General features: G+C 41.9%; 19 protein-coding genes, 1 long non-coding RNA gene and 3 other non-coding genes across 66 annotated transcripts in view; 11 read left to right on the forward strand and 12 right to left on the reverse strand.

Annotated features, from left to right (window-relative positions):
* The window catches only part of sash1b (SAM and SH3 domain containing 1b), a 43,748-nt gene extending 31,033 nt beyond the window's left edge, over positions 1-12,715 (reverse strand). For both annotated transcript variants that reach the window (XM_020098152.2, XM_020098151.2), the window contains exon 1: positions 12,090-12,715. In XM_020098152.2, coding sequence (XP_019953711.2) covers positions 12,090-12,572 — 483 coding nt within the window. In that variant the 5' untranslated portion in view covers positions 12,573-12,715. The remainder of the gene's footprint in view (positions 1-12,089) is intronic.
* A 2,653-nt stretch (positions 12,716-15,368) lies between these two features.
* On the reverse strand, positions 15,369-40,560 carry stxbp5b (syntaxin binding protein 5b (tomosyn)). Of its 7 annotated transcripts, XM_069536245.1 has the most exons (30): positions 39,989-40,560; positions 37,463-37,560; positions 33,851-33,932; positions 33,325-33,425; positions 32,360-32,494; positions 30,143-30,206; positions 29,275-29,358; positions 28,725-28,848; positions 28,439-28,517; positions 27,814-27,968; positions 27,652-27,724; positions 27,220-27,367; positions 26,924-26,991; positions 26,775-26,815; positions 26,286-26,506; positions 25,944-26,128; positions 25,467-25,592; positions 25,138-25,289; positions 24,378-24,461; positions 23,833-23,895; positions 23,692-23,748; positions 23,563-23,610; positions 22,150-22,200; positions 21,843-21,971; positions 20,885-21,124; positions 20,368-20,725; positions 20,084-20,249; positions 19,597-19,708; positions 18,985-19,205; positions 15,369-18,900 (listed from the first exon to the last, which is right to left on the reverse strand). In XM_069536245.1, the coding sequence occupies exons 1-30, from the start codon at positions 40,124-40,126 to the stop codon at positions 18,859-18,861; spliced, it is 3,645 nt and encodes a 1,214-aa protein (XP_069392346.1). In that variant the 5' UTR covers positions 40,127-40,560; the 3' UTR covers positions 15,369-18,858. The 7 variants fall into 7 exon arrangements, with proteins under 7 accessions (XP_069392346.1, XP_019953700.2, XP_069392345.1 ...); XM_020098141.2 differs by lacking the exon at positions 24,378-24,461; XM_069536244.1 differs by lacking the exon at positions 24,378-24,461 and having other exon boundaries at positions 32,133-32,494; positions 39,989-40,359.
* A 5,908-nt stretch (positions 40,561-46,468) lies between these two features.
* Positions 46,469-63,406, reverse strand: grm1b (glutamate receptor, metabotropic 1b). 4 transcript variants are annotated; one of them, XM_069536084.1, is made up of 10 exons: positions 62,982-63,406; positions 60,956-61,780; positions 59,251-59,500; positions 55,000-55,235; positions 51,620-51,866; positions 50,711-50,879; positions 50,309-50,435; positions 48,204-49,131; positions 48,060-48,090; positions 47,243-47,369 (listed from the first exon to the last, which is right to left on the reverse strand). In XM_069536084.1, exons 2-9 carry the CDS (start codon positions 61,662-61,664, stop codon positions 48,069-48,071), a joined length of 2,688 nt encoding a protein of 895 aa, XP_069392185.1. In that variant the 5' UTR covers positions 61,665-61,780; positions 62,982-63,406; the 3' UTR covers positions 47,243-47,369; positions 48,060-48,068. The 4 variants fall into 4 exon arrangements, with proteins under 4 accessions (XP_069392183.1, XP_069392182.1, XP_069392185.1 ...); XM_069536083.1 differs by having other exon boundaries at positions 47,277-47,404; XM_069536082.1 differs by lacking the exon at positions 48,060-48,090 and having other exon boundaries at positions 46,469-47,369.
* A 584-nt stretch (positions 63,407-63,990) lies between these two features.
* Positions 63,991-76,636, forward strand: shprh (SNF2 histone linker PHD RING helicase). 2 transcript variants are annotated; one of them, XR_011244753.1, is made up of 30 exons: positions 63,991-64,126; positions 64,933-65,526; positions 65,661-65,790; positions 65,925-66,143; positions 66,414-66,492; positions 66,565-66,715; positions 66,917-67,019; positions 67,109-67,368; positions 67,457-68,098; positions 68,395-68,646; positions 68,799-68,877; positions 69,103-69,266; positions 69,377-69,633; positions 69,852-69,973; positions 70,201-70,289; positions 70,537-70,629; positions 70,785-70,892; positions 71,090-71,232; positions 71,324-71,497; positions 71,610-71,672; positions 71,774-71,999; positions 73,296-73,433; positions 73,792-73,893; positions 74,001-74,072; positions 74,350-74,538; positions 74,811-74,903; positions 74,996-75,082; positions 75,516-75,735; positions 75,897-75,977; positions 76,116-76,636. XR_011244753.1 is itself a non-coding variant. In XM_020098187.2 (30 exons), the coding sequence occupies exons 2-30, from the start codon at positions 64,942-64,944 to the stop codon at positions 76,216-76,218; spliced, it is 4,983 nt and encodes a 1,660-aa protein (XP_019953746.2). In that variant the 5' UTR covers positions 63,991-64,126; positions 64,933-64,941; the 3' UTR covers positions 76,219-76,636. The 2 variants fall into 2 exon arrangements, 1 of the variants encoding a protein (XP_019953746.2); XM_020098187.2 differs by having other exon boundaries at positions 75,557-75,735.
* An 867-nt stretch (positions 76,637-77,503) lies between these two features.
* LOC109636337 (pancreatic secretory granule membrane major glycoprotein GP2) lies at positions 77,504-82,994 on the forward strand. Its single transcript, XM_020097979.2, has 9 exons — positions 77,504-77,737; positions 78,423-78,511; positions 78,603-78,707; positions 80,547-80,707; positions 80,799-80,934; positions 81,371-81,465; positions 82,088-82,256; positions 82,459-82,570; positions 82,668-82,994. The coding sequence occupies exons 1-9, from the start codon at positions 77,650-77,652 to the stop codon at positions 82,841-82,843; spliced, it is 1,131 nt and encodes a 376-aa protein (XP_019953538.2). The 5' UTR covers positions 77,504-77,649; the 3' UTR covers positions 82,844-82,994.
* Positions 82,995-84,221: 1,227 nt separating this feature from the next.
* Positions 84,222-89,931, forward strand: fbxo30a (F-box protein 30a). Its single transcript, XM_020098172.2, has 3 exons — positions 84,222-84,406; positions 85,357-87,429; positions 87,602-89,931. The coding sequence occupies exons 2-3, from the start codon at positions 85,411-85,413 to the stop codon at positions 87,803-87,805; spliced, it is 2,223 nt and encodes a 740-aa protein (XP_019953731.1). The 5' UTR covers positions 84,222-84,406; positions 85,357-85,410; the 3' UTR covers positions 87,806-89,931.
* A 1,088-nt stretch (positions 89,932-91,019) lies between these two features.
* Positions 91,020-91,102, reverse strand: trnal-uaa (transfer RNA leucine (anticodon UAA)). Its single transcript has one exon. It is a non-coding gene; the product is annotated as a tRNA-Leu (tRNA).
* A 1,156-nt stretch (positions 91,103-92,258) lies between these two features.
* Positions 92,259-94,980, reverse strand: stx11a (syntaxin 11a). Its single transcript, XM_020097992.2, has 2 exons — positions 94,624-94,980; positions 92,259-93,532 (listed from the first exon to the last, which is right to left on the reverse strand). Exon 2 carries the CDS (start codon positions 93,525-93,527, stop codon positions 92,646-92,648), a length of 882 nt encoding a protein of 293 aa, XP_019953551.1. The 5' UTR covers positions 93,528-93,532; positions 94,624-94,980; the 3' UTR covers positions 92,259-92,645.
* A 180-nt stretch (positions 94,981-95,160) lies between these two features.
* Positions 95,161-103,942, reverse strand: LOC109636363 (syntaxin-11-like). 2 transcript variants are annotated; one of them, XM_069535902.1, is made up of 4 exons: positions 103,824-103,942; positions 102,346-102,422; positions 100,907-100,964; positions 95,161-96,579 (listed from the first exon to the last, which is right to left on the reverse strand). In XM_069535902.1, the coding sequence occupies exon 4, from the start codon at positions 96,575-96,577 to the stop codon at positions 95,720-95,722; it is 858 nt and encodes a 285-aa protein (XP_069392003.1). In that variant the 5' UTR covers positions 96,578-96,579; positions 100,907-100,964; positions 102,346-102,422; positions 103,824-103,942; the 3' UTR covers positions 95,161-95,719. The 2 variants fall into 2 exon arrangements, with proteins under 2 accessions (XP_069392003.1, XP_019953563.2); XM_020098004.2 differs by lacking the exons at positions 100,907-100,964; positions 102,346-102,422; positions 103,824-103,942 and adding an exon at positions 97,444-97,573.
* An 82-nt stretch (positions 103,943-104,024) lies between these two features.
* On the forward strand, positions 104,025-114,209 carry akap12a (A kinase (PRKA) anchor protein 12a). Its single transcript, XM_069535900.1, has 4 exons — positions 104,025-104,266; positions 106,408-106,507; positions 106,647-113,946; positions 114,068-114,209. Exons 1-3 carry the CDS (start codon positions 104,159-104,161, stop codon positions 113,927-113,929), a joined length of 7,491 nt encoding a protein of 2,496 aa, XP_069392001.1. The 5' UTR covers positions 104,025-104,158; the 3' UTR covers positions 113,930-113,946; positions 114,068-114,209.
* A 1,075-nt stretch (positions 114,210-115,284) lies between these two features.
* On the reverse strand, positions 115,285-119,427 carry rmnd1 (required for meiotic nuclear division 1 homolog). Of its 2 annotated transcripts, none has more exons than XM_020098019.2 (12): positions 119,225-119,427; positions 118,113-118,567; positions 117,905-118,010; positions 117,722-117,797; positions 117,255-117,294; positions 117,048-117,148; positions 116,866-116,972; positions 116,714-116,778; positions 116,499-116,575; positions 115,934-116,054; positions 115,722-115,838; positions 115,285-115,564 (listed from the first exon to the last, which is right to left on the reverse strand). In XM_020098019.2, exons 2-12 carry the CDS (start codon positions 118,545-118,547, stop codon positions 115,532-115,534), a joined length of 1,278 nt encoding a protein of 425 aa, XP_019953578.2. In that variant the 5' UTR covers positions 118,548-118,567; positions 119,225-119,427; the 3' UTR covers positions 115,285-115,531. The 2 variants fall into 2 exon arrangements, with proteins under 2 accessions (XP_019953578.2, XP_019953579.2); XM_020098020.2 differs by lacking the exon at positions 119,225-119,427 and adding an exon at positions 119,041-119,200.
* A 943-nt stretch (positions 119,428-120,370) lies between these two features.
* Positions 120,371-123,687, forward strand: ccdc170 (coiled-coil domain containing 170). The gene is made up of 8 exons (XM_069535901.1): positions 120,371-120,465; positions 120,636-120,818; positions 121,319-121,609; positions 121,796-121,996; positions 122,078-122,251; positions 122,382-122,624; positions 122,882-123,085; positions 123,273-123,687. Exons 1-8 carry the CDS (start codon positions 120,448-120,450, stop codon positions 123,540-123,542), a joined length of 1,584 nt encoding a protein of 527 aa, XP_069392002.1. The 5' UTR covers positions 120,371-120,447; the 3' UTR covers positions 123,543-123,687.
* A 50-nt stretch (positions 123,688-123,737) lies between these two features.
* Positions 123,738-194,710, reverse strand: syne1b (spectrin repeat containing, nuclear envelope 1b). Of its 19 annotated transcripts, XM_069535883.1 has the most exons (148): positions 194,560-194,698; positions 193,402-193,678; positions 186,602-186,663; positions 184,203-184,298; positions 183,098-183,181; positions 182,104-182,196; positions 181,702-181,880; positions 181,391-181,587; positions 180,717-180,826; positions 180,237-180,287; positions 180,042-180,074; positions 179,688-179,795; positions 179,464-179,601; positions 178,829-178,993; positions 178,628-178,740; positions 178,243-178,411; positions 178,049-178,145; positions 177,918-177,938; positions 177,383-177,585; positions 177,067-177,231; positions 176,812-176,964; positions 176,528-176,671; positions 176,037-176,204; positions 175,688-175,846; positions 175,443-175,607; positions 174,999-175,133; positions 174,595-174,753; positions 174,076-174,284; positions 173,887-173,995; positions 173,390-173,554; positions 173,143-173,310; positions 172,851-173,027; positions 171,645-171,785; positions 171,368-171,528; positions 170,957-171,107; positions 170,229-170,456; positions 170,047-170,145; positions 169,694-169,881; positions 169,417-169,540; positions 169,113-169,279; positions 168,717-168,870; positions 167,979-168,604; positions 167,688-167,867; positions 167,406-167,556; positions 167,137-167,295; positions 166,616-166,798; positions 166,290-166,391; positions 165,945-166,148; positions 165,632-165,839; positions 165,257-165,369; positions 164,920-165,125; positions 164,686-164,835; positions 164,281-164,572; positions 164,019-164,191; positions 163,574-163,883; positions 163,050-163,214; positions 162,285-162,641; positions 162,005-162,141; positions 161,502-161,679; positions 161,185-161,367; positions 160,952-161,095; positions 160,364-160,519; positions 159,767-159,931; positions 159,504-159,676; positions 159,211-159,364; positions 158,899-159,042; positions 158,566-158,730; positions 158,117-158,434; positions 157,835-157,990; positions 157,464-157,634; positions 157,022-157,348; positions 156,777-156,929; positions 156,485-156,652; positions 156,206-156,382; positions 155,955-156,101; positions 155,745-155,870; positions 155,294-155,470; positions 154,800-155,065; positions 152,419-154,579; positions 151,938-152,275; positions 151,688-151,832; positions 151,386-151,604; positions 151,003-151,271; positions 150,709-150,874; positions 150,430-150,585; positions 150,174-150,326; positions 149,874-150,056; positions 149,652-149,789; positions 149,375-149,560; positions 149,055-149,177; positions 148,792-148,974; positions 148,520-148,663; positions 148,065-148,253; positions 147,639-147,779; positions 147,260-147,373; positions 147,001-147,162; positions 146,448-146,642; positions 146,185-146,361; positions 145,038-145,229; positions 144,698-144,829; positions 144,376-144,476; positions 144,086-144,239; positions 143,844-143,972; positions 143,580-143,735; positions 143,114-143,323; positions 142,797-142,898; positions 142,560-142,679; positions 142,273-142,473; positions 141,999-142,172; positions 141,449-141,580; positions 141,020-141,216; positions 140,682-140,814; positions 140,324-140,506; positions 139,993-140,142; positions 139,586-139,762; positions 139,343-139,498; positions 139,078-139,233; positions 138,804-138,974; positions 138,487-138,620; positions 138,187-138,391; positions 137,792-137,974; positions 137,543-137,689; positions 137,285-137,439; positions 137,002-137,149; positions 136,819-136,913; positions 136,483-136,717; positions 135,946-136,140; positions 135,729-135,854; positions 135,459-135,614; positions 134,683-134,841; positions 134,195-134,361; positions 133,896-134,058; positions 133,266-133,453; positions 132,994-133,144; positions 132,687-132,869; positions 132,364-132,501; positions 131,906-132,097; positions 131,488-131,815; positions 131,044-131,112; positions 130,216-130,343; positions 129,877-130,003; positions 129,459-129,670; positions 129,092-129,292; positions 128,811-128,939; positions 128,110-128,322; positions 127,712-127,804; positions 126,769-126,827; positions 123,738-124,783 (listed from the first exon to the last, which is right to left on the reverse strand). In XM_069535883.1, exons 2-148 carry the CDS (start codon positions 193,466-193,468, stop codon positions 124,540-124,542), a joined length of 26,430 nt encoding a protein of 8,809 aa, XP_069391984.1. In that variant the 5' UTR covers positions 193,469-193,678; positions 194,560-194,698; the 3' UTR covers positions 123,738-124,539. The 19 variants fall into 19 exon arrangements, with proteins under 19 accessions (XP_069391984.1, XP_019953576.2, XP_069391983.1 ...); XM_020098017.2 differs by lacking the exon at positions 180,237-180,287; XM_069535882.1 differs by lacking the exons at positions 193,402-193,678; positions 194,560-194,698 and adding an exon at positions 187,719-187,938.
* Positions 135,028-136,960, forward strand: LOC138412301 (uncharacterized). 2 transcript variants are annotated; one of them, XR_011244754.1, is made up of 3 exons: positions 135,028-135,137; positions 135,436-135,569; positions 135,985-136,960. It is a non-coding gene; the product is annotated as an uncharacterized lncRNA (long non-coding RNA). The 2 variants fall into 2 exon arrangements; XR_011244755.1 differs by having other exon boundaries at positions 135,075-135,137; positions 135,418-135,569.
* A 1,706-nt stretch (positions 194,711-196,416) lies between the features above and the next one.
* myct1b (myc target 1b) lies at positions 196,417-198,766 on the forward strand. The gene is made up of 2 exons (XM_020097994.2): positions 196,417-196,594; positions 197,637-198,766. The coding sequence occupies exons 1-2, from the start codon at positions 196,507-196,509 to the stop codon at positions 198,137-198,139; spliced, it is 591 nt and encodes a 196-aa protein (XP_019953553.1). The 5' UTR covers positions 196,417-196,506; the 3' UTR covers positions 198,140-198,766.
* Positions 198,767-198,883: 117 nt separating this feature from the next.
* Positions 198,884-212,580, forward strand: tulp4b (TUB like protein 4b). Its single transcript, XM_069535833.1, is given in 17 exon segments — positions 198,884-199,307; positions 199,928-200,210; positions 201,774-202,043; positions 202,631-202,759; positions 203,149-203,310; positions 203,617-203,797; positions 203,931-204,038; positions 204,122-204,288; positions 204,657-204,881; positions 205,002-205,236; positions 205,934-206,057; positions 206,169-206,313; positions 206,573-206,666; positions 206,759-206,902; positions 206,994-209,710; positions 209,712-210,365; positions 210,623-212,580. Coding segments are annotated over 16 exon segments (5,490 nt in total). The 5' UTR covers positions 198,884-199,307; positions 199,928-200,192; the 3' UTR covers positions 210,740-212,580.
* A 1,089-nt stretch (positions 212,581-213,669) lies between these two features.
* Positions 213,670-219,389, forward strand: slc18b1 (solute carrier family 18 member B1). The gene is made up of 14 exons (XM_020107022.2): positions 213,670-213,900; positions 214,049-214,185; positions 215,692-215,787; positions 215,872-215,945; positions 216,034-216,181; positions 216,390-216,546; positions 216,623-216,759; positions 216,844-216,945; positions 217,064-217,155; positions 217,523-217,618; positions 217,715-217,789; positions 217,919-218,012; positions 218,549-218,595; positions 218,697-219,389. Exons 1-14 carry the CDS (start codon positions 213,870-213,872, stop codon positions 218,752-218,754), a joined length of 1,344 nt encoding a protein of 447 aa, XP_019962581.2. The 5' UTR covers positions 213,670-213,869; the 3' UTR covers positions 218,755-219,389.
* A 119-nt stretch (positions 219,390-219,508) lies between these two features.
* ahi1 (Abelson helper integration site 1) lies at positions 219,509-229,306 on the reverse strand. Of its 3 annotated transcripts, none has more exons than XM_020107017.2 (27): positions 229,186-229,306; positions 228,712-228,790; positions 228,138-228,256; positions 227,464-228,041; positions 227,254-227,342; positions 226,984-227,170; positions 226,673-226,865; positions 226,497-226,592; positions 226,228-226,410; positions 225,918-226,070; positions 225,428-225,560; positions 225,134-225,257; positions 224,776-225,005; positions 224,258-224,361; positions 224,035-224,153; positions 223,727-223,857; positions 223,493-223,633; positions 223,155-223,348; positions 223,001-223,043; positions 222,838-222,890; positions 222,497-222,614; positions 222,136-222,194; positions 221,744-221,809; positions 221,485-221,647; positions 221,321-221,406; positions 220,262-220,350; positions 219,509-220,079 (listed from the first exon to the last, which is right to left on the reverse strand). In XM_020107017.2, exons 2-27 carry the CDS (start codon positions 228,719-228,721, stop codon positions 219,911-219,913), a joined length of 3,630 nt encoding a protein of 1,209 aa, XP_019962576.2. In that variant the 5' UTR covers positions 228,722-228,790; positions 229,186-229,306; the 3' UTR covers positions 219,509-219,910. The 3 variants fall into 3 exon arrangements, with proteins under 3 accessions (XP_019962576.2, XP_069391957.1, XP_069391958.1); XM_069535856.1 differs by having other exon boundaries at positions 219,849-220,079; positions 222,497-222,629; XM_069535857.1 differs by having other exon boundaries at positions 219,849-220,079; positions 222,497-222,629; positions 229,172-229,272.
* A 958-nt stretch (positions 229,307-230,264) lies between these two features.
* LOC109642305 (ensconsin-like) lies at positions 230,265-243,719 on the reverse strand. Of its 8 annotated transcripts, none has more exons than XM_069535908.1 (19): positions 243,588-243,719; positions 238,995-239,132; positions 238,756-238,913; positions 237,774-237,887; positions 237,079-237,659; positions 236,104-236,208; positions 235,849-235,923; positions 235,602-235,765; positions 235,385-235,484; positions 235,111-235,227; positions 234,331-234,491; positions 233,537-233,682; positions 233,198-233,433; positions 232,925-233,114; positions 232,675-232,843; positions 232,400-232,504; positions 231,992-232,042; positions 231,620-231,848; positions 230,265-231,202 (listed from the first exon to the last, which is right to left on the reverse strand). In XM_069535908.1, the coding sequence occupies exons 5-19, from the start codon at positions 237,203-237,205 to the stop codon at positions 231,192-231,194; spliced, it is 1,986 nt and encodes a 661-aa protein (XP_069392009.1). In that variant the 5' UTR covers positions 237,206-237,659; positions 237,774-237,887; positions 238,756-238,913; positions 238,995-239,132; positions 243,588-243,719; the 3' UTR covers positions 230,265-231,191. The 8 variants fall into 8 exon arrangements, with proteins under 8 accessions (XP_069392009.1, XP_069392012.1, XP_019962583.2 ...); XM_069535911.1 differs by lacking the exon at positions 237,774-237,887 and adding an exon at positions 237,943-238,028 and having other exon boundaries at positions 237,079-237,372; XM_020107024.2 differs by having other exon boundaries at positions 238,735-238,913.
* LOC109642304 (otoferlin-like) lies at positions 241,744-258,119 on the forward strand. Of its 3 annotated transcripts, none has more exons than XM_069535905.1 (42): positions 241,744-241,955; positions 242,900-242,970; positions 244,073-244,199; positions 244,285-244,339; positions 244,493-244,624; positions 244,726-244,788; positions 244,883-244,967; positions 245,070-245,229; positions 245,535-245,721; positions 245,791-245,977; positions 246,128-246,351; positions 246,774-246,882; positions 247,142-247,325; positions 247,558-247,678; positions 247,744-247,844; positions 247,957-248,047; positions 248,154-248,270; positions 248,387-248,539; positions 248,619-248,808; positions 248,906-249,030; positions 249,117-249,251; positions 250,554-250,715; positions 250,808-250,927; positions 251,001-251,162; positions 251,311-251,479; positions 251,585-251,658; positions 251,771-251,797; positions 251,899-252,030; positions 252,297-252,369; positions 252,789-252,901; positions 253,079-253,216; positions 253,302-253,433; positions 253,551-253,678; positions 253,798-253,968; positions 254,110-254,270; positions 254,357-254,499; positions 254,626-254,714; positions 254,827-254,925; positions 255,097-255,338; positions 255,571-255,749; positions 256,335-256,435; positions 256,942-258,119. In XM_069535905.1, the coding sequence occupies exons 2-42, from the start codon at positions 242,925-242,927 to the stop codon at positions 257,120-257,122; spliced, it is 5,388 nt and encodes a 1,795-aa protein (XP_069392006.1). In that variant the 5' UTR covers positions 241,744-241,955; positions 242,900-242,924; the 3' UTR covers positions 257,123-258,119. The 3 variants fall into 3 exon arrangements, with proteins under 3 accessions (XP_069392006.1, XP_069392007.1, XP_069392004.1); XM_069535906.1 differs by having other exon boundaries at positions 249,117-249,248; XM_069535903.1 differs by having other exon boundaries at positions 251,311-251,658.
* Positions 258,120-258,158: 39 nt separating this feature from the next.
* Positions 258,159-268,711, forward strand: LOC138412302 (uncharacterized). Its single transcript, XM_069535907.1, has 11 exons — positions 258,159-260,848; positions 260,979-261,038; positions 261,213-261,725; positions 261,806-261,874; positions 264,529-265,060; positions 265,144-265,471; positions 265,554-266,352; positions 266,520-266,726; positions 266,869-267,140; positions 267,225-267,730; positions 267,817-268,711. The coding sequence occupies exons 3-11, from the start codon at positions 261,218-261,220 to the stop codon at positions 268,451-268,453; spliced, it is 3,858 nt and encodes a 1,285-aa protein (XP_069392008.1). The 5' UTR covers positions 258,159-260,848; positions 260,979-261,038; positions 261,213-261,217; the 3' UTR covers positions 268,454-268,711.
* On the reverse strand, positions 260,011-260,083 carry trnaa-agc (transfer RNA alanine (anticodon AGC)). The gene has a single exon. It is a non-coding gene; the product is annotated as a tRNA-Ala (tRNA).
* A 2,238-nt stretch (positions 268,712-270,949) lies between the features above and the next one.
* trnaa-agc (transfer RNA alanine (anticodon AGC)) lies at positions 270,950-271,022 on the reverse strand. Its single transcript has one exon. It is a non-coding gene; the product is annotated as a tRNA-Ala (tRNA).
* Positions 271,023-272,047: the final 1,025 nt, after the last annotated feature.

Below are 272,047 nucleotides of genomic sequence, written 5' to 3' on the forward strand. Positions count from 1 at the left end.
ACACAGTTAAAAAGAAAAAAGTGATATTTTTGTGCGTGACATCAGTCTTTCACACTGAGGTGGAGACTACCTTTTACCCTTCTGTTAAAAACAACACAGAGCAGTAATATATTTTTAATGAGGGACAGCAAAGGTGAAACATCTCACACCGGGAATGTGGTCTGAAGCTGTCATGTCTGGCACAGAGCAGCACTGTTCTGTAACAAGGCTTAGATCTGAGCACACATCTCAATTTCCCTTTATTTTACATTTACTTATGTGCTCTCAGCCACTACTGCTACTATTATCAATACCCAGTAACATTAACATACACCCACTTGACAAGATAAAGTACAGAAGCCCCTTATAGGTGAGGAGCATATGTTTAAGAGTTCCATAGGCCTCAAATTAGAGTCTGACCAATTTATCTGTTGATGGATTAAAACATATCATCTATGTTTAGTGTTAAACTGTTAATAAATTAGGCAAATAAGAAGTGCAAGAAAAAGCATCCTTGATTCAGGTTCTGCATATATGATTACATTTTGTGATTTTTGTATTTGTGTTTGCATAAGTAAGATAATAAGAGAATAAAAATCCCAATTTCAGAATAATACTGGGCTGATAGGGTTTTCTAGTCTATTTACCAAAGACAGGGTTGCATAAAGATTTCTACAAGGAGCTATTTGAAAATAAAATTTTTACAACAGCGTTCATATATATAAACTCATAAAAATTGAGAATGATAATCATCTAGCCACAACCTTTTCTTCATACTTTTCACAAGAAATGATGAGTTCACAGTTCAGATGAGCATATGATAATGCACTGAGACTGAAAAATAGAGGCCAATGGCTGAACCTGAGGCAAAAGAAACAGAAACACAATATAGCTGCTTCATTGGACTTGGATTTCTTGGAGTGAATACATTATGTATGGTGAAAGGGTAAGCTTATGCACATTAACCATTCTCAAGAAACCCAATGCAAGAAAATGGCTATGAATTTGAGAATCATATCCTCTTAATTTCACATGGCAGTGAATACAGGAACTGTCATATTCTATGCAAATGGGTCACCAGGGAAGCAGCTCAGCTTACATTTTGTTATGGTTTATTCCATCCAATAGTGTCAGTTGCCTTGTCGTATGAAATTTATAAAGGATGAGGGTCTAAGCTGCTGTGGAGAAGAAGAGTAGAAAGTGGGTCATAATCGAAAGATACAGTAGTCACTGCACTACAGGAGTTTGACCCTCAGCTTTCACCTATACAATCCTCTACATCCTCCCAGAAAGGTCAAGTTCTATTGTTTATGAAATCCCACATGTATAGACAGAGCCAACATTTCCCATTCATACTATCCACTGGAGCGGACTAGCCTGGTATATTACATCCTGCCCAGGTAGATAAAAACCCAGAGGAGCTTGTTCAATCTCATTTTTGGCCACACATGTAACTGAATGACTTGAGGCTTGTCTGTTTGCAACTGCTTGGTTATGTCTACCAATAGGCTTCATATGTGTTCAGGGATCCAGAGTAAATAGTAGTCTCTTCCATAAGTCTTCATGTAAGAGCACATCTATAAATTGCAAATTAAAGTGGGTTACAAACTGCATGACACTCTATGTACATCGGTTACATGCCGACCCACCCACCACCACAAGTAAATTCTCCATCTGAGGGAAACACAGCTTGCATGAATCCCTACAATACCACACAGCCGGATGGAGACCAAGCTGTGAAATGTACTGTAGAGTACCAGCGCATGGAAAGAACAACGGACTCTGTGGGGAAGCTGCTCCAGCAGCGACTGCCGGTCACTGTGAAAACAGGCAAACTAATGTGTGGCTGCTCTTCACACTGTGTATAAGGTGAATCCCTGCTGTCCTCTGCAGACCACAACACATTTACACTAGGAAACACAAAATGTTGTTGTCAATTTGACAATAGTACTGCAGCATCATCTTCTGGTTACCTTTCTGTCCCCATTCAGAGACAGCAAAAATCATTAGACTAGTTCACAACAGCAGTTTTTGACATTAGAAAAGAACACAATAAACCAAAAACATACAACACAAACATTCTTTCATGTAAATTAGGTCTGCATACACAGGACAGTGAAATACATTCATACGAAAACTGAAAGGATTGTCTGTTGAGAGGGTTAGGTTAGAAAAATGTAACTATTATTGACCCAGCATACAAACGCATGCACAGAAAAGAGGAACAGAACCTCTGAACCTGAAGTGTTACATTGATCAAATCAGAAACATCTACACAAGTACAATTTCCTGAACATAAACAAACTAAGCACTTTATAATAAACTCAACACTAGCATGACACTCAGTAGATTGCATTCCTGCCCCGAGGCAAGACAGTCCACTAACATTCAATCACGCTGCACCAAATCCTTCACTCCCATCAGCTGCTTTCAGAAATGCACTGAGCTCCGGAGAATCTCTGCACTTCCCCCAGGAGGAGGAGTAAGTGGGTAAAGTGTGTAGCCAATTCTCATGACTTTATCCATATGTCTGAAAACTTCTTTTTTTTCCATCAAGATCTATGAATTATTCTGTGGAAAAATGCCCCATCTCGCAACCTGGTTCTTCCCTGCCCCATACTGCATCCTTCCACCGTCTCATTGTAATCCATTTAGTAGTTTTTGTATAATCTGGTTTAAAAGCAAACAAGCGGAGATAAATATAACTGTTCAATATTCCTTCATCCTCTGTATGACCCCGTCAATGCTGGGTAATGCTCTCACTCGTGGTCATTGTAGTTCAATATATATTTATATATATCACTGCTCAACGATATAATCACACAGTTATGGCATTCTAGATAAAGACAGCACTAAATTAAGTTTCTATTTAAGTTTTTCTGTCTTGCTCATCCACATGCGCCCTGGGGCTGACCACAGGGTTCAACCCACAACACTGTGTGTGGAATGATCATTACAATCCTGGGTTTCAGTGAGAAGATGCACTGACTTTGTGTTGTGGAAAAAAAACACTAGAATAACCAAATCTTTTCTTGACTTGCGTACACTTATGGTGTTTTTTTTTCTTTGCCTTCTTACGGTTGCCTGATGTGGTGTTGTCAGTGGGAACAGTAATCTGTTGGTGGTTGGATTGTCCTTAAAAAATGCAGGGATCCGTCAAATTTAAAATATATGTTCGAATTACTATAAGGAACTGTTGTTTTCGTCATTTAGGAGACTTCACTGGTTGGTGTAGTCCCCACAGTTTTCAGAGGGAGTTTCCACAATAAAACCGAATTCAAAAGGTTAACACACCCCAAATGAATCAGCAGGCAAAAACCTTCGTGTTTGTTTTATGAGTGTCACGCAAAGAGAAATACGCCGCACATAATTTGGTATTAATATTTAATGGAAAGTAGAGAGTTGTGACAGAATATGTTGGCACTTTGCTTTATGTTCTCACTATAGTTGTGGCCGGCTTAAAACAAAAATGTTCTCAGTCATCTCAGTCAAAACAAACTTGGAAGCATGCTCAGGTAAAAAGAGATTGTGGGGAAGGGAACAGAACGAAAAGAAACACCACAAATCACTGTCAACAGAATCAAGAGGTCACTAGACACATTTATACAATTTTAACTTGATTTATGAAAAAACTATTAATGTTGTTTGGTATTCAATTAATAATTTACTGTCTAGTGTTGCAGTATCGACAGGACGCCACAGTACTTGACAAATCTAAAAACTAGTACTACTGTGTTACGATTTGACCTGGGAATATTCTATAGTAAAAAAAAACAGCAAAGGTGCCAGACAGACCTGAGAGATGTAGTTGACTCATGTCCGCCTGAAGGGCATGATTCAAGAGAAAGTCTTTTGGTGTTAGGGGATTTTAAGTGCTTATCTGACCTGCAAGAAAAGGTCATGAATGAATTCTAAATCCAACAGCTAAACAGCTGCAGGGATTTGATGTGTGTACTATACTGTGTATCGTCTGCTTCTTTTTTCATTCTTTTGCATTTTGAATGAGCTGCAGGCAACGTTAAATCTACTGTGTCTGTGGGAAGCTGGAGTGGGGGTGGGGAACAAAATTCACTGGTAGTCCTCATACATCTCGTGCTTGGATTAAGGACTTCCAGACAGATCTGATCGGGTTTAAATACGCAATGGGTTTTATGAATGTTCCTGCATCAAAAATCCATTTGTTTTGTTTTTTCCTCCATGTGCAACTCACAAATTAAATTTCTTACCACACATGCCTCTGACCAGATTTTAACCCAATGAGGGGATGTTATCACACCATGGCATGTGCACCAAAAATATACCTCTATTTTCTGTAAATGTGCAGAGTATTTGCATGGAAGCTTCTCAATTACTTGGCAGAATCAGTACCATGCTAAACAGATGCTCTCTTGACGGCAGCGAGCAGTGGTAGTGAGTCACATTATTCAAATGTGCCATGTGGAATTAGCATTAACATCCTGAGAGATTCTCAGCATGTAAACAGACTATAAACTGCAATCCATACATGACCTATATTTCAAAAGATAGATATCTCTAATGATGAATGAAAGTGAAAATCCCTTCTACTGGCACGTAAAAATGTGTTTCAGTGTTACAGACACAGAAGTCATGATGTATACTGACTGCCTGAGGGTGTCTAGACAGTTTAGTTAGGCTGAGGTTGGTTCATATTGGTTTAATGAGTCTTGACAGAACATCTCTCCTGGGAGAACATCTGCTCTGGGAACACCTTGGGGTTCCCAAGGAGGAACAGGGGTGAGGGACATTTGGACATTTGGACTACCATGCTTTACCTGCTGCATGACTCAAAGGGAGGGAGGGCTGGATGGAGGGATGAGCAACACATCTAGTGACAGAGTGATAATTATATTTCAATTAATGTGATAACTACATCCTGATAAACAATTTTACATTTCAATTCAAGAATTCAATTCATGACCTTTATTTTCATTTCTAACCAAACAACAAAACTGTGCAGTGTAGAATGAAATTGCGTTTCTCCAGGGCAGTGACATTTTAATAGTAGCTCAAAAACAGACAATTTAATCAATAAATAATCAGGTTATACAACAATAAAAAGCAATAATAATGAGACCTATGAGCAAAACATTTGGCCAAGTTAAAAACTGTAACATATTCCTTCATTCAGTGTTCTGATGATGGTGATGAAAAGCGCTCTCTAACCCGTCAGTCCAAAGTCTACCAGAGTTGTTCAACTGGACTGAAATGTGATGATGGCAAAGGCCATGGTGAATGAATTAATCATACTGAAACCTCTCAGTGACCCTCCTGCCCAGTGGACGGGGGCATTGTTGTGTTTCCCCAGTAATTTGTTTGTGCATTATTCATATTAATTGTATTAAGTACATTAGTTATAATTTATTATATCCAAGTATGGCTTTTTTTGCAAAATGCAAAACTTTGCAATTCACAACATAAGGGTAGCTGCATTAGAGTGATGGTTCCTCTCTCTCACCTCTTACCTTTAGCATTTAAATTCGTCTGCTTGACTGACTGAAAATTCTCGCTAACCCCGGCTGAAATGGCCCATCTTGCACATGCGGTAAAAATAGACTAGCGGAGAGATGGATAGACCCTCGTAATGGAATGTGATCAAGGTCAATGTAGTGAGGCTCAAAGACCTCCAAGTGCCTGGTGGTGACGCAACACTTGCAGAGAGGCAGGTTGGGGCAAAGCAGACACTCAGAAAACATCTTTACTCAAACAAATTCAGACCAGTTTTAAGGCAAAAGCAAAACATTCAAGTGATTGCTGCAATGAATCATTATCAAAAACATAAATGTCATAAGTGTCTGCTTTACATATTCCTGGTGACAATGAGGGATCTGGTCTGATAGAAATATTTTCACTTTCAACTGCCGATGACAGAGGGTTGATATTCAAGTCCCAGACAGGGCAGGTAGTGTGATTAAGAAAAGCAGTTCAAAGCATTCAGTGCTGAGCTCGGTGTTTGCTTCGATTCAGACTTGAATCAAACTTCCTCCCTCAGTCCAACTGCCTCAAAGCAAAGGCTTTCTCAGTGATTTAAATTCACAGAGGGCCTGATAGTTTCAAAGACCTGCTTAGCATTGTTATACAAAAGCTGAGGCAACACAGAGGTACAGGCTGGAGGCTGAGGGGTGTTTTAATATCTAGAGCACTTAAGGGAAATGTTGACACAAAACCACTGCACAAATGAATCCAATGAAATAAAAATAAAACTCTTCCTTCTTGAGCGTATGTACTTTGGTATAAACTGTATACAATATATAGAGGACAATACTAGCTACATATGTCCTCAACCTCCAGTCCACTGAGCCTGGACAGTTCTAATTTTAAATTCATAAATATAGGTCAGCGATTATGCCCTGCTTAGCATGGGGGTTTACATTATACATAACACAGTATTCCCTGTGTAAATAACATTTGAATCTGTGATACCACTTAGCAGTGATGTAATGTGCAGCGGCTGAATATGTGCTAGTACAGTGACAGCTATCCTTGTTGTTTCCTGTTATTTCATACATGCTGCATCTTCAGCAGAGGAGGAACAGGCCACGCCATGAATTTACTACATCTCAAACGATAAGCGACAAGGGTGTTCATGGCATGTTAAGCCTTTGAGTGCACTGTACAAGATGGTTCAACCCCCCCACGGCGCCATCAGTGCAATAATCCTGCAATATTCCTGTAATGGACCACTGGTTTGACCTTATCTATACTGACACAACATGGATAAAGTCCATAAGTAGACCTTCCCTACAGTAGACTACATGGTGAGCAAGGAGTGTGTAGTAATGGAGAATGGACATACTAATAGAGGATCACACTGCAACATGACCCAGTAGGAATATATGATTGTTTTTTTCGCACTGAGACGAACATATAGCACAACATGATGGGGATCTGCTGTTCCAATGGTTCCAGGCTTGTGTGGTTTCTCCCCCTGGACAGTTTTTGACACAGTCTGTTCAAAGATCTAACGCTGATCACCACATTGTGTTTATGTGATAAAAGTGAAAGAATTTTTGAATTCATCAACACAAGGCATGTAAAGGTAGTAGACAGTCTGTAGTAACCTTTATATATTCTTAAAGGTTTGACTTGAATCATGAAATAGTAAAAATCTGATTTAGTTTTACTGAAAATACAAAATGAAAAAAAACAAACATTCCCACTAGTAGCAAACAGTATAAGTAATAATTATGGATGCATTGCTCTGACTCTATCAAAATACAAATTCCATCACTCAATATAAACTATCAACTTTTTAAAATTTAAATCTGTATATTGTACAATGCATGGACCTCACTAAAGGTTTTCATGTGGGGTAACATGAGGTGATTTGGCTGCTGTGACACGAAAACCATGTTGGGAGCCTGCTGAGTTTCAGTAAATGGAATGGAATGGAAAGCTTAAAAGATTGATCCACTGAATTAGGCCTGTATTGACACTGACAGAGACCCAGTGGGTTGAATCAGTGCATCCCTCGTGGTCTGCACAAATTAGTAGAAGGTTAAGCAGATTTTCAACACAGTATTTTTTTTAATTGTTGCAACTAATATTTATATTTACATTGGAATATTACCAGACATGCATATTAGACCACACAGTAACATCTCTCTCATTATCTGTACCCACTCATCCTGCTCAGGGTTATGAGGGGCTAAGAAGCAGGGAGAAGAAAACTATTGATGTTATCAACCATTAAACTACAAAATCACCTCTCTCCTTTATTTACAGATCCTTTCTGTCCCTCATTACGTTGCACTGGTTCTCATGGTGAAACTGAAGCTGGTGTTTTAAAACCAACTGTTTTCAATAAAAACATGTCTATTCAGTCTCGTTTTTATAGCGACAAAGGCAGAGACAGCTGTCAGCTGCTGCAGAGCTTGTATTTTGCCAGGCTCTATTCAGAGAGGCTTTTCTTCTGTCAAAAAGGCCACTTGCTGGTTTTTCTTGTCCTCCGATCCTCTGGCAGAGCAACAGAGGGAAATCTTTTGAACAACTAAGATTTGTTCCCTATTCTCAGATGTTTTCAGGCCAGAAACTGCAATGAGGCCTTCTGGGTAGTTGAGGCACATTGTTAAGACGACTAAAAAGGGACAATACCAATCAGGGTTGGTGGGTCATGAACAATGTAATGAATGTTTTTTTGTACAAAGCTTATCGTGTGACACTCCTCTAGAAAGCTTGTTAGTCATCTTGACAACTTGAGTTCAAATCGACAGGGTGTGTAAAGCTTTTAATTTAACTTGAAATTCTAAACTTGTAAATTATGAATGAAGTCAAAATACTGGAGTGTAAAATGTGAGGACAAGACTCGACTAAAGCACTTACAGCTCCATTAAAGCAACGTCTGGCTGTGAAATGTTTGTTTAGTTTCTACTTTGGTGAGAGGCAACCTTATGGGAGTTTTTATTTTGAAGCCTAATTTTGCTTTTCCATGTTGCCTTTGTGTGAAATCAATTTTTGGAAAATCCCTAATACACTTCCAGTGAAACACTTGTCGTGGTGCCAGTGTTCAGGTCATTTACAGCTCAACCAGCTTTAATCGCATTAACTTTTTTTCTCCTCACTCTCAAAGTCCCCAATCGGTCCTGTGGGGCCTGCATGAACTAGTCATGCGCGAAGAATAGTCAGAAAAGCACATTACTCATTGGGAATTGATTGCACTATCAAACCCAGACTGCGGCATAGTGGGACTGCAGATCAAAACCACTGCCATTTGTGAACTGCAGACAGAAAAGCCCCCGAGGAAGAGCCATACTGCTTTTCGATCTCAAACATAGCCGATGTAGACAAATTGATTTGATTTGATTTTTTTAAATTGCAAAGGTACAACAATAAGAACTTCATTCCAATAAAGTGTATCAACTGGAAGACTTTCTATGGTATTTGTATGTTGAGTTTAAAATGTTCTTCATTCTTCAACCAAAGATCATTGTGAACATTTTCCCTTCATTTCTGTGTGAAGTGAAAATCAAACTTGTGGTAATGAGACACAACCCAGACTTTACATGACAGTTCTGTGACAGCACCCTGAAACCATCACTTGACACCATTTTGACCAATAAGAACAGAAAAGCACAACAATGAATTATACTATGGATTATATAGCAACTAGAATGGCAAATGTTGAGCACATATCTCTGCCAAAGCTCATGAAGTCAATCAATCAAACTCAGTAAATATCAGTTAAATAAATATGCCTGTTTTTCTCATCATACTCTATAAATGATTCCCTGTGAAATTGGTAAAAAATATCAAAATATGCTGTATCTCTCAAAAAAAATCATGGATCTGCTCCAAAATTGAATGGGTTGTTATGATGCATGTCGGATGCTTCCATCAAGTTTCGTGGAAATAGTTTTTGCATAATCCTGCAGACAAACAAACATATGGCAGAGAACCAAAATCACGAACTATATCTAATCACAAACCACAGCACATATTCTACTGTTATATTGGCAAAACTTCTGCTGAGGTTTGAGATAAAAAAGGCTTGCTGGCAGTTAGACTTAGCCTGAAGCTGTATGCTATTCCTGGTAAGAAAATGGGCCCTGCTGGCCTACATACCTGCATCCTGCAACAGTTTCATGGACTAGATCTGATGAACCAAAAAAGCCAAATTGCTCCAAAAGGCTGTTATCACGCAGAGCCGACCACTCTGACCTGATTGTTTTAAATCAAGCTGCTGTGAAACAAGCTGGTGCTCAATACTCACACATTTGTTTTTATAATGCAAGTACAGAGAAGGATCAAAAGGGACGAACTTTATGAGCCGAGAAGTTTGCCGAACCTCCTACTGAAATGTGGGAGCATGATATAATACTCCAGATGTTCACCACATCCAGTCAGACTTTGTTACTGAGGCTCTTTTTTACTTAGTCGAGGAGGCATCAACTAACTCTTGAGTGTAGCTACTATCCCATTGACTAGAGTCAAATCTCTTTCAGTGCGATTCGTAGGTTTTGCCCCGTGAATGAACTTACAGCCCTGAATGACTGTACTGACTCGAGAGCTGGAGAGTTTTGGATTGTTTTTCTCGTTGAATCTAACTGTGCTACTATTGGTTGAAACCTACAAAAACATTGTAAGTAAACCACAAAGTGCCTGTGCACTTACTAGTTTGTAGCCTCTGAATCTTTCATGAACAGCATATGCTTGTAGCCGTAAAACTGTCCGGAACCAAACAGTTTTATATGTATGGTGCAACTATTTTAAAGCTTGTGGCAGTACAGAGGAATTAAATCAACTTTTCCAAATAGATGGCCATGGTTAGAATAAATTAGAATATGGCAAATGGGCACATTTCCACAGGAAGGCTTGGGAAAATCCACACTAATGTGACTTAGGCTTATAATTCTCTATGATTTGTTGTGACAAAAAGATCCGTTCAGTCAAACTGGAATGCTGTTTCTAGCTCGTCAGTCCTTCAGACCACATTCGTTAATTATTGAGGAAAAGTGTTTTAAACTTGTGTCAGCTGAGGAGAGACAAAACCAAGACGAGGATTACTGTGCATTAAAAGAAAAAGTTCTGTCTCGGCTGAGGGCCACTGCTGTGACAACCTAAAGTGTGCCATCTGTCTGGATGTGTAAAAATATTCTTGGGTGGTTCAGTATCTCCAACAGTGCTACTTAGCAGGGATTCAGTCTGACAGTGTGTTACGATACAGCTGCAACAGAATGATATCACCAGTAGTGCCTGCTCGCAGACAGCAGTTTTTGTGACACAATCCAATCCAGAATCCATCAATCACGCCCTGCGATGATAGCGACAGATTGTTGAAAATAACCCCAGTGCCTCTCAGCTTCTCGTCGCACTGGCTTCTGAACATTCAGTGAGTATATTAAGGGATTTGGTCAATACCAAAGTGGACTGACTATTCTGAGCAATTACATTAACTAACAATCTCTGCACTGTCTGCAGGCAACACAGACTGGACTGCTGTCAGAACAGAGAGGATCCCCGGAAACAAAATGCCACACCATCAGTAAATGTGTCATTCATCCAGAGTAAACATCTGTCGCTATAGCGAACTGATCCATTGCCCTACTGAGCTCTCCCTGTGAGGTCAGAGGGCCTTTAAGTCTTGACAACAACATGTGATGTGTTAACTATGAGCTACAGGGCTTATGTTTAACAAAACTTAAAACCCTGATGTCTTCTGAATGTCTGGAGCTACGGCATTTTGAGTTCTGGTTTAGTCCTTTTCCTCCCGTTGATCAGAAGCTATTTAAATTTAATCATGAGCCTTTCATTCATTCCTTTGCACACACAATGTCTACACCCTGCTCTGACCAATCACATGCAATGATGTTCAGCCTCTTCCTCAAAGACACTTCCTTTATGAGATCAAACTCCGGAACTAATGAACGACCCACTTTGCCTCCTGAGTCACAGGTGCCCTTGACATTATAGCAAAAATATTAGCCGTGTGTTTAAAGCACAGACACTCTGAGCTCAAAACTCTTCCACAGATTTATAGCTATATAGATTAAACACCCTATTTTTGAAGTGTGAAAGTTCAAGTTCACTCCAGTTCATTGAAAGTTGAATGATTCTGGGAAACTCCTGACATGCGTGAGACAAGTAATGGAGCAAAAAGACAAAAATAACAGTTGGAAAGCCGGCCTAAAGTGCATCCATCCATCCATTATCTATTATCCTTTGAAGGTCGTGGGGAGAGACGGAGCCAGTCCCAGATGACCCCGCAGTGAGAGGCAGGGTACATCCTGGACAGTAGGAATCGCACGGCAAACACACAGAGACAAAAAAACATTTCCACTTATAGTCACACACAACCGAGGTGCTGTTCCACTCAGCACCCAATTAAATTAAAATTAATTAATTTAACTGAACTAGTGAGAAAACGTTTTGAGCAAATTAAGAGGCAGGACATTTGACGACACTGAATCATTTCCTTTGCAAAAAGAAACCAAAGCATCAATGGAGAGACAGAGAAGAATCCCTGCACGTCAGCACCATCACACAAATTTGACACACTCTTCATCACTTACATAACAAAGTGAGCATGTTAAATTTCACGAGACAGCGCTTTGAAAGCAAGCAACATAGCGTAAAGTGAAGCAAAGATTGCCTACCTTATGGGTGTAAGGTGCTTCTCCAAGGTTAATCCCATCTTTAGCAAGTTTATCCCTCATCAGTACCTTCAGCTTCAGTTTGGGATAAGTCACAAAGTCATTACAATCTGTGAATCTCAGGTTATGGTTTCCAGGACAGGAGACCTGGTGCACTCCTGTGGTCCCTGTGTGTGACCCCAGTGTCAAGAAGTCATCCTCTTGGTTTGACTGTGACGTGTGGTGACAGGCAGAGGCATCCAGAGGCTCTAAGGTGAAATAGTAACCCGTTGCTTTTCTATCCTCCTCCTCTTTAAGCCTCTCCACCGCTGTGAGCAGCCTGTGCCTGTGATACTGGATGCGGACACCTATGGCATCCAGGTCCGGTTCCCCGATCTGTTTGCAAACCTCCAAATCGTCGTACCCGTTGTCTATGAAGGCCTCCACATACTGGGAGAGATGGAGCTTGGAGAGCCACTCGAGGACGAGGTTTGGCCCCTGGCTCATCTTGAGACAGGATGCAGGGAGGCGTCTACCTTAGGTGCAAACCATCATCTCCATTCACATTGCTGCTGAGGCTCTCCAGCGCTGTGACCCATGTAATCCCCACGTTACACACAGTTCTAGGGTCAATTCTCCAAAGCAGACACATCTATTAGATGTTGGAAGAGGCCTAGAAAACAGAGCAGACACACAGTTAGAGATTATACTGTAGGTGGTGAATGAAACACTGTTCACTGTCAGAATGGAAGATGAACGTGTTTCTACTGTTGATGACCACTCAAACCGCTGTTGCACAAAGACACACTTTACGCGATGGTGAGACAAATATCGCAGGTCAAAGTTCACCAAAGTTGAACTCCATGTGAAGCCACGCTGCAATTTACCGCCTCGGAAATATCTGTGTCTTGCCTAAGGACACAGAGAACCAGGATCGAACTATCGACCTTCTGGTTGTTTGACCCACTCAGCCTCCAGAAGCCATTTAATATGGGAAACATAAGGAGAAAGAGGTTTTCTTGTGCAAAGACAGTTTCAGGGTCGATTGTTGACCCGGAACTTTGACATCTCCTGGGGGCATCTCCTTTCTCCCAAAATTGTTCTTGTGCCACTGAACTACAGTTTTGTCATTCCCACATTCATGCGGTGCATCTATGTGCAGGGGCACTTGAGCGGCAGAGACTGAGTTTGAACCACTCAACCTCCTGAGCCGCAGCCGCCCAGACACCACTTAATCTGTGAAATCTGCTTAAAAAAAACAGACGCCCCCCCGCTGAAGTTTTTTTCATCGAGATCAGTGTCAGGGTTGTTGGTTGACCCTGACCTTTAACATCTCCTACCCCATTTTTCCTTTGCACTCCCGAGGCACATGGCCGCCCAAATCAATCAAATGGTATTTGTATTGCTCATGTTCACAAATCACAATTTGTCTCACAGGGCTTAACAAGGTGCAACATCCCCTGTCCTTAAAGGGATGACTCACCCGAAAATGAAAACCCACATCTACTCACCACTGTGCAGACTGAAGGGTGGGGGAAGTGTTGGAGTCCACAGAACACTTTCAGGGTTAAACAGCGTTTCGGCCAAATCCAATACAATTGAAGTTTCTGTTACTTCTTAAAAAGTACTAGAAAACAAAACACAAACTCCTCCATACTGCTCCTGTGAAACAAAATCATTTACCAGGTTTTTAGACTGAGTGTCCTCTGATTTCCTCTCTGGTCCCCAGCTACTGCAACTGTATTGGATTTGGTGTTTTGTGGTCTCAAACACTTCACCCACCCTCCATCAGCACAGTGTGAGTAATGGATGAGTTTATTCCTTTAACCCTCAACAGGAGTGAGCTGAACTACGAAAAAACAACTCATCCCTGTTGTTGGGATCCTATATGAGATTATAATGAATGCTGTTATTTGGACTAATGCAAATCAGATTGAATTGAACTTTAAAGCTACTTAAGAGGCTGAGCTGTTACTCGAAGTTACGGGTCAGGGGACCAGGGAGTCCGGTGTCCCTGACTCCAGCAGCTTCTCCTCGGTGGACGGAGTCCTCGAGTTATCGTTAGAAAAGCCGAGTGGAGCAGGTTTCTCTTAAAACTCCCCCCCGCTGAAGACGAGGGGGCTTCGGATGGACGGAGGAGGGGTACACGGTAACAGTTGGCTTCCTCTCCCGCTGCTTCCATCCTCTTTGTCTCATTCACCGCAACCGTTGGAGAGACGAGACGCAGCCGGTCCATCCGACACTCACCCGGAGCAACACTTACAAGGTTGCCGCCGGAGCCCCGGCGGTAAATACACATCATACACACGGAGGAAACGGGAGTAAGAGTCTCGTGCGGGGTAAAATACTGAAGTAGTATTTGTTCTCTACCTGTTCGCGGAGGACTCGCTGAGGTTTGACTTTGTGTTCCGGCTTCAGACCGTCTCAACTTTGCTCGTGGCTCCGCTCAGTCCGCCGCCTCAGACGGTGTGAGGAGGAGGATGCTGCCGCTGCTGCCGCTGGAGAGGAGACCCCGCCGAGGACAACAGCGCCACCTGCAGGGGCTTCTGGGACAGGCAGGAGACAAAATATAATAAAATATGATAAAATACTTTTTTACAATTCTAGTATAAGTAGGTTATTCGTTTATGTTAATTAGTTCGATGGAGAGAGAGATAGAGAGATGCATATATATATAGATACAAAGAGAGAGAGAGAGAGAGACGAATAGATAGAGTAGTAAATAGAGGAATAGAAAGAGAGATGGATAGATAGATGATAGAGGGAAAGAGATGAATAGAGAGAGATGGACAGATAAAGAGAGAGACAGCGATGCATAGATGCACTTTTTTGATCCCAAATTGTGAAATGATAAAAAAAAATTGGGGGTTAAAACTGTCTATACTCCCCAAGTAAATAATAGACAATAAAGTACTAGATTACACAGTAAAGTACTCTGCTAAATAAATAAACAGGAGACTAAATACAAGAGATGACAAACTATGAACTAAAGACAAGTGTGCAAAGTCCCAGTAGTTTTGTTGTGTTGTTGTCATGATGCAGAAAAGTATCTCCAAAGTTTTTTGAATATCTAATTTTGCACAAACAACCATAGGTCAAGGAGGCAAAATGACTTCCCTCAGGACTATCAGTGTTGGACAACACACCACCAGGCTGCTTGATCTGTAATCTGTATCTGACACGACCTCTGATCTGAGGAGGCAAAAAACGATTTCCATATTGGAGCCAATGAAGCATTCATTTTTAAATTAAGTCAGAGAGTAAATAAGAAAACAAGAAGCAAAGAACACAAGACAAAACATGTTAAGATTGGTTTTACATTTATTTTCCATTGCACAATAATATCTATATATATATACTGTATCTACAGTCTAAATTGTTTGTGGCAGCAGATTAAGTCAGACATCCATGTGAAATTTGTTTTAATAAAACTGTACAAAAATTGCCTACTATGAGAAAATACTGCAACTCCACAGATATTCATCCCAGAAGACAGATGGATGGAAGTATATGGCGACTGAGAAACCCTTGAGCTCTCCTGCACGCTGCTGTGAGCCGAGCTTCCATTTCAATGCATTTTTACAGCGCACTGAAAGCAAGAGTTTTCATGAAGCAGAACAGTAACATAAAAAGATGTACCGATAAAATAAATATAATCTCTCACACTGACACACTTGGCATGATCAAAGAAAGGAAAAGAATGGAGACGTGTCTGATGTGTGGTGAGAACTTCACTTTTGTTCAACATGGTGGTAAATACAAATGCCAGAAGAGACAATCTCTAAGAGGGATAATACGTGGTTGTTTCAAGTTTGTAAACACTTAATATCATGCATCCTTCAATGTGCAATAAGAGTCCATTTAGGACATATATGTTGCGAACCGAAGCACTTTAAATTCGAGGCCACACTTTTTAGAAAGTCTCAGTGGCCCACTGAGAGGAGACGACCCTCCTGCAGTAGCAGAGCTTGAATCTGAGATGAGCGTGTTCAATATATAACCAGAAATGTTCACTGTCCAGTCTGGATGATGGACAATTATGCACAACCATTGTTTGGACATTGATGTTGAGTTATTCTATCCCAAAGATTACATTAAAGGTTGTCATTTTAAATAATTCTTGAAATTAAAAGTATATATATATGTATATAATTGTTTTCAAATATATAAATATATCGTAGTATCATTAACCTTACATTGAAAACAAATCTGAGAGTGAAGCAATCAGCATAATTGGCAAATGACATAGATAAGCATAGGTTCTGTCATGTTTTGGTCCTTTCAAAAGAAGAAAATGGGACACGAAAGAAGTAAAACATTAAAAATCATACTAACAAAATTATTCTAAGTAGAAAAAATAGTGCAAAACCCACATCCCTGCTCTCTCAAATGGGTTTACCTCAGTAGTTTTTAGTAGAGCAGATTAAAACCAGCCAGTTAAAAATGAAGGGTTTTATTCCAAAATGCTTAATATCCATCATGGAAAAAACATTTTTTGGTGAAACTGATAACTCGACAACTCTGATGTCTACACGGTTTAATACTCTCCAATCTAAGAAAAGGTCTCAAAACCTCTCACAGCATCTCTTGAGTTTAAGTTTATGACTGCGACTGTTTTCCAGGAGTCTGTGTTCCATGATTTTCTTTGGTGGATATCTCATTTTGGAATGAACTCTTCAGATTCACCTGTCCTCTAAACACACCAACAGCAGTCTGGGACGGTAATGAGGGTGTCACGCCTGCAGGAAGAAGCTAAAGCTGATCTATTTTCACCCCTACACACAGTTGACTTCTTGGCTTAGTAGTGCTGTCCCAGGAATCCAGACCGACTCTTACACCATTTGGGAAAATCAAGACAACTCTGTGAAATTAAGCAACTCTTTGGTGTCGGAAAAGAACATGGCTGCAAGCGTACAGTATGTCACGTTGCCTTGAACCTGCACTGTCAGATTTGTGTCCAGCTGTCCCCGTTATTTACAACATTTGGCAGCGACCTAGACTGACATAAGTCTTGTCTCTCTTTTCAAAATAAAAGACAAACTGATAATGCTCCTACGTCGACACAAAAAAGCAGCATATCCTTGCACCTCATGGAAAAGAAATCTAATTACAATAGAAGTCTAGTTAATCACATTGAGAAAACACTGTCAAGCAAAAACAAAGACCTCAAAAGACCTATTGTAATACACTGTATCTTTGTAGTATTATAAATATTGATGCCCATACACATATTCTTGAAATATATGTATGTTCACAAACACACAGATATACACATAGGTAGAGGTTAGCATATATGCGTCATGAGGCGAAGGCAGAAGAGAAAGATGACCGTTGGCACTGTGTGGAACACCGCCGTGCTGTGGGTCATTCCTACTGGCAGCTACACACACACACACACACACACACAAAGACAGCTACACTGTTTCCATTGTGCTGTAAGAGACACATGCTTCTTTCCCTCCACATTGAGAAACGAGACCAAAATCAACTTCAGCTATGACCGAAAGCAAAAAAAAAAAAAAAAAAACAATAAAAGAAAGAACTTTGAATAATCATTTATAGATAAAATCTTTATCACAAAAAACTTAAAATTGTAACCAAAATATACATTTATGCTAATTACATTACGGACAATCTTTGTCTTGCCCTTTAACATATCATCCTTCTCATACGTGACAAAGCAACAGCCCCATGAAAGCTGAGGAATATAAAGACCTTCAGGAGTTCTCCAGTGTAATAACTCTTTCTGATGATGTAAACTCTTAATCAGGGGTAAACACTTACAGCATTTTTTTTTTGCTAATTTTACTACCAGAGGAGAAAAAAACACAATTTTAATGCCCAACATACAAACTCATTGAATTCCTATCTATTATACTGCTCCAATAAATAACTGAAGTTTCAAATAAAACCAAAGTGACTCTCAGAAAACAGGTCATTTAGCTTTGTCGTGGAAAATAACTTGGTTGGAAAATGCTCTAAAAAGGAACGGTCGGTGATGAACTAGTGAACTACCAGCCCTTAACTCAGTGAGAGGCAATAAGATTCATCATCTACCTGTCCATATTTTTAATCACAGCTCTAAGTGCTTGAAAGGCCCTTTCTGGACAAAAATGTCAAACACAGACTGACAAAATAATTTAGAAAGGGACAAAACAAACGAACACAAGTCCTTCACTGACACAATCATTCCTACAGAAAACGTACAACTTCATTGACTTGATTAGATTCGAAGTACAAGGGGTCATCAGACTTTTCTCCTCATTTAAGTCCACTATGTTTCGCGGACACCATAAAGGGCAGAGCAAGGGGGAAAAAAACAGAATGATTGCAATCAGGCCACCACAAGTACATGTTTTGCAGAATTGTCTTTCCTCATTCAGAACAAAACCAGCAGGATGTGTGGATATATATGTGAGATACTGTATATATGAGCGCATGATGGATGGACATGGAAGGTCCTCTCTCTCTCCCGCTCTGCGGATTGGTGTTACGTGAACATCAGCGCTCTTGAAATGAAAAGAGAGATTCCGAAGAGCTTCTCTTCTTCCATTTCTTTTCCGTTCTCGTTGAACTGGTCGACCAGTGTCTGCTCCTCAGCTGTCCTCCGGTGACTGAGGTAATGCAGAGTGTGTGATATTGTGCTGAGAATAAAAGCATGGGTCTGTTGAGCAGAATCCCCCCCCCACCACCACCACCAACACGTGGACAGAAATAGAGAGAAGAAGAAGAGGGACCTGCAGCTCCATGGAGACAATGGTGATTACAGAGTTCGATGCTCCACACGCTGCCATCAGAGCTGGTACCACTTCTTATCTTTATACTTCAGCATCATCTGAGGGCAAAAAAAAAAAAAAACGAGAGTCAGAGCCAGTAAGGTAAACTGGTTTATGTGCTCTAAGAAATGTCAGGTACATACATCATGGGCGTGTTTGGAGAAGGAGTCTGCGCTGGCCATCATAGCTGCCGTTCTCTCATCAAGCTCGCCCAGCTTCTGCCCTCTCTCGTCCAGAGCTATCCGGGCGCGGGCCAGGTCGCCCACAACCCCTGACGCAGCCCCCTTCATGCCCTCCATGCCGCCTGGGCCAGGGATGTGCTGTGCCAGGCTACGGGAGGCTTTACCTGCAGCTGTTTCACCAACTATCAAAAGGATACATTTTTTTTACTTACAAAAAAAGGTGAAAAAGGGACTTACTTTCTCATCTATGGTGTTATGTCAAATGGTATCTAAGTGATTACAGCATTTTTCTGAAACCAAAATGTCACCTGTGTCTGCCTTTAACAGAATAATTTTATAACGTACAAGGAAGTTGACTTACACTCAAAACAATAGCTGGAATTTAGAATAGAAATACAGACAATGGCTCTCTCTGCAAAAAATACACATGTGCTATTGGAGCCCGAGTGGTGGCACTTGTAGGAAATAACAGTTGGCCATTATGTTGAGAGATATAAACAGAAACACATTAATGTGCAAATCGCAGCATGTATGTAAATGTGAGAAGCTGAGGGAATCATGATGTGCACTCACAGAGGTCCTCCCTGTCCAGAGACTGAGCTCCTCCACCAAAAAGGCCCTTGAAAAAACCTCTGTTCGGGGCCTCTGGTGTCTCCACAGGGGTAAATAACTCACTGAGCATTTCCTGGAGAAGACAAGAACATCAGCACATGTCTACTTCAATTTATATTCCCTGTAGATATTTAGACTGACCTACAAAGCCTCTGACATTATTTTGTTTCTTTGGTATAACCCATACCCCGTCACATTCTAATAACGGATATGAAAATATGTAAGTTCACATGTAAGTAAAAAAAGAAATACTAAAATGAAATTCTAAATAAATTCTAAATAAACTCCTTCTATTTTGATGCCCAAAGATTCATGACAAGTGCTCAAACACTTTAGTTTGTTTTGTTTCATCCAAACCTACACGTCACGTCTGCACATTTAGCATCACTGGATCACATGAATTCCAGTGTTTCATAGTCAAACTCATTACGGATGAAGAGTTTCTGACCTGCAGGTTGTTGCAGGTCTCCTGGCTGTAGGTGATCCTCTGGATCTCGGTGGGAGAGGTGAGGTACAGGGCTTGACCTAAGTTAGAGAAGCAGAACGTTCTGGCTATCCGCATGTCTGTCAGCGGCAAGTAGTTCACATCCAACAGAGGCCTTAGACTGGGTAAACTGTGAAGACAAAAAGATCACACAGTGGATTGTTTGAAGCTGCATCTGTTTTCCACTAGAGTTGTATCTTCACTTTGAAATAAGTTGTACAACAATAGTTCTTGTGGTTTTAAGCTACCTCAGAGTCATGATATGCCCGTTAGCACAGAAACAGGCAATGCAGTTAGCTCCGGCCATCTGCACAACATCAGCCCTTAGCACGAAGGAGGTCTCTGTGATGTTGTGTTTGTAGATGCGGGTTTGAGAAGGCATGGCCACCACCTTGGCCTGTTTCTCTGAACACAGCACTGCAAACTGGGGGTCTTGACCCTCCTGTGACGAGGGAGGGGAGGCTGGCCTGCGCCTCCTGCTCTTCTCCTTCTCTTCATCTGAGGCGTTTGGGTCATACCATGGCTCATAGGAAGGGGGCAGCAGAGTTGCAGTGGAGTCCAGCAGGGCCATCGTCAAAATGCCTCCTTTCAGTCTGACTAGAGTTCCTGGATAAACCGGAATTACAATGATTCAGTTAGAGTTTTAGAGAGTTTAGACTTGTATGATGAGTAAGTCTCAGCACTGTTCTTTTGTTTTCAAGTGCCACCGAGTTGAATGCAGATCCACACCTGCTGAGTCATATAAAGTTCAGTTCAGCTTCTTACCGCAGGAGGAGATGCCGACTGGCTGCTGCAGCCTGTTGTCCCCTCCGGGCGACAGGCTGAGGGCCACCATCATCACAGAGCCCTGGGTGGTTCCCACCAGCAGACAGGGGCTGAGCACGCTGTCCGTCTTCCTGGGAAAACTCTCACAGAAGAGAAAGGCGGAGATGGCCTCTCGAGATTCTCTCTCTATGCTGGTTACACTTGAACTACGCGAGCGGGTGAACGAGTTATCCTTGACATCTGGACAGCAGGAGTGAGCACAAATATAAGACAATGAGGAAATTGCTCATGTGAAATAAAAAGGGGAAAGGTCATTGGGACTTCTCCTTCATGCAGAAATGAGAATTAGACATGTTAATGCCATAAAATCCACCAAGTCAAAATGCAGTTATCAAGTTAGAGCTTTGTTCTTCAACCATGTGTTTAGCAGAACATGTTTCCAAACACATTTAGTGCACACACAGGTGTAAACCAGAAAGCCTTCTGATATTATCAGGCACAGTTCACAAACAAGTATGCAGTTTTCTTTTAGTTGTAACTACAATTAATTTTCCAACAAAAAAATGTAAGATGGGCGTGTAGTACTAAAGACCTGTTATTTAACAAGCATTTACTCATGCCTCATTACTGTGCTGACAGAAGATGACACACAAGCTTTGACCCTCTTTAAAAAGCTAATGAGGGACCCCGACAGAAACACAAAAAGATCTGTGAACACACCGCCCGTCATGCGTCTCCCTCACACAGAAAAACTGTAAACAAGAAAAGTGGAGATTTTTAATGTGGAGTGCAGTCAAAGCCAGTGGATCTTACTCGAGAAGAAGAAAAGGAGTTATTGTGAGAGGATTAGTGTCTAATGTTAACCAATTTAAAAACAACAAAAAGCCCCAGCAGTGGTGGGGGTTAGTACCAGTTATCCCACTTCAGCCCAAGCCAGACCAATGGCTGGTCCACTCACAGGAGTCAGGGGCTGACTTAGTTCTACATACGCCCGCCTTCTGGCTCATCCTGGACGCTGCCTTGCCTTTGTTCATACAATTAATGCTCTTCTTACATGAGAGCGAGCGCCATCGTTGGAAGCCCTCCTCTGCTCACAGTGCACACACACACAAACAGTGTCCGTCTCAACTTATAGGATAACAACAAATCTCACATTCACACCATCATGCTACTGGAGAATAAGCTCACAGAACTATTACACTAAGCAGAAGACACGAAGGACAAGATGAACACCTGTAAGAAAATGTAATTAGTTTATGGCTTACCCAGGTCTGGCTTTTGCTCACTAGACGAGCTAATTTTCCGAGACATCTTGGCTGTAACAGAAACAAATACCCCCAATTTATTTATTTTGAGAGGAAAAAAATGTTTTTTTTAATAATTAAAGCATTACTGAAATTAATTGCAATAATTCATTAAGTAATCATTAATGAAGAAATTTGTGAAATAATTTTAACCATGCAAATTACCAGGGAATCAATTGAAAAAGTCAGGATTTTGATTTATACTTAACAATGGTGATATATATATATACTGTAAGACAACTGCTGAGGATATACATACAGTACATGCTGTACATTGAAGGTAGGGTTGGTTATTTGCTTCTGAAATACTTTCTATAAAAAGCAGTTTTTGTGGCCGTCACAGGACTGTTATAAACCTGACCAATCATTTCATTCAGTCGGGATGAAAATGCGTTTGACCGGAGTCTTCACAGGCAGTAGAGACAGTCACAGATGAAGCAGGTACGACTTTCAGAAGTTAGCAAGCGAGTCACGGAAAAGACGTCCAGCAGTGCTCATTCATGTAGTTTGGGTGCATAGCTTTGATGTGAGGGTCAAAGGTCAGGGTGGGATGTATTGGTGTAGCCTTGCTCTTGCTAATTTTTCCAGGATTGCCAACCCTAGCTTTAATGTGCACAGCAAGATTCTGGGGATATTCTAATCCCCAAAAATATTTAACTTCTAACGATGCTGCTTGTTGCCAGGAGCCAATAATAGTGACACTCCAAAAGTTGCCTCCTGTAGTCTATAACCTCCCGGTGAGAGACCCTGAGAATTCAAATGAGGCTGAGAAGCATCGCAGAGGGTCTGCAATGTCAAACAAAGCAAGAGGCAGTCAAGAAATAAGGTGATCATACTTCAGTGAACATAGTTACGCAAAGAGAGTGGGAGGAATATGAGGGGAAAAAAATCAGTGGGCAGCCAAACAGTTAACACTGAAGCGAAGCCCTGGAGTCAGAAGCAAGTGTCTAGAATCAAAGAGAAATAATTCACTTTAAAACACATGATGTGGCTGGACATTAGTACGATAAGATGATGGCAGAAAGCAGATTTTCTATGCTTTTGAATCCATCAAAAATAAGATGTGGTATCATCTGCCAATTTGTATATAATACTGTTTTATCAGTAGATATAGATGGTGCATAGAAAATCTGAGGCCTGAAATTCACAAGATTTCCTGTCATGCATTTGAAAAAGAGTCCTGATTACTGTCACACGTCATCAATATGAAAACCCAAAACCATGTGATTAGTAAGAAAAAATACATTCCTCCAAAGCACTTCTTTCTTTCATTGGCACAGATTTAAGCCAGATTAAGGCACAGTGTGGTTAGATCGCTGTCAGAGAGAAGGAGAGCGTGATCAGAGGAAACACGTTTGGATGATGATACAGTACCAAAGTCATTGGCAACCGTCTTGGAAAAGCGTCTGCTTTTGAACTTCACTGGAAACAAGGTTCAAAAAGACAAGTCAGGTAACGGCAGCTGCTTTAATCGAGCTTGAATCGAAGGGGATATTACAGTACCCTTCTCAATGAACTTCTGTTTTCGTTCATCATCTGAATTGTACGGTGAGGTAGACCCTACATGACAAACAGCAGCAGTTGAACAGATCTCGTTTAAAATAATAAAATGATGTGTTTCTTGTATCAAACACTAAGGCTTACCTGAAGTAGGTGATTTGCAGCGGTCCTCTGTCGCGTTGGCTCCATCGTTGGACTCGCTGAGTCCTGTGGGAGCGACGAACATGGTGATTAAACATGGTAGAATTGGTCGTAGCCTTAGACTACTCTCAGCGACTATTCCTATAGCTATGTCTGTTCATACAGCGCAGTACATAAAGAGGAAATAATCAAGGATCACTCATTTGAACAAAGGCAGGAATCGCTACTCCTACAGTTCAGTAAATAAGCCCCGGGGAGTTCACAAATCTAGTATAAATCTGTTGACTCAAGGTGTCACTGTTTGTCTAGTAAAACAGGCAGCAGGATTAAATGACACACTACCTGATTTTGTTACAGAGCCCTCAAGTCATAGAATTCTGTCACAGCTCACTTCCAGAATTTTAAACAAAATATCACTAGTGAGCTTTTGAGGATTTGGGGGTGCTGTAACAAAATCTGGGAGAAAAGGGAAAAGCTTAGAGCTGAAAAATAATGCTAAAAATAACATGGGTGGGGGGGGGTGTAAACTCTGACATACATAAACTTACTGAGGTGAGGCGAGCGTAGTTTTTTCAAGGACCGCGTATACAATTTAGAAAGCCTGGACATGTAAGATGTCCCATTTGGTTTGTCTTCATCAAATCACAAAGAGAGTAAAGAGTAAAAACAGTGAGACAGTGTAAAGACGGGAAATCATGAGTGTAAATGAGAAGACAGTCTCAGAGGACAGTCTCAGACTCTGCTGCATATAACAGTAAAACATTTCTATAGCATCCTCACAGTTTGCATAGACTGAAAACCCACTCAGAAGAGTCTTGAGTCTAGCAGCAGACCACTGAGACAGGAAAAGAATGAATGCAAACAGAGAGAGAGAAGTTGACGATCAGACAGAAAGAGCTTGGGCAACAACAAGCAAGTAAACAACAAGGCTCATGTCCTGTTTGCTCCTTCAAAACAAGTCAAAAGATCGTTTTATTAGAGCAGAGCCACAATGATACAGCATCCACTGACTGCACAGGTCACTAACGTGTTCCACTGTTTTTTCACTCTCCAAATGAACAGATGGAGAATCTGTCAGTGATGCCCCCTGTTGAGGAAGAGGAGCTACTGCAGGGGGGCGGTGGTCATAGTGTGAAGTAAGAGTGACTGCCAAGAGTCAGCCCCGCCTCCTGAACCCACTCCCGAACAGTCAGATAGCAACACAATAGAATATAAGCTAAGCCGCTCATGAATAGAGTTTTATTTCAATGGTAAACATGATTTTAACATGTTAGTCAGGGCAGTCAGTGAGATGAGACAGCAGCTCACCTCCAGAGGGCTGTCGTGCTTTGCGTGGGGAGCAGGGCTGCCTCTGGTAGGGGTCAGATGGGCTGTACAGCTCTGATGTGCCCATGTTGAGGAGCAGAGTTTTCTGGAGGTAGTCCACCACAGCCAGACCGTTACTGTTCCCAAACACAACACTGAAACACGAGAGAAATTAGAGTCAGATACTGTTTTTCACCCTAACGCCAAACTGATATCTGCAGGCACCATATACTGTTTGCACTGACTTGTGAGTGAAATCAAAACAGGCCAGGCATAACCACCATGGACATGTGTGGTCATAGATACCAAGCGTACAAGCTTTGGATACTTACAGGCCATATGAGGAGTTGATAGCCAGGCTGGTGATCTGCTGAGGTGGCTCCCCGCTCACCCACACCAGCTGGATCACCAGCTCCACCTGGTAGCCTGGAGACTGCTTCAGCGGGGAGCTCCGCACCCTGCATCAAACACACAGCAGGATGAGACGACAGGATGAGACGGCAGGATGAGACGACAGGATACGGTTTACACCGGAATAAATAATCACGCTTTGGGTAAGCTGCACTTTCAAAGTCATAACTATTCAATATTGTTGTTATTCTCCCTTCCACCATTATATTGTCAAAGCCTTTTCATCACTTTTACAATTTCCCCTGGTGTACTTATGTAAAAACTTTGTCAAGAATTCAGCTTATGACAAAAGCAGTGAGTAGATGACTTCACGACTTAAACTATCCTTTTCTTTCAGTTTTTTGGTCTATTGCTATCTGCTAGCTCAGCTTCTTAATAAAAAACTTTATTGTCCATACTGCAGACAGGGTATGTTGTCCCGGGGTCCATCTGAGGAGTTGCTGCCTGTTGAGGGCTGAGTGGACAGCTCAGTCTCCTGAGGGCTGGAGGAAGCTCCTGGGGTTGGTAGGGTGGGAGTCTGCTCCCCCCCAGGATCAGGAGAGTCCACCTCGCTAAATTCACACTGCATCCGCACCTCCAGGAGCTTAACACAAGACATGACTTGTCACAAAAAAGGCTAGTTGTTAAACCTTCACCCCTCACAATACCTGTAAATGAATGTATCTCTTCTTCAAGATTGAGAATTCTGTAGTCTGTATGTTTCTGATGACACACTGCCATTAAAAATGTCTTTTAGTCACCTGCACAACTTCAGTGGTGACTTCCTGCTTGCTGAATCTATAGACGATGACGTGCGCTGACACTCCGGCCACACAGAGCATCCTGCTCTCGGGGCACCAGGACAAGGTCTGGATGGCAAATGGGTCCTCCTCTACGATATCTGTGCTCGACTTCTCTTCTTTACCACGAGCCCTCTCAAACACCTTGGCAGTCTTCAGCTTGTACAGCACTTGAAGCATTACTTGGAGAACAGTAAAAGAAAGATATGCTTATCTTCCACCTCTGCTAATATACCCATTGTAGCTACAAGTGTGTTGAAGTAAATGATTAGTTCCACTGCACAATAACTGGATAAAAGAAGTGCCGCCATAAATAGGAGTGCAAATTGGGCTAATCATGAATAATTCTATGCAGATGACACTGTAGTGTTTAAATACAACAAGCAAGGCATATTCACAATTCACCACTTTTCTGCACCAAATACTAATATTTCTAATAAAACTACTCACATGCTGAAGCATCCCAAAATTTGATCGACCCATCGGCATGTCTGTTTTAAGGGAAAACATTGAAAAAAGAATATTACAGCATGAATATGATTCAAATTAATTTATGAATGTATAACAAAAATGTGTTGATTCTTTTAATGATCACGAACCCCGTGATTATGATCTCTGGGTAACTCTGTGTGCCTTGGCCCCAGTTTCCACCACTGATGGGCCATTCCTGTAGGAGTAAGAACCATACCTCAAATTATCAAATGCAATTATATTACCTCAGTGGATATTTAGTCATTAATTTATTTCCAATAAAAAAGTATGCTGCAAGGCATAGATCAGGGCTAGGGAATAAGAGCAAGACGTGGCCAAATTGAGTAACCAGGAAAGAAATTCTATAAAACTAAATTCCAAAGTCCAATGTATTTTAAAATCATTACACAGTTGAGTAATTTACCTTCTTGCTGTAACCTTGTCTCTTTTGCCGACTGCCGACGGAGTAAAGTGCAGGAATAAGTTCAGCAGGGCAGTCAGCAAAGTACTCACAGCAGGTCACTGGTGACTCGTGAATAGTCAGAGGATATGGATTTTCAAATATTGGATACCTGCAAAGAAAAATGTAATATGAAAATAAGACTTAATCTTCTCACATGTGCATGTCTGTCAACTTTAGACGTATAGGACAGCAGCAGAATTTCTATGACAGTCTGGAATGGTCTCTTCAAAATGTATAAACTATAGTCACTTGGACAGCAACTGTGGCATTCAAATATTAACTGTGACTTTATGTTATTCAGCTGATTTTGATTTGTGAATTGCAGCATAAAATCAATATTCTTTGACTCATACCAAAAATACTCAAACTATATTTGGAAATTTGAATAATTACCCAATCTGTCCGAGGTCTATTAAAACTAAATCCTTTTCGAGCAGGACCACCACAGCATAGGGTTCCTGAAAGTCTGGCAAACCAAACAACACAAAATGAACAGGGGTGATGATGTAATTTCATTGAGCTCACACAGACTCTGAGTGTTCTAATACAGCTCACCATTTGGATAAGGAGTTTCACACAGTGTTAGGAAATCTACAATGGGGTAGTCCATCTCCAGGACAGCAGTGCTCTTTCCATGCATCACAGTCAGACAGGCTCTCCTCCCCACTGTATCGTAAGACAGACCTCCAGACAGGACCATGAAAGGTTCCCTGGGTTCAGGAAACAAACACACACGCACACACAAAGATTTGAATTGTTCACTCAATATACCTCAGTGTGTTGTTATGGTGAAAAGCTACTGGGTCGAATCAGAGGGAAATGGTTGAAGAGGGACGTCATAATTTTACTGTTGTGCTTTCTCTGTAAATGATTTGACCCCATTTCAAGAGCAGCCTATTTTCTTAATTACTACTAACTATATTAATCCCTGTCCTCCGACACCTGAGACATTTACACTACGTTCACACTGCAAGCCTTAGTGCTCAGTTCAGATTTCAGCATTCAGTGTCAGCATTTCCCCCTAATTTCCACCAGCATAAGGATACTGTCAACAGGTCTGAACGGCAGATAGACTACATGTTGTGTAACAGAATAACAGGAAAGGCCAGTTTCAGTTCAGGATATGGATTCAAACCACAGTCAGTTGAGATACAGGATGGGTGGGGTCCAGCACACTTACCCAGCCCTCGTTGTTTTGTACTCCACCTTCAGGATAGGTTTGCATGGTTCTGGCTTTTTTCCATCCTTAGGCTGCTTTCCTGGTGGAGATCAAATGTAAAAAATGTACTCAAATTGAATCTGCACAAGCAGAATACAAACTGTGTATACATGTTCCCGTACACATGGTGCCACCTCTAAAATAAGAAGGATTTCAAGCTTCAAGATGAGAGGTAGGTGGCTTGTATTCAGCATGCTTGTGTGTGTTCGTATAAACAATACAACTGTGTGTGCACAACAGTTCTAACCATGTGGTGTGATGATCTGTCCAGGCTTGGCTGGGGCTCGTACATTCCATGTGGTCAGAGTGCCATCTGAGTGGCTGCAAACAAACTGTTTTCCCTCATGGTGCCAGGCGACTGAGTGGATGGCCTGAAACACACACACACAGCAGCCCATCACCAGAGCGTGACACAGAGAGTACATTCAAATTTTACAGCAGTGCAATGATAAAGGAGAAGAAGATTTGTAGTAGTTCTGTGTTCGGCTAATTTTATGGTTAAGGCTGGTTTCCTTTTTCTCAAAACAATTGTATTAAAAGAACAAAACAAGTCGTTGTCCAAATGCTCTCTCGCTTTCATTCCTTCTGTAGAGGTCAATGTTTGAAAAAAAGTCACACATATCTACCTCCGTCTTTAAAAAGGGTTAGAAAATAATTTCTTACAACGGCTGATCACTGTGGCTCATAGCAAAAGTGACTGAAACAGGAGTAAACTCCCTTTTGGTCCCCTAGTACCACGAGACAACCACCAACAAACATCCTCACGAGCACAGAGAGGAAGGAAAATAATGTCTTACCTCATCATGATTATAGCGGTAGTCAGCTTTTTTGCACTTCAAATCCCACAACACCACTACACCACATTCAAATCCAATCAGAAGCTGCAATAAGAAGAGAAACACAAAGCACAGCTCAGTTGATTGCTGTGAAACCCCTCTGCTCATATACCTGACTTAACATGTCTGCTTCATAACGGTTTGTGGTGTCCAAAGGTTTCATCAAGTTAAGCAACATGTTAAGCAGAGGCAACACTTTATTTCGCAGGTCCTGCAGTTTCTTTATCATCTGATTCAATGACTCAGTAATTATACCAGAAAAATCTACTGGTTGCTTTATTTTACATGCAGTATTTCATTTCCTGAGGAATTTCTTTGAGAGAACTGCTTCAATGTTGAAATAGTGAGATATATATCTCAAAGTGAGATAAATATCAGTTATCATTGGCTTAATATTTTGTTTTCGCCTCTGTCCATTTTTTTCAATTGTTTTTGTTTGATTGCAGGATTACCCAAAAACAACAAAAAAGATTTCCATGAAATTTGGTGGAAGGAAGGAACATGGGCGGATAAAGACCACAGCGACAGAGCGGTTTTTTGACATGTTCACAAATTTGGATCTTGATGAAAAACAAATAGACATGTTTAAGGGAGGGATACCTATTGGTGTGTCAAAATTGGCGCAGATCCAAATAAAAATCCAGATCTAGCAGATTCAAATCTGTTTTCATAAAGAACCTGTCGGGCCTTGGTGGATGTATGCGCTCTACTGAGTGTCATTCAAGATGGAAACAGGATTTTCCAACCGAGTTGCCTGTCTGGAATTTCCAACTACACATTGAAATAGAAATGTATCTGTTCTGTTTGTGGTGTTAAATGATGAATTTACCTTTCCCTCATCCATGGGGTTATCACTGATGTGCACGACAGGCCCTGGGTGTGTCTTGGTAGATCTGCACAGAGAAGGCAAAAGAAAAACAAGACAGAAAATTAAGGTTCATATGGATGAACACATCCTTTCTAGTTTTTTTTTCAAGGAGAGGACGATGGGGAGGCAATTAGGGAGGACATTCAAAGAGGAACAAAAAAATAATAACAGCCAGAATCTCTGGGTCAGCATGAAGATTATTATAAATGAAAATGTGCATCAGTGCACCACAGACAGAGACATTACGTATGAGAGAGACAAACAGGGAGGGAGAGCGGGGTCACATGAGGGTCTGTGAGAGATTATAGTATGTGGAGACTGCATCACCGTGGCAACAGAGCAAAGGGCCACAGAGGAAGTGAAGGTCTGTCCTAAAGACGGTGTTGCTGCCTCTGAATGTGGTCTGGCTCCAGCAGCTAATGATCTCATTGCTGCTTATGAGTCGATGTAGTCAAAGATGTAGAAAAGAAGAAATGTCAGGGACAGACTGGAACATGAACTCCGGTCATTACAGCGTATATAAAGTGTTTTGGTATAAAGTAATACTAATACATTCATGTAAACAGAATGTTTGTTTCATTTAAAACCGCTTCAAAGGTTCATTTTTACAAATTGAAAAAGGGGATTAACCTATTTTACTTGATCACAAATAGGAATAAACTGAGTTTAGTGAGTTCAACTTTTACTGTGATCATTAGGACCAGAGGGGTGGGTTTTTCTCTCCTATGCAGGAGGCCTAGAATTTGAATCCATCAGTTTGCAGATACTAAAAAGGATGAAGCAGTGCTGAAAAGACATTTCTACCAGAGATCGGACAACTCTTCAAATTAGAATATTATGTTGTAAATTTTACCCCATAGCCAGGAGCTATTTCCTTTAATCATTTTCACAGTCAGACGGCCAGAAACATTTCCCATCTCCACTGTCTGTTTCTGAGACTGGTGCCATACTATCTTGCATCTTCAACATACAGACTCATCAGATAAACACCCATCAGCTTTATGGTCCACTTCATATTTTACTTGCATAGTAATAATTATTACAATATACATTTTCAGTTGCATTAACAGAATCAGGTGTCGTAACACTGTTATAACCTAGACTTTTAAAAGTTTCTGTTAAGTGACACATCATATCCACTGAAATCTAATTTTACCTGCATGTGGCACCTGCCAACTTTTATCTGACCTCTGCAGGAAATTCCCTGTGATCCCTACAGTGTGTGTGGACGTGCAGGAGTGGGAGACACAGGATAAGTCTCCGGGGTTATCAAGTGGGCACTTCCTATCACAGAAGTTCCGTTAAATCGGGCAGAAAACACCTTCAGAAGTCTCAGAAGCAAGTTCCTGGAATGGCACAATCGCCACCCCCATACCGCCCTCACGCTGATCAGAGCTACAGTATTCAGAGCTTACAGGACGCACTGGATCTACAAACACGGACATCCTTTGCATTTCGGAGTCTCTGTTAAAAGACCCCATTCATACCTGGTATAAATATCCATCCTGAGTGATCCGATAACAGGGGAGAGCTCCAAGTTCACGTGTGAACTCACTTAAGAAACATTGAGGGCACATTTGAGATCAGATCACTCAGGAGGTGGTCTTATCTTTTATATCTGTGTGGATGCAAATGCATCATGGCCCACATTTGAAGGGTCGTGTAATCAAATGACACAACATTTTTACACTTTCAGTGTTTCTCCCACATTAAATTATGTGTGACCAACACATAATGACTTTTTAATCTTTTTTCAAATAAATTAAACCTTAGTTCATTGTAAAGCTATGTGCAGTGCATTAATCCCTTAGCCTCTCCTGGCTCCGCTCTCCCTTGCTGTCATACTGACACACACATTTACATAGGAACCAGCTATAGACTCACACTGGCTAATAAGAACATTGTTTTGCCATCGTGGACACAAACGTCGTATGTGTGTATTTGCATTTACAGTGGGGAAGTGAGTTCCAATTACAAGCGGTCACAAGAGATGCATTCAGGAGAAGACCGGGTTTGAACTGTCCTCTCGAGAGCTGTCCACTTGTGATCAGATACCTCAGATGTTAAAACCTGGTGTGAACAGGGACAAAAGAACAACTGCACAAAGAAGACACACAAATGGCCAGTGAGCAAAGACCTGGAGGGGGCGGGAGGGGAAGGTGTGAAACACAGACTCACAGTTCGATGGCTTTGTTCCACATGATGACGTAGCCTGAGAGAGTGAAGGACTCCACGTTGACAATGTGGATGTTTCCCCTTTCTGTGCCGATGTAAAGCCATTTGCTCTGGAAGGGCAGGTGGCAGTACGTGATTCTGTAAGAGGAGATGAGGAGCCATCACAACACAACCAGGCTTTTCATTATCTCATGACTCATTCCCATTAAAGAGTCGCCCTCTAATCACGCCGGTCCAACAGGAAAGAGTACGAGTGACTAAGATTTAATTACAAAGGCTTTTGCTCTGTGTCACACTAATGAAGCCAGACTATATATAGACCAGCGGGAGTAAATACTGCTGTCTTTTCTCAAGTGGTGGGAAGAAGCGTTCAGTCATGCAACACATTGACAGTGTCAACAGACACAGGTGACAGTTTTATTGTGTATCTGTCTGCACGTTGTATATTTAAGTTGCATTAACTGAGTTTGTTCACAAAAGGACCAAAAGTGAAAATGTATCTGATTTGTTATCGAGCTGTGGCTCGGGTAATAGAGGGGTTGGTCCACTAACCAGAGGGTCGGTGGTTTGATCCCGGGCTCAGGTGTCAAGATCCAGAACCAGCCCCAGACGGCTGGGCCATAACTGTAGTGTAAAGCACCTTGAGTGTTTATCAATATTAGAAAAGTGCTGTTTAAATACATTTACCTGTGGTGATCTAATCTAATGTTATGCCCCATATTAACAAACTAGGCGAGAAAGCAGAAATATTTCACCATGACCTCATGAATTCCCCACTGGATTTTTAAAGGGAAAGACCAGTTGTTGCACAATCACAAGATACATGTGCATCAATTCTCAAGATGTGCCGGCAACAGCTGATTATACAGTGAGAAGCATGTGACCGGCTGTGAGGGCTGCGTTCACACTTCAGTGGCTGATGCTCCGTCAGTGCACAGAGAAGCAGTGACAGGAACACGCTGCCTTACCTCTCCCTGTTGAACTTGAGAGAATGCAGGATAGCGGGGATTTTTTGCCTCAGGTTCCACAGGTGGATGCTGTCATCTGCTAAGGCACTCACCAGCGCCCCCTGTTGGGAAGAAGATTTGTTGTGAGCATGCACAAAGCATCCTCCTATTTTATTGTTCTATTGTCATTTCATCTACTTGTCTGGATTTATTTTCTTATGCAAGAAAAAATAAAGGTAATTATTTTGATTATTTGTCTCTTGTGGCTTATTATGGGCTGTTTTACATGGTTGTGCAAAATAATAAGCACATCATTATGAAGCTATAGCAGAGGCATTTGGGTTTAAAACCAGCAGCACCATTTAATTGGTGTGAAGCACAGTTCAAATAACTTTGCAGTGATTCACTGGCCTGGAAACAGTGAATAAGCCCCGGTGTCTACGGTATCTGTGAGCAACAACATGCAACAACAGATGCAGGAGATTGACGGGGAGTGAATGAGCGACGAGGAGGAGGAGAGAAAATCAAACAAGTAATGACAACAAACCTCGTTGATCAGGAACTGGAGCTGGATGACAGCAGCACCGCTCTCATGCTGACAGTAGCACTCCACACCAGCACGGCCAAAGCTGAAAGGCGCTTCGGTCAAAGAAAACTGGACAGTTACCAGTGACATTCATGCAGAGATAATAAATGCAGCTCATCTGATGCAGTAATAAACAATGTGTGTTTGAATAAGTGGTCACTGTTGATGTTTTCATTTTAAAAACATTGCAGGTTCCCAAGATCTTTGTTAAACTATACACTAAATGCAAGTTGGTGTTTTCTGTTTACCTTCCTAAAGCTGCACTGCCAAGACCATGAAACACATGGAAATAGCCAGTTATAAATAAAATCAGTGGGCCCGGTGGTGCCTGATTTATTCACATGCGTCAGCCAGTATGACGGCAGCATGATTAACTTAACTCTCACCTCTCTCTCTATCACACGGTTACATTCAGAGGATCCCCGCCCACTAAATCTATCCATTTAAAAAAAACAGACGGGCCACCCAGTCAGCCACCAGTAGATGTCTGGAGACAGTGGAGCTCCGCCACTGTCACCAGGAGTGAATGCGTCCCAAGCAAAAAAAACTCCAAAATCCTTTCACAAACAGCTCAGGAATGAGGCAGCGTGGAAGGAAATGGTTTTCTGTTTCAACCAGCCTGTGATCACTTTAACAGAGAGACTATGAGCACAGAGTCTTGCACACCAGCACAAAAGAAGAAGGAAGCAGCATGAGATCTAATCACCGTGACAATCTCCAGAAAAGACAGATTGGCCACAAAGACAAAAAAAAGGTGCACTGCTTCTCAGACTCATCATAATCTAAGAAGTGCTCCAGAGACAGACAGCTGCGTTAACTATCTGACTGGCTGACACAGCATAATGTGTCTCAACAGGATCAACCAAGCTGTGATCAAACAATCCCACAGCACCTTGAACAAACTAAGGTGGGGTCGTAGGAGCCCGTTTTAGGACAGGCTCAACTGTGGTCATCACTCCTGCGGAGGGATGGAGACAAACAAAGACTTCAAGCCGAGAGCTGCTGGCAACTGAACTCACTTTCCCCCACAACCTTTGAGTCCAGCTTTAACTCCTGGTCCCGCAGGTTCTGCACAACATTTGTCAGAATTATTGACAGATAATCACGTCTCCTCAGGTCCACGGTGGCAGAGGAAGAGGCATTAGGTTTATTTGACAGCGTCTGGTTGTGCATAAGAATCGAGAAAAATGTCTTAAGAACCTGACGTTTCTTGAGTGAACTCATTCTGTAGTGGTGTGGGTTAAGGGGCTGCTGAGACAAGATACTTTCTAGTTTAGCAGGAAACTGCTGAGAGCCTCAAAACAAGATTCTATAACCGTGATAAGCAAAAAGAGTTTCAACTTCCTGTCGCACTTAAACCACAGGCACAAACTACACACAAACGGTAGACCATCAGCTGAGACTACTCAAGACAATGCATGCTCCCCTTCCTATAATTTCCTGAGTTGAAAATGAGCTTCTCAGACAGTGTGAGCAAAGGAAGCTGAGTCACAGAACAACAAGTGTGACTTTACATGCAACTTAACATACTGTGATGCAGGGAAACAAAAAGTAAAAAAAATAAATGTCATTATCTGTTGGTCAAAACATATACGGCACATTTTCAAATAAAATCATCAAGTAAATTGTCAATTAATCAATAAATAAATTGCCAGGAGATTAATTTGCAATGGTTTCTGAAAGTTATATTCAAGTACCAAATGTTAATGTGAATTTCAGATTTCTGTTGGGAAACTAAAAGAAATACAAGCAATTTGACTTCATCAACATGTGCTCTACCATATAATATAGTAACATATATGATGGATAATGAAAATATGTTATTTGCAGCCCTGAACACGTGACAGATATAAAACATATGATCTATTCTACATACTGTCGTCCAGCTCTGCTAAATTGTGATTTTAACAAAGACTGAACACGTTGCCCTCTCTTCACTTTTTTCGTGAGAGGTTAAGGCATCTCACATTAAAGTCACTCGACTAGATCATCGACTCTTTCCCAGTTGATAAACCAGTGTGGTTCACGAGAACATTTCAACATCAGGTTTCTTGTTGAGGCAGCTGATAACAATCGAGGCAGGAAGTTTGATCATGCTAGCTTACAAAATGAAGATGAGCTGCAAAAATAAATAAGAGGAAGTGCATCTGCTACTGAAGTTCATCAATAGAAACTACTGACTTCTCACATGTCCAGTCAGCTGCCGCTCTACGTGTAGAAAGTATTTTCAGTCCTGCACAAACTTGGACAATCCCTTGGAAAATCCCAAAATACGCAATTCTAACATTTCATTTTAAAATGTTGAAAATAAAAAGGAAGAAACATGAGATATTTACCAACACCACATTCAACAGTTTGCTCATGACGGCCAAAAATGTAAGTGCACGTCTGCTGGAAAGCGCAGGCCAGCGTCTACAGTAACACGCTGATTAAAACACTGTAGTAGAGACAGATCTTGTAAAAGCAGACATTTATTGCTTGTAGACACCTCATTGAGCGTATGTCTACTGAGCTGTGGCAGCGTTTCCAAACTCCAGGGGCAATGAGGTGGATCGATACAGCCTGTCTTTTGATAAATGGACCAATTGCCTGAATGACAGTAATCCCATCAGCTCTATCTTGCACATTAGGACAACATGGAAGCAGTGTGTGTGTGCACGTGTGTGTGTGTGTGTTCTGGGAGTTGCCCTGTAAACACAAGGCTCTCTTAATCTGGAAAGTGGATAAGGACGAGGACGGAGCTACTTCTAATGAAAATCTAAATAAAGAAGATGGGCCTCCCAAGCAGGATATCAGAACAAAGGGAAACCCTGTGTTTATATGCAAATAGACCAACCCTGAAGTTGTAAACAGCAAAAACTGTGAGCAAATGATCACGTGCAGCAACTTACAGTCTAGAATCTAGGAACAGTTTTGTTGCTCTAGCTGCAAAAATGCTGTTTTCTTTAACACAAATAAATTCAAAACTGACGCCCAACTGTCCACAAAGCACTGAAGCAGCTTGACTGTGTGTGTGTGTGTGTTGAGTTAGTCCAGTGATGTTTACAACACATATGAAGTGGCATCCTGGCACAGGCCGGGCAGCACAGTTGATGAGGTTGGCTCCTCGGCATATGGCGGAGAAGCTGTTCATGCTACTGCAGAGATACCACTAATGAGCCCGGGTGCTCCAGGAGAAGGAGGCTGCGGGCTGCACAGAAACACATCCTAGCTAGTGTCCACCTCTGAGCCCTTCACTTCCCCCTGCGCGGTATGGATTTTCTTTTTCGTTGTGCTGTATGACAGGAGGTAGAGACAGGTCACCTTCTGTGTGAATCCCCCCCAGACCTTGTGTAATGCTGAGGGGCAGCTTGGTCATATGACTTGTGTGGAAAGAACGTTAGAAGTTAGACATAGGTCGAGTGTGTTGTTGTGCTTCTGTGTGTGTGTGTGTGTGTGTGTGTGTGTGTGTGTGTGTGTGTGTGTGTGTACAAGGGGGAGGCGGATGTAAGAAAAAAATCCCTGGAATCATCCAAGCTTTACTTTCCTTATGTGCTTCTCTACATTTTCCTGTGAAGAAAAAAAAAAGGATACAGCCTCAAAGCTCCGTTCTGGGTCCCGAAGGCCAAGATTTTCTGCACGGGGTCAAAAGCCATTGAGGATGGTTGATATGGGAAGCCATGACGCACAGTCTGCAGGAAAGAGCAGAATTTATATTAGACCTCCAGTCAGCCAATCAATCATCTGCTACACAGTCATGCTGGCTTTAAAAAAACCCTCATAATAATCTCCTCAAAACCTAATCCATCAATGTGGAAAATGAGTCATGATCATCAAAATAAATTAGATAAAGCATAAACATTAGTGTGAATGGGGACAGGATGGTTTTTCTGATATCCTGACATGTGTACAGTCATGCTGACATTCACAGAGTGAACTCTATAGCCAGGATCTTGCAGCGCTCAGGCCACAAAAATATAATCATCATCGGACATCTATAACTCAATTGTTTTCAGGTTGGAAACCTTGCCCAGTCATCAGTGAGCTCTGTGCGGCTTGCAGCAGGATTATATAACAGGTTAAGCCATGGCCCCGTAACCCAGGGGGCCTGACCTGTTCTGCAGGAGCTGGGGCAGGGGCTGGTGGGCTGGCTCTCTGAGATGTTCAACACAATTCACACAACTCACACAACAGAGACCTTTCCCAGCCTTACAGGCTATAGATTAATAAACCATACATGGCTGAAAATTAACTCACGTGTTAATATCTATACTGAAGGAGCTGGTAATCCTTCATCCTGCTATACTGGTCCTGAAGAAATCCCTTTATGATTTTGATCTACAGGACGCAGCCGCTGGCTTTGTTGGGTGTAGAAATGAACGCAAATTTAGCTGAGGCTAATCTAAAATTAGATGCTGGACAGAGGAGATTTCTGATAGATAATAAGTTCCAACAAGTACCCGCAGTCACATTTACTTGAATAATTTGTTTTGTTTGTGTAACTGATGCAATACACTGTAAATGACAGTGGTTTTTGAATACTCATGCATCAATGTGTAAGCAGCATTTTACTGTTTAGTTGGAGCTGTTTGGGGATGAATATAAAATAGTTATTTAAATAAAACCATTTGAGTAAGAGGGTTTAGATGCCACTGGTTTAGTCTTTAACAATGTGTTGGAGTGTATTTTATAAGCTCATTATACTTTTCCTTGTGTACAAACTTTTGTGTACAAAGTTTATTATGGCTGTTGACTAAATGCAGTGGAATAAAGAGCACCCACTGAATTGTCGGAGTAGAAGTACAAAGGTGCATAAAAAAGGAAGTACTCAAGTACCAGTACCAGAGTACTTGAATTAACTTAGTGCAGGGGCGGATCTCGGGGCAGGGTCAGGGGGGCACAGGGCCCAGCTGAAATCTGATAATCCCCTGAGGAGTCTGTTGTTGTGTCTAAAGTCACTCACTAATATTTCCTACTTCACTCACTGGGAAGAGAGGAAAAACTCATCGGACACTACTCGGCACAGAGGAAATGACGTCATTGTTGTGGGGTTATGACGTACAACTACATCAGCAGCTGGAAAAACCCACAGTAAATTTTAAATATTTATTCTACACTTCATATTAATACTTAATATATTAAGTTACAAAACATATCCAGCGGGTCAGGTTGTTCCTGCTGCACTCGCTCTACCTGTCTCTCCACTGTGGGCACAATGCATGATGGTATATCTCGCTTGGTTAGTGACCATCAGTCCTACACTAGTTTTCATGATGCATTATGGGAAACAATGTGTGCACTAAAGAGGGTATTAAAAAAACATATACATTCAAAACACACTACTTACTTACTATTATTATGACAATTTGTTAATATGTTTTTCTTTTCTAAGTGTTTTAACACAATGTGCTTGATAGATATATAATATATAATAAACATATAAAATATGAATTGATGTGTGGCTTTGCTCAAAGCTGCAGAGCTATAACAGTAAACAATGAATGACTACGATGAGGAACTGTGCGTGAATGCTGATCACAGAATTGGCCCCTCTGTGTAAATGATGGCCCCTGGTTTAGAATAATCCAAGTTCTGCCTTTGACACCGATGACTGTCACTGCATTCAAATCCCGTCAGGACTGGAGCTCTTACATTTACAGATATTACAGCAACTAACAACTCTTCCAGTCTAGATAAGGGCATGCTGCGTTCAGGTGTCAGCTTCGCCCTTTAACTTTAACTCTATCCTGTAGCGAGGAGCTGGTTGGGTTACAGCGAAGGGAAAGCTGTGTCTTGAGGCGAAGAGTCAGTGCAGTGCAAACAGCGCTGGATGTTGCTGTGACAGCCCTGGAGACAAGCACAGGACACGGCCACGGGTGGCACATTCTACCGCGTTAAAGCCGCTGTGTGCGTAATAAGCACTTTAATGTTTGCGCTAATGTTCCCAGGTGTTTCTGGATGAAGTCATGAAACGTCCCACTGAGCAGAGACGATCGGAGGAGGGAGGAGGAGGGGGGGGTATGAAAACAACGCAGGGCTGTCGGGTCACGCCGGTGTCACCTGACCGTTCAGCGGGGGAGACAGCCCGGTACCGGTGGCCGCCGTTCACGGAGAACCCACCTTGCAAAGCTGGAAATGCTCCGACTGGAGAGTCTCCTGCACGGCGTCGTTCTCCCGGAGAGCTCCCGGCTGAGCGGAGGCGGAGGAGGACGACGCTGTCAAACCGTCCAGCACCTTCCTGATGTTGAACTTCTTCATTTTCCTCCGGTTGGGACGCGACGGTTGAGAGAACAGATCGAACCAGCCACCATAAATAAACTGGACAGAGAGGAGGAGGAGGAGGAGGTGGAGAAGGAGGTGGTGGAGGAGGAGGAGGGGGTCGCCGCTAGCTAGTTAGCTGCAATAACGCACAGTTAAAATCTTACTGGGGACATCTCACATGTTACGGAGGGTGTCGCCAGCGCACTCCCCCCGGACAAAAAAAAAAAAAACCCCGAGTCACGAACACGGATTGAGCCCGGCCCTCTCCGCCGCGAGCGTTAATCCGCCATTTACGCGTCCGGCTTTGGCGTTGTTCGGTCGGGATCGATGGTTTTTCCGTGAGCGGTCCCCCAGCAGCCAGCAGGGCTCAGCGGGTAGCAGCCTGGCTACGGAAACGCAGTGAGCTGCAGCGGGGAGGGAGTCTGCGCTGCGCCGTCACCCGGATGTACCGCCGGTGTTACGGTGGATTCTGTGACCCGTCACTTTATATGGTGTCAGCGCCATCGACGTATTTCTGCCAGAGATTAGTTTCCTGTATTATTATTTTTTGTGGGTTTGTTGGATTTGCTAAAAGATTATTTAAATATAATATTAAAACAATGCGGGTCAAATTTGATAGATCGTTTCCCTGAACGTGCAGATCAATGATACAATGATGATTGTGATGATTTTTAGGCAATTTTGTGTAAAACATTTACAAATACAAAGTAAATAAATGAATCAATTCTAAACCTGCAAATCAACAATGAAAAGGAGGAATAATTGTAATATTATAATTGCTATTACTGCTTTATTAGTTAAATTGTCAGTTAAAACATGCAACACAGACACAAGACAAGACATTCATTGGGAATATTCATTTTAATTAATGTGAGTAAAGACTAAATAAGATGAGGCTGTTTTCACCTGTAGTGAATGTAGCTACACTTTAAAAAAGAGAATATAACAACCACAGTGTTAATCAATCATTTTAAGCATGTAGAGCAAGAATAAAAGAAGATGATATAAATTAAAAGCAGTACTACAGCTGAAATTGTTTTGTGTATTTAAAGAGTTAAAGCACTTTGATAAAAGCAAACCAGAGGACAGAAGAAGACAAATCACAGTTGAAATGAGACTTTTATTCATCACATTTCCTTCTTTCACATCTTCTTTATTAATCAAACAGAAGTTATATGAAGTAAACCTGTTTTTGTTTTTTTTTGCTCCCTGGAGGTCTGAGCCCCCTGAGCAGTTGCTGGGCAGAGCAAGCTGCACTTCACTATTTCATATTGGTGTGGGGCCCCCTGCTGGGGAGACAAAGAAAAGCTGTGACAAATGTGAAAGGCTAAAAAATCTCTAACATAATAAAACAGGAGCATTGAGAAAAAACACGTTGTGTAAATGTTGAGTCACAAGAATGTTCATGTTAATATCCTCGTGCAACATCCTCTTCACTACGGATCCTTCCCACAGAAATGTGATAGGAGTGCAGTCCTTTTGTAAAAGTTCCCAATTCATCATCCAGTCTATTGTGTGCGAAAGGAAAATAGGACACATTTCTCGCTCCATCTTGTTCCCCAGGGAGGAAAAAACAAGGTTATTCTACCTCCACAGAGAATTATAAAACTAGAATGAAAACCATACAACCTGGTTAAATGATAACCTTTTGTGATCTGTCATTTAGAAAATCCAAATTTGCACTGGCTGACACATCTTTACTGTTTCAGGAATTAACTGGCACTTTTAAGTAATACATCTGAGACAGCGACATGCAAGAGAGAGGGTTGAGTGAATAATACCAACATTGATTTATAATCAGATATGAGGAATTTGTGCTATGTAAATAAAATACTACTATGTGTACTCACCCTTGCCCCATTCTTCTTTCTGCTTATAAACAAAGTTGAGGATTTAACAAGTGTCATGGCGTATCCTCAGGTACAACACATACAATATATATATACATATAATCAATGTAAAACAAAGAAAGCATTATTTGAGTTATAAATTCCCTGTGCTTCATCTTTTGTCACGTTGATGCACTCAAGGCTTTTTATAGTTTAAATGTTTGTGCACATGCGTATTTTGTAAGCTAGGTGGCGCAGTCTACCAACATTGTACATCCTGCAGTCTGAGTGTTTCCTGATGGAGGGCTCTCCTTAGGGCCACAACTCAGCACCATGGACAGCAACCTATGGATCCCTGCCTCTGATTGGTCTCATTGAAGAACTTGAGCTGTTTTGAATCACAAGGTTTTTTCTCCTTCTGGTTTTTTCACACACCCTCAGAATTTAACTGTAAAAAGGACTCAGCTCAGTGTGTGCATTAAATACCAGTCTGGTGTTTATGTTTACAATCCACAGGCAGTGAAAACTCACATAACATATGCCACAACAAAATGGGTCACGACAAGACACAACAAGACAGTGACAGAGGCCCGGCAGGGACACACACACACACACACACACACACACACACACACACACGCTGCTTTACTCTTTGTGAACCTATTCACGTTTGACTAAATTGAAATTTTCATGCAATCATGAATATATGAACAAAGCTGCCAGGGAAAATGCACACTGGAGGGCGGATAAAATAGGCTGGTATCAATAATGAACAAGTGATGGGACGAGTGCGACTCACATTCAGACTGTCATATTCATAAACAACAAGTCGAGAGCTTTTGTGTCCGATGTGAAAAGAAGTATTGGGGGCAGGCTCCCTGTTTGACTCCTGAAATGAGGTCCTTGGTATCTGGGACATGTGTCCATGATTAGCTGTTGTGTGTTACTTCTTCCATCACTTTCCTGAGGGCACAATTCCCACACGAGGTGAAATACAAGTTTGTATGATTTTATGTTTCAACTCACCTGATCAGCATTGTAGATATATGCTGGTATCACCGAGAAGTATAAATGAATGTGTGTGAATATATGTGTGTGTTTGTACTTTTTTTTTAACACACAGACTGTTCCAAAGTTTAACATTCACAGGACGTACCTGGATAGAGCCTGTGTATAGGTACCCAGTGGCAAGATGTGGAACAGTTCCCTAGATGCACAGCAAGGACACAGAAAAGTAAAACTACAGGACAGCACAGGACAGATCGGTGAACAAAAATAACCCAAGTAATACACATGTCAGTGAACATAAAGGCCAAGGTTCCAGTCGCCACAAATATCCCCAAGACGACGCACTTAGTAAAGAGTAAATTTATTGCACCTGATTTCCACATTATTTACATTTACAGCAGCTCATTGCTTTCAAAAAGTAGATTTACATTGATATACTTTTGTAACTTAAACTAAACTATAATTGTTTGTGACAATAGAGTATAAACATAATACGCGTGGATTATTTCACTCAGCAACTAACGTCTCTTGTCAAGCTTTACTTCAAACTCTAAATTTGTGTCCACTCAGAATAAGTACATTTGAACAAGTGATGAAATCTAATATTTGTAGTATTTAAATAAGAATTTTACTTTGAGTGATTCTACAATATGTTATCTAATCCTGGAACTTCATTGCTACAGCTCATTTTACTTTATTCTGCACTGAATTCCATCCATGTTGAGATTGACCTATTACACAACATTATTTAAAGTAATTAAAATAACCCTCTCTACTAAATTTGATTGTAATTGCTACCTACATATTAATATTCTTTAATAGTGAAGAATGATACGTACAATATTATTTCTGCACAATGAGTATTTTTGGTTTTGAAACAAGTACTCTGGATACTTTTTAAAATGACCACTGATGGTCAACAGGGGTTTATATTGTGGATATTGTGTATATTTCATAAGTTCAATCACTGTAACAAATATGACTCAGTTCAGCAGATCACTAACAGTCATCTCTGAGAGCTGTGTTTGCACTGTGCTATATTTTCACATACTTCCTCCCTCCAGAGAAATCAGGTCACGCTGATAGCTGTTCTCTGCTATTGGCCATATCAAGGCGAGCTGTGATGCTTATGCATGGTCTCAGCTCTTCTCCCTGTGAAGCGATTAGCAGATAATTACATGCATGGGTTACATAACACACAAGTAACACTAAGAGCAGGGACTGAATAGGTTTGTCATTTAATGAGGAGGAATATTTGAGAGAGGAATAAGTGACAGCTTGAATTATTAAATCGTTAGAGGACGTTTTCTCTGGTTGTTTTTTGTAGTTCGAGAAAATGGCAGCGACAGTTTCTGGCCTCTCGTTACAGTAGGTCAGTCACCAGCACGTCTTGGGTGCACAGGGAGTTTTACAGACTTCTCCCCAGCAGGATGTGTGTCATGCTGCTTTGTTTATTAGCCTGATCAGTGGATTATCAAGATGAGCTCAGTTGTACCCACAGAGGTGTTTATGAGGCGGCCCACACATTCCACACAATACTGAGGAGGCTGGCAGAACAGAAATATGAGTGTAGAGTTATTGAGGCAGCTCAGAGACTTTCTGTAACAGCTTCCACTTGGTGGCTGTGGATTCATGACTCCAATTTTGTTGGAATGTTTCTCCAGCGATCCAGTCCCAGTTTTGCTTTCCAAAGGACTCACGCAGCGTCATCGGGGACCTGACTCACTGATTTTTATTTTAAAAGGACAATTTTTGATATTAAATGTTGCGTTTTGATGGAACTGAATTGTTAATAGAAAAGAATTTGTTGAGGTAAATCCTACAATCAATTAAACTGATATGGTAGGGATAAGCAGAAAAGAGTCAAAAATAGTTAAACTGCTGATTCAACAGCATCGAGGGGAAAATAAGCTTTAGCTCAAGCTAACCATAGCTGAGGTGAAAACAATACTTTTGTGTTTGGGCTTTGTGGGTCAGACGAATGTGCCACAACACTGACTTCCTAATCTCGACACATTTTATAATCTGGAGCCCGATTCAACTGTTGAAGAGTAAATCAAGTCGGCTCCGGTAGATGATTTGTATCCTTCATCATAGTTTTCATTGATGCAACACAAGATGATGCAGCGTTTTCCAACTACAAAACCTCCAGGTTTCAATTATCTTCTTGTTTCATGACTTCTTATGTTGAATTTCCTCCATCAAACCAAAGCCATGAATCTCTGACCTCTGGTTTACAGCAGCTGTAGGAGTGGATGGACCAAACATTTCACCATGAAAAACAGGAGCCAAAGGCATAAAAATATTTAATTTACTCCGGTCAAATAAGTTTCCTTCAAATGCACTACAGTAACGATTCGTTTAAAATGGCCGACCTAATCCATACTGTGTATATGCAAGTGTAACAGGGCTGCATTAGGAGCTTATTGAGAATATTACCAACAATAGCACTTTATCACATTATACGATTTCAATAAGCTGTTTAAGTCTTAATATTTAGGAAACTGATTGATCTACACCACCAATCAAACAATATAAGCATACACAGCTAATGAGTTCTCTCTAATACTGTAATGCATATAATCTGAATACCAAAATATGATACACAATTCATACATTTACACAAAACACATTACCTTATACATATATGTTTGTACATTTATGAAATCTGACATTTAATTATAAAAGATACAAAGTTGAACTTGCATTTCAAGAACATAGAAATGACAATAACGTACAAAAAAAATCGTCATGAAAATGTGGCACTTGAACGTCCTCTGCTACATTCGTGATACAGTCAGTGCACTCGTCTGGCAGTGCTGCATCCGTCAAAAAGTCACAGACATTTGTTGTTTTATTTAACAAGATATCATGTCAACTTGTAAATTATTCACAGGAGAACACTCTAATCCTGCACGGCTCAAAGAAGTAGTTTGATATATTCAGGGAAATACGCTAAAGTGATGTTTTACATGATTTAGATGAGCAGAGTCATACCACCGGCTGCACATGTATAGTAACTGGACAGAGTGATATCAATCTTCAATTTCCCCAAAATTCAAAATATTCCTTCACAACTTTCAAGTTCTTTCTTTTCCTGATAAATCACAAAACACACAATAGCATTAAACGCATTATCTTAAAATGTAATTGTTTTTTTTATACATACAAACTTTATCGATCATTAAGCTACCCTGTTTAAAATCAACAAACTCCCCTGCTTGTTGCATCATGTACTATATATATATATATCAAATGAATCTATTTAAATGGCATTCATTCACTAAAGTACATACACTGAAAATCCTAATTACTGGTCTCATAAGAAGTAAGTCTATTTTATCCCTAAAAGCTTATGTTGGTGTAGAAATACATGTTTGCAGTCGGCAAATTCTTTCATCTAACATCTAAAAGAATTTTAAAATGTGGCGCCATGTTGTTCACCCTTATCATGTGAAAGCTTTGAAGTTATAGACTGGAAATGACTTGTCAGACCACAGAATGACTTTTTCCTTATGTATTATGTATATGTATTGTACAGCACAAGTCATTATAAACTCAGTAATATTGTACAACTGGCAACCGCTGCCCTCACAGAGTTGAGGAGCTCTGCTTGTAGTCTTTGAGAATGACAGAGGCGTACGTCACGTTCGGGGGGGTGCACAAAATGGACTCGGACACCGGCGAATTTGGGAAGGGGCTCATCGGAGGAACGGCGCAATCTCGGAAGGGGGAGGGAGGCATAAGAGCCAGAGAATCCTCCATTGCTAATTTGATCTCCACCAGGTCCTCCTCGTCGTGAATCTGTGCGTTGTTGTACATGTAGCCGTGGAGAAGGCCAAAGTGCTCGTTCTCCATCCCGTCCTCCTCCTCCAAAGGGGAGGCGGGTTCCTCGTCGAAGGGGTCGAGATGAACGGGCAGGACAGGCTCCCGCTGGATGAGGTGGGCCTTGTGGTACACAGGCATGCCTCCGCTCACGGCCGCAGGCATGCTTATCAGATCATTGAGCTCAGGGACGTCACTGTTGAATTTGCTCACCAGCGGCTCCTCCTGCAGGTCCATGATGACATGTTGGGGGATAATGCTGTTTTTCTGCAGATGCTCATGGGTATAGAGCCCCACCTCCCCGCCCACATCTTCTATCAGCCCACAAGCAGGTATCTGCCCGTGGGCCACCATGGGGGGAGTGGTGGGGGGGTTATATCCAATCAGGTCACTCTCGTCCTCTTCAGCCACATTGTACAGAGTCTTGGTGCTGAGGTCTGAGTAATCCAGTGCTGTGTTTTGGTATGTGTTAGTTAAGGGTTTGATGACAGCCATCTGATTGGAACCTGCCTCCTGTCTCTTCACATGCACTGACAGTCTGTGCCACATGTGATCCCCTTTTGGAGGATGTCTTGCACCTGGTTCAGACCATGACACAGACTTTCCATTAGAACTATGAACAAAATAAAGATGGCTGTTACTTCACAGGAACCCAGAAAGTGAAGACAAAAAAAAACAGCATTTCTGGTTCATGTAAAAAACACTATCGATGATGAAAAAAATATTTTATATATCAGGTAATATTCCAGGGTATCTGCAGGTTTGAAAATATTGAATTCACTTGAATATTTTCTGTTCTCCGTAATAGACATAAATTACATTTATAAAATGTTTGTGTCTGATTCCTGATTACACACTGATAAACAAAATTTTTTTATTAAAGTATTTAATTTATATGTACATAAATTTGTATTTATGAATAAATAATAACATTAACCTAAATATTAACTTAAATTTTTCCTCTAAATCAATTTCAATATCAAAATCATCGCTCATCGGTCAACACATTTCATCCATTCTATTTTATCTGTGTGGTATCTGTACCATTAGGAATTATTATAATATACTGCTGATATTTTTGACACATCTATACTCTCATATAGCATTATATTGAATTTTATGCAGTAAGAAAAGGTCTTGAACCTGCAGAAACCCTGTGGTACTCTGTATTAGTGACTTCACTTATCATCCCTTAGCACACAGAGATGCTTGTTTTAATTTTACCAACAGGTTAAAGGTTAAGATGGCTGTGTGAATTGAGTACTGACCTATATCCGTCACACTTTACAACAGGTGATCCTATGAAAGTGAATACAGTAAGACGTCAGGTTCCCTTTGAGAGGGAATTACAGTAAAACCAGCATCCCTGAGGTGCCTCAGGAGCGGGACTCAGACTCAATTAATGAACCTACCTGCCGTTCCCAGGGTTCTTCTTCCTCTTGAACATGTTGAGCAGGCTGTTGCTCCGGCAGGCAATCTTACCGTCGCCGACGTGCATGCGCACAGCGTCAGAGGTGGTGAATGCACTGCGCACATTTCGCTCTGGTTTGGCAATGATGATGTACATCTTTGGTGTGAACATACAGCCCAAAGCTACAGTCACGCTGAGGCTCACGGAGAAGGATGTTGTGATGATCTTGTAGTTGCTACCAAAGTAGATCGGCACAAACGCCAGCCAGATTATACATGTGGTGTACATGGTGAAGGCGATGTATTTGGCTTCGTTGAAATTTGCAGGAACGTTGCGGGTCTTGAAGGCGTAATAGGTGCAGCTCAGGATAAGCAGGCCATTGTAGCCCAGAGGGGCGACGACCACAAAGTTGCTGGTGTTGCAGATGAGGAAAACTTCTCTGATGCTGGGGTAGGATTTGACTGGTTCCGGTGGCTCCATGACGATGAGGGTGACCTCCAAAGTGAGCTGGACACTGATCAGGATAGAGGCAATAACCACCTGAGCCCAAGCGCTCATGAACCTCGGCTTCCTGGTGCAGATCTTCTTCTTGCTGCCTGCCAGGATGCGGGCGATCCGGTTGGTTTTGGTCACCAGGGCAGAGTAGCACATGGCAGCTGAGAGCCCAACCAGGAGCCGCTGGAGGTAGCAGGAGGCCACGGTGGGGCGGGCGATGAGGGTGAACGGACACAGATAGCCCAGGAAGATGCCTGCTAGGATGATGTAGCAGAGCTCCCGGCTGGAGGACTTGACCACGGGCGTGTCACGGTACAAGACAAAGACAAAGGCAACAAACGACGTGACCAGGATTCCCAGGCAGGAGAAGACCACCTGGATGATGGACTCTGGATTGCTCCACTCCAGGTAGTGCAGGGGGATTGGTTCACAGCCTGAAAAGGGAGAAAAACACAAGAATAAATAATAAGAGTCACAATACACTAAACGCAGCTGATATAATATTCATATTTTTTGTGTAAGCTAGTTTGGATTCTAAAAGTGCTTAATCAAATGTAATTTTGCACAGAAAGAATGAAAAGATTCTGAGATTGTGTTGCGTGAAAATTAATCAAATAGATTTTAGCCTGTGAAAAATGCAGTAAGTCTTAAAGTAGGTTTTTAGCTCAACTATAAATAAACCTTTCTACTGTGCCATGGCCAGGCTGGGCTGCAGCCATCGAAGGAAGGGGCCGATGCAGCAGGACAAAGAAAAACACTGTTTTTTCATGGATCCAAATCAGATCTGCATCCTGCTTTATGTTGAGAACACAGTTTGAAAATCTGATTGATTTATCATTAAACAGAAGGAGGGTTTTAAGTGCAGTCAATTCTTGTCACCTCTGTGCTCCACATTTCTTTTATATCTAAAGATTTAGTGGTGGCACGGAGGCCGGATGGTGTCTTTGAGCACAGAAGGGCCATTGAAAGTGGGCCAGAGGAGCTGTAAGTGAAGTGAGGCTGTTGTTGGATGAAATGGTGAAGATGATGAATGGCTCTCAGATGTCATGGGAAGGCAGTGAAACTAGGACAGAACAGGTTTATGAAAAAGTGCTGCCAACAAAAATCTCAGCAGGACAAACTGTGCAGAATACAGGTGGTGGGAGGAGGTGAGAAAAAGCTTAAAGGAACTTAACTTTTTACAGAGCCTCTAATTACATTACATCTCTGGAAGCATCAATCATGCTACAGGAACTCAGCCTGAGGCCACTAAAGTCATTTAGATGTGAATGTATTTTGCATATGAAGCTGCACGTCATATGTGAAGGAACCGATTAGCATAGCTTAGCATAAAGACTGGAAACAGGACGAAACAACTAGTTCTGTTGAAAGACAACAAATTCTCCCAAACCTTTGAGGAGTTGTTTATCAGCCACCTTTACTCTCAGCAAAGCCAAGTACCTACCTGATACAGCCTTATGATTTAACAGTGAGCGCTCAGCACGGAAGCAAATAAGCAAATTACCCAAACTTTCTTCTGAAGGAAAACCAATTGTCACTTGTTTGTACGGAGTGTTCCAAGCAGATGATGATCAAAAAAAGAAGGAGCAGACTAAAAGAGAACAAACCCACCTTCCAGTTCTTCGTCAGGCCACCAGCCCAGCTCACAGGCCTTGCACGTGAACTCGTCCTGGACGATCTCGTTGTCTTTGCAGGCCGTGCAAATCCAGCAGCAGCTCACCTCTCCCTTCCTGATCACCTGCTCAGCAAATCATACAAAGACATGTCATTTTACATGTCGTAACAATTACCTGTTTGTTTCGGTGTCAAATATAGTTTAGATATTAAAAACATTTAATTCACATGTATAACTACAGACTCTGTCTTATAAATTATCTGAGATTTCACTAATAGATTTACAGCATTTAAAACTCAATTTTTTACCAAATATAAATGATAAACATAATCCAATGTCATTTTCCCCAACCTGGCAACCCAAAATGTGCTTGAACAATGTAGAGGTTGTGTATTTGCCTTGATCTCTCCTTTGGAGCAGGGTTCACTGCAGACAGAGAGGACCATGTCGCTGCGGTTCATCTGGAGCATGTCGTCATCAAGACTGAGAACGCCCTCGTGCCAGGAGCCAGTGTTGATGTAGTCGTAAACACCAGACTCTACACGCTGGAAGTTCATAATCTCGTACCTGAAGGTGAATGGAGAGCGAGGAGTTAGAGGAGAGCTCGACTTTAACCAGGCTTCACAGACGCTGAATCAATTCTTCAAGGGGAAATATCAGTTTTACGGCCACTTAGAAGAGAAGAGGAATATTTTATCTGCAGGGGGTCTGTCAGCGCGATGATCGATAGTTCCTGGTGCTGACATTTCTGGCTTTCACCTCACTTGCTCTCTGGTTTGCAATAAAAATGTCAAGACAACCCATCCTCGCCTGACAAGGCAATTTCAGTTCCTCACAGGTGAAAGACAATAATTAAAGCAAGGGACCATAAAAATGTATTTGTTAAAGATAATAAGCTTTTTTAACAGTGTAAATAAGACAGTGTTTGCCATCCTGTACTTAAACACATAAATATGTAGAGTAAACAGATATTAACATTGGGAAAAAATATATATTTTTATATATTTTGAAGTTGAGACACAATAATTGTTAGTTATACTTCTATAGAGATGATTTGTTAAAAGTTGTTATTGATGCTTTTTATTATTATTACTCCATCAGTGAAGAACTGTGAGGCTGTAAAATGTTATTTCCATTAATAATGTTTGACAGTTCTTATCTTTATAATGTTGAATATAATGGTATAAAATAATGGAAGAACATAAACTACATATTTACTTATTGTGTTTCGTTTATGTAACTGTTTTTGTTTTGGTCGGACTGGATCTGTGGTTGTAGCGGTTCGAGTGAAACCACAAAACTCTTACCTCCCGGGTGAGTCCCCGTTCTCGTCGAACCATATGTCCTCCCCAGAGACACCAGTGAAGGACGTCTTGAGCAGAAAGTCCAGTAGGTGGCTGCCATCAACGGGCTTCATGTTATCGCACAGCCCCACGTGGCCGGAGCACAGGTGAGTGTACATGTCGTGCAGCCCGTGGGCCATGGCGTAGATGGCGTTGATGACGAAGCCCATCTTGCTGTCTTGAACGTAGTTGTCCTCCAGACTTTCATAACCTGTCCACACAAAGAGGAACAGTGAGGACTCATCTCCATCATATTCATCTCATGAAAACCTTACAGGAGGGGCTTCATTGCTGCAAGCGGTAGCGTGTTAAGCATTTCAAGTCTTTTCTAGATCTCAGGTGTTCTGTGTGTGTTGCGTGATGTCACTTATTACAAAGTAGTGATAGGGTGCTCACAGATGCAGTCTGATCATTACTCTCTGCCGGCAGCGAGCTACACGTCTTTTTGTCCTTTGGAGACGGATTCAAAAGAACTGGAAGTCTCAGGAAACGTTACCATGCATTTCTGCTTTCATGACTCAGGATTTCATTGGAATTGATCTTAAAACTCTTTCCTGCTGAGATGCTGTCTCCTCAAGCTGAAAAATCAACCAACCCTTCGTCCCCATGTCTTTGGATCTCCTGTCGTCTGAGCATATTTTTTTTCTCCGGACAAACACGACGAGCGATTTAGAGAGAAATGACTCAGTCTTGAATGCAAACAGTGTGTTGTGTTCAAACACTGTTCAGTTCCGTGTAATGAAAGCTGGAAGCAGGGTAAGCTTTTTCTTTTCGTTTCTCAGCTCAGTGTCGCTACAAAGAGCTGCGTCGTGCTTCTGCTTTGTTTGTTTGGCAGCGCCTGGAGTCTAAGTTTTTTTTAACAACTTCCCTCTGTGAAAAGTGTCTTTTAGCAGAGTACAGACGACTCTGTAAAATCAGCACAATGGCAGAGAGGGAGAAAAACAAACTAATGAATGAGTTTTCAAATTTCACTTCGACTCAAGGATGAACAGATTAGGATTTGGTTTATCTAAGGTCAAGGTCACATTCTCGGCCATAACTCAAAAATTAATATACTTATCATGAAATCATGGATTTAACACAGACGTCTAACAGGACACAATTAGTAAGTGAAGACAAACTTTTGTCCTAAAGGTCAAAGGTCAACTTCACTGTGACATCATAATAAGACATTTTTAAACACCTCAGGAACAGTAGAGGGAGATTATGACCACATTTCTTGCAACTTCACTTGTTGGCGGAGATAAACCAGCAGGTGGTCGGTGGTAAATCTTGTTATTTACCTCTGCAAGGAGGATATTTGTCTTTTGTTCGTCTTTTAGGAGAATTATGCAGCAACTATTGAACCAGTTTCCTTGAAATTTTGTGGAGGGGTGGTGCCTGACCCGAGGAAGACGCTACTACATTTTGCAAAGACAAGCTGTGCTCATAATGTTTAATTTGACGTAGATCTATATTTTTCTTTTATGATAGTTCCTCACATATCACAATAACAAATGTGAGGATCTTGCTGTCTTAGCGGAGATACAGTAGGAATTCTCTGTCTGCTGGTCTACATTCATCATTAGTCCGTAACATTGTCGCCTGATACAAGTGAAGTATATGAAGAATTACCCCAATCAACATTTCACTGTATCATACGTGAGGCTGACAGTCTTTACGAGCATCAAACACTGACGGTGCGTTTGTGGCACTTTTGCCAGTGACGGTTAAAGAGGACTGCTGGGAAACTGTCTGCAGTGCAAACACACACGTTAACAGCAAAGTCTGCTGGGTATAAGCAGCTGGTTGAGCGTCCAACGGGAACTGCTGGTGATGACCTAGTTTAACGGCTCCTCTGTGTTTGGCGCCCGCCTCGCCCCGCTCTCCGAGCCGTGTGAGCCTCAGTCACTATGATGAAATGATGTCATGATGTCAGCATGCAAGCAGAGGAGCTACTGCTGCACGTCGGAGTGATACTGAACGTCTCGTCACATGAATTAAACTCATAATTCATTCTGAAAATATTTCTCTGATGTAAATCTGCTTTCCATCTCTGCGGCTACATGCAACTTAAGCGTGTTACCATCTCACTCAAATGTTATTGGGCTGTTTCATACAACTGCCTCAAGGCCAGAAAGGGTGTGAGAGCACAAAGAGAGCAGATAAGAACCAATTGGTGGGCTGCTCTCACTGAAAATGAATAAAAAAAAATAGATAAATACATAAATAAAAACATCCCAATAGCTTCATATATTAGAGGTGGACTGAGATTAAATGCAATTTTATCTTATGAATTGCTTGTGAATAAAAACACAACACACGATTAAAAAATATCTTAATACCAGTCGACCTCTACATATATTTATATTTATTTATATATATTGCAAAAGTGTGGAGCATTAAAGATCCATTCAGAGGAATTCACTCACCGTCCTGGAGTTCTACATCAAGATAAATAAATAAAAACATAAATTATAGATAAAAAAAACAATAGAACAGGATAGCAAACTGTAACCCTCCCCCCACTTATGAGACAAAAAGAAATACTCTATCATCTGCCATTAAAATATGATGGTTGAGTAAAAGCTTGAGGTATGTGCATAATAAAGGAGAGATGCTCTATTCTCTATTAATCTTTTAAAAAAAGGTGTAAATGCTGCAAAGGTAAGAAGATTAAATCAAGTGCAAAAAGGAAGGAAGGTGCAATAGCAAAAACAAATTCATAGGAGAATCTCGTGAGCTGTCAACTGAGGCGTACACTGTCGTTTCTGCTGCATGCATCATTTTATATTTACGTTTATCAATGCACTTGAATTAAAGTAAGTTTTCCATCATGTTTTTGAAAATAGAGGGTGCTCGAGGAAGCAGCACTAACATGCTTATCGATTTTTACTGTAAGACTGTAAACGTAAATATATACATGTGAGCATTTATTTTAAAACAAAAAAAAGAAAGAAAGAAGTATGAGAAGAATGTGAAAATATAATTTGGAAACATGCTTGTTGAGCATTGTTTCCTGAAACCAAGAATTTAAGCTAATGCATTTACTTTGTTCCTTTGCAAGAGAAAAGGATTTAAGTTACCTAGATCATCATCCTCTGTAAAGCCACGTGTCACAGAAATGAACAATATGAGAAAATATGTGTTATTGAAGTGACTCAGAGAGAATTCTACCCTCTGGCACGTCTCATTCATAATTAAAGGAGTGTGTTCCAGTTTACGGGGCCTTTTGGCCTCATGCCCCGAGCTTTGTGCACATCGGAGCAGCTCAAGGAGACAAGCTGATGTGCACAGCAGCATAAACTGTAAACCAGAAAGAGCTGCAGGAAGCGTCGTAATTGCCCGACTAGTTGTTTAGCTACCTGAGCAGTTGCGTGCATAATTCATGTTCTCCTGCGGGTGTCCGGGGAGGCGGCACTGAAAGCGGTACTGCCAGAACTCCGGAAACCACGGGTTGCGGGTGTTGGTGCTGAGCCTGAGCTTTAGGAAGTAGTCGTCGAAGGAGGAGACCTCATCGGACTGCAGCTTCACGGTGATGCCGCCCACGGCTTCTTGTTCGTAGCCCTCCACCACCTCGACTCGGTCGGCCCAGCCATCACTGGAGAGAGGAACACGCCACAGTTAGTGCTAAACTAGCCCCAGTTTGTGCATCCCATGTATTATTATTAAGTTTGAGTCAAAGAGCTGAGTGAGTTTTTCTTTCAGGAAAATAATAACTTATGACCTTTAAAAGAAAAAACAGAGGAGGGCATTAACAACACATTTTAGCACACAGTCAGTTTGTGACCTTTGGCTTCATATTGCTTTTTTGGAAGAAACTCACACAAGTGAATGATATGAATGATAACCCTCACTTCTTCCCAAATCTCATCCTTCCTTAATGTCTATGATCTATGATGTTATCACCCTATAGCCCATAGTGTAAATCTCCTGTGTTACTGTATTCTCTATACAGTTTTACTTGACTTTATATCTGTGTAATTTGTAATGATTGTGTAATTTATTATTAGTTCATTATGAGTTGTGGGGGTCATTTGGCCTGGATTATTTGGAACTGCTTGAAACTGGCACATATTTGACATTGTAATCTTTATATGTCACATTGCATATTTACATACAAACATTATGCAAACAGATTGAAAAGGTATTTTTTCCTCATTTGAATGGTTAGAAGAGTCTTTGAGGATTCTGGATGCACTGTTTATACAGGAGAGGCAAAAACTGGGGTCTAGATACTGAAGGATTACATGCGTTGCAATGTGTACTGGTTATGAGGTCTGTGAAGTTTTGGTCTCTGAAAAAAGTCAGACTTCTCAATTATAAAAGTTTTTATAGCAAGTAACAATCAGTTATTTCATGAAGTTATTTTAGTTGCACCACATGCAGCCTGATAAACCAGGCTGAGACTGAGTCCTGCAGAAATCTTCTCATTTTGTTTCCCTGACTCCGCTCCTCTCTCAGCCCCCCTGCTGCCGGGCGTGGACAGAATAGGGAAAAAAAAGAAGTCTGCAGACACAATCACAAGTCCAGTGAGAATTCGCAGAACAGTACTGTAGCAGACAATCTGCCCCAGAGAGAAACAAGCTTCCACACACACACACACACACACACACACACACACACACACACACACACACACACACACACACACACACACACATTCTTGAGTGTGATTTTGGGACCACACCAGTCGTTGTGTGTATTTATAGTTTTCATGCATCCATCCAGTGAAAGTCAATTCTGCAGTTAATCTTCTCTCATTGTGCAGAAAATACAACAGCTTTTGTTTGAAGCTTCAGATTTAAATCACACCACCATACCAAAAAAATTTGCAAGTGCTTCTTTTTAAAGCAGCATTATGACTGAATCTGCATATTTGCAATACTGCGGTGGAGTTACTTCTATGAGTCAGATATGAGGGAGGAGTGCAAGGAAGATGGAGACGTTAAAGAGCATTGATGGGGCACAATGTTTGTTCACCGTATGAAAAAACTGAAAAGATTGTTTTCTAGCAAAGCTCCAGGTCTGTTGCTGCTGCTCACTAAAATATCCCAACATTTATTGGATGAATTTCCATAAATGCTTTTTCCAGACATTCATGGACCCAGAGGATGAAAACTGTGACAATCAACTGTCGATCCCTTGATTTTCCTACAGCAGCACTGACAACAACATTCAATTTCAATTCAAAGATGATGATTATTGCACAAGCTACAGTTCATCAGCAAGACAAATATTTAAGGGACCAGCCTTCACGTTTGGGTTTTTACGGAGCGACGCCAGCAGCACGTGTGGCTCAGCTGGCACTTCAAGAGACGAACTGACAATGGTTCTCCAGTGTGACAGTATCGACGGTACCTGGCCATCTGCTTCTCAGCATCACACTCCCCCCAGTCCAACACTGCGAGTGCCAAAAACCAGCAGCTCTGACGTCAACGAACGCACATACACAGCACAGATCCACAACACAGATCCGCTATCACACAACTATGGGCCATTTAACTTCGGCATTATCAGAGGACATTAATGCAAATCCTCAAACAGGGTTTTTATTAAATCACAATAATGTCGAGGACATTTACGAAGCATCGGTCAAATATTTGCAAAACTGATATATTCTTTCTTCGTTTCCAAGGCAACAGCAGCTTCACACCAGAGTTGATCAAATGAGTTGTCTTCTGTTTGACATGTGTGTGATCTGTGGTGTGAGAGCGGCCATTTCTTTCATCCTCCGCGCAGCAGAAGACGGATGGCTGATGACCAGCACCTCGGGCGGTTCGATTGGCCCATTACACAGACCTGCATGTGTTCACTTACTGCATTGCTCCAAAAAAACAAAACATTTTCCTTTTTCTGTAGTCTCCTTGACCCAGAAAAATGCACACGCACACACTGTTTCTCTCTCTCTCTCTCTCTCTCACACACACACACACACACACACACACACACACACACACACACACACACACACACACACACACACACACACACACACACACACACACACACACACACACACACACTGCTTCTCTCGCTCACACACACACACACACACTGCTCCACCGAACTCAGGCCCTCCTCATCTTCCGTGGAGATTTTAGCAGCAGTGCAAACTCAAGTGGAAGGAACAAGAGTTTAGACTTTAAAACGCCCTCTTTCTTTCCCCCCCCAAACATGCATTTCATCAATCTGGGTTTCAGAGCGTTCAGGGCGTTTGAATCCTCAGCCTTTGTGAATAAGGCAGCCACACATTAATAGACTGTTTCTCAGTAAATTAACCATAGCAAGCTTTTCCCCCCCAGCCTTGTTTCAGGTGTTTCAAATACTCTTAACAGGACTTGAGATGAGCTGAGACTACGGCGTGTCTGCGATAAGTGCTGATATGAGCTTTGATGTTCACTGCTTCCACATTCCCCAGCTTATGCTGGAGGTGCTGTCCCATATTAGCCCATCCTGCCTGTGATCTGACAGCGAGAGGGGGAGCTCGCTGCACGGATGCATTATTCATTACTGAGCCTGACTCAAAGCATCTTCTGCTTTCACAGGAACTCTACTCCCAGTAGAAGAAAAAAAAAAGAAGATATTCTGCTTCTATATGAACTTTGTGTAGACCTTCCAGCCCGAGTGTGGCTGCATATTATAACTGAGAATTCAGCATCTGTGTTTTCCTCACAGAACTGTTGTTTGTTTGGAAAATGCTTTATGATAATCTCATTTCATGTTTTAACAAATTATTATTATCAATGTCAGTGTCTCAGGCTTAAAATTGAATTGAAAACCTTTTATTTTTATTCATTTGTTTTTTGACATTTATCTGGTGAAGCACTTTGTAACCTTGCTTAGATAAATGCTATACAAATAAATCATTATAATATAATTACTATTCATACTTTTTTATTACCCAGCATGCCTGTGTAGCCAGAAACAGATTATTGTTTTCACCCCTGTCTGTGTGTGTGTGACAAAATAACTCAACAATACATGGAGGCATTTTCACCAAACTGCGTGGGAGTATTACGTGGGACAGTATCTCCAGATGATTACGTTTTGGAGCCGATCGGCCGAAGGTCAAAGTCAAGGTCAACACAAATTTGAAAACAAAAACATTTTTCAAGGTATCACAACAAATAATAGAGCTAGAGCGACAATCTTAAGCTAATATTGAGCTAAAAAAAAGTAAATGCTCAGGAAGTAAAGAAGAAGGAAGATTGAGGATATAATCGAAAGCTCCAGAACAGTAAGGTAAGATTGTTTTATGTGTTTAGATTGTTCCTAAAGTCAAGAATGAACTTTTGTACTGAACTCTAATGCCAACATGGAAGCAAAGTTTTGTGAGGAAGATCTTGTGATGTAGCTATCAAACCATAGTAGTGATTTTGATTTTGTTTTTATCTTACCATGGATGTCATTAAGACATGTTGTATTGTATTGAAACTTTCAGTTTGCTGGACCGTTTACTTTCATTTTCTTTCAAATCTTTCAAAAACCAACTGCAAAACTAAAATAAATCTTAGTTTTAGTTTAGTTAGTTTGAAAACGTGTGTGCTTCTCCTCAAACAGAAAACACAACAGCAAAACGAAATCCCCCTGTGGAAAAACAATCTCTAACAAACCTTCCAATTAGGAGGAACTCTCCGGCTACTCCGAGCCGCCTCATGGCCATGAGCAGGCCGCGGACTGTCATGCCTTCACAGAAGCAGACAACCACTCGGGCCTTTGGCAGACGCTCCCGCAGTTTCCTCAGCAGCCTGTCGAAGTGCTTCTCGCCAGCGTTGCTGTAGATCTTGTCAGAATGGGCGATGCAGATGCCTTCCTGCGAGGCGAGCTCTTTGAACACTTCCATCCCACTCTCCCCGTAGTTACCTGAGAAAGACAAGAGGCGCTGTCAGGGGAGCTTCACTCACAGGAGAGAGGGAAAGATCAGTGGCTCTTGAATTTAAAAGTTTTTCAAATGTTTTTTTGTTAAAACTATCCAGGGGAAAGTTTTGCTGAGAACACACATCCGTCCCTTCAGCTTTAAACTGGTCCGTTACGTCCCCAGATTTCTTTTTATGGAAACAGAGTAGCACAACTGGAGCACACTGGGTGAAGGTGACCTCCGCTGCGTTCACTGAGGACAAGAGAAGCACTTGTCATTTTGAGGTTGCCTCTCCATATGTCCACAACCAGCACGTATACAACATCACTGAACAAGCCAACACACATTCTGTGTCTGGCCCTGAAACTCCAAATAAACAGATTATAAAGACTGTAAACAGAGAAGGTCTGCCAGGGTTTTATTTGATTTCATAACACCTCATTAAATAAATAAAACATAGATTTGAGTCTGACTGTGTTTATGTGGGAGGAATATTAATTATCATAATCTTTGCATATATATATATTTTTATAAATATATATCCTTTGACATGATTATGTGTTTTCAGTGTGTAATCTGGATTGATCTGTTTTCATAACAAGATATGCAAAGATTTTATCCTGGTGTAGCTGCAGAGTGCATCTTTTATTTTTTCTCTTTCATTGATTAACTGACGTTGAGAAGCTGAACATTGATTAAACATCAAATGCAAAAGAGCTGCAAATTAATTTTTAATTCATAGAATTATTCATCTTAATCCTAAATGCTGCCTTTTCATTTACTGTCAAGTGATTAATCGTAATATTTTAATCTGTGGTTACAAACAGTAGTTGACATCTGAAAGAAACAAATAAAGACTTCTGCTGGAAAACCTGAGGAAGAAAAGAAAAAAGAAAATGAAAGAAAATACTTGTAGCTTTGTGTCCTGCGTAGTATGAAACTGATGCACAAAGGCAACACTTCACTGCACAAAAACAGATCCAATAAAACATCCCGGAGAAAAACATTTTCTTTTTCCCTCCCTGAAACTGTTCTCTGCTTAAACTGATGTTACATGAATGAATCTCAACCACCTGCTGTTAGAACTACAGTGTACATAATGTTATACAACATAAACAACTGTTTTAATAAGTGCTGAGCTAAACATTAGAGATGATTCAGAGCTCCTGTCTCATGATGCAGCTTCTTTCTCGTGTCATCTCGTCTTTAATTTCCTGTTTGTCCAGTTGCCTCAGAAAGAAGAAAGAAATAAGAAAACAGGACTGCTGATTCCTTACAGACGAAATATTCTACTGATTTTACACCGGAGTTCAAATCAACCTGTTAAAACACATAATGTCTTTTTAGGGTTCATCAGGGTTATTGAGTTTGGGCTCAGGGAGGATCTGATGAAACAGAAATCTCTTGTTTGCTACTCAAATGTACGGACATACAATACTGAAGCAATGAATGTGTCTTACCCTCTGTGTGCACTGCAGACACGTAGGTCCAGTTGTATCGTTTGATAATGTCCAGCAGAGCTCTGGCTTGAAGCGTGTCTGAAGGCACCACCCTGAGAAAGTACTTAAACAAAGTCTTGTCGCTGAGATCAATGCTAGTTGCGGAATAGGCAATCTGCGGGATGTTGAACAGCTGCAGGAGGTTCTGGACTTGAATCGCCACAGAGCTGGAGCCGGGCCCGATGACCCCTGCTATGGGCTTCTTGGTTGGCGGCGGCTGACTGGACGGTACCCCCTCGATGCACCACTTGGAGCCGTCCTTGTCGTCCCGGATGGAGATGAGCGAGTCTCGTATGAACTCGATGCTCTGCTCCAGGGCCACAGAGGAGTGCCAGCAGGAGTCCCTGATCTCACAGCCCAGGGTGATGTTGGGCAACAGGTTCGGGTCCGAGTTAATCCGGTCCAAGGCGTGGAACATGGCCTCCACTCTTTGGATGCCGTACTGCTCGCGGACCTCCCCACATTTCCGATCTGCCACCTTCTCAGCCGACGGTTGGTGGTGGACGGAGAAGAGGGCGCCGATTATTATATCCCCGTCCATCCTGGCCACCAGGCGGGAGGCAGAGCTCGGCACCACTGACCTCTCATACTTGCCCTTAGACAACACGACGGCCTCGAACAGTAAAACAGGCAGGTACAGACTGGCAGTCAGATAAATCATACTGGACATTGTGCCACAGGAGCTGAATGTAGAATCATGTCCACTTGATCATAATGGAGGTCCATCAATCCTCTTGTGGATGAGACGGCAATGACCTCGGCTGCTTCTCCTTCAGTGTCGTCACCCTGTATGTGAAAGACGAGGGGCTTTATTTCCTAATTTCACTCATTTAACTTGAGCTACAGTGATTAGTTAATCCACACAGGAATCTTAATAATCAGCTGATAATTTTAGAAATGTTTTTAAGCAAAAGAAATGAAATTCTCTGGTTCCAGATTCTCTATAATGAAGATTTTAAGTTGTTTTTCGAAAGTGAAATTGTTCGACAAACTTAAGAAAAATGCTTCAATTGGCAGCACAAAAATCTAGTTTGTTCAACTTAAATTTAACAAGCTATTCACACAATCTTTAATGCAGAGGAGTTGTGTCTGCTTTTCCCTGTTGGTCCTCCAGCCTTACATTTACAGCATTTAATTGATTTGATTTATCTAACCGTTGTTTTATTGAGTCGATCAAATCATAACTCTAGTAAATGTCGATTATAATTTTCTGACATGATTGATGCAAAAAATGTAAAAGAGACTCAACAACACGTAGAATAAGGTGAATACTGCTCAGAGGAACGCCTCTGCCATAACGTGAGTAAAGATCCAGGATAGAAAGGACATTGCATCTTTAAGCAGCTCTGGATTGACAGAGTTAGAAGTCTGGACATCCTCATTTTTGTGCAGGTTTAAAGCTTTGCATAATAATAATTATCTGGTTTTTGTTTATAAAGGGATATAGATGCAATAACATTGGCCAGGTAAGTTCAGAGGTGAGGTGAGAGGATGCAGCCTCTCATCACCCACAATGATCCTCGCCCTATTTGTAATACAATTTACGTAAACCCCACACTTGTTCATGTAAATTACAATAGTTCACTGGCTGTTACTGATTTCTAACAGGGATGAAATATGAAGCTTTTAAGAAGCTGAATGCAAAATTAGTGATGGAGCACCACGGACAGCTGCATCTGTTCCAGACGATTCTCTATTTCAACCTGCGACTGTTCCTGCAACTTTTATCCCCCAGACCTCACACACACACGCACACACACACACACAGTGTCTGAATCATCGTCCTCTTTTTGACTCCAGCTAAAGACGCAATTCTTCAACCGGTGTCATTTACAGGTTTCAACATCACGTCACCTACATGCACACCCGCACGCACGCGCACATTCATCCCCATCAACAATTGAATGAAAGATGTGACTGAAAACTCGTGCACGTTCAAGTCAGTTCACATTCAAGTGCCTAAAACGACTGTCATGACTTTACCTACCTGCAGCAGACAGGTCGGGACATCGCGGCTCTGACTGTCTCCTCTGGACTCCAGCTCCCCTCTCTCTCTCTCTCTCTGCTGAGGAAACAATGTGAGGCTCTCTCTCCCTCTCCCCCTCTCTCTCTGCACTGATCATGAGGTGCCCCCTTCTCCTCCTCTTCTTCCTCACTGCATCTTGAAAGCGGGTCACGCTCACTGCAGTGCCCCTGATTTGAAGCCACGGTTCACACACATCCAGAAACACGATTCAGACACTATAACGCTAACTCCTGCCGTATGGTGGGGACAACATCTAACATGGATGTCTATGTAAATGTGGGAATTTAACCTGCTGTGCCATATCTTTGTCTGCAAGGCTGTTCCCGCTCCTAATGTAAACTATATAGAGACAACTGAAACTTGACGTGCACTGTCCTGCAGCTGCGTCGTGCGTGCAGCTGACAGACGTGATGCACTTTCAATTCACTTCTGCAGCCGTGAAGGAACCGTGCTCTGCTGCAGCCCTGTGGCTAAAATACGGTACTACAACCAGAGCCTCGCCAGCCACAACAGACGTTACTACTGTTGATGAAGTAAACTGTAATCACAACGATTACACTTTGCAGTTACGTGTTTTACATTGCACAAACCTGCTAAAATATTTATAGACGTAATAAGAAAGAACTGAAAAAATAAGGCAGTATAATTAATTTGTGCATGTTTTTGTTTTCAATGTTGTTGTGTAGTATTCGGGTTATGTGATTGTTCTCATGTGAATAATATATTTTAGGTGGATGTTTTTCCCAAGTCATCTAGATACCTTCTGGTTAAATGAATATTTATATAAATAAGTTTCATCTCAGTCCAAGTATTACAGTATGAAGTGTAAAAAGTAAATGGAATGAATGAAAATAAAATGAAAAAACTGTATTAGATGAGATCAAATGTAAGAAAATCAGATAAATTAAAAAAGGTTTGTTTTTTTATTTCCAATAATTGAGCATGCTTTTATTGTCCTGAACATCCTCCTGCTCTGACGTCACCTCCTGCATTTAAACATGGCGGACACTCAACAGCCGCTAAATGAAGTGTTTTGGTCCATTTCGGCTGAATCGTGTGGAAATACAGGAACATGAACTCATTTCTGAAGCAGCGATAGAAACCAGGTGAGTGTGTGAGAGGCTGGAGACAAGAAACCAGGTGCTTTTCATGTCCTTGTTCACAGTCGGACGCTAAAATTCGCAGCGATACAGACTCCGTGTGTTTTCATTGTGTAACAGTGTTTATACCTGTTCATACATGTGTGTGTTTGTGTTTGTAGTTCTCTCATATCAACCAGAGTGTATATTCAAGATATTAACTTAAAGGAAAGGACAAAACGTGGAATACTAAAGTCAAAATACAAGTGAAAACACATGTAAACACCTTGAATCGCTGTAATAACTGAATAATAAACCTCGAGTTGGTGATTTATACACAACACGGTTCATTGTGGAACATATGTGAACCCACTGGACAAACACAGGCACAAACTTGTGGAGAAACGTCCTCTACATGTGTGATGTTCCCATGTTAACATCAACAACAGGGTCTTTCCTTCACATTCATCGGAGGGATTTGATTCCACACGTGTTGAATTTTCTTTAAAAACACGATCCAGTGTCTATAAAGTAGTTCACTGGTGTTTTGCATTTGTCTGAACGTGCACTGATCACTTCCTTCTGTTCAACAGCATTGTATAGAGTTAGTGATGTGAAGTAGTTAGAAGTGGTAATAACTCAGCAATTACTTAAAAACCAAACACCAAACTGTCTGAGAGTCACAATAACACCATGAACTAACTTAACTGAACATCTGGCCAACTTTAAAGTATAGGTTTTTTTTGCAATTCAACTTCTTGTATCTTTGTCATATGCCACTGTTCATAGTTAAGAGACATTTTCATTGTAATCAACATTTACTCTCCTTGCAGAATTCAACCATGAGTAGCCGAAGAAAGAGAGCCCCTCCTGTGAGGGTCGATGAAGACGCTAAGAAGAAGTTGGAATGGAACATGCTGGACGATCGCAAGAACGAGATGACCCAGGAGGAAGAAGACCAGACACCTAGCTGCTCCATTCTTCCAGGTGACCCCACTCCCAGCAGCTTCTTAATCTCATCCACTGAGGACCCCACAGTTGATGCCTGCACCCGCTCTGTCCGGTTCACAGAGGAGCTCCCCTGTACATCATCAGAGGCCGCTGTCGCCTCAACCTCTCTGTCGCTGACTGTTGTGCCGCCTTCAAAGCTGGTCAACATCTGGAAGGCACTCATTGGGGAGTTCCGTGTGTGCCCGGCTTGGCTACCATGTGACTGTGAGCAGAAAGCGCTCACGCTCCGCAAGATGGGGGACCAGCTCTGCCTCAGTTACAACAGCTGGGACGAGAGTTCTGGGCAGTGGACGCCTGAAGAGGAGACTTGCACAGCGGAGTGCAGCCTCAGTTGGATCCCGCTGGAGGATCTTGACTGGCTGCAGAAGAGGAGGGTGATGCAGCTCTGCCACCAGACTAAGGATGAGTCGATCAAGGTATGAATGCAACAATGACTCTGAATTCTAACTTCAAACTACCTCTTAGTTGCTCTGCATTTTGTTTTTCTTAAATTTTGTGTCACAGTTTTAAAACACTGGGTTTTCTTACTTCAACTGTTTGATTTTGACAGGTTGGGATCTACTTGTTAGAAACTGGGCTCGGAAAGCCTGATTTCCTCAGTGAGGGAAATGCTCGGTTGAAGAAAGCAAATCAACTAATGCAGAAGATAATGGAGTATTTCTATGATTTTATCATCCCTGGTAAGAGTCTGCTCCCAGTGTCTAGTGCTTGCTGTGATCACCATGAAATTTTCTTCAGAGCATTGTGGGGTTTAAATCAAATACACTAACATCCTGTCTGGATATATTTGTGTTTTCGTTGCTTTTCCATGTAGAAGTTGTTGAAAATGAGGAGGAGGAGTGCGACACCGACCTGGAGAGACAGAATGTAGAGGAGCTCTATGATTATGTCCGACATCTGCACCAGCGAGAGAGCCAGGAGGTGACATGTGACGTCCAGCACAAGGCTCTTATTCCTGTGCTCAGACCCTATCAGAGCCAGGCCGTCAACTGGATGCTGAAGAGAGAGAAATACAGGAACAATTCACATAAAGGTAGAGTTTCTTATCTTTGCCCTGACTTCTTTAACGCACACATTCATAATTTAAATGGAATATTTTGATGGATGAATATTATCTTCTTAATAAATCAGTCTTGATATTTAAAGCCTTTACATCTCAGGTTATGAGATCAATATGATTATTTACCTAAAAAATCATATTTATTTTACAGTCTACAATGTTTTACATTGTAAAATGCATTTTTAGACTGTTAAAAGTGTGCAAGTGCAGAAGTTATATGAGAAGTTTACAATTTCGTTGCAGAACAATTGCTGCATTACCTCTGGCGGGAGTTGGTCACTTTGTGTGGAAAGAAGTTGTTCTACAACCCTTTTACAGGCTGGTAAGACCTTTAATAACTTCATACTGAAGTAAAAGTATTTTAAGTTTTCGACATATCTGTTTTTTCCTGCAGTTTAATCAGAGAATTTCCTCTGGCGGGCATCGAGTGGCCAGGTGGGATCCTGGCTGATGAGATGGGACTGGGAAAGACGGTGGAGGTTCTAGCTCTCATCCTTTGTCACACCCGACTGGACGTGGAGCAGGAGGCTCTTACTCTGCCAGTGGTGAGGATCAGAAGGCAATTTTAGATGAATAATCCAGAGTTACTAAATTAGTGTCACGGATAATTATTTCTGATTGTAGTAATTTTTATTTTTGACATTTGACATTTTCTCTGCTTATTTCCCTTATTTTACATCTTTTGGTAAATAAAGCATTAGGAAATGAAAAATGTTTTTTTCTTGATTTATCTCTTGATTTTTCAGGGAAAATCTGTGAACTACTTTGTTCCACCTCCTCCGCTAGAAAGAAAGAAAGTTATCCACTGCAGGCCTGAAGTTCAGCCTAAAATGAAAATATCTCACCCGAGTACGTCTCTCAAACTCCTCTCAGACATCACAGCTTTTAATGCCTTTGCAGTTTGATTCAAAATTTCAAACATGTTTATTTCTCTGCAGCTGTGCGTGTTATGCTGCTCACAGCAATAAAGGAAATGAGATCTGGCAAGGGAGCCTCAGTCAACGCCGTGTTCACGTATATCCGCGCCACTTACGGTTACAACCTCTTAAAGAACCGCAACCACATCAAGAAGATGCTGGCGAAGCTGATCGATGAAGGCCTAGTTGACCGGGTTAAAGGTCGTGGCTTGGCGGGGTCATTCAAGCTGGGAAAAAACTACAAAGAAACAAAGAAGATGTTAGCAGGAGCATCCAAGTCTGTAAGAATAAACACTTCCATTATGAATCTTTTATGCTGCAAAAATGTCTTTCTTGTTAAATCTCACTTTTATCTTTTAATTTCATTAGATTTCAAAGAACACAGAGGGCACGCCCAGGAAAATGTTTCAGAGACGAGCAAAAAAGAAGGCAGAGGCAGCTCTTCAAAACTCTCTCACAGAGGATGAAAGAGATCTGAGCTCGTCTGACTGCCCTGTATCAGAGCAAAGAGAAACAAAGACAGAGTGGGATCTGAACGAGAAAGCAGATCAGTATGATGACGTGATGGATACGTCCACAACATCCTCACAGATGTCTCAGGATAAAAGTGAGTTAGATACACATGAAACGTCCAGAATGGAAGATCTCGCTAAAGAAAGGGGAGACGCTCCTCAGTTTGATCCACAGGAGGGGACAGAAACCCCCACCAGAGCGTCTGTGGTCCCTTTCAACACTCCAGACTACCGCTTTGAGTGCATCTGTGGCGAACTGGGCATTATCGACTACAAGGCCCGTGTCCAGTGTATGAACTGTCAGCTGTGGCAGCACGCAGACTGTGTTAACTACAAAGAGGAAAGCCTTGAAACTACTCCCTTCTATTGCCCTCACTGCCTGGTTGCCATGAAACCCGTCTCCACTGGTGCCACCCTCATCATCTCCCCGAGCTCCATCTGCCATCAGTGGGTGGAGGAGATCAACCGTCACATTAGGTCGTCCTCACTTCGAGTGCTGGTAAAACAATATATATATTTTTGGTAGATGTTTGTTGTGCACAGGGTGGAAATGTAAAACATTAACATGTCAGCAAACCAGAATAGACACATTAATACCAAATCTTAAGATGCTTTGTCCCAGATTATTTTCCCCTCGCTGGTTTAGTATTGAACTACAAATGTCTTTTTTCCAGCTTTAAACAATAAAATAAGCGTTAAATTCTGTTGCATTAATACTTGGACAAAAACAACAAAGCTTTTCACTTTAATTCCTTCACTCTTCTGAATTAATACGGAGTGTTTCTTTTCTCTCAGGTTTATCAGGGTGTGAAGAAACACGGCTTCATCCAGCCACACATGCTCGCTGAACAGGATGTGGTCATCACCACCTACGACGTGCTGCGGTCGGAGCTCAACTACGTCGACATTCCCCACAGCAACAGCAAGGATGGACGCCGCTTCCGCAACCAGAAGCGCTACATGGCCGTTCCCAGTCCTCTGGTGGCGGTGGAGTGGTGGCGCGTCTGTCTGGACGAGGCTCAGATGGTTGAATGTCCAACTGCGAAGGTAAGTTGAGGCTTTTGGTGTAGTTTTTGTATCTCTTATCTTATTGCTTTGCATATTTATTTCTCAGATATCAATTTTTGTGTTATAGAGTATTTTATTTCAGTTTGTCTGGTAAAATTTGTTTATGCCCCGTTTTATTTTTTTATTTTCAGGCTGCAGAAATGGCTCTGCGTCTCACATCTGTCAACCGCTGGTGTGTCAGTGGTACTCCTGTCCAGAGAGGCTTAGAAGGTAATAAATACCATGGATGTATTTACATTGGAATGAATTATCCTCAGTAACAATGCATGGCTTGAGTAGGAGGCTCTCTGATTAGACTCTGCATCTCTCCGCACTTTGTTTTTGTAATTTTGCTTTTACTTGATATCTGACACTCAAGAAAAAGTCTTGCAACGAAGTTACTCCTGCCATTTTTAAAAAATCCTTTAAACCTAAACAGATTGTTTTCATTTCCAGATCTGTATGGCCTTGTACTTTTCTTGGGAGTTGATCCATACTGGGTTAAACACTGGTGGCATCAGCTGCTTTATCGCCCTTACCGACATGGAAACACAGAACCTCTGTACAATGTAATTGCACAAATATTATGGCGATCGGCTAAAAAAGACGTCATCGATCAGGTAAGATCATGAAAGTTCTTGTTGTGTTTAGTTCTCAATTTTTACTAATGTCTGAGTTGGTAATTCCAGAAAATTTGGCCGCAGTGTTTGACGATCCTGATATTTTCCAGATCCAGATTCCACCTCAGACAGAGGAGGTTCACTGGCTCCGCTTCTCCCCCGTCGAGGGTCACTTCTACCACCGTCAGCACGAGGTCTGCTCCCAGGACGCTCTGGTCAAACTCAGGAAGATCTCTGACTGGAGCCTGAAACTTGGGAGCCTCGACCGCCGCACCGTCAACACCATTTTGTACCCGCTGCTGAGGCTGCGCCAGGCCTGCTGCCATCCACAGGCTGTGAGGGGAGAATTCCTGCCTCTACAGAAAAGGTAGATGATACTTTTTTATGTTTTTACGACTCTCATTGGAGAAGAGGGGCCATTTTCCGAAGGCAGCTGCACCAGTTAATTAACCATTTGCTCAACTAAATAGAGTTTCACAGCTTCAGTAACCTTAAAAGATGCAGTTGTGTTTATTTAAAGCTGATTTACTCTGTGTAATTTGCGTTTGAGGGTTCGTTAAGTGGGTTTGTCTGTCCTCTCTCCAGCACCATGACGATGGAGGAGCTCCTGAAGTCCCTGCAGAAGAAATGTCGAGTGGAGTGTGAAGAAGCTCACAGACAATTGGTGTGTGCGCTCAATGGCCTGGCTGGCATTCACATCATCAGAGGTATGAAACACCACTTCTGCTTTTGTGCTCGCTCTGCTCCAAGTTTCCCATGGGAATCAGTTCAAAACAGAACACAAGCCACAACCTCATCTTTATGTCTCAACACTTATTGTACTGAGATGTTTTGTTGAAGGAAATCTCAGTAAGAAGATATGTATAATGTGGCTGAATGTACCGCGGTGGTTTGTATGGCACGTCTCATTAACCGTTTCCTTCGCCGCCTTCAGATGAGTTTGTAGAGGCGACGGAGATGTATAGAGAAGTGCTTCGCTCATCAGAGGAGCACAAAGGGAGACTGAAGACAGATTCATTACAGGTGTGTGGCCTCATTCTACTCATTTTCATGTGTCTGTGATTAATCTATGGAGGATTTCACTATTGAAACAAACCAAAGCAAAACATCTACTCATATAAAATGAACAATTGCATCAATTCCAATGAAAACAAATACTTTTGTGAAAGTATATAATATATATATAATATCTGATGCAATATCTGCAATCAAAATAAATATTCTGTAATTTCATAGTCTACAACCTAATCTAATGATCGTGTTTGTTCAGAGACTCCATGCAACCCATAATTTGATGGAACTGCTGAGTGCAAAGCATCGAGGGATACCACCTACACTGAGAGACGATCGACTAAGTGAGGAGGTAATATATAAACATTTCTCATCAACACTGGGGATAAAACCTCAGCTGTTTCCTCAGTTCCTACATCCCAATGTTGATTGTTGCATCAAGCTTGTTTTTAATACTACCCATTTTAACTGTGCCTTCTGTCGCCCTCGTCCTCTGCGTCTCGTTAGGCCGAGCAGCTGCGACAGCACTACATGACCAAGTACGACTCTGAGGTGGCGGACGCCCATCAGGCTCTGCAGCCGGTCTTACAGAACATCAAAGAGCTGAGACGCAAAGTAAGAAACGTCTTTTACCACCAAGGTCGTGTTACATAAAATAAAAAATCTACCAAACAGCAGGATATGGACAAACACTGATCCAGAAACTACATATATATCAAACTCATCAAGAGCCAATTATAAATGGTAGTTTTTGTACATTATCTACATCGTCAAGTAGAATAAATGAAAATAACACATTTTTCTTTGTCAAGGTGAAGCTGAACTCTCCCTGGTGGCTGGATGTTATTCAGAAGTCAATCCGCTTCTCCACCGATGATGATCTGGTGTCTCGCATCAAGAATGAGCTGACGTCAAGCTACAAACAACAAGCCAGCAAGCTCTCCATGGCTGACAAGTACACAATTCATTCTACATAATAAGATAATAGGTAATAGTTCCTCTTAGACCAAACATTTAATTGATTTGAGTGTGTGCTTGTCCTGCAGGTTCCGTGACGCCTGTGGTTTGCAGTTCCTGCTCACCACACAAATGCAAGATCTGATGAAATCCCAGAAGACTGTGCAAGACGCAGTGAAGAATCTTGAAGGCCCGGCTTCAAAAACAGTGATTGACGAGGTCACAATTTGTCACCTCAGGCCTATGAGACTGCCACTTAACAAGTAAGACATCAGAAATGTGTTTTACGCAAATTGTACAATTACATCTCAGCCTTTGAAAAGCGTTAAAGTTATTGTCTATTTGAACTAATGCTCTTCTCTTGTTGTATTTTAGCTGTGTCTTTTGCAAAGCAGATGAACTTTTTGTCGATTATGAGTCCAAGCTGTTTTCTCACACGTATGTAAAACAATATTCTTGACACTTGTAAGTTTTAATAATCTAATAGTGTAAAAAAACAAAAAACATAGTGGTGGTTAAATAGAAAGATTTCCTCACAGGGTGAAGGGTCAGACAGCCATCTTTGAGGAAATGATTGAGGACGAGGACGGGCTGGTGGACGACCGTCTCCCCACCACCAGCCGAGGTCTCTGGGCAGCGAGTGAGACTGAGCGCACGCTGAAGGCCATCTTGTCTTTCGCCAAAGCTAAACGCATGGATCCGGAGCTGGTGGAGGAGGGCAACACTTTCATGGAGCTGTTTGAGAACTGGAAGAAGGAGTACAAGGTTTGTACACACACCAACAAAACCTTGTTTTCAAGGAAGCCCAACCTTTTTAAAATGTAACACAAGAATTTAGAGACAAAAGACAAGACAAAATAATGTCTGTTTTTTTGAGACACAATTAAAAAAAAACGTGTTTGCAAATGCTGAGCATAACCGACCAAACATGCAAATAAATGTACGCTCCTGTAGAACTTAGTGACATCTAGTGTTGAAGTTGCATTTTGCAGCTGTATAACCATCACCTCACCCTCTCTCGGTGGAAACCTTCAGTTGTCATAAAAACTCAGAAAGGTGTTTAGTTTGTCCAGTCAGGGCTCCCGTAAAAAAACATGGCGGCCTCCGTAGAGAGGACCGACTCCTGATGTAAATATAAAGTATTTAAATATAAAGACATTCTAGGGGATAAAGAAAACAATTCAGACAATTTAGATGAAACACATTAGTGAAAACATCACTAGGGTTATTATATACTCAGTTTATGCCAGTAGATCCCTTTCACCTAAATCTTACACACTGGACCTTTAATTCCTTCCCTGGGTGTGCGCAGGTTACTTGTGTTGTCTGCCTCACTTACCTATGTGTCGGCTGACTCGCTGCCTCGGGAGGTCGTGGAGAACTCGCGTCTTTCAGCCGAGCTTCCCGGCGTCTTCCTCCAGCGGGCTCGTGAACCACCACGCGGTCTGTTGGGCTTCCCCTGCGGCCACGCCAGGCTCCGAGCTCGGCCAGCTCAGACGCCGCCGTGTCGTTGTAGTTTAACAGTGATGGGGAAGTGTCCCCGTGCAAAGTGAAGGTGTGTGGTGAAAGGTCCGCGCTGTGGGTCAGGAAACGTTTTGTCTTGGACGGAGGTTTTGTCAGATCATCACCTGTCCGCTGCAGGAGGACTCCACAGTGCGCGTCCCCGCCAGGTGTGTGGGGTCGCCCACGATGGAGTTAACCCCGCCCCCCTATGACATCACTCTCCACCTAAACCCAAGAATACACAAATGAACAAACAAACCTACTGGATCTCAACAAAAATGTTTTATAAATCAATTATTTAAGTCTCTGTTTCAGTTTTAATTGTCTGCAGCATTAGCCTCATATTACATCTCTTCTAAATAATTTCATATTGCTGAATTGTTCAACAAATCTGGTTAAAGAATAGAGAATTTAATATGAAATTCAGGACAAGACCAGATTCTTCACCTCCAGGTGTGAGGTTGAAACAAAAGCCAGAATCTGTATTTAAGTTTTTTTTATTTTTCCTCACATAGAAGGGCAAAGATGGGAGTGAACGCTGCCTCTGTCTCTCCTCAGGTGCTGCATGAGTACTGGATGGTGCTGCGGAACCATGTGTCAGCCATCGATGAGTTGGGTATGGCCACCGAGAGGCTACGAGTTCGCCTTCCTGACGAGCCGAAGCCCAAACTGCTGCACATCATCGAGCCACACGAGGTGAATGAAAGACAGTGACACAGCTTGTTTCTGTCTGGTTCATCTTAAAAAAAAGGAATTTTGCATAGTCACTGTTTTCACACACATGGTAAACTCCTGGTGTCACATAGCTGGAGACCACATTCACTTCTGGGTCTTGTGACAGACACAACCATTTGGTAGATTTGACATTGAAACACATATATTTTACTTTCTTATGTTTTGGAACTCACTAGAGCGTGCACTGTACTTAATAAATAAAATGGAACATCTATTAAGGATGCCAAAAAGCATTGCTGCTGTTTCCAAGGATGTAATATTCTGCCTTTGCTATTTTTATTTTATTCCTGACCCCTGTCCTCGGCTGCTTTGCTTCCAGGTGGAGCAGAACAGAGTCAAGCTTTTGAACGACCAGGCAGTGGCCAAGTCTCAGCTGCAAAAGAAGCTTGGCCAGTTTCTGTACCTCACAAATCTGGAGAAGGTAATAAACAGTTAAGAGTAACTGCAAAGAACGTAAATCCTTCAGCTGCTCACTCTAAAACTTGTGGTATGATCTCAGTCTAACTTACATCATTTATTCTATTTCAGTCCCAGGACAAATCAACTGGAGGACTGAATCCAGAACCCTGTCCCATCTGTGCACGCCCCCTGGGACAGGAGGTGAGACAGAACACCTTACCGTCTGTACAACTGTCTCATCAGCACAGAGACTTTAATTACATCCAGTCTGAAGCAGACTCCTTCTCCTCCAGGAACTTGGTTTAACATTTGGTATTTGGTTGATGCTGGCTGTATCATCAGTGTTTGGGTATCCTGCCAAAAAACAAACCAAACCATGAAACGTTTTCCAGCTCCTGAGTCTAGATTAGCTACCACAGTGACTGTGGTTTTGAGAATCCCTGATAGCATCTTAATTCTTTGTCTTTCTCTTCCCCAGTGGGCAGTGCTGACTTGTGGCCACTGCTTCTGTAACGAGTGTATTTCCATCATTGTGGAGCAGTACAGCACGGGCTCAAGGCGGCGTGCCATCAAGTGTGCCATTTGTAGGCAGAACACGTCCCACACTGAGATCTCCTATGTGTTCACCACGCAGTCGTCCAGTCAGGACCAGGACATCCCAGTCAAGGTCAGTGGAGCAACAGGCACGAGTCTGGATATTTATTATGTTAGTTATGACTGAGTCCTAATATAAAGATTTGTCAGATTGGTTCAATTGAGCTTAATTCGTTTTTGTTGTATCTTATTGCTTGCCTGAATGATTTAAATGCTAGTTGTGACTGCAGTTATCCTTTAATTCATGCTCATTAATATATATAATTGTATTTTAGCACAGTTTTGGTCAGGTCACTGATTGCTGATCATACTGTAACCTAACGTTCCTCCTCCTGCGTTTGTCAGGGAAGCCATTCTACCAAAGTGGAGGCAGTGGTGAGAACACTGAAGAAGATTCAAGCGACCGACCCCGGAGCCAAGTGTCTGGTTTTCTCCACGGTAACTGTAAACTATCCGTGCTCTCTCAGATAGTGATTTACTTTGATGATATCTGGTTTGGATCTGACCCAGTTTCTCTCTCTCCCGCTCAGTGGCTCAGCGTCCTGGACATCATCGCTAAGGCCTTGTTTGACAACAACCTGGAGTTCTCACAAATCAATGGGATTCACAAATTCCAGGTTTGGATTTTGAATTGCAACCATTTCTACCTAATGCAATATCCACTGCTATAACACCAGGGGGAGTTTACAATAGTATAGTGAGGACATTTTAAAGTTTCAGCAATGTCTCTGCACAAATGCAGCAATTGTCCACCTTTCAGCTACAGCAAAAGAAAAGATCATTCCTATCACTTCATCTTTAGGTTCAACCGATTTCATGACACCCCAAGATCCCCTTTAGGTTTCAGATTGTTATTTCTGATAGTTCTCCACAGTTTCAGTGAATCAACCAGGATAAAAGACCCAACATCCCTCTTCCAAAAGGAAAAATATAAGTTTAAAACAGAATACTTGGATTTATTGATTTATTTTTGTCTCACAAAGACAAAAGAAGTAAACACAACAAAATGTGACAACGATGTATTTGCTGCTACAATGTCTCCTCATCCAGGTGTGATTATATCAATCTCATTGTCGACTTCAATGTTCCAGGAGAATCTGAGCTCCTTCAAATACGAAGAGAACATCAACATTCTTCTCCTTCCTCTCCACACGGGCTCCAACGGTCTGAACATCATCGAAGCCACTCACGTGTTGCTGGTTGAGCCGATCCTCAACCCAGCTCACGAGCTCCAGGCCATCGGCAGGGTGCACCGCATCGGACAAACCAAGTAAGTGCCAGGTAGTTCAGGCCTGCAGGGGTTGGTTTGTCGATGCAATGTTCCGAAGAAACATTTCAGAAAATATGCGCATTTGTCTGTATCTCTTTATGACAGGTGGACCTACAGTTTTCACATCCAGTGTAAAGTCTTTGTTTGTGTCTGTCCACCAGGCCAACGTTCGTGCACAGATTCCTCATTAAATCCACGATTGAAGAGAGAATGCAGGCGATGCTGAAAACAGCAGAGAAAAGGTACGAGTTGACACTAGGCAGTAAATTTAAACTGGAATACGTCTTTAATTCAAAGGGAGATTTTGACATTTAAAGGTTGGAACGTGGCAGCTGAACTCACAGTACCTATAAATGTTTTTTTTCTTCCCTTTAACCCAGTCACACCAGCACAGCCATGAAGCACTCGGAGGCTGCAGTACTGACAGTAGCTGACCTCGCCGATCTGTTTACTGATGATACTGAACATCTGGAGGGAGTCTAGACATCATGAGACACCTGATGAAGATACAAAGCAGCTTTCTCTTCACCCAGTGGGTGATTAAAATAGCCAGATTTTGCACATTCCACTTTTTTATATATGCATCATGAAGTTTTAAATGCATCTTAGCATATTTGAGCAAATCACTGACAGCAAAAGACAAGTTTTCTTATTTGTTTTCAGTTTCGAATTTTAAATCTTTTTGGGGGGTATGTGTGATGTCTTGGCTGTAACTTAACGGATTCTGTAACTACTTCAGCTGTGCAGGGACATATCTGATGATCACATTTGACTGGACTGTACAATATTTTTGTTTGTGTTAATCTGTGCATTTATAAAGAACTTCACTGTATGACAAGGCAGATGAACACAGACATTGTGCTATCGTCACTTTCCGGAAATAAAAATCTGTCCACCGTCATCCTGTTACGACTCTAGCTCTTTTTGTGTGGTGCCTTTTATTGTGATTTATTTCTATGCAGTAAAAATGTCGACAGGAAGGAAGCCGTTGACCTTGAAGTGTTGCTCGGACTTTTACTTCTTTACAATCGTAGAAGTAGTGAGAGATTATTACAGGATTCTCTTGTTCCAGACAATCTTCTTTAAGCGATTTGTCTTTTAAAACAATGCTCGTCCTGACACTTGAGCCTGTCTTATTTGCAAGACAAAAAAGAGGAAGATTCAGTGTCTTGGAAACGAATCTTGTAAATCAAACTCATAAAAGTCGCAAAATGTGAAGAAGTTTCCTTTGCAGCAGTCAGCTCGTCTTTCTCTTACATTGCCACCTAAAAGGTTTAACAGATAAATTACTGTTTCACTTTTATTTTAGTATCATAGTGTTTTTCAAAAATAATGATTCTCCTTTCTTGTCTGTGCCTCTCAAAGTATTTTATGGTCTGTTCTCCCACACACATGCACTCACAGGTCCTTGGCATCATCACTGAATTGTCCTTGACTCGTAATGAGTTTCTTTTTGCCTGACTGACTGGGATTCCCGCACCAGTAAAGATTTTAAAATGTCCAGACAAAGGATGTAGACGACAAAGAGTGCCGGCCGAGCGCTGTTGTTCCTCTCTTGCATGGTTACCAGATGTCTTGTTGGCCCTCCGTAAGAAACAGTTGTAAGATGTTTACTAAGAGGACGTCGCCGCAGTGGGCGGTAACATACGTGTTACCTTGGACTCCCCTCAGTTCCCCCTATTCATGTGCGGAATCTCATTGTTGGTGGGGACATCATTCAAGCTGGTGTTTTAAGGCCAGAGGGAGGCTCCCAGTTCATTAGAGCTGTGTTTCGAGGGTTGGGGTAAGAGACAGGTACTTCTTCTTGTAGTGACAGCGAGTCCCCAGAAAGATTCACAGAGTTTCGGGGGGAAAGAGCCAAAAAGGTAGTGGAGTGGCTGAGCTAAGGCAAAGCAGAAGGAGAGCTCTGGGAAGATGGCACCTGCCAGTTTGGTTTTTGCCTGGTTACTGTTCACCATGAGGATGGTCATCTCGGCAGTGTATCTGGAGCCTGAGGAGGAGGGTGAGCTCACTTCACATCACATCACACACTCAGGGAGGAAACGTCAGGGGTCAAACCACAGAAACCATCTACTCTTAATAAGTCATTTAACAGTGATTGGAGGTTTAGCACAAGTTTCCCAGACTTTCAGATCTTTGAAATGTTCTCATAAAAACGATCTAATCAAGTTCAGTTAGACTTTATTTACGCTTCTCGTTTCTTTGACCACAGCAGCAGTGAATGTGATTCCTGTGAAGATTCTCAGTCATGGTATTTTCCAGTGACATGCAATTGTAGGTGGACTTGCTTGAGGTTCTTCAAGATGTGATTCCTCGAGCAAATCCACTCACTACTCTGTACAATATTGGGTTTTTCTAATATATAATAATGCATCATATTGCTGCATGTTGTCTACATACAATCATCATTTAAAAAGTTAGCTGTAAGTTGAATGTATTTGAGTGAGAGGTACAATAAAAACATAAAGCAGCCAAAACTGGAAATACCAGAATACTTGAGTACATTTCAATTGAATATGTGATAACACACACTGTTAAATTGCTTTGTCTAAATGTTGAATATACATTTGTAGGATTGTAGAGTGTGCAAAAGTGGTATAGGTTTTCGAAAATATTATTTTGTATTATCTAAAAAGTTTGTGTGAAGTTTAATCTGTTGTTTTTTTAAATATTTTTTTCCCCATTAGAGCTCAATGAAACTGTCATTTGCACCAACGATCAAATGGAGGTTGTTATACCCAGTGTTTTTTTCCTCAACAAAGAGCCTCCAGTTTATGTAAGTCTTTAAAATCTTTCCTTAAAAGTAGATTGTGTGTTTTGCTTTATGATTGAATATTTGTGTTGATTATTGTGTTTCCTGTGTTAAGGTCTGGGATTTGCATTTAAATGATCCGGAGTGCCGCGGGGTTGAGGTCGGAGATGACTACGTCTTCAGCATAAAGACAAATCTGTCAGACTGTGGGACTATAATGGTACAGAGCCTCAAACATTTGACAAACATTTGTTTTAAAGTGTGTGAAAGTCACGTCTGCAGGATTTAAGAGTCTAATAAAAAAAAAAACGAATCAAATTGCACGTGAGCTGAGACATTTAGAAGAGCTGCTAACAAAAGAGGAATACCTCAGCTTTAACCACCATGAAGACAAACTACACTTGGTATCTCCATCACTGACAACATAAAATCACCATCGTTATAAATAATCCGTTTTACGATGTGTTTGGTTGTTGTGGGAACTGGACTGGGAGCAGTGTGGGGTTTTTTTTTTCTTCCTGTGCTGACGTAAATGTGGACTGAGACCCTCTGTTCTGTGTTCAGATGGGCACTGAGGAATTAGCTCATATGTATAATAAGATGGACAGAGAAAGGCACACACCCTGAACCCAGACAGAAAGGAGTGAAGAGAAAAGAAAGGGTGGGGAGTGGCGTGCATGTCAAGGAAGAAGGGTGGCGTTGTTCCTTTTCTCTATGACAGCACAGGGTCTTATTCAGCGCAGCGGCCAGACCTTGAAAGGCCTTGTAATCCTAAATTATCAGAATTTACATGGGAATGATGATTATTTGTTGAAGCTCAGTGAATAGGAAAGCCATAAATCACCGGTCAACTCACCCCTTGGTTATTTTAATCCCCCTGTTCTCATGGACTCCATCTTTGGAGTGGTTTGAATCTCTACTTCAGCTCACAAGTGTCCTTGGATTTCTTGATTGGAATGCGTGAAGGTTTTTCTTGTAAAGTGAGCAAAAGGTTAACACAGGGGGAAAAAGTCTCCCAGTCCTGCACCTCAGAAGTTTTACAAGCTTATTGCATAGAGCCTGAGCAAAGTATGTCTCCTCTGGATTAGAAGAAGAATGTCGTGTGTGTCAGTCTTGCTTTCACCTTGACTGCAGGACCTTTTAAACCCTCAGTCGTCAGCAGAGGAGTGACTGAACTGTTGGGTTTAAAAGTCAAACATTTTCATTCAGACACGACCGCGTCCTCTGCTCCTGTTTCAGTGATACTTCTGTGTTAGACGCAGAGCCTTCGTATAACTGAGTGACAAGTGCAAGTGGCAGTGGGGTCCTGTCATGAAGTAATGAAGACCAGTTGCCTGTCGTAGAAAAGCTGGTGCTCATTGTGGGGGGTCGCGTGTTTACCAAGAGGTAGTAAAAGACGTCTCGGCCGTTAGAGCCCGCGACAATTCATCCTGCTCGGGGACCACAGAGGCCGTCCTCTGTCTGCCCCCAGCAGGGGCCCAGACAAACCTTGGACACAACCTTTTCCCTCGTCTAAGTTTTACAGTCTCATCAACATCACTTGCCAACAAAAGAATATTGAGCAGTATCGCTCACATTTACAGTGTGTGAAGGGAGGATGGCCGTTGACGTAATAGCCTGGGAAAGAGGTCACATAAAGTCGCTTCAGTCACTTCCTACAATTGAGTTTTTGAATGTTAAAGTCAATTAAGTGTTTTTAATTAATCCACATCTATTTTATTGATCGGTTAATTTTAACACATTTACGAGCAAAAATGCCAAACCTGATCGTAGTAACTTGAATATTTTGAAGTTTGGAATGTGGGTCGGACAAAATAATTCTTTAAATAATGTCATCCTGGGTTCTAGGAAATTGTCATGTGTATTTCCTACCAATCCTAATAATAATAATAATAAACATACAATGAAACTTAAAAATCTATTAATAGTTTCAGGTATTTTGTATCGCAAAACTTGCTAAATGTTTTTTTATCCTATCACCTCAGTTGTGAGAATATCTCATTAAGAAATCTGAAGATAAACTGTTTTTGTATTTTTGTGTTTGTCTTTCTCTCCTCAGGCCTCAGATGACACACACATCATGTTCATCAACACCATACACAACAACGATTCAGAAGTCATCACGAGAAACTACATCAACATAACGTTTGTGTGTCGCTATCCCCTCAACTACATGGTGCAGCAGCCCAACGGTGAAAACATGATCCGAGTGGACGTCAGGCGAGTGTGTTTTTTTTAATCTCTAAATGACCTCTGACCTCTCAGTAACATGATTCCTTTTAAACACGTGTCCTTTGTTGTGACTCTACAGAACGATAACTCTAAACACGGAGGACGGGAACTTCTCGGTGTCGATGTTGTTGTACAAAGACGAAGCCTTCGAGGACAGATGGACGACTGTGCCGTCGCTGACACTGGACGAAGACATTTTTGTTAAAGTGTTCATGGTAAATATTTACGTCTCATACTAACCTGAATATTGTGTAAGGTTTAGTTGCATATTTTAAGCAACACTTAGTGTTGAGTAAAGTGCCTGTTTAAGATGAGCCGTGACAGAGATGATGAATGCTGAGCTTCGACTTACAGACAAAAACACATGACAGAACTTGAAGTATTCATACTATTGACAGTTATTTTTGGATCAGGTTAAGCGTGTTGTTACATGATGTTAAGCAATATGTCCTGTGGTGGAGCGATACAAGCAACACAGGAAATCTGACACCCGACGTGCTGCTCTTCTTCTCCTCCATGTTGTTATAACCTCTTTGTACAGCTGCTGTTTACACACCGTGAATCAGAATCTCACAGTCCATGTTGGAAAAGAATTTCCCATTTGTACATTTTGACTGAACTGTCACTCAACCCCCACGTCTGTCCTCACAGATACCGGCTCACCTGATGCTGCGTATCGAGAGGTGCTGGGCTACACCGACCAGTGACCCATACAGCAACATACAGTACACCTTCATCAGAGACAGGTCTGCCTCCCAAGTGTTGGTACAAAAGCAGAAAAAAATATCTCAGTGGCAAAGTTTCTTTTTTTCTGCTCTTAGTTTTGAACCTGAAAAATAAGAATAATAAAGTTTGGATGGATTCATTCACATAAGATAATTTAAAGGGGGGGGGGGGGGGGGGGTTGAAATCTACTTATAGCTTGTTGTTATTTCACCACACTGGCAAACAGCTCTAAGTCCTCTCACACGAGGGCTGATGAAATCTGAAATAAGAGAATTTGTTGCTTGGAGAACAGGCCAGACAACAAATTCTCAGTCACTCGGTCATGTGACTCCCCCGTCTGAGTGGCCACATGCGTTTCAGTTCAACAGCTGTGAACGTCCTTGACAACCAGGCAGTATTTGGTCCTGATAGCAACAGCAGAGAGCAATGAAATGCAGGACAATGATTTCACAATGCAGGGGAGGGGGGGGGTACTCCAATAAATCCGTCTCTCATGCTGTTGCAGATAATGTTTACGTTATGGCTTTTTTCCATTCATCACACTTGAAATCTCTTCCTTCTTGCAGTATTGCACTCTAGATTTAAATGACACCCCCACACACACACCAGACCTGCCTGACTTCTCTGTCTCCCTCCCCATAGCTGCCCGGTGCTGTCAAACGAGCAGACCCTGAGTCTGCTGAGGAACGGCCAGGGTCCGGAGGCCATGTTCAGGATACAAATGTTTAAGTTTGTTGGCAGCTCCTACACCAACGTCTTCCTCCACTGCAACATCCAGATCTGCCACAACACTCCGGGGCTGTGTCAGCCTGTGAGTGAACGCACGCTACACCCATTCCTCACACTGGGAGTCACAGGCCAGTTCAGACAAGTAGCCTGTGATATGCTCAGCTTATGTCCTTAATATAGACCCATCAGGACAGAATAGTTTCTCAGCTCCATGATGGCCCAGTAAGGCTGCCCTGGTTTTAAATACGCATCTTGTTGCATCAATTCTTTTCATGTATTTCCAGAACTGCTCTGGTGAAGTCTCGTTAATGAGGATGCGCAGAGACGTCCCACTGTCCCACACAGTGTCTTATGGACCAATCAGACGGCTACTAAACAGTGAAAAGCCCAATCTGAGTGAGTTTTTACATCTCTTTAAAGCTTTGAGATTCCAGATACTGGAAACTATTTGTATGCAAAAGTGTGATTCCACCTGTTTCCTTTGTGTCTGTAGATGCAGGCGGAGCCCCCACCGTGGAGACTTTTGTCCTCGGAGGACTGCTGGTTATCTTGCTGCTCATCACAGGGGTGTTTGGGCGGCTGTGGCAGCGCTCGAGGCGTTTCTACCCAGCCAGGGAGGCGCAGCTCACTCTGTCCAACATTCACCACATCTCAGAGGTGGCCTCGTGAATCAGGAGATCAGGAACTTTTCTGAGCTGATGAATGGACAAACAAACACAAATGCAAAAGCAAATGCACGCTTGTGATTTATGATAATGACGAAAAATGAATTTGTTGCTTTTTTAGGAAATCGACTTAATAAAGTTCTCCCTCAATTGTTGCTGTTTCTCACAGTGGTGAAAGTTAAGTCAGACATTCTTCAGGTCATTGTACTTTGCTTGAATGTTCCCTTTTATTCTACTTTAAACTTCAACTATATTTCAGAAGCAAATGTTTTTTTCATTTTTGCTCCACTGTGCTTATCTAAAGATCAGCCTTTAAAATATGATGAATTATTAAACATAACTGCATAAGAGAACAAACTCTTTAAATTTGCTTCACACCACCCAGCTTCAACATTAAAATGCTGCTTACTCAGCAATACATCTGTATTTACAATGTTAAATATATAATTAGTGCTTTAACTCTTGGTACTTTAAGAACACTTGATGTCCCTTTCATACAACCTTAGTAAATGGGTTTTAGTTGTAGTGGAAATATTTCTATTATCGTGTGTAATTTAAGGGATAATGTTGGTTTTAAACTATATTTTTATAAATCTCATGAAAAGACAAATACAGCTGGTTCATTCTGTGAAGCAGGTAACACATATATAGTTTGTTTTTTAAGTAAAGCCTATAAAGTTATTAAAGTTATTAGTTTTTCATTGATGTCCCGCAAACAGGAGTAATTAGAGGTATTAGGGGTATATATCTTATATCAGCCTTTAAGTAGAAAAGTTGGGATAATAATAGATATTTAAGCAGAAATTTCAGGTTATATGTATGTTTGTGTATAAATATTAGAATAAACTGTGGTCAAGGCTACTTCATAAAACTTGTTTCGGTTGTTGTTCTTACCAACAAAAATAGATGATAATAACATTATGATGTCAAGCTTAGCTAAAAAAACAAACAACGAGAAAACAGTGTGGTGTTGTTGGTCAATAAAATAAACAGAACACCTCTGACATGAAGGACAAAAAAAGATTAAATAAATAAATGCAGGAATTAATAACCGCATAAAACACTGACAAAATAAATACAATGAAAAGGGATAGTTTTATCTAATTATACTTATTTAATTCAGTGGCCTTGATTTTCTCATTATATACATGTTTATAAATAGTTAATCATTTAATTTGCTGAGTCTGTCCCCATAAAACTTGAGAAGCACCATCCCATACATTTAGAATATATATATATATATATGAGTATAAATATATATAAATACTGTATATTTATACACATGTATATATAGTGAACAGTCACTGGGGGTTTTCCCTCTCTGTCTATTTCAGTCGCTCGCGGACACGACTGGACCCTTTACGTGGTGACGTAGCAGCTGCGTCGTGCCCCTCCGCTCCAAACAACTCAGACACCGACAGAAGCAGCTGAACGCTCTCCGGCTCAACACTCTCCAGCTCCGGCCTCGTCGGACGATGTGCTGACGGGGAGGTTTTCTGTGGATGAACACGGAGCTGAACGCGGGTGACGACATCCACCGAACACCGGGAAAATCCCCGAGACTCGGGTAAGCGGCTTCTACAAGCGACTTGGCGAGCGAGGCTAACGAAGTGTAGCTGCTAGTGCTAGCTAGCTAGCTAACTGGCTGGCCATGATGTTTGTGTTTCTTTTGTTTAACTGTACAAAGTTTGGCGTCTCGACACTTCGCTCTTACTTCAGTGCAGTTGTCATGACAACATGTTATACTTGTACACGCTGCAGGAGTATAATCGGTACTGAGACTGTAAACGGGTTGACTTGTAAGAACCGGCTTCTGAGTTGTTTGTGTTTTTAGCGGTTTGCTAACCTTGCTTGCGTAATTTAGCCTGTTAGCTGTTATTGGCAGTGGCCGTAAGGTCTTGAACAATAGCCCTCCTGTGTGGCACTGCTGTTCGGACTTGCAGCATTGTTGTGGGTCTTTCATTTATTGTCTGGTGTTCTTTGAGCCCAGTGATCATTATCCCCTCCACAAGCCACACCACCAAAATAAAGCCCAGGCTAATGATTCAGAGGTATTTACCCCACAGGCCTGTGGAGGCTGGGGGACAAACAGCTTGAACAACAAGTGGAAATTCTTCAGGGTTTATCTCACCTGTCACCAAACTGTGGTCTGAGATCTTAAAGGTGAGGGGTCAGGTTTGCTCCCGAAGCTTTGAAAGAACTGGTGTCACCAGGAAATCTAAGAAGGGTGTTGTGAAATGATACTGATCTGCCTGAATATGTGGTAAACAGGCACAGACAGGAGAGAGAGCGGACATGTGTGGGGATGAGTTACAGGACATTTTGAAGGCATGGGAGCTCACGTGTGTCGAGACAGTGTGCAACTCAGCATATAGGTCCATGGGATAATGTGACACCAGCGTGCTCTGTGCTCAAGCTGAGGACTCCATGTGCTTGACAAGTGTTACTGTAACCATGATTCGATTGTTAAATCTCCAACGCTGTGAATAAAATGTTACTTTGCTGATTTTGTTACAGGGTTCAACGCCTCACCCCTTTTCCCTCTTGGACACGGAGCAACACAGTGAGAAAATGGAGAACCTGCACCCCCACTGCCTTAAATGCATCAAAAGAAGATGCATGGTAAGACCAGAAGCGGGGGTTTCTTGCGACCTCATGTGCTGCCCTCTTGTTTGCGGGGCAGTTTTTCACTCATGTAAACTTGAGGAACATCGCCTGTTGTGTCCGTACGAGCGGCTGCCGTGCCTAAACAGTGGGTTTGGATGCCCCTTCTCAATTGCAAGGATCAGGATGGCAAAGCACCTGGAGACTTGCCCTGCAAGTATAGTATGTTGTACAATGGAGTGGAACCGCTGGCCCGTGAGCTACGCTGATCGCAAGTCTTATGAGAACTTGAGCAAAGACTTTGATGAGGTGGAGCAGCTGGACATGGCCTTGGCCCTGCAGGACCAGCGGATGTTGTTAGAGTCCCTGAAGGTTACGACCACTGTGTCAAAGAATGGAGTTAAAGAAGCAGATGAAAAGAACAAGATGGCAACAGCGTCAAGTTTACCAGAGACAGTGTTAGGTAATAGAACAGTGGAAATGGAGGCAGAACCCTATACTGAGTTGTACAGCAGCTCATCGGAGACAAGTAGAAGTTTGGCAGCAGCTCTGGACATCCTCTCTAATTCTGCGGATATTGATGTAATTGTTGGGAATCTAAATGGGGAAAAGACTGATAAGAATGGAGCCCTCCACAACGGAGAAAATGGTGATAACCATAATGTTTATGTGGCTGAGGGTGGGAAGAATGTAGATATGCAGGAGAGCGACTCTGATTCAGAGTGTGAGCTTGGAGCAGTGGGTGGAGTTGACTTTGCTGTGAACACACATAGAGAAGGAGATGGAATTGGCTGGGGAGAAGAAAATGATTTTGTAGAGTTGTTTTTTGAGGAAAAGGAAGATATCATTGAGGAGCCAGTAAATGATTCCAATCTCATCTGGCCAGAGATGCCTCAGAATTTCATGCCCCTCGTGGCTCTGGGGCCTCCTGTGCCCCAACAAGCACCACTCTCACCCCCTATGCCATTGCTGCTTTCTGATCATGCGAGAAATAACTTCTTGCAAGTGCAACACTTACCCAGTGAACTCAGGTATAGGTGCTTGGAGCGTAAACTACAGAATGTAGAAGTCCTAAGAGGTATTAGCATGTTCACATTTAATGGACGTCGGGCTCTGCTGTCAGACCCGTACTTGTTTCGAGCAAAGATGGAGGACAAGTCGGTTGATACGTCTGACCTAGAGGTAGCTGACGACCCCTTGGGTCTCCACGGCATCGACCTCATCACTGCAGCTTTGCTGTTTTGCCTCGGAGATTCTCCTGGGGGCAGAGGCATCTCAGACAGCAGATTTGTTGATGGCTATCACATTGACTTTGGTACTCAGACATTCTCCTTCCCCTCAGCCATTCTTGCTACCAACACCATGGTGGGGGACATTGCTTCAGCCTCTGCCTGTGATCACGCCAGCCCACAGCTTTCCAACCCCAGCCCCTTCCACACTCTCAGGCTAGACCTGGTGCTTGAATGTGTGGCTCGATACCAAACCAAACAACGCTCCATGTTCACTTTTGTGTGTGGGCAGTTGTTCCGGCGGGACGAGTTCTCGTCTCATTTCAAAAACGTACACGGAGATATCCACGCTGGACTTAACGGCTGGATGGAACAACGCTGCCCCTTGGCCTACTATGGCTGCACCTACTCCCAAAGACGATTCTGCCCATCGGTGCAGGGCTTCCGAATAATCCACGACAGGCACCTCGGCTCTTTCGGGGTTAAACCTGGTCTACCTTTAAGAACGGGAGAAACCTTCCCAAGAAACACCTGCCACTTTGTTGATCAGTGCGATCAGTTCAGCAGTCTTCCATTCGAGGTTTTGCAACATGTAGCAAGCTTCCTGGACAGTTTCAGCTTGTGCCAACTATCCAGGGTGTCCCGCACCATGAGGGATGTGTGTGCCAGTCTGCTTCAGATGCGTGGCATGGTCGTCCTGCTGTGGGAGAAGAAACGGCGTGCTGATGGTTCTTCTTCATGGCAGATCACAGATAAGGTAAGTCTCCTGAAAGGACAGCATACGAATTTCATTGCACAGGGGATTTCCTGTGCATTTGACAATAAAAATCTTTGAATCTTGAATCTGTTCACTAATCTGTTGTTTGGAAATGATGTATAATTATGCTCACTGCATGAAAGGTAATGGATCAATTCTGCTTCTCGTTCAGGTGTGGAGATTCAGTACAGCTTTCGGTACAGTGAACGAATGGAAGTTTGCCAACATCGCCAGCATGGCCGACCACCTCAAGAAGTGCAAGTTCAACACGATCAGTCGCCGGGAGGAGGCCATCCCTCTGCCGTGCATGTGTTTCACCAGAGAGCTCACGAAAGAGGGCAGGTGTTTACGTTCAGTTCTCAAACCAGTAGCATAAGCGATGAAGTCAGTGTTTGGACATTTCTGAGGCCATCGGAATTCCTCCAGCGTTTACTGTGTTTAAAGACTTTTGTCTCTTCCAGCCTTAAAAAGATTTCAACTTCTGGTTGGATGTTAAAAACTGCTGGTTGTTGTTCGGTTCACAGTGGAACAAAAATCTTCCCTCCTAGAAATAAGACCCGGCCAGTTGTGGGCTGACGTTCTCGCAATCACAGATCAGGATGGTCACAATCAAATTGAATTGCTAGCCTTGTGTTTCATGAGGGATTTATTAATACCATTGTACTGAAGTTCTACTATTATCTACTCTGACATAGTGTAAATAATCAGATGTTATGATGTAGATTTTTTTATTTTTATATTGATAAGTCAGTACTGTGCTACACTGGAGGTAAGAGTAGAGCCTTAACTTGCGATACACTTGATTTTCTAGTCTTGGGGTCGTTGAGAACATCTCAGTGAGATTTCTTTACTGCTTCCAGCTGTAACAGTTTACTGGTATCTTGCACGGTTTTATATTGTATCATGATAGTGAGTGACCGTCTGTGTGTGTGTGTGCTGCTTAGAGCTCATAGGTTTCATGGCGTTAATGCTACATAGTACGACTGACCAAACATCTGTGGTCGCTCTCCACACTGTTGATGTTACTCAGCAGAAGCGTAGCACCATCATCAGCGTGTGGGGTGTGTTTAGTGGTTTGGTATGTGGAGCTGAAATTACAGCAGTAACAAAGGGTTCTCTTCTGTTCTTCTCTCACCTCTGACCAATGAGCTGGCATATTGGTCAGGATGAGAATAGTTTTCTCTGAAAATCTAAATGTAGCAAGTGACAGAACAGGGCACACAGTGAATATAAGAATCCATCAGCGACCATCGACGATGACGAGGAAGGTTTGTTTCCCTCCCTCAGTGTCAGACCTCAGAAACCCCTGCTGGTCAGGTGTTTACGACTACAGCAGGCACACACTTCCCTCCAGTAACTAGCATCACTAATAATGTTCACATTCATTATTTATCATGTGAGTATGTTTAAGGCACTACATGTCACACTTTGTTCAAATGTTTTGGTGTCTCAGGGTTACCTTTGTCTCGCAGCAGATTGTGCGTGTGGTCAACGAAATAGCTCAGACTGACACGCTGACTTGATTCTTGTGGGGTCTTACAGCCGACTGGTGTACCACTCAGTATTATTACTACATAGTGTGTGTGTGTGTGTGTATTTTGCAGTGGTGGACTAACAAATGAAAAGTTTTTTGGATTTGTCTTCCCATCAGGAATAACTGAACCAGGACGTCAGCTGTTTGTTGAATGTTCTTTAAAAACATGGAGTGATCAAAATTGTTTGGATTTGGTATTTAGGTCTAACAACACATGGACACAGTTTTAAGTAGATCACGTTCTTGGTTTAAAAATGTCACAAAAAACTGAAAAAATTTATATTCCTTTGAGGGGCAAAAACATTTTGTTGTTGTTTTTTATAGTTTTGAAGTCAGATTTAAAGCCCAAGTGATTTTTAATCTGTTTTTTTATTCTAATAAGTCTTGAGTTTTGGTTTATTTTCCTATTTTTGTACTGGTACTTTTATTTGGAAAGAGAAAAGAGACAAAATCTGTAAAGTCTGGATTTGTATTTGGAATATTGATTTGCACATGAAGGTATGTACTGTAACATTAGAAACCTGAGGGTTTTTTTCTCCCTTGTGCTCTGCATGAGTTTGATGTCTTTGGAAAATGAATCAGTCAGTCCAGTTGCAGACATGTTGATTCAGTTTGATTTCATATGAGCCATTACATAAAAAAACAAATCTTGTATCATGATGAATTTCTGTCAGATCTGCCTCATTCCTCAAGTTCTAACCTTTTTAATTTGATGAAGTGGAATGGGGACCTGAGCTTTCAGTCACTAAATGTTTGTCATCTGCAGCACACTCTTGTTTTTCTTTCATTTCAATGCAGACAGGTCTTTGCAGGCACCTGGAGTGTATCAGCATTTCATCCGAATTCATTGTTGTTTTTTTCCACTCCTGCTGAATGAGGTGTACGTGTGTTTTTCACAACAATATGCCAGCTTCATTTGTTGTTCGACTTTTGAAGCATTTTAATAAAGAGGCTCTCGGTTTTTAAAATGTTTGGTTCTTTTTCAGCTCCCCAGTTTACTGTAGCTGTTTCCACCACTGTGCTAACACATAACTCACTAATGGGTCATACTGGAAAAAGTGTTAACACAGATTCATTGAGGTAAATAAAGTTAAATATTCTCACTTTGGATTAAAGCTCCAAAAACTTAATGGACAGAAAAGGGGGACACATTTCATGCTAAGTGACAGAGGACGGGGTATTTACAGGTTATGTCCTGTTGACAGTAGAGAGTAAAATTTCACAATGAACTGTAAAGTTATTGCTCTAATAGTGGAGACAGCTAGATGGCGCCAGAACACCACAAGTTCCTCTTCCCGTGTTAAAAAAACATTCAGTAGCTTATTCCTCCACTAGTTATATATTCATGTTATTGTAATAGGATAAAACAATAAGACAAAACTGAATTACATCACATCTTGTTCCCTATAATGAAGTTTTCTTTGCACGTTTCAAGGCATTTAAAATGTAATTTTTATTGCATCTTATTCTGTTCTAAAAAAATTGAATAGTTCAATTATTGGTGTCACTTTTTGCTGGTGCTGATGCAAAATTATTTCAGTTAAAACAATCAGAAGCTATAGCTGCTTCCGCTTGTTAAGTCTCCAGTTAAAATACCTGTTAAATAAAAAAACACAGGAGGTGAACCACGTCCTTTGAATATTTGTGGCTGGGGGCCACAGTTTTGTCTAGATTTGGACAAGATCATTCATTCACAGTTCGCATGCGCTGCCTATATTTACCCCAAACTACAAGGGGAAACAAAAATCAACCTGGAACCGTTTGTCAGCTGAGTTCAGGTGTTTCCCCCTCTGTGGGTTTTGAACCAGTGAAGCTTTGTTGGCTGTGTAAAACAGAAATCAGCTCAGACAATGAACATATTGCTATAATTAGCAAACACTTCAGAGCCTGTAGATTCATGAACGGTGAAACAGAAATGATTGTGCGGAAGATCAAAGCTCAGGCAGTTTGTCAAGAAAGAGCATCGGGACAGAGATTCAGAAGTTACATGATGTTTTACTAAACACCGCATGGTTTGTTTTTCTATAGATGTAGTGAAGTTTAAAATGTCACCATCTACCAGGAGTGGGGTTTGAACCCACGAGGACTATTGTCCATTGGATCTTAAGTCCAACGCCTTAACCACTCGGCCATCCTGGTGCACATGCCTCTGTCAATACAAAAGTCATGAGCAGAATTCAAACACGTGACTAACACAACAATGTGAGGGCAACAAGAGAGTCTACCTGAGCAGACACATGACGCCACAGTGCAAATACAGCCAGTCATGCTGCTAGCAAATGTCACACACATACACAGACCACAGGGTGCTGCTGAGGAAATGCAATCATTGCACACAAATTGCAAAACTGAGAAGAGGCAGCAGTGTCTCTCATGTTGTGTGCAATGACCCCAGTCACAGAGGATCTCAGCTTCAGTTCACCAGATACTAACTGCAATGTCTGTCTCATACAGAAAACACAAAGGTCTCTTTAGTTTCATTCTCATACACCGACAGTACAGAGGGACAAGGGCGGCTGTGCAAACATGAAGTCCTCTGACATGATTAGTTTCCTTGTCTCTCTGTTGTTGTCGCTCCGCCTGAATGAACACAAAGGAAAACCAAGGGAAACCTGAACAGGTCTCATTATTAAATCACATTTAATACACCAGATCTGGATTTTTATATGGATCTGCTTCAAACTGCACAAACTCATAAATATCTTTATAAACACCTTATCTCACAATGTTAAAGAAAGTGGGAAACTAATCCTAGATCCGACCCCCAGATCCAGATCTTCACTAAAAATGAAATAGTTCTTCCTTGGATCATGCTTCAGTGCTCCATAAAATACAATAGGGATTAGTTATTGTGTAATCCTGCTAACCAACTAACAAACAAACAAATGCAGAACTTCTCTGTGGACAAAATGACTTCATATGTAGTTCATAAGTGACGCCCCAGATGTATGAGAGACTTAGTTCCCTGTTTACAGTTTGTTACAGTTCATTTAAAGTTTAAATGTTTAAAACTAACCAACTAGATGAAAACATAACCTCCATTCCAGAGGTGAATATGACTGATGTGTTTGGTTCTGAGGTCATGATCAGCAACAGCTACAGGGAAACGTGGGATTGAAGCTCAGACACTTTAATCAGTCTTAAGAAGCCCAAAGCTCTCGGCCTGTAGCTGATGATAACTATATACGTATTACAAATCCACACTGATCTATTTTTCCTCCCCTGCTAACCACAATCAGTAGCTGTGTGTTTTGTTTTCACTACAAAAGGTTCACATGAAGTTCCGATTTCCAGCTTTAGATTTTCATTCAGGCTGTAAAAACAAGCCGCTCTGAGACATTTATTTATAAGTAAATTATATTTTACATCACTTAAATATCTTGCAACACAACTTACAGAGCTGAAAGTTAAAAGGAAAGAAGGCTGAGGTCTGTGCATTAAAATAACAGCTCAGATGTCTAATCATGCAGAGGCTGAACTCCGTAACAATCAGGAAACCATATCTTACTAAACAATGTTTGCATATGAATATGTGGTTGGAAACTGGCCCAGTAAAGAAAATAGACGGGTATGAAATTTCAACACAGCTGCTGCTTGAAAATGGAGTCACAGAGTAAAACAACACAATATTATATAACTTTTTAATCTAGACTCAAGGCTTTGATGAAGAAAACATGTTGCCTCAGTTGCAGCAGGGGAAGCAACAGCAGAAGAGTTTTTTGCACGGATTGTTTCTCTTGTATTTCACGGCCTTCTTGACCTGAGTCGCAGCCACGGCGACATAGTCCTGAGTTGCACCGACGTTGGCCTCGATGTTGTTCATCATGCAGCCCTGCTCCTCCACCAGCATGGCCATCTGGAAGAAGAGCTCATGGATGTCCCTGATGCGGCCCTCCAGCTCCAGAAGCTCCTTGTGGCGGTTCTCGATCTCGTTGAGCGCCGACCTCGCGGTCTTTCCCTCCAGGAGGAGGTTGTCCGAGAAGACGTTCCACTTGCCCGTCTCGATCATCTCGTCTATCTGCTCCCTGCTCACCTCCTTGCCCATGATCTCCGCCTGCCTCTGGATGCGCGTCTTGCAGTTCTCCCTTTGCACCATCTCGGCCTCGTTGTACTCGGACATGGTGCCGTGGAAGGTGTTGGTCAGAGACACGTACTGCGAACGCACCATGCGGGCTATAGCTGAGGTAGATCCGTGTTCCTCCTCCAGGTGCTTGCAGAACCTCCCCATCTTCTCCAGCCGAGCGTAAATGGCCTCCCCTCGGGCCTTGATGTTCCGGCCCAGAGCGTTGGAGTCCCGCTTGATGCTGCTTATCCTCCTGACGGATGTGAGAAACCTGGTGTTCTGTTTTCCGAGACGCTTCACGTCCATTTTGAACAGCAGCATTTCCTTCTTCATGGCCTGGGCCTCCTTGTAGATGCCGTCCATCAGGTCCTCTGCCTCAAACACGATGGCATGTTGCTCTAAGGGCTCCTCTTCCTCAGGGCTGTGGTTCTCCTCAGGTCTCTGCTCCTCCTCTGTAGACTTGGAGGTTAAGGTCTGCAGCTCACACAGCCGGTCTCTCATCTCACCTGCAAGAGGAGTCAGGAACTTTTACTGACCTCTTAACAGAAATAGTTTGACATTCAATAGCTTTGCTCTGTCCAGCGATAATAAAATCCCCCTATCAGTCGTTCTACATCAACAAATAAGAAATTAGAGTTTCATTTGTCCGTTTTATAGTTGCAGCGAAAAGTGGCAGATTTTGTAACCCTTACACTCAGCCAGTCCTGCCGTGATCCAGTTTCATTACCTCTGCCATGTATGGAGGTTCTGTTTTCACGCCGGTTTTATTGTTTGTTGGTTTGTTTGTGTGCAGGATTGCACAACAAGCAACAGCACCTCTGAAATTCACCAGGTAACACATAATATCATGTGTATTTACATTTTACCAAAACCAGAGGGAAACAACAAGCTGTTATTTTATGAGGGATTTCCCCAGAGACTCCAGGAGACTAACCCCCAAATCGTTTTCTCATGTATCATCACAGCCCCTTCGATTTATCTGGTGTTCATTTGGAGCAGTCTAACTCCTGGGTTTGGAACATATACCTTCTTTCTTTCAATATTGTCATTTCTAGGAGTTATTTTCTTACAGAAATATTAATCATTTTTAACAATGAATAAGTATTTTTTTATTTATAGTTTGTATGTATGTATGCATATCTTTGTATAGTGGGACTTGGAAACTTGAATATAAAGACTAAATTGAAAAGTGCAGAGTACCAGTTATGCTTCATTGCAGTGTAAGATGTGTTTTCTATAGAGAGACAGACTATAAACTTTAAACTCCTCTGAAGGAAGTTGCTGAGTAACTTCCTCAGCTCAGACCTTCAAATCAAATACAGGGCGTCGACCTGAGACTGTTAGTTCCTGTCAAGGTCATTTGTTTGATGCAAATAATAAATAAAGGAAAATAATGTCACTAATAAACCACAGAGCATCATTGGTGATGAAAAGCCAGCATCATGAGGGAAAAAGAAAAACTAACAACAAGTCTGTGATGAGTTAATGATCCGTAAATCACTATCACTATCACTATAAACTACGATTGTCTGAGTCCATTTTTCATCATCAGGTCTATAGGTGTGTACAAGCGCCTCGAACAACAGTGTGCACTTACCTTGTTGTGTTTTCCTCCAGTGGTGCTGTGGTATAGAAGTCGATAAAGCAGGAGAGGAGACCAAAGAGACGCTAATTTCCTCTTCTTCTCTCGGTTGTAAGAGCACATTTCAACATGTACAAGAGTCAAAGTGTGTTTCAAGAGGTCTCTCTGTCACCCCACACACACACACACACACACACACACACGCACACACGCTCTCTCTCTCTCTCTCACACTCACACACAGAGTGACGCTGTGTGTGTGAGTCAGACAGGCAGCAGCAGGTACTAACACGGAAGATCACGCCTTCTCTCTCTGCATTTCACACTCTTCACCACTTCTCCAGTTTGTGTTTGAGTGAGAGGTTTTTATTTTGTTTCTCTTTTCTTTTCTTCTTGCGTTTACACAGAGGGGCGAATTCTATGTCCAACATCTGTGCACGATTCCTGCTTCTGTAAGATCAACATTTAAGTCATTCATTTGACTGTAAGCTCTTTAAACAAAAACATTTTGGAAACTGTGATCTTCAAAAAAAGCTTAGAAAATAACAAACTGTCATATTTATTGTTATATTTATTGCTGTATTATTAGTAACTGGGACCAGTGCCCCCGGACCCCACCCATGTATTCATCCCTGGTGCAGACTGTGAAAATACTTCATTATAAGTAAAAGTACTGCAATGAAACCGTTATTAAGTATAGAGGTGGAATGTAACACAGTACATTTGGTACAATTATTTACATTACACCAGTGGCTTTTGATTATACACAATTTTATGCCAGTTTCTTTTAGATTTCCTATTAAATAATAAACACAGCATTAGTTTAATAAATCTCTCTGAACTATGTACGTTGATTTCTATTGTTTATCATTAACTCATGTTTGAAAATGGAATAACTTCACGTCATCTTCATCAATGTTCAGGTTGTTCAACAAACTGTCCCTGATCCATCGACTGTTCACTCTGTCTGAACCAACATCTGGAAAACCACTGCAGTTCAGCTACAGTCTCACAATATTCTACAACACTGACGGCTCCGGATGGCCCAGTGGTGCAGTTCTGACCACACAGATCACTGAAGCTGATCCAAACCCTGTGGCCCCTCATCACACCTATGTGTTATAACATGGGAAGCAGCCACAGAACATCTTCTTGAAGGGGTTGTTTTTATCCGATGCAGTGGCTTTATCCAGCTGGGCTGATGCCTCCTGAACGGCCACGTCAGCACTTTGGACACTTTTCTGGATGCTTTCGAAGGAGGTCCCCTGGTCCTCTATGAGCAGGGCCACATCCAGGAACAGCTCCTGGATCCCCTCCATCCTCTTCTGCAACTCCAGCAGCTCCTTGTGACGACTCTCGATCTGCAGTAAGGCAGAGCGGGCCGTTTTGCCCTCCACCTGGACGCTGAACACGTTCAACTCCTCGCCCTCCATCATCTCTTCCAGCTGCTCCTCGCTCACCTCCCTGCCCACCACCTCCATCTGCCTCTGGATCTGACGTTTACAAGCATCCCTGTGGCTCATCTCTGTGTTGTTGTAGCTGGACATAGCCTCCTGCAGAGCACTGCTCAGACACTGGTACTGTGTCCGAGCGATCCGCGCTGTGGAGTCAGAGCTGCCACGCTGATCCTCCAGTTCCCCTCTGAGAGCGTTCATCATGTGCAGCCGCTGCAGAACACCTTCTCCTCTGCGTTTAATATCTGCCCCGATTGCATTGGAGTCTCGCTTGTTAGCAGTGGTGTGTGTGGTTTTGTTTAGGGCCTGGTAGTTCACATCTTTCAGATCAGTGATGTCGTTGTGGATCTGCTGGATCTCCAGACGTATCTCTTGGGCCTCCTGCAGGACACCATCCAGGTCCTGGCCACAGTGTGATCCTGCGGCCTCTGGTCCTGACAGGTCCTCCAGCTCCACTCCACTGAAACCCTCAGAGTCAATCTGCACCTGATGAAGGTGTATTAGCCTGTCCCTCATGTCTGAGAGCGAGAGGACAAAGAAGGAGAACATATTTTAATTTAGTTACATGGGCGTGAAAATCACAAGATTTGGAAGAATTAAACCCTGAAATACTACAATTTTGTGGCCACTGGCAGCAGAAGCGGAAAGAGGCATGAATATTATGACTCTAACACCCAGTGAACTGTACAGACGTTTCAGTCCATGTTCAATTCCACACAGTGTAGAATGAGGTACACATATACTGGTTCACCTTATACATAGTTTTCTTTTTCACTGTTTGTACATTCCTGCAAAATGTGAAATCTAGACGTTTGAAATCTAGACTACGGTCTGAATCTTTATTTTTCTTAATTCTGTTTGCCAGACCTCATCTGCTTCATTTTGCCCATTTGAATCTTCTGTGCAGAAGATAGAAACTGACAAGTGAAATTAAAAATGTACTCTGGCAGATTAACATCTGGGTGTACAAATGAAAGACAAAACTATTTAAATGAATACATCAAAAGTCTCATTAGACCCAAACAAGCGTGGACTTGTTCGAGTGCTAAGTCTCCTGAGCAGAGCAAGACCGAAGGCGCCGACTGGATTCAGTCGAGCACGTCGTCTGCTGCTAAACAGCAAGAAAACAATACGCACAACAGGCTTTTCAATATCTTGCTTTTCAGTATCATGTAATTTTAGATGATCCGCCAGGTCATTTAATCTGGTTAATGACTGACCAAACAAGTTTTTAAAGCAGGAAAGTATAGTGTGAGAGTATTTTAAAGTACTTTAACTGCAAATCCTTCATGGGAAAGAATAAACAGGCAACATTTCAGATCCGACGTAAACTACCACCCAAATAACAAAATATCAAAAAGTAGCAGAATTATTGCCCTTACTTGTAAGTTATCTAAAGATGGTTTCTTCACCTTCTGTTGCACAAGCTGATCATAGAAATCCAATGGGACGTGTGACGGCTGCACACATTTTGTAAAATTTTTATTTAAATGTTAACCATCAGTGAGAAACCGGTTTCAAGAGGAAAGGTTTTTCAGAAACAAAACTTTCTGCATTCCTCTAGTGTCACATGTAGGCATCGAGTGACGTACAGTTAGATAAAGCATGGCAAAGATTCATCGCAAAGATGAATGATAAATCGGCATTTTCTACATATTCTCAGGTCAGCTGTTACAGTCCCACACTTGTGTTTTTGTATGAAAACATATGGTGGACGGTTGATAAAAGAGAACAGTGCAACGAAGAAATATAAAAGAAAATGTGTATGATCAAAGTCACAAAGTCAGGAATCATCACACACTGACACAGAGGGCAGGAAGTATTTCAGCTATGTTGTCTTCTAAAGGGGCGGGACTGAAGCCTGCGTACGAGATAATAAACAATAAAGTCGTGCAGACATCAACTCTTCTTTGCCACCGTTACAGACAGCGATCGAAGCCGACTTTCAGTTTCATGAACAAATCAAAGGGAAACCACCAACTGTCAAGTGGCTGCAAGACGGGCTGCCAGAAGAAGAAGCTGAACTAAATCTGAATGATTGAAATGTTGAGGTGATGAGTCGGTATTTCCACAGTCAGCGATGGGTTAGTAATTTCCCATCAGCCTCTGTGAGTTTGAGTCATTGTGGCTTTGTCTCTCGAAGGGGATTTTTTATTTTAGGAAGTTTGATGTGTCATTCACTCCTTCAGTGTTCAGCTCTGACATATGACCCCCCCCCCCCCCCCCCATCTCCCAATAAACCACGACACCAGCAGTAAGCTGTCTATTTCACTGTTTTAGACCTAGCATGTCACAGTTTATCTGTTTATCTATAAGCACAAAAACAATCACATAGAAACACCAGTTGCAAAATGTGAAATACTTGAGTAAAACAAGATATTCTAAATCAGAGAATACATTTATCTCTAATTTGTATATGTTCTTTGTATTAAAAGTACATTTATTGTAAGCATGGTACCTAAGAGTAATATTGTCCTTTACTTGCATCCGCTACATCTTGGGGGGAGGGGTGAAGTTTTGTACTTATTTACTCCATTATTGCATTATTCAAGATTAAACCCACAAAAAAAAAAAACCGTTGTCTTGTGTCCCTTTACAAAGTTAACATTTGTTTCGCAAATCAATTACTATTTTTGGTCTAAAGTGGCAAAATAAACAAATTTATAGAGATTTCCAAGTAGAGCTTTATTTTTGCCTTCTTCCCTCGTCACCTGATTCACCCTCAGATTTATCTTGTGACTCGCTAAAAAGGAGAATCTCCTCCTTTAATAAATGGACTAAACCAAGTTAAAACCTGGTATAGCACTAAAATGCTGCTCACAGGCTCCTTCAAACTTCAAACATTTTGCTGAAAATACTTTTCTACACTCTAATTTACTATCCTGTTCTGAACGCACTTGTAGAATCTGTATCTGTAAATTGAGTATTCATTGTGCCCAGCAGATGTCAGTGGTACAACAGTAGTATCCTTTGACTGTTCCTTTTCTCAGGTAAATAAAGGTTTAAAAAATGACGGCAATTTGCATTGAATTCAATTCGATGCAACTTTACTTATTTATGTTAGAGCTGTTATATGCAACAGCTCAAAAACCAGATCAACAAATAACAGAAGAATACAGTTACTCAGATAACTATTTAAAAAAATAGATATAGATGGATATATGGAAAGATAGACAGATAGATGATCGATAGATGGTAGATAAATGATGGATAGATGGTAGACAGATAGATGATAGATCAAATTTAAGCAGTTCCTGTAAAAAAAGTTGTGTAACAAACAGTTCCAATGAAAATATTTAAAACGAAGCATTCAATTACATTTTGTTGATTTTTATCACCAAACTCAGCCCTGAAAAAATCACAAGTTGAAAGTTCTTGTTTAAATCTAGTTATTTCTTTTTGGTCAGCTGGCTCTGATTGAAGCAGCATGTTTTTTTTAAATACATAAACTGTGTTTCGTGAGCTTCACATGTCGTCTCCCTGGTTCACTAGTCAGCAACTGAGCATGTGATCTAACTTGGCCTCCATCCCTCAGTGCTGCATTGATAACTGTTTATTGTGAATGTTCCATGAATATAAAGGATTCTTAATTAAATCACGTAATTGCCACAAGAAAACCTCTTGCAAGTTTTTCTGCAGTGTGTGTGTTGGCACAAAATGTTATTACGTGATCAGAGAAATATATATATTTGCATTTTCTTCATGGCTCAACTACAACACTATAACTCTCTCATGTCACTGCTGTTCTCTTATGTGCCACGTTTATAAAAATGTTTGCATATCTGATTGTCAGATGATTATCTCTGTAACGTGGCATGATTAATCTAATTTGTGAAGTTTTTCTTTTGCAGACAAGAATCACAACAGTGTTATTGAAGTGAAGTGGACTGATTTCATTTCCACATACTGTCAAAATTCAAAAAGAAAACAATATCACAAGTCTGCTGTTCCTCATGTTTTCTTATCCAATTTCATGTACAGAGCAAGACACTTTGGCAAAGCATAAAAAGGAGGATGCATTCATGTGATTTCAGTTTCTTTCATAAACTTATATTTGATGCACTGATTCAAAAAAAAAAAAAAGTTGGAACATGTACCCACATGCAGACGGACTCAGAGAGAACCCCTGCATGTTATTCCATTACATTGCATCAGGCCTCCAGAGTTAGGCTTCAGTAATCAGTGGAGAAAACATCAGCTGTTTTCAGTTATCCAAAGTTGTGACTCGAATTAATTCAGCTTATTAGCGCCGTGCTGAGGCTCACATAACAGCACCAGTGTGTCCAAGCATTTGATCGAATTAACATGAATGTCTGTCATGGGTTTGGACATGTTACTCTGCTCCCACTGTTTCCCAAGGTCTCACTTTGTTCAACTGTGGCTCATCAGTGTTCAGTAAACCTGTCCTCAGCTTTACCACCCGGTCAATGAGGGAGGTCAGTGCAGGTATACATGCTGGAGATTAGGCGTCTTATAATGCACTGTTTCATTTTTATTTTTGCTAATTTCTTATTAAAAGGTCGAGCTTTTCCAGTTGACTTTCTTCAAGTTCGGACAACTTATCAGTTTTATGTGTTGTCCGGTCTTGATTCCGCCCACATGTCTCAATTTAATATCCAAATCATGTTAAGACTGTTTTGCTCCGGAGCTGCACTTGACCAGTTAGTTAGATTTCCATTTTCATGAGAAAACTCTGTGCTTGACTCCACAATCATCTTAATTTCACGCTGATATATTATTTTATTGCAATTACACAGTATCATTGGCTAATCAGCAAATATACCTTAAAACCCAAAGACACCAACAACCATTGAAATATCAGGTGAATCGTTCGGTGTAACTTACTTCCCGAGTTTAATGAAATCTCCCGTTGCCTTGTCTGATGCTTGTGTCCTGACCTGACCTGCAAAACACACAAACATTTGGTTCTGAAATAAATGACACAACTTAACATAAAGTTGGAACTTCATCAAATAATCCTATATATCACAGATTAATGAATCAGTTTGAATAATATAGTCAACTATTTACTGTTTTTACTACTCCTCCAGATTTTGGAACCACTTCCTAATAAGGCATCCTTTAAACAGTGCTATAGTTGTGACTAATAAATGCTTTACAGATGACTGAAGAGAGGCAATAATGAGGAAATATTTGGGATAAGACATCAAGTCTGCAGTTGTATGTCATTAATCAAATATTTTGACCTATAAGTTGTAAGAACTTAAATAATTTTTGGTCCAGAAAAGTTGAGGGCTTTGGTTAATGATTTATTAATGTTCATAAATGTATTCATTACAGTTTATACGGCCTATATAAAGGGTGTCATATTGGAAAGTACCTGTTTTTATAACCAAACAAGCCTTATGCTCATTTCTCTGAAGCATTTACAGCTTAAACGTAGATCAATAGTAACAATTACTCCATTTCTAACATTGCATTTATTGCAAAGATCAAATTTCTGTGTGTGTTTTATATCATTCCTGTTATGTTATGATAAACATGTACAGAGAAGATGATCCAGAAAACTCTGTGGTTTCCTCTGAGATTGGACGCCTGATGTCTCAGCCAGTTACATAAACTCTTTCATTCAAGAGGTGGTGACTTATTCCCTTGCAGCTGACTCAACAACATCCCCAGCAGCCAGTCTGAGCTTCTTTGAGCTGACATGACAGACATGATAATCAGATTGGTTTGCTCATTTGTCAGAGTGAAGAAGCAACTCCAACTTTCTCCGAAAAAGGCCACGGTGAATTAAACCAAATCATTTTTACATCTTGATTTCCGTACGGATCAAAGAAACATAATGTAACATGTCCATTAGTGAGCTGTAGAGGAAGTGAGCTTTATGTATTTTTTTATACTTAATTCAACAATAAAAACTCACATTCGCAAAAGTACATGCATATAAGAGTGTAACCAGGAACATTGACATGCAAATCAAAAACAGGACGTAACGGATGAGCTACATAACCACAGCACTGTATTATGCAAAGGTACCTTAACAGACTGTTTGATAGAGGAAAAATAACATTATCCGTTTAAGCTCTATTTTGGTCGAAGATCTTTTTCCTAGAACTTTTCTAATCACTTTCATGCCCTATATTGAAAGACTTGAAGTTTGGATAACCAGGCCCTGTTCAAAATATTCTGCCCACACAGTGACCTTGAGTTGCTCTAGATCCTGATTACATATTTGTACATGACACACATAAAGAGAATACTTCAATCAAGATAAAGATGTATAAGTATTTATAATGTATATTCTTTAATTTGTTTATTACCAGTGATCTCTGTTTGCGTCCACCTCTTCTGGCACACGTGGTTTCTCATTTTGAAGCGATACAGTTGTTGGCACAATCTGTTAAAGGTGAAAGAATTCCCTTGTTACTACGATAGATTCCGAGGTACAACTTCAATAATTCATCTGTAGTCATTTCAGAGGCCGTCATATGTGGTTAGCAGTTTGATTCTTAAAAGTTCGACTTTAATCTCAATCACCACCAAGTTTAGTGGAGGTGATAACACAAGTCCTCACCATTCACTGAGACATGGAATCTCCAGTCTGATCTTTTCTACGACGGCTCCACAATTAAACACAACTTAGCTAAATGCTCACACTGTAACTACAGTAATGATGTTTCCTTACCGGCTATTTCTGCTGCAGTCAATTGAGTCTGAGGGAACATACAGTACTTTATTCATTTTAAAAAAGACGAGCAAACGGGTGTGCTGCTAATACGCTAGCCTATTTTAGTAACATTTGAAATGACATTAAATAAAGTGACCACAAGGTGACCTCAAAACAAGTTTGATCAGAGGCAAAACCTTCGCCTTGCTGTTGGCTAGCCATCGAGCTAATGTTGGTTAAGCTACAGAGCTGTACTTTTGCCAAATCAATTCAACGTGACCAAAACAAACAGATCCAGTGAAACATGTCAACATGTTCAATGATCCCGAGGAGAAATCATCAGTGTTACACACTTCTGCTGGTTGAGCCTGATGTTGAGCTTCTTCATGTGAAGCCTCGACACTAACACATGTACGAGCAGTCTTGCATCATTGGCGTAAAATGAGTTTGCTGTTGATAACGACTGGACTTACAAAGGGCGACAGTGTTTATTACACAGTCTGACAGAAAACACTTCCACCTTGATAAATTAGTTATCAACTGTTACGCTAACTAACCACATTATCTGTTAAATTACATGCAAAGGGTTACACTATTCTTTTTCTATTTTGCTATATTATCTTGCACTGTAAGAGCCTTACAAACTCACATGAAGTGAACCTTCTGGAGGAAATTTCCCACAGTCAGGCTACGGAATCACTGTTTCTCTCCGGTTGTGTTAAAATAATATTTATAAACAAATGTGTATTAGGAAACATTTGTTAAAATACACTTGACCAAACATCTAAAATGATCACACAGCCAAAAACGTATAAACAGTGAATCTGAGCCGTGTTCCCTTTCATATGAAATAACCATTTCAAACCTTTAGATATCGGCTACTTACCAGGCATTACATCATAACTATATATATATATATATAAATATATATATATAGTTATGATTTATGCATTTTTACACGCATTCATACACTTCACAGACATGCATATATATGTATATATATATATATGTATACGTGTGTGTAGAGTATAGCAATACTTTCTACACAGACATATACATTTAGTATATATAACTATAATGTACATATCATACACACATATTCATATATACACATAAATATAAAAGAAATACCTTTATATATATATAGTGTACTACAGTTTATTTGCAGATGAAGTCTATGGCTGAAGCTTGTTTGTTTTTCTCCTCCTCATTTTGATGCAGTAGGGGGCGTGCCGGTCCTGGTCGGACCGATCCGGGCCAATCCGTGCCGGGCCAAGTCTCCTGTCCTGACTTCATGTGATCCTGCAGGGCGGCGTTTGCCTCAAAAAAAAGAAATTGTTTTGCCAGATGCGGTCAGTCGCTGTCGGCCCCTCACGGAGCTCCGGCCTGCAGCAGCTCGGGGATATTTCCATGAGTTGTTGGGACAGTGACGCTGCAGCGGTGAACCAGAGACTGCGTTTAAAAACATGGGAGACGCTCAGTCTGCGCAGCGGGAGATCAGCACCGAGGCAGCGGGGGAGGAGGAGAGAGGAGCACCGGAGGATGCTCGGGTCGATCACAGCACTGAGGACAAGGTATCATGGCACACACTCTCTCTCATCAGCATCTCTGCATGATCCTGCAGCACCATTTCTGCATGTGAGCACAAACTTCATGTTTCCTCTCACATGTTCCTGCGGCTTCACTGCAGAAACAGATCAGTTCTGAAATGTTTCTAAAATGCTGATGCTGGATGTTGTTGCTGTCAGGACGGTGCAGCTGCTGCCTGCCAACATCTCCATTAACCCAGAGATACAGGGAAAGTCTCATTGGAAAGAACTGCAGCACATCAGGGCTATTCTGGGATTCTGGCTTTTAATGATAATAAATAAAAGCTTTCAGCTTTGTTGTTACAGAAAAAGGACCATTTATCAATTTCTCCATAAAGATGCAAAATGAAGTCATTCAATTTACTCATAATACTAATACTAATAATGTATCACTAATTTATATAGCACTTTCAATGACATAGTTACAAAGTAAGATAAATAAATAAAATAAACAGTTTAACTGAATTGTTTACACAACTCAGATAAGATCAGGAAATGCTTTCCTGTGCATTTAGACATAAAGATGGCACGGACGCAGACAGACAGCTTTTCCCTGGGACATCATTTCAGGCTCTGACCCCTTAAATTTTCAAACCTAATCTCTGGAACAGTCAGAAGACCTCTGCCTGACGATCTCGAGCTGTGAAATGGTTTACGCTGGATTAAAAGATCTAAATTATTATCAGGAGCCTGGCTCTTGAAATCAACAACAAATAGGTAGAATATAAAAGTTCAACGTAAAAAGTTATTGAACTCTTGGAACTGTAAATGCTCCAAATTGTTGCTGACTTGCTTTGGTAGTTTGAGGTGACCTGGTCTCACCCTGTATTCATTGCAGTGGTTCGAATGCACTGTAGATGAAGAGGGAAGTAGCGTGGAGGAATAATGACCTCTCATTCTTGGAGAACCTAAGTGAAGCCCAGGGGAGAGATGGAATTTCCCCTGAGCTGCACTCAGTAGAGGCAACATCGATTATTTGTATAAAACATGATCACTGACTCACGCTGAGCAGGAAGTCAATTAGACAGCACTGTACTGTCAGAATAAAAATAACTTGATTTGTTGATCTAATGGCATCACTGACCTTTGAGACTCTTGTGATTTTATAATGGAGGAAAATATGTTATTAACAAATGCATTAATGCTGAATTCTTAAGTTTTAAAGGATGTTTCTTCAGTTAGTTTTTGTTCACCAAACAACTGATGAGCTACATTATCTGTCAACACTTACTGGTTTTGTTTGCAAAGCAATCTCAATTAAACAGATCTTTGTTGTGTTTTTCTGTACTTGATGTACGAACTGTTTGGTGACACTTTACTATTCTGGCTCAGGATGACTGAGAACCAAGAGATTTGTTTTCCCAGCTAATAAAGGAGTGGTGTAACTGTCAAGAGGTGAATAACATTTGACTGTAAAAACCAGCTCAAAGCAATCAGTAATCAATCTTTTAGCATTTCCAAATGTTTCCATTTGAAGTGTTTTTTATCCTCTCAATTTCATTTGCCATCAACTTATGTCACATTATTATAAATTTAAATACAACTGCAAGGCACCCGCAGAAGTTAAGTATTGGCTAGATGGCACATTTTCAAAGAATAAATCATGTGTAGTTTGATTTAAATGGGTAACAGATTACACGTCCAAAAACAGAGCCTACCTAAAAGTACTGCATAAAAGAGAGGGAAGTACTGTGCATGCAAGAAGGAAAATGGCTGGAAATCGAATCTACTATCAATATCTAACACTGTACTAATTGGGGTTACTAGGGAATATGACCCATGCAGCTTTTTTTAACCGAGTCTAACTATGTTTAACTGTTACTTCACACTAGTTGAAGGACATGTGCTTTTCATTCCCCATCGCCTGCTCAGACTCTTCAGACTAATCTGGCTCACGAATTTGAGATTGGAACAATTAGAGTTGTTAAACTAAACTGTATGTTATCATCACACCAAACTAACAGTGCCTCTGTGCTGTTTACAAAATAGGACTTTTGAGCCTTCAGTTAATCGAAGATTTAAATTCTTTGCTTTTATGGAAGTACAAAATCAAACAGATTTATTCATTCGTCTATGACTAAGGCAGAATTGTCACTGCAGTACTTTTTTTTCATGTTTTGTTTCAGTCTCTCATAAATAATGGGCAAATCTCGGAGATCAATGGAAAAGCAGACAGCACTATAGCAGAAGTTGATGATCACCGTGGTGATGCGATTGCTGCAGAGGGTGAGTTCTTACAAGTTGTGTATTATTGCTCCCTGACAGACAGTTTGCATTATCTTAACAAGACTTGTTGAAATTCAGACAATATATAATTTCACCTGAGTCTGTTGTGTTGTAATATTTAAAATCTATTTTGGTTTAGCGTCCCTTTCTCCAGAGGAAGATGTTTTACAAACAGTGAGGCCACTTAAAGAAGAAAGATCACCATCAGATAATGTTGAAATAAATCAAAAGGAATCACCTGAAGAAACCGATGCTATTGAAGAACTACCCCTGGAAATGACTGAAATGGATGCAAAGCAGAATGACATCAATGAAAGCTTTAAGAGATTCTTCAGTAACATTGGTTTGAAACTGACGGTAAAAAGAGGCTCAGTAGAAAAAGATGAAATAACAGCTGATGCACCAGATGAAACGAACAAGAACGAATCAGACAGACCAGAAAACACAGATGATACGGCGGATGAACCTGAAAGTGTGAAAGCTGAGTCGAATATTGATCAGAAGACACAGGGGACTTATGACAATGATTCAACAACATGTCCAACCTTGACAGATGTTACATCAGAAGACACACTAGAAAATGCAGAGGAGAAAACAACAGAGGCCAAAGAGGTAGTTGAATCTGAGGCAGCAACACCTTCACCTGTAGTTGAAGACTTACAGGAACAAAAGGATGCCACCCTTGAAGAGGAAGACCTTCATACACCATCTACAGCTAGCCCTGAGGCAGAGGAGGTCGTATCTCCAGTGAAAAGGTTTTTTACAACTGGAATCTTTTCAGGGCTACGGAAGAAAAAGAAGTCCACAGGGGATGAGACAACTGAGAAAGAACTGGTGGACATGGGAGGAAAGGAAACAGAACAGAAAACAGAAAAAACTGTAGAAGTACAACAGGATAAAGACGAGATTGGACAAGGTGTTGAAGCAACTACAGTTGAGAGAGAACACATAGAAAAAGAACCTAAGGAGGAGATCATCTCTACAGCATCAGCTCAGCCGATGAACGATGGGGAATCACCTCCCGCAATTCCAGCAACTATAACTGTCAATGAGCCTGACATGAGCTCTCAAGACAAAGTTCAAGACAGTCCAATGAAATGGTTCCTATCAGGGTCAAGTTTAAGGAAACTCTCCAAAAAGCAGAGAGGCAGGAAATCAAGTAATACAATGTTGTCAGACTCTGAAGAACACTTATCAGATCAGCTCATGTCACCTACCAAGCCGGCTGAGACCCAGAAAGAAGAAAGGCCGGAACAACACTCTGCAGAGGCAGCAGTAGAGGAGGATGGTGCATGGGCCTCTTTCAAAAAACTTGTTACTCCGAAAAAGCATATGAAGAAGTCCTCCTTGACCAGTGAAGAGACACCAATCACAGGCTCAGTAGAGGAAACAAAACCAAGTGAAAAAGGGCAAATATCAGATCACAGCACCGAAGAAGGCAAAAAAAGAAAAGATTCGTCTGTGTCATGGGAAGCTGTTTTGTGTGGATCAGGAAGGAGACGAAGCAGAAGCCGAAAAACATCAGACTCTGAGGATGAATCACCCCAAGTTGAAAATGACAATAAGAAGCGACAGTCGCCGCTAGGAAGTTCTAACGAAGTTGATGAAACAGTTTCCCCCAATGTAGGAAGTCCTTCAGAGGGTGATGGAGGATCAACATGGAAATCATTTAAAAAACTTGTCACTCCCAAAAGGAAAGCCAAGGATGAGGTGGAAAGCAAAGATAACATTCAGTCTGACAGTGAAAGTCATCAGGACGATTCCTCCTTTTCAATAAAGAAACTTCTTCCAAGAAAAAAGAAGAAGTCTTCTGAAAATCAAGACCAAGTATCTTCTGATGAGGCTGAAAAGGAGGTTGTTTCAAGTGATGAAGACTCTGAGACTCCAGCTGTCATTCCCTTGTCAGAGTTTGATACAATCGAAACCGAAGTTCACATTAAAACAGAGGCTGATGTGGAGAGTGATGTAGCCAAGGAGGCAGATGATCAACTGCAGCAAGACCTCTGTGATCAGACGTCTCAACCAGTCCTACCTTGTGATGGGCTGCAACCGGAAGTAAAGAAAGTCCAAGAAGATAAGGATACTTTTAAAAATGAAACATCGACAGCTCTTGCTTCAAATGAGGAACCCGAGGACCTTACAGAGTTAATCAGTAAACATCAACAACTCAGTGATATTCCAGAGGAGGGTATAATTACAGAGACCAATGCCACTCCAGCTTCAGTCCCTGAGGAGCCAGCTCCAGATGACACTATAGCTGAGGATCTGATAGAGATCACATCTGAGGCTGTAACTGCTCCAGAGCCTGTAGACATTACCACAGCAGATGAAACTGAGATGATCTCTGCAGTTTCTCAGCTGTCAGAGTCTTCAAACACATCTGGCAACACAACACCAGTCCCTGTAGAATATGAGGTCAAACCTACAGAGGATCTCCTGCATCAGGTTGTTGAATCCATCTCCTTAAGTCCAAATGTTGTCCCAGTGTGTTCAGACGAGGTTAACTCAGAAAGAATAGTTGGATCCGTCTTGCATCAAATACTTGAAACATTTGTAAAAGAAGAGCCAACAATTCTACAAATACATGGGAAATCAGATGCAGCCTCCATTAGCATTGGACTAAATGTTGAAGAACTGGAAATGATCAACAAACTCACAACAACAGCCCAAATAGAGGGCATATCTGAAGTCCATAAATCTGTTTCCACAGAAATTGTGTCTAATGCTCCCACTAAGGAGGTTGTCACTGCTGAAATGGCTGTTGATGAAGTGCATGAGGTCAATGTTTCACATCCAGAAGAAAGGATAAATGAATTAGAAATTAATAATGTGAGCCAGCATCTGGTAAAAACTCAATCTGAGGCAAATGAAGCTGGGTCTTTAGAGATACTACCCGAAGGTGGAGCAGCTGTTGAAGATGAAGGTTCTCTTCTAGGGGCAAATCAAGATGAAAAAGAGCCCCAAGAAATGAACTCTCAAGAAGTACAATCAACTGCTACAGTATCAGAAGAAAGTAAAGATGGGGGTGTGGAGGAGGAAGACCAGACTCAAATCATAGATCAAGTTCAAGTTGAGAGTCAAGATCAACCAGTAGAGTCGGATTTGCAAGAATCACCAGCTGTAAGCAAAGCCATGTTAGATTCAGAGGAGGGTAGTGGTCATTTTATTGAAAAGGAAGTAATCAAGGAAGATATCACAGCAGAAGTGACTGACAAACCCAGAGAGGACACAGAGCCTAACGCTGAATTTAATGTTGAAGCAGAGAAGGAAACCAAACTACAAGCAGGCGCTGCACAAACTGAACATACTGAAGATCCTGACGTGTTAGAAAGTGTACTAACAACATTAGTAGATATGCAGGAGGGTAGTGGTCAATTGCTTGAAAATGAAGTACTGAAAATTAAAGACATCCCAGCTGAGGAAATGGTTAGAGACAAACCCCAAGAGGAAACAGAATCTGTCACTGAATATAATGTTGAAGCAGAGAAGGAAACCAAACTACAAGCAGCTTCTGTGGAAACTGAAGATGCTAAAGAACCAAAAATGTTAGAAACTGAACAAACATTAGATTCAGAGGATGGTAGTGCTCAATTGCTTGAAAATGAGGCAATAAGTGAACGTACTCCAGCAGAAGAAATGGCTACAGACAAACGACAAGAGGAGAAAGTGCCTCTCACTGAAAATAATGTTGAGACAGAGACAGAAAGCACATTACAAGATTCTGTCAAAACTGAACATGCTGAAGAACCGGAAGCATCAGTCACACTAGATTCAGAGGAGGGCAGCATTCAATTGCTTGAAAAGAAAGTAACCTCAGACAATATTCCAGCAGAAGAAGCAGCTGCAGACAAAGAGGACACCAAGTCTCTCACTGAATGTAATGTTGAGACAGAGACAGAAAGCAAATTACAAGAAGATTCTGTCAAAACGGAACATGCTGAAGAACCAGAAGCGATAGAACCTGAACAAACAGCCTCTTTAGATTCAGAGGAAGGTAGTGCTCAATTGCATGAAAAGCAAGTCATATCAGAAGTTACTCCAGCAGAAGAAACAGTTACAGACACACCACAGGAGAAAACGGACCCTGCCAAAGGACATGTTGAAACAGAGAATGAAAGCAAACTGCAAGCTGATTCTGGCAAAACTGAACATGCTGAAGAACCAGAAGCGTTAGTCACATTAGATTCAGAGGAGGGCAGCATTCAATTGCTTGAAAAGAAAGTAACATTAGACGATATTCCAGCAGAAGAAGCAGCTGCAGACAAAGAGGACACCAAGTCTCTCACTGAATGTAATGTTGAGGAAGAAACAGAACATAAACTACAAGCCGATGCTGCCAAAACTGAACATGCTGAAGAACCAGAAGCATTAGAAGCTGAGCAAACAGCCTCATTAGATTCAGAGGAGGGTGGTGTTCAATCACCTGAAAAGGAGGAAACAAGAGAAGAGATTCCAGCAGAAACAACAGCTACAGACAAACCCAAAGGGGAAACAGAGCCTGGTACCGAATGTAATGTTGAAGCAGAGGAGGAAACCAAACTAGAAGCAGATTCTGCTAAAACTGAACATGCCAAAGAAGTAGTCGCATTAGAAACAACACAAGCAGCCTCATTAGATGCAGAGGACAGTGTTCAATTACCACAAGAGGAAGTATCAGAGGACAATAATGCAGCAGAAACTGTTACAGAAGAAACAAAACAACAGGCAACAGAAAACCAAGTTGACCCCAGAGAGCCAGAAAACAAAGAACTGAAAACAGATACCCCAAATATTGAACACCACAAAGTTCCAGAGGTTTCAGGGGCTGTACAAGTATCCAAATTAGATTCAGAGGAGGGTAGTGTTCAATCTCTTGAAATAGAAGTTACGCCAGAGACCACTATAGAGGCAGAAACTATTACAGATGAACCAAAAGAGGAGACAGAGCCTCTCACTGAAGTCATTGAACCGGTGGATGCTTTTAAAACTGAACATGTTCAAGAACTAGTTCAAGAACCGGTATTAGAAGATGCACAAGCAGCAATGCTAGATTCAGAAGAGGGTAGTGCCCAATCACTTGAAAAGGAAGTGATTTCCGAACAGATTCCACCAGAAGAAACTGTTGCACATGAAGTAGCACGTGCAGCTGAAGGCAGTGCAGAGTCAGAACTATCGGGAGAGGATGCCAAGACTGAACATGTTCAAGAACCAGAGGTATTACCTGCTGATGTAAATGACACTGCAACTGAAACAGAACCTGAGGTAGAGGCATCAACGCCTGCTCATGTAGTCCAACAAGGTTCTGAGGAAAGTAGCGCTCCCAATCCAGAACCCACTGATTCAGTGACAGTTGAAGGTGAGACTAAAGTTGTGGCAGATCTGAATCAGGATTTAAGCAGAAATGAAGATCAGGAAGCGGAGAGTACACCACAAGATGTTCATGTTGGCCAGGAAGACCAAATCCCTGAAGCTGTAGATGAGATACAGACAATAACAGCAGTTCATGTATCCTCTGTTAATAATGAAGCAAGTAGTGCTCAGGTCAGTGAAATAAATGTATTTTCTGAAGTAACCCCAACACCTTGTGTAGAAAATGTCACAGTTTCACTTGAACCAATTCACGAGGTGCATCTCAGTTCAGTGCAATCCAGTGTTGAGGAAGAAAGAGGTCAAATTCGAGGTTTGGAGGTAAAGAGTGCTCCAGTGCAGCATGCTATAGTTGCCCAAGTGATTACATGTTATCTAAAAGACAATGCAGCTGCGATACCTGACACTTTGATAGAGACGACATCAGACAGTTGTGAACCATTGATCGACTCTGTGGCAAGTGAGCTCGGGTTCAATGAGACGAATGAGACTACAACACCATTAGTGAAAAACTATGTGACGAAGACGGGCGAGGAAGGTAGTGTGGTTAAAATGATGAATGTGCCATCGGTACAGTTTGAGGATAATCATAGAATTCAAGTGCAGGTGGTTGATGTTGATGTCAAATCAGCCACGATGATTGTTGACACAGTGCTAGAGGTAGGAGTAACAGAAACCAAAGAAGTTATGGATATGTGTCACGAAACAGTTAAAGAAGTAGACAAACTTTCTGCCACATTGGACAGTGAAGAGATAATAAGGAGCGAAGAAAACAAAGTGACCATTCAAGAAGTTATTCAACATGTAAGGGAGAACTTACCAGAGACAGTACCTGAATCAGAACTCGTCAACACGGAACAAGAAGTTATTAAAGAGACGGATGTTGTGGCTGAGAAAACTGAGATACCTGAAAGTGAGTCAAGTGAAGTGGAGGATCAAAAAGTGGTGGAGGATGATATTGTAACATGCAAAGAAAGACAAGATGAAGGATGTGATGTCATAAATGATGACTCCACAAAAGGGTTTGAGAACCTCATGCAAACGCCTGATATTCCAGAAAGGTTGGATGTTTTGATCCATGATCCCAAAGAGGATTTAGAGAAGCCTGAAGCTGAAGTGAAAAAGTCTGAAGCAGATGTCTCGACGACAGATGTGAAGAAAAAAAATGAGGAAGCACAAACTCCACAAATTGAGATTGTAACGGCGAACACCGGATTAGTCGTCCCCCAAAACACTGGAGTGATCTCATCAGTAGGTAATGTCGAGCCCCCCTCTAGCCTTTCGATAGAATTCAAATTTAACATACAGTTTGGACACGCAAAGGAACCGGCTTCTCCACCACCGTCAACAGAGAGAACTGAACCAATGAAACAGACAGTGGTGGCTGAGGTATGCGAGGTAGTAGAACCCAAAGAAGAGATAAATCCAGCACATTCTGAAGAGAGACAGAAACAGACAGAGGTGACTGAGGTCACAGTTCAGGGAACAGAAGTCACACAAGCAGCAAACTTAGATTCTACAGAAAGCCCAGTGATCATAAATCAACCAGTTCTTCTGGATGTTGGAATGCAAACAGTGGAAATAGTGGAACCAGTAGATCAAATTAAATCAACAGAGAGAGGAACCCCCAATGTCCAGGCGAAAGAAACGATCCAAACAGTGAGGCAAAAAGAGAAAAGAGGAGTGTTCCTGAGTCAGCCACTACTCTCTGAAGTGTGTGAACAAGAAACCAAAGCAGAAGAACCTGTCAAACACACAGAAGAGGAAAATGACCAGGATGTGTGGATGGATGCTGAGGAGGACATCAACAATCAAGAGGAAACAGAGATGTCCCTTCACGAGGTGCAGGAGCCTCCAGAACATCAGGCAATAAGTGACCAGGAGGAAACAGTTGCACTTGAAGCTGCGCAGGAGTTTGAAATGGCTGATTCCAGGATTGAAGGAGAAGAAAGTCAAGGGGAGACGCTTGAAAAAGGAGAAACGTGTGAAACTGAGAGTGAAGGTGAAGATTTTGCTGTTGCACTTGAGGATCCAGAAAATGCTACTGCAAACATCATGACGATGGAGTGGGATTAAACCTGTGTCGATGACTGGTAAGTCTTGCATTTTGTTGTTGTAACATCAATTTAACAATTATCCAGCCTGAGAACGTCCTTGAAATCATCATATTCACTGAATTATGTGTATTCATTCATACCATCCCTTTTTCCATAGAGTTGGACAATCAAAAAAGAAGATTCTAAGGAGTCGAGCCAGAGAAGACCTGACTGGTGGAAGAAACTACATGAGACATGTTTGGGGTTTTGTTTGTGGCATGTCTGCTTTTATTTGTACAGTCCTGGTGAAGGTGGGTATGCACTTATGGGTGAGCTAATGGTGCAGCCCAACATTTTGTTACTGGGTAAATGCGTCTCTTCTCAGGGGAGGGGGGTTACATGATTTGCTGTGTAGTGCAATTTGGAATACCGATAGAATAGAATGAATATGTCTGGGAGAGTATGGCGGTATTTCTTATTGAAAATCTGTTGTTTTTATGGTAAATTGCTTCGACAACATCTGTTAAAAACAGAATTCATAATGTACGTCACAGGTACAGGACACACTCATTTTTCTTGATATATATATATATATATTATATGTAGATATTAAATATCTTTAATAATGTATCGATTTATGTTAATAAACGTTTTATCATTCTCCATGTTTGCTTAAATACATAATTCCCAATCTATGCAAGAAAAAACAATTAGCAGCATACTGCAGATATATATATATTTGTATATCTGTATATTCACTTGTACATAACGACTGTTTTAATGCCAATACAAGCGACACTGTGCTCATTTTGAATTTTTACTGTAAAGTATGAAATAGACAAAAGAGCATGATGAGAGCATGATGACACATATTTGTTTTTTCCCCGTAATAATTTACTCTCTATATTTGATTAATCTCAACATACAGTATGTATTCATCATGAATAAAACTATAATCAGCAGAGCCTAAAACAATACTGGCAGCTTTACTTATCATGTTTTATTGTGTGTCTGGTCTCAGTTAGCTTGTGGTATCAATGATACTGTGAAGTTAGTGATCACTTTGTGTGGTGTGGGTGAGAGAAGACAGAAAGTAACGACAGGCTGTTTGTCGCTGATCTGAAACGTAATGTTGACTAATTACAAAATGCAAAATACAGACCTATATTAACTGTTTATATATTTACTGCTGTTTTATTAATAAAACAATATTTGCATAAATTCTGTACATTTGAAACTCTTGTTTTTCTTTTATTGCACGAAACCTCTGGTGATCTGAAGTTGAGTTGAGACATTAATCACTCACTGAATTTATATTTAACATGCTGACACTGAAACACAACTGGAACACATTTCAAACAGATAATTCACTTTATCTTTAACACGGCACTCAAGTTAGTTTGAAATTGGATTTATTTGAATATATTTCAACATCTTGTTTTTCACAGTCCCAGGAAACATGAAACTGATGTCTTCATTGTCTGGACTCTATAACCATAATATACATTCAGAAATGTTCAGGTCCACCTCATCGTTCTTGCTGCTTCTAGAAAACATTGACAGAGTACCTTTGTAAAGTCCAGCATTCTTCCTTTGTAGCTTCTAGTGCATTTTTGGATTAGTGCATCATTGGAGGAGCAAGTCAGAAGATCATTTTTCCAAGTTCAAACATCACCTACAAGGACAATAAACAACAGATGTAATATTATTTTATTGGTAGATGTTGTAAGTGTTTTTAGCTGCAGCAGTTTGAGAATGCGTGGCGAAAGCAGGTTTGCTCTGATGAATAATAACATTACATTCTTAAATAAGGTATACAAGATCTCCTTCACCTCTATAGTGATGAGGATGACGATCATCCACTCCAACCTCAAGCTGTGCTTCTCGCTCAGGTGGCTCCTCATGAGGTCTGTCAACTGTGTGCAATGTTCCAGCTTCTCATTCACAACCTGAGAAACAAAGAAAACTGAGTCCAGATCAGAAACAAAGCCTCTTACAGTGGAAATCAGAGTGGCTCTCTATATTAAGAGACTGATTTACTTACATTGACCCTGCGGTTGATGCTGAGGAACAGGCAGGTCTTCTCGTAGAGTTTTTCCAGGTTTTCTCTGTCCCAGTAGAAATCAGGTGTGAGGAGCAGGTCGGACCTCAGGTTTATACAGTGTCTGAGGAGGAGGGTGTAAATACGGGTGTAAATACAAAACTCATAAATATGAAAATCATACTTTATAAAAGAGACTGGAGTTAATGTCAACAGCTCTTCTAGCTATCTATCTATCTATCCATAAATACACCATATACTGCACTCCGTACAGCTGATATCTAAATTTCACACTCTCATGGATATCTGTTCCCTAAATGTGCCTCATCTTTTTTCATCATTCCGTGGGAAAACGTTGATAAACACTGTTAAAGAAAGTGAAAAAAGAAATCCTGGATCTGCACCAACCTAAAAGGAGTTGTTCTCTGACCCATTCCACATCCTTCCACTAAGTTTCCTTTGAATCTGTTCAGTCATTGTTGTGTAATCTTGCTAACAAACCAACTTGAGAAAAAAAACAAAAGTCTGCAGTTGCCAGTAAACTCCAATTAGACAAAATTGAATTTACCTTAAAGCGAACAGCTCTCCTATTTTCTGCATGACCTCTGCAGAGGACAACTTCACTCTTTTGCCAGCCTTCAGCGTCTGAGTGAGGGAGAAAACATAAGGGCATTAGCATTAAGGGAAGCACTGATGTTCTAAAATAAAACTAAAAAACAACACTCATAACACATCATCAGCTTTTCCTTATCTCTTGCCGCTGGCTGGTAATATCCACTGTACCTCTGGAATTGACTGAATTGACTCTACAAAGTCGTCTAACGCCACCTCCCATATGGCCAGCTTCACTGGAGGAGAAAGAAAGAGGTGACTGGAGTGGAAGTGCAACAACAAAACAACACACAACTTTATGGTTTGCAGTTGAAGGTTCTCACCTGACAAGCACAACGCATTTGAAAAGGCGAATTTCTCCAAAACAGCATCATGTTGATCAATGTAGTCATTTAGAATGAAGTTTCCGCGTTCAAGCTTTGTATTTCCTCTGCGGGAGAAAAGAGTTGTTTTATGACAGCTAGTGTGAAGGTAAAATTAGTTTGAGCATTGGAGCAGAACATACTCGCTAACAGTGTAGTTGATCTCTTCATTCTCCCAGTGAACTAATGCTACTTCATAAGGCTGGATCTCATGGCGTTCCAGTATTCTCATCACACTTTTCATCTATAAAGACAGAGACATTGAAGAACTACACTGGAGCAGAGAAGTTAACAAGAAATCCAATTAATGACATATCATATTTTTATAAATGATTAATAGTTTTGTTTACCGTTTTCTCCTCAACATTCCAGAAAACTGCTGAGCCCTCCCTGAAATTTCAGAATTGGATTGTCAGTACATGATACGATGTAAAAAACTACAAACTATAACTTCATTTGTTTCCTTAAAAAGATGGACTGTTTTTTCTATAACTCCTTTCATCATTGAACAAAACGTGATTCATCTTAATTCAAGCAGTCAAACAAGAACTTTGCCTAGAATAAAAAGGTCAATATTTAATCAAACTCAAACAGAGAAGCTGACCAAGTCATTTTTGTTGCCTTTTTTCAAAACAGTTTTTGATATTGGATTTCCGTCAGGACTAAAAAAAAAAAAGTTTATGATACCCAGCCCTGTCAAATTAAATACTACATATTGTGGTACCTTAATAATTCTTAAAAAATTTACCATCACATTATTTACACTCAGAACAAAACCCAAAACAAAGCAGTTTGAAAACGACGATGTTTTTTCTACCTGAAGAAGAACATGACAGCGTTGTCATCTGGTTTTGCAGCCTTGTCTGTGCTGATCACCAGCACATTTGAAGCATCTGAAATTACAATATGACTCATAAAATGGTTGATGTTGCTGATCCAAGCGTTATATATATATAAATATATTTATATATATCAAATCTCTCTGCAGTGGGCGTCATACCTCTCGGTAGATCTACCTCAAGGAAGCCGTGGCTTATCAAGTCATGGCAAAGTGTTGGCAGATGATACTGATCTGCTGTTGCAAAGGCGATACACTGCAGCATGTCCTGCAGAGGAAACATGGGGCTGGATTCATCACGGAAGCTAAAACACTAACATGATATCAACACATTAACATCAGCCATTTATCCGATGACCCGCTGCATCACCTTGTCCTCTTTCTGAGACGGCTGGTTGGCTCTCGAAGGTTGTTTTGTTCTTGGTCCTTTGGGAACCCTCTTCCCAGGCACCGTCACTGGTTTTAAAGTTGGCTTTAACATCGACTTCACGAGGTCTGGTGAATAAAAGCGATTCTGTCCACTTCTACATTTGTTAAGCATCCCAGGGTCAATGAACAGAGCGTTGTTGAAACTTTGAAATCCACCTAAAGCTGGCAGGATGTGTCTCTTATGTATCTGCTGTTGGTGAAGAGTGTTAAAGGAACAGGTCCTTGAGATCCCTGGGTCAGAGCGAGTCCTGGGTTTGGATTCATACTTATGAAGCTGGACAGACTGGGAGACACTGGCTGTGGCACGGATGCAGAACGGTTTCCTCCCTACGGACCACTGTGCTCCCAGTCTGGACCACAACTTCTGGAGGAGCATCTTCTCATATAGACTGTGACCTACAACACAGGGATCAGATGTTATCAGAGCTCGAGCAATAGATCTGTTGACCAAGTTCTATATATGTAGTTCGATTTGTTTTACATAACAATATGTATTCTAACTTTACAATAAAGTTCATGTAAAATATCAATCAATATATCACATTTCTTCATCTTCAAAATTAATAACGAGATTTTAGGAATCAGCATAATTTAAAAAAATATATGTACTAGCTAATATATCGGTATCGGAAATGTTCTACACCCTAATTAGGCACCATTCATAAACACATTGTAATGTCCTGCAGAGCCAATTAACTAGAGCATCATGTCGAGTTGAATATCATGTGCAATGTTACCTAAATAATAATTACTGCTATTATCATTGTCATGACTACTTTCTATCGCCTCTTTAATAATTATATATGTTTAATGTCCAGTGTAATTTACATTATTGCAGTTTGGCAGGAACCCACACCAGCAGGACTGACCTTGACTGAAACCACAGGGTCCTCTGTCAGTCTGGTGAACATCTACTCACACTGAGTCAGCTTGTGTGAATAACAAAGCATCGATAAACAGAACATGTGGAGCTAAGTGTGCAGAGAGGAAGTGGTTCACATGCTGCTGCACTTCACTGTGCAGCTGTTAGCTGTTAGCCGTTAGCTAGCTTACCAGTGCTGAGACAGGAGCGACTCACAACATGACGATGTTGAACGGATGGAACGTGTCAGAGAAGTGACGCTGGTTCTCTTGATTGTTTACGTGTGATCCTGAGGGACAGAGCAGGCGAACATGTTGGGTATTTGTCAATAAAGTTTTATGAAGCCGGTCACTTCCTGTTTGGCTTGACGTAACGGCGCCCGGGTGTGTGCCCTGCGCATTGACTGGCAGGTTCGGGAGGTGATTCTAGTGGAGCTCAGACACTGAGCTGGTCTTCTCTTTCTTTTTTAACCCATCTCTTGTTGTCTTTCTTTTGTTTGCTGCTGTGCAAAACAGTTTGTGTTTGTATCGACTATTACCTACATATTTTTTATTACTATAGGAGGACTGAGTGTTTTCTACGGTGGCCGAGAGATCTCAACGCACTGCAAATAAAGAAAACACATGAAAATAGAAAGTCAAACTTGCGAATTAAGAAAGAACTTCAACAACACACATGCAAATACAGAAACGTGCTGCAAATTGCAGAAACTACATTAGAAAGGTTTCCTGGGGACCAAAAAAAAGATGAGCCCGGCTGTAGTTCAATGCTTTGTGAAGTTAGTGAAGTCTGCTACTCATCAGTGGGGATGGGACTTCAGAAAGCATTGAACTACAGCTGGATGTAGTACTGGATTTCTGTCTGTCCTAAAAAAAAGTATTTAGGTTTGATTAAATAATTTTAATTTGCCCCATCAAAATGTCACAATTCATTCCTTGCAAAGTCACAACCTCTGTGTAATTCTGACTGTTGCATCTTGGTAAATCCACTTATGATAAGGGAAGTTAAGGTAAAGTGTTGGCAAATATTAAACAATATAAATCATATAAAAAACGATGGTTCAGTTGAGGCTATGCTTGTAGACAGGGCTTCCTGCAAGTCTAAGATCAGGGCGAAAAAACACATCTGAGTTGACCTTCATGTGCATCTTCATTAACTTTTTCGTTCCTTTATGTTCTTCCAAATGTTTGTCTCTTAGGTTTACTACTTTATAATCCACGCATCGTAATTGATTTTGATACAGAGATTTATTCTTGAATTAAAACGAATCAAGTCTTTAAATGTCAGAGGTCTTCATTCACAGCACCCCCTGTGGTGGAGCACGGTATAGCCCGTGTTTGGTGTTGCCAGGAGACTTCTAAAACAGTAACTCAGTAACACTCCACTTCCCCTGCAACACACCTAACTATAAGTTATGGAAAACTCCGATGAGGTATGTTTAACTAAATAAATGAATGCCACCTCTCTGTGTGGAAGATATTACTGAGAAACAAAGTCCTCCATATGTTGACAACTTCTTATTGAAGTGAAAATCAGGTGAAAATGTGTTTGGAATTTGTAAAAAAACTTTTACTTGTCATTCTTTGCTGTTTTCTTCATTAGGGGGATCAGTCTAATGGGAGGGAGAGGCTGAAGATGAGAGTTGCAGTGTTGGAGGAGAGTGTTCGATCGTCTGAGGTGGAGTGTAGAGCCAGCAGAGAGACGGTGCTGAGGCTGGTGGCAGAGCTCGACCGAGAGAGGAAGAAGGCCGCCAGCAGTGCAGCAGCACTCGACTCACTCAAAGTGGTACTGACACAACAAAGAGTCTCCTAACTCCATTTTACAGATCAGTTAGTTTACCATACACGCATCAGAAAATTCAGAGAAGACGCTGGAATGTTTTGTTTTGATTTAACTGTTAATTTCTTTCCCTTAAGTTTTATTTCTCAAAACAAAAGCAGTAAAAACTGTTTCACCATTAACTTCACATATTGAATAGAACAATGGTGGATAAAACAGCTTTACTGGTTTATTTTAAATTTAGAAGTAGTCAAATGTTCAATAGTTCAAATTTTAGTGAACGTAAATTAAGTATTATAGAGCACTGACAATTATAATACTCAGTGTCTATGATTTCCCCCTGGTTGTTAAAACCGTATCTCTCAGTAAAACAAAACAGGAGATGAACTCATCATTTCAAATGGTCACTTCATTCCTGGAGTTGACTGAAAAACCACATACAAGACTTCCTCCAGGACATTTTACTTTTGACATTGTTGTGTTTAAGTTGTTTTTTTCTCTTTTAGGAGTTGGATGGCCTGGAGGTGGGAAGGAGGAGTGTTGAGATGGATAAAGAAACCCTGATGGAGAGGCTTGATGCCAGCAAGAGGGTGACGGAGGCAGCGAGGCGAGAGTCCACCTGTCTGGAGAAACAGGTGGAGGAGCTGGAGAGGAAACTACAGTCAAGTCAACGAGAGACTCAGGCAGCTGAAGACAAACTGCAGACGTTCCTGAGGAAGGTGGCAGGTCTGCTGCAGGCAAAGTCTGCAAACGTCATCCTGCCCACAGAGAGAGATGTTTCACAGACACTGGATAAGGTGAGGGATCAGTGGGGATTTCTATCACATCACACAAAGATTACTCCAGTTTAGGACAATACTCAAGCAAATGTTTGTAGTTACTTTGCACTACGATGTATCTTTGATTTGAATCCATCTCCTCTCAAAGAGACGTTCCTACTCTGAAATAAACACCTTCATTTTCTGCGTGTGTCTGTTCTGCAGATGATGTCTGAGATGGAGGCCAGGCTGTGTCAAGCCTCAGAGGAGCTGAAGCAGCAGACGGAGCTCCAGCACGGTGCGCTGCAGAGGGTGCAGCTTGCAGAGCAGCAAGTCCAGGACCTGAGAGAGAGACTGCAGGGTCTGGAGACCGAGCTGCTGACGGCAGACATGCATCGTGACGGGCTGCGACACAGCCAACAGCATGTGAGTAAAGAACATAAACAGTAAATGAAACTATTCATTACAGTTTTAGTGCTGTGGCACGTCCTTGATTTGTTGTTTCAGTATGAGCAGTTCCTGGAGCAGCTGTCAGAGACACTGACGGTTGACAGCATCGCTCTGGATCTGGGCTTCGACATGAGGCTAAAACTCATCCTGTCACGTGCAGAACAACTTGTCAAAAGAGAAGGAAGTGCTCTGGTGGACAGCAAAAGTCTCACTTACAGTTTACAGCGAAAGGTAAGCGTCTTTACAAGCGTCTAGAAGTGTGCAACTGGTATTTGATCATGAAGATACCATCTTTTATTTGTGTAGCTACATCTACATCTATTGCATGACCAGTGATTCACCTGTGATCAAAACTTTCCAGTTGAAATCACAGAAGGACCAACTGGAGAGCAAAGAACTCCACATCCAGCTCCTGAGGAAGAAGGTGTCGGAGCTGGAAGAGGAGAGGAGGTGTCGCTCAGCATTGGCTGTGGAGCGAGATGACGCACATCTGGAAACCAGGAGGCTGCAGAAAAGACTAGAGCGTCTCCAGAGCGAGCTGAGGGCCACCAAGCAGAGCAACACTGAACTCAAGGCCCAGCTCTCCCACACCAACGAGCTCAAGGTAGAGGGGACGAGGGTTCGGCCCCAAAGTCGATCCAGAGGCATTTTCATCTCATAATGTTTGGTGTTTGTATTGTTAAGGTATAGATAGGTGAAAAGTAGTTGATCGTATTTTGTAACGGTGTACACATTTTGTAACGCAAATCACCCATGTACATTTAAAGCATAATATCCAAGAGCATCAAACCAAATTTGTCTCCTTGACAAATGAATTGAATAAAAGTTGTTTCACTCAACACCTCTGTCTGACATGCCAAGTTGAAAGTCATGGAACAGAGTGAGACCATGCAGGAGCAGAAAAAGAGGCTGGAGCGGATGGTGGAGGGGAAGGCCAAGGTGGAGAAGAAGCTGACTTCAGTGAGCTCAGAGCTTCAGAGCCACGAGCAAAAGACCCGAGAGGACGAGCAACAACTGGGCTCCCTCAGACAGAGCCTGGCTCAGCTGTCTGACAGAGAGAGGGAGGTAAGGGGGGGCTGCATATTACAAAACATTTGTTCTGCAATGGTAAATCCATGTGAAGAGAAAAAAGGGAGATACGTTCAAATGTTAAAATTATTTAAATATTCAGTATACTGTCTTCAGGTTGGTATTTTCTCCTTAACATACAAGAATACACAATCCATTCACTATTTTTCTGTCCATGTTTCAGTTGCTGGATTTCCGCATGGTTGTCTCCCAGATGCTCAGTTTGGATGCCACGGCCCCGCCTCTCCCAAACCATGAAATCATCAAATCACTGGAGACCCTTCTCAACACTCATCATCACTATCACCACCTTCATCACCATGTGAATTTGCCGTGGCAATGTCCTACTCACCGGAGGCCTCATCTCTGCCGAATCCAGGATCGTCCTGACAACTTGTCCTTGGACGTTTCTACCTCCAGGTCCGCTCGTCCAGAAGAGGCAGTTCCCCTTTAAGAAACCTTTCATGCATTATTCTTCAAGCCAAACCACACTTACAATGTGAGGGGATTGTTGTGGAAATTCAAATAGACCTTATATAGTATGAGATTCTCAGAAACCATGTTTTCCTGTCTGTGTTTTCAGAAGAAAATATGATTCACTGAACAAATATCAGCAATGTTAATAAAAAAAGAGAATAAAAGACAAATATCAAAATAAGGATTTGGCATTCATTGTTTTTCATGGTCGCATATACATACATTTCTATAATTTTTCACCATTATTTACACGTTAAATAATCTTGGACTGTTATACATTTGATACTGAACTGACTGTCATACAAAATATACAGTAGATCTATATGTCATAATCTTAAAGTCGCATTTTGTATCTTTAAAAAATAAAAACAGTAAAATGTATAAAGACCATGGATGACTAACGTAACAGTGATGAGTCTGACTTTGATATTAAAACACATATCTTGGCTTAAAGGAATCTCTCACGAGTGTAAATCAAGTTAAAAATGGATCGTTTTACCACAAACACAATGACAGATGTAGGTGGATCAAAACAACGATCAGAACTGCATGCCAACGAGTAAAAAAATAATTGCAGTGTGAGATATAATAAATGTCATTATTGTATTATTTTTACAAACTTTTCACTTACAAGCAAATTCACAGGCTATTTTCCAGCAGTTAACTTTGGTGCTATTCACTGACAGTTTTCTTCAGAGAAATACAGCTTGTTTACGTCACTGTCCACAATGTCCACAATGTCCACTGTGGGAAAAACTGTCTTCAGCAAAGATGCTGCTTAATACATGAGCATTACACAGAGGATGATGGTGAGATGCTTGATCCTATGTGCTACACACAAAGAGATTTACTGTAGAGGTCAGCTGTTCTTCTTCTACAGTCAAAATGATCAAGATCAGTCTTTGCTCCCCACGTGATCGACGGAGCCTCATACTGGCGGCAGAATACTGAAATGAAAAGCCCACACGGGAAGCCTACACTGGAGGTGGTCCGTTTGTGTAGCTGAGCATCGGGTAGAAGGAATGAGCAAAGTTGTTGGACTGAGTGCAGAAGTCCTCCTCAGACATTGGCAGCAGGAAGGCAAGGACCACTAACAGGAGCAGGAAGAGCTGAAAAGGCAACGCCACCCAGAGGATGCGCCTCAGAAACGGTGACCTACGAACCACCCAGGACTCCGAATCAGAAGGGAAGGAAGCGGATCCAGCGTCGCTGCGAGACCTGATTACACACAAACACGCATTGACAACGCAGCACAGACTCAGGTTTAGTTCAGCACATCGATCTATAGGAACAAACAAGAACCTGCTTTCTCACCCGAATCCCTGTTTTACTAACTTTTTAATCCCATTAGGAAAGTTATCTTAAATGTGCCAGTGTGTTCACAATAATAATATCCTATAAATGAGTCTGATTCAATAAACTTAACTGTAACTGCATTCTAATCTAATTAGCCTGTCCCCATATACTTCACTGTTCACCATTTTCTACCAGTTTTCAATCCAAATAAGGTCTCAGGTCAGCGACAGGGCAACTGCATGAGAGTGCTTCAGTTGTAAGCACCATGCTGCGTTCACAGACACAGTCAACATGGTTCAAAGCAATGCTGGAACAATGTTTGACATTGTGATCTGCATGCTGACTGAGACTGGGTGGATAAACACAACTACAAAGACAGTCACAAGAACAGTTAACAAGGCATTCTGCACTAAACAAATGCATTTAATGTGTGAGCTTGCATTCCTTTGCAAAGTGTGTTAGGACGACAGACAACAGGCATGCTGCAAGTACCAGCTGATAATCAGATTGTTTTTTTTAAAAGGACTCTTTGGAAGTTTGTGTCCTGTTGAAAAATGCAAAGCATGCCGAGACAAGAAAAGCATAGCCATTAGAAAGATCTTCTTTAACAAAGTAGTTTCACTTTTTTTGAAATGAACAGTTCGGGAAATATGCAGATCTTGCTGAGGGTTAGAAGATTGGTACCATTCTGATCATCGACTGTATGTAAAGATAAACACGCTGTCCAGAAATTAAGCCAAATTATCCAGCCTGCACAGTAGCTATCAGGGGATGGAACTGCTGTATCAAGGTCCCACAGTTCCATCTAATAGAACATTTTATCTGACGTATATTTAGACTTTTTAGTTTGGTCCATGTCCCATTGTCTAACATGGAAGACGTCTTCTGCAGCCAGCCACCAGGAGGTGATTCCGACTCTTTGGCTTCACTTCTGGGGAGCTGTCATATCGTACATGCAGTCCATGAGCTATAGCTTAGCTTTGCTGTTTCCCAAAATGTCATACTCTTTATTTGCATTGTTTATTATCACCATCACCCTCAGATTTTCTCAAAGTTTAGAGGACGTTGTCAGTAAAAGTGAATAATTGTAAAGCATGTTTACTTAATACTCTAACACCAATTCATGTATGTATTTTAATATGGAGGGAAAGTAGGCCTGCAGCAACATTCTCAAATTTAACTCATGTGATCTGTGACTCCAGGAATGCATGGATATTCATGACAGTGATGTTCATTGAGTTTGCTGAAGTGCCCCTTGACCACTTCACAAAATGGAGACCTGAGAGGCAAGACAGACTCACAGATGAGACACTGAGGGGGGGGGGGGGGGATGGTGGAGAGTCAGTGTGATAGCAGCAACAGCATAAAGAAGAAGAGGAGGAAGAAGAAGAAGAAATGTTACACACAAGAGAGAGAGATAGAAAGAGAGAGAGAGAGTGAGAGAAAGAGAAACTGCAGCCTTTGCATTGTTCATTGCAGACATTTCCTGGCTTGGCCATTTGAAAGGTAAAGGTGTGTGTGTGCTCAGTAATAGCGAGGACTAGTCAGACGTAGAAGAATATTTGTGTAAGACGCAAGAAATGCCCTCTGGTTAGCGATATTAAGCAGCCGAGGACATTGGCGGAGAAGAGGCCTTGCACCATTCCTTGTGAAGCTATTATCAAGGATGTGTGGGCTGCCACTCACCTCATCACCTAACCTACACACAGTGTCTAGACTTACAGAAGATGATGGAATTCAAGATCATGAGCTGCTACTCTGGCACATGCATCTGAATCTGAATTTTAAGATTTTTAGCTCTTTTAAACTCAGCTGTCGTTTAAGACTTGGGGATCAGCCTCCAAGTGCATCATGGGCTGATGAGTTCCATTATCTTCTGGGTGTGCTAGAAACCAACAGAAAGGTACCTGTGGTGTGGACTGCTCACAGACGGTCCAGGCTGTGACAGACTACTTTTGCCCCGTTGCTGTTTGCAATGAACAGGGGGGAGGGGGGGTAAAAGAAAGAAAGTATGTTTCAGTCCAGGCAAATCAAGACAAAGCTACCGATGAAATCCCAAAAAATGAAAGAAGGGCAGCAACAAAATCATACGTGAAGGTGATAGATTTTGTATCCTGTGATAATAAGGATTCTGGCTTTGGCTTGAGATTGCAACAGAGTGACTGCAATAGGAAGCTACAGATTATGCAATGTTATGCATGACTCTCATTGATAACAGTGATATTCAGTAACATACACATAGTAAAAGCAGCAACATGCTTATTTGGACTGATCTTTAAATAAATATGACTCAGGACTAAAGTCAAAATATTGCTCTCTCATTCTGTAGCTTACAGTATAAAATATATATAATATCACGCTTACTACATCATAACATCATACTTTCCATATGTCTTTGGTAATTTGTTTCTAACCAGTGTTATGGGGATAACACTACGAGGATAAAAACAAAATTAGAGGAAAGTCAATTGGAAGGAGATTTCCGTAGGATAGTTTTAGTAGTTTGAAAATAGTGGAAAAGAAAAAGTGATCACTTGGTTAGTCTACCAAGAAGGGGAAGGAAGAAATGAAAAAGGAATTCCCAGTTTTCTAGCAGGATTTGCTCTGGGAAAAGACGACATGCAAGAGTAAGAGTAAAAGGCTCCGAGAGGTTCAGATTTCAAAGGGTGTGATTGTAAAGCAGGTAGTAGAGGTGTAGAAAAGAGTGAGGAGAGATCTTGGGATGGCAGAGGTGAACTGGGCCTTCAGTGGGGCATTCAGGGCACAAGGTACTATGTGCAGTGTCTCAGAGGGGTCACCAAACACCTGGCTCCTCATAGAGCAGCCTGAACAGGTGGGTGCAAACGTTACCGATCGTCGATGACTCGGCGTGCTCCGTCCTGACACGGGACTGAGGGAACCGGATGTGTCCAGCTCATCAGCAGATGACCAAGAGGACAGATCCTGTCAAAATACGAATACAACTCTAAAACATACAGTTCTGTGAATTGCATCGTTAAATAAACTTAGTAAAATAAATAACACCTACTGAAAGCTTCCACTACAACTGTAAAACTTGAACCTCCAAATGAACCATATACGGTAAAGATATTCATAATATATTTAGTTTAAAAAAAGATTTATAGTTCTGTGATGGAAAAATTTATTCTATGTGAAAAATTAATTTTTGTTGTACAGTATTATCTTTCTCAACAATGCAGGATCCTATCTGTTGACCCTGGACAGGTATAAACTGAGTGAAGCTCTACCTGTTGGCTACTTGTGATGTCCAGAATCTTGGCCAGCTCTCTCAGGTCTCTGGTTACTTCTTTTAGCAGCAGTTTGAGCCGGTTCCCGATGACATGAACCTTCTCCTTGGCTTCCAGGCAGTCGCTGCCCTGAGAGTTGACCAGCAACTGGAGGGACATGTCTTGTAGCGAGGCGACTTTCAGCTGAGAGTCCAGGAGCTCCTGGCGGATTTGCTGTGTAGAAAAACATACTTTCAAAAATAATTGAAGCAACAGAAACACACACACTGTCCTATCATTAAAATAGGTGTCAGTGAACTTTAGTGTTTACCCAGGATGTATATTTCTGCTTTGACTCACTCTAATGACTGTGACCTTAAGGCTTTGAAGAAGACGGAATTAATTCAAAGTAAAACTGTTTTTATGATCATGATCCAAATAACGATTTAAATGATTAACCATGAATGATTTTCAAAAAGTAAATAGATAAATATAACTTGTAATTTATACAAAATTTAAGGAAATGACCTTTATTCAAGAAGATATTTGTATTAAATTCCTCTGAGGGAAACATAAATATAAGTATATAAACATACTACTTAGAAAACTCTCCTGCTACAACCAACATGCATTGATAACAAACGACTGTGCCTGTTCTCAATTTAATTTAAATTCTTATTACTAAACATACTGATGGAATCAATAAGGTCATTGTTCTGTACCGTCAGTGTTTTGTGATGCTCATGGAGGGTGTCACTCTCCTGGATGGGGTCGATGGGAACCACTTCGTTCCTCCGGCGGTCGATGTTTTCCAGCCACAGCAGTAGACCGTGGCTCATCTCATGGAAGTCCTGTTGATCAGGACGTTAAACAGGAACTTAGAGATTCAACTCTTGAACATGTTTAGGGAAATTAATAAATACAGAGGAATCGCTTTGTCCAAACAAGATTCTGTGAACTTGCCCATCAAGGCTGCTGTGTTGAGATAGTGAGTGGCACTAACCTGACACTGCATGAGCGCTTCCTTTAGTGAAGACCTCCACTCCTCCAATGAGCTGCACAGTTTGTCCCAGTGGTTGTTCATATCTTTCAGTTTGGCCTGTAGCTCTCTGGACTCCTCTGTGTCTGACTGCACAAACTCAGCACTGCACAGGTTGATGGACAGCACGATAGCCTTGCGCTTATCATAAGCCTTCTGCAGCTCCTGTCGAAAAGTATTTAATACACAGTAAGTAACAAAGAGATCTTACTTTACTGACAATACAAGGAGCCAAATATAAGGACTTGGTTTCAAATGTTAAAGACATCTAAGCTGACTGTAAAAATAATAAACATAGAATAGTGACATGGTATAGGAACAACTTTTAAACCTTGAGCTTTTTGATGCGCAGCTCAATCGTCTGGATGTCGGTGCTGAGGTCCAGCCTCCGCTGCTGCTCCAGCTCCTCCTCCGTCTCTCCGAGCCAAGTCCAGATTTTGTTCAGATCTGAGTTCAGCTGCTGCCACTGCTGCTGGCTCTGCTTTGTGCGCATCTCTTTGCTGAGGCTCTGAGCCTGCAGGAGCTCCCAGCGTTCAATCACACCTAGGGTGCAGAATTTTCATTTTTCATTTTCATTCTTTGAATAAAATAAGTTAATTAGCCACTCAAATTCAGATATTTTGGACATGATCCTAAATTGATTTTTGAAAGGCCTTAAAATTTAGACATTTGTCAACTCTTCCCTGTCCACTGGCTCCGTTCCTCCAGCTTTTAAACCTAAAGGTACTTCCTAAATGACTCATCATTACCTGATGTCTGGGAGTCTGAGCTACTGGGATCTGCCAGTCCAGACACTGCGTCTTCCTCCTCCTTCAGCTCAATGCCCATCCTCTTCACTGTGTCAATACTGCCACGGCACTCACCCAGCAGCCGCATCTACAGAACGGATGTGATAGAGCTCAGGCATAGCAGAAGCAGATATTAAATATTTTTAAGTAAGCACTGCACTAAATGTAATTGGTGGCATTTTATAAGCTACCAAAATATGATATGGAAACTCAGTATGATGGTTGTTAAACTGCTTATAAATAGACATGATTTTAGTAATAATGTTATGGAGTGGTAAGAGTGCGTTGCGTGACACATACGTATCCCAAGTACGAGGCATCCAGTTCCGTGTTTGTTGGAGTGCGGCTGCGGGTGCTCTCCGTTTGTTGCTGCAGGAATCGGCTGACGTCCAGAGGGTGAATGTGAGAGTCAGAAGAGGCAACCTCCCCTGGAGATACAACAACATCTGGTCATCTTCGCAAAATATGATTCAACATTCAATCATAATGGTCACGTGAAACATACTCAACCCAAGAAGAAGTAAGACCCCGTTCAGACAGAGAAATCAGACGTAGAGAGCAAGAAGTGACCTTCTGCCTCACTGCATTTCTCTCCTGTCCTGCTTACATCAGGAGTTTCATCCTTAATTTGAATTACAGCGTTCAAAAGCATCTCTCTCAATGGTAATATGTCTCTGTGTGAACGGAGACTGAGAAAAAATCTATTTTGAACAAATCTGCAATCCATTTAGCAAGAAGTTCAGACTTGTTCCCAGTGACAATAAAACAACATGCTTTTCTGTAACACAAAATGCACATTCAGAAAATCCAGAGGTTAGCTACACAGCACACTGCAAGTCAAACCAAAGTAAGAAAGCCAGTTAGAAATAAGGGCTAGGCTGAATTCCATTTCGGTTCTGCTGAAATCAAGGAAAAAAGCTGAACCACTGAATTGAAGAAAGAAAAATGGAATTGATCCTGTCCCCTGGTGTTAGAAAGTGAGACCAGTGTGTGTCCGAAGAGTGAACAAGAGTGGAAATAAACACAAATTAAAGTTCAAGGCTAGACTATAAGTGATGTGTCACTCAAAGTGCGACTGTTATTTCTGCCCCCAAACACATGAGCATGCTGGGGTCTGCTGTTGCCTACCAGTGGAGGACCTCAGAGTTTTTTCTGTTAGTTTAACATAGGCCTCAGGGCTCTCTGGGATCACTACATCTGGAAGAAACATTGTACAGTACACACATTCAGCAGTGGGCATTACACTGTTTGAACTCATTAGCTTTGACATTCACCCGTTGTTTGTATCTTTGTTTGATGCACCACCAGATGGATGGAGTTCAGTCACAGAAAAAAACTTGTCCCTCTGTTTATACTTATACTTTTCTGTGTCGCGAGTTGGTTTTCAGTTTCATGCTCTTGTACATTTCAGCTGGACTGAGGCATTTGATCTTCATAGAAACTAAACCTAACTGTAGCATTCACTGCTTTTTGCATCTCAGAAACAATTTTCACAAGTATTTTTAGACATTATTACAGATGTCTGTTAAAGATCTGACATTTTACTTTGTGTACGTTTGTGTGGAAACTAACCTGACAAGGCCGAGGCAGGCCGCTGGATGAATTCTCCCTCCTCACTCTGCTGCTCTCTCAGGGCCCTGCTAGCGCTCTCCAGCCCGCGACTCAGGTCATAGTCATGGTCCCACTCCAGGGGGATGGAGTCCACGCTGGCTGGAGTGTCCCTGCCTGATCGCTCGGTCCGTAGCTGGGCCGCCAAGGAGGCAGAGCGGCCAGAGGAAGGCAGAGGTGACAGGAAACCATCCCCCAAACGTTCACCCCACGGCAGGCTGGACAAATCACCGGGCTCGTCCAGCTCCAGCTCACGGTCCGAGAATGACACTTCAGTATCATCGTCTACAAGCTGACGAGAAAAAAAAGGTTTGAGGTCTGGAATCAAGCCACAATAGATAGTAAGGGATAGAATAGATCTTTGCTTATTCTCAGATCTTACAGGAAGACGGATGAGTTTTTTGTAGTAGCGCTCCACTCGTCCAAACACTTCCTGACAGTAGCGTTGCAGCTCTTCCAGCTCCTCCTCGATGACAGCAGCATCCAGAGGCTCGCTCTTCTCTATCAGTGCTTCTCCCTGGTGGAAGATCTGCTCGATCTTGGCTGTTGTCAAGGAAATCTCCTGCTGGAACGACTGTGGCACCGGAGCAAGAAGATAAACTCACAAGTCCTCGATTCACTAGACTGAGTTCTTTCAGTGTTATTTTACAAAATGCAGAGCCTTTTCCAGAACTTGAATTCCTGATTTAATTTATGTATATTTTTCAGTATGACTTGAGCAATATTAAAATGAATGAAACGTCAGTGTAGCTGCTCCTCACAATACTTCAGCTGATCTAGAAACAAATACAAGACAAGCCTGTGGGAATACTACGGTCTCAAACTAGGTGACAGACTCACCCTGAGTTGTTTGATCTTGGCCTGAATGTCACACTCGGAGAAGTGCTCGATGTTGGTCAGCTGCAGGTCCATCTCTGTCAGCCACACCAGGATGCTGTCTCTGGCCGTCTCAAACTCCTCTCTCTGACAAATAAAGTGCTACAAGAACAAAACAGAGAAGCTGTTGTTAGCATGACGTTCACTGAACAGTTCACGAAGATACATATCGTGTGTTCTATCTATTAAGCTCAGCAATGCTTTCTAACATGCAGATAAACAGGTATAATGTATGATTATTGATGCTAATAATATTATATTAACAATGCACGTGCATGTTAAAGTACCTTGAGTCTTCGGAGGATGGAAGCTACCCTCTTCTGCAGGTTGTCCCATCGCTGATTAGCATCTTGGGCCATTTCCCTCAGACGACAGGAAGAGTCAGTACGGTTCTCTCTGGCCAGACGGCGATATTGTTTATTGATCAACTCCAGCTGGGTCAGGCTTTCGTGGACTTGCCTCTGGAAAGTCTGTAGAAACACAAAGTTTTATAAATGTGGCGTAACCAACAGCAGCACTCTTCTGCGTCAAGACAACTTCATTTGCTCTCCAAGTTTTTAATATATTTTGTCAAATATGTTTAAATATCTGTACCTCAAATTTCTTAAGTTCCTCTTTGGCTACAGTGTACAAGACACCAGAAGAGCTGGGCAGAGCAGCAGTCTTTTCAGAAGTGGCCAGCCACTCCTCATATCGTGCAAAGTCATCCAGGAATTTCTGCCATAAACGCCACGTCTCCTCAATCCTAACAGAGGGAGACATTTATGAAGCAGTTGCTCAGGTGTCCAAGTTTAATATTTACACAGAATAAAAGGGCTGATGTGTTCTCCATTCACACATATCTAACATCAACATCCTCTACTTACTTGAGTCTCCTCTCCATAGACAAGGCACAGATGCTCCTCCAGCGGCGATCCAGGCTACGAGTTGCCTGCTGGATGGAGTCGCACTCTGCATCGGTGGCGCAGGCGTCACAGTCGTGCAGAAGCACTTCACATAGATTCAGCACAGATGCAACTCCTGTGCTGTGTTTCTCAATGTCTCGCTGAAGCTCCTGAGTGTGGAAGAGGAGGGAGAGACAGGTTGTGAATGTAGTGAATGAAGCGTGTGATAATAAAAGAGAGAGACACAGGGAGGGAACAAGAGTCAGATGAAAACAATCAAATAAATAATATAAAATAAATGATTTTGGATTGATCATTTCTGAACAATCTGTCCATAGAAGAATGCAGTCAAAAGGAATCAATTTCCATTACTGACAAACTAGATGATTTTAATTTATCTATCCCATTCACAAACAACATTACAGCTGCTCGTGTCCCTTCTTAATTCACTGCTGCTCTGAGGGGACAGTCGACATTCAACATATTGAGGACAACATGCTCAAAAAACGACTCAGTGCAATTTGAAAGTTAGTTGAGGTTGAGGGGGGAGGAGAGGAAGTGTGTTAAAATCTATGATACTTATTAAAAGCACTATTCTGTGCATTTGGTTACCTGCTGCAGATCGAGCTTCCTTTGAATTTCCTGGAAGTCACATGAATCATAGGCGATGGGTTTAGACAGCTCGGTTTCAATGTGGGCCAGCCAGGAGCGCAGGCTGTTCATGTTTTTATCCAGCTGCTGCACGGCCACCAGAGTTTCTCTCAGCTTCTTTACTCTGTTGATAGAATTTATGAAATTCCGTTAATACAATCTAACGTATCCTGTAAAAATGTATTTATTGTGTCTTATTCTGCATGTCTTAGATCAAGCTGATTGGGTGTGTATGTATGTGTGTGTGTGTGTGTCCTGACCTGGCTCCAATGAGATCCAGCAGGTGCTGCCAGCGGTCGCTGACTTTGCTGAGTTTTTGTTCAATCTCAGTAGCTTTGCTCTGGTGACTGGCTCTGGCCAGGCGCTCCCCAAGTTGATGCAGCTGTAGCTTGTTCTCCTCTGCTGCAGTGATTTCCTCCTGGTAGTCCTGAGACACAAGGTGATAACAACCAGGGCATAAAAACAAAGCATACGCTTACAGGTAACAGATTCAAAATGAGAATCAGTGCAATGTAACAGGATTTCCAGCCATTTGTTAAAATGAATTACAAAAATTCAAATAAAGAAATATTAATGTGTCTGCTTTGTGAATTTATAAGATTTAAGGTAAAATATTAAAAAACAATGGCTGAAAAATCAAACAGCATTTTTTAAAATAATGTTAAGAACGTAGTCTTCTAAAGTACAATTATTAATCACATCCTGTGACCTCAGGGGTTTGTTCCCATTCAAGCATGTTTTTATTTACCTTGCGAAGCTTCTCGATCATCTCCTCGATACTGATGTCACCATTTTGGGAAACCTTGCTCTCCATGTTGGTGAGCCACTCGCAGAGCTCCTTGTACTTCTCACTGAACACAGTCCACTCATTCAGCTTCTCACTCACCTGCTGTCTGCGCAGGGACAACTGCAGAGACACAAAACTTTATCAACATTAAGTGCATCACCGTGCAAAGTGCAGAAACACAATCAATGCCTGTAAAATTGCAAAAAAATAAATTAAGTCCACAAAGGAAGCGCTGGTGCAGACATGACTGCGGTCTGACTGAGTTATTTGCATCAAGCAGCTGTGTCTCTGCACATTTCCTGTCTTAGTAGATTATCGACACTACACAGGATGCAACTCTGAAAAAAAAAACCGTTGAAGTTTCAGGTTTTCTGAAACCAAGTTTACTTTGCACGCTAAAGCTTTTGATGTACACGGTAAGGTGGAGATGAAGCCCATTTGTTTTGATGCTTATTTGTCATCTTATTATTATATAAATGGCAAATCTTTACATTCAGCAGTCTAGTATTTGGTCTTATATCTATATGGTGATCAACTGTGTTTGACTAGAGCATCCAGAGGTATAGCACCAAGGAACTGTTTCTTACTGTATTATAACTTAGTTTGACACTAGCACCACTATCTGGTGTCTCAAGGGACTGTAAGAAAAACCTGTAATAATAGTGTGACGCCATTTAGATTCAATTATATATTCAGATCAAATCCTCCATGCAGCGGAGCTCTGTAGTGCCTGGTACCTGGTGGCAGATTTCATCCCACTGTCTATGCAGCAGCTCAACTCGCTCCTGCAGGACAGAAAGGTCTTCAGCGCTGATGTAACAAGACAGCGACTCTCTCAGCACAGACAGGTGAGCCAGATCCCCGGTCCAGCCATCAAATGTATTCTCCAGTTCCTGTCATTGACAATAGAGCAGCATTATTATAAACAGATTAAAAAAATGTCATCTTAAATCACCTCAACAGATGATGCGTTGTTAAAATATCTACTTCAGGAATTCATCTATTACCTTGCAGCGCATCTGCTCAGCCTGCAGATCCTCATGGTGATGAGGAAGAGGCTGAGAGAGCTGTCTTTTAAAGGCTCGAAGTTTTTCCAGTGATCCACCAATACCTCTCTCACACCTCTCCCAGTCCTGTATATGACATTATACACATACATGATACAAACTACCATTGCAACTGAATGAAAAACACTTGTATATAACTATCCAGCTGGTTGTGTACCTTTAACAGCGTGACAAGCTCTCTCTTCTGTTCATCCAGGCATATGCTGGCATGTTTCCACCGCTGTTGTATATCAGTGAGCTCTGCCTGCAGGACCATCTCCGCCCGGCAGTCAGCCGACAGGAGCAGTTGTCTGCCGGCCTCCACTGTCAGGATGTAGCTGCCCTGCTGACGCTGCAGCACTTTTTCCTTCAGCTGTACCAGGAAGCACAGTCACTCTGATTAAATTATTCTTTAGTGTATCAGACGGGTAGTTTTTAATCACAACATGAGGATGTATCAGTATTTTAAATAAAATCAGTCAGTTCCAGCTATTGTTATTGTGCTTCGGGGCTTTCCAAGATAGTCTTATCTCCGTTGCCAGGATTCACAGCTTATTACTTTATCCTGACAAAGATCCAGTGGGTCCAAATCATTAATCAACACAGGCAATATATGCCAGAGAGAGCAATGGGTAAACTCAACACAAAATGGTTCTGTCGTGCACTAGCTGGATTTATGTAAGATGTGTAATCTGTTAGCATCTACATTATGTACCTGGACAGTGTCCAGCATTGAGCGGGCTTGTTGTAGAGGCACTGTGGTGCCTGCCTGAAGGGCCTCTGCAGGGTGGGAGACCTCCACCAGCCATTTGCGTAACTTCTCCACCATTTCTCTGTATCGCTGCCACTGTCGGATCAGGCCGTCGATTATTCCACGCCTCTGCTGTGCACGGCGCACTACGCCCTGCCACTGGTTACTGAGCAGAGCCAACTTAAGATTGAACTCATCTCTGCAAGAGGGGAAGAAATAAAAAGAAAGATTTGTACACTTTTGTATTCAATAATAAAAAATGACAAATAGATAAAAAACATGCATGAATTTGGGTTTTACCTGTCATCTACCTGACCCTGCTCTAACATCCGCTGTCCATCACTGATGATCGAATGGAGGATCTGTTGGCGACTGAACATCTCCGCTTGAAATAACTGGAAGACAACAAATCAGTTATAAATAATAAAAAACTCCTAATTGATATGTTGTTTGAGGGCTTTTTATTTTAAAACCGACACTAACCTCATGAGCTTTTTGCTGCTCCATCAAACTCTGGTAGTTCCCAGAAATTTCCACTGCCAGATTCTCTTCGGTTTGGACCAAGAACTCCATCCATGTTTCACACTTCTCCAGGAAGGTCTGCTGCTGCAGGAGGAAGGACTGGAGTTTGCTGCAAAGAAACAAGTAGCAGAACAGATTTAAATTCTGTAAAGTGCCTCATAACTGTATTCAAAAGTAAAAATCTTTTTCTATCTTTTTCTATTAACCTTTACATTTTACAAATATGAATCCTTTGTAAAAATACCTGAATCTCTCTGTGGTCTGTGCTGAGGCTGTTGACCAGCTCCTGTTTAGGTTCTGCATGCGTTTGATCTCTGAATCGTTGAGTGGGAGCCGATAACCAAGCTCATTAAGACGCTCTAATTCAGGAGCCATACTGCTGAATTTCAGCATGAGCCTCTGTAATAGGACAAGAAATATTTAATACAAAATCATCCATTTCAGGACAGACACTGAAATCGATTAGTTAAAGTAACTGAGACAAAGAAATACAACACAGAACCTTGAGCTCCTCCATGCAGTCCTGGATGACTGTCAGGTCGGTGGAGCCGTTGGGATCTTGCACCTTTAGAGCCTCTTCAGCTTCAATCATCCAGGACCCCAACAAATCCAGCTGATCATTAAAGGTTTCATAATCTTGAACTCCAGTCTGTTGGGTGAAACATGTAACCACAATTTTAAAATTCCTGATTCTGACTGGTTGAGCAGCTTGGGCTGAAAAAATATTCTCCATGAATCGTTTTATTTTTACCTGCAGAGTGGTGAGCTGTCTAGTAAGGGACTGTTCCACAGCAGTAAGCCGCTGGGTGAGAGAGAGGTGATCTGACTGGATATTAGATGCTGCTGACGTGTCCACCTGCTGTTTCAGCTGCTCTCCCAGTTCTTGAAGAACTTGCAGGGAGGCCTGCACTGGAGCTTGGGACCGGAGCAACTCCTGAGACAGAGACCAGAGAGAGTTTAGAGGTTTTTCACAGCAAACTAAAACTCAAGAAATAATATATGCATCAGCTTCACATCTTGCAACAACAAAGAAACATGGCGATATCCTTACAAGTAGCATGTTGATGGCATAGACTTCCAGAAAACATACTGAAATACTAAGCACTGCTCAGATTTAAAACAATCAAACAATGGCTCTTAACTCACGCTGCATTCTTGGATCCAGCCGGACACTTCCTCATCAGCAATGTCCTTGCTGCAGGTAGTCTTGAGGAGCTGGTCTGCCATTTCTTCTTGCAGCTGGATGCTGCGGCAGCTCTGCTCATAAAGCTCCTTGTAGCGCTGCCACAGCTGGAGCAAAGCTTTGCTGCTTCTCAGGCGCTCTGCAATCTCATCGAGTAAACCAGTCCATCTGAGCGCAAAAATGACAATGAAGTTTATATAAATATTGAGGGGCAATCAAAGATGTCAACACGAGTCAAATCTACGAAATACTTATTAAGTTACCTCGCATTGACGTCCTTAAGGGCGTTGTTCAAGGAGTCTGACACTGATGGGTGACACTCCCTCAGCAGTTGGTGGGTCACAGCCCCAAACCTTCTCAAGCTGCTCTCCTGTTTCTCCAGTTCCTCTTGCAAATCCTATACAGGTGACAAACAACACATGACTCATTTCACCAGCACTGACAAACGTTGTATTAGAGTATTAAGAAACATTTGCAGGATAAAAAAGATGAAGTTCAATAATGCAAACAAATAAAAGGTAGCTGAGATGGTTCTTGTACAGTGAAACGCTCGTCAAAATGCCTCTTCATCCAAACATACCTGCAGACTCTGGACTTGCAGCTGAACGGCCTCCAGGGAGCCTGTGAGGAGGCGGAAACGAGACACTGAGTACCTTCCCTCCATCAGGTAGCCATTGATCTCTTCTGAAGCTCGCTTGTACAAACTCCACTGATCCAGCACTGACTTCAGGCTGATCTTTAGTTGTCCAATCTGTTGAAGGAGAAATAAAGGAAGAGAAAAGCAGAGTATAGAAGGATAGATGGGTGTAAACAAAGTACCACTTAAAAGCAGAGTGAAAAACAGGGTAGCTTACCAAGTGGTCCAGGTTAGCCCAGGTGTGATTGACACACTGGAGTGTTTCCATGACGATAGCACAGGCTTCATCCGTCTTGTTCTGGACAAGAGCACAGCCCTGCTCCTCCACCCGTTCGAGTTCTTTCTCTTTTTCCTTCACAAACTCTTCCATCTCCTAAAGAATAATGATTTTCTCATGTTAAAAACATGGACTGAAAGCAGGTGTACGTGAGGGGAACAGAAGGTTTTCATAAATTAAAATCATTACAGTAGAAGAAGCCCACCTGACAGTCTTTGAGAGCATTCTGCACAGACGTCAAATCCTCTATCCTATGTTTCCTCTTTAGTCTTTCTTCTTGAGTTGCCATCCAGGATTTCAGGGCCTGAATGCTGCTCTCATACTCCAGCCACATTTCCAAAATACTCTCCAGGAACTGTATCTGCAAGAATAACAAATGTGATTTTGCATTAATAAATGACAATGGCTGTTATTCTTTCAATGGCAGTATCATTATCTATGACCTCACCCTCTCATTGATGCGACCTTGTAGGATCTGCCAGCGCCGGTTCATGGCTCCCAGACGCTCAGCAAAGTCTGTCTTATCACTGCGCTTGCTCTCCACGTCCTGACCACTCATCTGTGGCACTGACTGGTTGACGAAGTCCACAGTCAGCTGCTTGCAGCTTAAATCGACTCTGAAACCCTAAAGTGAGGAAACAGCAGTAGATTCACAATCAGATAGAGATTTAGATTCAGTTTGAATCACTTGTAACTATGTTTTAGCCTATAAATTATTATGTGAGGGTTAGAAGTATCAAATTTGAAATTGATCGGATGACAGAAAGGCTGGGACTTCTGTATGTATGAATAGGGTTATATAACACTTTGGGTCCAAACAGATCTGACAGAATTTGTAGAGAATAAGTTGACTACCTTGTATTTTTGCAGGTAGTCTTGAATCACATTCGAACCCACAGCACTTTTAAGGTTTTCTTCATCTTCCTCAATGATATTCTCCATCAAGGATATCCAGTTAAACAGCTCAGAAATGGCGTGACGAGAGGCCAACTTCTCCATTTGGATCTGTGGAGAAATAAAAGTCATTCGGTCTTGCATATAAAACAGGAAGAAAAAAAGGCATGTGCAGCCAGTTTGAAGTCAAGCATGACAACCATGACTCTATTTGAGTGAGGCAGCAGAGAGGAGTAATCCTATTTGCGCTGGAGCAGCTAAGCCTGTTGAGTGTGGCTTCATGTGACGATACCTGATGCAGCTTCTCCTGGACAACTGGGATACGTGTGAGCAGCTCACTCCACTGTGTGTCAATGCGTGCCAGGTCAGAGCGCAGCATCGCTGTGTCCACTTTCTTCAGTCGGAGCAACTGGTTGCCCTCGGTTACCACTGAGCTTTTCAGGCTGGACTTGCCTTCAACTTCTTTTGAAAACTCCTGAGACAGACAATGACAGGAATTATCCACTGGTAAATAAGGGTAAAAGTATAAGGGTAAAAGTTCAATGTGTGCGACTGTGAAAAAAATCAAGCAACTCGGCTGCTGGGAAACAACCAGAATCTCTGAATCAATACAAGACAAGATGCAAATCAGAAAAAGAAGACTGTCTCACAAGGAAAGCAGAGAGGTGGTCTCGGACGGTTTCCAGCTCTTGCGGGACCAACACCGCCTGCGTGTTCCAAAACTCTAGTCGCTCCAGAGCAGACTGCAACCACTCGCTGAGCTCAGCACACTCCCTCTGATACCTTACAACAAATCACAATGTAAACATAGAATCTTTTTTATATGTGCACGTACAAAGTCTCTGAATCAAGCTTTTAAACTTGTAACCTAAATGCAATAGATTGCAATGATGCAATAATCAACATTTGCAAAGCTTTCAGTCCTTGAAACTTGCCAGAACACAGAGAATCTGAAAAACAATCAATCAATTGTACTGGATTTTCTGACCTGGTCCAGTGTTTTAAGATGGCCTCCAGCCGCTGCAGCTCCTTGTTGACCTTGGCGGTGTTGCTGAGCCAGTGTTCTCCGAGCAGTGCGAGTTGATTCTCCAGTGCAGGACAGCATACGGACAGCAAGAGATTTTTACCCTCGTCCAGCACCTGGTAGAGTTTGTGCTGGTGCTCTGTCAGTCTGCCCTTCAGACCCTTTACAGAAAATGGAAATACATTTTTGAAAAGTGTTGTAGGTCTGGGTAAAGAGAGTGAATGAGCAGTTCCCTTCTCTGGCTGTAGTTGTAGCCTCCTACATGTTCAACTCCAATCAGGAAAACTTCTGTCATTCCAACTTCATTGATGAAATCATTTCTGAACATTAAGGCCGAATTTATGTAATAATATTAAATCATATCATAAAATCCGAGCTGCTGTTTCTCTGTACCTGATACAGTGAGATTCTTTCCATGAGCCTTTCCTCCGTCTCCTCCACCAAACCAACAGTGGGGATACTTCCCTCAACTGTCTCCAACTGTTGGTTCAGACTTTGGTAATCCTGCACCAATCGGCACCAAGTCTGATTCAAAAAGAAAAAGAAAACAGGATGAATAGACAGAAAAGATGTATTTGCTGTAAGTGATTTTATATAACCAATATATGTTAATATCTATTACATGTTTTGTCTGTCCACCTACATGGACCCCTCTAACAACTACACCACTAAAATGTCTCAAGTTGAGTCAGTGTACATAATAATACAGTGATGATTCCTTTTGTGTGTTTCTACGATACATATGATCACATCAGCTCTTAGAAACCATGGAGGAAAAATTCGCTTTCAAACACATGGGGTGTGTAGCTTCTCTAGCTTATGTCTGTGCCTCAGGTCATTAGGTCTTAGCAGTTAGAACATTTGTCCACCAATTGATACATATTTGTATTTCAGATAACTGAAGGAAGATCATGGTTTACATGAGCAGCGTTTCTTCTCTTACCTCCAGGATACACTCGAGCTCAACTCCTTTGCTGTGTGCCTCTTTGAGGATACTCTGAGCCTCGGCCAGTGTCTCCTCCAAGCCTTGGCTCTCTTTGGGAAGCATCAGGCCACTGATTTTCCGGAAGTACGTTTCTGTTAGAATCATATGGGACTCCAGACCCTGAAAGAACTCCTATAAAACACAATCAGTAGAGATGTAGTTTGCCACCAGCATTGCTAACCTTGATAACCATTTGTTTGAGGAACTTAGCAGAGCTCAAAGTTGACCAAACCTTATGTTTGTCCAGGTGATGCTGGACTTCATCCAAAGAGCTGGCAATGATCCTCTGATCAGCAGCCATCTTGTCTTTAGCTGTGTCCACCAGGTCCGTCAGGTCCTGCAGAGCACGCTCATATTGCTCCTTCAGAGCCATGTTCTGGTTCAGCCCACTGCGTCGAGAACCCACCGTCATCACCAGCTCCTCATAAGAATCCTGAAAAACAGAGAATTTGTTGTGAAGCAGCAACATGTTTTTTTCCCAACCAACTTTCAACGGCAGCTGTCAGTGATGAACGTTACCTGGAGTTTAAGTATTTTGTTTGTTGATATCTGATCTGCTTGCAGTGCTGCTCCTCTGGTTTTGATCTCTGTAATTCTCTGTTCAAAATCTTTGAGGTTCTCCTCTGCACTGGCAATGACCTAAAATTAACAAATGAAATTTTATTCCCATTAATAGTTTGTCTTGTTCAAAGTTGCGCCTTGAAAACACATTGTGTATTGTGTGTAGATGTGTGTCTGTGCCAAACTTTGCATTACCTCCAGCTGTTTTGAGGCTGGTCTGTCCATGGCTCCAGCTAAGGCCTGTAGGATCTGGCACTTTGTCTCAATTAGAGCAGTTTGAAGAAGCTGTAGCTCAGTCTGTATTAGAGGACAATTTGAGATTAGATTTAATTTATTTTCTCTTTTTTCTGTGTATGTTCAATAAAAATAAACTTGACTTGACAAAGACAGATTTCTGCAAATCTGAGGATACACATAAAATGAAATTTGGGCTTTGTCACACAAAATAAAATACAACATATGATGGAATTCAAAAGAAACATCAAGTATGTATCATAATCAAGTATAAAAACCTGGTAGGCTGTGAGTTCATGTGCTCTGGTCCTCATGTGGTCACAGCGTTGTCCCAGAGCACAACCCAGAGCTCCTAACCTCTCTTTCAGGCACTCAAGGTTGTCCTCTAGCAGCGCCCGGTCTTCATGTCTCAGACCTGAGGACCCGGCTAGGAGAGACTGACTAAGCTTCACCTCCTCCGTCATATGCATCACATCATTTTCTAATGTCTGCAGAGAAGATCAGAAACAAACATCAGTCGAGTCAGTTTTAGTCTAAATATGATTAATCTCCAAAATTGCAAGATCACATCTTTTGTGTAGATAAACTGCAACTATATCTGTTTCAAATCCGTATATCATTTGTTTTACTTTTATTAGACGTCCAGCTCTGTATGTATCTAGTTGCAGAGATGTTTTTTCTATTAAACAAAATGTCAGGTGAAATAATCTACACAATGTCTCTGGGCCTGAAGGCTGATTGTACCTCCTGCTTTTGTAGGTGGGTCTCTGCATTTTCAGCCAGCAGTACTGAGCCAGAGAAGGCGTTGTTCTCGACACCATCCAGCCAGGAGGAGGTGGATGACACAGCTGTGTAGAGCTGCTGTTCCATCTGCGCCACCTGTGTCTCACCACCACCGGGCTACGCACATACAAGAAAGTTCCAGGTTTGTTTGCTACAGCTGATTGAACAACATATTTTAATCTGTATGCCTTGAAATGTACAATATTGTGATAGAAATAGTGAAACCTGAGTGGTCATGTCTTCTATTGCCTGTCTGAAGCTATCGTACAGAGTCTTAAGGGACGATTTGTCAGCTTGCGTTTCTCCTTTGAACAATGATCCAGCTGTGGTCACACGAGAGGCTCTGGAATAAACCTGCAAAAACACAAAACAGTCTCCAGCTTTTAACATGAACGACAAAAGCAAAGACAGTACACTCTACGTCTACGACTACTTGTTCTAACAATAGTAACACCACAGGTTTGTACCGGCTGCTTGTTGTCCTGCTCCAGAGTTTTCTGCAGGAGCTGCAGTTTGGTTTTCAGCTCTAATCTCAGGCTCTCCCATCTCTGCTTCATCTGCTCTCGTGCAGCCTGAGAATCCCTCTCAACCAAAGCTGCTGGTGAAAATGGCTCTGTTGTACTGCATGGGGATAGAAACATGAATGCATTAATCTTCCACTTAAAATTTGGATTCATACATACATTAATTTGACATTACACCAATCAATGTTAAACTGCATATATACATAAGTGTGGTTTAATGGGATGTAAAATACCTGGCACTGCTGGGGGAGGCCTGCTGGATGAGAATCTCCTCTCCTCTGCTTGCAACTGACTGAAGAAGCTTTTTCTGCTCTGCAAGTTGCTCCTCGAGCTCCTGAAGAGCAAACATGCAATAAGCCAACATTTGACCGTGCTTAACATGTCATAAAATAGCTGAATCGTAGAAAGAATCACTATTGTGGTGGTGGTAGGAAGACATTTTTATTCTTTACTATTAACATGTGGTTTTTATTTTATGGCTCAAAGAAAAGTCTAACCGCTCAATGCCAAAAAATTTTATAAAGCACATTTTATGTCAGTGTAATGTGAATATACCCTCTGTCTCTGAAGACTGTCCTGGTGTTGTTGGGTCCGGGTGGTGCGGGCCTGGGCCAGCCAGTCCTGCACACTGGGGCTCTGTGAGAGACTGGAGTCTGATTCACTGTCTTCCTGATCCTGCAGAGAACCCTTTAGACGACAATGCACGAGAAAGACACAAATCAGCAAGGAAGCAGAGCCTTCAATAGATGCCCCCTCTGAGTTCTAGAATAAACATTCAGTGTATTCTTAGATTGCAGATTGGCAGATATGAAAGGGACTGAATTAAATCCACATGCAGTGTTGGTGTTTTGTGATAAACAGACATGTAAACAATTAAACCCTGAAGTTATCCCACCTGGATGTTACTTTGCTTGTCTTGAAGCATCCTCTGCAGCTCCAACAGGCCGCCCTTCAATGTGCGCAACTTCCTGGTTAGCTCCTCTGTGTCCTCTCTGGTCTCTGTGCGACCCTCCAGCAGCAGGTTCTCACTGTGCATGGACAGCTCGGACAGAGCCACCACCTTCTCTTCAATCTCCAGGAGCATGTTCTGCAAAACCAGGAGGAGAGAGGCCAGCTCAAACATGGTGTCTCATCACCTGCGGCAGCTCCTGCCACGACACAACAGGCCCACCAGTTCCAGCTGCACCCCCCTACACCTGCAGCTTTCCCCGGCCACAGGACAGGGAGAGCTGTCCCTGTGCTTTCATCCTTTGCCCACCTCTCCGGCCTTTACACCTGTGGAACATATTACCACTAATCCTTCACGCTCTGCAACCCACATGCTGTCGCTCAAATTCAAGAGCTATTATTCCGTGCAGACCACAGTGAATCTTCAGTCCAGTCCAGGACACCTTTCAGAGAATGCTGTTCTAATGTTTGAAGAAACATTTGGTTTGTAATAGCATAGCCGCAACTCTTCAACCGATCAAGCGGTTTTCCAAAGAGTAACTCTCCCTCCCTCCCGCCTTACCCTCCCTGTCCTATAGGATTCCCCTACTTGGATATTCTAGCAGCTTCAGCAACAACACCAATCCCGACAGCCGGATCTATTAATCATGTGAAAGCCACAACCTCCGACTGCTCCGCCCTATGCTTCTAACTGGCCCCTGTCACATAGAGACATCTGCATAATCTGCTTAAGACCAGTTCTACAGTTACTTAGGAGCCAAGCTGCCTGAATGCCCCTCTAACGCTGCTAATGCTCTTGTTTACTTACTGAAAGGTTCCTGCCCCCTGGGATGATCCATATGTAATAGGGGAAACAAAACACTGACGTATAAAACAGATGTAAAAAATCCAAAGCCAATTCTGACAATGACAGAACGACAAGAAAAATATCTCTAGAGCTGATTGTGTTATTCATGACAATCTGCTGCATATTTATTATTCATTATTCTCATTCTCAAATTAAAAAAAATCCATTCATATTCTTAAGTTATGTGATAATTTAAGTATTTAGATTCTATTCATTGCTCTGAGTGGACAGCAGAGGGAGCTCTTACCTGACATTCAGCAAGTTGATCCTCCATGTCTGTCTCCTCCTGAGGTTTCTGTTCAAGGATGGAAGTGACGGCACTGCGCATGCTGACCAACCACTGGTCCAGTCCATCGGCCTGGCTGTGATACAGTTGTATGGCCTGTTCCTGACGCTGACCCTCCAGACGGTCACTAACGCACTCCTGCAACAGAACGCATCACATGGATTTAATACTGTGATGTAAAAGAACAGCTACAACCAGTACTATTGTATTTTCACAACAACTACCTCCAATAGTTGTTGTTTCCCTGAGGCCTTCATGTGGATGGTGGCCATCCTCTCAGCTAACACAGCCAGGGAGGACTGCATGGCGAGCTGGTCAGCCATGTCTGAGTCCACAGCATCAGAGGCCAGGTCCTCTGTGAAGCTTGTCTGCAGCCTGTCGATTTCCTCCTGCACAGTCTGAATCTCTTCTCTCAGGCCCTGCAGAGAAGACAATCATAGTTGTAGGGCTACATATATATTTAGTGACTACATTTTCATTTTGAAGTTTATTTTCTTAGACTCCATCTACTCCTACAATAGAAAAAACTTTTTTTTTTAAAGCTGCAATTAATATATGCAAAACAAAACTGAACCACCTGAATAATTTATTATACATTGAGTACAATTAGGAATTTATAAATGTATAAATAGAAAATAAAACCAGAGAATGAGATAAAAAATCTTTAAAGAGATATTCTTTGTGTCATAAGAGCTTCCAGTTTTTTCTTTCTTGTATGCCAGGATAGTACCTGGTCAACACTATCTTTTAGACTTTATGTTGTTGTGCGGGACTCACCTCATGGGCCTCTATGTGGCTATCTGGGCTTTTATCTGCCTCCAGAGGCTCACCCAGTTTGGCCTCCAGAGCTTCCATTTTAGAAGAGATCGACTGGAGCGAACCCTGGTAATGTTGTTGTTTTTCCAGAGCTTCATACAGAGACCTCTGCTTCTCACTGATCTGTATCACAATGCAAACATTTCACAGGCTGAAAACATGAAAACAGTAACGGACAATCAATAAATCACAAAGCTGACATTTTGTGTTATTCACATACCACATTCTTTAAAGTCTCCCAGGAGCGCTGCAAGTCATCTAAGTTGGCCACAGACTCAAACGTTGGGTCGTATAATTCTTGGATTGGCGCTCTTACGAGTGTTCCTCTTCCCATCTAAGAAATAAAATAATATAGTGCTATCAGCAGTTACAATAGCAACAAAGCAGCGAGACAAAAAGTTCCAAACTCATTGTTAGCCAGGATGAACTTGTAGCTGCAAGCAGATAATAGATATGAATTATTAGTCGCATCAGTTTATTCTTCTTTATTAGTTATTGTATGTCTTAATCAAGTGGGGTTTTTTATAAAGGAAAAAGAAAGTTCAGAAGAGATTAGGGAAAAAGTTAAACCAATTAAGAGGAACAGAGAAGGCAGATACCTTGGTTATAGTGGCCTCAGTGTAAGTGATGGGGGAGGGAGAGCGACAGACAGGAGGAGAAGAGACCTCACTGTTAGTGCCCTCCTCCCCAGACTCCTCAGTTACAGGAGACAGGAGAGTGTGACAACGGCCAGCAGTCATCTGACACGCCATGCAAGAAACATTAACAGAAGAGCAGACAGGCAAGGTGGGTGTGGAAAGATTAATCATATGCAATGTGTTTTTAGATAAAAGTGGCACAATGCAACTTATAAAAACACATTTAGCTATGAAAGCATGCAAAAGGTTTATTAATAAAATAACAGGAAGCCAGAGTTAGCAGAATGATTCAGGAGGTTTATTAATTAGGCAATGCCCTCAGCAAAATACAGCTGCAAATAGCTTTCTCAGCGTCAGGATGATTTGTGGTATTTTGTCTTTTCTTACCATGACAGCTTGTGCTGACGATTTCTTTGATTTGTCCCCATCCATCTCCTGCAGCCCCTCAGGCAGCCCCTCCACATCAGTAACAGTGAGCAGCATGGTGGCGTGTTTGGCCTTCACTGCCAGCATCTTGCATTTGGAGTTCAGTGAGGCGATCTGCTCTTGGTAACCTTTGATTTTCTGGGCGAGTTCCTATCCAAAAATATGAAATACCAAACTTACTCTCTTTCTACTTCCACTTGAACAATGGGAATAACTTGCAGGCCGTTTGTGTTTAATTTGCATGTTCACATCTAGTTTATGTGTAGTTTTAATACATGCACACATGCCATGATCAGTGATGACCTGACCAGAGATTCTTGCCCTGTATTTCTTCTCTCCCTATAGCTGAATGAGTTGCAGCTGCTTTTACCCTGTACAAGAAACCTGGGTGAAATGAATGAATTCATGTATTGTACTTCATGGTGAAGGATCTGGGCCTGGAGCTCCTGGATGCTACTGGTGGGAATCGGTCGATCCTGTATGACACGGTGTGCTTCCTCGATCAGCCCCTGTAGGTCTCTAACTTCCTGTTCATATTGCTCGTACTGCACCACTGCTTCCTGCATTAAACCACAAAGAGTTCTGCAGCAGTTAGACTAAGACAAAGAAGCAAGCACAATTTTATCGTATCTGAATTCAGGATGTGCAACTGTAGAGATTTGCTGTGCAGTAGTGCCCCCTACTGTACCTGTAGGATGTTGCACTGCTGAATGGCCACATGCTGCAACTGACTGGCTTCTTGCTGCAGACGCAGAGCTGTGCGACAAATGGCAAGGTTGGGCATCACTTCTTCTGGGACCCACAGAGCGCTCTGACACAACTGCACTGCCTGCACCTGCTGCTTGAAGCTCTCCATATCTGCCAGCAGACGCTGCAAAAACAGGAGGTTTATATTGTGGGATATTGTTACATGCACAGAACTACATTTTGGATTGTTTAATGAGTGGTTACCTGTCTCTGAGTCAGCTGTTCTTTGAGGCTCTGCCGTGCCAACTCTGGTGAGGTCAGTGTGGCTTGGACCTGCTCCAGAGCAACGTGAAGGGCCTTAACTTCGTACTCCAGGGCCTCCATACTCTGAGAACATACAAACGTATCTGCTCATAAATTACATCATCACTATCAAATGTCAGTTTACTGAAAAATAAAAACATTGAAGAAATAACTCTAAATTTTTGAGGAGCTTTTGAAGAAGCTGCTGAAACCAGGCAATTCATTAATGTCACAAACAAGAATAAAGCAGATAAGAAATCTTATCTTTTTTTCTTCTTTACCTTATTTGCATCTTCCAAGCTCTGCAGCCTTGTCTTGATGTTTTGCTGAAGCTCCTCTGTGTTTCGACTGAGCTCACAAACCTGTTGGCTCACAGATTCAACCTGCAGCACCTCAGACAGGAGGTCTACTTTCTCCCCCATTGATTCCAGGTCACCATGGAGCTCCCGGGACTCACGCAGGACAGCCTGAGCAATAAGGACAAGGCAGTGAATGAGAGGCGTGAGCTGTGTCAAGCCATGTCCATCCATTGACACATTTCATTCTCAAAATACTCACCTGATACATTCGCATCTGCTCCTGCAGGTGAACAGAGGAGTTCCAGATAATGTTTGCCTTCACCAGACTTTTGGCTTTCTCTGACCACCTCACAATGAAGTCCAGCATCTCATTATACTCGTCTAAATGGCAGACAGCCTGAAGAGCCAAGATATGAGAGAGACTGAAAAAGCGTATTTTACTGACAAAGAACACAAAAGCATAAAATATGTGAACACAAACCTTTTTGAGCCAGTTGTTCCTACAGTCTGCTAGTCGGGTTGTGTGATGATGCATCTCTGATAGTTTGCTGATAGCATCACTCAGCTGTTTGGCCAGCAGGGGGTTTCTGCGGCCAAACTCTTGCACGGCATGATCCAGTTCCGCGAGGCTGCGACCGCAAACGTCCAAGTCCTCAGCCAAGCTCTGTGAAGAGATATGTGGATTTTTACATCCTGAATGTCTGTGAATGATAGTGTAACTTCACTATTTCTGAATAAACTCCAATGTCACAGTGGGACCAAGCAGGATTAGATAACCCACCTTGACCTCTTCTTTGGCATGATCAACATCTGGAGACTTTTCCTTGAATTTCGCAGTGACGGCTTTGAGTTTCTCAGAGATGTCATGGATTCTGGAGCTGAAGTCCTCTTTTATTTCCCTGGTTTTCTGAATTTCTCTCTCTTTAGAAAGAACCTACAAAATAAAAATAAATAAATAAAATGCCACATGATATATTTAACAGTGTTTGATTTCCCTGCAACACATTTCGGAAAAAGTTATTTAATTGATATAATACCTGATCCTCGATGGCACCCAATGCAAGTGAAACCTCAGCCAGTTGCATGGAGATTTCAGACGGGAGTATAGTGTAGAGATCGAGGTACTTGCTCTGTTGCTGCTCTGCTAATTTATCCACATTCTGGCGATAAGTGATGACATCTTCATGTACAATCTACACAAAAGAAAAACAAGACACATGAAGCCTTTCTCCTAAATAATTGAAATACTCAAACATCAATGTTGAAAGTAGGATATTCACAAACATAGTATTTCTCTTTTTACATGGCAGATATACCTCAAGCTCCTGCAGCAGAGAATCAATGTCTGGAGTGGGATTGAGAAGAAGCTCCCTAGTCTCCTGGATCCAGGCTTTCACAACACTGAGTTCCTTCTCCACTTCCTCTCTGTCCCTCAGTTCCTGAGCAGCTTGAGCTCGCTTAGTCTTGGACTGTGTCAGGAGGCTGGGGACAAGGATAAAAAAAAAAAAAGTTTACTCAAACTCTGATTTGCCAAAATGTAAGTAACTTGATTTCTAAGTGACTAAAATTGATTTAACCTAAAAAAAAAAATCATGCCATTGTCGCACTACCTTTCCATGTGGTCTTGTACAGCTCTGATCTCCTTCAGGCTGGGCAGCTCATCCTGTTCATTTGTCGGTGAGGGCACTTCCACATCGTGCAAAAGGCTGAGGGCGTACTGGCGGAGCAGCATAAGAGAGGAGAGCTCTCTCTCCAAGTCTTGGCTCAGCAAGTCGTATTGGTCTAACAGAGACTGCAGTGTGGCTTTGGAGGCCTTTTCCACAGCACTATCAGGGAACCGACTTTGGAGCTCATCAGAGACTGCTCTCACCTTCACCATCTGTAGAAAAGAGAATTTAGAAAGATAATAGTATAATAATAGTATGTTTTTGTGTTTGCATAATCATTTATTTATGCACAACATATTTTCTTTTCACATTGTTTGCCTATATACCTTTTCCCTAAATGTCCTCCATTCCTGTGCTGTGTCCTCAAGTACTCTCTCCTGTCCCCGGGCCACACTGCGTAGTCGTGTCCAGCGCTGCCACACGGTTGTCATTGAGCGACTGATGGTGGCCTTGCTGACATCACTCCCCACCAGCTCCAGCTGAGAGGCTTGCTCCTCTAAACCACTCAGTTTCTCTTGGAAGCCATTCACCAGTGAAACAAGGCACTGGAAAATGATGAGATAATAAACTAAGTTTTCAAATAGAAGCATCAAAAATGTTGGAAAAATACTTTTTCTGTTTTTCATACCTGATGGCTACAAAGCTTATCCTCGGCCTCTTGGCTTGTGGCTGCCTTTGCAGTGGAAAATTCAGTCAGCTTCTTCTCAGCCTCGTTCATGAGCTCAATGACAGTCTGCCTTGCCTCCTGGTATGACTTCCACTGAATCACACAGCTAAAAGATTTTTTAGATTTTAGAGAATTAAATCCCACTATTAACAAACATTCTACCTATTTACTGTACATAACATGTGCACCATCACACTTTCATTCTTACTACCTTTGAAGGACATCCTGGTGACACTGGAGCTGATCTCGGACCTCCATACCTCTCTGCTTTGCCGACTCCACGCTCACACGCAGCTGATCTTTAGCTACAGGGTTAACCAGATTCTCAAGCTGTGGAAGCAGCTTCTGCAATTCCTCCAGGTGGATGAGGAACTCCTGCTCCGTGGCCACGATATCACTCTGTTGCCGGAGACACTCTTCATAGTTCTCCACATCCACACCCAGGCTGGCTTGCTGTAGGAAGGACACGGCATCCTCCAGCCATTCACAGGCTGACTGCATCCTGAAGTGGTATTTCTGACACAACACCAGCGCTTCCTCCAGAGTAATCTTCACACAAAAACAATTGACAAAAACAACTTAAGATTAACTCATTGGTATTATGTGAACTACATCAAAAAGCATGCATTTCACCAATTCCATGATTTATTATGTATAATTTGAATGTTTTGTAAAATAGAATATTGTCCCACCTGTTTTGAGCTCAGAGCTTTTTGAACATCGGCCTGCAGCTTTGCCATCTCCTCCAGGCTTGTATCTACGTGGACTGGGACAAGCTCATTGGCACTGATATACTTCTGCTTCTCTCTGCTACTGAGAGCAGCCACAATCCTCAGTCTGGACTGCACTTCCTCCTGCATGATTTGCTGCTTCCTGATCTCCTCCTGCACCTTCTCCACCCTCACATCCACAATCACAGCACAGCCCAGCTCATCCCTGACCTGCTGCAGCCAGTCCAGGGTCCTTTTCATCTCGGTCTCAAAGTCTTTACTCTGAATAAACCTGTTCTCACACTCTTCTATCAGGTCCCCGACTGCAGCCTGCAAAGAACGCAGCTCCTCCTGCCACAGAACCACTTGCTCTTTGGAGGCGTCTTGAGCTGCTTGGTCCACACGAGGTGCTAGAGTGTCCATCTGCTCCATGAGCCTTGACAAGTGAGAGTTGGCACTCTGGAGACTCCCTGCCAAAGCATGGTAGTTCTTCAGCCTCTCCTCAGCTGACTGGGTCTCCGCATTGACTTTAACCAGCTGCTCTTTCGTGGCCTTTAACTCAAAGTCCACCTGCTTGGCCATCGCCTTATGGTCCTCAAATGACTCTAAGGTTTCATCCAGATGCTCTACTTTCTGTTCTATCAGCCTCTTCAGGCCATTGTACAGACTAACAAGTTGGGTCATTTCCTCTGGGCGCCATGGTTGACCAGTGCTCCTAAATCCCTCCTTCTTCTGGTTCAGTTCACTCACAGCAAGACCCAGGTTGCTCAGGTCTGCTTGAATGGCTTTGTAATCACTCTGCAAACTGACCACGTCTTCTGTTTGCAGGCCTACAGGCTGTGTGCCTAGGTGATTGAACTGCTCCTCAAGCTCTTTGAGTGCTTTATGAGTGACATCGATGAAAGAGGTGTACTCATTCCTTGTAAGGATAGCCTGCTGGATTTTCTCCTGTTTCTCTTTGCCTGATGCTAATATGCTATTATATTGCTGGGGGAGGGTGTTGAGTTTCTCATCCAAATAACAGTGGTCTACTTCATTCAGAGTGGGCAATATTTCCTGGCCGGCTCTTTGCACAATCAGGAGGAGGTTCTCATATTCAATTGCCTGCTCAACTATCAGTTGATACTTCAGAAGCTGAGCCTCCAACTCAGCATCTCCAACCATCAGATTTATTTCAGGAAATGTGACTATATCAGCTTGTTTTAACCACAGACATATTTTCTCAAGATCTGTCTTGAAATACTTTCTGGAGACGAGCACTTTTTCCAGCTCGTGAAGTTTCTGGCCACACCTATGCAACGTTTTGTCAAAGATGTTTTGCAGCTCCTGTAACTTGGTGAGAATCTCATTCCTTTCTTCCTCGCTGGCATCCCTCATCAGATCCCTCCCCTGAGACCACAGGGAGGTCAGCTCGCTCTGATAGGCTTTCAGACTGCTTTGGATGTTCCTGCATGTTCTGACCTGCTTGGCCAGGTCATCAGGTAACAAGGCAATGTACTCCTCTGCCTGGGCCTTCTTCTCGTTCTGCTGGACCCAGGAAATTGACTGACTCACAGCCATGAGGAACTGCGTCCTCTCTGTGAAAGCTTTGCTGAGGTGCTTTCTACGCTGCACCACTTTCACACTTAGAGATTCCACTTCAGACTGAGTGTCAGAAATCATCCTTTGCAAATGCTGCCGTTCACTGAGGCCCAGCCGGGCGAGCACCCTGTCAGCATCAGCCATAGCTTGAGCCAGCAGGAGCTGCTTGGCCTCCAACTCGCTGCAGATGCTCAGGTGGTCAAACAGGAAGCTCTGAGCCAGCTCAGGAGGAGGACTCATTTTCATGGCCTCAGACAGTGCAGGCTGCTGCTCCTCTGCCCAGTCCCGAGCTTCTCTTAGACGTGCATCTACTTGGCTCATGTCTTCTAGCGTCACCACCGAGTCCTGGATTTTCCTCTCGATTAGGTTTTGCATTTGAGACCATCGCTGCTCAAAGTGGCTGATTTGCTCTTTTACCAGCTCCTTATCATCCAAGTTCAAATGATGGATGACGTTCTGTTTCTGATCCTTAAGGTCCTCAAGAGTGCCTTTTTGTTTTTCCAGAGTAACTGCAAGTTTCCTCAAAGCCTCCAAGTGCTGAGATGAACTTTCAGCATCCGTTCTGTGAGAAAAATAAAAGATGAAGAACGTTCATGTTGAACAAATGGATTTGCACAGACATTTTCAGTGAAATCCTTTTTTCCTTACAAAAGAGAGTGAGGTAACGTAAAAAGAGATTAAGAGAAAACACAAATGGCAACTTTTTGCAAAGTTTTTGGCTTTGGTCTTGTCAAGAGAAGAGCAATACGTGAGCAATATGGAACATTTTTATACAAACACACCTGGCCAGGTTGTCCCACTCTTTGGACACCTGTTCGAACAATGCCTCCACCGCAGAGATACAGTCATGATATTCTTTAGACCTCTGCAGGTCCTCCTCCCTCTGGCTCTGCAGCTTGTTGGCCTGGTGACAGAGCTCCAGCCAGGAATGGCTCAGACGGTCAAGCTCTGCATGCTCTGGAGAATCCTGGCCACCAGTCAGTCTGTTCACAGTCTCTGTCATCTTGGTCAGGATATTCTGTTTGGACTGCAGTTGCTGGCTGCAGTCCTGTGTGACAAGCAATATACTGAGTGGTTACCACCAACACACCGACATAGTAAACAGATGTCTCTTTAATCCCCACACAACATTGTGATATCACAGTCACCAACAGAATCATGTTTAGACTCACTGTGTGTTTTAATAAACAAGTAAGACGTTTAATGAGGATGATTAAAAACAGTTCTTCTTTGTGTGTCCTGTCAGGGGCTCTGTGGTTATGACACTGTTTCCTACCTTGGCTTGTGACAGCATGTTTTGTGCTATCTTGGTCTCCAGCTCTGCGGGTCGTCTGGAGAAGCTGAGGAGCTGCTGCTCCATGTCCTGGAACAGGCTGGTTAGATCTTGTTTCTGTTCCTTGATCTCTCTCCAGCCCTCTGACAGCTCCTGTGCACTGGACATCCTTTCCTCTATCTGCAAAAACATATTTATGCCACCCTACAGTGAATATTTGCAGGATAATGTATTCATGGAGCTATTGCAATCACAATGCGTGTTCTGCTACATGGTCCAGAATTCATTTGTCAACAAGTATGTTTTCATCTATCGATGTTTAATATGTCAACAAAGAACCAAAACAGTTCCTGATGTATTAAAAATCTGTGTTTGTGAGTAATTATTATGATACTAGATCCATACAGTGGGTCTTTTATGTTTCACGATGGACAGGGAGGTAACAATAACTGACCGTGAGTTTGACCTGCTGGACTTCTGCAGCTGTCACTCTCACAGCATCGTCAGACAGGTCACACACAGAACACACCAAGTCCAGATAAGTGCTGGCCTGCTCCTGAAGGGCCCTGTAGTGCTTCGCCTGTGTGTACACACATTATTAATGTTAGTAAATTACAACAATAACATTTGTTGCTGTCACTGTATTCCAAAGTGTGTCCTTTACCTGCTTCAGTGCCTCCTGCAGACCGGACGGTCCCTGATCGTTCAGATGGAGCTCCTCCTGCACTGCGGAGAGCCAGGTCTGGCACTGCTGGAGAGTGTCCTGATGGTTGACGTGTTTCTGCAGCTCCCGGTCTAGACTCTGGTACACCTGTAGAACAAGGTGAGGTAAGACCTTAAATATCTTTCTATCATGAAATAAAGAGGCAGGTGATCGAATGGATGGACATGTGGTTGTGGACTTGTATTACTCACACGTTGTGCAGTGCTGCAAATGGCAGAGTAGCTATCTCTGGTTCCCTGCTGGTGAGCCTGGACTTGTTGACTGATCTTAGCTTGAACTTGGTCTGTACAGCTGGCAACAAGACCCTCTCCTTTCTGCTTCAAGCTTGTGAGACGCTCCTCAAAACTGGCAATCTCCTCCATTATTGCCTGAAAAAGAACAGTCATTAAATAATAAAGAAGATCACAAGCAGAAACTAGCATTATATTCAAGAATGTGAACTTTTGTATGACTGTGACACAAGTTGTCACCTTGTGTCGGGCAAGTTGCTGAGTGGCCATTTCCATACTGCCGGTCTGCATGGAGTCAAAAGTGACGAGCCTACTGGACATCTGTAACAGCCATTTCTCAGCCTCTTGCAACTCGCTGTTGTAATCCTCGTGCTCCTTGACCCACTCCACAAGATTCTGGACCTGTGTCTGAACCACAACAGAAAGGAAAGCCCATAATAATTTATATTTGCATTAAATGTAATAATATCTACTGGTAATTAACCCTAACCGAAAAATTGCAGAATCAGATTTACAGTATAAAGGAACACACCTTTGTTGCCAAGCAGAGGTCTTGGTAGTCAGCCTGCAACTTTTTCATGTTGTCACTTATAGTTGGGTCGTGGACTGTGTCGAGCAGGGCCTCTCCTTTCTCAATGACAGATTTCACTGCTGACTCATGAGACTGCACTGTCTGCTGGATTGTCTGCAAATATGAAACGGAACAAAATGCTGCAGTGAAAAATCATCATTATCACTGTGTTTTCAAGAGAAATGTAAGAACCAATGTTAGGTTACCTTGTACTTTGCCAGCTGAGCCTTCTTCTGGTAGAGCTCAGCTTTAGGCTCTACACTTGATGCTACAAGGTTCTTGGTCTCCATCACCCACTGGGCCTGGGCCTTGTATTTATCCAAGAAGTCTTTAGAGAGTGAGATACATTTCTCTAGTGAGCTGTGCTCTGTGCGCAGAGCTGTCATCAACTCCTCGAGTTGGACGAGGCGGGTGTCCACCTCTTCTTTTAGCTGCTCTGCTTCATGCTCCTCCAAGAACGCCATGGCTCGCTCTGTCTTCTCCCTCATTGTCTTGAGATAATTGTGACCCTGCTCCATGTCAAGCTGGAGAGCCTGAAAGATACATGGGCTTGTATTAAGCTGAGTCCTTTTTAAGATTTAGCAGTCTAGAACTATGAACGGTTATATAATAATATACAAAAGTCATGTGCTCTATGTTAGAGATTACCTCTAGTTTCTTCATCTTTCTCTCCATGGCGAATCGGTCCACTACATCAACACTTATAGCAACAGTGCTGAAGTTGTTCTGAGCTGTGTTGAGCCAGTCTGAGAACGTCCTGAACACACACTGTGCCTCTTCAATGCAAGACACTTCCTCCTGCAGCTGTTTGATCGTCTCCTGCAATAACGAGGTAGAGGATAAATCAAAGTCTTAATCTTTTTACCATATCTTTCAAAATACAGATGAATGAAAGGTTTTCAACAGTAGAGACAATTTCAATATATTTAAAGCAGTGAGAACAAACTGTATTCAACTACTGTGCAGGTATAATCAATATACCCAGCTGTGTGTTACTGTCATAGTTAAGGAGACGTTACCAGTAAATGCAAAAGTAGAGCATGGTAGCGGGATGTGATCTGAGTGGCTCTGGTGCTGATCCGGCTGCTAATGTGAGTTTCATCAAGAACCTGTTGAGCCAGAAGACTGAGGCCCTCCATCTCCTCTTGATAAACCAGCACCTCCTCCTGCCAGCTCTGATAAAATAAGCATCATTCATGAGACATATTTTTAATACTCACTGGATGATTAAAATGAAAAATTAACATAATTATACAGATTTGCACAATGTTAAAACATGTTTGTTTGCATACTACACCAACCTTTATGAGCTGGAGCTGAGCATCTTTAGTGGTGAGTTCAGACCTCCGATGGCTACGCAGTTGTGCTTTGGTCTCCATGCCCTTTAACCAGCTGTCAAGATGATGGAACTTCTGTTCCATCTGCCGCAGTTTGGCCAGAGCACTGTTGAGCTGAGACCGGGTGTCGGTCAGCCGGGCTTGGTACATCCTCCACTCCTGCTGCAGGGTCTCCAGCACTCGGTCTTCAATCTGAGGGAGTCCCCAAGGAATGACCAGTTCTCGACTCACCAGTAGTGTGTTCAACAGAGCCTGGCCCTCTGTACAGTGCAGCTGCAGTTCCTGGAGTTACACAAGTTAAAATATTACATATATTATTATGTAGAGCAGTATTTCAGGCCATGCATGGGTAACAGAAATATATTTTAATAGTAGTATCGTTTACAACATTTCTGCACAGATTGTTTCCAAACCTGCAGCTTCTGGAGAGTCTCCTCCAGCATATCAACATCACCCTCCAGCTGTGTGTAGCAGCCAAGCTTCTCTTGCTCCTGTTCCAGCCAGTCCTCAAACGCACGGAGGCCCCGTTGATACTCCTGGTGGGATTTTACTAGTTCCTCTGCTTTGCCTACTGCCCTCTGAGGATAACGATTCAAATGTAGTGTTTTAATGTTTTTACACAGGTATGTAAACAGTAAATATTAAGTGAGAGTTTCAGAAATGTAAACAATCACAAATACTGAAGCTGAAACGTGTTTAAATTAACATCCACTTTCTGACGTTTTTTTCATTCTGCTACTTGTTACCATGGCATTGTCTTTGATGGTGTTATAGCGCTCTTGTAGATCTTGGAGCTCCAGTTGAGCGACATAGTTCTCAGCTATACTGGCACTCTTTGCAGTAATTGTGTCCAGGAGGGTGCTGTGGCTCAGAACCTCTTCATGCAGCAACTAAAAGAACAGAACTTCATCAATCAACTGTGCATGAATTCAAAATAAGATTTCACAACTCATTTTTATCACTATATTAGGGAATGAAATTCAAATATATTCTGTATCAAAAAGACTATAAAAGTCATATTTAGGTCTTAGTACATAATACATAAAACAGAAGATTACCTTGGATTTGCTCAGATTAGCAGTTTTGTCTCTCATCTCTGGACACTGTTTATCAGTGGGGTCTAGACTCTCCTCCACACGTTCCACCCAGGCCACAAACTGTCGCACATCCTCCTGATAACTGGTCCACTGGGACAGGGAACCCTCCAGCTGACTGTCAGTTTTAAAAAGTGCAGTAAGGCAAAGTCAGACAATGATACAACCATTTGTTACATAAATATTTTTTTGTGGACAGTAGCTTTGAAGCTATTCGAAACACATTTCAGGTGTTTAACTTCTGGTAGAGAACAAACCTTTTGCATTGAATAGAAGCGGAGAGCAGAGCATCCCAGGACTCTTTTAGCTCCTGTATTTGTTTCTGAACAACAGGAACTCCCTCAGCTGATGTGTTCCTCTGAACTGACTCTCCTCTTGTGATCAGCATCTTTAGCTGGATCTCCTTCTCCTGACGAGCGGTCAGCAAGGCCTGGTGCAGCAATCACACATTTATTACAAACCTAAACTAGTTATTAATGGTGATGACTAAAATTTGAAAACTGCCAGTGACTTGTTATACCTCCAGCTTGATCATCCTGCTATCAAGAACATTTTTGTCAGCAGTGGGGGCACAGTAAGTCTGCAGCATGTGGCTGGTGTCAGCCACCCAGTTCTGAAGCTCCTGTAACCCTTGAGAGAAGAGCTGGTGCTCAGTGACTATTCGATCGATCCGAGACGTCTTCTCCTGCAGAATAACAAGACATAATCCAACATTATCACAATATGTTTTAAAGATGGAGTAGGCTCAACCTGATGATTGCACATTCAGATTTAATACAACAGGCATAATTAATAAGAGACAAACATTTTTCTTGGCATGCAACAGTGTTACTTGTTTCAAATATGTGAGATTTACAGTAACAAAAGAAAGACATTTGTTTATGATTAGAGCCCAATGGATTTATCCGTTGGGCTCTAATTATGGGCCCAATATGAAAATCATTTTACAGAATAACGATACAGAACAAATGTGCAAGGAAATGTATGTTTAGATTTTACATTATTTACAAAAGTCCACATCGGTCGGACTCAATCCAGTCTAGTGCTTCTGTCTCCTCTCTAGCTGTACCCCCAGAAAAGCCCCAGTGCACAGGCAGATTGGAAGGCATTACTGTACCTTGGTCAGGTTGGTTAAAGCTAGGTACTGAGCAGAGAGTTGCGAGACACGGTGCACAAAACCCTTGCCGGCCGCTTGTTCATCCCACAGCAGCTTGGCCTTCTCTTTCAGCCTGTTCAGCTGAACCTCGTGAGAGGCTAACTCCTCAAGCACAGACTGGAAGAGCACAAGCAGGTTATCAAAGAGGCATGCAAGCTCACACAGAGATATAAGACAGTTGACGTCAGAAACAGACAGCGGGTTAGAGATGGCAACATGGCAAAAAGAAAAGAGAATGGAATATTTGGCCTGTGTTACTGTTGGTAAAGCTCCTGATGGTCATGGCTTTACAATCAAGGCCTCTGGAAATAGCTGGTAGACAATTTCTAAATAATGAACTGGGTTAAGAAGATATGAGAATAGCAAAAAGCAGCAGAAAGATGGCACAGCAAGCTACTGGCAGTTAGGAGAAGTAATTGGCAGTGCTTTCGAGGTTACACGGTAACAGAAGGTGTAAAAGAGATTTTGAATGGAAAGGTTGAATGATGGTTTGAGTGGTCGCTGCACATGAGAAGCGTTTTAAGATCAGTGGAGTTTGGACATCAGTACCTGTAGCTTGTGAAGCTCTAACTTCTTGGCTGTGAGATCATGAAGCCTCGTGCTGCTCTCCTGAACAGCCAGATCTGCAGCATTCAGACAGTCCTGAAGGGGCTCAGCACAGGCCTCGAAATCCTTCATCTGAGACAGAAGGTTCTGAAAACACAAGAGACAATGGACTGTGAAGACACTGCAGGTGTTTATAATGGGAATGGCAATATGGCCCAACATGCTTAGCTGCTTACTTGTAGGTTTGCTTCTCTGTTGTGCAGGTTAGACATCATGTTTTTCCAGTCCTCTCTGGCAGTGTTCATTTTTGCCCGAACTGCATCAACTTTGTCTTTTCCTGCGATACTCGAGATGAGCTCACCGTTCAAAACCACAGCATTCAGCTTCGACTGACCTTGCTCTCTGTCACTTAGAAATTCCTGATAAGAGAGGCAGAAGAGGAAACTCGAGCATGTAGTAAAACTGTACCAGTAGTAAGTGTAGGTCAAATCAGTTTTACTCAGTATGATGACCTAAGGGTCTGTTTCAGGTCATTTGACTTTAAGTTCTTTACCTGAATCTTCTGCAGGCTCGAAGACGCCTCGTTGAGATTTTGAGGCACGTCAAAGCACTTGGCCGTATTGATTTTGGCGTTGACCAACCACTGCTGGAACTCTCTGAAGGATGAACGGAAACCTTGTTCCAGCAGCTTCTCTTTGTTCTGGCACTCCCTGGACGCTAAGAGACTCAGACTTGGAACAAGTCAGGGGGGAAAGTTAAACATGTACAATGCAAATACACAAATACAGCATTATTTTTTTCATGAAATGTCACAAACTGGCTTTACTTAGAGGGTGAGCTTAGCAAAGAGGCAGACAGGAAAATTATGGGAGAAAGCTGTGGTTATCATTTTTCATTGCAATGGATTTTAATACTATTTTTCTGTTAATTCTACATCCTGTGTAATAATCTAGAAAAGTAAAATACCTGAGGTATTTTGTAAATTAGACATAAAATATATAACTGTCGTTTGACCTCGAAGAACCAGGAGCACTATGTACTTCATAACGTTCTCACCTGTTGTATTCCTTAATGAGAGCAGACACTCTCTCAGACTTTGCTCCCATATCTCTGGAGAATCGGCACAGATCGTTGAGCAGAGTCTTCAGACTATCCGACACAGGCTCCGCTTTGACAAGTTCTTCTAAAGTGTCCTGGATGGAAAGCAGATCACATTAAGATGATCGAACACAAAAGAATTTGATAACACCAACGTTTTATTTCCCAGTTAACTTTCACTAACTCCTTTCCAAGTGAGGGTGGCTTACTGTTGTAACTACACTAAGCAGACACCTACCTTTGCCATCTGCCACTGTTTAACTGCCTCTTCTCCATCATTAGTTCCCTTTACACTGGCCAACCGTAGACCCCAGTCCTGTAGCTGACGGCTGAAGTCCCGCAGGTCCTGCTCCAGCTGTGCAGACAGGCTGTTGAACTCTTGTTCAGAGCTGGCTATCTGGGAGAGGGCAGTCTCCAGACTAGCCCGTGTCTGCAGCGCTCCACGTTCCCACTGTTCCCATGACGACAACAAGGCTGCTTCCTCTCGCTCCATAGCCTCGTAACCCCCTGAGCCAGTGTGATCTCTTGCCACTGCCCCACATCTTTGAACCCGGTTCAGCCTCTCTCTGCCGCGCTGCTTGGAGTCGAGCAACTCCTAGAAAGGGAAAAATGATTTATCACATCTGCCACACAAAAAAGTTATGGGATTTTAAAATTGCCATATTTAAATCAGGTTTTTTGTTTGCACTTGTTTTTAATGTGGCCACTATGCAGCAGCGAAGCTCACAAATCACAGTAAAGGAATGAGAAAACACTGTTGTGACACTCTGTTTCCCTCCAAAGTCAAGACCTGGCACATGTCTTCACATTTTCAGGTATGTCAAGAAAAAATATAAATCTGTTGTCACATGTGATAGAAATGGTAAACTGGTTTAAACACAGGCTAACCTTGTTTTCCACATGACTTATTGAGGAGTCCAATGACAATGGAGAGCATTCATCTCTTAACAGGGAACTACATAGAGATTATTTTTCAGAAGTACAGTAACTTGAAGTTTCTTACCTGGACCTTGGAGAGCTTTCTTTTAATAGAGACTGAGTTTCCCGACAGGTCCGACCAGCGCTGCAGTTCCTCTTTAGCTGAGATGAGCCAGTCATTGAAGTCTCTCACAGCATCAAGATACTGCTCATGCTCAGACAAAATGTTTTGCATGGACTGCACTTTACCCTTTGGTGACAAAAAAGACATAAGTACTGGATAAGAATAAGACACTGTGTATTTATGAATGTGTAAAATAGTATTTGAGCCAGAGTGAGTTTGATGGGAGTTTGTAACCTTTACATTTTTGAGCATTCTTTTTACTATTTAATATACTGGCCCACATTATATAATATAAACTGTCTCTAACTGGGGCAACTTATTCCACTTTGCCAGAAAACTGACCCACGACACTAAGTATCTGCCCCTTGAGGGCGTTCTTTAATGTCTCCCATCTGCAGATTCTTTGTGCCTGGCCCTATTTTCCTTAATTAATCATAGGGTTCAGCAGGTATTTGCAAATTAACCTATTCCTGTATCTAGATCACCTTCACAACAGCAGCGATATCAGCAAAATGTGCGTTGAGCTCTGCCCTCGATTCTGGTCCAAAGGTCTGGTCGCCAGTTTTTTCGTGCATCTCCACCGCTTTGTCTGTAAGGCGTGACAGTGCTCCGGCGTGAGCATCCACATCAGCCTGGATGGCTCTGAGGCGTTCAAGCAAAGAGGACTTCTCTTTGAGGCCAGGCTGCTGAGGCAGAGTCATCCCCACCTCCTGTTCTACTGACTCCATCCACTGCTGCAGCTGGCTCTTATTTTCCTGAAAGCTGGTCCACTGGGCCACGGTCCATTCCAGGCGACTGCAATAAAATATTATTAGACACTGTTTGAATGAACTCTTCATGCCTGTTACTCTGGATGAACTCTGCTTTCACTGTTAATAGTTTCCTTCCATTAACAGATTTCTGGACATCAGAAGAAAACACATTTCCTACCTGTGGCAGCTCATTGAAGTCATCAACATATTGGCCCAGGCATCCTTCAGGCTCTGGAGTTGTGAACAAATGGCTTCCTGTCCCTCCATTCTGTTGTGCTTCAGTACCTGTTCTCCTTTTCCTACTGTCATGTTGAGCTTCACCTCACCTTCACCTTTCATTAGTAGGATATCCTGCATGTACAGGAAACCATTTTTACAGCAAGTGATAAAAAAAATAATACCGGAGTTTCAAATTATGTCTAATTAGATTATTCACTGACCTGTACAAGACCAAGCCTTTTCTCCAGAGTCTCTTTATTGCCAACTGTGCTGTTAAGTGAAGCCAGGCGCTCCTGGACACCGTTAAGCCAGTTCCAGGTCATCTGCAGCGTCTCTTCAAAGGCTTGTTGCTCCTGTAAAGTGAGCTGGCAGCTGCGTAACCTCTCTCTCACACGCCTCAGCAAGGCCTGGTGCTGCGACTGCAGCTGAGCCGACACCCTCGTCTCACTACCGTCACCTCGCCCGCCTTCATTTAGAGCCTGGCCCTCCTGACATAAGCGCTCAAATGAATCCCTGAATGTAAAGAAGTCAAATCTTTACATTTGATTCGATGAATAACCAGCGAAATCAGACTGAATCATGAAAAGCCTATCTTATTTTTTCAACAGCACACAAAGTAGAAGCACCTTTCTTTGAGCACCTCCTGCTGATATTCCTCCACTTGCTCGAGAACAGCTTTTTCAGGACCACGCTGCTTGGCTTCCATCAAATCTGTGGTCATCCTCTTTTCCATATGTTCCAACCACCACCTAAGTTTCTTGAGGCGACCCTCAAACCTACAAGGAATTAAAAATAGCATATTTATAAATAGAGGGTTTACAAAGTGTTTAACAGAACTAGTTCATGTGTGAGTGTTTTACCCCTTCATGAGGGAAGCACTGTCCTCCAGGATCTGTTGGTTCTGTCGGCACTGCTCCACAAAGCTGTCCCAGTCCTGCTGGATGGAGGAAAGATGCTGCTGGACCTGCCCAGCACTGGCTTTGGGAAGATGGAGCAGGAGCTTCTCTCCTTCCTCACAGACCTGTGTAAGACGTACCTCACCCTCCTCCACACGATCCATGGCGCCCTGACAAATAACCCAAATCACTTTTAGCTCTGCATGGTAATTATTTTTTCTCCACATTCTACTATCATTCCTATCAAAGACTATAGTGAACTCCACCTATTCCAATGAAAAATTTAGGCAACTAGCTTTACCTTTAGTTTCTGTAGTTTGCGTTCCACGATTTGAGTGTCTCCAGATCGGTCAGAGCATTCTTTCACGATCTCCCTCTGCTCTGAAAGCCAGCGATGAAACTCCTGAACCAGGTCTGAGGGGCAAAGTAAAAATAAAAATAAAATGTGGCGTAGACTCAAACAGAAGCAAGTTTTTCTTGCATAGAGAACAAAGAAATTTACGTTCATCATATATACATGTCATCCCTTTAAAGATAGGAAAAGGAATATGAAGCCAGACGCTACTTGTAAATTATTGTAGGATTTATAAATACACCGGTGACACATATGAAACTACATCTGTATCAAATTACTACTTACTACGCATTTACTTCATATGCTTTTCAGATTTCTCACCATTGAACTGCTGCTGAAGACAGTTCTGCAGGGATGCCAGCGTTCGGGCTGAAAGCTGGTTCACAGACTCATAAGTCTTGATGAGATCGGTGAGTGCTGAACCCAGACCAGCCAGTTCTTCAGAGGGATATTTTCTGCAAAGGGTGTTGAGGCTCTCCCTGGTGGAGTCAATGCTCCCCTGCTGATTTTGCAGCTCTTTTTGAAGGTCCTTCAAAAACATACAGAATATTTTAAAAAAGTAGATTTTGCTTCCTTCAATTCTCATCTCAGATTTTTATAAGAAAAGCATGGCTGATAATGAGTAACAATGTACCTTCACTCTGCAGATGTCCTCAGGATCGGATCCAGCAGGAGAAGAAACCAAAGAATCCTCCATACTTTTCAGCCATGCAGACATCTGTGAGATGTAGTCCTCTAACTGTTTCCTTTGGAAACTGAAGTCCATGAGGTTTCCTTGCGCCTGCTCATGTAGCTTCTGAACAGTGCTGATCTTCTTCCGCAGGTCATTCTCTAGCACCTGAGGAAGTAGAGTCAAAGTTTGTGGGTGACACATAAGCATAATGGAGAAGGGATGACCACTGAGTGTAATTGTTGTATCTATTGTGAAATAAAGTATAATCGTTTAGAACAAACAATAAGATATTTGAATAATTAATACCTGTAATTTAGCAGGAGTCTCTCGGCTTTGACTGCACTTCTTCAGCTCTGACACTTTGCTCTGCAGCGTTTCAAGTTTCTGCTCCTTCTCACCCATTTCCGCCTGTGGATGTATCCAATGAAAAAAGAAACATGTAATAAACTCTTCTGAGGTGTTTTCTCTGTTTTAGTTTCGTGATCTGTAAGATCAGGTTATCACAACACAATGTATTCATGTCCTGAAGCACTTCGAATCAAAAATTTAATCAAATGAAAATGTGTGAAAACTGCACCCGCTGAGGTAAAATAAGAAACTACTCAGTTTTATCATCGAATCTGTAAACATACCTGTAACATTGAGAGCCTTCCCATCAACTTCTGACTGTCGTTGAGGTTGTTCAGGCTTTCATTCAGTTCAATCCCACAGCTGCTCGTCCAGCTCTCAATATCCTCGCTGATTTTACGCACATCCTCCCACAGAGCCAAACTTTGATTCAAGCGATCAATGTTGTCGTCTATTTTCTCAGACACCTGTGGACAGGATTTAAGAGGCAAATGTTTACTCTATGTTGCAAGTTGACTACACTCTATGCTGTGTTGCTGTTTGATTTAGCAATATTTATAGACTTTCAATTTAGGTTATTTTTATTTTTAATTCACAAGATGTATAGAAGTAACTTTACAGCAAATGTTTTGTACATTAGCAAAAACGTTCAGGTTTCATGTGGTGTGGACAGAAGTGTGGTTATTTGACCTTGTGAAAATATGAAGAAACATGACAATTTCAGAGGATATGAGTTAAAATCTTACAATTATAAAAACTCAAAAGACACATCATATCAGCACATCGTGATTGTAGTCAGACTTACATCCAACCACTGATCCACAAGCTTCTCCATGTCATTTTTCATCAGTTCAGAGTCACAGTCTTGGATCTTCTTCAACTCAATCACTTGTTGTTTTCCTTTACTGGAAAACTGGTCCAGTTCATGTTGTTTACTATTCATCTCTGTCTTCACTGCCTCATGCTAGAAATGGAGCCAACAGAGTGCAATGAACAGATACATTTACAAGAAATTTAAGATCAGCCATACCCTCAGATATACGGATAAAATATATATTTGATGTTAATTCTGACCTTGCTTAGTGACCTCTTGGTTTCCTCATGGTCCTTCAGAACAGAGCTTATGTCAACCAGAGGCTCAGTGCTGTCAATTATGCTGCTGATGGAGGTTTTGAGGATTTGGTATTCTCTCATGAGCTCTACAAGAATATTGCATTGCTCCTGTCTGTTAAAGGAAGAGAGAAGTATATCACCAATACAAGCTTATACGTAAACAAACTGTAAAACACAATGAAGTGCATAAAAGAGAGGAGTAAAAAACCTGGCACCAGGCTCTTAAAATGTGACTCAACTTACCTCTCTGTGATGAGCTTCTTGGTGTCCTCCCATGTGCTCTCCAGCAAGCTGATTTCCCTCAGCACCTCCCCGGCTAACTCTGCGTCTCTCTGGGCCAGCTGGTTTCCCTTGTCCCTCAGCCACTGCTCCTCATGCTGGTGAGACTGCAGTTCATCCTCCAGCTGATTGAAGAACCTTAACCTGAATAACATACAGATAATATAATTCTGCTCTGGACATTTTTGTATGCATACAATGGTAAGAGCCCCAATAACTCCAGAGAATGATATGATTCATATTATACTGCTTTACCTCTGCTGTAGAGCATGCAGGCTTGGCTCTTTGAAGCTCTGGTGATCTGCTTTCTCTTCAATGTCCTCCACAGCTTTCAGCAGCTGTTCTTTCCTCTGCCTAAATGAGGTCCACAGAGCCCCGAGAGCCTCTGCCTCACTCTGTTTCGTACCAAGCAGGTTCCTCACTGTATCCAGCTCCGCACTGAGTGAATCCGCCAGCATACGACATGACTTCCGAGACCCCTCGTCTGCACCAATGTGGAGATGGCTTTTACAGAGACTACTGTCCAGATTGACGGCCAGAGTCTCAAGCTGGCTAATATCTGGGACAATTGTGGCCAGTTCCTGCTGCAGCTCCTCTACTCTTCCACGATCCCAGCTCCCAGCTCCCTCCACAGTCTGCCGCAGGCCCCGCAGCATCCCTGCAACCACGCTGTGGGTCTGCAGAAAAGCCTCAAGCCTTTCCAGACACTCTAACTGCAGCTCAGCTTCGTGTCGAGCCTCCAGGTAGGGCTGCAGACAGCTCTCTGCTCTGCTGCGGAGCTGCTGTGCATCACCAGGCTCACAGAACTGACAGAGCTTCTCAGTCTGCTGCTCCAAGCTCTGTCTCACAGTGCACTGTTTCTGTAAGGCCGCCTGGGTTTCCTGTCAACAGCAAGAGAATCAGATGTTGCTCTATTCATCTCCACACCTACTTTATTTGAACTTGTGTAAAAGCAATATTCTGCATGCACAATTGAATCGTAATATATCGTACCTTTACTTGTGCAGCAGCAGACTGCAGGTTGCTAATGTTGATTTGAGGAGTTGAGTGCAGGTTCGAGAGCATGGTCTCACTCCATTGGGAGAATTTAAGCATGGCCTGGTCAAACTGCTCCACCAGAGAGAGGTGGTTCTGAAGCTCCTTGACTCTTTGGAACAAAATTGCAGCACAATGGAATCAGTGTTTACATTGAGATGTTTATAAAGATGGGTTTTCCATTAAAGTGATGTGGTGATTATCATTCATACAAATACAGTCAATCTCCTGCTATTCATTTATGACTTTATGTATGTTGCAGAGTCATGGAAAGTTTCACTGCAGCAATAATCTATTTTAATTTCATGTGAACCTGTGAAGATTTCCATTAACAGATACACTATCTTGCTGTACCTTTGAGGCAGGACCTCATTTTGAACGTGTAGTCTCCACTGCAGAGCCTCCAGCTCATCTTTCAGCTGCTTCACTCTCTCTTCAGGTGCAGTGGGATACAATGAGGTCCCCAGAGATACTAACTCAATATGAGCCAGCTCAAGGGACTGGACCTCAGAGTGCAACACCTCCAAGAAAAGAAAATCTGTTTATTCATACATTCATTGATCAATTCATAATTTTGAGCAATGAACGCACCATAACATAAAGACTGCTTTTAGATATGTTTAGTAGAGCAATGTCAGTTTATGCATATGTGTTTCACCTGCAAATCTTGTAGCTCTGTGCTGAGTTTGGATTTATCAGCTGACAGGTATGGGCTCTCTGGCTTGGATGTAGATTCACTTCTCTCCAAGCAGGAAACAAAGTTTGAGCGTTGTTTCTCATACCTGAAAAACATCGACAGAAATACTCATATTTCAAAGAGTAGACATTTAATGGATTAGCAGGTTGGCTGTCCTGGTTAATCCAGTGGTCCAGGCTTTTATTATCATGCTTTCAAAATCCTTAGTGAAGTGTCATGTCAGTTCAACAGCTCTTACTTTTGCCAAAGAGAAAGCAGGTTCTCCAGAGTGCTCTGTTTATCCTTGGCCTCCTGCACATTTTGGTCATAGCTGGTGTTTAGCTCTGTCACAGTCCTCTCTGCCTGCTCTTTGTCGCTGAGTCTTCGAGCACCAGCTGACAGGGACAGCAAGGTTCCCTTCAGCCTCTCCAGACACTGACAGACATCCTAAGGAACAGTTGTAAAAGACAGAGACCCACACTAAATAAACTGTGAGCTGGAGGACAGGCATGGAACACCTGTCAGTGATTTACGATCTGCACTTTCAGAAACCACTGCCATGAATTGCTAGAGGTGCACAGAAAATTATTTTAAGTAGAAACAACTGAATACCATGTGGTTTTGAAGAGCTTTGTAGGTCTCTGATGAGGAGGTGCAGGATTTCATAGGTTCCTCCAGTTTCACATGTAGCTCAGATAGAGAAGCTTGCACCTAGGAGACAGTGAGGATCACAAATGTATGTTCACATCTTTTTCTAAATACCATACTGCATCGGTATCACTTCACCTGCGTACCTTATCGAGGCTTGTTTGAAACTTCTGCTGGTGAGAGGAGCTTTCCTCCAGCTGTCCATCAAGCTGCTGTACACTCTCCCTCAGCTCCTCCCAGTACCTGCCAATTTGGGTCAGACGGGCCTTGATGCGAGCTGCCTCCCCCGAAGACACAAACTGGGCCAATGCCTGGGAATCTGCCTCCAGCTGAGAAAGGACCTCCGCTCGTCCCCGGAGCTCAGTACAGACAGCCTGGATATGCAGAAAAATATAAATAAATATTATGCAATTTCCTTTTTTTAAAGAGGAGGTGAAACATTAATCATGTTAGACATGGGGGGGCCACAATAGGTTGGTGACTATAAGAACTTTATACACATACAACTCAGAGATTCTAGCTGCTATCCATCAGCAGACATGAGGAGCAATATGTTTATTTGAAAAGAGCTTTCTTACAGCCTAATACACAGCTGCTGCTCATCCAAGTAGCAAAGCATAGAGACAGCTCGAGGCTGTCGGCACTAAAACTGCCGAGTCAAAAATAAACCATCCTCGTCACCTTGTGTGGACCATAGAGGGCTGATGCAGATGTCAGTGTCTGAAGGCCTGTCTTGATGTGTGCTAGCACAAATGGCTCACTAAGAAGACCTTATTGATTTTAACAGAAGTATTCTGGGTTTGTGGCTGATGCCTACAGGCAGCCACAAATAAGACAAAAGAGGGTTGTCAGTCTATAGAACATAATTCTATACCTTTACTGTGTTGATCTGTTGCTCAAGAGGCAGAGTAGACGATTTCAGGGCATCCAGCTGCTTTTCCTTCTCAGATATCCACAAGGAAAATGTTTCAAAACCAGCTCCAAACTGATCCCACTGAGTCTTCATCTCCTCCAGAGTCTTGACACTGGAGTAGAAAGGAGAGTGGAAATTATAAACTCGAGTAACAGCTGCAAATAAACCTCTGCATTCCAGATAATTGGTTTTACTACATTAGTGTCCTTGACATTATGTAAGGTAAGCTATCACACAAAGAATACTCTCAGAGGACTTTCAAATATGCCTGTGGTATGATTGGTACATTTTCCTACTTCCAGAAAGAAGTATTTGCAAATATTATCAGAAGTTTCCTCAAATACTGTTAAGCATCAGTGAATTGAATCTTACTCTTTTTTGAGTCCAGCCTCCACTGTGTCCACTTGCTCACTGAGGGATTGAGATTGTTGTAAAAGCAGAGTCTTGTTTTTGGGACCAAGTTGAATTTCTGTTGCTCGCTTCAGCAGTGTGTTCATGTGCAAGGCCTCTGCTTCACACTGCTTCAACAACACCTGTTACAAAGAAAGAAATATTAGTAATATTCTCCATCTAGCTAAAATACTATTATTGGTAAAATGTCAAATGTAAAGCACAGGATGTCGGTCTAGAAGTAAACCTAAAAACTCACCCTAGCCTGGTCAAGTTCAACAGCCAGGCTCTCTGGGCTGCTGAAGTTCAGGTCTTTCTCCGTTGTTGAGCGGGCCTTGGTGACAAACTTATGCACAGCTTCCTGCTGACCGTCAAACTCCTGCCAGGCTGCTAATGTGACCTGAGGAGGACAACGACCCAAAATCAGAGATGTCAAATCAAAATGATTTTTTACACTTCAAACTGTCGAGCTCTTAAATGCAATTAACATTACAGCAAGAGCACACTGACACAAGACTGTACAACAAACCCAGTTCAAATCATATTATGTTCACAGATGACACTTTTCTCTTTGGCTTTGTCAGCAGGGGTGATGAGTCAGCATATTGACACAGCTATTATTCTGTAATATTATGCACTCCACTGCATATCAGCCAATCTGCAACTGAAAGAGTCAGGAAATTCACTGGTGTGCACATTACTGAGGATTCTTTTCCCCCGACCAATGACGCATCATCCCCAGCACACAAAGTTTCCATTTCAAGACTCCCAACCCCCACTGCTCTATGAAAGCACCATCAGGAGCATGATCCCCTGACTTCTCTGCATCACTATCTTCTAAAGGCACTGTAATGCTTCAGAAAGCAAGTCCCTCCAGCAGAAAACATCAATCAGACTTCTCCATTCTCTATTCAGGAAATTCCCTGTAAATGCTGCTGCTGCATGAACCAGGAATCCCTCTCTTCTCTTCTGTTTACTTTCCTTTACTTCACTCATTCAACACTATTATTCATGTATTTGTACATTAATGTGTTGACGTTATATATATTTAAAGATACAAACCTGACATTGGACACAACAGCATCAAAACACCCGCAAGAGGATACAGCCCATAAATGAAAGGAAGCCTATTAAAACCTTTACACAGCAGATACATACGAGTATGACAATCTGAACTTTATAAAGATAAAACACAGAACATCACAAAGCACTAAGTTACAAAGTTACTGATAACATATAACCCCAGTTTTATCAAAAACACTTTATTGACACTGTATATACCTTTAAGGCAAAGGTTACTAGAGGTTATATATCTAATTAATAAGGCAACTGTTAATTAATTCACACGAGATCAACTCTACTGTTGCATGTTATTATTCAGAGCAACAGCTCTAGTCCCCTGTGTAATGTTTCGTACAAACAAAAGCTTCCTGAGTCACTAAAAATTCATGTGGCATCGCCTCACCTCAAGGCTTTGCTCCTGTGAATCCATGGTCTGCTCCATTTTGCTGAGCGTGTTCTCTAAACTCTGCAGGTCCTGCTGCAGAGTCTCGCCCAGACCCTCCTCAGCCTGGAGCTGCTGTCCTCTGGTGATCAGCTGCTGGACATCCTTCCTCTTCAGCTTCAGGCGTTTCAGCAATTGCTGTGGGAAGTGCGACACTTTGAAATTAAGTTCCAGTTCATTCTAAAATTAAACTCTGCCTTCAAATCAATTAAAATAAAAATGATATTCTTATATTTCTTTTTGTGAACAGTACCTGGTGAACCAGTAGCAGTTGTTGTGCTTCTCTAACAGTCGGACAGTCCAGTATTTTGGTGACATCAGCCTGAGCCTCTTTCTGCCCCTGAACGAGATCATCCAAAGTAGTTTGTACTTCTTCCCTGAACTGTACACAGTCCCCCACTGCCAGCACCATCTTCTCAGCCTGGAAGATATAACACAGAAAACACAGTGTAGCAACAACAATGGCACCTTAATAAAACAAGTTAAAAAATATCACCTACCTCGAAGAGAGAAGCAAGAAGACCCTTAAAATCCGTAGAGAGCTTGCTCAGAGCACTACCCTGTCGCTGGGCATCGCTGTCAGCACAGATTTCGATGAGTGTGGCCATACGAGCTTTCAGCCAGCCAAGATTCCCTTCCTGTAGCTCTGCATCGTTCCTCAGCTCCTGCACACAACAACAGAGAGTGAAACAGGCCATGTGGTGAAAAAAGTCATCTGACACAAAGTGTTGTTACAGTCTCATCTAATCACAAGGGACACAGGAGAGACAGTAGGAGGAGGAGAGGAGGAGACAGTCGATGGATAGATTGGATGTGAAGTGTACGTAAAGGACTTACAATAATAAAAATAACAATCATAGAAATAATAATAATAAAATGTATTAAAAACTATAAAATATGAAATAAAGGATTAAAGCAATGTTTTTATTAAGATAAGAAAAAAATAAAATTGAAAGGAGCACCATAACAATAAGTATGGTCTCTAAAACCAACTCACCATGATGGTAGCCTTCACCTGGCTGTAGTTTCTGGGGTCGTTAGCTCGGTTTCTCAGCAGCCTCAGTTGACTTTCTTTAGATATCAGCCAGCAGGAGAATTCAGCATACCTAAAGGAAAGAAATTCATTTGAATTCATACTTCAAATTCAAAAAGTCATGTAACTGCAGTAAAAGATAAGTTTTTGCACCTTGCACTGTACTCCTTCCATTTATCTGGGTGCTGCATTATCTTCTGAAGGGTGTTCTCAATTTCCTCTTGGACCTCAGAGAAATCCTTTCTCGCTGTTTCCAGGGTCCGGTGAGCAGGGTCATCTTCAGGGAGTTTTTGACAAAGCTCCTCCATCAGCTGCAGCCTTTTCTGGCAGATGGATTGAGGGCCCTTTTCCCTAAAGAAGGCCTGATGAAAAGATTTTTTTAAAATGTTTTATCTTTTAGTCAAAGTGAACACAATGGATTTTAGTCCTGTTGTAAAAAAAAGCTAATGTACCAGTGCTTTTTATATACAATGCATATACCATTTTAAACCAGAATTTTTGAAACATGGATTTGATAAAACACTGGAGGACACGGAAAGAGACTCAGATCTTTAGTCTCAAGTTCATCAAAAATCTTTCCGAGCTGATACACATCAGTGAATTTGCATTGAACTGTTTCATACTGAGTTAATCAATAAGTGAAACTCAGCCAGCAAACCGCTCTGTGCTCACCCTGTGCTCCTTGATGAGCCTCTCGCTGCCCATGCTGGCGAGGTGGCGGTTCTCCCTCGTCACCTCTGCCTGGCACTCCTGCAGCAACAACATCAGCTTGCTCCTCTCCACCTCCACTTTCAGGTGCAGGATGTGAAAAGGCGCATCTGTCTGGATATCCTGCAGAGACCAGACACAAATATGAGATCAGAGTCCGTTTTGAGCAAGATTAGAATGTTTAATAAAAATACAGCTTTATTTTCATCAGTAAAAAATGAAAGAGGACAGAATTATTACAGGAAGACTTTTATATATGTATTGCATGAATGTATGAGAATCAACATTAAGTGTTAAATCTTGGCAGTATAAAGGTTCAAACTATATCAGTTTGCAAAGTTTTCACTGTCACAATTCATGACACAAACCTTCCAGTGTTTGTGCAGCTTCCTGACTGTTTCCTGCAGCGACTGCTGCTCCTGCTCCGGCAAAATATCTGTCAGCTCATCACAAGCCTTCAGGAATGTATTCAAGACTCGCTGGTCCAGCTGACCAAAGTATTCCTGCAAAAACAAATCAAGTTCTCACATTTATCTTCTCATCTGCATCCATCTTACTTATGGAGTTGAAAATTTAAAGTTGCATCTTTTCAAGGTGGGACTGAGACAAATTGTGGGGCTTCGTATAAAATAAAGTCATGGATGATACTGGCATCTAAAACAATACATTGATATAGGTCAACTATCATTTCCTGTTCTTTATCTGTTCACTTGATGCATCCACACGCATAAAAAACCTTCGTCATTAGGTGCTCTAGTCTATAAAGTACAGTATACTATGGGTAGTGCATGGTCATGGACATATTTTCTTACTGTGTGTTTCTTGAGCAGCTCCTCTGGATTGCCTCTCTCTGTCAGACAGCTCTGGGCCATTTTAAGAACCTTCTCCAGCTCTAGCCGTGACTCATCAAACCTCTTCATGAGGCTGCTGTTTGCATCCACATGCTTCCGCCACTCTGTAGATTCCTTTATCATGGTCTGAACACACAACATGTTATTATTTAAAAGCTTTACCGATTCTAAAGGTTGCATAGAATTGGAATAGGCCTATGTTTTACCTGAGAGGAAGCCTGCAGGTCTCCTACTCTTTTTTGCAGAAGACTCATGTTCATATGCTGCAGGGTTTTGCTGCTGCTCATTATTTTCTGGATAGTCTGGTGATTCCTCTCTATCACTGTCAGACACTTCTTACAGCTATGCGTGTAGGTCACCAGCTCCTGCAGTATTCAATGACAAGTAAAGTCTTAGCTGGGCGATTGTTCATATCCAGAGGCTTCACTTTTCACTCTCAAACATGACATATAAAAAATACTTGATGTCTGGTATTTAATCTCATTTGTATCTAGAAGTCATTCAGTAAAAATCATGCCACGATTGGCACCATGTTGAAAGTCTTAGTTCAGTTACCTTGCATTTCTGTTTAAAGTCTACTGGCCCCTCAGAGTCGGTGGTGCTGGTGATATGACTGGCTTTCTCCAGGGCCTGATAGAAACCTGTAATGTTCTTCTCCATTTCTTCCAGTTGAGGTAATAAAGACTGGGACTCCCTCAGCAGCGGCAAACACCTCTCCCTCACCTGATGGAAGGCAACATGCTGATTAAAGTGAATTACAGGCGACTCAACTTTGAGTTTAAAGTCATGAAAGCAAATCATTACTGTGGAAGGAAAATACTGCACTCTTGGAAATTTTGATTGAATCAAAACAATTGTGTTTTCACTGCATATTGACAATCTTTTGTTTGTGCTTCAAACAGTCATTTGAATATAATTTGCAATTATAAAAAGTTATGATAAAGCAAATTCGTTTGTTAAATCCAGGTAAAAAAATTAATGTAACACAGTTCCAGGTTTGGCTCACCAACAATTGAATGGTATACTTTAGAATGACATGCACACACCTTGCTCAGCTGCTCTTTGACCGAGGCCATCACAGCCATCATCTGTGAAACCTCCTCCTGTGGAGTGTCTTTGGTCAACAGCTGAGCCGTCCGGCTTGCTGCCTTACAGGCTGCTTCCATAGCTGGCACTTTGTGCTTGATTTCCTGCAGGGGATTGTGATATACAGTTTAATATTATATATTACATATGAATTATAACCCTTGTGAAAGTAGGCTTTATTGCAGCACAGTTGTTTTAGACTAGTATTTTTAGCTTAAAAACTGAAAATATATGAATTGCTTACTTCAACATCTTGAACAAAAGCTCTGACGTTCAGGAAAGATACTTGGACGGGGGCAGTCATCTTCTCATCAGTTGCATCCATGAACACTTTTAAGGTATTAATACCATCTTGGTAGTCCTGCCTCAACCTATCCACCTCATCCGCTCTTGCATACTGACAGTGAAACAGAAGAAAACAGTACATGGATGAATTTGATATTTACAAAAAACCTTCTTTCCATGTTGTATTCGTTGTTTAAAGGCGCATAGGATTTACATGTTTGACTTTGACGAATAGCTCCCTCCATCTCCCATTCAGAAGAAGAAGCTGCTGTTTTAGATCTCGTGAAACTGTGTCATCGCAAGTCTCGATGAGAAAGTTCCCAGCATCATTCATGTCCATATGCTGCTGGATCCAGTGAGAGAGGTTTCTGAAGAAATCCTAAAAGAAGAAATACCACAGCTGTTTTAATGCATATCGTCCAAGCCAATAACAGCAGAGAACATTTTCTCACACATGTTAAGAACACAAATAAAAACTTTAGCTAATAAATAACACTCTTTATCTCAGGAGCATCAGTGACTGTACTTACACGCTTGGCATTGTCGGAGTGGTTGAGCATCTGCTCAGCATCCTCCAGCCAGGCTTGTAAAGCTGCCACTGTGCCGCTATACTTCTCCCAGTTAGAGATCACCTCCTCCAGCATGCTGCGAACGCTCCGCACCTCCAGGGCCAGGTGCTTCCACTGAGCCGAGGCCTCACCGAGGAATTTACTTACCCCTTCTGCTTCATCAACTGAAAATCAAAATTGAAATATGGAACTAGTTCAGTTTAATTAAAACCAATATGGGAATCAACTTTACAAAAAAACAGCATTTAATTATATCTGTTGATCATTCAGATATTTGGTTGTTCCTGCATTGTATTAGGTCGCATCCATCATGCCAAAATAGCATTTCAATTAATATCAGATTACCGTTATTTTCATGCATATTGCAATACTATGATTATTCTGTACAAGGGGTTAAAATGTTAGAAAAGTGCAGGCCCACATGTACAGAGAGGAGTAGGTCAGGAGACAGGCAAGGTTAGGGTTTAAAAGGACTTCAAACTGTTTTTGGACTTACCTCTGTTACAGGTCTTAGACCCTGTAACATGAAATTGATAACAAGACTGTTTATCTTGAGCCCAAATAAATACATATGTATAATATATAAAGGTAATAGACAACCTGAAATAAAAGAGAAAAGGGTCTTACTTGAACTGTCAGACTTTACGTAAACCTCTGCAGCTTGCTTGAGGGCTGAGAAGAATATCTCATACTGTTCAAAGAACCTGTGGCCTTCAATGAAAGTCTGGAATGAAAATAGCAAAGAAAATACAGATTAAATAGTTTAATAGACACAGTCAACATGAAATCCTTTTACTGTAGTGCCATTTATTTCAACTTACAAGGTAGCTTTGCAACAGGAGCTCAACCGAGTCTCGTCGGCCATATTTAATGATCCACGACTTAAGCTTTGATTCAGCCAACACGAGAAATGCCATCAATCGATACTTTATTTCCCAGAATTCCAGTTTTATCAAGTGAGCATGTGATGATGTGGACACAAAGTTGAACCTGGAAATTAAAAAAAATGATCAATCATCATTTCATTTTATCTTTGATTTATATATATGTATATAAATATATAAGACCGAATACAGAAAACTTTCAGCCTGATAAAAACAGAACATCAAGTTGATGTCGTAAGCAATAATCAGATAAAACGATTTGAAATGACTTGTGAGAGAAGAAGTCATAAAACATATAGCTGTAATAAAATAAATATGTCACCGTTCAGCTATGTCTTGGAGCTGTTCAGGTGGAACAGGAACTCCATTCACCGATCTGTCTCTATGGATCTGCTGGAAGGGTTGTCTGTGGGATTCCAAGTTCTTTAATACTTCCTGCAAAATGTAAAAACATAAAATCATGTTCACGCTGGTTTTCCTGTACACTATACTTAATTGTGCTGATTTTCAGAGTTTTTTTTACCTTATGCTGTTCCAGTTTTCTGTGAAGAACATTGGCCGTCTCTTCGTGTGCATGTTGGATGGGAAAGTCCTCTCTCAGAGCCATTTCTGCCCTGTGAAGCCAGGCCCCGATCACTCCCAGAGGACCAGGCAGAGACTTGTCCAGATGGATGTGCCAGTCCAGCAGCTGCAATTGACATGCATTAAAACCCTCTCTAGCAGAGCAAGATCCCACAATAGAAGATGCTGAAATGATCAAAACACTTCCACATGTTCACAAGCAATCCAGCTAAAAAGCAGGTTTTTGTGTGAGTCCATACAAGCTGTGGACGTCCAGAGGAGCAGGCTGTGCACTGAACAAAACCTCCTCTGTTCCCGTCTCCTCCCCTCACTCAAACTCTGATATAAAAGCTTGCACTCCACTGAACTTTCATTGGCAGTGAATAAATAGAAGAATCCAAGCTGTGTTTCTCTCATTATGACAGCTTGACCATGTTTGCGTTTGCGCACAATGACAAATAAATAACAGAATTATCTATTATTAATCCTCAGGCTTTGTTTAATTTAGAGAATGATTAATTATCATAATTAATTCTGCCTTCGTTGTGGCTTGGTTATAAATTATTTATGCTATTTAAAAGCATGCAGCACAATTACCCTGGCAGACACACGGTCCCAGGCCTGTTTGACCAGAGCTTGGTCCACAGACAGTTTGCCATCCCTGTTGACTGGCTGTAGCAGCGGATCTGTCTGCTTCTTCTTCATTTCATACTGTACACGGAAGCTCTTAAATGCCTGCAAATCAAAAGTAGACACAAGAGTTGATAAATGTCACAAAGCAGAATAGCAGGGTGCACTTTGTCTTTTCAAGTCTGACTCACATGATATTTGTCAGTGAGGTTTCCCTCTGCTCCCTGAGCACGTAGCACGTCTCTTTCCAGCTGGTCTAAAAACACCTTCAGCTCTCGCAGCATCTTCCGCTCCTCTCGCTGTCACAGAGTCACAAAAATAAAGTGACCTTTTCCTCTTTTTTTTTTTAATAATCAGCAGCCAATATGTTGAGAAACTCACAGCAAACCGACATTCCAGAAACACACAGTTAAAGATTAGGGGAAAAAGACCTGATGGATGTTAAGAGATTCCACAGGTGGTCAACCTCCAACATTTTAGCACTGATTAGTTTAAAGGGGGTATGGACATTAAAAGTACCTTCTCTCAGTTTTAGTGAAACATACCTCAAGCATTTGTTCTATATCTTGCGGACCAAACTATCCAGGAAAGCAGCAAAGGCACGCAAGGAGATTGAAACACACCACAAGAGGCATTAGAACAGCAAAACAAAAAGCCACTGATGGGAGATGGGATGACGGTGAGGTGGTGGGATCACACTCCAAACAGAAAGCATGCAGCACCATGGCCTGATCTCTCACCTGGAGCACTGGGACTGACAGTGCAAAGGTTGGAATTGAGCGAAGAAGCAGCTTAATGTGCACAAAAAACAAATAGATGGAGAAATTAAATGAGTCTGTGATGATGGAAAACAAAATGCTGGTGATTATGTTACTGCTGTGTTCATTCTTTACTTAATTTAATTCATTTGAGCTTTGTGTGATTAAATAATGAGTATGAAGAATTGCAGGCAACAAAGAAGCAGGAGTTTTCAGTAAGCATATACTCTTATGATGCGAGCATCTCTGTAAATGATGATACACTGCAATTATTAGGGGGACGTGGATGTCAGCAAAATATACAACTATAGAAATAATAACACAAGTTACACATATTTATATTAGGAAATCGATTCTGACAGCATTTAGTGCAACTTATGGTATTTTTGCCCCCAAATTACCCAATGTATCACTCCCTAATGTGTAATTAATATACAGGAACAAATGTTTTAAACAAAGTACCTCATCCTGCTGTCCGTCAGTCTCAGACTGGTGTGGGTTGGGGTAATGCTTGAGGAACTGAGCCACGTACGTCATAATGGATTTCTCATCTGGCTTGTCTACATCAACATCTGTAGAACAACACAAACATTATACGATGCACTGGATGATCTGAATATATAAATAAAATGTGTTTAAGGCATCCAAAATCGCTGCAGGCGATAATTATGATTATACATTATTTTACGGTTTCATCTCCACCACTGACCTAAAGTTTCTAGAAACCATTTCAGTGCAGCTCTTTGTACAATAAAGCATCACGACTCTACTGGAGAAAACAGGACTGCAGAGCTACTGCAGGCTGCTTCACTCCCACTGACTAACACTCAGACATGAGTATACAGAGACTTTTAATCCTCTGGAGGGTGTCACTGATCTTTTCAGCTCACATTTTGTCAAACCGCCGTTGAAGAATGGAATGAGATACAGTTCACTTTCACAGGAAAAAACTAGACTGGTAGAAACCAGTTTATAACTGCTGCTATTATGTCTAAAACACTGATACACTTTAAAAGGAAGTACAAAAGTTCAAAAAGACTCATCTATTTAATAACATGTATTTACTGCTATTCTGCCTGAGTGGTGTGTATCCCTGATGCCTTCAATGCATAAAAAGCAGGAGAGGTGAAGGTCACCTTCTGGATCCAGCAGACGGGGAATACCCAGCTCATTTTCAGCGAGTGCAAAGGCTTCTTCCAAATTCTCCCTGTTGCCTCTCCTCCGCACAACCTCCATGTCCACCAGGTCAGGCCTGATGGCATGTATAACCGACTGGAATGCAACACCATCACGCCAGCTGGGCCCGAAGTCCTTCACCTGGATTCCATGATGCCTGAAATAACATAAAATTGTCAGCTGCACTGTAGGTGCTGGTTCCTCTCGATATCATATTTCAATACTTGTATCTGCAACAAAATCGTTAAACATCAAGCCAGAAGTGACATACTTGGCAGACGTGCACTGCACCCATCTAAGCAGGGCCTTCTTGGCATTGCCCTGAAATTTATGGACCACTTTACGCTTCATGGGAGGGCTTCCTGTTTCAGAGCTGGTTAGACTCTCCACAGAGGAGTTGCTGTTGGAAAGTGCCTGAAGGGCTGGCAGGTTGCTAGTTAACTCCTCAATCTAATAGAGGGAGGAGAAAAAAGAAAGGAGATTGCACTGTGACCATGGCAACATGAAACGAAAATCATCATGCATCTATTTGTATCTGTGTTTTCTGGCATAACCTATCCACTGACGATTGACACAGGGTTTCAATGTTGAGATAAATATAATTGGACCTGCGCTTTTTATGTGCAGGGTTTATTTATAAGTCATCTTGGAGGGAGCAGAGTTGATGCTTTACCTGGAAGTAGAGGATAACAGTCCATATCAACCCAAGGACGATTGATGGTCGTCCATCTGCGATGTCAGTGGCATGAATATTAACAAGTTTGATCTGGAGGGACAAAAAAAACCCATGCAGAGGATTATTCTGGAAATTAAGACACAGCGTGAAAGTGAGAACATTTTCCAAATTTTCACACAGAGAAGCTTTTTGATTTGAATATCATCCAAAATGATATTATTGCGTTTGCTCATCAAAGCCAAGTCTTTGATGCAGGTAAGTATTGTTATCATGGAGCATCTGTAAAGCCAAACCAGGAAGGCAAGAACAGCCATGGTGCAAAGTGAACCAGAATGAAAAAAAAAAAAAAAGACAAGAAATGTTCAAAACAAATATATCACAGTACTGCAAACTTTGCACTGGAGAACTGCCAGAATTTGCCATATTTACATCTTTACATTTGAGCAAGTCACAATTCAAGTGAGCCAGACGCATCAGAACCATTGCTCTAGTCAAAATGCATTAAATGCATGTCAGTAGAAAAGCGCAATGACTACATTTACAGAAACAGAATGACTGTTCAAGCATTGCCTCGTACACATCGTGCATCAAATGAAAAAGAATGCATACAGTACGTGATCACACAGGGCATTTAATGGCGACTGACCGGAGATCCTCGATACACAGACTGAAGGCACACATGATGAGAGAGAGATCACAACAATGTACGTCTCAGTCCTCATGGAACCCAGATGAAAGTGGGACACAGGCCTCACAGAGCCAACGGATTTAGAGACGGGTTATGTAATCAAGAGGTCCTGTTTCTAGCTGCCGCTGCTCTCAGAGCTCTGCATGCTGTGCAGTCAGATACACCTTATTTGCTCTAATAAATATCGAATCAAAAGCTTTTTCTTGTGATTTCTAAAACATACCCTAGACTTCAGTAAGGCAGGAAAAAAATTACCTCGAAACATTTACAGGATTAAATTTGGTATTACGGCTGAATGCTCACCTTCCTGCCTTCAAGGAATTTGAGCGCAGTGCCGATGTTGGAAACCCAGTGGATCCTCTTCAGCTGGCGGCCTTGCTCACAGGGCTGAAGACAGACAGGAGGGACAAGTGAAAATCAAGGTCATGAAGGAAGCAATGTCAAATTGAAATTAGGGATATTTTCATTCCAACATCTGCTGATTTGAAATATAGTAAAAAAATTAATGAACTCCAGTTGGTCAATAAGTCGACTGTACCAATCGCCCACTATGGCAGTTGAATAAAACATCATCCTCAACTGGTGAGTGCCGAAGCTGCTATAAGAGGAATCTGTAAACTCAGGCTGATATAAACCAGCAGGCATGCACATCTGAAAGCACTGAGCGAATCCATCAGGGCAGTGTTCATTCGAGTTACTCATTTGCTTACTAAAAGCTTTGCAGATGACATGGCACTTTGTAGCAGGTACAGGTCTATTTGCTAAATACCTATCACAGTCACTGCCAATGTGTGTGCAGGCAAGTGAGTGTGAGAGGGAGAGTGATGTGCTAACAGATTCTCACAATAGGGAGCCCCAGATCTAAATTATGACACTCTAATTTACGTGCTGCAATCCAAACCTGTGTTTCTTTAGTTTTTGTAAAATAATAATAACAAACTACAGAATGGTGACACAGCCTCAGAGTTCACAGCCTGTTTGGCATGTGTGTGCTCTGTTCATCATCATTTATGAGTGGATTGTGTTTACAGCATTTACTCATACTTCTTATCAATCAATATTTGCAGTCATTTGGAAACATTTCTAATATGTTGAGCAAATAAAAATGAATTATACAAATGGACATTTGGTCTCTGTTATGTGCTGACTTAGATTTTAGTTTGTAACTGTAAATAACTGTTAAGTGAAAACAAATGTAACAGAAGTGGCTGCAGATTTGTTGTTTTAAATGATGAAAGATAAAATATTGACATATTACGAGGGAAATCATGCACAGGGGCATGATTTAAATCCAGATATTAAATCACCATGTGCAAATGGATTCAAGCATCTTAAAAGGTCTAAATCAGCATATCTATGCAAATCATGTTTAAATACTGTGCAAAAATAATGGATAAGTGCTACTTACTAGTCTCTGACCAGACAGCACCTCCAACAAAGCCAAGAGCTTCACCCCATCTTTGATGTCCTCAAAAAGGTCATTAACCTCTAGGGGTGGTTTATGCTGGAGGAGAGAAGAAAGAGGTTTAAAATTTTAAATGCAGAAACACAATGTTGTGAAAACCTGAAATCATAAAACGAATCAATCTGTGAAAGCAATAGAACCAGCAGTGTTGCATTGTTACTACAGTGCGAGAGGATATTGGTATTCTAACCCACTGGTAGGGGTGAGGAGCAACCAAATGCTGTTTGTGACAAACAGACTTGTTAGCAACAGAGCCTCCCTGCAGCTGAAAAGATGGTGCCTTTTCCACAGCAGTGGCTTGGTGCCCAGTCCTGGGGTGCTGGTAGTCGTATAACCCTAACTGAGTACTGTCTCCTGGTATCATATCCAAACATTTACAGAGCTGCACACTCACAAGTTGAATGACAATGTTAGAATCTTCCGTAAAACTGTATAAATACATGAAACAGATGCGTTTATTCATTAGAGCAAAGCTTTAATTAAAAGGACGCCATGGGAATTCTTTATTTGGCTCTGTATACAGGCCATTTCACAACTCAACATATTCCATGACAGGATGCAGTTGGCTGCCTATTTGGGGCAAAGCAGTGTGAAGAGACAAGCGTCTGTCCTGTTATTCTCTACAATTACAATTAGGACTCTATACAGTTGAATAAACTCCTTGAAAACCATGAAGCTATATCATTATATTCATTTTAGCTGGATTTAAAAAGTAATATATTTTTAATTGATGCTGCTAATATGTACTTTTTTTTCTCACAAATATATAGCCTCTGTTTACATTACAATCTGGCAAATGAATTTACTGGGCAACAGAGTCACATGAGACTTTTGTCAGTGGAAAAACTGTGAAAATCACTGGAAAGGTGCTGAGTATTAAAAGATCAGAGGAAATGGAAACAAAGGCTGAAGGGAAGCTGTGACGACTGCAGGAAGTTCAAACCATAGATAAAACACACTTTCACCCCAAAAAAAGAGATTCCGCCCATTTGTCATTTATTAGCACACAAAAAAATACAGCAAGAATCCTTTAGTGCAAATGAAAAGTGTAAATATCCCTGTTCAATAAGTCAAACTCTGTCTACAGTGCAACTATGACTGAGCGTTCTTTCATGAGGCAACTTATGCTACATTAGTCCTATTGGTATGCACAGTGAGTTAGCTCGGGCGCAGTGCATGAATAATGAAGAATAGAGCAACAGAGAAATTCTATATTGGCCCACCACATAAAACGTCATATCAAGTTTTAGAAGCCATGGTTTGAACTGTTGTGGGCAGATCAAACTAAACACAAGACCCAACTACTCTGGTTGTTTAATCATAGATGACCCAGCAGAGTTACTTAAATATTCTCAGCAACATATTGAGAATCTTGTCCAGGTTCGTCTCAAAGCTGTGTGTGTGATCTAATAAAGCACCTGCTATTTTAGAGTCACAGTGTGATGTTGTGCAGTGACAGTGTATAACTGCTGTGCACTCAATGCCATGAAATTCACATGGAAGCCAGAGACGGACAACTGCCTGCAGGGAACTGTCCTCACCCTCTTGCTCTCCATCTGCACACCGCGTTACTGTCCCTGCCAGTCTTGCCAATCCTGCCCACACACACATGCGCATGCATACACACACAGTGCATCAATAACCAAACACCCATATGCATACCAACATGGGCAGACACAGACAAACACCTAACACACAACAGAAACATACACCCCAGATAGTAACTCCTTCAAAATCCCATAAGTTGTGCAGAAGCTCTATATAAGAATATACATGTCAACTCTCTGGTGAGATTCTTTAAGCAGGTTTGCAAAGATTCCCCTGAGCTTCGTCATGTCTGTGTAATCTTTGCAGCAAAGCAACAAGCAACTGTCTCTGCCATGACCTTTCCAGTGCTTCTCCTCTCAGGATGACAGAACAGAGGAATCCCAGATAAACTGGACAGAGGGTGAGTTCCTTCCTCATCATTACATCCAGCAGACTGTAGTTTTTTAAACCAGGGAAAATGATGTTATTACTTGCAGTTAATTAAATAAATTCAATTATCTCGTGCAGTGTTATTAGAGGCCATTATCGTTGCATTTTATAGCTTGTGTTGCAGTCAGTTCTTTACCACTGACCGAAGAGAAGCTACATCATCATGACGAGCAATAGCACATACATCACAAGTGTCTGTGATGAGAAAGGTCAGCGTGGCACAGCACAGCTTCACTTGTGACGTAATGGCTTTGACAATTAGTTTAACATGAGCCTGATGAGCTTGTAAAATCCACGAGTGTGTGATTTACGACGACCGTTAAGTGTGCAAGGAGTGGAGGGCACGGATGGAAATTCACACTTACCTTTGCCAGATGAGAATTTATCCATTTCGTGAAGGTTCTCTTCTGCACCGCTTCTTGCTCATCTGAAAATGAAGGGACACGACACATGTCAATATATGGTGGACGCCTGTGGAGTCTCATACTCGAGGACCTTGTGACGTTGATCGAGGACACACAAAAACGGGCAAGAATAGAACGTGGGGATCAGAAGAGGATTTTGCAAAGAGGTTAATTGATTCACACATGGATTGGTTTGGTTTATAGATACCACAGAAACATAAAACACATAAAATATTAATGTCCATTGTCAGTTATAGTACTCGTAGGACTCCCAAGTCGTGATCCTACTTTAGCCAACTTCATATTACATAATTTCACACCGCCTCAGGGATGTTGTGAAGCAATACCTCAGCCATGCACCAAGCAAGTAAGAGGACTGACTGGTACAATGATTAGATCTGTGCAGTGTCATTAACACAAGCTTGCCAGCAAACTGCCAGTATAATAGATCCTCCAGAGGAGTGCTCTCAAAAAGAGGTCATACCAGGAGATTAGAGACTGAGCAGGGAGGGAATTTCTGCCAACACACCTCGCAAGCCCCCTCTGTGTTCAGTAATAACATGCGTGATTGTTCGGGTCACCCTCAGCCTCTTTTGTGGCCTATTATGTATGCAGCCACATTTCCTCATGCATTATGCATGGGCAACAAAACAACTGATTTCCTTGCTTTTGTGACGCCGTTGTCATGACGAGGAGTGATTCCTAACACCCTGTCACGCATGCCGGTGGGCTACTGCTGCACAGTGCAGAGAGTGGCCATTTTTAAACATCCACCCTCGGAGATGTAGACAGTGGTCACGTGTTTAAGGAAGCAATGCGAACACTATACAGGGAGCAAAGACATCAAGTTAACCCACAGGCAACTGCTTCATCACTGATGCACAGGGGATGCCCACTGAAGCATAGCACGCTTATACAGATGCACACACACAATCATACAGATGCAGCACACGTACAGCTGTGTTTGTGCAGCATAACTAGTTCACGTAGCGGAGATTCACCTACAAACCTTTGGCATATGTTATGTCCCATATTGGCTACACAGATGACAGATGAAGGGTGCTGCTGCCCTACTTACCACGTAGATACTGAAAAAATCCAGTCACCAGGTTTAAAGAAGTCTTCCTGACAGATACATCCTTGTAGTGAGCCATTCTACACCCCACTCTCCAGCTCTTTCCCTTTGCCTTTCATGAGGTCCAAGGTTCATATGTATGTATGAATGAAAATAAGATCCATAGTGGAAAAACTGGCAAAAAAAAACATACAGTGGTCCTGTCCCTTTTCCCCACCAGGAAGCAAAACAGATCTGGCTGCCTGGTTTCCCTGCTGAAAGCAAAAGAGCTGCTGGAGGCTGTGTTGGAAACGTCCCCTCCTCCCTGACACTCTCACACACAGACGCACACACACACACACAAATGGCAGAGGAGAAACCCCTAACTGAAAGGGTGATTTACAGTCCCATCCTTCCTTCTTCCTGTCTTCTTCCTATCCAGAGGAGCCATGCCTGTTTGGATGTGCACAGCCCCCACTGCACTGCCGAGCTGTATCACTGTTCTGTCTGAGGCTGGAGAGAGATCAGCTCGATGAATGGCTCCACCAATCAGGATGTGGGAGGTGGTGATGTCACAGCCTTGGCTGCATTATCCCGATTTAAGCTTGGTTTGTGTGTGTGTGTGTGTGTGTGTGTGTGTGTGTGTGTGTGTGTGTGTGTGTGTGTGTGTGTGTGTGTTTGCCAACATGGGTCTCATCTCCTGTGACACTGACACATTTCCAAAAGCATAACAGTGTCTAAGGCAATCATGAGTCAAATATTAGATATAAAACAATTATTAGATTAAACAATTATTATTATTGAAAGATTTGGCTGTAAATGTCCCAGTGGGCCTTAAACAGACTAGAACAAAATTAAAAGGGTGCTGCCCAATAGCTCACCATCACTTAATAATTAATGCTGATGCTGGTGAATGACATCTACCACCTGCTCTCTCTCTCTCCCCGTCTTAATCTCTCAATGTCAATGCTATTGTGACAACACCCACAAACCCCGGGGGTTCCCTCTGCATTCACGAGAGAGAGCAGTTTACAGCATTGTTTTTTTGTCCCAGAAGTCCAACCAGAACCAGTCAGTCTCTCTGCTGGACTACCACTCCAATGCTCTGAATACAACAAACAACCGTGAGTAAGTATAGCACATGATAGCTTATCATCTCCTGTAAGAAAAAAAATCCTTTTATTCCTTACAAGACCCCCAGCATACTAAAAGCTTCTCTGATATACTAAAAATAGGCCTGAGCTTGTGATTCTATTATTAAAGCTGTAAAGACTTGCTGGTGGAGATGGCCCAGAAAAGCTATTTAGGTGAAGAAGAATTTTTTTTCTCTCTTTTACATCAGAACAGCAAAGGTTAAAAGTAGCACCATTACAATGATCTTGACGGCTGCAAAAAACTTGAGCTTTTAGAGAGACTACAATCAATGCTTATTAATGACCAACTGAGACCCTAACAAAAAAGTTAGATATTCAAACTGGTTTGTCAATGAGGCCAAATAAAAAAAAAAGGAAAAGCATTAATCTTATAATTTACTGCAAATGGCCAATATTTAAGTTTTTTTATATTTACTGTGTTTATTTTTCTGTTTAAGACTTTAACGTCCCTTCTCCATGAAGATGACACATGTCTATATATTCGTATGTATTAGGTGTTCATATTAACCCAACTTATGTTAGAGGGCTTGTATCTCCATAAATAATACTAACATCCAACAAAAAGAGCAGTTGATGGCAAAAATCTATGGAAATGTTTTTTTTTCTCCGTACTCTCAGGGTCTGATAGGACCAACCCAGGAAATGTCCTATGCTGCAAAGGAAGTGATTTATTTTTGTTTCCACCAGAGGCAACCAGGGAAGAAAATCCAGAAAAAGGTGGCAGAAAAAAAGCTGCTCCCATAGCTCACATGGGCTCACATCTGCTACATGTCACCACCACCTGTCTTTCCTGTGCCTCTCTACTGTCACTCTCTACTGTCATAAAACCAGATACGCCCAAACAAATGGAAAAAATCTGCCAATACAAGTACAAGGAATATGCTTTCTTTTATACCTATAAATTACAAATATAATTCATTCATTCTAAACAAAAAAATAATGACTTTGGGAAGTTTGCAGTTTGACAATATATTTCACAAAATTAGAACAAATTTGTTTCCAAAGCCCAGCAACTTTAATCTGCTACCAAAGAATTGAGTGTTTTAGAACCGTTATCAGAATGAGAAGAAAGAAACAAAATGAACAACAACATATGAAATATAAAACCAACTTGTAAATGATAACTTCTACTTCCTCTGATATTCCAGCTGCTTAGTTTTACTGTATATCCAAGTACATATGAGGGAGCTGTCCAGAGTCCTGAACTTAGTTGTCTCACTTTGTGTCATTGAATTTACTTATACTGCAACAAAACTGTTAAATTTGAACTGTGAAATAATTGCCCAAAACAACTTGATGTGGATAAAGTGATTAATGAGGAAAAAGTCTTAAATCTTAAATATAGGATATGTACAGCCTACATACCAAAAAGTTAAAAAAGCAAACAGGTGTAAATGCTTTCTGAATGCACCAGTTACTATCTGACAAGTATGAAATCCTTAGGTGGAACAGCTCAACGTCATTGAGTCCTTATGTCTTGGTCAACTGACTTAATTAATCCTGAAGCAGCACTAGTATAAGTGACATTCCCAGCAACAAACACCACGCAGAGCATCGAACCACTAACACATCTGCAATTCACATGAGTAATGGAGTACTTAAGGTGATCTTAGGACAGATGATACCTTTGGCAATACTCTGCTATAGGTGGTTGGCTTCATCGGCCTGTGTTGGTCAGCTGGGAGCACTGTAAAAGCCCACTCACTGTGTTGTTGTTCCATTTAGTCGAGAGCAGCCGCACTTATGCTCTGACAGGTCAACAACAATCAGGGAGGGCCAGAAATGATTTAAAGGCTGAACTTGAGCCCGTCCCATTGGACACAGAGGGATAACGTGAAGGGTTTCCCGATCTTCTGAAACAATATGACACCATCATAATCTAATATTCAAAAACAAACAACACAAATCAAAAACAGACTTGCAGAAAAGATATGGCATTTTTAAACCACTATATTCTGCAATACTGAAACCGTCTGTGGCAGCTTGGCTGTGTTCATGTAACTGTGACTGACACTGTGGAGAAGAAGCATCTCTTACAGCTGTCAACGTGCAAAATTGCCTTTCTTATACTTGTTGTTACACCAGCTTCCCCTTCTTGGAGACCATAGATTTCCACAGCAGTTCTCTATGGTTTTATTTTGTGATCTTTTAAAACAAAACGCAACATTTTGTGTCACTGGCTGCAAAATAAAAAGTTGTACGATTTTAGAGCTGAAATGAATAAATTGATTCAACAGAACATTTTTCAGTGATTGTTTTTTTGACATGAATTGTTTTAGCCTAAATGATTTTACTGATACCGTGTGTCACTTGATTACTTATCACAGGAAGAAAAGAGGTTAAAAACTACTAAACATTACAAATAATTACTTAAAATATAATAAATAAAATAAAATACCAATATGCATTATCTTTCCCGGTATGTGAGAGTATATCTGATTTCCTGGAAGGGAAATCATCACCCATTGAGACATGAAAGCTAAACCTTCGCCAGCTGTCTTCCTTTATATCCGGTCTGACACGCAGTCTCAACTAGACTGAAACCCACATGAGCCAAGTCATAATGAGAGCAGCACGCCTGTCATGCAAACTTCACCACATGACTGCACCTTAAAGGGAATTTAAGGTTGCAAAGTGTGGCCCTCAAACCAAACAGATAAATGCTCCTGTAGCATGATGGCAGTATTAAAAGTATTTCATTCAACACATAATGAGTCTGCAGTCACTAGATTGCAGATTTTCAGACAGACTTTTGCTCAAAGTGCAGTGAGTGTGCAGTGACCCTCACTGTAGGATGCCTTTAAAGACAGGAAGTTGCAGTTAAATACCAGCGCTACCAAAGCCAGACTATCTCACTGCTCTTCATCTGTGGAGCACCTAAAACCAGTGGCTCAATAATGTCAGACTAGAAGCATGCAACAGGGACTGGTACTCAACTTTGCTGATAATGCAATTTGAGCACCGTTCAGGTAATTCCACCCACGCAGAATGTAAACTGTTTGTATGATAAAACAGAGACATTAATTTTGCAAAGACATCTTTATGTTTTTGCTGTCATTTAAATTTTTTATATTGAATTATGATTATTCTCTTCAGCAAACACAAGCAAAGAGCAAGTTAAGTTCATGTCTATGAGAAAACATCTACTTAGAGAGACTTATAAAAGCTTCAATTGATTTTAAGTGAGCTTATATAATCATTCATGCCAGTAAGAGGATGGTAAATGACACACCTTAAGCTTAAAATATATATTGATAATGAGTAATGGAGATAGCTGTGTAGCACACCGGAAACCCAAGTCTCTCTGCAGCAGGAACTGGGCAACAGTGGCACAACCACAGAAAAATGTTTTGTAATAGTTGCTATGGTAACAAGCTACAACGTGCAAAATTTCCTGGTATACAGTATATTCAGAAATACATCTGAACTGAGCTGAAGCGGATGCCAGAAATGACCAGACATGTATAGTGATGGTAGTATGCCTTTATCCCTCGCAACAAAAGGGGGACACCAACAAAAAGAGACTCCTGCTATTGATCCATTCTCTTACCAAGGGCAGAGAGGGAGTCAGGTTTTAATCTTGTTCGGTGCATGGTCTGTGCATTCATGAAGCTGCAGTTGTGGTGACTCAGTGTCTCATGTCAAGACTCAGAGCAGATTAAATGTTTGTGATGATGTTTGATCTACGTTCACTTTTACTAACTCAGAAGTGATTCAAGAAAGAAAACAATTATAATATTTCTGCAAAAAAATGGGTTCGACAAGCATCAAGTTCTTTCCCATTTGTGATACTGGGATAATGACACAATGGGAAGATGCACGCCCAAAAAATGTTGGCATGCTACTATTGACTGAAAATCTGATTTAAAGATGTGAAGACAGGAGACAGATCGGAATCATGGGTCAAGATCATGAGTTTCACAATATTTACTGAATAAAATTATGTTGCTCTAAATACTTTCACAGTTTCCACATCTGAGCTTCAACACAGTGTCATATGTCTTTTTTAGTTTGGTCACAAGATGTCACAAGAATGAACAGAAAATGTCTTATTATACCAAATAAGATTATGTGCCATTTTGGGGAAAAACCTGGCGACAAAAGATATCACATGCATGGTAAACCCAATTATCTGCATGTGTGATTAAGATGCTACCAGATCATAGGGTTAGGCAATGTGTGCAACTTTTCAGTTCTTAAAAACATACCCTATATTTTGGTGTATTTCAGTCCAGCAACAAAAATGAGAGCATAGTGAAAACAGACAAACCCTTAACTAGAAGAATCTCCTATCATCATAATCCTCAAAAGCAATAAAAGGTAAAGAAAAGCAGTAATTCAACAAAGACTTTTCTAACAGTACGCCCAAATGCTCTTATGTTAGAGGGCTTGTATCTAAGCATTAGTGCTTGAGCATCCTGCCTTGCAAAAGCTGGCAAACTTCAGATGGGCACGAAGCCCAGTCCTTGAATCAGCACAATATCACTGTGCAGCAGCGCTGGAGGAGAGAATGTTTTGTCCTTAACCCAACTGAGCCAAAATCTGACACTTACCCTGCAGCTTTTGCATCACATTAGCAATGTCCACTGACGTCCGGCCCAAGAACCTGGGAGAGGCCATGTTGTCTCGCCGCAGCTCTATGACAAGGTGGGTCACAGAAGATCGAACAGTCCTGAGTGGGACATCCCCTCCGCTTGTCACTCCCTCTCCTCCTCTCTCTTCTCTCTCTCTTTCTAATTTCACTGCAGGACCAGGCCCTATTGAATCTCAGGTTTCATGCAGGGACAGGCAGGTTTACTATCCAATAGAAGCACTTCTTCCATTCACTGCCTGCAAAAGAGAAGCATGTTAATGGGGTTTCAAATTGAGGCCACACCTTTTCTCAGGCGATTCTTTCAGTGCAGTTTGTCTTTAAGCCCACTTTCAAGAAACCATTGTATTGTACAGTGTTTTTTTGGATCTGTTGGGAAATTATCCACGTGCTTCCTGGACATCCAATAAGCCCCCCCCCCACAGAAGACATTGTGACATATTACAGTGAGAAAAGCACAGATGTCTCTTAATGCTGCGGCCTCAAACAGAGGCATGGCAAAAATTACCCATGGCACCTGTTTGAAGCACCTGAATTAATGAAAGTCAGTAGAAACACTTGTGTTTAACCCATAGACTGTATATAAAGAGGTTTAACCTTATATTTCATGTGGCTGCAGAAAGTCAAGACATTTTACAAGGATGCATAAATATAATTAAAGGCACACATCTAATGTAAACACACAAAAACTGTATGCAACAGGACAACAACCAAAGGCTGCATACAAAGTAAAATGGCTTCTACATGGTGTAACTATCTTTTTTTTTTTTGAATCGCAAACTTTCTCACTTCAGAACTTTCAAAGGGGAAGTAAAGTGTCTACGAAGGAGCTCGTGTCGAGGTCTGACACGAATGTTTCCCTTGAATGACTTTGTGGTCTGTTGTCTAAGATATTCGAAGATAATAAATATATGTTAATAATATGACCATGTAAGTGGTGCGCTGCAGGTTAGCGCACCTCCCGCTCGAGAGGAAGTCACCAAACACCACAAACCAAAAGAAGAAGCGACACGCGAGCGTCCATTAAAAACAGGACACGACTCCAGTGACGCTGAAATAAAGAACCCAGCCACAGACACCGTCCTCTGAAGGAAACACTCGGTGAAACATGTCTTCTCACCTCTGTTTGCTCTGCGGAGCATCCCAACTTTCTCCGGAAGTGTTCCTCTGTGTATGTGTTGCCTGGTTGCCATGGGTAACGGTGAAACTGAAACATGGAGGCGTGAAGAGAAGTTTGTGACAGAGACAAGATGCAGGAGGAAGAGGAAGAGGAAGTGTGTGAGTGTGTGTGAGTGTGTGCCACTTCCTGGCCTCCAAAAAAGAGCTCACTCTGCAGCCGACAGGAATCCTGGGTAATCACCACTCACCTGCTGTGAATCCCACTTGAGTCCATGTTGTCTCCCAAACAAACTGAGGACACATTCTTCTTCTTCTTTTTTCTGTCTGGTACAATGATGTGTGCAACTTTGAGCTTCCACTGCAAACATGTCCCACATATAAAATAAAAAATGTATTAATTTCTTGCTAAATGTCACATTGACAAAATAAATCGATCTGTACTTTGTCTCAGTAGCTTCGGCGAAAAACAAACAACAAACATTTTAGTTTTCAATAGTTATTTATTTTACGTAGGTTTATCTTTAATTTTCCTGGTATCTAATGTGCTCGAGTAGAATTCTTTCTCTTTGTTTGCATTTACTTAACAAAATTAAATTTTAAAACACAGTTTGTGTATTATTTTAGAGTCTATGCTGTTAAAGGCCTAATATACAGAATTTGCCCCTGAATAGTGGATGGTATGTATTGTACTGCACATGTATATCATCTATGGATGATATACATGTGCCCCCCCCCCCCCCCCCCCCCCCCCCCCAGTCCAGTTATGACATATGGAAATGATATCACGTACTTTCTTAAATTATACTCATTCCCCCTCAATGAAAAGTCTATTATTTCATTTCAGGGGTTTTAGTGTTTGTCCTCCTCAGTGTATGGTCAGTATTAGATGTTCACACAGCCACATGCTAAATTTAATACATTTTAAGGATAGGAAGAATATACTTTTAATATTGGAGAGCCATTTATTTGTATTGGTCATTTTACTATAAGAATCTGATGACTACTGCTCCCACTAATAATATATACCTCATCCCACTGAAGCCATGTGAGGTCATTGTCCAAACATATTTAGGACTTAGGAATTTTCATTAATAGATTTCAATAATAATTTCATTTCAAATGTATATTTGTTCAAAACAACTTCACCACCCACCAACATACTGACCCACACATGAGCTATCAATTCAATCAACTTCAACTTTACATGTCTACAACAAAAAGGCTGGTAAGTGCTCAAAATTGCAGTCCTTTACTGGCACCTGCTGGACAACTCTGTCATGTGAACCTCTTAACTAAAACATGGGGGAGTTTACATCATATAATAAACCCTCAGATGTAATTAAAACGTATGTATAATTCACTAGAAAGGGGATATAGTTGGGAGTAGGGCTGCAGAAAGTTGCGGTGTTATGAAAACTCTGAGGTCAGGACTGAGGTGGAAACAGAGCAACAATGGAAGGAAATCCCCACTGAGAGCTTGATAGCCTGCATTTTCTCCAGCTGATGGTTAGATTTCTATGGGTTAGCCTATCCAGAAACTTATTGGGATACTTGGAAACATTGCAGAGGATTTATTTTTCATGTCAGAGCAAGGATTGTATTTATCGTTGGGTCTAGTTTCTTTTAATTTAACCTCACAGTCATAGTACGAACATGTGTGTTATAAGGAATACATTTTGTAAACATAATGAGCCTTTCTTTACAAAATGTGTGCAGTGGGGGCAATTGTTACAAAGTACTGATGCTTAGGAAATGATGCAAAAGGAAACAACCCTGTTTCCCAGTGTTATGTCCCACACAGATAAGCAATGCACTTGCTAATTTTAAAGCCAGAGAGGGAAGGAAGCATGACAGCAAAGTTTCCGCCATAGCAAACACTATAGGGAGGGAAAAGCCAAAAAGCCCTGTCTTGGAAAAAGCTTAGTGTTCATCTGTCTGCTTGGAGTCGATGTGGAATCTAACACAAGCTTATGGTGGAATAATGGCACAAAATGAAACCCATCCATTTTCGGAAATACTAAAATCATTTAATCTTGGTGAGTGTATCTGCATTTTTCTTGTAGAAATCCAGGGACCATTTTGCGAAGCTGTAGCCTATAATATTTAAGAGTTGCATGGTTATCATATTATCAGTAAAATCATCGTATTGTTAATGCAGATGTGATCTTTGTTCAATTGAAAATCAATTTTATCAACCAAACTGGGTCTCTGAGAGCTACTTCCACACAGGTTTTCAGACTTCCAGAGCGCAGTGGAAAATAAGGAAATTAACTTTGAATAAAGCTTTGAACAACTTTAGGAGAAAAATATGTTTCTGCTAAGTCTGACTGTCGCCAAGGTTAAAAAAAGTAGTATGGACCACACTTGAAATGAATTTCCACCAGACAACTGTTATTTATTTCATATCGCAGGTTGAAAACCTTTATATTTGTATTTCGCTTCTCTGTGGATTTTTGTTTTATTCCATTTTAACTTGTTTCAGATGTTCTATTTTAAACCCTATGTATGGAGTTTTCCTTTTTTATTTATAATCTTAAAACCTGTTAACATGTTGAAGTGTCTTGAAGTCTATGAAGCACTACAACACATCTGTTCACTTGCCTATCACAACTTTCCTGAGAAACTCTTGTAATCAATTTCAAGTAATGAATCAATATCCTGAGCATTTGTCATTTGGTGAAAAACAAAAATCAATAAAAGTTGGAGTTCAGTTGAATGTGTCACAGTGATGATATGGTCAGTTTGCGCTCCACGATACTGGATAGACAGTGAACCCACACAGCAGGTATGATGTAAGATTTTATATAACACAGAGCCCAGTTTAGATGTACCTACCAATGATAAATCAATACAGCAGAGCAACGTTTCCTACATCAAATCTGAGATGCACTTCCTGCAGCAGATGTACATTTCTTCTCTATGATAAATAAGATTTTACTCCAAGCTTAAAATGCAGCTAAGGAAATAACCATCACCTATTTTTAGAACAACACAACAACACATGTATAGCCTCACACTCCACTAATCATTTCCAACTTTATTTTTATCCGGCTTTATCTCCCTTTTCCAACACTCCAGGTGATATGATCCTAGCCTTCTGTTTATCTGTCCTCGTGGGCCTGCTGCTCGGTGCCATGGTTTACGTTCTGCTGACCTGGGCGTCCAGGCGCCGGGCCACCGCCAGGATCACCAGACGCTCCATAAAGAAATCTGGCACCTCACAAACCAATAACCCCACGAGCAACCAGATGGGCCTTTACCGCAGCACATTCCTGAGTGTGTACAGACAGCCGTCCCTGGAGCCAGTGGGTCCTCTGGGGAGCAAGCCCGGTGCAGACACCTCCACCTTTCGGCCTCTGCCCAGGAGGAGCAGGGCCGGCCTGGAGATGGCCGAGGACACGCAGGTCAGCATGCCTGAGGACACGGTGGCTTCCATCTCATCGGATTCAGCATCACTGGTGCCAAACAAGAGACACTCCTTCTGGTTGGGGGGCAATGGACTTAAAGGCTTCCTCCCCTCACAGACTCCCCCTCCTGCGTACGACAGTGTGATCCATGCTTTTGAAGAGACTTGCACTTGAAACCGTCGACGTAAATAAACAAGAAACAACAACTGAAAAAGGTGAACATTGTTGGACTGCAGCCGACTCTCTGGTTGTGTTCTGCTCTTTATGAGGAACAGTTGTCTCTGCATGCTGAGTGAGCAGACAATCTCTAACGCCTGACACAGGGAACAAGACTTTTATACATCCTGGTAGAGTCAGCTCAGTATTACATAAGGTGATATATACTAGTGGTGCAACTAACTGTTTAATTTGCAGATTTAATAATTTGTTGTTTTCTCTATAGTGTGTCACAGAATTACAGCACATGGCCATCACAGGGCCTCAGGTGACCTCTTCAGGTTTATTGTTTTGTTCCCAAATTAAAAAATATTAAATTCACAGCAATATAACACAGAACAAGCAGCAAATTCTCCCTTTGGAATATTCGACATTTTAGGTTTGAAAAAAATGACACAAATGATTAACAAATTAATCGACTAATCACTGCAATTGCCGGACATTTCATAACGCCCGTTGTAGTCCACTGAGAAACTCTAGTGGCGAGAGAATTGGGATTCAGTTGTGATTGTGTGAAAATGAGGGGGATACTGTGCGCTAGATAGTTTTCAATATCTATTACACAATAAAGAATTATTATTATTACTCCAGTGCTTGTGTTTTGTGCAAATATGAAATACTCAAGAAGTTGCTTCTTTAAAATAAGTGAATCTGGTGCAATCATAACGCTGCTTAAATGTGACATAGTGGAGAAACATGGTGAAAAATCTGATTCCTAATTTATGATACTTATAGCTCAGACTCATTACATCAAATATGTCACTTCAACTTCACCATGGAGTCCTGTAAGGTTGCCATTATGAGACAAAACCCCCCTTTCTGAGGTGTTTAAATATATCCAGTATTCCTTACACCAGACTTGATATAAAAAAGGGCCAAATTAAGACAAAAATGCCAATAATCACTCCCAGTGATTTTTGACGAGCGCATTGGGTGTTTTATTAGATTATTCAAATGTCGTTTGAAAATTCGGGGCTGTGTTGTCCGTGCTATCTGCCTCATGGCAACCCGTTTTAAAGCCACAACCCGAAAGTGCGCCAGCGGAGGAGAGGCAGCGCCTGGTGACACGACCGCACTGTGCGCCGCTGCCCGCATCTGGAACAAGACGTTTTCGCAGCAGTGTCAGGTACGATGCTCGTCCTTGTGCATCCATATGATTCAAAACACTTCTGCATCGCTACATGTTTGTCGGTCTCGTCTGCACCGACTCGTTCGCATTGCTGCATGCGGCCACATAACGCATTTTGAACGAGAAATCCAGAGGATGTGATGTGCAGTGTAGTGAGAGACCTTTGCAGACGAGATGATGGGTGTTTTACTTCGACTCATATCCAATGCTGCAAAATCTGCAACTCACAAAAGCAGATTTCATTATTTAGATTCATATTTTTGGTGTTGTTTTTATCATTAGAATATGTTAAATATCTGTTCCATACTAAAACAATTAATGTAATGTCATATAATGTAATGTAATGTAATGTAATATATGAGTTCACATCCTTGTCTGGCTGCTCTGGTGTTTGACGTAAAATGGGAAGAACAGACAGCATCAGTACCCATGGAGACTGCTGAGAGTGCCCTGGTCTCCAATGCAGTGATGCTGTTGCATAGAGACCGAGAGAAACTGTGAAATCCAAGGTTGATGCACTGAATGACAACGCGTCTATTTAAAGCAACACTCATCTTGGTCCCTCTCTTTCTTTCTCTCTTTCTTTACTTGTTGAATGATTATCCCTTTTTTATCAGGATTTTTGCACAACTCTCCCACCTGGAAGACCAGGGATGGGCCGCCTGGCGTTAAAAGAAGCCTCACATCTTTTCATGGCAAACTCTGAAGAGCAGAGCTGCTTGATTTAATGAACATATAGAGCTGGACGACATCTGCCTGTATGATGCATTTCACTTGCCCGTAGATTATTGTGCAAGTAGCAAGAGCAGAGCAGCCATTACCCTTCAGTGCAGCAATTGAATGGAAATATGGACACCTTCAATGGAGGGATTTTGACTCAACATGTCCAGGAACCATGAGGTATGTTCAATTCTTGTCGAATCACAGATTAATGTTATCATCCGTTTGCCATTTTCATAAAAGATTGTAACACACTGCATGATTCACCTGTTTGTGGGCCATAATGTGCAGCCAAACGTTATTCGGACTCACAACATTTGGTTTTATATTGAAGGGCTAATCCAACAGTTTCCAAAATATCAAGTAAGAAACACTTAAAACTAGAATATTTATTTGTAGCAGAATGTGCCACTATTTTATATTTAGTATAAACATCATGTCTCCTCAATAAAGCGATAGGGAATACACAATGTTCTCAGACAGTGGAACAATATGATCTTTAACAATCTAAAGCTAATTAAGGGGGAATAAATATATTTCCATGGTTGACCTTTTAGACACATTCTTTTCACATATTCTGGTTAAAGCATTTAATCTCATATGTTATTAATCAAAATGAACAAAGCCAGAAATTTATTATTTTTACAGGCTTTGCATTTTGCCCTAAAATGGAATTCATACAATATTTCCTTTTTGGACAAACATGAGACAGACTGTAGTGATGATGTAATGTACAGACAAATCTCACAGCTGCTCTGTACACAGTGAATAACAGAACAGCAGCTTGAGATGCCACCATGGTGATTATCTTCATGAGACCCATTAGGATGGAACACACGTTTCAACTGATTTGTGAATCTCTGTAAGATGACATCTGCAAAAGTAGATATGTGTGAGGCACATGAGTAGATCGAAAGTCATTTCCTCTATAACTTTCAACTTCTCACGTTCAGACCAAAGACTTTAATGTTAGACCACACCTTCATCAAATAGTCATGTCCATGGTGTGCAACAGAAAAACTGTTTAATCACTGGTCTTGAGCTATTGTTCATTAAATTATCACAGCATAAATTATCTAGAATACATAGTATACATTTAGTAAAATGCAATAGAAAATACATTACCTACAAATCTTGAACACCACAGACAGAATTGCACATAAGCACAAAACGTACTATATTTTCCATGACTAGCCATTTTGCAAAGATTTCATTAGATTGTAGAAAATTCTCACCACAAGTTCCATTTAGAGGCTGTTCTGGAGCTTTTAGGCTTTTCACATGATCTTCATCAGCAGATGGAGTTTAAAGTCCATTTTTCCTGAGTATTGTAAGCACATATTATTCATGCTGGGTTAAAAGAGTGAGATTAAAGTGTATTCCTGACTACGCAAATAGAATCTGACCAAACATGGTCCATTTAGTAGCTGTTGTGGAGCGTATGAGCTTTCGCTTGATCTTCCTTGAGGAGACTATTTGATCCCCAGCCCAGAATACACTTTCAGTCATATTTATTTACAGTCTTTCTCTACATGGTATACCCCATTGTTGCTGATGGATTCCCTACATTAGTAACCACAGCTCGCCTCATGCTGACCATGACAACAGCCAACATTGTACATCCTTAGTATTTAAGTGGAGCCACGGGCTGACAATGAACTGAACAATGCACATTATCCAGTTTTATTATGAAATCAACCATAGTGTAGCAGCTCTAACTTTCCTCTTTGCCCACATCACCAGCCTGGTCACTCAGTAGGGATGTTGGCTGCCGTGGAACATGGTCCCATCCTCTGCAGCGACTCCAACATCCTCTGCCTCTCGTGGAAAGGCCGGGTCCCCAAGAGCGAGAAGGACAAGCCGGTCTGTCGGAGACGGTACTATGAGGAGGGCTGGCTCGCCACGGGGAACGGGAGGGGAGTCGTTGGGGTGACGTTTACTTCGAGTCACTGCAGGAGAGACAGGAGTACACCTCAGAGAATCAATTTTAACCTACGAGGACACAACAGCGAGGTGCCGTATATTCACTTCAGCATTACCACTCTCCTCAGCAACGTTTTTTTCAGCGATATGTGTTTACTGAAATAGAAGTTAAACACATAAAAGCATGTTCCACATAGAAAAAAATTCATTTTCCCTTCACGTAATCCTGCTAAGAGACAGACAAACGAATTGCAATGATAACATCTTTCCCCGGGGTAATACGTAAAAAATCTGTCAATTCACAGAATCTAAATGGGCAAAAACACACTAAAACAAAAATAAATGTATCTGCAATATAAGATATAGTGTAAAAGCCACATACTGTAGATGCATTCAATGTACGGATTCAGGTGATGGGAACATCATGTCCATATTTGCACATCAAACTGCTAGATACACAGGAGGTGACAGTTTGCAAATGCATTATTTTTATTATTATTAGAACATATTTATTGACTTTTGTGTCTCTATGCTATTCCCTTCCATCTGTGTTGAATTTAAAATGCTTTTTTTGCCATTATGCTCGTGCTGGATATTAATCATTAATTCCTCTGTGCGGGCAGCCACCTGCGCTTGAGAAAAATAGTAAGAGGAGCTGTGTTTTATGCTTTTTATAGGTTGTCTTGGTGCGTTGGAATGAGCCCTTTCAGAAGCTGGCCACCTGCGATATGGAGGGAGGTATTTTTGTGTGGATCCAGTATGAAGGAAGATGGTCTGTGGAGTTAGTGAACGACAGAGGAGCCCAGGTATACCAATACCAATATAAAACTCAAACAACAAAATCCTCCACTCAATTTATCTTCATGTGGAGCCCCTACACAAATTAAACAACAGAAATATTTTAGCATATTACACTTTAAGCTTGTGTGTAAAAATAATAAGACAGAGGCTAAAATATGGATTTTTAAACGTGCCTCTCCCATGGAGTACAACAATAGAAAAGATAGAGGCGACACAATTTTATATAGGCTTCTATTGAGGCCTATATATGTCAGGTAATAATTTTTGATACAGATTGTGTGTAATTATAATAACACCTAGTACAAATGCACATTGGACTCTGTTACACATATTTCCGCTGTATAATTATCATTTTTACACAAATGCATTGACAGTGAACATTTCTTTCCACCAGGTGAGTGACTTCACCTGGTCACATGACGGCACTCAAGCCCTTATCGCGTACAGGGACGGCTTCGTGTTAGTCGGCTCAGTCAGTGGACAAAGACACTGGTCCTCAGAGATTAACCTGGAGAGTCAAATCACCTGTGGCATCTGGACCCCTGATGATCAGCAGGTACGCATCAGCGGCTTGAAGTAACACAAACTTGATGTCATAAAAACTCAAAAGGTGTTTAATTTGTCCAGTTTAACCTACTGTAAAAAACATGGCAGCCTCCGTAGAGAGGACCTGCTCATGTAAATATAAGGTATTTGAATATAAAGGGCTCATTCGAGGGTAAAGAAAACAACAGTTCGTACAATTAAGATGAAACACAGTAGTGAAAACATCAGTAGGATTATTTTATATTCAATATCTCCCAAAAGATCCCTTTCACCTAAATCTCACACCCTGAACCTTTAATGTACACTGCCCCCTCAGGTGTTGTTTGGTACAGCAGATGGGCAGGTGATAGTAATGGACTGCCACGGCCGGATGCTTGCCCATGTTCTGTTACATGAGTCTGACGGGATCGTGAGCATGTCCTGGAACTGCCCGAATTTCCTGGTGGAGGACAGCACAGAGAGTGACACAGACTCTGACGACAATATTCTGCCTTTAGGTGCAAACACACAAACACACACACACACACACACACACACAGACACACACAGACACACACACACCCCTCCTCTGCTCATATGACGACTCGCCACCTTCAGTTAACTGAATTTATTCTTCTGTTTTCCTCCAAGTGCGGCGAGTCAAGCCACTGTTAACAGTCACCTTCTTATCGGGAGATATCAGTCTGATGAACAACTACGATGACCTCTCTCCTGCTGTAATTCGCTCAGGGCTGAAAGGTAAAAGAAATAATGTCACAATGAGATATGTCTTAGTGCTCATCATCTGTTTTTTGAATATGTTTTTTTTTTTGGGTTCACAGATGTTGAGGCCCAGTGGTGCTCCCAGGGAGATCTGCTGGCTGTGGCCGGCATGGAGAGACACGGGCTTCCTCCCGACTCTGTGTGTGCATCCATCATGAAGAACGCCCTTGTTAAGTTCTATAACGTCCAAGGAGAACACATCTACACTTTGGAGACACCGGCACAGGTTGGTCTTACCTAAATTGGAGGGGAAAAGGGGGTTGTCCAGTAGACGTGACCTTTGACCTGTAATATTGGTTTTGCATTTGTGTGATCATGCCATAAGACGTCTTTTTTGATTAGCTGTTATGGCATGAAAATGATATGTTCATTTCTTCAGTTGATTTCCATCACACTAGAATAAATGATAAACAAAGTATTTAAAGTTTTGAGACTTTTACTTCCATTGCACCTTTCAATACAGAAGCACTTCACCTTTAGGAGCTTAATTCAATACAAGTGTGAAAAATTACTGAGGCTACGAAATAACTCACTAAGAATTTAGAACCTAACCAAAAATGGATGAGCTCTTTTGTTGTGGATCTTTTTTTTCAGAGGCCCATCACCACCATCTGTTGGGGTCACAGAGACTCTCGTCTCTTCCTTGCCTGCGGACCAGCTCTGTACGTGGTGCGTGTGGAGCACAGGGTCGCCAGCCTCCAGCTCTTATGCCAGCAGGGTATCGCCAGCGCCCTGCGAGAGGAGAAAGATGTGGGGAAACTCAACATGCCGTCGTTGCTCTGCTCTTATGTCACCACTGCTTTCATACCGACCATCAAGGTGAAGCGATCCCTGCTGAGAAGCAATCCTAGACAACCCACTTTCAAAAAACTGATGACAGCGACATGTTTTCATATGAGTGTCCAGAAATCTCACAGCCCTTTCCTCTCTTTGTTCTAGCCCCCAATCCCTGACCCCAACAACATCCGGGACTTTGTCAGCTATCCCACCGCGGGCAACGAGAGGCTCCACTGCACCATGAAGCGGGCGGAAGACAGCCCGGAGGCAGGCGGACCCTGCTACACTCTCTACCTGGAATATTTAGGAGGGCTGGTGCCTATTCTCAAAGGAAGGAGGATCAGCAAACTACGGCCTGAGTTCATCATCATGGATCCAAAAACAGACAGCAAAGCAGGTGAGGATATTCACATTGAACTGATAAGAACACAACATATTGTTTTTGGTAGATGTTGCCGAGGTGCATCTGGAATTTTCCAATAAAAAGAAGACATTTTTGGGGAAATATGCTTGTTGTCTTCCTGTAAAATGAGATGAGCTGCTTAGTTTGGCATTGAAAGTGGTAGCATTTAGATAAGCTCTTCTGGTTTTGTATGTTTTCAGCTTTGCTTTTCCTCCAGCTTCCAGTCTTCATGCTTCTGTTCTGTTGAATGCACTTATTGTAAGTCTCTTTGGATAAAAGTGTCTGCTCGATGATCTGTAATGTACATTTTAATCATCTCTTGGCATTAGCTCCATAGCTCGTGCTCAGACAGAAAATTCCAGTAGACTCGTTAGCAGACCTGCTTAAAGGTCAGAAATCCTGTTCCTTGTCATCTTGAAATAGAATCTGTGCCTTTTCATCCAGCTTGTGCTCCATTGTAGAATGACATATTCATGCTGTGTGGCCATCGTTCACCTTGAATAAGAACAAACATTCTCTGCAGTGATGACGGCTCCTCTCTGACGTAACATGGTCTCAGGCCTGATGCAGGAACAGTCTGTGTAATGACCGGGCAGTCGCTTTAGGTCTGAGGTCCCACCAAACGTTTTCTTGCTTTTGATAGATATTGTAGACTTTATTCAAATCCCGTTCACTGTGTTTGTCTTTTCAGAGGAGGTGTGTGTGAACCCCATGATCTCATACGCCGACAGCTGTAACTGCTCTGACTCCAGTGACATTGAGTTGAGCGACGAGTGGGTCGGGAAGAAGTCACCAAAGTTATCCAGAGGAAACAGGTCAGAAATGATATAAATTCACTTTACACAGGCCTTTGATTCACCACGATAATGCTCATATTTCACATAAGGGGAAGATAACTAAAAAATATTAACCTTTTTGTTTCAAAGGATGAACATAGAATTAAGAAAATCGCCCAAACTCTCACGGGTCAATCAGGAAGGCCAGCGGTCACCACGGTTACCAACAAAGAAGCCTCCAGTTCGATCTCCCAGTCTGACTCGACGGGAGTTTTCTATGGATGGAATCACAGAGGTATGATATGCTGGGAAGACTGTCCACTATTTAATCTGTATGACCTGTACATAAAATCATACTGGAGTGTCTGCATCAGAATTTTGTCTTGGCCATTACAATAATTTTGTTTTCATAAAAGAATAACTGTTTTGTTTTTATATAAATATTTATGAAAAATGAAATCAATTATAATTATACATATTAACAGATCATTTTGTCTTTAGGCTCATACTTGTTTTTAATTTTTAATTTTATATCCATTCTCTTCGTTTCACAGCACAACTACCTTGCTCAAGTCACATCCAACATATGGGGGACAAAGTTCAAAATTGTCGGACTTGCATCGTTCCTCCCCGCCAACCTGGGAGCAGGTAAATAAATCAATGTTAAAAGCTGCACATACACATGACGTTCATAATTTGGACTAATTTACGAGTCATAATCATTTTTTTCTATCTTTTAGTCATCTATAAGACCAGTTTACTTCATTTGCAACCGAGGCAGATGACGATCTACCTGCCGGAAGTGCGAAAGATTTCTCACGACTTCATGAGCCTGCCCGTGTTCAACCCTAATGTGTTCAGTGAAGATGAGGACGATTTACCAGGTGTGAATAAATAAAAGTACCATATTCTCAGATTTAAGGAAATGATTGTTCATGAGTTTTCACCAACTATGTATTCTTTGTTTTTATAAAGTTATGGGGCCGTCGGGAGTGGCAGGAGACAATCCTCCCTGTACGGTCAACATTCCCATCGCTCCCATCCACAGCCCAGCTCAGGCCATGTCCCCGACTCAGAGTATCGGCCTGGTTCAGTCTCTCCTGGCCAATCAGAATATTCAGCTCGACGTCTTGACCAACCCCACAGCCACTGCAGTGGTGGCAGCTGCAGCAGCTGCAGCTTCTTCCCCTGTCACCGATCACGGCCAGGATGCAGTTGCAACACCGTACCCAGTGCCAACCAGATACTCAAACCCTGGCCAGGTGATCTTCAACGGGCTGGAGATGGGTCCTCTTCTTCCTGGTACTCTACCACCTCCGCCTCACCATCTCCCACCACAGCCTCACCCACAGCGGTCTCATTCGCAGCAGCCTCGCCAACAGTCAAAGCAGTCGCAACAAATGCAGACGCAGCAGCAGCAGCAGCAGCAGCAGAAAATGCATCATCATCAACAACAGCAGCAGCAGCAGCAGCAGCAGCAACAGCAACACCATCATCAGTCGCAGTCACAACAGCAGCAACAACAGCAGCAGCAACAACAGTTACAGCAGCAACATCAACAGCTACAGCAACTGCACCAGCAGCAGCAGGCGCTACATCAACAGCAGCAACAGCATCAACAACAACTGCAGGCTCAGCAGCACCAACAAATGCAGCAAAGTCAACAGCAAGTGACAACCCAACAGCTGCAGCACCAACACCAAATCCAGCAGCAGCAGCAACAGATGCAGATGCAGCATGAGCAGATGCAGCAGCAGCAGCAGCAGATGCAGCAGCAGCAGCAGCAGATCCGGCAACAGATCCAGGAGATGAGGCAGCAGCAGCAGCAGCTCCAGCAGCAGCACCAGCAGATCCAGCAGCAACATCAGCAGATGCAGAGGCAGCACCAGCAGATGCAGCACCAGCTGAAGATGCAGATGTCGTTGCCTCCACCTCCGACTGGCTATCCAACCATTTCCTTACAGCAGATTCATATTCTGCCACAAATTCCTTACCCGTCCAGCGAACTGGGCCTAGACCGGGTTGAGCGTGTGCACACTCTGAAGCCAAGTCTGCCGCGGACTTTACCCCCCTCCTTCAACGACACAGATGGGTCCATCGAGATTCAGATGAGAAAGGTGAATCCTCCTCCTCCATATCCAGGCACTGTAGTCTCTGCAGGCGCAGCTGCAGCTACAGCCGCAGCTGCACCTCAGACTCTTGTCACAAACAGCCCAAGCATCCTGGCACCTGACCCCTGTCTGAAAAAGGATGAGTTCTTGCTTCACCCTATCACTTTGCAGTACCCGACACCTCTGGGGTATGAAAGGATCACAACCTTTGACAGCAGCGGCAACGTGGAGGAGGTTTGTCGGCCACGCAGGCGCCTCATTCGAAACCAAAATGCATACACTGTGCATGGCATCGGAGGCTCTGCCACACTCAAAGTCACCTCCTCTGAGAATAAAAAAGTTCAGCTTCCGTACAGCTCAGCAACACTTAGTCGTCTTTCTGTCCCTCGCTACTCGATACCAAGTGGAGACCCTCCTCCTTACCCTGATCCAGCCAATCAAGTAACTGCCACACTTCCTCCCCCCCAGAGAATGGACAGCAGTCTTATTCATGCCACTCTACGTCGTGACCGCAGGGATGTGGGACTGAAAGTGCCACAGATGATGGAAAGCTCAAGAACCCTTCCAACCAAGGCAAAAATGAACAGTGCATTAGCTCTCTCCTACCAGCAGAGGGTGCCCACTACATTGTACACATGCACACAGTGCAGCAGTAACAGCAGCAGCACCAGTGTCAGTGTCAGTGGAGGTGGAACTACAAGTAGTGGTATTGCAGGTGGCACAGTGGTGAGGCAGGACTTCCCTCCAGGGAAAGGTGCACATCACAGTACGATTATCGTGCACTCCAAGAGCACATCCCCCCTGGCCTCCCAGTCATCGTACAGTCTGCTGGGTGCTGTTGATAACAACCATGACAGAACAGTGTACGTAAACTCTGCCTTTACTGAAGACGAGACTTTAAATCAACAGTGTCACCTTGAAAAATCCGTGCGTCAGCTGACTCTCGGAGATGTCAGTTTGACGGTGAAACGCCCTCCGCCTTACCAGTGGGACTCATCCACGGCCGAGGAGTTTTGGCTCACCCCAGAGCAAACCATGCTAGCTCCTCCACCAGGACCTCATAAACCTCCTCCACTCATCATCAGTCAGGCTCAACACTTGGACATGACACGCCTTCCCTTTGTGCTCACAACGAAACCGCCAGCAAGTCCGAGCACGAGCACCCTCACTTTTCCATCAGGTTACCAGATATCCCTCTCACCTTTTCCTCCAGGTGTGGGTCACAGCGGCCCGCAGCTTCAGACCTTACAGAACCCTCCACCACAATGCTCTCCAAACGAAGTGGTTGCCTCAGGCCCTTTTGCTCAGCAGGATCCCACTTTGGTCTTACCACCAGGTTACCCTCCGAGTCTCGCTAACCTGGCTTGCTGCCCCCTCCCTCCGATGTATCCTGGAGCCAGCTCATGTTCCGGACTTCAGCTGCACCCTGTCAACCTTCACCCCTGGAACCCCTACCCCTGCCCACCACCCATGCAAGACCCTCCTGCACCTCCCCTCCCAACCAAAACCCATCAGATTTTAGAGAAGCCAATTCTCTCCCCACCTCCCCCAACTGCACCACCTCCACCACCTCCTCTCCCGCCCCCCCCCTCCACCTACCGAGCTACCACCATCCAAAAGTGCCACAGAGGATTTAACAGAGTCTGCGAACAACTTTCCAGAGCCATCATCCCTGAATGAAAGCCCTGTGCCGCAGGAGTCGGAGCGCTTCAACAAGAAGAGCCGTAAAAGACTGGACAGCAGGGCTGAGGAGGCCAACATGACCACCGTCTCCGAGGGCAAATCCAGAAAGGAAGGGCGAGCGCTGTCCGACTTCAACACGCTCATTTCCAGCCCGAGGCTTGGCAGCAGAGAGAAGAAGAAGCCCAAGGGGCCGAGAGAGCAACTCAATAAAACCAAGAAGATGAGCAGAACAACGAATGAGTTCCAGGATAGTTCCGAGAGCGAGCCAGAGCTGTTCATTAGCGGCGATGAGCTCATGAACCAGAACCAGAGTAGTAAGAAGAGTTGGAAGAACAAGCGCAGCCAGCGTATGGCGAGCGAGCTGGAGGAGATTAAATGTCGTAAAGCGAATGAAAGAGAGGACCGCAGTTTAGGCAGCCAAGGATTTGTCTACGTCATGGCCAATAAACAACCATTGTGGAACGAAGCCACGCAGGTCTACCAGCTGGACTTCGGAGGACGAGTCACGCAGGAGTCCGCAAAGAATTTTCAGATCGAGTTAGATGGTCGACAGGTAAAGAAATAATCTGATTTCATGGTTGAAATCATTGGGTGTGACATTAAAACAATCGGTAACTAAGTGATACTATTGAGGTTATTTTTAGTTGGTCACAAAATTGATGTAAATATCTCATATTTGAAAGTGGGATCATTATTTTTCAGTTTTTATCACATTCAATAAAAGTCGAGAAGATAATGAGTGCACTAATTGATAATTCAATTATAATTAGTGGTAGATTAATCAACAATAAATGTTCTCTCACTTTTTAGGTGATGCAGTTCGGGCGGATTGATGGCAACGCTTACATCTTGGATTTCCAGTATCCTTTCTCAGCAGTGCAGGCATTTGCTGTGGCCTTGGCCAATGTGACTCAAAGGCTGAAGTGAAAGGTTTATTTTGTGTTGGTGCAAAAGAATCCAAAAGAAGCTGCAGTGTGAGTCCCTGTACACATCTCAGTGCGGGGCTGCACCTGCCAAAGTGTCAGTGTTGCAGGGGAAGAGATTATTACACGAGTTGCACATGCAGATAATTTACAGGAATCTATTAAAGGTAAAGTCTGGGTCATTGTTGATGAAAATTATATCAGTACATCCATAACTTCTATTTCATGTATTGAATGTATTCATTTTATTCTTTAAATTATATTTTCTGGAATTAAAAAATACTCTCTATCATTGGATAAAAAGTACTTTATTAGTACTTGATTGATTGATTCAAGTTACTTCTAAATCAGCCTCCATGGTTTAAGACATCCTCCCACTTTTTAAATACTCACCAATTAATCTCAATGTATGACAAATCAATAATCATTTAACGTACCTTTGTGGAGTTTATACATAAAATAGTAGATTTTCTAAGATGCAGCAACATTCAAATTTGCAAATAAAATTTTACAAAGCCATATCGTATCTAATTGAAACGCTGCACTGAAGTTCAAAATAATTTAAAGAAAATTAAGAATGAGGTTTTAATGTGAGTATAAACCTATTGTTATTGCTGTTTGAATACACATTGTCTTTTTATTCTTTATTCAAATCCATTTTTTTCTGTTGAACATGTATTAGAATAATATACTGATTAGACATACTCATTTTATAAGTTGCAACTATGCATCTGAACTCAGTTGAATAGGGCTAACTGGGTACAGTTACCCATAGCTCGTATATGTTCTATCCATGTTACTTCTATGAAGTTGTGCAATGGACATATTAAATACATGTTCTTTTGGCCACAATACTGAAAATCACCATTCACAGCCAGTATAGTTTTTCATGTGTGAAATTTAAACACAATTTCTTTATCCACCCTCCCATTAGAATGGCTGGAATTTGTCAGAGGTGGTAAATAGTAAATCTACATGTGCCAAATAAAGAATGTGTTTGACTGAAACAAAGTCAGTTGGAAAAAATGGTATAAAATGGTCTAACATAGATCTCATCGCCAAACAGAATCACTTACCGACTGTTACGATTGAGATTCTCTCAGTCGGTCTCTCCTGACCGGCTCTGTGTTGTTTTCATGGGGTGTTTATGATGCTGCTTGAAAACTGCATTTGAATGTGAAGTACAGTAGTTTTGCCTCCTTGGAAGTCAGTGCTGCTTTAGATAGAGCTTGTGTGCAGTGATGCTACCTACATAGGACTGATGTTATATTTGCAAAAGAAAATATATAGCGCTGCTTGCACTGTGTATTTAGTAAGTGACCTGACATCATCATTATATGCATAGAAATAAATGTGCTTATATGTTGTTACTTTTAGTAATTTTCTAATTTTTTTTCTGTAACATGGATTTTTTTTTTGATGTTACACTTGTAGAAAATAAGAAGGAGAACAATAAACTTGCAAAGATGTATAATACCACTTATTCATAAATTGATAAGATCAACAGCTAGTATGAGATTCATGTAGAATTGGTGCTAATGTAAAAAGAAACACACGTGGAAATATCAGGACGTTTGTTATTAGAAGGTTATTTTGAGGAAAGTATTTTGAAAGAGGCACAAGAAACGTTTTAGTGCGTAGAGTTTTCTTTTAAGAGCTTTTCATCCAATGCAGACGTCAGCGATGGTGTGTGTCCTTTTTCAGCAATACTGCCGAATGAATAGTTGGTTGCCTGATTATTTTTTTCTCTCTTATTTCGTGAAGGAAACAAAAATGTTGCGACCATAGGTTGACAAGGACCTATAGGCTGAGCATAATCTAATAAAAAAAACTCTATTGTTCCAATTGTTTTTGTTGTTGCTCTTTTTTACTGTGATGTAAAGTTAAAGGTCCCAGAACAGCACAGCACAGGATTCCTGCTTCAGTCTGTTTGTTGTGCGATGATAAAGGGATCAGTTGTTGAATAGTATGATAGTTCAGTAAGAGTACTTTTACCGATTGGATTAGTACTCATAGGGGCAACATGGGCTTATTTAGCCAGCTGTAAAACAGCAGCGTTGTCGCAGTTTGTGTCTTTTTTCCCAGATTGTGCCGGAAGAACCCTGTCAAATAAAATGATGATGATCTGAACAAAGAAAGAATCGTAGAGGACCACAGAGACAGTGCCACCCTCCCTGTGCTCAGATTAGTGCAGGAGCTCTCATAAGATTAAATCAGTTGCATCACCGCAGGGTAATTCTGAAAACACCACAAATTGTATTATTAAATTACACAAAGGGCACACTTGCATAAAGTTTATTGTCTGATTAGCTTTTGGGAAATGAATCTTGAAAATACAGGGACCTGGACGATTGAGAATCTTCACTGATGTGTCCTGTGTTTGTCCTATTTTTTTGTCTCTCCTTGCCGACAGTATCCCAAAATGTGATAAAAGATTTGTGTGAAATTACACCCATACACATACATGTATCTACTCACACATCCATCTATCTGTTTATCTATTTATTTGACAGAAAGTCAAAAAATCAATCATTAAAAACTGATATATTTTAATGAAGGGACAGAATGAGCATGTATGTCAAGTACACCTTGATTTATCTTCTATCTATACATTCATTCACACACACACACACATTACTATGTACATTGCTCTCTGTGTGTCTGTATAAATATATATATATATATATATATATATATATATATATGATGTGTGTGTCTGTGTGTGTGTGTCTGTGTGTGATGAGATAATATAAAAGTTTCAGTTTTCAATTTTCTATTCAGATCCTTTGATTATTGTGAGACGTGATTCAATGAAGTGAATTAGATAATAAATGTTACTAATGCTCAGATGTGTCCTGATTGAATATAATAGTTATATGAACTTCCTGTTATCTAATGCTGACCGCTATAGAGCCACCGGAAGGCGGCGCTCTTATTTTGAAGGCGTGTTATGGAGGCACATGTGTCGGTGGAGGAGGTGTAGAGTGGAGACTTGACTTCATGGCGGGGGTCTGTCACTCAGGATTCGGTCCGTGACGCTGAGGGTTCACCGTGGAGCAGAAGACTCTTCTTCTCCTGCGTCATGTGAACGACTTCATCATCTGAACTTGCAGCTGAGGCCCAGAGGAGTCACCATGGAGCCGCTCGACGGTCCCGAGCGAACCGGTCAGTGAGCTTCTGAACGTGTTGACCCCAGGAGCGAGAGTCACTCCAACATCAGCAGCTGAGTTCTCCTGAACTTCTTGTTGTCCTGAACTCCTCTCTCTCTCTCTGTGTGTGTGTGTGTGTCCTCCTCGTGTTTGTGTCCCGTCAGAGCCTCCAGCCGCTGAACACGCTGCCTCCAGCAGCAGCATGACGAGGAGACAGGTCCTCACGTTGATATCCATGGCATCCGTCAACTTCAGCTCCATGATGTGTTACTCTATATTAGGCCCCTTCTTCCCCACAGAGGTAAGATGGAAGAGATACAAACACCGCAGCTTTCTCATTAATGGAAATCTTATGTTGAGCTCATCAAGCTGTGGCGAAGTATTCAACAACTATCATTTTATGGTAGTTAATCATTAGTGCTGCATTAGACTCACTGGTGTGAAGTCAGGTCATGAGTTTTGTTATGCAACAGATTTGATCTTATATCATATTTGCTGCCTTTAATTTGTACGTTAATTGATTTTCTATAATCAGCCGTAAAGTTCAGTTAATGCCAAAAATATTGTTTTTGTATTTGCAATTCGATATGATTCTGTTGCCAGAAATGCAGATGACACAAATGACGTGTAAAGTCCAAGTTTTGCAAAGTAAAACTAACGTGAAATGGGTTTAAAAAATGTAAACATGCTTTCCCAAAGTAAAAGAATATAGACATGAAACGGTGTAGATTTGTTGTATCGTGATTATAGCGACTATACTTATCAGTTGTTAGTTATTGCGGTCTTGTTAACATGTGCTGGAAGAACATACATAATAATAATAATATCAGCTGTGCAATATTAGGATTAAAGAAGAAAGGTTAAGTTGGTTTTACATTGAAAACTTGCTGTAATGCAGATTTAAATGAAACCTTGTAGAAGTAAATCAAACAAAAACAACACAACCATGATGAACAAAGTATTGTGCATCTAAGAACAATACAACCACAAGTAAACAAATCCGATAACATCACAAAACAAGCCCAGTTACGTTGCAGTGGACAAGAAGGTCGACAATTTTTGCAGACGTTGAACCCAAACGTCTCTGAGAGTCAGGACAAAAAGGCGTGAACCGATGCTTATCTTCACCTGCAGAAAAGTTTGGCACAGTGATAGTGAGGCCGAGGGTCACCCCCCCCCGTAGACAGAGCCCATGATGTGATATGCAAACTCACCAATCAGACATGGAATGAATGTGAGAGAATCATGTGCCAGATGTGGAAGTTTCCCTGCAGGCGTGTGAATGATCGTCTCTGTGTTGCTCGTTGCAGAGACGTTTCAGACACCGTCAGCAGGTTTAATGACAACTGATTAGCACATGACATAACACACAGGTCTGCCATTAATACGTCAGCTTTATTTACGACTGCATAATTCAACATCTGTTGTCTGATTCACCTTCCACTGCAGGTCCTGCACGATGAGACATTTGAATTTAGTTTATCCTTTCTATTTATTATTGGTTCATGTTTTGGATTCACGCAACAAGTACTTAAGTACTAAAAGATTTCCGCTCGTCCAGGGAAGAACCCTGGATCCAGATCAGGAGGCAGATCCAGGAATTTAACTGCGAGTCGTGTTTTTCAACATCTTTGTCTTTCAACAAACAGGCATGTTTAAAGGGATTGATATTCATGAGTGTGGGAAATTAATTATTTGGTTGTTGGTACAGATCCGAACAAAAATCTTAATCTAGTGAATTTAACTGTGTCCGATAACCATTCGTACTGAGACCTGTTTGAGACACTGCACAAATATGTCTACGCAGGCGGTGAAGAAAGGAGCCAGTCAAACAGTCATCGGCCTCATATTTGGCTGCTACGCTGTCAGCAATTTATTTGGTTCATTGGTAATGGGAAGATATGTGAGTATATCCCATCATTATCAGATTGGGTTATTTTCAGTGTGACGTGCTGCAGAGTAACTGACTCATTCTTTGTCGCCTCAGATCGTCCAGATTGGTGCAAAGTTCATGCTCCTTGCAGGACTGTTTTTGTCGTCAGGCTGCACCATTGTGTTTGGGTAAGTGTGAACGTCTTCCTTTGAACCAGCGGCTTGCATCGGATCCAATCTTTATGCATTCGTCATTAGCCGCTCGTCTCTCTCCCAGATTACTCGACCGGGTTCCTGCGGGATCTGCCTTCATCACCATGTGCTTTGTAGTGAGGTCCATCGAGGCTGTGGGCTTTGCCGCTGTCATGACCTCCTCTTTTGCGGTGACGGCGAAAATATTCCCAAACAATGTGGCGACTGTTTTGGTGAGTGAAGACAACCCATGTCTGTCTGGTATGTTGTTTAGACATAAGAATCATCAGCGGACAAAACAAGCCTCATTGTCAGGGTTGTTGTTTTGGAGCTCTCTTTTTCACCGGTATGAGAAAAATAAAAATATGAAATCTTTTGGGGAACAATTCTGTATATTTAAAAGCTCTGTGTGTGTAATTCTTCGTTTCCCTCTCTTCTCAGGGTAGTTTGGAGATTTTCACAGGACTCGGTCTCATTATGGGGCCTCCAGTGGGAGGATGGTTCTATCAGTCGTTTGGATATGAGGTCCCTTTTCTGCTTCTCGGATGTTTCCTGTTGATCATGGTTCCTTTCAACCTTTACATCTTACCAAACATAGGTAGCCGCTTTAAGATTTCCGTAAATTACTTTTAAGTCATTTCTTTCAGAACCTTGAGTTGTGCTTCTCTCCGCAGTTGCAGACCCGTCAAAGGATTCCTTCTTTCGGCTTCTCTCCCACGTGAAAATAGTCCTCATCTGCTATGTGATATTCACTCTCAGCGCAGGTTTGGGTTTCCTGGACGCCACGTTGTCCCTGTTTGCTATCCAGATGGTAATTTTCATCCTTCTAGTAAAGTCACTTTTCATGCAGTTGTAAAGATTTGGTGTGTGAAACTGTTTCCTGCTTGTTGTTTAGTTTAGTCTGTCTCCCGGCCACGTGGGACTCATCATGCTAGGTTTGTCGTTGCCGTACTGTCTGGCATCACCACTGATGGGTTATTTCACTGATAAATATCCTGTGAGTATGAATTCAACATCTTCAAGTGTCATTTATCTATAATTTTAAACTTAAGTAACATTCCTGTGTGTGTGTGTGTGTGTGTGTGTGTGTGTGTGTGTGTGTGTGTGTTCATCAGGCCACGAGGAGTTGGTTCATGGTGACGGGAGGATTGGCCACAGGAGTCGGGTTCTGTCTCCTCGGTCCCGTTCCTTTCCTTCACATCCCGAGGTGAACATGGGCCACAGGTGGAACATAATAATCTCTCCAGAGTTAGATGCAGAGATCAGAACCACTCTCATATCTGAGTCTATGGAGATTGTTAGCTTTAGACAATAGACTGCAAATAAAGATGAATGACTACATGACGGCAGATTATCTGAATCGCCCCTGGTGGCTCCTCCATGTTAGCAGATAGGGCATGATCCAAACTAAAATGTCGAAGTACCTGCCGACTAAATTTCTTTCAAAGATGGTTTCTTTGATTTTAGGTTGTTTTTCAGTATTGAGACGTGCATGTGTCGTCTCCGCAGCATATTTCATGAGTAAATTCTTGTAGGTGAATGACATTAACTTTTATGTGTGCTGGTTTTCATAGTCAGCTGTGGTTACTGGTGCTCATGCTCAGTGTTATTGGGTTTTCTCTGGGCATGACTGCTCTCCCCACGTTCCCAGAGATCATCACATGTGCATAGTAAGTGGCTTCACATGTGGACCTAAGTTCATGACCTGGTGTTTTTTTTTCTACCTAATGTAAGTTGGAACATATTCTAATTGGCTTTCTCTGCAGTGAAAATGGATTTCAAGAAGGACTAAGTACTCTGGGAATGGTGTCCGGGCTGTTTGGTGCAGTTTGGTCATTGGGGTGAGTTTTAGTTGTTTTTACCGACATCTAAAGCTAAATCAATTTCTGTACAGAGACACAAGTACATGCACTTTCCTTTTGGTTTTTAATGTTTGTATTTAAGTGGGGATTTGTTTCTGTTCTTTTCAGGATGTTTTATGGCCCTACAGTCGGTGGTCTTCTCACACAGCACCTGAGCTTCGAGTGGGCGGCTGCTGTCCAAGGAGGCCTGGCGTTTATGGCAGTAAGTTGTGTTTACATGAAGATTCATGTGAGGAAACGTGAACAATGCAAACTTATTATATCTTAAACACTGAATGGTTTTCAGATCCAAGTTAATGTCACCAAGAGCTAGGGCCTGACTGATGGAAATGAAAATACATCTGTATTTGTATTTTGCATATTTTACATAATGACCAATGCAGAAAAGATGTGCATTTATATTTGTATTTTTTAGGTAAAAAAGATTATTTGCTTTTAATTCAAGTTCATATATTTAGTTGTATTTGTGTTTACTTTTTATATTTAGTTAATAAAATAAAGTTCCCTTTCACCTAAATCTTACACACTGGACCTTTGAGAGACGATTTTTCTCATGGCTTCAATTCAGGTCTGTATGACAGAGACGCATGATCCTTTACTTTCTTGGTGTGTGATTTAAAAATCTGAGCCTGCAAATGGCTCAAGGGTTAAACACTTTATGAGTATAAAGAAAGAAGGGTGTGATTCTTCCTTCTCAGCAGTTGATCACATGAACTTTAATGTCTGCTCTTTCCTCAGGCCTTTCTCCTTGCTGTGTTTTATCTCTGTCAACGACCACAGCAAAGGTAATTATTAACTTATGACGTTATATTAAAATACTGAATAGCATGTGGAACTTTAATCGAACATACAAGGTGTAATTCTTAATTTCATGTTTGAATTAAAGGGTTGCAGAAGATGGGAGCAGACAAACGGATGAGATCACACCTCTCCTGAATGAATGAGAGCCTCAGAAACATTGGGGCGGTTGCTACACTGAACACAACCAGAGCCTCATGTTTCACCAACTTGTGTGCATCGGCTTTCAAGTTAATTAAATTGTGTTTTTATTATAATGAGATGCTTTGTAACAACTTTATTTTTTCTAAATCCTTGTATTGCAGAGACTGTAATGATTTTTGCTTGGGTCGTAGAAATATTTTGTGTCGTACTTGTTTTTATATAATAGTATAATTATGTTTCTATGAATTGTTTTATATCTAGCAGCCATGAATCAAAGCAGATGAATTGTACGTTACAACTTAAACCAGTTGTCAGTTTATGATTTCCTGCTGTTCAGTTTGAATCACCCAGCAGATGAATGCAACATTAATGAATATTAGTCAACCACATTCCAACTCCATTCCACAAACTAAATGTGCTTTTTGTTCTGCAGCCCAGCTCAATTAATGATCTTAGTTTTCTACATCACGTCTCGGATTTCACAGTGAAGGGACACAGGTCAAGAGATGCCGACCACGTACACACTAACAGGTCTTTGAAGTGATTTTTGTTCAGCTAACATAATATAGAGTTAACTTAATATAGTTTTCACTGGTTGTTTTATGCTGCTGTTGATGAATAAAAAAATAATCAATTATTTTATGTAAGAAATTCTTTATAATCATTTTGAAATATACTGAAAATTTGCAATAAGCTTTTGGTATATATCAAAAATGTGGCTTTACATACAACTCATTGAGAAAAAGAGAAACAAAATGTAGATATGAGTTATCTGTATTTTTATAGTTGTGGGGAAATGGCGTATATATAAACTGTTAATCTCTTACAGCCTAAGAAAATAGAACACTCTTACATATATTGGCAGTACAAATTACATTATTATTACTGTTCATTGTTGATACAAGAGTCAATTAGTTTACACTAATAAATACATTTTAAAATGCAAAACATGAAAGCAATTCCCAAATTTGTAAAGATTTTGATATGAAGAGATTTTTTAAACAAAATTTAAATTTCATTGATCTTTATAGAAGTAAAATTGAGAATATAAACACATTGACTCACAACATAAAAAAAATAAACAGAAAGAAAAAACTTTTCATCTTAAAATGTGTTTTATATGAAAAATGAATAAAAAGTTCAAAACAAGTCATGAGTTTAAGTATCCGGCTCGAAGGCACCGTTAGTGGATCCTGTTGGTCTCTTGGGGAGAGGTCTGCCTCTCCTCCTGGTGCTGGTCAACCCTGAAACATCTGCATCTGAAAATGTGGCCTGAGAGGCCAGTGCAGGGACTCCTGGCTTTTTCACCTTCTTTTTCCTTCTAGCTCTGTGGACAAACCATAACTTCATTATTTGTAAATCCTAATAGAACAAGTCAGTCAGTAAAAAGAACTGTGTTGTCTTGTTTGCTTTAAGAAGACCAACACTTCAACATCAGAGGCTCATGCAGTGTTTAGTTCCCAGGCTCCTGTAAATATAGTCGAAGAGTATTTAAGGGAAGTCACTTACCTGGTATCACTCAGCTCAGGTTCAGTGTCAGAGAGGGTCGGCTCAGAAAGAAACCTGAGTTCCCCAGAAGAACTAATTGCAGCAGATACCTTGGAAAGTAGAAATAGACAACAACCAGGAGAAGGACAGTTAAGGGAGTGAAACACCGCTCACCAGACAGAAAGTTGTTGACAACATTTCAACCACATGCTTCTACCTGAGGCAACACACTCATGAGGGAGACCATGTGTGGTTCAATTGATATTATTTGTCTTCAAATGAATTCAAGTCGACCAAAGCCATAGTTCTTCTAAAAGGTAAAAGCCACGTTTCAGGCCGGCAGCTGGTGTTAAAAGACAGAGGGGAAGTGAACCTTTACCGGAGAGAACCAGCCACCATAGACACAAGAGGAAGATTCAGCAGATGGACAAAAGTATCGGGACACACACATTAAACATCAAATTCAGGTGTCTCATTCAGTCTCATTGCCATCGGTTGGACTAAGCTCCTTAGTTCCAATGAATGGAAATCTCAATGCTTCAGCTTACCAAGACATTTTGGACAATTCTATGCTTCCAACTTTGTGAAAGGTTCTGTTCTGTACTATTATGACTTTGCTCTAAGGTCCATACAAACATGGTTGGGTGAGTTTGGTGTGGAAGAACTTGACTGGCCTACACAGAGCCCTGACCTCAACCCCAACAAACACCTTTGGGATGAACTAGAACTGAGATTGCGAGCAAGGCACTGTCATCCAACATCAGTGTCTGATCTCACACATGCTCTTCTGAATGATTAGGCAAAGATTCCTACAGACACACTCAAACATCTTGTAGAAAGATTTCCTTGAAGAGTGGGAGCTCTTACAGCAGCAAAGGGGGGAGCACCTCCATATTAATGTCTACGGTTTTAGAATGGCATAAAAGCTCCCATAGGTGTAATGTTTTGGTGTCCCAATACCTTTGTCCATATTTGTATCAGGTGTCTGAAAATGCAAACCCCATCACAGCCACACCCTGTTTCAACTGTTAGTCCAAAGAAATACAAATTTAAATCAACTCTGTTATTCCATCTTCTTACCCTGGTTGGTGTTGACCTCTCGACAGTCCCTTCAGACGAGGCTGCGTGTGCGTCGACGGACTGAGCGACCTCTTCACCAAAATCTCCTACAACGATAAAATAAGTCATATGTAGTGGGTTCATTTACTTTGTGAAAAAAGTGCAAGAACACATCATCCACTTACTCTGATCAGCAACATAAGATGCCAGAAAATATCCCTGCTGTCCATTGACCAGGCGTCCGAACCACCAGTTGTCGTTGTCTTTGTACAGCACGTGGATGACATCACCGCGGCGTATGGTCAGCTCATCAGACCGATTCGCTCTGTAGTCATAAAGCGAGACAACCTCGGAGACAAACACAGAGGTGGATTATAAACATGAGGTAATAACGTGGATTAGAGATTGCACGTGAGTGAGGTCACAACTTCAGTGGACACTTACTACTTGTTGCACAGGAGCAGAATCTGTTTCCACATGTGCCCCTGAAGAAAAGTCGTCAGTAAGAGTCTGGAGCAGAAAATAAGAACATTCTTAAGTTATTGCTTAAGGGAGGATAAAATAAATAATCACAAGGGGAACAGGATGAGTGGGTTCTGTTTAAATCAAAGAAATAAACAGAACCAAAGGAGGACTCGAGAAAAACAGAGAAACAATTATTTATCTATATTTAAAACAAAAATGCAAATAAAACTCAAACTCAACTCGATCATCTGCTTCATAAAAGTTAAATCATCTGACGGACTGTGAGGATTGTTTCATATGTGCAGTTTTGTTCATTTTCAGAATGAAAAAGGAAAAAAAAGACAAATAATAGAGAAGAAAAACAGCCTTACCGACTGCAGCCTGAGAGATGAAGCTCCTTTTAGACGCTGACCCACTGAGGTGAACCTGCCTGTCATTAAAAGAAAAAAAATACTTTACTACTTACAAAGAGTGAGCATAAATATGTCAACACAAACAGTGACTTGTGTTTACAGGGATCTCTTACAAATGCATGTCAAAATCACAAGAGGTCCTTCTCTTTCTCTGTGTATGTAGTTCATGCTTCAGGAGACTCTTAACCCTGATGCTATACTTTGTTCAGTCATAATCTTTGGAAAATATTTGACCTTTAAAATATTTGAGCTCTTGTAGTAAAGCCAGGCATTGCTTCAAGACAAACCACTACGTGATTAATTGAAACAGGCCACTTACGACTTTGTGTGCTCAGCGCTGCCTGGGGGATAAGCTGCTCCGCCACAGAACCAGAGAGCTGCAGCTTGGAGTGGGGCGACAGGAGAGAGGGAGGTGGTAATGAGGCATTTAATCCCGTCTGAAAAGAGAAGAGCTGGAGTTCAGTTTATTTAACTTTCAAAAGAGCAGTTATTTAATAGCAACGTAGCTCCGTAGTTCTATAAAGTTACTTCTGTTATTTCATTCCTGAAAACCAAGTTGATTTGGACAGCAGTTATAGAAATTCAATTCAATGTTGCATGACTGGTCTTTAGACCAAGTGTACAAAGGAACATTTAGGAATTACTGATCGAAATACTAACTGCGCCACCATCTGATGTCAAGCTCCTCCCCGTTTGAATATAGTCCATTTTGTCTGCAAAGCACAAACATGAGACAAAGTTTTTGCCTTGAAGAATGAAGAGACGACAGTGTTGCACAAAAAGATGAATCCAGATGTAGTGTGCAATGCTCATCATACAGTACCTTGCTCATACAGGTATCCAGAAATTGAAGAGCTTCGTGGTTCCTACAAATGTTTTGAAAGGGTGAGTTTTTTGTGCATACTTTCTGACGGTAATGATGACTTTAAGCAACACTAAGCAAGTATATTTCAAATTAATAGAGGCTGCATATTTACAAGGACTGAGTCCAGTTGTTCTTTAACACACTGCATTTTCAGTGCAAGTCTTGCCGCTTGTGCAAACTGATCCATGGCCGAGGCAGCAGATCTGTCCTGTAACACCAGTGGATCCGGAGTGTTTCTGACAGTTCGGGTGTCTGTAGACGCTGATCTGCTCGCTGCTTTTATATTGTGCACTTCCAGCTGGGACACTGTGGGGAACAGGAAGACAAAGTTGTAGCTCCGTGTACTTCAAAATCTACGCTTTGCTATGGAATGACTCTTCACTAAATAATTAACATTCAGCGACTGGAGCCACAGATAAAACTTGTATTCATCAGGGTTTATTTACAAACCTTTGCGGTCATACAGGTACACGTGGACGGGCTGGCTCTGACCAAAGGCACAGAAAGCAACCATGTTCTCGTGAGGGTGGAATGACACACAGTGGAGGGCGGTGGGGTAACAAAGCTCAGAGTACACTGCAACTTGGTCACCTGGGAAGAAAAAAAACAACAGTAGAAAACTAACAAATCTGTTCAAAACTCACTGGCTCCTTCCTTACAGGAAAAAAAGGGCGTGATCCTAACCTGTGTCTGTATTCCAGACGTACGCCATCCCATCCTCACTACCAGAGAAGAGGAAGTTCCCACATGGTGTGAAAGTGCTATAAATTCTCTCTCTGTAGTTCGTGGCTCCAGTGTACTTCTTTACAGCCAGACTGAGAAAGAACATTCATCAAAAATCTATATTTAGATTCAAACAGAACACATCATAATACAGGAAACACTATGATACATTCACATGTCATCTAATTTTTTACATTTTATATAAGTAATGCATCTTTTGTCTCTTTTTTTCTTTCCTGATTGGACTTATAGAATGTTGTCATATTTACATCCTCAGGTCCATCATCCTCAGGACACTGTCTTTGGCGTGGACGAGCAGGCACCGCCCGTTTGGATGAAGCTGCAGCATGTTGATGGGAATACCACGGAGGTCACTCTCATCAATCTTCTGCCGATTGACAACACAGAGAATGTGAGGTTACAGTTAAACATTTCTATAAAGTCTCTACATTTTTAATCAGATCATGATACAGTTTGTGAAATGACCAATACCTTCTCTATACACCAGCGATGACATGGCTGATGCCTGCTGTCATTTACTGCAGTTTTCCAGACAATGATGACGCCTGTGTTGTCTGCAGAAAACATTCTCATCCCTAATTACCACAAATAGAGAAAAAGAACATCAGATAAATGAGAGCGCATTATAAAACTACACATGCCCAGAATTGTCCAACAGCTTGTGTAACAGCGCACAATTTAATTTAGGGTTCAAGAAGTTTCAAGGAAAATTTGATTTTATGTCCTATAAAAAGTCACAGAAAGGAACACAGATACAAATAAAAATGTGAATAGAACACACAAAAAGAAATGTTTTTATTCTACTTTTTCAACAAACATAATTGTGATTTTTGTGAAGTTTATATTAGTCAGTGTTCCTTAAACCCCCACCATGTTGATTTGATATTGTTGGTGGCTGGAGGCCAGTCTTACATTGGGTTAGAGGCCAGGTACACAGGTTGCTTATCTTCAAACAGAGCTTTCACACATAAACACAGTCAACTTCTTACCTCCAGAGTCAAAACAAATGGTGTTGATGAAACTGCCATGACCCTCAAACTCCTGCAGCAGCTGGCCATTTACATCGTCAACGTCAAGCCTCCACACTCGCACCAGACTGTCGTAGCCTCCAGTCACCACCAGGTTCTGGGCTGTGGGGTGGTACTGAGCGCTGTACATGAAGGACGGATGAGGGAGCACCTTCTGAGCCGTTCCTAGGAGCCTCTCCACATTCCACTCTCTGCCAGAAATGAACATGATGCACATATTAATTTTAATGCAAATATAATATTGTGATGAAACAGCAATTCAGTCACCAGCGGTAACATCTCATACACCATTGTCAGTGCTGGTCATAATTTAACTTACCTGACTGTTCCATCAGAGGAGGCAGACAAAAGTCTCTGGTCATCTCTGGACCAGCAGAGATCATAGACTATTTTCAGATGACCACTGAAGGCAGCCAAAACCTTTCCAGAGGGAATCTCATACACTGAAAGCAAATGACCAGGTTAGTTTTTACAAGGGTTGATTTGGATTTTGCTTACGCTTGAGGATGTGCCCAGTGATGTTTGTGACTATTGTGCACAAACAACAACTTAATTGGCTTGAAATTTATGCTGAGGAGTCAAGAGGAGGAGCAGCTGGGGAGATGACGCTTACCTACAACAGGGAATGAATCTCTGTCAGCACAAGCAGCAGCCAGTATTGTGCCAGCATGAGAGAAGAGCACAGTGAAACAGCCCATCTGACCACCACGAAATGCCAGCATGGGCTTGTTAGGAATCCGACAGACCTTTAGCAGAGAAACATCTATAAGGCCTGTGTAGTCAAACATGTCTGAGCAGAGTCCAGAGCAGAACAGACAGAATGAGAAAATAGATCTGAGGTTGTTTCAGTCTTCTTCAGGGCCAGATGGAGCCTGACGGGGCAGAACCACAAAAAACTGAGACTATCTTAATTGTCTGTAAAGAGTTTACCTCACATTATCCAGTCTGCTGATGAAGCTCATGTGTCTTATGAGGAATGCAGATTAAAATGGTCCTCGAGAATGATTATATAATACACATCAGGTTTATTCCATCATAGCTATGATTATCCCGTGGCAATTCAAATGATGCAACAATAGAACTCATCTGTTAATTCTACCGACCTGACCGGGCAGCCTGCTCCATCTCAAGACTGGCGGCTTGTTGTCTAGAGGCTGAGTCATGCTCCTCTTAGTGACCTCGTTCTGCAGCTCACTATACGAGGTGCTGCCCCTCTCCTCTTGCAGTGCCATCATGGAGCGGATACTTGGGTCCACCTGCAGAACAGAAACACTGGACTGAATCTACTGAAGGCATTGCTCCAGCTTTACATCAAAATATATGAAACATTATCTGTAGTATAACATAAATATAATAGAAATGTGAGATATTATAAAGTTACACAAAGAAAGAAACAATCAACTACTGACTTACATGCTCAGGGAGTTTAATGCCTTTCACTGTAACATAAAGGGTGGATGCATATTTGTGTCTGGGGAACTTCCTCCACCACTCAACCACCTCTATGGTTTTAGGTTGTCTCTTTGCGCGCGGAGGACAGAAGAGCTGCAGACGGAGTTTACTGTCGATGTTCAGCACACCGTTTGTGCCAACAAGCTAAACAGAGGGAAACATAAAACAAGGAAGAGATTAAGCAATTCAAATTAAGACTGAATATCTTTTTTTAAGTGTTAATACAGTACCTTGAGGAACGCCCATGCAATCTTCCTGAATCCTCGTTCATGCTTGTTGACATCAAAGTTAGCTTTTGCTTCTTCCATGCTAATGAAGTCCAGGATCTTTACAAAACATTTGAAATGATAGTTAGTGGCAGCAATGTTGAAATTGGCCAAGTATTTCAAATTAAAATGTCTCTTACTTCAAATAAAAGTAAGACTCTAGGGCTTTCGTCGTTTTGTTCAACAAAGTAACCAAAGCGCTCGTTGAATATGATCTGTTCCTGCCACTCGGGGACGATAGATTTGTTTTTCTTGAAGTCAAAAGGTTGAGTCATAATGGGCAGAATGTGGTCAACGTTCTCCTGCTCGTAAAATGAGGAAACTGGTCTATGGCTAAAAAACAAGAGAAATATGAATGAATGTATTACAAACCTACAAAAAAGAAAACTAAAGTCACTTTTAAATTGGTATATTCATTCAAATATGTTTGGCTTATATTGTCCATTCTCACCAGTCTTCTTTCTTCACATACTGTCCAGTGATTTCATCAACTACATGGATCTTCACCATCGGGTGTGAGATCAGCAGGTCCGTTTTGAGGCGATCTGTTCTGTGAACAGACACTCCCAGCACGAGGCTGTCGTCAAACGTTGGTTTCTGTTGTGCTTCTGCCTCAATTTCACTCTCTTCTTTGACAACTGAAAAAAACATAGAATAAAATTCATCAACATCCAAACAACATTTTAGAATTTTGTGAATGATTTCCTGACGCTTAAGTTACCATGCTTTTTCTTCTTCTTTTTCTTCTTTCCCTTGGATTCTGTTTCGTTTTCCACATCAGCATCCTGGTCTGCACCTTCATCTTGTTCCCTGGTGAAGCAAAAATCAAGAGTTGCAATCTAATATCTGTTAAAAACTGAATCCTACAGCCTTATTGCTAAATGTAAAAACACAACACATCTATTTGCAATATATTAGAAGGTGCACACACCCCAAATCCGACTCTGTAACCACAGATTTTAGCTTCTTCTTTTTCTTCTTCCCAACGTCATTATTCAGTGCAACATTTTGGGAGACACCACTTTCCTCTTTTGTCTTGACTTTTGTCTTTTTTGGAGTCCTCTCTTCCTCCTCTGCTATCTGCTGCTGGTATTCATGAAGCAGCTTGTCCTCAGCGTCCTCTACCTGGGTCTCCGCTTTTGCCTCTGAATCTCCTTTGCTTTTCTCTTTTTTACTTTTTCTCTTCGGTTCTTTTCTACAACCTATATCATCTGGCTCAAAAGCAATCTCAGAATTGGCGGCATCTTTATCCTTCTGGATGTAACTGCTGTCTTCAGGTACGGGGAGGGGCGGAAGCTCCCTCTTACTCTTCCTCTTGGAATTTGGTGTTTGAATCTCCTCTTGGTTTCTACTGTTGTTGATGTTAACTTTTTTAGCTATGTCCTTCTCTCTCCTTTTGTTCTTGGTGTAGCGAGGGCTGCCATCCTCAGGGTGATATGTGTTCTGAAGGATGGTCTCATCCTCTTCTGTGTCCTTCACAAGGCTGAGATTTGTTTTTAGATTCTGAAGCTAAAAGGAATGAAATATAAACCATTAAATCTTGGAAATCTGGTGTAATCTCCAACACACACATGCCCATGGAGCTGCAGATAATAGAACACATACCAAAATGGTCTCCTTTGTTTCAGTGCTTTTCTTCTTCGGCTTCTTTTTTTCTGTTTCAGTGTATTTCTTGAACACTTCGTTGAATCTCTCCCGGCTCTTTGCCCGGTCGTCCCTCTCAACTGTAAAAAGAAAAGATCAGAGAGATTCAAAAATAGACATCAGTTAGTAATAAGTCACATGAAATACTTAAGTGACGGATAATGATATTTAACTGTAAGGAATATAAAACATATGAATGGAATAGAAACTAATATTTGGAGAGTAAAAACAAGAAAAATATGTGCAGTGTGAGAAATAAAAAATAAAAAGATTACTCTATCATCAATAACAAAAGTGAGCTGGCAAAATCAAAGTAGTATGTGTGGCTGTATATGTTGTATTACATTTGATAGGGTAGTTTTACTTGTGGTAGACCATCTTTACACTGGCATTACAACTGAAGTAGTCAGAGTATTTTCCTTGCTGTCGCTAGTGTTTCTTTATCCTTTTCTTTAGCCATTACTTTCTAAAAAATCTTTTATGTAATGAAGCACTTTGTAACTTCTGTGTAATGTGAATAAAGCATGAAACTCGCCTGCTGGCATCCTCAGGCTCCGTGATGTCTCTCATTCTGTGTGCAAAAGAAGAGTAATCCAGGGAGGAGGGCTGGCATGCTAAAAATAAAAACACAGGGATGAGGCTAACGCTGCAGTGGTTTGTAACGTGCCCACACACACACAGCTTTGTTTGGGTTGACTGTTCAGTGTACGTTTTATTTAAATACAGGAACAGACCGTGTTGTTGTCTGTGTTGTAATTCTTAAAGTTTCGGCTACAGTGTTGAGAAAGCAGCCGCCTTGAAACCTCTAGGTACCATTAGCAACTTTAGCTAGCTCGCTACGTGCTAACGATAGCTAACAGGCTAAGTTAGCTTGCTACAGCAAGATTTAGGTTCTTCGACCGACAGCCTGAGCTTTGAAACGAACCGACGTCCACACACATGGATCCAAACACGGGAACACACGTGTCAGTGAGGCTGTAGCTGTGTGTGTTTACCTGTTGTTGTTTACCTGTTGTTGTTCACCTGCAGTGACTGTGATTCCTCCAACCTCACCAGCGACGCTGCGACGGTTTCCAAGCCAACCGTTTAACGGGATCAACGTCGTGACGTAACACACAAACAACGCATTCAGTGAGAGTGGAGGACTGAAGCTACGTCACTACGTAAACAGCGCAGCAGAGACCTGAGACCACGAATACTCATCTGTCCTTGTACTTAAATACTCCTCAGTACTTGTACTTAAATACTCCTCAGTACTTGTACTTAAATACTCCTCTGTCCTTATACTTAAATACTCCTCTGTCCTTGTACTTAAATACTCATCTGTCCTTATACTTAAATACTCCTCAGTACTTGTACTTAAATACTCCTCAGTACTTGTACTTAAATACTCCTCTGTCCTTGTACTTAAATACTCCTCCGTACTTGTATTATAACATCCTTACAGTAGCAGCAGCTCATGAGGTGAGTCCAGCACAGATCCTCACTTCACGCCTGGTTGTTTGGGAAGATGGTTCACTAGTGGAGTTAAAGCTGGACTGAACAGAAGTGTAACATGAGCTGAGATCCTCCATTGTTCTGTATTTGAAAGAGGGTTCAGTCTGCTCAACATCTGAGAACTAGAATGATGGAGACCCTAGGAAGGATGAACTCCTGATGAAAACACGTTGAATCCCATCATTGTTTTCCAGGCTGTGATGGAAAGTGTGTGTTTATCAGGACTGCTCTGGGCTCTTCTGTCCCTCTCTGCATGTGACATCACGTTTACGTCATGATGGCCTGGGGTGAGTGACTCCTCAGTCAATTTCAAAAAAGGATAGTAAATTTGGGTAGCGATGGCTGAGGGTCATCCATTTTATGTCTGGAGTTCTTAGCTGTCTTTGTGCTGTGCTCTTCTTCTGCAGATGGAGACTTTTCATATCTGTTGGTTGCAGCTCAGGAAGAAAAACAGCTGCTGGAAGTGGTTCAGCCTTGGTCTCCATCCTCTGTTGACTCAGACCAAACACTGAGAAATGTGCTCAGTCTACGAGTGGGCAAGGTGTTTTTTAATCCATATGCTGTTTGGACAAACTGCATCTTTAATTCACCTTTGGTATTTCAATGTGCTTTTTATTTTTACTTTTGTTTTCATGTTGGTTACAGTCACCGTGCAAACAAAGACAGAGGCGCAGCATAGTATCAACTTCAATCAAATATGGCATATCTCGACTTCTCAACAAGTTAACAAGTGATAGTTATAAGCAATATTTAAAGTATATGATCAAATACTAATGATCAGATATATTCGTTTTTATATGCTTTTATCATAAACTCACTCACTTAACCTTTAGATCTCAAACTTTGCTTCGTAAAGTGATTTGCAAGATATTAAACATAGCAACTGTCAGTGCAATAAACGCTTTGTGCATCGTATCAACTAAAACATCACTCACAAAACTGAAGCAATGTCTCTGGAGACTAAGTCCGTAGCAGCTTTGAAATATGCAATTGCTATATCTTCACAAAATCAATAAGATAGGAATTTATGCAGGAAAGGAACTTTCACTAACACTCCTAACTCTTGTGTTCTTAGCATAAACAGTGCCTCAAGCTATTCTAATTCCACAGCGACGAAACCGAGGAAGGAAAAGTGCAAGAAATATCAGGAATAAGCAGATAGCATATGGCTAACATATGTTGTGATTGTTAAAGTGGCTAATCCTATTATTTCACAGAGGCAACACTTTCCATAACTGACTAACTGCATTTGCCAGCAACCTATCATCACCGCTTTCTACTTCTACTTGTCAGATATTTATTAGTTCAGAAACCTGCTGCACTAAATAAATTCTTATCTAACTCGTCCAACAATTGTGCCACTGGGTACACGCAGAAAAGTGACCAAATGCTGATGACCTCAATGAGGCAGTTTTACATGCTCGTTCAAGGTGTTGTATTGCAGGAAATCCTATCTTTCACAGAGAGAACGCAGCTTCTCCAACAAAGTGTTTGAACTTCTGGCCACTTTGCGGACGCTCAGATGACCTCTGAAGAATACACAACAAGAGAGACAAAACAAGAAGAAAGGAAGGTAAGATATCAAATTGTTTCAGAGCAGCTTACACTTTTGATGTCAGACCTTAAAGAGGCAGGGAAACCTTTTCATCCACAAACATTAAGTCTGGCTTTCAAAATGTCACCAGTTCTCTACTCGTGTTTGCCAAGAATGGCACTCAGTACGGTGCACACCTCTGCCAAGGCCTGACAGTCCCCTAATGAAACCATGTATAAATTCACTAGATCTAGTGTATTATTTAGATCTGCACAAATTGCATGCACTAATACTAATATCACACTAATATCATCTAACATAAAAAATAAGGGGGGGGGGGGGGGATCTGACAACAAGTCAGACTTGTTGCTTTTTATTTCCCACTTGAGGTCCCACTTGTTTTGCGTCTCACCTGCTCGTTGGTGGGTCTGGATTTCCTCCAGGCCTGTGAGCGTTCTGAGAGACCTGCGTTCTTTGAAGGCCACAACAGGTACCACCTCCTCCTCGTTGTTTAGCTCCAGCTGTGCAGACTTGGTGCCCACTGGCAACTTCACGACATGTTCTATGGTGCCATTGTGCACAGGCTCTGTGTTTTCCTTTGGTTTGGCTGCAGTTGGTAAGAGCCTGACTGGTGAGGACCTCTGTGTTGAAAAAGGATTTATTAATATAGTCAGGGACAGGCTGTGGTGCTTTTAGAAGTGGAGCTGGTCAGTTGTTAGTTGATGCTGGATGTGTGTCATGAGAACCCAGAGGCGATGTACTTTTAATAAACTGTAAACCTCACCGTATCTGGAGAATCTGTCCTTCTGGTTCTCCGCATGATCTCCTCAAGTCGCTGGAAAAAACACAGCTTTCATTAAAACCCTTCATAGCAGTCTTTGTGAGAACATCCAGTCTCTTTAAAAAACTGAACTTTTGGTATAATTACTGATTTTGATGAATTGCTTTTTGTATTTGTGAATAATATTCAGAAATAATCTGATTATTACCAGTAACCTCTCGGTTAAAGACGTCATGACACTGCATTAGGTCCAGTTAATTAATTCAGTTAATTAATTACTTCTTTAATGGCCCACAAATTTGAATAAAAATGAATGTATATGGTATTTCTTTTATTTCTAATGTTATCTATTGTATCTTTTCTTATCTATGTCTCTGAAAATTAAAAAATAAATAAATAAATAAAAATCACCTTTTTTCTATCTTGACGGTCTGCCTCTTCTTTTTGTGCGAGCATCTCTCGCTCTTGTTTCAGCTTCTCAGCCTTCGCCCTCTCCCTGGCTTCCTCCTCCTCTCTCTGCAGAAAACACAGAGCAGAGACAGAACATTTTGGTGACAATGAGCAAACACAGAAACTACCTCTTCCAATAAAAGTAACTGAGAATGAAGAAAACAAAAGCAACCGTTGGGATGGAGCTGCACAATTTAATCTTGAATGTGGGAGGAATTCATGTTTCTGCTGTTCACCTGTTTCTGCAGGAGGGCAGCTTCCCTCATGGCCTGAGCTCTCTCCTCCTCGGCTCGTCTCTGCTCTTCCTCCTCCCTCCTCCTCTTCTCCTCTATCAGACGCTGAGCTTCAGCCTGCTGTTGTGCTCGCTCCTCTGCCCTCCTGTGCTCCGCTTCTTCACGACTGCGCCTGGATATGTTGATAAATGTAATTTGTAGCAATACTACAGCCTGTTACAGCAGTGTTTCTGTCTCACAGGTGGATTTTTACCTTTCTGCCTCCTCTCTCGCCTCCTCTCTCTGCAGACGCTCCTGCTCCTCTCTCTCCCGCTGTAGCCTGGCCTCTCTCCTCTTTTCAGCCAGGAGACGTGAGGCGGCCTCTGGGTCTGTGGTTCCAGCTGAGGGCCTGCTCATGACTTCAGGAGGCTGGGGGGATGGATGAGGAGGCCTATGGGAAGGACCTGAAGAAGAAATAATATCTTCAATATCTGAAGCACATTGAATACCACTTTTTAAACAACACTATTTATTTCCTGTATCTTACTTCTTTCTCTCACTGGTGTGGTTGTAGGAGCTTTGCTGGGCAGGTTCAGATGGGGAGTCACTGGTGCTGGTGTTTGACTCCTCGTTTTCTCCTTGCGACCTCCAGATGATGTCCTGACAGGCCTCGAGTTACCAGGAGCGAGGACAGAGCGGCAAACAGCAGCATCCTCCTCGGGGACTGATGGGAGCTCGATCTGCAGCGGAGTTGAGTGTCTGCTGACTGATCTTGGAGGAGTCCTTGAAAACCCAGCAAAGAGAGCAGATGTCCCACTTCATCCACATTTCTCTGACTATGTTGTGAATGAACAGTGGAGGTAACGGACACACAATCTTAACCTACTGATCTGGTGAGGGTGAGGCTTTTCTGCTTTCTGTCACTGTGGCTGGTTTCACATTGGTGTTGACGGATCTGATATTTGAGCCAATGCTTGATTTCTTCTTACTCACTGGCGTCTTAATGGCCTCTTGCTGTTTTACATTTTTATTCTAAAACAAAAAGAGGGATCAAAATTACTGTTGAGCCCAAAAACTGGGTGATCCTAAAGATAAATCATATTTATACTATTCTAGAAAAGAGCATTATTGAAGAAAAACATTCTATGATTTTGAGAATAAAGTTGTAATCTTATCAGAATAAGGTCTTATTACAGTAATATTCCAAAAATAAATTTTATGAGAATAAAGTCATACATTTACAAAAATAAAGTCTTAATTTTAGGCTGTGTCATTTTACAGAAGCAAAACAGGAGATGTGTCTGTTGCCTGCTTTGAAATGAGGAACATGGAGGTTTCCCAATAACATAATCGATATATTTTGGCATATCAGCACCAGATTATCATAAGTATCAGAACTTTGAAAAGACACTGTTGCAAACTGTCTATTCTAAAGAAGGAAGCTCACAGACTTGAAGGGGGAGAAAATGTTTGGGAGTGGTCGACTGAAAGGTTTATAGTAGGCTCTTATAGAATGACATCTTTATTCTTGTAATATTACTTTCTTTTGTAATGTCACAACTTTATTCTTGTAATATTTTGACTATATTCTTGAAATCTCCGCTTTTTTTTTTTCTCTTAACTAATACTACGTCATAATCATTATCACATATGTAAGACCAAAGGAAGTGTTGGATTTACCTGTGCCAGATGGAAGCTTCTGTTGTTGGGACTTGGGGAGGCAGATGGCCTCTTTTGGAGTGAATCAGAGTGGTGCTGGGGTTTGAGAGGAGTGGAGAAGGTGGTGGTGGTGGTGGTGTTCATGGAGTGGAATGAAACTGCACGGCGACAAACATGGACAACTGAGCCAGTGTTTTGCACCATAATTATGGGAAATTGGGGGAAATATGCACAAATGGTGGGAACAGTGAGAAGGATGGAAATGTGGAGCAGTGCGCCAACAGAGAGGAAAACGAGCGGAGTTAGTAACCAAAAGGGCCTGGAAACGTTGTTGTAGCATTGTTTTACAAATGCACGACAAACCACCAGCATTGCCACAATATTAAAGGTTCAGTGTGTAAGATTTAGGTGAAAGGGATCTATTGGCAGAAATTGAATATACAATAATCCTAGGGATGTTTTCTCTAGTGTGTTATTATCTAAATTGGACAAATTGTTGTTTTCTTTACCCTAAAATGGGACCTTTATATTTAAATACTTTATATTTACATTGGGAGCAGGTCGTCCCTACAGGCCACCATGTTTTTTTTTTTACAGTAGCCCAAACTAAACACTTTTTGAGTTTTATGGCAGTTGAAGACTCCCACAGGTTCTCTCTCAAGTGTGTAAGGGGTGGTTGAGGTGAGGGGTATTCAGCTGCAACTTGCAACTTCACCACTAGATGTCACTAAATTATACACACTGAACATTTAAAGCAAATGAGCACATTCTGTTATCTGGGGGGGCATGGGGGGGGAGTACCTTCTTCTCCTGACTGACAACCAGCACTCTTGCTCCTGGCCAGATAAGAGCAAGTGGGGGTAAGGAGGCGACTGACCAAGTTCTTCTCCCATGGTGTCAGGGGTAAGCGGTGTGGAACTAGCGTATTGATCAGTATAAAGTTTAAATGCAACAAAAACAAAAGATTATGCAAGCCAAGAAATTGCTCTCTCAAGATATGTTACAAAGGTGATTTTAGAAAGGTAATGTTAAAAAGAGGGAGGATAAAAGGAAAGCGTATTTATCTTCGACTCACCATTCTTGGTCAGCTTCCTCCCCCTTGGGTTTTGGCTGAAATTCTGTTGGGCCCGTTGGCTCTTCTGCAGCGTCTTGCGCACTGCAGATTCATATCGCTCCTTAATTCAGGGGGAACAAGCTTCAGTTTTGTTGTTGCTCAAATCCAGAGCTGAGAAATCAATGTCCTCTCTTAAAATTCTAGTTGTTTTTTGTTGTTTCCCCCCATCAACACTTACTTTCTCCTCCTGCAGCCTCTGCCTGCGCTTCTCCTCCACAGCAGCGCGCCTCCTCTCCTCTCTGTGCCTCTGTTCCAGGATCTTTTTGTTGCGTTCCTCCACTTGCTGTTGATGGTATCGCCGGGCCCGCTGCTCCCGCTCCAACCTGCTCAGCTCCCGAGAGGCTGTGTATAAATAGATTTATCAGCTATCTATGTTAATCTTATAGAAATTGAGGACAGTGCATTAACCTTAGGAGCTCACGTACCGAGTAACTTCTCCTGCTCCTCTCTTCTTTCTCGTGCTGCTTTGAGCCTCTCATCAACATTCAGTCCATTAGCCGCTAGAATACCAAAAATAATATTTTGCAGGTGATTCAGTCCCACAATTGATTTCACCTTTTATTATTAAGTCTGCAAAACGGTGTCATGCTTCAAGACATGATCTGGTGATCTCATAATGTGACATCTGGCTGATGAAAAGCGTCAGTGTGACCTCAGGTTAACAGAGAGAGGTATCAAACCTGCAGCGGCCCGCGCAGCTAAGGTGTTGAGGATTTGCGGCGACTTGTTGACAGACAGAGCTGCTTTCTTTGGCAGAGAATTTGGTCTGATATAAGAGCCATTCTCTGTAAGAAAGGGAAAAAAATGGGCATGTTATTCTGCAAAAATATCAGGGCCGAGATTTCGAAAAGAGTGTCATGAATTAATGAAAATTAGTAATATTATGAGAACGAAGATATAATTTTAGGTTATGTTTCATTTTAGAGAAGTAACATCACGTCTTGTTAAGTTGGTCTTGAGAATATAGTAGGTTTCACAAATAATGAAGTACATACATTATTCCTGTATTGTTGCAGCATTATTCTTGAAATCTGTGAATTTTCTTTCTTTGATATTGCCCTGATACTCAGTCATACAACACCAGCACATCTGACCTCTTCTTTATTCATTTTTTATAATCTGACACTCAACAATTTTACTATTTTGGGAGATTTTGTGACGACACAGCATTGTGCACTTAAATCGTAAAGCACATGTTAAGAAGCAGCTGCTATGTATATAAACTGAAAACAAACCAGCCTGGTGTATCTGTCTCAAACAGTGGTTGTTAGGGAGTTGTTAGGCCTTGGGGTCTGATACACATAAAAAAGCCACTATTGACAGGCTGTGTAAAAGGCATAAAGAACATGCAAGCACCTGACCGGTCCTCCTGACTCAGACGAGCTAAGGTCAAGACATTAGACACCTTCAGGAGTACATGTAAATGCAGTGGGCTGGAGGGTCCTGTCAGGTAAACAATATCAGGATCCTGTGTGTATTACGTAATCTGTGTCCAAAGAGATGGAGATGTCCCCAGCTCCGTCACAAACATGTCTCAGAGGGAATCTGTTATTCTACCCGTGCGTCATCGATATAATAACACAAATCTGTGTCAGTGTCAGCTTCTTTAGATAAGCTACTTTATAAAATCATCATCAAACAACAAATCTACTCACCTCCCGTCCTCTCAAATCCATTCCCCTTCCTCTGGCTCTCGATGGTACGTGTAGACAGTGGTCCCTGCGATGGAGGGATGCCACTCTGTTTCTTCTGCACAGCCATGCTAGGTTTTGAGCCTGGCATACCAATGCTCTCACTCAAAACCCCTCCTGCCTCTATCTCTCTCCTCCTCCTCCTGCTGCTGCTGCTCTTCCTCCTCCTTTTGAATTTCTATTTCAAGATGCCTTCAGGTTCTCGCTTGCAGAGTGAGCTGTGCAGGGAGCTGCCTCCTGCATCAGCTGCTTGTCCATCTGTGCCTCACAAACCAGTACAGTGAAAAGCCAACAAACAAAGCTTCCGGTCTAACCCCTTTTCAGTGAGCTGGAGATTATCAAAGCAAAATCAATATCCACAAAAGAAGAGTCACACCAGTCTCCTCAGAGGTTAAGGAGGACTGGAGAGATTCTGACCCTCAATGAGTCTTGTCTATAAAAAGATATCCCCCTTGTGAGCTGCTCTGCTTTACTTCCACAGAATATAGCTGTGTCACTTTAACTCCCCCTCCTTACTGCCTGCTGGATGGAGGATGCAGCGTTTCCTGGAAACGGGGGAGGAAAATAAAAGATGCAAAGCTGAGAGGCTGTCCTCGTGAATAATTACCATGACATGGGGTTATATAATATTCAGTCACACACATTGCTTGGACACTAACTTGCTCTGATGCTGTATCCTCGAGAGATGTGGGGAAGATGTAATTTTTTCCCCCTCCCCTCGTGATTCTTCCTTTGAATTGAATGGTCTGACCACTAGATGGAGGTCTTTCCTTCTAGAGGACAAGGTCAAGTCAGCAAGAAATTACAATTCACTCATTAACTACTCACCACTGTGCCGAGGGAGGGGCGGGTGAAGTGTTTGAGTCCACAAAACACTTTTGGAGTTTCAGGGGTAAACAGCGTTGCAGTCAAATCTAATACAATTGAAGTAACTGATGACCACTTCTTCAAATGTAAAAAAACAACAGCAAAAAAAAAAAAACATAGAATGCCTCCATCCAAGTGTCTGTAAGCCCTGACATTCACATTAGACTAGGAACTGTGTCATTTACACCATGTTTTCAGCCTAAATGACGCTGTGATCCTCACACAAAGGCAGCTCCAGACGAGGATAATATCTGATGCATAACACCGCAAAGGAGATTATGTTTTTGTCTCCATTTGTTTGTTCGTTTGAATGATTATGCAAAAACTACCGGAGGGATTTTCACAAATCTTGGTGGAAGGATGTGGAGTGGGCCCCAATGCGAGGACAGTTTCTTTAACATAGTGAAATAGAGTTTTCATGGAGCAGCAGAGAATATTTCATGTTTATTGATGAAAAACAAGCCGGCATGTTTATGGAACTGATGACTATGTTTGTAATTTGAAGTAAATCCAAATGAAAATGCGAATCTCATGAATTTAAATGTGGTTGCTCCGCGGCAGAGCTCTGTCCTCTGTTGAGTGCCATTCTAGGTAATAGATCAAATGACTTATTCATTAACCAGAAAAAGGATCCCTTTATAATAATTAGCTGCAGCTCTCCACTAGTGCCTGTTGAGTGTCTTTTTAAAGTAATAATGTGAGCAGTCCTGTCTGTCTGTCCCTCATGTGAGATCAGGTTTGAGTCTGTGTCACCTGAATGCTGTGAGGTCTCACCACCAGTGGACGAGTCCAGTGTCTCATGGGCATCACTGAGCTGGTTCACATCCTCAAAGGGATTCCAGGTTTCTTTTGGTGCCAGCAGAGGTTGGTACATAATGCTGGTCTGTGTTACTGCTCCCAGTCCTTATTTCAAGAAACTCCTGAGAAAAGTGCTGCAAGGAAAAACACAAAACAAAGCTAGGATGTGTTAACTGTCAAGGCTGAACTAATCTAAAGCATTACAGTCCTCTAACCATCCTGGCTGTTCTCGAGCACAGCTTCTGGTCAGCCTCCATTTGGGTGATGTGTCCCTCGCACATGCTGATGCTCCAGCTCCTGGTTCTCGTGCTTAAACATCCGACACCTTGCCCAAAAGGTTCGTCCTTGATCGGCTGCCATTAAAAATAAAAAAAATAAAATAAACGCAAAGTCTGCAACTTTTCCATTATAGCATTCATAACTTTAGCCACAATCAGTGAAGGTCTATCGTCACTAGGTGGTGCTGTTGCTACAAAAGGCACATCAAGGTGTCTGTTGCCTAAGGAAAAAAAACAGGAACCAGACCTCTTCAGAACTTGCTTGAGAATGTTTGTGTTTTTCAGATTTCTTCAGTCTCAAAATCATTAAGAGATATTTATGTAATTCAGGGATAGTTCTCAATTGATCCAGTAGTGTATTACAAAGAACAGTTAACAGATAGTCCGGCATACTCTCTTTCAGAAAAGTATAAAACAAATATTAACTTAAAAGAAGACAAGAAAAAGGGCCTTAAGTTTTAGCCTACAGCAACTTCTTATTTGTTGCAACATACTCTTAGTTTCTTTTAAATGTCCATAACTGTGGACAAAAACTATAATAATACTAATACAGAGGAAGGATCATTTCTTTTATATCACTGCAAGAGGCAAAAAACAATTATTCAGAGTTAGAGTGACTTCTTGGATGGGATGGGGAGGTGTCACTTGAGGTCAGATCCACCTGGGTCCTACGGGCTTGCCAACCAGTGCAATGCCCCCACCCGGACACCCGACAATAACAATGCCCTCTGGCTGTGTTTCAGAGACAAAGCTCGCCAAGCTCCCCCATCCGAGAGGCTGAGATGTGTTAGAATGACACACAACACCTCAGTCAGGTGGTGTGTCCATGCACAGTCAGTGGAGCACAAAGAAGATGGTGATAACCGGCCTACAACCTACAGCCAAAATAAGCCTTTGGTCACTGGACCTACATGGGATAAGATTGCACGGCTGGTATCGAATCATTCTGTGGTTCACCATAGACGACATCACCAAAGGTGTCAGTTTAAGGGTTTGGTCGCTTGCTCATGCATATTCCAGAGTGTCACCAAAATATTAATCTCAAAATACAGATAACACTCAGATATGAAGTGGTTTTGTTTTTTAAGACGACAGCTTCATCAACTCTTCTGAGACACTCTCTGATGTAAGAGAGGATAGAAAGTAAATGTTATGGTTGTTCTATGAGTCCAGAGAAGTCAAACCATGGCCTCTTTGGTGGCTGATGTTAACGTCAGAGTGTTTAAAGCTGCATTTGATGACAGCACCCATCAGAGAATGAGGTTCGTGCATTAGACCACAGTGGGAACCGGTAACTTTGCACTGCTGGTGACACGGTTTCCATCCGTCCCGGAGGAACTACGACATCTCCTCAACCCCTCTTAGCCTGTAGTGAATCATGTGATTAAGGGCAGAATCCATCACCACAGTGTCCAGGTTGGTGTCACCGCAAGTATCAGTGCACTTCCAGGCTGAGCAGGCAGGAAAATTCTGCATCGTTACAGTTCTAGGTAAAGTTGCATTCAGTAAAGTATGATGTTTTGAATGATACACATATGTTCCAAATATAACTTCGTAGTGATTACATATTCTTGGAGGTTGTGCTCCATCGTTTCCTTAAATGGGCAAAATGTAAAAATATTTCCCCGACATAGTAACAATGATCAGTTTTCCTGTTATTCCCTCTACGCTAAATCCATTTCTTTTGTTATTTGTCCACATAATGAGGATGCCACATGCAACACTGACAGGTCCGCTTAAATAATTTAGAGCCTTGTTTCATCGGACACCAGCAACTTTAGACTTTGACGTATGACTTACCGACTGGCTGTATGTGTAATTGATGAGATGAAGAGTTGTACTTTAGCATCCAACACAAGGTGCATTGAACACAAGTTGCATTGAATAGGAGTCGCTAAAGCATGGCTAAACTCAGCAAAATGTTCATCATCACACTGGTTTCATTACAGTTAAAAACACATCAAACCACGATTTCCTCATCTCATTCGTATTCATTCAATAAATAACCTGGTGCATAAAATTCATCAGTAGCAATCAAGCTTGAGGCTCGAACCTGAAAGAACTCGAAACACAAGGTGCTGCAACTAGGCCACGGCACCATTTGTTGATTCCATGACAAAGGACAATGCATCTGGAGCCAGTTTGCAGCAGCACCCTATTAAAGATTAAGGAGAGTTCTTCCAACTAGGCTGATATATTTTGTTTACTTTCATGAAATTCAATGACTTGTGACACAGCAATAAAGTAATATTACTGCATACTCACATATTTTGAAGTTTTTCTTCTTGTTTTAGTTTGGTATGACATTTACAAAAAGATGCTCTCTGGCTTTTTAAGCACAAGAGGGATTTTAATAAGTGTTGTTATCCTCCCTTTGCAGAAACCGGGTTATTTGATGTTTATTAAATGAACATAATGTAGTGTTGAGTACTATGGGACTATTTGTTACTTTAGTTAACTTATTATCACATTATTACACTATAACAATCAGATTAATTTGACTGTGTGGTTAACTTTTCCAGTGACCATCGCAAAAAAAAAAAGGTTCTGAAATTTTACAGAAAAAGCCTAATACATATCTTTTGCTGCGTTCGGAGCCCGTGGGGATTGGCAGACTCCACTCACAGTGACGTCTCTCAGCAGCCCCTAGTTATAGTTACCAGTCTCGGGTTCAACACTCATGCACTATTCATCGGTGTATCACATCACTCCTGCCCAACTCAGGACTTGGACAAGCCCAATTCTTTTCTGAACAACTTTACTTTGTAGCCTTATTCCTACTGCTGTGTAAATGTCTAAAATGTTTATGTAGTGTTGCCTTCATTTCAGAAAAAAAACAGGGAGCTGCCTTTGGAGCTGCTCAGGAGAAGGGAGACAAGAGCATAATTTCCCTGTATGGTATGTATAATTACATTATTTCATCAGAAGAAACGCTTTGACATTTAGGACTCAGCTTTTTGCTTATACAGAACTTGGTGTTTTTTAAGTAGGGAGTTTTTAATGATTAATATTTGTTAATCAAATAGTTAAACTGACTTTTTTAGTTACCACAGAAATATTTGAATTATTGCATTCTGTATCTGGTGCAGTTATTTTTTTTTATTGCATGTTTTTTGTGAATTCTAACCTGGATTAGTATTGTTTATACAATTTGACATTCATAGGGGTTTTTTACTTTTTAAAACATTGTGACGTGTTAAAATACATTGTAATTGTTTTTATTACACATCAAACCAAGTAGCAAAATTTTTACCTTAAGAAAATACCTATATATCTGCTAAAAAATAAACAGATTGAAATGTTTTCCCCCTCTGTGCATCACGGGCACTTGATTGATTACCACAGATTAATTATAAGTGTTTTATTTTTCACAATCCATCTGAAATGTAATCCTATTTAATTGAGATATTAATACTGGCTGATTTAAATAATTGAGAGCCCCTTTTGAAGCCTAAACCAAGGTGTGGTATCACACAGACAGGGTGTTGTTACTTCAATGACAGTGAAATGTTTCCTACGGCATATTTTTTTGTTCCTCAAAGATCTGAATAATTGTTTTAAATATTTAGACATTTTCCAGCTGCTCTTTTTTGTAGCAATGAGATGTCGACCTCCTTCTGTCTGTAAGATGTTTGAGAAGAGTGTCATGTCTGTCGTGGCTCTACACCACTGAGCAACAGAGTTTTATGACTTTTTGGACAGAAAAGTTTTGGGTGCATACAAAGTTAATCTCTGGTTTTCAATTAATTTATGTTGTTGTTGTTTTTTCCATGTTAGAAGAGAGTAATTGCATTTACAAAATATACCTCAATGTTTACTTGATGAATTCCTTCCTTCCACAGAGCACACAAACAAGTGTCTTGCACCATGAAGCGCAGTAAGCACCGTGGACACAAGGAGGACAGAAACGGAGGTATCAGTATCTAAGATGGTTGACAGAGGAATAGATCAAAGAAGTGAGAAAATCCTGGCTGATACAAACTCATGCTGAATTAAAGCACCTCTCAGCCCACTGGTGCACACTCATGCCCAGACACTAAATATTTTACATACACGCTTATCCTGAAGAAATAAATACTTAGTTAGTAACATGATGATCTTTTAATGAGCGACAGCGCCCTCTGCAGCCACACGTGAGGATTAACTCCGTTGGGCTCCATGTCCAAGTGTTTATCGGTTTTCATGTAGAGGAAAAAGAAAAATATGTTGACTTGTGTGTGAACTGAAACATTACCCATCCTCTGTTCAAAACTCTTTTATTTTTTCTATATTTTAAAAGTTTCCTAATTGAACATTGGAGATAAATTCCTGTTTTTGTATTTTTAACCGATCTACAGTTCAGCATGTTGAAGTTACGCCTGATTCTGACAGTTTAAACTGCAAAAATTAGTCAGTTACACACGTCTCACCGGAAATTGCACATTCTCATTAAAGCTACATATTGTCAGGGTTAAAGGAACAGGTGGAACCAAAAATGCAGAACAAAAGAGTTTTACCAGAAAGCGTCACTGGTGACACTGGAGAACTTACTTGAGGGAATGAGGGAGAAGACACAACGACAGGGTGGTGAGACGACCACATAATAAGACAACGAACCAACAAAGACCAAGGCACGCACAGAGACTTCCATACACACTGAACTAATGACAAACTAGAGACAGGTGGCTCAAACTAATGAAGGCAGGAAGTCCATGTGGAAAACACACAAGGAGCAGAAACTACAAAATAAAACAGGAAACAGAGTGGGACACAGGAAAACACACCAGGAGCAAAACTACAAAATAAAACACAAATCTTAACATAAGGAAAACACAGGTAGACACAGATATAAACGAGGAGTCCATAATTGCAAGTTAAAGATGAAGAAGGTGTTCAGGGTAATCTTCCTATTCATAGTCTGTGATATTTTAAAGTTAAAGGTTGTATTAGTGTCGTTCAGCTTTAAGTGTCCTCAAGTTTTAATCACTTTTATTTTGGTACAAGTCCATTTATTGTCTCCTCTCTACGATCTCCAGATGAGCCGGCTGTCCTGGAGACAGAAAACCTGGATCGGCAGGGTATGTTCATGGGAGGAGGACTGGACCTTGACACCATCTCAGTGGCCTCAGTCACAGCCGTTACCACCAATGTATCGAATAAGAGGCAAGCATTGTCCTGTCGATCGTGTGACACGTTCTTATTGCATTACACTACATTACCTTGTTCTCACACCTCAAATGTCCCATAGATCCAAACCAGACATAAAGATGGAGCCCAGCTCTGGCAGACCAGTAGATTACCAGGTAAGAGAAACCTAACCTTTTATGGACACAATCTTTTCCCTTCATATTGTCTGCTTAGAGTACTTTATACTTGATCTTCATCTGCATTATCAATCAACCAATCAATTAGTCTACCTGCCAGTTACTCTGTACCACTTCATCACTTGATTCCAGGTGAGTGTGACAGTGATTGAGGCCAGACAGCTGATTGGACTGAACATGGATCCCATGGTCTGTGTTGAGATTGGAGAAGATAAAAAATACACCTCAATGAAGGAATCAACCAACTGTCCATACTACAATGAAGTGAGTCAATCATAACAACACAATTTAAAAAAAAAAGTACATGTAAATGTAAATAGGACCTTGATACAGTCAATATCATCACAAACTCTTCTTTTTTCCAGTACTTTGTCTTTGACTTCCACGTCCCTCCAGATGTTATGTTTGACAAAATCCTGAAGTTGTCTGTAAGTTGTTCATTTTATTCATCAGTGCATTATCAACCTGATTCTGCCACAAGACCAGTGTATTGATTGTTTATTTCCCTGGACGCACCCTCAGGTCATCCACTCTAAAAACCTTCTGCGTAGTGGAACGCTGGTTGGGACATTTAAACTGGACGTTGGCACAATCTACACTCAGCCAGGTAAAGGATCACCATAAAGTCAGGCTTATTATTACAAGTAAATACCAACAATAAATACATCTCAGCATTTGGATAATTTATTTTCTGTTTTTTTTCTTGCAGAACATCAGTTTTACCACAAATGGGCTCTGTTGTCTGACCCTGACGACATCACAGCGGGCTGTAAAGGCTACGTTAAGTGTGATGTCGCAGTTGTGGCCAAAGGAGACACGATAAAGACTCCGCACAAGGCCAATGAGTCTGATGAGGATGACATAGAGGGGTGGGTACATTTTCGTAGTGCATAATAAATTCTTAGTAGCCCAGACTGGACAAACTAAACACTTTATGAGTTTTTATGACAACTGAAGACTGCCACAGGTTCTTTCTCAAGTGTGGAAGGGGTGGGTGAGGTGAGGGGTGTTACGCTACAACATGAAACTTCACCTCTAGATGTCACTAAATTTTGCACACTGAACCTTTAATAATTCTGTAATCCTGCATCTTTCTCAGCTTCACAAAGTACCATGTAACTGTAAATGTGTCAGTTGACTCGTCAAGTTTCATCATTTCCTGTTTCTGTTTTAGCAATCTCTTAATACCCGAGGGGGTGCCTGCAGAGCGACAGTGGGCTCGCTATTACCTGAAAATCTATAGAGCGGAGGGACTCCCAAGAATGAACACCAGCATCATGGCCAATGTTAAGAAGGCCTTCATCGGAGAAAATAAGGACCTGGTTGATCCGTACGTTCAAGTACAGTTTGCTGGACAGAAGGTACGTGACAAAGATATCTGCCTCTTATTTCTGTGACATGTAGACAATAACTGTAATATGTGATCACAGGGGAAAACATCAGTTCAGAAGAGCTGCTACGAGCCCATCTGGAACGAGCAAATAGTTTTCACTGAGATGTTTCCACCGCTGTGCAAACGCATGAAGATCCAGCTCCGTGACTCTGATAAAGTGAACGATGTCGCTATAGGAACACACTTCCTGGACCTTCGGAAGATCTCCAATGACGGGGACAAAGGTGATTTATTATTTGGTCTTTTAAGAATAATTATTTGAATCTTGCAAATATGGAAGATTTGATATGGAATCTTCAGTACTCAGTCTTTTCCGTCCATAACATAAGCTGCACATTTTGAATTGCTAATTCTACTTATTTTATATTTCAAAGGCTTCCTTCCCACACTGGGGCCTGCCTGGGTCAACATGTACGGCTCCACTCGTACCTACAGCCTGATGGACGAATACCAGGAGTTGAACGAGGGACTCGGAGAGGGGGTGTCCTTCAGAGCCCGTCTGCTCATCAGCCTGGGTGTGGAGATCCTGGACCCCTCCTCCCCTGAGGTTGCCAGCTCCACAGAGGCGCAGGTGGAGGGAGTGCCCAACATCTCAGAGGTGGGTCCCTGCCTGGATGAGCGGCCATGCAGAGGAAACCAATTGTTTCTGGGGTCATTGTGCTGCAGCTAATGTGAATTATTCATTGTCTTTATTTAGCCCACCTGGTGCATTATTAACACGCTGTTTGCATTCATGTGGCTTCTTTTTTCTGGCAGACAATGTAAGTCACACAGCAAATTCAATTGAGGACAGTGGGACCGTATCCACAGGTGGTCAGGGATTCATTTCTCTCTGTCCAACAGCTTGTCTTACAGGACCATCAGGACGACTACATCACTCCCTATATTATTGAAGTGTCATCTGTTAAAATGTGTTGAAATCAATTGTTTGGTGTGGTTTCTAAATTTTATTCAATTAAGGAAACGTAGGACAGTGTTTTCTCACGTCCAGATACTCACACTTGCTTCTTTATTTCACAGACTGCAACTGGGAAGGTCGAGGAATTTTTCCTCTTTGGATCGTTCCTCGAGGCAACAATGATTGATAGAAAGATTGGAGATAAACCCATCAACTTTGAGGTCACCATAGGTATTTAATATTACCTACTCTGATTTTACAAATAAATTCTGTATAGTTTGTTTAAATTGGACAGTTTTTTTTGGTTTTTCTTAGAAAAATTAGTTCCAGAATGAAAATTCATTTTTCCACTTTCAGTTACCGCAATTTATTAAAAACTTTTGTTACTGTACTTTGTGTGAATTCATGGGCACACTCTTCTGCTCATTAGTTTAAGATGTACTATAAGCGAGGCCCCGTTTTATAATCTACTATCCTTGCTGTTTGCAAGGTTACTATGGGAACGAGATGGATGGGATTGTCCAGACAAAAACCAAAGGGAAGAGAGGTGGAGGTGACGGAGATGAAGAAGAAACTGAACTGATTCACAACTCCAGCGAGGAGGAGATGGACGATGACGGAGACCTGACATCAGTGGCAACTACACCTCCCATGAAGCCTGTCATCACTGATCGGTCAGGGCAAGAATTTCATTATAATAGTTGGACAATGCAAACAACAACAAACTTCTTTATGAGTGACCAAAGGCAGGCACAAAGCATGGGTTGTATTTACATTTATAACTATTAGATAGTAAAAACTCAACTTAAGATGGATTCCTTTTCATTAAAGTCAGCGTTTTTGTGCCACATTTAACCCGACAGCTTTTTTTTTATTCAAGCAGCTAATTCTCATTCCAATTCACAGAAACTACTTCCACTTGCCGTACTTTGAGAGGAAGCCGTGTATCTACATCAAGAGTTGGTGGCAGGATCAGAGAAGGAGGCTGTACAATGCCAACATTATAGACAACATTGCATATAAACTGGTAAGTCACACACACACACACACACACACACTCACACAAACTTACATCTTTCATTGTCTCTACAGGAGGACGGACTAAACGATGTGCAGGAAATCATTAAGACAGAAAAGTCCTATCCTGAGCGCAGACTCAGGGGGGTCCTGGAGGAACTCAGCCACGGATGCAGGTACTTTATCTTTACGCCCATTAACCATATATTGTAAAAACATTATTTATTGATTATGCACTACAATGGATTAATATAGTTTGTCAAACTGAGTGAGCTCTTCTTCTTTCAGTCAGTTTCTTGCGCTGGCAAACAAGGACCAGAACCAGTCTGGTAAAACCAAACTTGACAGGGAGAGGCTGAAGCTGTGCATGTCAGAAGTGGTACGTGAATAAATGAATAGTGGTGATGTTCTTCTCACAGTTGTTGATTGTATATATCGTACTTTTTTTTCTTGCTTCCTAAACGCTGGACTGTCTCTGGTTGTAGGAGGCCATTGGGCAGCAAGCGAAGGCCATGAGGTCCCAGGTGAAGAAAAGCACAGTGAGAGATAAAATCAAACTGGCTCAGAACTTCCTCTCAAAGCTGCGCTTCCTGGCTGATGAAGTAAGATCTGCGATATCATTTTTGCCTTGCACTCGCAGACTGTGTTGTAAGTTGTACATGCATGTTTTTGTTGTGGTCATATCATGTTTTATATACGAACATTCTTCCTCTTGTAGCCTCAGCACAGCATTCCTGATGTTTTCATTTGGATGATAAGTAACGGGAAGCGCATTGCTTATGCACGCGTGCCCTCCAAAGACATCCTTTACTCAAGCATAGATGAGGAGAGAGGGAAGGAGTGCGGCAAAGTCAAGACAATCTTTCTCAGGGTGAGTTCACATTCAATATTGTAAAGTAAACTTTATTTTGTCATGATAAAATAATGATTTTATTGTATTAACTGATTAGATCCCTGGAAAGAAAGGCTTTGGGCCTGCTGGCTGGACAGTGCAGTCCAAGATAGAGATTTATCTGTGGCTGGGTCTAAATAGGCAGCGCAAAGACTACCTGAGTGGCCTCCCCAATGGATTTGAAGAGAACAAGTTGTCCAAAGGACCCGGCATGCCGTGCTCACCTCCCATTAGCCTCACCTACATGAGTAAGACCATCAACCAATTCAATATCTCTCACATTAACTTATTAACAGCCTCCAATTAAGACTTTAAGAGATACAATACCTTCTTTCGTCTCCACAGTGAAACAAATCTTCCAGCTGAGGGTCCACATGTACCAAGCTCGCAGCCTGTTTGCTGCTGACAGCACAGGCCTGTCTGATCCCTTTGCGAGAGTCTTCTTCTCCACGCAAAGTCAAGTCACCGAGGTAAGCACACTCTTCTCAGTCCCTTAAAACAAGATTGATTGTACAGCAGATTCAACATCACCGCCATTGTCTGTTTTTCTCACCAGGTCTTGGCTGAAACTCTCTGCCCCACGTGGGACCAGCTGCTGGTCTTTGAGAACGTGGAGTTGTTCGGAGAAGCCAATGAGCTGAGAGACGACCCTCCCATCATCGTCATTGAAATCTATGATCAAGACACAGTGGTAAGGTTTGTTTTGAAATAGTGTCTGTTTGAATTAATGTGAACAAACAGGTTGAGGTTCCACGTAGCAACAGTCCGTATCGTGCTCGTCCATCTTTGTCCGAGGACTGCAGCACTCCCACAGGCGAGAGGCTGTAACTGCAATGCAAAAAAGAATTGAAACAAACAATTTTATTTTAATTTCTAGACTCACAAAGCAAAACCTTTTAATTTAATGTTTTTAAAAATAATATTTGGTTTTATTTTAGAGCATTCATTGTATTTTCTGTGTATTTTCTATCTGATGCACAAAGTAAAACGTATTGTAGAGAACGTTAGCTGTGAACTAAAAGTATCATGGATTTGACTGAATAGTGAGTTAGATATGTCTCATGAAACAATCTGTGATTTCTTTAACTGCCCTCAAGCCAAGTTTGCTGCCTGTTGCTGTTTCAATAGACTGTCTCTCAGCCCCCCCAACTCTGACAGACTCTCAGTGTCCCTGTGTCTGTCACCTAATAATATAACATCTTGCTTGTTTTTCAGTTAGAATGATTAAACATGTCACAAAAAGCAGGTTGTGATATGACGTTAATATAATGTTCCTCTGTGACAAGTAATAAATCCTGATCCTTGTTTCTGTCGTGCTGATTTGAACTATATTTGAAAGAAAATACTTTTGCTGACTGATTCTTTATATTTGCTCCTGTCAATTACACCATTGTTTTGGATGATGGATAAGTAGAGTGTGGATTCTGATGGTCTGATGTTCTGTAGAAACACTGATATGTGTGCAGAATAAATAGTGTTCAAAGGCATGCAAGAGGAATAAGATATATATCAATGAACTGATTCTCCACAGTCCTCGAGGATGATGAACTTATACCTGTTGCATTCCTTTAAGACACATTTTGTGCTTTTTTTTTTGTATGTGGCCAACAGAAAATTTGGACTCTTCACAACCACTAACTGCAAGAGAGATTTAATAACATTTTCAGGAAGACTCAGTAATAATTCATTGATCTTTTGTTATCATATAAATATGTCTGTTTTGCAGTTCACTGGTTATTTCAGGGCTTTTGTCTTTTTTGTTCTTTTTGTGTTTTTTTACCCTCAGTGCATCTGTATCTATTGTTGAAACATGTGCATCTCGTGCCATGTTTCTTCATGCTGATGGTAAAAATCACGTGATTATATCATTTATATTGTTTGATAATTGTAATTTAAATGTTTGGGACAAGAGATCAAAAAGACCCTGCTTTCAAAATTCAAACCAGATTTATGCTGTGGACAGTTTAGGTTTAATCTTGTCATATGCTTGCAGGGCAAAGCTGACTTCATGGGCAGAACGTTTGCCAAGCCTGTGGTCAAGATGGCCGATGAGCACTATGGCCCCCCACGCTTCCCTCCGCAGCTGGAGTACTATCAGATCTACCGTGGAAACTGCACCGCTGGAGAAATGCTGGCAGCTTTTGAACTCCTGCAGGTCAGTGTGTGAAAAGCAGACCTTATCGAGCTGTGTCATGTGTGACTGCTACGACTGATATGTCACGTTGCTTTCCTGTCCTGTCTCTTTAGATTGGACCCAATGGGAAAGCCGACCTGCCTCCGATAGACGGTCCTACAGATATGGACCGCGGTCCACTCCTGCCTGTACCACTGGGAATCAGACCGGTGCTCAGCAAATACAGGATTGAGGTAAAAGAAAATGTTAAATATGACAGTGTAAAAAAAATAATTCAACATTGAACATTGGTTCCCTACGCTTCAGGTTTTGTTCTGGGGCTTGAGGGACCTGAAAAGGGTGAATCTGGCCCAGGTGGATCGGCCTCGTGTGGACATTGAATGCGCAGGGAAGGGGGTTCAGTCGGCCCTCATCCCCAACTACAAGAAAAACCCCAACTTCAGCACCCTTGTCAAGTGGTTTGAAGTGGTATGTAATCCTGTAAAGTTCTCGTTTCTAATCAGAGTTTACTCCATTTACAGAAAACATGACGCAAGTGCTGACAAATTCCTGTAAACCTGTATTTTAGCAGTTTAATTCTGTTTTTATTAATAGAATTCTGGATTTTGTTTGTCAGGATTTGCCTGAGAATGAGCTGCTTCACCCGCCTCTGAACATCCGAGTGGTGGACTGCAGGGCTTTTGGTCGCTACACTCTGGTCGGCTCCAACGCCGTCACCAGCCTGCGGAAGTTTATCTACAGGGCAACAGACAAACAGGCCAACAACTGGTCGTCAAACACGACAGGTAAAAACAGACGAAAGGAACCACATGTCCAAATACAATTTGATGATATAAACAAACAGAATCATGTTGTCAAGGTCTACCTTCTCATCATCTGTTATCTTTCAGAGGAAATTATTGTTGTCAGCATGGAATCTGATCCAGCTTTTAAGAAGATGGACACTGTGGTCAAACTCGATTCTGTAAGTTTATTTTTTAAATTTTATTCACAGAACAAGACCAAGTTTAAATAATAATCCTCGTGTGAATTGAATACATGTACATTGAATACGTGTTATCTGGTTTTCCACTTAGTGCTCTGACGCTGTGGTCAAAGTTGAGGTAAGAATAGTGCTTTTGTGTTTTTTTAACACAAGAGTTTACAGTATTAACAAATTTCAAAGCTTAACCGATTGGACGTGTGATGCTTTTTGCACAAAAAGGATGACGATAAGGATGGAAAGGGGAAAAAGAAGAAGAGGAAGAAGGGAGATGAGACTGAAGAGGAGGAGCTTGATGAGAGCATGTTGGACTGGTGGTCCAAATACTTTGCCTCCATTGAGACTTTGACAGAGGTAAGAAAAACTTTCAAAAAACCTAAAAAAGAAGTTTAAATTCAAGGAGAAAGAAAGAAAGTTTAGCCAATAAAACAATTTGGCCACGACATTTAGTTGTTAACCACGTGTAAAAGGTTTCCGTCAGAGTTTCTTGAAGGCAAACGTCTTCCATGTGCATCAGAAATAGGATTTTAGCACAGCCTCACTTGACCAACTCATAACTTAATGTAATGTTATAGTTTGGTTTTATTTCTCAGTTACGAGATGACTTTCTGCTCTGACAGGCACTGAAGGCTCAAGAAGCAGCTCTGTCAGATTCAGAAGACAAAGACGACGCGGACATTACAGATGGTGGAGGTAAAACCAGATGACCTTAAATAAAACTGGCTTTTTATTCAGTTTCAAAGTTTCATGCATCTCCGTGTCCAGCTCTTTGCAAAGTAATGTGCTTCAATTTGAGAATCAACTAGATTTTACTTGCAAATGTAACATTCACTGAATTACACAGTTCATATTACTTCACATAAACAGCAACTGTATTTGTCTTTAATGAGTTTTACAGAATCTGCAGCTCCCTGGAGGATCCTCTCTCAGTATGACCACTGAATTGTATACAGCAGCTGTATACAATTCAATGGCACGCTGGTTGTACACAATAACAGCTGGTTTTGGCAACTTTCATGTAGAATTCAAGTCTCGAGTGCTCTGCTCCTTCACCCCCCCCCCCCCCCCATCACCCCACTCCTCCTCTGTCCTCGCTGCTAACCTGTGCTCAGATATCAAACCTGATGACTCTCCTGTGAAAGGAACCAAGAGAGGAAAAGGAAAGAAGAAGAAGATGACCTTCGACCCGTTCGAGAAGAAAAAGCCAAAGTTGGATGAGCTGAAGGTTGTTAGATAAATGTTGTACCTATGACAGTCAGTCCAGCTCAAAATTATCACCATTTGGTTTTGGCCACATAATTCTAACACATTTATTTTTTAATAATAATTGAATTCCCTCCACCTGTTTGAATTTGTGTTTTTATTATCAACTTCACATTATTTGTTTCCCTTTCATTAAAAGGTGTATCCAAAAGAGCTGGAAAGTGAATTTGACAACTTTGAGGACTGGCTCCACAGTTTTAACCTGTTCAGGGGAAAGGCTGGCGATGACGATGACCAAAACGCAGCAGACGAGGACAGGATTGTTGGGAAATTCAAAGTAAGAACAGAATGTTTAGGGTAGGACACAAAGTTTCCTTTCTCAGATTCCCAATGTAATCATTCATTTGTGTCTGCCCCCTCAGGGCTCAATGTGCATGTACAAAGTGTCGGACGATCTGCCCAGAGACATGAACTTCGACTCCAACATGGGAATGTTTCAAAACATTCCTCACAACGACCCCATTAATGTCCTCGTCCGCATCTATGTCATCAGGGTACGTATTCTGTATTTTAATCTAAATTCTTCTCCAAATACATCAGGAAGAGAACGGATCCTGCAGACAGGATTACTTTGGTCATTTAATTCTTGCTTAAAATATCTTTTTTGTAAGGCAACTGATCTGCACCCAGCTGACATTAATGGGAAAGCTGACCCATACATTGCAATCAAACTGGGAAAGACAGAAATCAAAGACAAAGAGAACTACATCTCCAAACAGCTGAACCCTCTTTTTGGCAAGTAAGTGGATAAGCTGTATTTCTCAGAAAAGTATATTTATATATATATTTATAAAATTAAGCAAAATAATTAATATGAATTCACAAACTTAACAAATCCTGTGTTTCTTATCCTCTCAGATCCTTTGACGTGGAGGCCACATTCCCAATGGATTCCACACTCACGGTGTCGATTTACGACTGGGACCTGGTTGGAACCGACGATCTGATCGGAGAAACCAAACTGGACCTGGAGAATCGTTTCTACAGCAAACACAGAGCCACGTGTGGTCTCGCTTGTAACTACGCCATGTAAGAATCGAAACGGACCTTCCTGTCACAGCGTGATACAAGATTGTAGAAACATAACAGTATTTAAATGTATAATATACTGCAGTTCCATTCGTTTTATACAAAGATTTATGTGTCGTGTACTTTCGGTCTTTTCTGTAGTCATGGTTACAATGTTTGGAGGGACCCATTGAAACCCACACAGATCCTGGCTAAGCTGTGCAAGGATGGAAAACTGGACGGGCCTCACTATGGCCCCGGAGGAAGAGTGAAGGTGGAGAACCGTGTCTTCATGGCACAAACTGAGATCGAGGATGAAAACGGTATCTGTCCATTTCCCACACACTCAATTAAACTGAACTTCTTGCTAAAATCAACTCAAAGAGTTCATCACCATTTATCGGATCAGGTTTGAAGAAGCAGACGGATGAACACCTGGCTCTGACTGTGTTGAAGCACTGGGAGGATATCCCCCGGGTCGGATGCAAACTTGCTCCAGAGCACGTGGAAACAAGACCACTGCTCCATCCTGACAAACCGGGAATCGAACAGGTACATTGAAATATTCACATCAGCTCTATTCACACCAACTACACATTTAAAAAAATCAGTTCAATCTATAATCCAGTGGTTCTTTTCTTGAATAATATGAGTTTTCTCACGTTCAACTGAAATTAGGGACGGATTGAGATGTGGGTGGACATGTTTCCTAAAGACATGACTGCTCCAGGTCCAGCTCTTGACATTTCACCAAGGAAACCAAAGAAGTACGTCCTCTTTTCGGAACTGGCTCAAATAGTTCGTTTGCAGGATTCACGTTAATCCAGAAATGCTTAATTTGGTCACGAACTGTATCTGGTGATTTTTGCTCACATCCAGGTTTGAACTGAGGGTGATCATCTGGAACACAGATGAAGTCGTTCTAGAGGACGATGACATCTTTACTGGAGAGAAATCCAGTGATATATTTGTGCGAGGGTAATTATGGGTTTGATAAGTTGATGTTTTTTAAATTATCTTTTAACTAACTCTCTTTATCTTCCTTTCTTTATATACGATAGAAAATGTTTTAATTTCTTACCTCGATTGAAAACAACACTTTATTTGTTCAACATTGTGAATTTGTCCCTCACCACTGCCTTTCAACAGTTGGCTTAAAGGGCAGCAGGAGGACAAGCAGGACACTGACGTCCACTACCACTCCATCACCGGGGAGGGCAATTTCAACTGGCGCTTCGTCTACCCCTTTGACTACCTCATGGCTGAGGAGAAGATCGTCATCTCAAAGAAAGAGTCCATGTTTGCCTGGGACGAGACCGAGTACAAGATTCCAGCTCGTCTGAACTTGCAAGTGTGGGACGCCGACCACTTCTCTGCAGATGACTTCTTAGGTACGGTAGACGTCGTTAAAAATAACCTTTTGCCTCATGAATCCCTGTTAACGCCACAGAATCCAAACTGATGCTGCTCATAGGATACACTCAGTTTTGTTGAGCAGATACCACAAAAAATACTTTCTACAACCAAATACATATGTCCGTATATGTATAACTCAACAGATCCTCTTCTTGATTGAGAAGACGTCTTTTACATGTATCTAAGTTGAATAATATCTCTTTATAGGGGCTATTGAGCTGGACCTGAATCGTTTCCCACGCGGTGCAAAGACTCCCAAGCAGTGCACTATTGAGATGGTGACAAATGAGGCGGAGATGCCCTGCGTCTCCATCTTCAAACAGAAGAGGATCAAGGGCTGGTGGCCATTTGTGGCCAGAAATGAAGATGACGAGTTTGAGCTGACGGTGAGTCAACGAACAAAGCTGTCTGCTGCTCTGCTCGTGGATCTGTGAGGCTGCATACAGATGTTCACAGACGCAGATATGATATTTACCATGATTCGCTGAGGACGGAGAGTTTTGACTTGACAGGAAAGTTCTTACAATTTAGTGTGACAGAGTGTGACATCGAAGTGCTTAACAAATGTCATGACAATCTATCCAAATGATGAAAGATGTTTTACCCAAAAATACAAATTAGGAACCTTACAGTGGTGCTGGAGGTAAAGTCAGAGGATCAATAAAGTCAGCATGATTCATATCATTCATATTTAAGCCTGGATCAGAGTGGTGTAGTGACTCTGCTCAGGTCAGTAAAATGTCTGAATGTATAGAAGTTGTACAGTTTGACTCAATTCTCTCACGTCTAGTTTAAAAAAGGTGAAAGAAGTAAAAGGATAAATCTGCATAAAAGTTTGAAAATTAGATGAAGGAATAAAATAATACAAATAAATAAGTACTGAAATACTGTCTGTCCTCTGTGATTCAAGACTGTACGTTAAAATTAAGTTATTTGCGGATCTAAATAATCAAACAAAATTGTCTTTACAGGGAAAAGTGGAAGCAGAGCTTCACCTTCTGACCGGAGAGGAAGCAGAAAAAAGCCCAGTGGGTGAAGGACGCAACGAACCGGAGCCACTGGAGAAACCCAAGTATGAAGGATGGTTTCCCATCACACCACTGTCCAGTTTATTCTCTGGCTTCTACTTTTACGCCTCCTACACACACAAATACTAAAGTTTGTGTAAAAAGATGCAAATCAGATAAATAAAATAAATAGCACGATAAATAGAATTACAATAAACCGATGAATAAATATAACAATAAATCGGTCATGAATGTAAAACTGGAGATTGTAAACACACATAAAAATGCATAAATAAATATAAATGTAGTATAAAAAGCAATTTAATGAAATGAGGAAAGACATTTACATGGATTCGCTTCAACCAATTTCTGGACTTTTCTTCTTTCTTTACATGGTAAGTTGCTGTTTCTTCATATCTTTTGTGTATTTCTGCCTAGAATCATTTAGAAGTTCCCAGAATACTCCTGTAAATGAACTGTTTCAGTGATGTCAGCAACATTCACGTTTCAATTTGAGAAGCGTAGCAGTAGAATGGTCCATTCTGCTTAACACGTGTTTCTGTCCTTCCAGCCGTCCAGACACCAGCCTTCTGTGGTTCCTCACTCCCTTCAAAGCCATAAAACAATTGGTCTGCACCCAGTACAAGTGGCTGACCATCAAGATTGTCACAGCTCTCCTGCTGCTGGCCATGCTGGCTCTTTTCCTCTACAGCATGCCTGGTTACATGATCAAGAAAATGCTGGGAGCTTGAGATGTTGCTCAGACACCTGCAGAAGGTTGCCAGCAATTTCACTAACCAGAAGGCTTCTAGCTCTCTTGCTCTCTCCCCTGCTTACTTCCTGTCTGGGGTTTCGCTTCAATCACAGCCTAAAAACTACGTAGAATCAATAATATCAGTCAAGCAGATCCTGAGTCATTTTGTAGGTCAACATGACATGGGAAATGCATATTCTCTTCAATAATATACATCAACTCAGCTCAGATATCAGAGTACGGATAATTCAAAATACTCGATGTTAACGATCACTTTTCAACATTTTATAATCAGCTCAGCGTCGAATGGGACCAGTGTAGTCAAACAGAGCAAAAGTCTCACTGAATTATTAAACAGTTTAGCTGACTGTGTATAAAATTAAATTCACTTTTGCTTCGTGGTGTTTTGTATTTTGAGTTAATTTTATTTCTGCATTTTCTTTTTATCAGTAGCGCGTGCATGAATTATGTTGCCAAAAAAGCAAATATTTCTGTCCCTCCGAACAACGCGGATTAAAAAGCGCAAAACTGAAAACACGAAGAAAGATATAACTAATCTTAAATAATGTAAAAAGGCGAAAGAGAAATTTAAAATGATCTTATTTAATATCGTATCCTACATTTTTCGTCTCGACTTAGTTATTGGTAAAGTCACGTTGGTAAGACTTGACCTGACACAATCGATACACTCTGGAGTTCTGGGTGCTCCAACACTCACCCATAGACTGTATATAAAAGGGTCTTACCACAGGTTATATCACGCGTGAGAACCTATTTCTATGAACTATCTAAAGTATCGTTGTCTGGCTTTGGCTTCTTTAACATCTCCTCACGTCTCTTGTGCTCCACCAGCCGTCCAGACATCGCCCTCCTCTGGTTCCTCATCCCTTTCAAAGCCGCTAAACACCTGGTGTGTGACCAGTACAGGTGGCTGACAATCAAGATCGTCACTGCTCTGCTGCTGCTCGCCATCTTGGCTCTGTTCCTGTACAACATGCCTGGTTACATGGTGAAGAAGATGTTGGGAGCCTGAGTTAAAACCAGCAGATGATGGTGTGCGTTCAGTAATGATTTGTATTTGATGTAGTACCAATAACACATCTTGAGTGTAGTCACCATTGTCTGTACAAATCTCAACACCTTGCTTTTGATGGTGTGATAACTGAAGTTTTCTTCTTTCTTAAAATGGGGTTTTCTTAATTATTATTAAATGAATTCAGCGTCCACTGCTCACCTATGAAAACTGATGACCATCACCTGGATATTAAAGGTTTTATTGATTAAATATTGAGGATTTTTAGCATAGTTGGCTGGTGTTCAGATTTTCCTGCTTGAGTAATATTTTGTCATGAGACAAATGTGTTGTCCTGTTTCCCTCATTATGTGTATGTATGATAATTCAAATTTATGAATAAACTGACCTGAACTATTCAGTTTTCTGCTCGTACTGTCGTCTGTGTAAATGTAACCAATCACCTCTTTTCCTGTGATGTTATTGAAGGTTGTGACTATTTCTAGAAATCACAGTGAAGTTTTGAAAAACTTTTAAAGCTAGAATTTATTCCTTTAAAATCATAGTATGCGAATTTTTGGGGTGTATTTTGCCTCCTCAATTCCAGGGTGCATTAATCTTTTATGAAAGGATAGAAAGCAAAATTACGATTACAATGTTATTTAAAAAAAATAATATTTGAAATTCTTACTGTAGTGAGTACCAGCTCAGGTTGAGTCAGTATTTAGTTACAGCAGCATTCACACGGTGATGAAGGAAACACTTGAATATATATGAGTTCATTTTGAGGTCATTTACACATAAGACAAAACACACACAATATGTCACAAATTCCCTATCACACAAATTCAGATTGAGCCATCTCCCTTATCTGTGATCTGTCTCACGCAGCCGTCCAGACATCGCCCTCCTCTGGTTCCTCATCCCTCTCAAAGCCGTGAAACACCTGCTGTGTGACCAGTACATGTGGCTGACCATCAAGATCGTCACTGCTCTGCTGCTGCTCGCCATCTTGGCTCTGTTCCTGTACAACATGCCTGGTTACATGGTGAAGAAGATGTTGGGGGTTTGAAAGCTTTGCTCCAACTTTCACAACGTAAAGAAATCATTTCACTTGTATGTTTCCTGCTTGTTCTTAGGAAAGTATTTTGCAAATTTACAAAAGACATGAAGTTGTAGATTGGTGCAGTATGGTTTAGTATTGACTAAGATCCATCACTGCAAATTTGTCATAATTTCCACAATAAAGTTTAATTTTATTGACCTTGAATTATTATAATTATAATTATTATTATGACCTTCTTGTTGTGGTTGCTGCTGTTGAAAGGTAAGCATTCTTTTGTTTTGCTGACTGTTATTATGAATTCAATAGAAGCATCTGTAAAACTTGAATTTGTGAACACAAATAAACATTTCAAGAGGAAATATCTCATTGACGTTTTCTTTCTTGAAACAAACCTCATAAAGATGATGTCTTTGTGGAGTCAAGTTCCTAAATGTTTCCTCATACATGGCAAATAAAGCTGATTTTGATTTTATTTAAATCTACTCGCCATGTGATTGGCCAGCCACTGTGACAATCATTTTTCTACAGAGATATCCAAAGAACATTGATTTGTACTGCTCTTTTGTTCCAGATATATTGATTCTCAATTCTCCTCCTCCTATAAAAATGTATTGTTTGGCTTTACCCTCATTACATATAGTTAATGTTGCTGTTTGTTGCTACAGTGCTGAGGAAACTGGTGTAAGTGGAGGGCATTTCCAAAAAGTTGCGCGTACGCTAATGCACTGAAGTGAAAACATAGATATGGAGTACATCTTTTTAAAGTCTCAACTTAGATCAGCAGAACAAAAGGAAGAAAAGAAAAGTTTGGAGGATGCGGGCATCGATCCCGCTACCTCTCGCATGCTAAGCGAGCGCTCTACCATCTGAGCTAATCCCCCGGATGGCAGCTAACAGAGAATCGGTGCTGATAGAAACTCGTTACATGCTAACCAGGAGTTAGCATGTCGTGGTTGTGAGATACTGACTGAGGGCGGGCAGCAGCAGCGGAGCAGGGCAGCAGCAGCGGAGCAGGGCAGCAGCAGCGGAGCAGGGCAGCAGCAGCGGAGCAGGGCAGCAGCAGCGGAGCAGCCATGGTTGAGAGTCTGAGCTCAAACTATAGAGACAGTCAAACCAGCCGCCTGGCTTTTTAGAGTGCGCAATTGATAACACGTTTACGGTAATCGCTGTGACGCGGCTCAGGTCTAGAGGAGCTGTTATTTTTTAACTTAAGTTAACACAGTCTGTGTGTTAGATGGGAGGAAAGAAAAAAAGAAAAGAAAAAGAAAGATATGGAGGATGCGGGCATCGATCCCGCTACCTCTCGCATGTTCTTGTATCCCGTCTATTCCGCCAAAGTAAGACCAAAGTAAGCCCACAGCAGCCAATCACGTTCCTCCCCTGGGGGCTTACTTTTGACCAATCACGTTCCTCCCCTGGGGCTTACTTTTGACCAATCACGTTCCTCCCCTGGGGCTTACTTTTGACCAATCACGTTCCTCCCCTGGGGCTTACTTTTGACCAATCACGTTCCTCCCCTGGGGCTTACTTTTGACCAATCACGTTCCTCCCCTGGGGCTTACTTTTGACCAATCACGCTCCTCCCTCTGTGGGCTTAGTTATCGCTGCCTGTTCTCCCGCTCACTTCGATTTCCGCCGTGTAGAAGGTGAGTCGTGTTTTACTCTGTTACGCGATAATTACGTGTGAATTATGAGCGAAGCGCTGTTGTACTACAGCTGGAGCAGTGCCAGGAAAGACGTATAAGTATTGACCGTCTTTTTCTCATTTTCATTCAGAAAAATAGTTGTTTGCGTCCTGAGCTCCCGCTGTATTCCATTCATTCCGCGCGCGCTAAGGTGAGTCGTGTTTTACTCTGTTATTGAAAGTAAACAGTAAGATCTGTAAAATATAAAAAGTTACAAATATCGCCTGATACGCGATAATTACGTGTGAATTATGATTACTACAGCTGGAGCAGTGCCCGGAAAGACGTATAAGTATTGACCGTATTTTTCTCTTTTTTCATTCAGAAAAAATGTACGCCTATCCAGTTTTTCGCTGTGACTCAGCCAGGTCAACCAGACTGGTCATGGCGCCTTCTGAGGAGGCGAAGAACAATGAAGGTGTTGAGTCTGGGAGGGCCAAACCCAGAGAGGAGGTGCTGGCAGAGGCCAGTTCTTTTGTCAGGGGTCATGGTGGAGACCCAACTGACATGTTTTTAATACTGGCTCACTGCAAGCTTCAGTTTGGCAAGTACCAGGGCCGGAGATTTAGATGGCTCCTAGAGAACAGCCTTGGCTATGCACTATATTTAGTGCATAGCATTTCAAGGGACAAAGTTCATTCAACCCCTCTCTCCGAGAACAAGCAGCTGCTCCTGCAATACACGTCTGGCATCAGAGAGTTCACCCAGGAACTGGAGAAATTTGGGAAGAAGCAGGAAATGCAGGCTAAAGCTCTGGAAATTGGAGACCAGGGCTGTGTGATGGTGGATTCAAAACCCCTGACTGAACACTTGGCCCAACGGCAGCTTTTCCTTTCTGGTAAGTATGCACCATCTTGCATACTTTGTCTCTTTGTATTGTTAACAGTAGGTCTAATAGCTTTAATATTTGTTCTCCAGGCCCTGCTGAGGATGATGAGGAGGAGCTAGTATCTGCTTCATCGCCATGTGAAGCACAACTAAATACAGGTGTGGCAGATGACATAAATGCAAATATTGTGAGAATGTTTAGTGACAACACTAACAAGCAGGCCCGCCGACAGGGGGGGACAAACGGGTACGTTGTCCCGGGCCCTGGACTGGCCCTGGAATGGGGGGGGCCCATAACTGGACCCCCATGAAGTTGGGATTAATTATTGTATGTATACTTCAAAATGTGTTGATTTAGAGAAGAAAAGTGCTTTATTTGCATTCAATTAATGACTCCTAGATTGTTTGCCTTCATTGCCCTTGAAAAAACGGCCAATAACCCCCTATCAAATGCCAAAATGGTTTGGTCTTTGGAGAAGAAAAAAGACGACATCATTCAATTAGTGGTCAGTGCGCGCTGCGCAAGTCGATTCAACATGCACAAGTCAGGAGCCCCAAAAAAAAAAGAAAGGCGAAAAAGAGAGGAAGAAGCCGAAAGCCTGAGGGGATCTCTGTATAAATATTTCAGAAAAGACTCAGGTGATGCTGCAGGTACCAGTAAAGGCAGCTGTGCAGCACAGCCAGGTAAGACACGGCCAACTTTTTACAGCCCCGTCGTCAAGTAACACAGGCACAGGCGGCGTGTCAAACATATTAGCGCAGCACCACATGAGAAAGTCACACGGAGATCAATATCAGACAGACAGGGAGCATTGAATAATTTGATAACCACAACGGCTTTATTACACTGTGTTTCATACGCTTATATATAATTGAATCTTAGAATATGCACATTACCCCGCAAATGTTTCAGGCAGGCACGCGCTGCGCACTCCAATCAGGCTGAATTGATTTGAGAATAATTCCCAGTCAGCTGAATTACAGCCAGTGTAACGCGGCTCATGGTTTAAAATAAGCCAGTGGCATGGCAACATGTGGAATTGCCATTTAGATAGAGTTAGATTTAACGAATGGGTTATAAACGTGACGTTTTGGGGTAGCCTGTAACTTCGTTTCTGATTGCCGTTAACTTGAAACTCGCCAGATGAATGGGCTCCGCCTTGTTCCCCAAACATTCTCTGGAAGTTCAGCGGACATACACGCGGGTCTGGTGATAAATAAAAGTACCCTTGACATGATTCCCCTTGGTCAAGTGAAAAATGGTCGATGAAATGTGCAGTTAATGAGCTCTAAGTGAATACAATAGCGTGAGTTTTATTGTGGTATGATTCTGAAAGCCATAACTTCACTCAGTCCATATCCATAGCCTATCCAATTAAAGTTGTAAATAATCCTTTTGGTTTATCCGTAATAAATGGGCTTGTCATCCCGATGTCATGTGTTTGGGAGCTGCACAAGCGAATTCTGTGGTTGTGTTTCGGCGTTTGACAATTTTGGGAACAAAAAAAAAACCTTAGATTTTTAAACTTTTGTAGTCTTTGGGATAGAGTTAGCCAAGTTGATCAGTCTATTCTTTTCTGTGTTAAATCATCAAATTAAGGGGTTTTCAATTTGTTATTTTTTAAATGGTTCATTTTGACACCTGTTAATTTAGATATAGCCCTTTTTATCGAAATATGTTCACCTTTATAGGAGAGGCTAGAGAGGATGAGAGAGAAGAAGAACAGGCTACCAGTGAGATAGAGGAAGAACAGGCTACCAGTGAGAGAGAAGGGGAGGAGAGTGAAGGGAGAGAGAGAGAAAGACACAGTGATTCAGGAGCATTTATGGGGACCTCTGCATTTTGCTCAGGATCTTCCTGTCCATGCCTGTGACTGTGGCTGGAGGTGAGCGAGCTTTCAGCAAATTGAAGCTTATAAAAAACTACTTGCGCTCAAAGATGTCACAGGAGAGGCTCAACGGGCTGGCAATGCTTTCCATAGAACACAAGCTTGCAAAGAAGCTGGACACCACAAAAGTCCGGCGCATGGCACACAAAGTTAATGTTAAAATGTTCAAATAAATTGTTTGTTGAGTAATGAGTATTTTTTTGAATTTCCGTCATTTAAGGGTAGGGTAGGGACTGAGAAAGTAGAGGTGTGTGTGGGTTTTTTTTTGGGGGGGGGGGGCCCATTGAGAGAATTTTGTCCCGGGCCCAGCCAAACCTGTCAGCGGCCCTGCTAACAAGTATTATTTTGTGGAAGATTTCTACGTTTTAAATATATTTTTCTTCACAATACAGAATTAAATCACATCAACCGAGATGCATTCTTTGAGTGCACTTCTTCAAAACCTTAAGGATATACAAAGGTGTCTGTGGGTTTTTGCTTAACTCCGCTCACTTCAGCTTAATTTTGTGCACCCATGTGCTCTAAAACAATCACCGGAATTTTCACAATAACACTGAATGCTCCTCTCACTCACACGGTGGACATTCATTGTTCTAATGATTAGAACAGCAGTCATCACTGTGTCTGTGTGCATGTTTCATATCAGTGGGCATCATTAATACTACTGAATTTATTTTGCATAATTTTCCTTTATTCCATTACATTGTTACTTTTGAATTTAAGGTCGTTTCCTTTTAAACACAGCTGTATTTACTCCATACTCCTTGCATCAAAAAGTGTACACTGGGTTCTTTGCTTCTTAACACTTGTAGTATTTCTGCACTGTGCCTGTTTGTGAGCTGCATTTATGGCATATTACTATCAAACCCAGCAGTTAACCTTATATTGTTTTGCTGCCTGTTTGCTTAATTTCTCCTTCATTAGCTCTCGCAACCACTGTGGAGCTAGAGGTCAGTGCCGCTCCCCCTCCAGCAGCGATACTTGTCCATCAGCCACCAGCCGAGCTTCCCAATCACTGGAAGAGTCAGCTTCCGCCTTTCCAGCAGGAGTGGATTCGGCAGACACTGTTCAGGGCCAACCCACGAACCAGCAAGCCAGAGCTAGTGGCCCAGCTAAAGCTTTGGTGGCATCCTCCTCAGCCCCTCCTCATGTACACCCGGCCTCCCGCTTCACCTGACCACTTCTTCTGTCGGCCGTTGTTCCTGTGGATGCCCCACAAGATGTGGCAGTTTCCCCTCGTCTGTCTTCGTCCAGCCTGTGGCAAGCACAGACTTACAGCAGCAGGGCTGTACAGAACAGTGCGCAAGGTGTTGGACATAGACGGGTGGTATGACCTTGCCACTGAGTACCTGGAGTGCAAAGGCTGCTCCAAAAAGTATCCTGCTTGGTCCGAGGATATCCTAGGCCAGCTGGATATGGGTCACCGCAGCCAGTTTCCAGCGTTGCTTACATACAGGTAATTCATAATGAATGTCAACCATTATTAGGTGCTTTTATTTGTGTTATTTTTTTATACATTACACTCTTTCCTCTCCTTAGATACTCATGTGACGCCCGGGTGCTGAGGATGATGAGGGAGAGGACAATGGGCAACAGTGTGACTCAGCTGTACAAAAAGCTGCAGGAACAGCACAGTGAGGCGTGGATGCAGCGTGTCCTGCAGTACCTCACAGCTTGTGAACCGTTCGCAAGGTCCACTGTTGTGCGCCCCCCTGCATTCCCTGAGCCTCCCCTCTTACCTGCCCTTCCCAAGCCTAAGTGGCTGTTGGCCGTGTATGCCAAGGATGTTCTTGGGCGACTTCATGAGGTGAAGGCCAAAATAACCTCCGTCTTTGGCTCTGTCCTCAAGATGGACTCCACAAAAAAGGTATCACAGCCCTGTTTATATCCAGAATTTTGAGTGCATACATAATGAACACAGTTTTTAAACTCTTATCTTTTCTATATAGGTGACAAAGAAACTTGCCGGTGCTGCTGCAGGTACAGCTGCCTGGTGCACCAATGTGGGGAATGAGCACGGTCAGGTTCTTATCTCGGTCCTGACAGCCGGCAAGGGACAAGCACTGGACCCTATGGCAGCTGGCCTAGTGAAGCGGTACAGGGAGGCAGGAGTGGCGCCACCAAAAATCATGTATGTGGACAGAGACTGTTGCAGCCAGCATGGCCCTTGTCGGGTGAAGGCCATGTTTGCGGAGTGGGACGGGCTTCAGGTGCGCCTTGACATCTGGTATTTCATGCGCCGGTTTGCTGCAGGTGTCACAACAGAGGCTCATCCCCTGTATGGCATTTTTATGGCACGCCTGTCCACGTGCATTTTCGTGTGGGATCCGGAGGATGTGGCTGCTCTGCGCCGTGCCATGGGCGAGCTGGCAGCAGAGGGGATTGGCCACATCTCGGAGGAGGCACTGGCCACACACATTACCCGGAGGGAGTTGGCGCTGCACTGCAGGAGGAGGACCAGAGGGGTGGAGGAGACCACCAGACTGATCGGGTCATTGATCAGTCTGTTTGACAGTGCAAGTGGGAAGGACACTCTGGGCGTTCCTCTGCTGGACCACGAACGGATCCAGCAGATATGGCAGGAGCAGCAGAAACACGTGGGCTGTATCCAGGACCCCGAGGACTTCCCACTGTACATCAAGACAGGCACCCTGAAGAAAGGCGGTGTGGAGCTGCCTTGTTACAGGTGTGCCCGTGACTCTACCTCCCTGGAGTCCTTTCACCTCCACCTAAACAGATTTATTCCAGGTATTGCATATGGGTTACTAGTATAATACCTATTTTTTCTCAACATCTGGTTGTAATGACAGCTATTTTTAAGCATAATTCTATTACATGTTACAGATACTTCATAGCATCTCATATGTAGTGAATATCTTGTGTGACAAACGCTTCTTTGTTTATTTAACCTTCAGGAACCAGTGCCAGTGACGCGCATTTCCAGGCGTATCTTGTTGAAGGGCTGATGCGCTGGAACGATGACCGGATGGAGAAAGCCTTAAAAGGAGCACCTTCCATCCGCTGTTATGGCAGTGCTCTGAGAGAGGCAGTGGAACAGCTCAGCCAAAAGGTGCTGGGGAGAGGCTGGGATGAGCGCTATCGCACCCCTGGAGCATACACAGGCAAGAAATTATCCCCCATTCAACATGAAAAAGAACTCCTTAATTAATTTGTTCTTTAATACAACTATTTATTAATCAATTGAACCTTTAATGTATTAAATGCAATATTAAGAATACTTTATTTTTCTGTTTTGGTTTTTAGGTGAATTGCTGGGAATTGAGTACTTGTACAGCCAGACCGGCAAAACTCTGACTCCAGTGCTCCAGAACCCAGAGGAGGAGGACAGGCTGGTGGAGGAAGTCAACGATGAGGATGTACAAGATGAGGGGTTTGAAGAACAGGCCATGGAGGACATCACAGTTTCTGTGCTGTATGAGGATGACCCCTGCCGTGATCTGGAGACGAGTACTCAGGCCTCTCAACCTCAGGCCCCTGCATCACCTGCTGAAACCAATATGTCCGACGAGGCTCAGGTAAGACACTTTAATGGCTATTTCAATCCAATCTCAATGACATTTAATTTAACATATATTGCTATTAATCAATTAATTTATTAGGGAGAAGTCATTGGACCGGACGGGATCGCTGGGTGGGACAAAGTCCAGGAACTGGCTATTTACCTGGTGGGTCTCCGTGAGGCTTCTTACCTCACTGAGCTGCAGGTGACCCAGGTCATCCAGCTGTGGACAGCTCTCCCTGATGGCGACAAGGAGCGGGTCGACTACCAGCCTCGTCATCAGCCGCATTCGACAAGTGGCCGCTTTAAGGCTCCTACGCGGTCTGGAGTCACGCCGGGAGTGGAGAGTGTCAAGTGCTGCTTGATTGGACATCCTGGGAGACCCGCTCAGTGGCCCAGCACCAGCCGCTTGGTTGAGGCCATTTGTGTAAGGCTGTGCACTTTGCACAAAACAACCACCAGAAAGGCTGGGGTTTCCACCCCCAGATGGACAAAAATTCTCTGCCATTACCACCACATCCGGGACTTGGTGCTCAACAGTCCAAGGGTTATGGCAGAGACAATGATCCAGCTCTTTGAGCTAAATCAGAGGACACTCATTCAGTGGTAGGTCAGGCACATTATTTACCTCAAATTGACTGAATAATTCTCTGATTAATACTAATGATCTAACACAAATGATCTTCTCTCAGGTTTCAACGGCGGCAGAAGGATCAAGAAATGAGTGTCCTTTCTCAGGGAATGGCTCCAAACAACGTAATTCCTGTCGCGCCTACCCAGCTTCCACCACCTAAGGAGGAACTGGAGCTCCTTCCTCATACATCTGGCCCACCACAACAATTTGCCCTTCTTCTAAATCTGGGAGGACAGGCTCCTGTTCTGGGGCCAGGCCGACAGCCCGCTGCTGCTGCCACCAGGGAGCACCCCGTCACTCCTGTCCCCACAGGACCAGCCACTGCACAGCCCATGTCAGCTCAGTTAGGGACTTTCATCCTGAACCCAGTCACGACTGTGTCACTGGTACTGGCAGCTCCTGGTCCCTCAACCTCCAGTGCAGGCCCAGCTCCGCTTGTTCCTGCTCCTGCTCCTGCTGCTCCTGTGTCCCGGTACACAAAGAGGAACCGGTCCCGGCGGGCTCTTGAGGAGGAGAGTGGAGTCCACAAGCGGAAATACACGAGAAAAGTCACCTACAACACCTGTAGCCAGTGTGGGCAACCCAAGACACAAGAATTTGGGCATAGTCGCCATGGCAGTGCCACATACTGTGCACGTGCCTCACCAGGCAAATCTCTGGAAGAGTGGTTGGCAGAACAGAGAGCAGCAAAATAAGTGGCTAGCTATGTTTTGCTTGTATAAATTGTATATATTGTGTATATTTTATTTTGTGTGCTTGAGTACAGTTCCTTGTATGGTATGTATATAGTTTTTCTGAAGTGTGTGCGTGTGTATGTGCCTGCATGCTCAATACATCCTGTGTTTTCCTGATGAGTGAGTGTGTGCGTGTGTTCATTTCAGTTCTTGTTTATTTTACATCTTGTGTTCAGGTACATTAAATCTGATTGTACCAACATTTAAGACTCAGTCTGTGCATCAACAAAAAAGGTCCATATTGTCCCATAGTCTTTTAAGGCACATTTTATTGTTATTATCATTATATAGTATATAGTGGGGTATAAATATAAGTACTTGACTATACAATATACTATCAGTGTAAGAATATGTAGACTGGGTGTGCAGAAGACAATATTATTGTCAGCAGTGTATGTGGTGGTCCCCCTTCCTCTTCACCACATACATAGCACTGTAGTCCAGACTGGAGGGTAGGGGATGTCAGTGGTGGGTTTGAGGGTGGTGCAAAGAGGTGTGTGTTGCAGGAGGTGGTGGTGGTGGGGGACTGTGGGTGATGTGAGGTGTGAAAAAGTCTGTGGTGAAAGCCAGCGGAGGGGTGGGGGGAGATGGTGACGGGTGTGGTGTGGGGCAGAGGGTGATGGGGGGAGGTGGGGGGTTGTTGCTCTGAGAAGCAGTAGAGGCAGTGGAGGGTCCGCTGGGGGTAGGGGGGTTGTTGTTGAACCTATTGAAGAACGTGTTCAGCTTGTTCGCACGTCGTTCATTCCCAGCTGCTCCCTCACCTCTCCTCTGGAAGCCGGTGATCTCCTTCATCCCACTCCAGACGTCTCTGCTATTGTTGTCCTCCAGTTTGTGCTCCAGTTTTCTTCTGAAGTTGTCCTTGCTCTCCCTGATGCTGCGCTTTAGCTCCCTTTGTACCCGTTTGAGTTCTGCTCTGTCCCGTGATCTAAAGGCCCTCTTCTTCTCGTTGAGAAGGGCCTTCAGGTCGATTGTTACCCACGGTTTGTTATTTGGGTAACAGCGGACCTCATTAGTGGGTATGGTGTTGTCTATGCAGAACCCAATGTACTCAGAGACACAGTCAGTCGTGCCATCAATGTCCTCACCATGTGGCTCGTACAGAGCATCCCAGTCTGTGGCCTCCAGCGCTCCACGCAGTGTTTCCATGGCCTCAGGAGACCATTTCCTCACTGTCCTCACTTTGACTGGGTGCCGCTGAACCACAGGCTTGTATGATGGTGAGAGCAGGACTAGGTTGTGGTCTGACCTGCCCAGTGGTGGCAGGGCAGTGGAGCTGTATGCATCCTTAACATTTGCATACAGCAGGTCCAAAGTCTTATTGTCACGGGTGGCACATTTTACAAACTGGAAGAATGTTGGGAGTGTGGATGAGAGGGAAGCATGGTTAAAGTCACCTGTGATGACGATGAAGGCCCCGGGGTGTTGTGTCTGTAATCCTGCAGTCACCGTGTGGATGACGTCACACGCTGCTTCTGCGTTCCCAGATGGAGGAATATAAACAGTGATGGCGAAAACACTGGTAAACTCCCTCGGCAAATAATATGGACGAAGTCCGACTGCGACGAGCTCGATGTCCGGGTTGCATACACGCTGTTTAACGGTGACGTACCCGGGGTGACACCACCTGTTGTTCACGAGCACGGCGAGACCCCCTCCTTTCTTCTTGCCGGTCGCGGTGGTGTCTCTGTCGGCTCGAACCGTCTGGAAGCCGGGAATGGTGACGTTGGAGTCCGGTATCTGCTCGTGCAGCCACGTTTCCGTGAGACACACAATACTGGACTCCCTGTACTCCCTCTGTGTTCTGATGAGCGCTTCCAGTTCGTCCACTTTATTTGCCAGCGACCTCACGTTTCAGTGATGACTGCAGGGATGAAGGGCTTAAACTTCCTCTTCACCATCCTCCGTTTAAGCCCCGCTCTACAGCCCCGCCGTCTCTTCTTTAGCTCCTCCGGGATGGTGGGTCTCTCTCCGGCCAAGAGGGTGGTGTGCCTCAGGGCCATCAGCTGGTCGCGGGTGTAAACAATGCCGGCGTGTGTTGCAGGCATGCTTCCAGTGATCCGAAGAGACCGAAGTGCGGTTAAAAGTGATAAAAAGTGTCCAATCAGTTGCAAAAGCATCTCGTCATTGTGCGGTACGAAGATGCACAGAGCAGTGCAAAAATAAATATAGAAAACAAACAGCAAACGTAATAAAAACACAAAAGACCGACAGTAATACACGGAGCTGCTACGACAGGCTCCCGTTAGTACGGCGCCAAGTGAGTAAAATACATAAAATACATAAAAATGTATTGTTTGGCTTTACCCCCATTACATATAGTTAATGTTGCTGTTTGTTGCTACAGTGCTGAGGAAACTGGTGTAAGTGGAGGGCATTTCCAAAAAGTTGCGTGTACGCTAATGCACTGAAGTGAAAACATAGATATGGAGTATCAGCAGAACAAAAGAAAGAAAAGTTTGGAGGATGCGGGCATCGATCCCGCTACCTCTCGCATGCTAAGCGAGCGCTCTACCATCTGAGCTAATCCCCCTGATGGCTCCTACTAGAGAATCGGTGCTGATAGAAACTCGTTACATGCTAACCAGGAGTTAGCATGTCGTGGTTGTGAGATACTGACTGAGGGCGGGCAGCAGCGGAGCAGGGGAGCCATGGTTGAGAGTCTGAGGTCAAACTATAGAGACAGTCAAACCAGCCGCCTGGCTTTATAGAGTGCGCAATTGATAACACGTTTACGGTAATCGCTGTGACGCGGCTCAGGTTTAGAGGAGCTGTTTTTTTTCCCAAGTACTTTTACTGTGTACTTTCTGAGTAATACTGCAGTATCCTCCTCCACGGAACAAGAATGAGCTTCTGATGCTTGTTGTTGTTGTTGTTGTTGTTGTTGTTGTTGTTAGCTTCCCTGCTCTGCTGCGCCCCGCCCCCAGGCAGTATCTCATTCAGTTAATAATTGTACTTTGACGGTATAAAACTGCTAATAAATGGTTTTTAAGACTTAACTTAAGTTAACACAGTCTGTGTGTTAGATGGGAGAAAAGAAAAAAAAGAAAAGAAAAAGAAAGATAGGGAGGATGCGGGCATCGATCCCGCTACCTCTCGCATGTTCTTGTATCCCGTCTATTCCGCCAAAGTAAGACCAAAGTAAGCCCACAGCAGCCAATCACGTTCCTCCCCTGGGGCTTACTTTTGACCAATCACGTTCCTCCCTCTGTGGGCTAAGTTATCGCTGCCTGTTCTCCCGCTCACTTCGATTTCCGCCGTGTTGAAGGTGAGTCGTGTTTTACTCTGTTATTGAAAGTAAAGAGTAAGATCTGTAAAATATAAAAAGTTACAAATATCGCCTGATACGCGATAATTACGTGTGAATTATGATTACTACAGCTGGAGCAGTGCCAGGAAAGACGTATAAGTATTGACCGTCTTTTTCTCATTTTCATTCAGAAAAAATGTACGCCTATCCAGTTTTTCGCCGTGACTCAGCCAGGTCAACCAGACTGGTCATGGCGCCTTCTGAGGAGGCGAAGAACAATGAAGGTGTTGAGTCTGGGAGGGCCAAAC

Source organism: Paralichthys olivaceus, chromosome 12, assembly GCF_024713975.1.
Source record: "Paralichthys olivaceus isolate ysfri-2021 chromosome 12, ASM2471397v2, whole genome shotgun sequence".
Classification (NCBI taxonomy): Eukaryota; Metazoa; Chordata; class Actinopteri; order Pleuronectiformes; family Paralichthyidae; genus Paralichthys; species Paralichthys olivaceus.

Coding starts and splice junctions, on each gene's coding strand:
- akap12a (XM_069535900.1), top strand. CDS start 104,159: ATGGGAGACGCTCAGTCTGCGCAGCGGGAGATCAGCACCGAGGCAGCG. Junction 104,267..106,407: donor ATCACAGCACTGAGGACAAG/GTATCATGGCAC, acceptor GTTTTGTTTCAG/TCTCTCATAAATAATGGGCA. Junction 106,508..106,646: donor TGATGCGATTGCTGCAGAGG/GTGAGTTCTTAC, acceptor ATTTTGGTTTAG/CGTCCCTTTCTCCAGAGGAA.
- myct1b (XM_020097994.2), top strand. CDS start 196,507: ATGTGGAATCTAACACAAGCTTATGGTGGAATAATGGCACAAAATGAA. Junction 196,595..197,636: donor ACTAAAATCATTTAATCTTG/GTGAGTGTATCT, acceptor CCAACACTCCAG/GTGATATGATCCTAGCCTTC.
- grm1b (XM_069536081.1), bottom strand. CDS start 61,664: ATGTCCAGTATGATTTATCTGACTGCCAGTCTGTACCTGCCTGTTTTA. Junction 51,867..54,999: donor TTATGCACGCAACTGCTCAG/GTAGCTAAACAA, acceptor TTGTGTGGACAG/GTTATGAAAGTCTGGAGGAC. Junction 49,132..50,308: donor GCCTGACGAAGAACTGGAAG/GTGGGTTTGTTC, acceptor CTCCCTTTTCAG/GCTGTGAACCAATCCCCCTG.
- shprh (XM_020098187.2), top strand. CDS start 64,942: ATGAGTAGCCGAAGAAAGAGAGCCCCTCCTGTGAGGGTCGATGAAGAC. Junction 67,369..67,456: donor TAGCAGGAGCATCCAAGTCT/GTAAGAATAAAC, acceptor TAATTTCATTAG/ATTTCAAAGAACACAGAGGG. Junction 70,893..71,089: donor TCAAAGAGCTGAGACGCAAA/GTAAGAAACGTC, acceptor TTCTTTGTCAAG/GTGAAGCTGAACTCTCCCTG.
- ccdc170 (XM_069535901.1), top strand. Junction 121,610..121,795: donor TTTCACAGACACTGGATAAG/GTGAGGGATCAG, acceptor TCTGTTCTGCAG/ATGATGTCTGAGATGGAGGC. Junction 122,252..122,381: donor CTTACAGTTTACAGCGAAAG/GTAAGCGTCTTT, acceptor AAAACTTTCCAG/TTGAAATCACAGAAGGACCA.
- LOC109636363 (XM_069535902.1), bottom strand. CDS start 96,577: ATGAGGGACAGGCTAATACACCTTCATCAGGTGCAGATTGACTCTGAG.
- stxbp5b (XM_069536245.1), bottom strand. CDS start 40,126: ATGAAGAAGTTCAACATCAGGAAGGTGCTGGACGGTTTGACAGCGTCG. Junction 26,129..26,285: donor TCACCACTGAAGTTGTGCAG/GTGACTAAAAGA, acceptor TCTTGTGTTAAG/CTCCTGGAGGTGCGGATGCA. Junction 25,290..25,466: donor ATCAACTCCTCATATGGCCT/GTAAGTATCCAA, acceptor CTCGTGTTTCAG/TGTTGTGTTTGGGAACAGTA.
- syne1b (XM_069535882.1), bottom strand. CDS start 187,794: ATGGCTCACTACAAGGATGTATCTGTCAGGAAGACTTCTTTAAACCTG. Junction 166,149..166,289: donor AGACTCCTGCTAAATTACAG/GTATTAATTATT, acceptor CTACTTCCTCAG/GTGCTAGAGAATGACCTGCG. Junction 142,474..142,559: donor ACAAAATACTTAAACTCCAG/GTAACGTTCATC, acceptor TCTGTTTTTCAG/GATTCTTATGAGGAGCTGGT.
- LOC109636337 (XM_020097979.2), top strand. CDS start 77,650: ATGGCACCTGCCAGTTTGGTTTTTGCCTGGTTACTGTTCACCATGAGG. Junction 77,738..78,422: donor TCTGGAGCCTGAGGAGGAGG/GTGAGCTCACTT, acceptor TTTCCCCATTAG/AGCTCAATGAAACTGTCATT. Junction 80,935..81,370: donor TTTTTGTTAAAGTGTTCATG/GTAAATATTTAC, acceptor CTGTCCTCACAG/ATACCGGCTCACCTGATGCT.
- slc18b1 (XM_020107022.2), top strand. CDS start 213,870: ATGGAGCCGCTCGACGGTCCCGAGCGAACCG. Junction 216,182..216,389: donor ACAATGTGGCGACTGTTTTG/GTGAGTGAAGAC, acceptor CTCTCTTCTCAG/GGTAGTTTGGAGATTTTCAC. Junction 216,760..216,843: donor CCCTGTTTGCTATCCAGATG/GTAATTTTCATC, acceptor CTTGTTGTTTAG/TTTAGTCTGTCTCCCGGCCA.
- ahi1 (XM_069535856.1), bottom strand. Junction 227,343..227,463: donor GTTACAGAGTCGGATTTGGG/GTGTGTGCACCT, acceptor TTGCTTCACCAG/GGAACAAGATGAAGGTGCAG. Junction 225,006..225,133: donor TCCTCTGATGGAACAGTCAG/GTAAGTTAAATT, acceptor CATTTCTGGCAG/AGAGTGGAATGTGGAGAGGC.
- LOC138412302 (XM_069535907.1), top strand. CDS start 261,218: ATGTACGCCTATCCAGTTTTTCGCTGTGACTCAGCCAGGTCAACCAGA. Junction 261,875..264,528: donor TGAAGCACAACTAAATACAG/GTGTGGCAGATG, acceptor CTCCTTCATTAG/CTCTCGCAACCACTGTGGAG. Junction 267,141..267,224: donor ATATGTCCGACGAGGCTCAG/GTAAGACACTTT, acceptor TTAATTTATTAG/GGAGAAGTCATTGGACCGGA.
- rmnd1 (XM_020098019.2), bottom strand. CDS start 118,547: ATGCTCCTCCAGAAGTTGTGGTCCAGACTGGGAGCACAGTGGTCCGTA. Junction 116,973..117,047: donor ATCAACTACACTGTTAGCGA/GTATGTTCTGCT, acceptor TTTCTCCCGCAG/AGGAAATACAAAGCTTGAAC. Junction 116,576..116,713: donor CAATTCAGTCAATTCCAGAG/GTACAGTGGATA, acceptor TCCCTCACTCAG/ACGCTGAAGGCTGGCAAAAG.
- stx11a (XM_020097992.2), bottom strand. CDS start 93,527: ATGAGAGACCGGCTGTGTGAGCTGCAGACCTTAACCTCCAAGTCTACA.
- fbxo30a (XM_020098172.2), top strand. CDS start 85,411: ATGGAGAACCTGCACCCCCACTGCCTTAAATGCATCAAAAGAAGATGC. Junction 87,430..87,601: donor CATGGCAGATCACAGATAAG/GTAAGTCTCCTG, acceptor CTTCTCGTTCAG/GTGTGGAGATTCAGTACAGC.
- LOC109642305 (XM_069535908.1), bottom strand. CDS start 237,205: ATGCCAGGCTCAAAACCTAGCATGGCTGTGCAGAAGAAACAGAGTGGC. Junction 232,043..232,399: donor ACCGTCAAGATAGAAAAAAG/GTGATTTTTATT, acceptor TGTTTTTTCCAG/CGACTTGAGGAGATCATGCG. Junction 231,849..231,991: donor GGACAGATTCTCCAGATACG/GTGAGGTTTACA, acceptor TTTTCAACACAG/AGGTCCTCACCAGTCAGGCT.
- LOC109642304 (XM_069535903.1), top strand. CDS start 242,925: ATGAAGCGCAGTAAGCACCGTGGACACAAGGAGGACAGAAACGGAG. Junction 248,048..248,153: donor AGCTGTGCATGTCAGAAGTG/GTACGTGAATAA, acceptor CTCTGGTTGTAG/GAGGCCATTGGGCAGCAAGC. Junction 254,271..254,356: donor TGAGATCGAGGATGAAAACG/GTATCTGTCCAT, acceptor TTATCGGATCAG/GTTTGAAGAAGCAGACGGAT.